At 29.0% G+C, this 238,382-nt stretch overlaps 21 protein-coding genes and 3 long non-coding RNA genes across 50 annotated transcripts; 10 read left to right on the forward strand and 14 right to left on the reverse strand.

Annotated features, from left to right (window-relative positions):
- Positions 1-6,474: 6,474 nt before the first annotated feature.
- On the reverse strand, positions 6,475-11,793 carry Nst (phosphoglucomutase 3-like protein nst). 2 transcript variants are annotated; one of them, XM_072023011.1, is made up of 9 exons: positions 11,612-11,790; positions 11,267-11,471; positions 10,880-10,950; positions 10,187-10,764; positions 9,828-10,109; positions 9,556-9,713; positions 8,842-9,150; positions 7,831-7,968; positions 6,475-7,621 (listed from the first exon to the last, which is right to left on the reverse strand). In XM_072023011.1, coding segments are annotated over exons 2-9 (1,632 nt in total). In that variant the 5' UTR covers positions 11,362-11,471; positions 11,612-11,790; the 3' UTR covers positions 6,475-7,620. The 2 variants fall into 2 exon arrangements, with proteins under 2 accessions (XP_071879112.1, XP_071879114.1); XM_072023013.1 differs by lacking the exons at positions 6,475-7,621; positions 7,831-7,968 and adding an exon at positions 8,264-8,558 and having other exon boundaries at positions 11,612-11,793.
- A 710-nt stretch (positions 11,794-12,503) lies between these two features.
- Dnmt1a (DNA methyltransferase 1a) lies at positions 12,504-24,827 on the reverse strand. Of its 4 annotated transcripts, none has more exons than XM_072000917.1 (16): positions 24,701-24,827; positions 22,634-23,137; positions 22,202-22,565; positions 21,802-22,128; positions 21,486-21,638; positions 20,962-21,415; positions 20,683-20,882; positions 18,701-19,118; positions 18,282-18,605; positions 18,009-18,160; positions 17,536-17,870; positions 17,346-17,457; positions 17,109-17,258; positions 16,851-17,017; positions 16,537-16,777; positions 12,504-13,836 (listed from the first exon to the last, which is right to left on the reverse strand). In XM_072000917.1, the coding sequence occupies exons 2-16, from the start codon at positions 23,107-23,109 to the stop codon at positions 13,600-13,602; spliced, it is 4,110 nt and encodes a 1,369-aa protein (XP_071857018.1). In that variant the 5' UTR covers positions 23,110-23,137; positions 24,701-24,827; the 3' UTR covers positions 12,504-13,599. The 4 variants fall into 4 exon arrangements, with proteins under 4 accessions (XP_071857018.1, XP_071857021.1, XP_071857019.1 ...); XM_072000920.1 differs by lacking the exon at positions 24,701-24,827 and adding an exon at positions 24,482-24,578; XM_072000918.1 differs by lacking the exon at positions 24,701-24,827 and adding an exon at positions 24,466-24,564.
- On the forward strand, positions 13,835-15,927 carry LOC139985987 (uncharacterized). The gene is made up of 2 exons (XR_011799536.1): positions 13,835-14,247; positions 14,330-15,927. It is a non-coding gene; the product is annotated as an uncharacterized lncRNA (long non-coding RNA).
- Positions 24,828-24,929: 102 nt separating the features above from the next.
- On the forward strand, positions 24,930-26,834 carry Lrr47 (Leucine-rich repeat 47). Its single transcript, XM_072000921.1, has 5 exons — positions 24,930-25,068; positions 25,194-25,374; positions 25,521-26,048; positions 26,130-26,425; positions 26,587-26,834. Exons 2-5 carry the CDS (start codon positions 25,207-25,209, stop codon positions 26,813-26,815), a joined length of 1,221 nt encoding a protein of 406 aa, XP_071857022.1. The 5' UTR covers positions 24,930-25,068; positions 25,194-25,206; the 3' UTR covers positions 26,816-26,834.
- A 2,737-nt stretch (positions 26,835-29,571) lies between these two features.
- LOC139985777 (uncharacterized) lies at positions 29,572-33,026 on the reverse strand. Its single transcript, XM_072000504.1, has 5 exons — positions 32,869-33,026; positions 32,025-32,177; positions 31,639-31,728; positions 31,211-31,552; positions 29,572-31,134 (listed from the first exon to the last, which is right to left on the reverse strand). Exons 2-5 carry the CDS (start codon positions 32,163-32,165, stop codon positions 30,880-30,882), a joined length of 828 nt encoding a protein of 275 aa, XP_071856605.1. The 5' UTR covers positions 32,166-32,177; positions 32,869-33,026; the 3' UTR covers positions 29,572-30,879.
- Positions 33,027-34,105: 1,079 nt separating this feature from the next.
- Positions 34,106-62,981, forward strand: LOC139985776 (phospholipid phosphatase 1). 4 transcript variants are annotated; one of them, XM_072000502.1, is made up of 7 exons: positions 39,201-39,636; positions 40,159-40,282; positions 44,321-44,483; positions 54,169-54,323; positions 55,875-56,098; positions 56,429-56,549; positions 58,469-62,981. In XM_072000502.1, exons 3-7 carry the CDS (start codon positions 44,420-44,422, stop codon positions 58,832-58,834), a joined length of 930 nt encoding a protein of 309 aa, XP_071856603.1. In that variant the 5' UTR covers positions 39,201-39,636; positions 40,159-40,282; positions 44,321-44,419; the 3' UTR covers positions 58,835-62,981. The 4 variants fall into 4 exon arrangements, with proteins under 4 accessions (XP_071856601.1, XP_071856600.1, XP_071856603.1 ...); XM_072000500.1 differs by lacking the exons at positions 39,201-39,636; positions 40,159-40,282 and adding an exon at positions 34,106-34,451; XM_072000499.1 differs by lacking the exon at positions 40,159-40,282 and having other exon boundaries at positions 39,199-39,636.
- A 16,106-nt stretch (positions 62,982-79,087) lies between these two features.
- On the forward strand, positions 79,088-170,325 carry Nop5 (nop5 ribonucleoprotein). 2 transcript variants are annotated; one of them, XM_074112224.1, is made up of 4 exons: positions 79,088-79,095; positions 167,517-167,593; positions 168,092-169,581; positions 169,711-170,325. In XM_074112224.1, exons 3-4 carry the CDS (start codon positions 168,315-168,317, stop codon positions 169,845-169,847), a joined length of 1,404 nt encoding a protein of 467 aa, XP_073968325.1. In that variant the 5' UTR covers positions 79,088-79,095; positions 167,517-167,593; positions 168,092-168,314; the 3' UTR covers positions 169,848-170,325. The 2 variants fall into 2 exon arrangements, with proteins under 2 accessions (XP_073968325.1, XP_071879111.1); XM_072023010.1 differs by lacking the exon at positions 79,088-79,095 and adding an exon at positions 167,160-167,345 and having other exon boundaries at positions 169,711-170,323.
- On the reverse strand, positions 116,666-122,351 carry Ppa (F-box and leucine rich repeat protein partner of paired). The gene has a single exon (XM_072023049.1). The coding sequence runs from the start codon at positions 120,942-120,944 to the stop codon at positions 119,487-119,489; it is 1,458 nt and encodes a 485-aa protein (XP_071879150.1). The 5' UTR covers positions 120,945-122,351; the 3' UTR covers positions 116,666-119,486.
- Rab35 (RAS oncogene family member Rab35) lies at positions 125,830-132,513 on the reverse strand. Of its 4 annotated transcripts, none has more exons than XM_072023036.1 (4): positions 132,367-132,513; positions 131,756-132,044; positions 128,915-129,339; positions 125,830-127,549 (listed from the first exon to the last, which is right to left on the reverse strand). In XM_072023036.1, exons 2-4 carry the CDS (start codon positions 131,805-131,807, stop codon positions 127,421-127,423), a joined length of 606 nt encoding a protein of 201 aa, XP_071879137.1. In that variant the 5' UTR covers positions 131,808-132,044; positions 132,367-132,513; the 3' UTR covers positions 125,830-127,420. The 4 variants fall into 4 exon arrangements, with proteins under 4 accessions (XP_071879137.1, XP_071879140.1, XP_071879138.1 ...); XM_072023039.1 differs by having other exon boundaries at positions 131,756-131,906; positions 132,367-132,500; XM_072023037.1 differs by having other exon boundaries at positions 132,280-132,433.
- Positions 135,792-138,280, forward strand: Secp43 (tRNA Selenocysteine associated protein). Of its 4 annotated transcripts, none has more exons than XM_072023033.1 (6): positions 135,792-135,992; positions 136,662-136,747; positions 136,843-137,040; positions 137,146-137,468; positions 137,551-137,750; positions 138,083-138,280. In XM_072023033.1, the coding sequence occupies exons 2-6, from the start codon at positions 136,706-136,708 to the stop codon at positions 138,205-138,207; spliced, it is 888 nt and encodes a 295-aa protein (XP_071879134.1). In that variant the 5' UTR covers positions 135,792-135,992; positions 136,662-136,705; the 3' UTR covers positions 138,208-138,280. The 4 variants fall into 4 exon arrangements, with proteins under 4 accessions (XP_071879134.1, XP_071879135.1, XP_071879133.1 ...); XM_072023034.1 differs by having other exon boundaries at positions 135,792-135,988; XM_072023032.1 differs by lacking the exon at positions 135,792-135,992 and adding an exon at positions 136,111-136,171.
- Bdp1 (transcription factor TFIIIB component B'' homolog Bdp1) lies at positions 140,364-150,147 on the reverse strand. Of its 2 annotated transcripts, none has more exons than XM_072023004.1 (6): positions 150,070-150,147; positions 146,479-146,890; positions 145,386-145,839; positions 144,806-145,239; positions 144,082-144,183; positions 140,364-143,913 (listed from the first exon to the last, which is right to left on the reverse strand). In XM_072023004.1, exons 2-6 carry the CDS (start codon positions 146,858-146,860, stop codon positions 143,297-143,299), a joined length of 1,989 nt encoding a protein of 662 aa, XP_071879105.1. In that variant the 5' UTR covers positions 146,861-146,890; positions 150,070-150,147; the 3' UTR covers positions 140,364-143,296. The 2 variants fall into 2 exon arrangements, with proteins under 2 accessions (XP_071879105.1, XP_071879106.1); XM_072023005.1 differs by lacking the exon at positions 150,070-150,147 and adding an exon at positions 149,061-149,511.
- Bbs5 (Bardet-Biedl syndrome 5 protein) lies at positions 150,353-156,277 on the forward strand. 4 transcript variants are annotated; one of them, XM_072023024.1, is made up of 8 exons: positions 150,460-150,574; positions 153,371-153,519; positions 153,831-153,880; positions 153,953-154,080; positions 155,182-155,317; positions 155,386-155,487; positions 155,589-155,780; positions 155,863-156,277. In XM_072023024.1, exons 2-8 carry the CDS (start codon positions 153,375-153,377, stop codon positions 156,064-156,066), a joined length of 957 nt encoding a protein of 318 aa, XP_071879125.1. In that variant the 5' UTR covers positions 150,460-150,574; positions 153,371-153,374; the 3' UTR covers positions 156,067-156,277. The 4 variants fall into 4 exon arrangements, with proteins under 4 accessions (XP_071879127.1, XP_071879125.1, XP_071879126.1 ...); XM_072023025.1 differs by lacking the exon at positions 150,460-150,574 and adding an exon at positions 150,629-152,020; XM_072023023.1 differs by lacking the exon at positions 150,460-150,574 and adding an exon at positions 152,063-152,397.
- Positions 155,816-164,772, reverse strand: Adp (WD and tetratricopeptide repeats 1). Of its 3 annotated transcripts, none has more exons than XM_072023002.1 (15): positions 164,636-164,772; positions 163,732-164,406; positions 163,393-163,523; positions 163,134-163,245; positions 162,609-162,995; positions 162,262-162,379; positions 161,968-162,147; positions 161,637-161,740; positions 161,256-161,383; positions 161,101-161,181; positions 159,627-159,769; positions 157,318-157,462; positions 157,038-157,230; positions 156,687-156,915; positions 155,816-156,584 (listed from the first exon to the last, which is right to left on the reverse strand). In XM_072023002.1, exons 2-14 carry the CDS (start codon positions 163,795-163,797, stop codon positions 156,712-156,714), a joined length of 1,992 nt encoding a protein of 663 aa, XP_071879103.1. In that variant the 5' UTR covers positions 163,798-164,406; positions 164,636-164,772; the 3' UTR covers positions 155,816-156,584; positions 156,687-156,711. The 3 variants fall into 3 exon arrangements, with proteins under 3 accessions (XP_071879103.1, XP_071879104.1, XP_071879102.1); XM_072023003.1 differs by lacking the exon at positions 155,816-156,584 and having other exon boundaries at positions 156,644-156,915; positions 163,732-163,849; positions 164,087-164,406; XM_072023001.1 differs by lacking the exon at positions 155,816-156,584 and having other exon boundaries at positions 156,644-156,915; positions 163,732-163,849; positions 164,026-164,406.
- Polr3g (RNA polymerase III subunit G) lies at positions 165,026-165,685 on the reverse strand. The gene has a single exon (XM_071999779.1). The coding sequence runs from the start codon at positions 165,683-165,685 to the stop codon at positions 165,026-165,028; it is 660 nt and encodes a 219-aa protein (XP_071855880.1).
- Positions 170,326-170,768: 443 nt separating the features above from the next.
- On the reverse strand, positions 170,769-174,217 carry Fzr (fizzy and cell division cycle 20 related). The gene has a single exon (XM_072023015.1). It carries the CDS (start codon positions 173,935-173,937, stop codon positions 172,477-172,479), a length of 1,461 nt encoding a protein of 486 aa, XP_071879116.1. The 5' UTR covers positions 173,938-174,217; the 3' UTR covers positions 170,769-172,476.
- An 885-nt stretch (positions 174,218-175,102) lies between these two features.
- Positions 175,103-176,451, forward strand: Nd-b12 (NADH dehydrogenase [ubiquinone] 1 beta subcomplex subunit 3). 3 transcript variants are annotated; one of them, XM_072023043.1, is made up of 2 exons: positions 175,103-175,233; positions 176,010-176,451. In XM_072023043.1, exon 2 carries the CDS (start codon positions 176,029-176,031, stop codon positions 176,347-176,349), a length of 321 nt encoding a protein of 106 aa, XP_071879144.1. In that variant the 5' UTR covers positions 175,103-175,233; positions 176,010-176,028; the 3' UTR covers positions 176,350-176,451. The 3 variants fall into 3 exon arrangements, with proteins under 3 accessions (XP_071879144.1, XP_071879145.1, XP_071879146.1); XM_072023044.1 differs by lacking the exon at positions 175,103-175,233 and adding an exon at positions 175,243-175,337; XM_072023045.1 differs by lacking the exon at positions 175,103-175,233 and adding an exon at positions 175,418-175,535.
- A 553-nt stretch (positions 176,452-177,004) lies between these two features.
- Positions 177,005-181,926, reverse strand: LOC139998475 (meckelin). 2 transcript variants are annotated; one of them, XM_072023042.1, is made up of 13 exons: positions 181,556-181,926; positions 181,336-181,494; positions 180,875-181,173; positions 180,622-180,816; positions 180,279-180,530; positions 179,998-180,143; positions 179,701-179,866; positions 179,330-179,614; positions 178,779-179,243; positions 178,437-178,696; positions 178,143-178,323; positions 177,860-178,061; positions 177,005-177,786 (listed from the first exon to the last, which is right to left on the reverse strand). In XM_072023042.1, the coding sequence occupies exons 1-13, from the start codon at positions 181,752-181,754 to the stop codon at positions 177,563-177,565; spliced, it is 3,033 nt and encodes a 1,010-aa protein (XP_071879143.1). In that variant the 5' UTR covers positions 181,755-181,926; the 3' UTR covers positions 177,005-177,562. The 2 variants fall into 2 exon arrangements, with proteins under 2 accessions (XP_071879143.1, XP_071879142.1); XM_072023041.1 differs by having other exon boundaries at positions 180,875-181,176; positions 181,556-181,925.
- A 5,242-nt stretch (positions 181,927-187,168) lies between these two features.
- Positions 187,169-190,336, forward strand: Fln (flightin). Its single transcript, XM_071999590.1, has 3 exons — positions 187,169-187,328; positions 188,932-189,155; positions 190,060-190,336. The coding sequence occupies exons 2-3, from the start codon at positions 188,944-188,946 to the stop codon at positions 190,301-190,303; spliced, it is 456 nt and encodes a 151-aa protein (XP_071855691.1). The 5' UTR covers positions 187,169-187,328; positions 188,932-188,943; the 3' UTR covers positions 190,304-190,336.
- Positions 190,337-191,344: 1,008 nt separating this feature from the next.
- Positions 191,345-192,307, reverse strand: LOC139985377 (uncharacterized). Its single transcript, XM_071999781.2, has 2 exons — positions 192,078-192,307; positions 191,345-191,798 (listed from the first exon to the last, which is right to left on the reverse strand). Exons 1-2 carry the CDS (start codon positions 192,102-192,104, stop codon positions 191,430-191,432), a joined length of 396 nt encoding a protein of 131 aa, XP_071855882.2. The 5' UTR covers positions 192,105-192,307; the 3' UTR covers positions 191,345-191,429.
- A 3,527-nt stretch (positions 192,308-195,834) lies between these two features.
- On the reverse strand, positions 195,835-209,355 carry LOC139998354 (uncharacterized). 2 transcript variants are annotated; one of them, XM_072022769.1, is made up of 3 exons: positions 209,221-209,355; positions 199,167-199,372; positions 195,835-197,715 (listed from the first exon to the last, which is right to left on the reverse strand). In XM_072022769.1, exons 2-3 carry the CDS (start codon positions 199,345-199,347, stop codon positions 197,000-197,002), a joined length of 897 nt encoding a protein of 298 aa, XP_071878870.1. In that variant the 5' UTR covers positions 199,348-199,372; positions 209,221-209,355; the 3' UTR covers positions 195,835-196,999. The 2 variants fall into 2 exon arrangements, with proteins under 2 accessions (XP_071878870.1, XP_071878869.1); XM_072022768.1 differs by having other exon boundaries at positions 209,211-209,341.
- Positions 209,356-216,718: 7,363 nt separating this feature from the next.
- Positions 216,719-217,980, reverse strand: LOC139985847 (uncharacterized). Its single transcript, XR_011799511.1, has 2 exons — positions 217,603-217,980; positions 216,719-217,473 (listed from the first exon to the last, which is right to left on the reverse strand). It is a non-coding gene; the product is annotated as an uncharacterized lncRNA (long non-coding RNA).
- A 3,812-nt stretch (positions 217,981-221,792) lies between these two features.
- LOC139985865 (uncharacterized) lies at positions 221,793-228,941 on the reverse strand. 3 transcript variants are annotated; one of them, XM_072000696.1, is made up of 3 exons: positions 228,801-228,888; positions 225,714-225,833; positions 221,793-223,479 (listed from the first exon to the last, which is right to left on the reverse strand). In XM_072000696.1, the coding sequence occupies exon 3, from the start codon at positions 223,360-223,362 to the stop codon at positions 222,733-222,735; it is 630 nt and encodes a 209-aa protein (XP_071856797.1). In that variant the 5' UTR covers positions 223,363-223,479; positions 225,714-225,833; positions 228,801-228,888; the 3' UTR covers positions 221,793-222,732. The 3 variants fall into 3 exon arrangements, with proteins under 3 accessions (XP_071856797.1, XP_071856795.1, XP_071856796.1); XM_072000694.1 differs by having other exon boundaries at positions 225,710-225,833; XM_072000695.1 differs by lacking the exon at positions 225,714-225,833 and having other exon boundaries at positions 228,801-228,941.
- LOC139985873 (uncharacterized) lies at positions 226,278-226,836 on the forward strand. Its single transcript, XR_011799513.1, has 2 exons — positions 226,278-226,497; positions 226,648-226,836. It is a non-coding gene; the product is annotated as an uncharacterized lncRNA (long non-coding RNA).
- LOC139985871 (uncharacterized) lies at positions 228,857-237,230 on the forward strand. The gene is made up of 9 exons (XM_072000708.1): positions 228,857-229,194; positions 229,505-229,713; positions 232,641-232,751; positions 232,870-232,951; positions 235,544-235,591; positions 235,676-235,846; positions 235,917-236,055; positions 236,118-236,277; positions 236,349-237,230. The coding sequence occupies exons 1-9, from the start codon at positions 228,857-228,859 to the stop codon at positions 236,360-236,362; spliced, it is 1,272 nt and encodes a 423-aa protein (XP_071856809.1). The 3' UTR covers positions 236,363-237,230.
- Positions 237,231-238,382: the final 1,152 nt, after the last annotated feature.

The raw sequence follows: 238,382 nt of genomic DNA on the forward strand, positions 1-238,382 counted from the left end.
GAGCCATGTTGTATCCCCATCTGGTGTCTGTGATCTGTCCGTTTAAGTTTTCCTCGTAGAGTATAGTTTTGATCCCTATTTTTCTTTTTATGTGGTAAATTATCGGGATATTATTTTGGTCTTGGAGGTAGTTTTTTTCGTCTAGGTATAGGAACGCTTCTGGGGGGATGTAGCCTGTTGTCAGTGTGTTTTTGTAATATGAGTCGTTTGGGAATAAGCAGCTGAAGATTAGGCTGTTTTCTTTTATTTTTGCCGCTTGCGCGAAGTGGTTTCTTGTTAGTTTTAAGATGTGACAGTCTATGCGGTGAATGTTGGCTAGGTCGTAGATTTTTTTGCTTTTTATATATTTTTTGAATCCGCTGTGTTCGGATCTGATGCATTTTCTTTCGAATATGCGGATTTTTTCCATTAAGGCGGAAATCTGTTGTACCAGATTGGGCAGCCGTAGGATATGATCGGTCTGATTAGAGCTTGGTAGCATAGAATTTTTACTTTGCTCTTGAGATGTTTGGAGTAGAATAATCTTTTTGCTTTCCAGAACGCTTTATTGGCCTTGGAGAGTTGGATTTCGATGTGTTGTTTGAAGTTTAGTTTATCGTCTATGTTTATACCCAGGTATTTTACGCAGTTTTTGTGCGGTATGAGTGCCCCTTCGTTTGCTTTTTCTCTTAGTTGGAATTTTTGGCAGTGTTCTCTTTCTGCTGGGCCGATTTCACTTGACTTGGGTCTGAACAGTATGGTTTCGCATTTGCTTGCGTTGATTCTTAGTTTCCATGTGTGGTAGTAGTCGTTGATTTTGTCGAAAAGTTCTTGTAGTTCTGTTTTTATTGATTTGGTTTTGCGGCCTGTTACGTAGATGATTAAGTCATCTGCGAAGGCTATGGAGCGTTTATGGGTGGATTTATTGAGAAGAGATTTAGTAAGTCGCTATTGTAAATACTGAAGAATAACGGGGAATTTACTGTACCTTGTTGAAGTCCGTTTTTTATAGTGAATTCTCTGTTAGATGTATGAGGACCTTTTAGTATATGTACTACCGAAGGAAGTACGTTAGATACGTATTGTTTCCCGTGTTAATGCAACGTTTGCGACAACTAGCGAGAAAGCAAATATCTTATAGGTCACCTAGCGACGAGTCAATGTACTACAAACGCAAGAGTACTTATTATTTACTACATTAAAGAGCTACATAATGGTGCACCACAAGGAGATAAAAAGTTCCTTTATGTCTCTCATCTCTTTATTATCATACTCTGCCCTTAGTGAGTAGTACTTAATAGCAACATCTAATTCATGTTTTCTAGCTGTTTAGATTATATTCGTTACATGTTATTCGCCATGATTACCGTATTACTTTTTGTGTGGTAATAACGTGTAAACGAAGCAATATTGCATATATTGTGATAATACAATAGTAAACAACTGATTAAAAAGCATTGTAGAATATTCCAATCTTTTTCGTACAATTACAAATAATTGAAATCTTTTATTTCGCTAAAATTTTCCAAAAATTCATGTCGAGGCAGTGCGAGTCGAGACGCTTACTAGCATTTGGGTCCGTATGGAAGGATGGCCCAAAATTACCAAAACGCTCAATTGGGAGATGCTCGTGCAGCCCATGGCGTACTGGCCGAAGGCCAAAAGTTTGAGACCAGGCATGCTTAACGCTTCTCCCAACAAAATTTCAAAAGCGCAAGCTTTTGAGACAGAACTATTCTTTTGCTACAAACCGCGACGGGTTACACCGTTTTTTTAATCGGCTAGGGGATAGAAACCCACCAAAGCTTCAGTTCGATTCGATTATTGCCACGGAAGTTTGCTAGAATGGCACCATGGACCAGAAAGATTCGCCTGCCAGGCGTACATGACCAAGTGGATCAAGCGCTAAGACATCGCATCGCCCGTCTTACTATGTTGAGATCAGGATGCCTGGTGAACATCGATCCTTCCCCAGGAGAAACAATGACCGCGAGGTTGTTGTTGGACCGCTAGCTGGGAGAATCCTCGAGAGACACGGGACTACACTGGTTGGAGCTGGGATACCTCGATCCTGAATAATCGCTATTCTTGCGAGATTCTTTTTTTGTTTGTTATATGTATTGTTTTATATATATATTTGTGTGTATATATATATATATATATATATCAGTATTATTACTAAATAAAAACTTCCCTTGCCATTCATACGACAAGTCTTACAATATTAAATTAAAAATATCTTTTTAGTTATTCAACTATTCGACTGTCCTAAAGAGCACGTTTGTACATTTATATCGACAGGTGTTATTATAAAAAGTTCAAAGTTAAAGTACATATGTAACTCAGGTTAAAGATTACAAATAATGGCAATAATATTTTGTCCGGAGTTCGTTTGCCTTTAGACCTTGAAGACCAAAACAACGTTGATATTCCAAGGCATAATAATACGAGCCTCTCCCGATTCGAATTTTACGTTGACTCATGTACCGCTACATCACTCCCTTACCAGTGATAACGTTCTTTTTTTTTGTGTGTTGTTTAATTTACGAAGATTATTGCGTACATACGGTCGTAAGACTTCGCTCATTACGTCGCGAAGTATTTCTACGTCATAATCAGGAAAACGTATCTTTTTTTAATCATAACGCGTATGTGCCGGAGTTGACGATATCTTGGATGCGAGATAGAGCGTCGGTTGCATTGTTATCTACCTAATATTGGTCATAAACTATCCCATATAGTTGAGATGTCGAAATTGTCACGGCGAACATATTGATATTGTCTAGATATTGATTAAACGCGTACGTGTGGGCTTTATAGTCGGTATATATTGGGAAATTTCTGCCTTCCTCAGCGTATCTAGAGCGTTTAACCGTGGTGTAATGTTTTTGCTGCACGGGGGTCAAGAATTTTGTAACGAATCCCAGCGGCTACCATTTGTCGTTCACGTGCTGTTGCAGAACCGCTCTTATCGCGTAATCGGACGCGTCTACCGCGAGGCCGACGGGCGCGCCTAGTACCAGGTGCGTTAACATCGTGGCGTCAGCGAGGGCACGTTTCGACTCGCGGAAGGCGTTTTCAGTTTGCTCCGACCACTCGATGGGCGCGTTGCCCTTGTTTACAGCTTTTAGTAAGTCGTTGAGTGGTTGAAGTATCTTCACGGTCCCCGTTATGAAACCGTCGGTAGAATTAATCATACGGAAGTACTTACGTAGTTGTTTGACAGTCGCGGGCTTTGGAACGTTTACCACAGCTTCCACGCGCTCGGCTAGCGGTTTTATTCCGTCGGCGTTTACCGCATATCCGAGGAATGTAATTGCGTAGTCGTTTAGGCGGTTAAATAACGTGTGTTAAATAACAAGTGTTTGCAACATTGCTTCTCGTCTTCCGAGGCTATTAGAAAACCGTCAGTGTATGCGTAGACGAAATCTGGGACTCTCATGATTTCGTCAACGAATCGCTAACACGTTTGCGCGGCGTTCCGAAGTCCAAATATCGTATTGACTGCTTCGAAAAATCCAAATGGATTCGTGATCGTAGTTTTTTCAACATCTTCGGGCGCGATCGGAATTTGATGGTAAGCGCGGACGAGGTCGATCTCGAAAAAGATACGCTTACCGTACAGATGTTGTGCGAAGTAGCGCAGCGAGTAGCTGTCGGATACGGTGCAACCGTTCAACGCACGGTAGTCGCCGCAAGGTGGTGATGCCCATAGACTCTTCAATGGTCGCATCACTCCTTGCTCCATTATCATCTCAAATTCCGTCTTCACCTGCTTGAGTCGGTCGGGGGCGAGGCGTTGAAGTTTGCTGAAGACGGGAGGGCCGAGTGTGGTTTTCATGTGGTGTACAATATCATGTTGAGTTTTCTCTCGTCCGAAAACGAATGGACGGATTAGATCGGGAATTTCGGCAAGGAGTCGGTGATACGTCGATTCGCTGACGATTGTCTTGATCAATATAACCTCAGTCGCGGGTCCGCCTAGTGTATTGCGCGGGTACACGCTTAAGTCAGCGCCAGTGTCCACGAGGAAGGAGATACTCGAATTCCTGTCTCTGACGAAAATGCAGCGGGATTCTGAACCGTCGTCACACGCCGCGTTTACAGACGGCTGGTGTCGTTTTCCTCCGTTCCAGCTACAAGGGGTTCTGCACTTTCTTGCGCGGACTCGAAAGATTTCATGGTAGTAGCATAGGCCGGTCTGCTGTGTCCTTTCTCGGGAGTATGAACGGCGGCGTCTCGAGTGTGATCGTGGACGGCGCCGATTGTTGAGGCTCAGCGCGTTAATTTGTCCGAGGCGCAGTTCGGTTGTTCGCTTGCCGCTGCTATTTGTCCGGGTTCCGGGCGTATATCGTGGTTGGTGTGGGCCACCCGGATCAGGGCGTTCGCCTTTGTTACCCTCAGCGCGGTTAGAACATATTGCATATTCGTTGGAAGATGATCCTTCCAGATAACTAGTACGAAGTCGTCTGAGACCGATGAGGGAGCGACCTTCTTCAAGTCCCTGTAGAATTGGGACGGCGTCCTATATAGGTTTGCGAATCTTGTAATAAGTTCTCTGTTAGCACTCGAATGTAACACGTTCACCCTTTTTCACTTTTAATCACGTCGGGGTCACCAATTTGAAATGTTATTAAACGTGTTGGATTGTTTTATAAAGAAACGGGTGATAAAATCGTAATAGTCAGTGTATATTAAATTGAATTCAAGTACAAGTACAGAAATAGTATATGCCGATCGTAATCGTCGCTCGTTCGAAACTCTTATATCGATAACAACTCAACTCTTCAACTCGCTAACTATTCAACTATTCGACTGTCCTAGATAGCACGTTCGTACATTTATATCGACAGGTGTTATTATAAAAAGTTCAAAGTTAGAGTTCATATATAACTCCGGTTAAAGATTACAAATAAGGACAATAATGTTTTGTCCGGTGTTCGTTTGCCTTTAAATCTTTCAAACCAAAACAACGTTAATATTCCAAGGCACAATAATATGAGTCACTCTCGATTCGAATTTTCCGATTCGAATTTTTACTCGTGTGCTGCTACAAAACTAATAATCAATCGAATCAAGTACCTGTATACTCTTCTTTAGAGAATTAAAAACTGCATTGAATGGCGTCTAGAAAATGTATTGTACCATTTAGAAAAACAAAGACAAAATCATCAGCAGATGTCCCTCTGGAAATAGGACAAGTTCTATCTGAAAAACTTTTTTCAAATAATGTATAGTTTGTATTTTACGATATTATCTATTGTAATTCCATGTTATTTTTATACCATATTATTTTATATTTAGATATTCGGTATAAATTCGGTAAAATTTAAAAAGTGAAATATAAAGCTATTAAGATCTGGATTTCGATTAATGAAAAAATCTTTCTCGATTGTTATCGAGTAGTTAATTGTTTGTGAGAAGCAACTTTAAACAGATTCATGAAGATTTTCTAACGACGATTCACGTAATTTATTGCTTGTTGATTGATATGTTAATTTTTATCATTTGAACAGATATGAAGCCACTGTTATGAAACGGCGTTTGTTCGGAAAGGTTTCTGGGTAAATTAATTTATTACCTGTGTTAATCGGATCTAACTGAGACGTCTAATCGAACTTGTTGTTGCAGGTAGAAAATGAAGTAAGGTAATGGAAGATCATTAGAAATGCGATGTATGCGTTTCAAACTCGTGAGAAGTTGAGCGTCATTGTTCAAAGAAATAAAGATGCGAAAAATAGGTTATAAAAAGAAACATAATGAGTTTACAGAAAAAAATTTCGATTGATTGTGCTTTAATAAAAATTATAAAATTCTGGTATAAGGATGTAGGTACAGCTGCGAAGTGGGGGTAATGACCGAATGCGGTGACGCCTGCAAACAGGTCTGAAATTGAAATTGCGTCTTAAAACTGCTGGCACCTACATTATCTCAGCAGTAGTTTTTTAAATTAACGTAGAACGATGATTTTTTGTTAAATCTAAGGTAGCTTGACGAGATATTAACAAATATCATAATCAATTCTATAAAAAATTATATTCAAGCCTAAAATTTTCAATTTTTTTATTTCATATTTTGTATATTATAGTGATCTGATTTTGTTTCTGAATTGTAGCAAATTGCTCTTCGTCTTCTATTTTGTAGCGATATTTTGAGATTCATGATTCTTAAAAATTATAAGAATACGTATAATAATAGTATATTTATTTTAACAGAAAACAACAATTGATATTTGATACCTGGCATATCAAAAACAAAGACTATATATTCTGCCTGTATATTGTTAACACTGTTATAAAACATTGCGAGGACAAAAAAAGTGTGAAGCAAGACAAATGAATATAATATGACATCCGCGAAAACCACTATAGTGGCGTATCGTACCTAAGAGGTTAAAAGGCAAAGGATAAATATTTCTTTGTGATTTAAAATTATGACAGCTGATTTTTTACATAAATATGTAAATATATATGTTTATTTATATTAAAAATATAATTTCTGGATATATTACAATATATTAGATACATTTATTGTATTACAAAGTTATAAAATCAAGGTGTGTACAATATTACACGTTCTTTATATATGATATGTGTGTATATACATATACAGGCTGTACCACCTAATAATCATTACGATTTTTCAGGCACTTACTATAGTCTGACGAAGAAATGTTATAAATAAAAGTTAATCAGCTTTCAATCGGCTAGAAATTGCAATACAAGAAATTTCCAAAAAATTGTTTTTTCAAGTTTGTCTTTTTTTAAATGACATGTATTTTTGACTTCTTACCGTTATAAATGATGTTAAAATGAATTCAACAACTTATTATATTATGACTTTGAAATAAAAATTACGTTATTTCGATCAAATTATATATTTGAAAATGGTGAGCTTCAATAAGAAAAATGTCAATCAGGATATTACAAAAAAAAGCATAAACAGTTTACAGAAATAAACATAGATCATGTGGTATTATGGTATCTTTGTGCGTTCAATTATAATAAATGCTCGAATTATAGCCCATAATTTTAAGAGCACAATTCCGAACAATGCAGTAAATTTGTATTGATTGTTATTATAATCTTGTCACTACGAATATCTTGTGCGTTGACATGCTGCACAGATTTGTTGCTTTAGATATATAAGGTTTTGAATACAGTGTAAACTGTAAATCACCGACTGTAAACAAAAAGAATCTAATGAGGACAAATCAGGTAAACGAAGTGATCAAGGTATAGATTCATAAGTGCCCAACTAAGGTTTTCCAAACGTTTAATAACATACTAGACAAAATATTTTTATTTTTGTACGCTGTTTATGGTCTTTTTGTAATGTGTGTATGATTTTTCTTGTTGAAGCCCACAAATTATCAAATTACACATTTGGAAACGTGTGATTTTATCGAAATAAAATAATTTTTATTTTTAAGATCATAACGTAGTAAGTTATTGAACTCATTGTAACATTATTTATAACAGTATGAAGCCAAAAATACATAATGTCATAAAAAAGCCAAGGTGACCTTGACTTTCTATCGAAAAATCAATTTCTTGGAAATTTTTTACATTGCAATTTGTAGTCGATTGGAAGCTAATTAACTTTCATTCAAAACATTTCTTCATCAGACTATCGTAAGTGCCTGAAAAATCGTAGTGTTGTTACGTAATATACATATGATATGTATATAATATTGTATACATATATAATTTATTATTGATATAAAATATAATACCCTCAACTAATGTACAATTTATATAAATTATAATTCTTAAGACTTGTACACTAATATAAATGAAATTAATATATATGTATATGTATAGCAAATAATGAAGAACTATAGCTATTTACTAGGAAAGTTGAGGTTTAGGTCCAATTCCACCTGCACGATCGTAGACTAACAATGCCACATCTGTAATTAGCTTATTAAGGTCGCATAAATTTTCACATTCTGCATATACTCGTACTATGTCTTCAGTTCCTGACGGTCTAAAAATAAAAATTTTTCTAATTAATACTGTGAATATTATCGAATTATTGGATAAATCTTAAACCTTTCTAAGATCACGTTTTTGTTCAGTAATGGCACTGCCCAGTAGATGGCAGGAGATTATTGAACAGAATGGTGCATATTTAGTTTAATTATATTTATTGCAAGGTGTTAGAATAAAGTTTATATTAAGACTTAATCCTACTATATAAGATTTACTTTACTTATAGATACTTTACAACATAACTTACTATGTAAGATTATACCATACAAGACTTATTTGACAACCCAATATTTGAATATTTTATGCATTAGCAAGCACAACTTTATTTAGTTATATACATAAAATGCATATATTTGTATTCTTATGATATCTAAAAATTAAAAGTCTTAACATATAATTTCTTCAAAATAAATTAAATTGGCTTTGTATATACTTATATGAAATGTTCCAGATAATGGAGCAAGTTATGTCTTTAAGTAAATAAAATAGTAAAAGGTAGAAAAGAATTTCATTAGATAAAATTCTATGGTTTCGTATGACGCGTAATATTTATGTACATTTTTATTATCACCAATTTATTATGTACTAAAAATAAAACAATAAATAAATAAAATAGTTGTGTTAGCTAAAGAATATTTCATGAAATTAATATTTGTAACTATATTAACTTTAACAAAAATAATTTATATTATAAATCAACAAGTATGTTATTATTTAAATGTTTTATATTACCAATTTTAAAGGAGCAATATTCATATATTGTAAGTTTATTCATAATATATATTCATAGAAAGATGTTTTAAAATAACAGTTTAACAAGGCATTTTACCAACTTTTATATATAGCTATAATAAAAATTACATGTTACCTTACAAAAGATCGTCCTTTTTTATATTGTGATACTACTTTATCAATTTCATTTTGTAATCCTTCTGGTGTTATACATTGTCTTCCTGCATTAGTTGTTGTAATAACATTTTTATCTTTAATTTTTATTTTTAGTTGTTGATTTGGTAAATCTTTGTACATTTTTTCCCATTCTATAATATCCCAGCCTTTCGCATGCAAAATTGTCTCTACTAGCAACATATCACTAAAAGCATCTCCAACTGTTTGATTAATTACATTTATTATATTCAGTAATTTCGAGGCAGCTTTTTTCTCACTTGTAGATTGTCTGTAATATATATACATATGTATATCCGTGTGTACGCATATGTATTCTTAATGAAAAAAATAAAGATTTTGATAATCTTAATCTTTTAACAACAGAAAAACTAATAGGCAGATAAAGGCGTTTTGAAAATGAAAATTATTATAAACTTTTAATGCCTTTTCAAGAAATAGAGTTTTAAAAACATTCAATAGATAATTGTTCAATATCTGATCCTATGAAGCCATAAAAATTCAAATAGACAGTATTCAATCTATTCAAAAGATATTCACTTATGATAGTTTATATTTATTCATGTTATATAATAAATACACCATTTATGTGTTATTACAATAATAGAAAAAAAAGTAGGGTATATCAAACATTATTATGATATGTATAGATATACATAGATTATATAAAACTTACTCTGGATTTATGATAGCTTTCTTAATTGTTTCAATAGTAGTTTCTTTAAAAAGTACAGTTCCATGACCATTTGCTTCAAAATATATTCCTATATCAAATTCTAGTGCTTTATTATGTAGATGTTTAATACCAGTTGATACACAAGCAACTGGAATTTGCTAAAATGATAATTATAGAAATAACACACATAAATATAAATCCAATATATGATTTATGTATCTTTCTAAAATATTTCAGGACATTAACAAACAAATAAAGATAAATATACATACTAGTACATTTGAAATATAATCAGTAGAACTACCATTAGCATATGCTGTTTGTACTAAGCCAAGTTGAAATGATAAATGACTTTCTTGTAAAAGTTCTTTAAGATATTCAGCAATAAGTGTTGCTATTCGGTCACCATCCAAAAGATGAAATTTATTGTCTTCATCCATGTAGAAATAAATAATTCTATCTGCATCACCATCTATGGATGCACATCTAACATTTGGCTTGAGAGGAAAATTTATGGGTGGTACTTGTTGTACTTTCACATAATCAGCTCCACACTACAATGAATTGATCAAAACAGATATTACAATATCGAACTTCAATTAAATCAAAATATTATAATTAGGAAATATACCATGTGGTTTAATTTCCCATCTCCATCATTATATACATTAATTGCAATTGCTGTTCCTATGTAATTTTGAAATTCTCTTATGGCATTAGCTCCAACACCGTTAGCAGCATCTAATAACAATTCTGCAACATACTGTCCATTGTTAACCATATTTTGTCTTACATGTTTAAATGCTTCTGATAACTTCACATAATAACCATATAAAGTGGGATCGCCATAAGTACCATTTGTGTTTGTACATACAACAAGATAATGTAACTGAGGGGTTGTAACTATACCAAAATCTTGTACAGATCCATATAAGACTTCAATTCCTGCAAGAGCAGCATTTAATAATGTAGGACTACTTTCTCTAGTGTCTCTACCAGTTATTACAACTGCATCTGTAGACATGTTAATATTTTGTTCTTTTATAATATGCTCTATTGTAGAAACTAAATTTGAATCTTCTACATTAACTAAGTTGGTAGCTATATGTTCCCAAGCTGCTTCTAACATTTCACCAGCTGGATCTATAAGTTTCACACCATTATCAGACCCAATATTATGACTTGCCGTAATCATTAAACCAATTGCAGCTATGGAAAAATCAGATAATTTTAATTCAATTTTACAAGGAAAGTACATGGCTAATATGAAACAAAGAATTTGATTACAAAAATATAGTTTCATAAATTTTATGCATGAACTTACCATTTTTAACTTTAGATCTCAATACTGCTAGCAATCCCATTCTATACAGAACATGTTCAAGAACATTTGCCCTAATAATAAATTAAAGAACTATGTAAAAACTATATTTATAGCTTTAAAAACATATATGCATATATAACTTCAAAACAATTGCAGCTAAAAAAAGCTTTCTAATGCAAAATTAGATAATATCACAAGGAAAGAAATTAATGTTAAAATATCTTTTCAAGCAATTATTTCTGGATACAATTATATAAAATTAATATTCAATTCAATTAAAATGAATATACATATACGTAATATGCATATATTTACATATAACTAGGATATTAAATAAAAAATTAATTCGTTAGTTCATTAACTTGATAGAATAAAATAATCACATACTTTGCTCTAAAGCCGGCTGTTCCATATTGAATATCATCGCTGCATTTTTTCACATATTTGATATTAAAAATATTTTTTAATTGAGAAGATTCCATTGTTTATTAATTTTTTATTTATTAAAATATATACGATTTATCACACGTGCAATAATACCTGTTGTTACCATATGGATTAAATGTCACAAAGTGAAAGTGAGGTTGTAGTTCTACAATAACAGATAATTTAAAAAACGATTAATGTAACTTTTTAAGAATACAGATTTTGTACTAAACTTAGTATATATTACAAAATATTATAAAATCAAAATTTATTTAATGTTTATATTTAAACAATACATCACTTAACCTTAATTACTGATGTTTTCTTAATACTTCAACAAATTAACAACAGTGTAGAGAAAGATTCTCCTGCAAATAGATATCATTATTTCTGATTTATACAATTCTTAATTTTCATTGTGATACGCTATGTACTTTTATCATATGTCATTAAAACTACAATATTCTTATCAGATTGATAAATTTATAGTTCTGGATTTATCAAATTAAATAGATTAGATGTTTTAAGAAATAGTGTCGTATAAAGTAATGTATTAAATAAGGATAATAAATTAATTTATTTTCTATTTATTTATAATTTCATATAAATACATTCTTTTAATTTTTCATATTCTGTCAAATAAATCAAATTTATATAAAATCAAGTAGCTTAATAATAATATGCCTATATTTAATCCTAGCAGCAGTTAATTTATTTGTTTTATGGATTATGAGTATATCTAAGTGTATTCACTCTATAATAAATTCAAATAAAAATATATTATAATATGATAAATGTATTTACAAATTTTTTGACTATTGAGTATTTGACTTTGACTATTAAGTGAATTTAAACTATAATATCATATGTTCAATATAAATATTATTGGAAGACTATAATACCTTTAATAAATATATATTTATAAGACTATAAAAAATCATATTTGACTTAAAATTTTTAATTGAAAAGACAATATTTTTAATAACTTAAAAAAATTTTAATATTTAAAAATAAAACAAAATTTTGAATATATAAATATATAAATTTAATTTAAAATTTGGATTAAACCTGCTACAATCTTCGGTTCTTTTTTATCTATAAGTACATATATATATTAAGGTACAAATTAATGATTTAAATCAATCATTAAAGTGAAATATTTCGAAATCTTGACTATTAATGAAGTTAAATGGGAAGATAAGTAACATAAAATAATACTATGAACTTTATTCTTGTTCAAGATTATAAATCATTAATTGACAAGATCCGATATTGCTATAACGCATAAATCTTTTTTGTCACCATTATCGCACAATGTATGATGTGTGACTCTATATAGCAGTATAGATATAGCTACTTTGATTTTGCCTCTGTTTATGTCCTCAAAATCTTATCGCTTATATTATATTAGGCGATGAAAATTTTACTCGCAGTCGAAAGCTGCAAAAGAGATACAAAAATTGTCATAAATATGTACGTCGGAACGTTTAACATCGCGATCGGCTGGAAATGTTACAATTTACAAAACAAAGGGACAGATGTCAGATATGAACATATACCAAAGCAAAAAATAAAAGTTCGCAAAAATATCATGAATGCTAAAAGTTTGTTTACAAAAACCACTAACATATGTATATACAACTTGTTAAATAGAAAAATAACATTAATAAATTGTATCGGTTTTTCAATTTTTTAGTCAGAAAAAAATAAAATTAAAAAGATGGAAATGAAGCTGCAGAAAAGTTACCTACTCTTTGATTTCAATAATTTTTGGATGTGTTGTAAACTCAATATTTTGAATAACTTTTTCCTATACATGTAATCGACGGTCAATCTTATTTCTCAAGATATTTGCAAAATAGTCGGTACCACCACAATGAAATCTGCCTCTAGTTTGGCATCTGTGGCAACCAATATTAACGCATACGCTACTACAGACGTATTATTTATATATATTTATGGATATTTATTTGAACTTTAAAATACATTATACAAAGATAAAAATCATACATCTTTTTTATATATGAAAGATACAAATAAGTAGAATGAACATAAATTTTTTAAATATTCACATACACACGTGTATAATAAATATATTTATAAATTATATTTGATGTTTTATATGAAATTAAAATAAATAATAAGATATAATAATTTAAAAGTACTTTTACATTATATAAATATGCAATAACTTGTAAATGTTTCAATTAAGTCACAGTTAAATTCATTTTTTTAATACTCTATGTTTCATCATGTATTTTCTTCTATGTTTTGTCATGTGTTTTAAGTTTAACTCAATGAGGTTTTAATTGCAACTCTGTATCAGTTTCAGTTATCATACTTTCATCTCGCAAACATTTTCTTAGTTCATGACCAACAGCTACTCCAAGTGGTGGAGGAACCGCATTTCCAATTTGTCGATGTTTATCAAATATAGTGCCATAAAATCGAAAAGAATCAGGAAATCCTTGAGATCTAGCACATTCACGTACACTTACTACCCGAGTTTGTACTGGATGTAACACACGACCCTTAAGGATTCAATCGATTATTTATATTAACTGTATATGAATTTTAATTAGAATTATGATTCATGTTATATCAAATATAAGTTAATTATATGTATTATATGAAAAGATATGATGCATAAAATTAAACATTGAAACATTTTAACCCATTTGCATCCAAGCGCGGATTAATCAGCGCGCTGCGACTGTCTTCTATCACCAAGCGCGGATTATTACACGATCTGCGATTGTCTTCTATCACCAAGCGCGGAATAATCCACGAGCCTGCGACTACTTTTTATTCTAATCGCTAAGTATTCTTCAGATGTGGCTGATCACATTTGACTTGTTTGTGAGCATCTTGCCTATATCAGTTCATTATTTTCTAAATAAGTCTTACTTTTGTTGTGAAAATCTTTTTAACTGCCACTATGAGTAAGTACTGTCAATCTTAATCAAATTTAACAAATTCAAATTTAAAAAATATTCTAATTTTATAATGTAAACTAAAATTTAGTTGTCCCAATGGATTTGAACGATCTTGATGATTCGGATCAAAGTATACAAATAGGACATACTCGAAAACGTATCTGAAGGATTTCATCAAGTGAAGATAGCGAAGTTGATCAATGCGGCAGTTTTAGAAATGAAGATTACGTGTGAAAAGCCGAAAATCATACGCCAATCATACATGATTTTTCAAGTGTGGGTGGTGCAACTGTTAATACGCAAAACCTGTCGAGAAGGGAAGTTTTTGAATTATTTTTTAACGAAGAATTAGTTACAAAACTAGTTACAGAAACAAATAAACATGGAGAAACTGACGCAAATTTTATGCCTTTTTCAGAAGATGAACTAAAAGTATTTATTGCTTTAAACATTTTAATGAGTTTAGTTTCTAAGCTAAGTATTCAGAGTTATTGGACCACAGATAAAAGCATAGAAACACCATATTTTAAGAATATTATGGGCCGTAACCGATTTGTCTCTATCGCTAAAAATCTACATTTTTCTAGTAATAATAATTCTAATGACGCACTCACAAAAATTTGAGAAGTTATTCAAATAATAAAAAAGACTTTCATTAGTATGTATGTACCACATAAAAACATTTGGATTGATGAGTCATTAATGCAATGTAGAAGCCATTTACATTATATTCAATTTATTCGAACAAAACAAGCAAGATTTGGTGTTAAGTTTTATAAACTGTGTGATTCGAAATCGAAATACATACACAATTTCAATATATATATACAGGAAAAGATAAAAGTGATACCGGATCTGGTAGCAGAAATGTTGTGATGAATTTGTTGAAAGAGAGTGAATTATTGCACAAAGGATATTGTTTATTTATTGATAATTGGTACAGTTCACCGACATTGTATCGAAAATTACATGACATGAAAACAAACGTATGTGGAACTGTGAGAATTAATAGGAAACAAATGCCTCGAGAACTAAAAGTACACCAATTACAAAGGGGAGAAGCTGTAGTATATTCTACAAGAGATATGGCGGCGATAAAATGGAAGGATAAAAAAGATGTCGTTTTGCTAACAACTATGCATAGCTTAGAATTTGCTGAAACGGAGAAAGCAAACCGATATACCGGACAAAAATGTGTAAAACCAACAGTAGTAATTGATTATAATCAGAATATGGAGTGGAGTTGATGTTGACGATCAAATATTAAGTAAATTTCATACTATGCGAAGATGTAAAAAAGCCTATAAGAAAATATTTTTTTACCTCATAAACATGATGTTACTAAACAGTTATGTAATTTTTAAAAATCATAGAAAGGATCGAGCTTTTCATATTTTTAAACAACAATTAGCCGAAGAAATTATTGGCGAATATTTACCAAATATAAAAGTAAGTGAAGCATCTAACGATTCGATAACGCGATATACTGGCAGGCATTTTCCTATTCGGATACCTCCAACTGCAGCAAAGGGAAGCAGAACGTCAAAGCGATGCGTTGCATGCTTATCTAAACGTACTCGAAGAGAAACGGTCTTTAAATGCCATATTTGCGATGTACCATTATGTATTGACCATTTTAAAGAATTCCATGAGAAATAATATGATTTAATTTCCATTTTAATCTAATTTTTTTTTAAATAAATGATTTTTACTTTTTTCCTCTGTTATAAAGAGTGTAAGATGCGATGTTTGCGAGGTAACATTGTCTACCAATCGTTTTGAACAGTAAATTTTCGATAAACCCCATGAAAAATTCGCATGTCATTTACTGCACCTACAACCGACCGCGCGCGGTGATGGGGACCAGTTGTCAGTTGAACGCCCCTGATGCTTTCAAATGGCCCCTTATGGAGAGCCATGATGCAAATGGGTTAAAAGCATAGCTTTTTCTATTAAGAAAATGATTTTAGTAACTGAGTAAGGAGCTTTATGTATGCATCATTACCCCAAGTAAAATTAGGAAAAGACTGTAAAAGAACATTTTTTCAAATGTACAGATGATCTTATATAAAAAATTGCTCCACAGGATGATAGACCTTGTTAAATAGTATAAAATTTTCCTCTATGACTTTTCTAACTTTATTTAGAATGAAAATATAATCTAGCTCGCCTGGTGTTAGAAATACTGTATATTTTTAATAATAATAATTAAATGTATATAAATATAAAGTATACATATATGTTAAATGTTTTTAATTATTTGATAATTAAATTTAAGATAATAGTTTTGCATACCTGTTTTCCCAGAGGTTCAGGATTTGTAACAGTCGTACTAAAAAATCCATTCCATTCTAATCTACCATATAAACCTGCCCAATGATTATGACGATTTGCTGTATGTGGTAAGCACCATGGAATTAAAGTATTATATTGTTTATCTGTAGGATCACACTGTTTTCCCATGCAACAACTACATACTCCACGATATGCTCCTGTAGAACTCTTTCCAACCTTTTTATCATCATGAGTATATTCTCTTAAATAAAAAATTTAACGTATACAATATTTTTAAACATAAGATAAAGTTTGAAAAATTATACTTTACTTACAATTTTTTGGAATAAGTACCATCACTTAATTTTACAATAATATTTGGTAAATCACGCCAATCAGAACCACTAGCGACTGGAATATGAGCTATTCTAGTTTCTACAAGAGGTGCCATTTCTTTACATATGTGATCTCTTAATAATGGTTGATATTGTTTTCCTCTAATCTGAAAAGGTATAAATTTAAAATATACTATGAATTTGTTGCCTGCAAAGAGTCTGTTTTATTCTCTTAAAATATTTTTATTTGATTATTACTCTTCTTTGAAAATGTGATATTGCATCATTTGTATATGACATCTCTTCTTTATTCCAACCATTTTTAATTTCTGGTAAATCGAACAGTGCATCCCTTACATTGATTGTTCTAAATGGTGCTGATTCTGTCCAACTGCAATTTGTGCTATACTGAAATGTTATTTAGTATTTATAGTAATATAGCTTAAATTGTAAATGTCACTTATCTATTGTTTCATAGTACTAAATATTATTTACCTTTTTATTATCAACTATTACACTTAATTGACAAGCGTGTTTACTAAAAACATGTGTTGGTTCTGGATATTGTGGAAGTATTTGTCCAGGTGCAGCAGCTAGGATTATTATTCTATTTAATATAATAAAATGAAATTCAAAAAATTAGCAACTTTAAACTATTATGAGTTATACTTAAAATGGCAACAACCTTCGTCTTGTCTGAGGGACTCCATAATTTCCAGCTTGAAGGATACCAAAAGTACATTGGTAACCCATACGAACTAGACATCTTAATGTTAATTTTAGAACCATGCTTCTTTTAAAAGATACAAAATTTCGAACATTTTCCATAATAAAAAAATTAGGCCTGTAGTAATCACAGTATGATAGATACGAAACAACCAGAGAGTTTTTGAACAAAGAATACTGGCGTGAATTAAAACGATTCATGCCGCTAAAACCTTGACATGGTGGACCACCACACAATAATTCTACTTGTCCTTTTTGAGGAAGTTTTTGACCAATCTCATTTGTTGTTTCACCCTAAAAATGAAATGTTTAAAAGTTATAATAATTATATTACATTATATGTTCAGTAAAAAAAGATATATGACAATTATAAATCATAATATATAATTAATGTACAAATTACAACTTGTATAATTGTACAATACCACTTACATCCATAACCTTTTTTAATAATATATTACAATCATCTGTAAATACTGTTGCATTAGGATTGTTTAATCGGTATGCATTAGCAGCTGCTTCTTCTTTTTCTATAGCCCAAAGATTTTCAGCTATTCCAGCTTGATGTAAACCTTCAGATAACCCTTTAAAATAAATTAGTTCAAATTATTCATTTTTTCAATTTAATATGTTAAAATTATATAATAATAATTAATATATAATGAATTGTAGAATTTTGCAAGAATTCTGCAGTAAACTACATACCACCACACCCAGCAAATACATCCAATGTTCTCAATTTTTTTGATATTTTATTATATTCAATAGGTCTACTAACTAATGCTCTTTTTTCACTCTCTTTTGTTTTCTTCCCTTTAAACTTTAGGTTACCTTTACTTTTACCACTTTTACCAATGCTAATAGCGTGATATGGTGGTTCATTAAATGTTTTCTCTTGTGCATTATAAGCTTCATTAAAATAAAATCGATTCGGTCCTTCAGCAGCCCATTCATCAACAGTTTGATTTAAATTTTCAGAGTAAGCAAGATAGCATTTTCCAACAACTTCGATAAATTTGATGTTACAAACTGAAAAATCATTTATTTTACAAAATATTATGTACATATACATACAAAAATTTATATCTATGTGGTTTTCATAATATAAAATTTTTGTAATGTACCTTCATCACTCCAATAAACCATATTTAAATCTGCTTGTTCCATTAATGTAAGATTTTTGTGTGTATTTTCTGGTCTATATAGCTTATTCACCTTAATATTAATGTCAGATGGTGCAACTAACATATCATTTGTACTAACATATATTTCATTTATATACCCTATACAAAAAGGATCAGGGGTATCAAAATTTGAACATCTCACATGATCAGAAGATCTTCTGTAAAATTCGGGGTACATATCTTCATCGACATTCTGCTTTTTTAGTTTTTGAATGTCTTGATGTATAATTTTATATTTGAAATTAAAAGCTTTAGGTTGTAAAAATACTGTTGTTCCAACTCTATAGTCTTCTCCTTTATATTTTACTAAACCATAAATAACTTCTTTACTACTCTTTTCTTCTATTCGTTCATATACCTTAAAATATAAAAAGTATGAATATTATGTTATTGTAAATAAAGTTTATGTTAAACAAATTGTAAATTTGCCTTTTATCATCTTGCATAACATAATGCAACAATAAAAAAAAAATAACTTGATATATTGTATTATACTTATTTCATTATAAATTTCAAATATCATATGAGAATATCATATGCACTTAAGAACAAAGGAATGCAGATGATATTTTTGAAGCTTTTGAATTAGAAATGAAAATGACTAGTTAAATCGTTAAATATAATGTTGTAAATAATTTAAATTAACTAATTGAATAAAAGTATCATTTAAGGTCAGAAAAATTTACTGCTAAGCAAATAATATTGAAATAAGTTCTCATAATTCAAATATTTAATAATTTATAAACTAAAAGATGAAATTCAGTAGAAATTTGTGTATATGCTCCTTACTACATATATGTTAGGCATTAAATATAATTTAGTTTTCATAGAGAAATTACATGGTATTTTTTTAATACATTTGAATTTCAAACTTGATTTCCTCAATATTAGAAAAATGTTACTTACATCTCTTTGATTTCAAGTGCCTCATATATAAATTGTCTCAATATTTAAGCAATTCTAATTTTGTAGAAAAATGTGTTAGTATCTCAAATCAAGAAAGAAAACGTTGAACTATTCTTTTTTGTAAATAAGTAATTGAAATTCTTTTGTTTTCCTCAATACCCTATATTGCTCTTTTCATATTGACATAAACTAAATGCAATTGACATAAACTAAATGCAATTGACATAAACTAAACGTAGATTTGTCTTTACTGATTATTTATCTTATTTACTTTATTTATTAGCTTATTTGAAAAATAACACTCACAAAATGATACTTTCATATAGTTTACTTTTGTCATGTTTAAATTATAATTTGATTAATTTGTATAATGGTATTATCTAACTATATCATGCTTTATTAGTAGGGGTATGTGAGTACTGAAATTAGGACCAATCGAAAAAGTTTCAAACGGGATTGGATGAGATCTTGGTACACCCATATTGCTCCAGATCCAGAGTTTCAACTCAAGTATAAGAATGACCAATTAAACATTTGATTGTATAGAATTTGTAGCGAATGATGTGTTTTTAGCTATTTATATCATTTTTATTTTAATTTTATATTTTGTGGATGTTAGCTCATCCATATGTAAAATGAATACCTGTCCACTCAATATTAGAATAAATTATTCTGATAGAATTGTTTTCTTTATAAAATATTTATATACATACTGATTTACTTTGAAATACACTGTCTTCAATATCAACATAGCTTGGTCTAATACATTATTTACTTCTAGCAAAAGAAATGATGACATTGCGTGAAGCGTCTGAAATATCTATCTGACAGCTATTCTAGTGAATTTTTGATCTAAGCAAGAAGTGTCTATATCTCGAAAAGGAAGAGTTTCCGAACCTATGATCCTTTTTTCATCCTTAGAAACAGTAGAATGCGGTACCAAAGTTTGATCACCTATTTCCTTGTCCTTAATTCTGTATAACACAAGTAAAATGAACAGTATTAATTTTACATACCTTTGGCATATTGAATTGTTCCACTTCCCGTAAATGCGCACAAGCAGGACAAAATCGATGACTATTTTCTTTAGAAAGACATTTTAGATCTGGTAATGGGTCTTCAAATCTGGCTGTTGCAGGTGTATAACGTTTCTGATAGAAGAATGTTTTACCATCTAAGTCTTTTATTTCACTCTCAGAATTTAAATCCATATTACCTATAATTATAGAGTCAAAATCATTTTTTGTTTTGATATTTGTATTAAAAACTTAATCAATAAATGTTAAATATACTACCTAATTCAGCCCAATTTTTCGGTACATCTTTAAAAATAACAGTACATTTAGATCTAACAGATTTAAATGGTACATCATCACAATCATCACTCAAAAACAATTCTATAGGATCTGATGTTTCCCCAAGAATAGTATCATTTCCTCTATGCAACCAATTTGCATGAAATTGTTTTATACCATTTTTATTTTCCCACATGTAAATAACTTTAGCAACATGTGATGGAATTACTGGATTTCTTGGTTCAACAAGTACATAATCATTTATTTCTATTTTTTCATCACCTACTATAACAGATCTGTAAAAGGTTTTTAGATTATTACTGGCTATTTGATCTCCTATCCATACAATATCTTTTTTAAGTTCTTTAAAAGCCTTTTTTTTTCTGTATTCTTCTACTTCAATTCTTAAAGTATTATATTGATCTTCATTTTCTGGATCAGAGTCATCTGCTTCCTGAATAAAGATACAAAATGTTTATTATATTAGATTGTGATTATCACAGTTACTTAAATAGCTGTTTTACTTGAATAGCCATATTGGGGCATCTTCTTTTAATGCAAGCCTGTTTGCTTCTTCCTGTTCCCCCAAATTTTATCATATCTTTACAAGCATTACAAAGACCACAATCAGGTTGTTGACAATGTTCACATATTCCACATCTTTGTCGTTTAGGTCCCTAATGGTATAAAAAAAGAAACAAACCTGAAGTTTATATAAAGTTTATTTGTATTTATCATTTAAGACGTATATGCACTTTATAAAGAGACTTTACATATACAAGTATAGATAAACATATACAGGATATATATACATATTAATTTAGAAAATTGGAAGTTTACCATTGTTATCGTATCATTATGTTTAGTTAACTGATCTGCAAATATATTTTCAAACATATTGTTAACTAATTGTGTAGTAGTTGCTTTAGTCCAAGCAGGTTTCCTAACTTTTTGTTCTCTAAGTCGCGTTTGAGGAAGGCTTACTTTTTTTCCTAATGTAACACCTGCAAGGTTTGCTAATGCTCGCATGCAGGGACTTGTAATAAGAAGAATATCTTCTGCTGAAGCAGAATCATCAAATGATAATACTTGATCACATATAAATTGTGCATGTCTTAGTAAAGAATCTTCAGTAAATTTTGTAATACCTTTAGGTGGTACTATTGTCTGTGAAAATTACATAAGTTTAGTATTGTATTATATTAATTATACTACTCGTTTAATAATAAATTTAAATTACTTGAAGCTTATTAAGCAAATCCTCATAACTGGGATTAATTTCATCTAAAAGAAACTCGATAATCAATTTACTCATATATATTTTTTCTCTGACAACATCCATAAAAGGGGCATATTCTTCAGATGGATCCATTAGAATATATTCACAAAATGCTGTGTTAAAACCTACAAGAGCCAGTTCTCCTCCATCGAAACCAGATACATACCACTCATTTATAGGACCCATATCTTTTGCTGGTACTCCACTCTCTGGTGATGCATCTTCTTCATAAATAGCTTTTATATATCCAGAAAAATATAACATTACATTCTTTTCTATAAGTCCAGTGTCAAAAGCACACAAGTGGCCATTTTTATCATAAACACTAAAATTTTGGTAGTTTTATAATTTTTTTACAAAATATACATGTTTATAAAAAACTGAAAATATTACCTGAAATAAGTCAATTTATTTTGAGGGCGCTGATCGCTTTCATGTATAAATGATTCATTTCCATTAAATAAACATAACTTTGGATCAGTTAAAGCAATATCTTCATCTATAGCACCATTTGGATGACCCTGATAAATTTTGATATCATCATTTAATTTCTGATGACAATATTCACATTTACTATGAAATGTATTTGTATTTTTAATTTTAGATGTTGGTAAAATTGTAGTATCTTTAAACTTGACTTTTTTTTCAACATGTTTATCAGGATAATCCTCATTTGTTCCTGGATAATCGTTTTCTTTATCTTGCTCACTTTTCAAAGATATGGGATTTTTTGTTTTAATGTTTTGCGAATTCTGTAATTCTCTATCGTTACTTGCATCATAACTTATTTGTTTTCTCTTAGTAAGTTGTTTATAAAACATGTCAACTATAGATGGTTGATGATTAGATTTGGATGCAACAGACTTCATTGTAACACAATATAAAAAATTTGGTGACCTAGAAATATTTTCTCTATTTCATTTCCTGTCTTATGATAATATTACTAATATTGAGTGTTTTAAATTGACAGTCTTAAGTTATTCATAAATATTCTTTCTCTATATAATGAAATATATAAAATCATATAATTTGATGTTAAAAATATTGCAATGATTACTTTCTTCTATATTATTTGTGTATCAAGCTTTAAAGGTCATTTTAAATTTTTTGAACAGAATATTTTCCATTTTTCTATTGAAATAAAAAAATATCATATATTTAATAAAAAAGGATTAACTAGATATTTATGCTATAAATGATAATGAAATTCTTGGTTTTTAAAGTTATTGCAATGATTCAGTCATATTATATGTAAATAGTAAATGCTATGTAAATATTAAATTCCTAAAATTGAATAAATGGATACCTAATTACATCATAAGAAAGAAAACATTGAGAAATAAATTCAAGATTAAATCAGTTAATAAAGAAGCCAGATTTAAAGAAAAGGCAGAGAGAAATTCAAAGAAGTCATTGTTGAAGAAGTGCATAGAGGAAAAGATTAAAAGTTAAATGCGAACTGAATACGAAAAGTAAAGAATAAGATGTATCAATAAATGTAGATATAGCCAGGTAGGTATAGAAGAACTGAGAAAATGAGGGAAACAGATGAGTGAAAAATTAAAGGAAAGAGAGAGTGAAATAGAAATTTACAATAAACTACATGTTTACGCATAAAAACATTCACTAATGTTATAACTAATAAAAGAAATGTACATGAAAGTAATGTTGACTGTAACCAAACTAGCTAGTAGAAAATTGTGTTTATAATAAATATCGACCTTCCTATGTATAATACGTAATCATACCAAATAGCTATAAAAAATATACAGTTTAAATATCATTTATGACAATATTATCATAGTGTATATATCAATAAATTTTTTAAATATTAATAAATATTGTTTTAATTTCTATAAAAAAATATAATGTTCTATCTAACAACTCACAGTGACCTTCAAAATTTAGCACATAAATGATATAGAAGGAAGTCATTTTTATATATTTCTCATCATGTACGTTTCCTTTTATTCTACGTATTCCTTTGTACAGTGAATATATTTGAAAAGAATTAATAAAACAAATTTGAAGTTAAAGTATATATGTATATGTATAATACTTATATAATATTATTACTTGGCATTAGATAATTACGTATGTATTTTTATAAAAAATAAAATATGTAATTTATAATTATTTTTAATTGCAATAGATTACATTTATATATGCACAAATTTATAAATATTTTATAAAAAAAGAATATATGAATATATACTACTGAATACCTGAATTAATACACACCAGAAATTTATGTGAATAAACTTCTCTATTACTGAAGCCTTTACAGTACATTAATAAATATACAAATACATTTTATTATATGAATTACTCAATCTCAAGTTAAAGTAAAATTAACAAGCTGTGTTATATAAAATATATCTATATATGTAATTAATTATATATTTGTACATATAATTAATCTATTCAACGTAATAAATACAATTCTTGTATTCGTTATACCTTTCAAAATTGTTAACGGTTTTCGTCCGTTTATTTTCCCGCCTTCAAGTACTATTGTTAAAATCTGTTTTTCTTAATCAACTACAAGATTTTTTAATTTATAAATAACTCCTAGATTTATTTAAATTAAAAGTGAATGTAATAATGAATAGTTTTATTATTTATGTTTCTAAAAATACTGAAATTTATATATACAACAGCTAACATATGAAAATTTATAGGTTAAATAGTTTTTGATAGTGCCTAGTATTTATATATGTTCAGTTGTTTCTTATTCTACGCGCGAAAAACGATTTGTTTATGTTTTATTGTGAGCTATTAAAAAACATATTGTCACGGTGTATAGTTGCAAATATCTAGTTAAACAAGTACGTATTAAATTATTTAAAATATTTAAATTATTAATATTAAAAAATATATGATAATTTTGAAATATTATTAATATTAAACATTTACTGAAATAATAAGATAATTTTTGTATTTTGCTCAAGAGTCATCTGTTTAACATGAAACTTAATTGTAATATAAAAGTAAACAATAGATTATTTACAACAAATGTAATAAGAAGAAAGTCACTACGTTCCATAATAACAATTGGGAGACAAACAGTAAAAAATACAGACATATATCTGCTTTGGCAAACATTACAAAATAAGCACGGTACTAAATATAAGGTAAAATGTCTATATCTATACATTTCATAAATTATAATAAAATATCTGAATATGTGTAATTTATTAAAAAAATATATATATATAAATATAAAATACATGTTTTTTTAGGAAAAGATTGAAACATTTTATATTTCATTTTCTTTCAGATTAATAATAATATAGACAAAATATATACAAAATTTATTGATGAAGGAAAAGCTACAATTAGCTTTATAGAACCACCTCATGATTTAATTATTCAATCTGATAAAATTCAACTCAAAAGTTTTATTCACATTTTAAAACTTGCAATAATTAAAAAGATTGATCCATCAGTTCTTGATATTTCAAATTTAAACCCAAAATGTATGAGTTCTGCACCAAAGATTAAAGTAGTGGTTAATAAATCTGAATATCCAACTTTAGAAGGTTTTCCAAGAACAACTGAAGAATTACATATAGTAGGATTAAATAGGAAATCATTCGATAGGCAAATTTTAAGACTCCAAAGCTTAAGAATTTTAAATTTGTCTGATAATCAGATTTCATCTTTACCAAACGAACTTGGCACTTTACAGCATTTACAAGAACTTATTTTATCAGAAAACCGGCTTGATAAAGCTTTGAAATGGGTATGGTTAGATCAAGTTGCTATAAGATCTAACTTAAAATTATTGGATATAAGTAATAATATGGTATGTCCATTTCATATCTTACGAAAATATTTATTATATGTTTTACTTATATTTCATTATTAAATATATTTTTTAATTCAGTTACACAAATTACCACAACAAATTGGAAAACTTGAGAGTCTTGTTAATTTGAAGGCTAGTCAGAATATGTTATCATTCTTACCACAGAGTCTTGGGAAATTACATAATTTAAAATATTTAGATGTATCGAAAAACAAATTACGTTACTTACCTGGAAGTATAAGGAATTTACATTTTATTACAGTAGACGTATCAAGCAATGAGTTTTCTTCTGTAGATTATGCATTATATTCTAGGTGTAAAATAAATATGCCAAGTTTAACTGAATGTGCAGCCAAGTTATTTCTGAAAACAAGGTTTGTATGATATGTAATTTAAATAGCTATTTTAGTTTTGGTTTAATAATTAATAACAAAAAATGAAGAGGGAAACATGTATATCTATCTTAATTTATGTTTGAATTGTGGTGATGTATCAATAGTAGAAATATTTTAAAAAACATATTTTTTTTATATAGATGTTCATATGATGCAAGCATAATTCCACTTACATTGGTAAAGTATTTAGATGAGGCAAAGTATTGTCTCTGTGGAAATCCATGTTTTCATTATTATCTAAGAAAATTTGTAAGTTTTCATTGCAATATAGCAACAAATATGATAAAGTCAACAGAATCTACTTTACTACCATTTGATTGCTACTTCTGTTCAAGTAAATGTATATATTATCCACTGCTTTATAAATAATTTATTATTTTTAAATTAAGCTTTAGGAAGATATTTAAAAATATTATTTCAAAAATTTCTGCATCCCTAATTCTTACTTATATATTTTTGGTACTTTTACAAATTATGAAGTCATTCATGTAAACAAAAGTTACAGTAATAAGGATTTGTGTTACTTGCATTAAATTGCATTAAATCCTAAGCATATATAAATGAGACCCTTCAGAAGCTAAACTGATTAACTTTTACTTTTGTAAACTTAGTTTCATATTAAAATAACTCGTTGCCAATTTTGAGAAATATTTATAACATTAAAACTTTTCTCTACTCTGTGGAAGATGCATCAGTATATAGAAATAATCAATATGCCTCCTGAATGGATGAATGTAAGTAATGTAATGGCTGTATGCAAAATAAATTAATAATAATACTAGTAGAATTTTGATAACTAAAAATCTAACGTATATATGCCAACTTTTGATTGAGAATATTAATTTTAATAATTTGTGTTTTTTTTTACTGTGTTTATATCAATAGTCTACTTCTTAACTAAGTTTTGTCAATTATATTTGTATGTGTTTATATACATGTATGTATTTCAAATGCATAGAACATTATGTATTTTAGGTAATATTATTTGCACAAGATATAGTATTTAAATGAGAGTACTTAAAATATCTTCATTATTTTTAGTGTCATAGAAAATTTTAGGATAAAGTTACCTTATTTCTTAGAAGTATATGTAATTGTAAGATAAAATCTTTCTCAAGATCTTTTTTTGCAAGAAGTTTCAAAGTTATATTTTAGTTAGTTCAAAGTTATTTATGTTTTATATTTTTTATGTATTAATTGACACATTTTTTATTTTGTATACAAGAGTATTAAGATAATTGTGTCTATGTCTACAATTTTATAATTACTTACAATTACACTTTCAATTTTAAATTCATTAAAAATGTATGGAAGACAATGAGAATATAAATATAAGAATACTACTTTGTATTTTTCTTGGTCCCTCATATGCAAAGTTTTGTAAAATTAAAATTGAAATGTTTTTTAAACTCGACATTTCTAAACACTTGATCTTCATACTTTTGTATGGATAATGAAAAAAAAACTGTCTGGTATACGGGGCGTCCCATTAGATGTGTTATATGCAATTGTTGAATGAACTATTATAATATAATAATGCTGAACTATTCGTTATTCAAAAAGCAAAACTTTGTTACGAGGAGGACATTTTGTGATGGTTACGAATCTTGTATTGGTGGACATATCTCCGACATTTCAAGTTGGTCCTTGCTTTTTTATATCGAACTATGTATATGTTTTCATTAAATTCATTTCGTTCCAACAATCCGTTTCGTAATAAATTCATCATTCTATATTTAGTATGTTGGTTTTATAAGGTCATTTATTGCCATTCAAAATTTATCTTCTTGGGACATTCAGAAATTGTTCCTTATCTTCTGCATTTGAAATGACGATCTTAAACGTTAATGTAGCGATTTACTCTATCCCTTAATAATAGTCCACTCCCTTGAAACTTTTAGAACTAACTAATTATTGTTGGCAAACATCTCTAATACGATTCTTCATATTATTAGAAATAGTAGGTTCTTCCCGATAAACTTGATCTCTTATAAAGTTTTACAAGGAAAAGTGGAGGTATTAAATCCAGAGACCTTGGTGGCAAGGGTGTCCTATTTCCTCTTCTTATCCAAATATATAAGAAAGGCAATCTAGCAGCACATATCCTCTGTTTGTAAACAAGAGTAACAATAAATTACATCAGCGTGATTTCGATTCATGTTTACGGCCGGAATTGACGAAATATTCTAGTAAACCAAATCTTGGGGTCGTTTAATAAAGATAAAATTTGAAGAGTAGTAAATGAACAAAAAGTGTTTGGTTCTATTTTAAAAAATGCTAATGGTCTTGAAATTTCATAAAGATAACTTTGAAAAAAAGTTTGATTTTCTACCATAAGAATCTTTTTTCGTAAAACTATAAATAAAACAAAGATATTTAGAAGTTCTTGTTCAAGTGTTGCACCTTATAATATATTGCATTTTATATATAGTATTATTAACACTTCTCTTTTAATCTATTTGCTTTTAATTTATAATGGTATATAAAACATATCTCTTAAAATTATTTGCATTGTAGAACATACAGAATGTTCGTTCCACAAATTTATTTAAAAAAAAATTAAACATTATTAGAAGGAAAACTGGTTTTTACAAATTTAGTTTAATCAATCCTATCTCAAATGTAAATAATTAATTTTTATACAATTATTCTACAATACTCTAATTTTTTTTACCTATGATATTGCATTTTAGAATTATTAAAACTAGTAATATTATACAATATATATTATATTTTTATTATCATTGTTTATAGTGTATTTTGATATATTAAAACTATATCTTAATAATGTTTTAAATTTAAAAATGTTTGTAAATTGCATAAGGAAATTTAAAGTATATAATTTATATTATTATGAAAAAATATTTATTACACTTTTAATCAGTAAAAAGATATTATACAAACAATATACAAATTCTTTTTATTCTTTATAGCATTTTATAGCTATTATTAATCAATTCATTAAAAGATGAATCTTGTAAAGTCTATTTAATTATTAGCATAATTATAATATTTTAGCAAGTTTAATATTACAGTAGAAGAAACTCCGTTTATATGAACTCTATTTGTATGAACTAAATTTTAGTAGTTAACCGAGCTTAAAATTAACTGAACTTTAGCTGAGATCGTATTATTTTATTTTATTATTTAATTACCACCGAGCGTCAATCTACTTATATGAACGTCTAACAATAAAATGTAAACAGTAGGAGTACGCGTTATGTGACCCATTCTCATGTTTCACAGTCGATACAAATTTGCAACATTATTATGTATTATGTGTGAACTCCAATTAACTGAACGAAAAATTGTAGGTGGGGGGGAGAAATATGTATGTAGGTGGATTCAATAAGAAGAACTATCTAAAATAACTCGTTACCTATATTTATTATTATTTATCGAAAAACATTTTAAACGAATAATGTTATATTTAAAAGTATTCATCAGATTGATACAACACTATTTTTTTGTATTCTGAGATTATTTTTTTTTAAATGGTATTTAAAAAACTATTTAAACAGTTTTTTTTTTAAATTTAAATGGCTTCGTATATTTTCTATAATATTAGTAGACTCATCTGTACATTTTCTACAAAAGAGTACTGACCTTTTTATATCGAAAAACCATTAGTTTTGCAAATATTTTAACTTCAATTTGTTAAATTTAATGTATGAAAGACAAAGACAACATAAACATAAGAAAACCGTTTCACCTCTGTTCTTGTCTCTCGTACATTAAATTTGACAAATTAAAGTTATAATATCTACTAAACTAACGGTTTTCAGTATAAATAGGTCAATACTTTTTGTAGAAAATATCCAGCAGGATCGATTAATGTTGTAGAAAATATACGCTATCATTTAAAAAATTCAAGGTCATCTTGATATGCCAGAAAATATAAGATATTAAGAAAGAAATGAGTTCACTGAAATGCAACATAATTCATTTAAGACGTTTCTCGATAAAACCAACAGATAACAAGTTATTTTATATAGTACTCCTTATTAACTTACTCTGTATATGAACAACGGTTATATGAATCAACTTGTCCCTTGAAAGGTTCGTACATATAAACTGAGTTCTACTGTGTTTAAATACATTTTTAGAAGTAGAAAAAATATAACGTCAATATACCTATTGCGAAGATATATATAAAAACTATATCATTTAGAACAAAGATATGATTTTTTTACCTACATCTCTTAACAAAAATCTTCATTTTAAGATATGAAAAAGTAAAATAATCCATTGTTTGAAAGCTGTATTATTATAATGATACTATCAAATTAAGAAAATTGTAATAAATATAACGTAACTTAATTTTTTTTTAATATTCGGAACATAAAATTTATATATAATAAAAAATTAAACTATTTATTTTCGTTACAAGACACTTTTTAAAAGTAACAGATATTAGTTTTTACTTATTTAAATTATTTTTTGTCTATTCTACATGGTTTTACAAAATCAAATTCACTATCACTCATATTAATAAAATATTGTCGTGCTGTAATTGCTTTTTTTTTACCTATGTGTGCTACAGAAAAGTCAATATTTTTATATTTATTTTCATCTATATGACCATGAACTTGTAAAGATTGAATTAACACCTCTGGATCTTCTGGAAATGGAATTAATTTCATACAGTTTTCTTGACTTAAACTACTTGATGAAGGAACATTTTCATTCTATAAAAATACTTTAAATTATTGATTATATCTATGATAAGAATATAAATAACTAGGAATGATTCTGTATACAGACCTGAATGTTGCTTTTTCTTATATTTGTACAATCGTTTGGTATATGTAAATCGTTTATTGATATTGTGTGACTTTTTAAAAGCCCTTTAATCACTGCATTTTTATTAAGACCACATTTTTTTAAAGTACTTTCTACATTTTCAGTATTGTTTTTATCTTTAGCACTATTTTCTAACATGGAAATTCCATTACAAGTTTCCGTAGTTGAATTTTTATAATCACCATTATCAGACTTTAAATTCTCCTTAAAAGTATAATCTTTGGATTTTAAACTAGCTTTCATTTGTCTAAGTTTCCAATGTTCCTCAAGTTTTTCATTTGAATAGTTAACACCACAATTAGCCTGCAAAACAAAATTTATTTGTATCTTCCATGTATATATCATAAGTTTTAAATTAATATATATATATATATATATATTATATTTACTTCTATAATGGAGGATGCAATTTCATTTTCATGTATGCTACGCTCTTGCAGCACATCATGTTGGCCATCATTACAATCGTAATCATACAACTGTAAAGAGTAACATTTAAAATAATTTAAGAATTAAATATAATTAAATATAATTTATAAAATACATTAAAAATAAGGTATTTTTCATTTTGTGTTCAGTTTGGTTTAATAATTCATCAGTAGATTTTCTTAACGATAGAATTTTAATTGCTATTATTTTTAGCTATTTAATAACATTATTTTTCCATGTATTTTTTTCAATAAAAGAGTAAGTTTAATATAAAAATTGTAACATATTACAAAATATGTTTAAAAAGTGTTTAGTTTGGATATACTGGGACAATATAATTACTAACATTTACATTTTGTGGAGGTTTGATCTTCCTTAATTTTGGATTTCGTTTAACTGTATTAGTTTCTTTTCGACGTACAAATATGACATTTTCATCTGTCTGAGGTATTTGTGTTACTTTTTGAATATCAGCATATAAACTCATTGTAAAAGTAATCTGAAAGTTAAAAAATATGGTTGTTAATAGAAAGTAAATGTACTAGTTTTACATTACAAGAACTATTTGTTATTTGGGATTACTTTATTAGTCTTTTATTGTACTTGTTATTATATTGATGAGTTAATAGTAGCTATTTTTCATAAATAGTGACATATTACTATTTAATGAAACATATATGAATAATAATAAAATATATAAATTTAGTTGTTTTGAAGAAACTACATCAATGACTATAAATGAGTGAAACGTAAGATATTGGACTTAAAATTTTTATTATATTTCATTTAAAGTCAAAGATATAAATCTTTCCAATCTATGAAGGCTTGAAATTTGAATCAATATGCATAACATTCGAAGACATACATATTTATTTCTTATATATAGCAGTAACTATAAAATTTAATGAAATTAAAAGGGATTCTATAAATCATTTTAAAGACATAAATAATATTGGAATATTTAGTAATTTTAATAAAGAATTTAAAAAATCGAAATGTTTTTCCCTTATATATATTATTATTATTACATTTTATTTTCTTATCTTTTTTCTTATTATATATTACAATTTTCTTTTATACTCACAATTCGCGATAGTTAAGCTCCAATATTCTGAAGCTCTTCTTATACTCATTTTCTTATGAAATATTCTTAAATTTTATTGTTTGTAATATAAAATTAACGTACTTACTCTATCGTATTTTCCTATCACGATTTGAATTAAATTATATCACTTTATCATAGGGTATCAGGTTAAAGCTTGATTGTGCTAATAACAACATTGTTTATATACAATTCGTTATATTTTGTATTATGTTTACTAGGAAACATAGTTTTGACTGGCTAAGAGATTACAAAACAGACCAATAAAATTGTTGCATGGGCATTGTACAGGAATTACATTTTAAAATCTTATTTTTATAACACATGTATATATATACATATACGTTTATTAATAATAAAGTATACATATTTATTTATTGTTTAACATTAAGTTTCATGTAAATAATAAAAATTACGAATTATGAAACATCAATGTTTTAAAAACAATTTGCAAATCAATTACTTTGTTCATAGATTGGAGTATTAAACAATATAAAAATTATTTTGGCATTTAGAATATGTTCACATTTATAGATCTTAATATTGTTGCGTGACCTTTCTAACAGTTGGGGAATTTGGCGCGGTTGCAGCTCGTGGAGTGTTAAGAACTCTGTTCGCGTTACAACTTCAAACAATTCCAAAACTAATTCAAATAATAGATTAACTACTTTAACAAGATTTGCGTTTTAATGAAATTTACTTGACGGTCCTAACAATTCAACGATTCTAACAATTCTCTAATTTTTGGGTCGTGATCTGGCTCATTTATCCGCTCGCATATACATGACAATCTACGATTAATTTGTTGCCCAATAAGACGAATTCTTACTAACTAATGCTAATAAGCATTACTTTGATTGGAGTTTACAATATTAGGAAGCGAGTGATTTATCATTTGGCAATGTTCTTTCCCATGGTAATGAAAGTAAATACAAAATTTGAGAATAATCACAGTTGTTACTGATAAATAATTTTAACATTTAATCAATAAATTTGTTAAATAACTTTTGTTCGTTACTTCGGCTATGCTAGTATACAGTTAAATTCGCGGTACTAGAATTTATCCTATAATCATACAAGATATTCATGCTAGAGGGAGCTAGAGGGAGGCTCTCACTAGTTCACAATATCGAACATATTATTTAAATACAAAATAATTGTTATGCATAAATTGAAATATTATCAAAAACAATATGATCAATTACTTTAGTATTTTTATCTTTTTATGTATTTATAAAATATGAAATGAAAGTATTAAAAATTAGCATATTAGAGTTAGTGCATTTTAATAAAAATAATGGGGTTAATATTTGCTTGTATATCTTTCTCTTGATTTCAGTTATTTAGGTGTATGATATTTTATTATGATGTTTCATTAGTAGGATATATTTAAATTCGTGTTTCTTAAATAATTTAATCCCTTTACCATTCTAAACTCTGTAGTTGAATCATCAATGACGCTATTTAAAGCAGCGTTTGTCAGTGAGCTGTCAATCAGAGACACACACACTTTTAGTAGTCACATTTACATAAATTATTTGTTTTGCGTGTGTGCTGTGATCAATCCCAATATATGTTATAAATATATAGTTAATGTGCAATATTTTATAAATGATATTTTTGTAAACTATTCACTAATCCAAGAATCAATACTACACGTGGACAATGCAGGTTAGAATTTAACAATGAATATAAAGTAAATTCAAGTTAATTGTTTTTGTAGTTGATAGCATACTTGTTGTAGAACTATTTGTTTTTTAACATATTTCTATGTATTTATATTTACAAATTAATAGAAAATAAGTCTCAGATGCAAATTCATATTTATGTCAAAGGTTTTACTCTATATTTATAAGACTTTTGATAATTTAATACAGAAATCTGAATACATTTCATATGAATATTCTATTTTTATTTTTACTTTAAGTAAAATATTTAGATAGTTTAAAAATTGATTTATAATATGTAACATATATGTATATAACATGTAAAAGCAATTTTTAAATATAGTTATTTTTCAATTTTTAATTTTAAATTGTATTGAGATATATTTAATGGATTCCTATATTATTAATATAAGAATTTGAAATAAAGAATTAATATACAAAATTGTACTGAAGATAACGTATTATTAACGGATAACTTGCATCTTAACGCGTATGCGTATACTGAATTATATATACGTATATACACGCTTATGAAGACTGACATATTAGCGGTAAATTGAAATCATAAATTATTAATATAAATACAAGAACAATAAAGAATTATTATTTAAGAATAAACATTTCTGTTTTATTACACATAATTATTTTTAATATGTCAAAATGAGTCAATAAGAACGATCATTTGAAATAGCTTAGTGTTTACTAATTTTATCGAGAAATGTTTGAAATGGAAATCGTACTTTATAGAGATGACAGATCTTTAAATAGATACACTTTTATTTTTTTATATCTTCTTTTATATATATTTTTAAAACTTCTGAGATATCAAGGTTACCTGGAATTTTTTAATAGCATCACATATTTTCTTTAATAGTGCCTTTATATTGCTTTTTATACTTTTATACTGAAAAGACGAATTCAACGATTTCTAATAAGGTATCTTCTAGTTAATTTTGAAGTTTAAAATGAAATGAAGATTTATGGAGAAGAGCTGCTACGCTAATTTCGGTTACTCGAAGAACATATAATCATGTAGAAGACCACAAATTGTTAGAATTTTTACAGTTTTTACGATCATACACGGTTAATAATTTTATCTATATTTGTATATATGTATGTAAAACGGATGAAAGTAACAAAGACGATAATTTTTGTTATAATATTAAAAATCACAATTTCAATTTATTACATTATTTGAAGTTTATATATGTATATTTGTAAAAATTTCCATGAAAATGGATCAACATTTTACGATAAACATTGACAAAAACATGTTAATTTTTATCATATTTTTAAACAAGTATTTTTTTAATATTGTTTACGTAACTAATTTTTTTTTTAGTTAAAAACAAACAATTTTTACGCACAAATCATTTTTCTAAATTTAATAGTTTTCAAAATATTCCGTGAAATATGTTTCTAACACAAGTTTGGGAGCTGTTTTCACTGAAAACTGCATTATACATAAGTTTCATTAAAATCGGTGATTTACACTTGGGGATATTGTCTCGTATATGTACAGAGTGCGTATAAGGTAAGCGTAAAAACCACTATAGCGCGATTCTACACCTATGGATCGGTGGAGATTTGTATAAAAAGTACATACAAAATTGACTTTAACTTTGAAATTTAAGGTCTAATTTTTTTATTGCATCGCATTCTTTTATGCTCATGAGGATAAAAAGTCTTAAAGGAGCCATGAGTCGCAATTCAACCTGTCTCTTGAAAAATGATGTTAAAGTTTCACTGGTTTTTGGACTCACCTTATTTATTATATGGTTACGTTTTGCACTCTGATACAGGATAAATAACATCTATTGTTGCATGTAGACATTCCAGATACACCATTAGACATCCCGTTTCTTCCTTTATTTCCTTTTTTCCTTTTGCATCTGCGTAATAGATGTGCCTGCACGTCAGCTTCTACATTCTACATATGTACATATATGGCCATCACTGTTGTTTAAACAGCTCCGGATTCATATTCCTATATTCCTGCCAAGTTTCTCCCAAAGATTACACGTTGATTTTAGATGATGGAAAACACATTCAATTTGATGTCTTAATTGTTCAACTCAATTGCAAACTCTATCCGTTTGCGAAATGTAAATATATTATAAATAAAACAAATATATATATAAAACACTTATATATATATATGCATATATATTTAGTTATTAAGTTTATGTACACACACGCGATTGATGAAACTTTAACATCATTTTCCAAGAGAACCATTAAGTTGCGATCTATGATTCCTTTAAGACCTTTTATCTTCATGATAAGGATAAAAGTATACAATGCAATAAAGAAATTTTACCTTGAATTTCAAGGTCAAGGTTAATTTTGCTTGCATTTTTTTTATAAATCTTCATTGATTGGGAAGTGCAGCCTTACTGTGGCGGCTTTTACATTTACTTTTTATACACTCTGCACATATGAGATATTTCTTAGAGAATTACCGTATATGTCTTGTAAAAGCCAACGTTTATGTACGTTTAAGGATTTTACTAGAAATCGTTTCTTCGTATTTAAACTGAATCATTTTATTGAATTCGGAAGTAGCAAAGTATGTATTCAGAAAGGGAATGTTGAGCGATATATGTACGTAAGTACTCATAGAACTTCATTAGAAGTATATACGTAATAATTAGATCTATAGAAGGTTACCTTCCATGCTAACAATGGATATGGAAGACTTTTTCATGTAATTTGTATATTATTGTCGTTTGTAACTGGATTAATATATAAATTAACGATATGCATTTTTAAAACACACCTACATACATATGGAGGATTCAGAAGCCTATCAGCGTAGGTCCGTTAGCATTAAAACTGAGATAAATAAGGTTTTTACAAATTAGATGTAAAAAAATGACAATTATAGTAAAAATGCAAAAATAGATTTTTATAAAACAACATACAAATGAACTTGATCGCAAGAAAAACAGAAGAAAATCGCCATGATGTTTCAGAAGAAATCAGATTAAATGAAAAGATTGTGATTTATATCGAATGTCCATTGGAAAATTTGAATAAGTCAATGTATTATATAATTATATTATGTAATATATTCGTCTGGATTATCACTTTCACTGTTATCTCCTGCACCAAGATTCATTTGATTTTCTTTTGAGGTTGATGCTTGTATTTTTTGATTTATTGTAGGCAAACTTCAATAAAATGTAATAGAGCAAACATGTACTTCTCTTTAACTTCTCTCACGGGTTTACGCTCTGGATACAGTAAGTTCCGAACAACATTGAGTAAATTCGAAGGTCTTCCTTTTGATACTGGCTTTATATTGGTGTCATAAAATGGGAAATCATTCTGCAGAGTTTCTTTATAACAAATTTTTTTAAAATTTTCGTTTCACTTACCATCATCACAATCAGATAAATTTCGCTTATTATCAGATAAATATGTATTCGGATGCAGTATCAGAAAAATGGTGACTTCCTGATAATAAAAAACGCGTACTTTCGTTTCTTTCTTTCATGATGTAAGTAAAGCAGCGTACAATTATTTTTTAAACAACAAAGAACTAAACATAAAGTTGATGTGATTTTAGTATGACTTACACTGATTGTCCTCTATATAATTTTGTCTAGTAATTCTGTGGTCAATATAAGTATTGAAAACTATTTCATACGCATGAAAGTAATTACTTAATTGATTTACCAACTGTTCAATAATAATAAACAATAATAAAGAGGTTTTTGAACTGCGTAACACATTTTTAGAGAAAGTTGGATTTACGCTGATTCGCTTCTGAATCCACCATACACGTATGTACTGGATAATTACGTCAGTATCGTGAATATCGAATGGTGAATAGATTTTGACTTTCACAGGGTTCACTTTTTCAAAAAGATATGGTTAATATAAAACGTTGATGATACAATTAATATGATAATACGAGTATATTTTCTATTTTTGCTAATTCTTTTGATCCTGAAAGTTTTCTGTTGGCGTTGGTATTGAGGAATTAAGTCTAAGACGAGAACACTATGTTTTTTGATTATTAATGAATTGTACAATAATCATATTTTCAGTACTGGTAATGTTATAAGTTCTATTTTCAATTATTGTAGATGTAATTACTGCGTAATAAACATTTAAAAGTAGTAACAAGCAATGATTTATAGAAATAAATAATGATTTACTTACTATATAAAATAAAAAAGGAATATACGTATTATAAATATTACGTAAATTTATACTGTATAAAAATTATAGAGAGAGAGAGAGAGAAAGAGAAAGAGAGAGAGAGAGAGAGAGAGAGAGAGAGAGAGTAAGAATAAAAAATTATTGTTTTTAATTATATATTGCAATGTATTGCTCCTTATAATTTAAAGATTTGGTACAAGAGTGAAATATGTATGTACATAGTTCTTAACATGATGTATTACTGATACAGCAACGTAACAAGAATAATATATGAAAAACATTTATATTTATCAATATAAGAATATTTTATTCTATAATGATATTTTAGTTATATGACTGATCTAATACAGAGTTTCATTACTTTTCAGACAGTATGTTAAGTAATTTAATTGAAAGTCTGAATAAAATTATAACGTAGTTTAGTTTTGGGCCTCTTACCGTTCGTCTTGGTGGTATTATCGAAGCATTTGTGTTAAACCGCACAGCACCACACGTGTTGAATCCTTTCATTGGTGTGTCTGTAGAGGGGACAAGAGGGTGTGTAGAACATTTAATTCGAGCTTGCGAGGGAAGTCGTTGATTGAAGACGAGGTACGCCAGTTGTGTTTCGACGCTGCTTCGAGTTGAACCAGTTACTGTTCCATATTTTCTGTAAAATGTGTCGTTAGTTCTGATACGAAGACACTTATTTTTTTAAATAAATTTCTTATCGGATTATCGTTATTCTTCGATACATATAAAATAGCGAGTTGTTTAATGTTCAATTTAATTCTTCTCAAAGTAAAGAGTGCTATTGGATGTAGTTTTTGATACTTTAAAGTTTCTTATGATTCCAGTGCTTACTTTCAATGTTAAAATATAGTCAATGATTGTAAAATAAGACGTTGAAAAGTGTCTGTAGTCTTTACAGATTGTCGTCGAAGCTTGTTTGTCTCAAAATTGAAAAATGACGAAACAATCTGTTTTTTCTTCTTCTTCGATTTATGATGACAGACTTTTACCTCATAATTTATGAAACCGTAATTTAAATAAAATATGTTAATATTAAAAGTGTTTAGTGCTAATCCTTAATTTAAATATTAACTGAGATAAACTATTGCCTTCAATAATTATTATTAGATCCGAAACTAATCTAAATACTTCTCTTCTAAATTGAAAATATATTTTTCCGATTATCATCCAAAAATATTATATTACTATTATTTATATCCGTGCTTCATATAAAGGTATTTTCTTAAAATAATTCTTTGAGGTGATTATTTTGGTCATAAGAGATAACAGACAATAGAGAGGATAATAATTGAAGGAAATTAATGAAGTAAAACATAAAAGATATGTTGTGAGTTTCATGAATAATTGTCAATAATTTACAAAGCATTTGAATGTTATATTTAATCGACAGTTTTTCTGTTTTATCGACTTCAATATTTCTTCATAAAACATTTGTCACGTGTTTATTATAAGCAATGTACGCATACATTGATAACGCTATTGATAACATTTTTATCGTAAAATTTATCTATTTCTTCCTCAACTGATAGAATTATTATTGAGTATCTAGTCAATACTCAAAGTATAAAGATCAGGTTCTATATGGATGTTCGAATATTTTCGTGTCTCACTAAAGGTGTTTCGTAGAAGTAGAATGTCATCTTAATAATAGAGGTTCGTATATAACAATATAAGTCTCTCAATATTTTATGCATCTAGTATAATATTTAAAAAGTTAATTTTACAAAATATTCAATTTGCAAACTATCTTCTCTTGTATTTGTTCGTTTTTTTTTTAATCTTAAATGTAGTTTTAAAAACTAATTCTGTACCTATTTACCACCATGGGTTTATACATAAAAGAATGCAATTATTTTATATTTTGTCATAGTTTACATAAATATATCAGAATATATATAATTATCGTTTTCAAATATTGCTATACATATATTGTTACTTTATTATATAAATATATTATTTAATATATATACACGTATATAGTTGTGCACTTAAATATGTTAAATTTAAGATTAAAGAAAATTAAAGGAAAGTTAAATGAGGATTCCGGGGAAGATAGATTAAAAATATTAATAAGGCCAGTCAAATTAAGTCTAATATATCGATCAGCGTATAGTGAACTAGTATCTTTATTCGTCCGAGGTTTCTCTTTCCCCCTAATTAATTTCATAGTAATAGCTGACAATGAGTTAAAAACTGCTTGTCTTCCCCTCCGAATATGCGGATGTGCTACCATGTTTTTCAATCAAGTGTCATTAATCGAGGTTTTCGAAGCTTCGACCTAATTAATAGTAATAGCGCGTGACCGTATTTTAATATTATATTTTTTTTTAAATATATAGTTAAAAAAATGTTCGATTAAGAAATAGATAATCTTTTAAAAATGCAAATGATAAAGTCAAATGTTATATATATTTTATATTCGTATAAAATTATATTTTAAACTTTTTATACCGAAAAGAACGGGAAGGAAATTTATTAATGCTTTTATCAGTGTCATAGTATAATGTTATTTAACACTAAACACGTAACACTCTATTAAAAGATTGCGATAAGAATTATTCGCACATGGTTTGCGTAGCCTATATAATGCGTAGTATTAGAAATAGTAATGCATTATAGTACTTAAATATACACATATATGGTTTGAATGGAATCACATTTTACTTTTTTTCTTTACTTTTATGAAATCACATTTTCTTTGTGTTAGTTTTGCTTTTCCGGCTTTTGCTTTCATTCTTTTTTACTTCCGTTTAAAGGAAAAGACTGGAAGAGACAAAAGAATCGTATGAGTTTAAAGAAGTATGTATAAGGCTTGTTGAGCTCCTTAAGTAGGATTGAACAATTGAAACATGACGAACGTTTTAACCAATCTTGGGTAATATAGGATATGGAAACGAATATGAAAAGTTTACTGCGAAATGCATTTCTTATTCACATTAAAAAATTTTCCATATTTATTTTTAAAGAATATTTATTTTTAACGCTGCAAAATAAAAGTAGTTATAACAATAATATGGACATTTATGTAAAATGTAAAACATTATTATCTATAAAAAAAGATTTGCCAGGCACACATACGCGCACACACGCACACGCATTATTTCTCGTATTGCAATTTAAAATATTAAATAAGAAAGATCATTTTTTAAAGATTGTATGTTATAACGTATTCAGTAATATTTTATCATAATTTGTTACAATTCTGTAACATTTAAGTTTCTGTTAATATTCATTCGCCTTTTCAATGTATGAGATTGTATTTATAAGTAACTATAATAAATAATTTAGTGATTAAGCTGTTATTCCAATCTTTGCAATTTCTTTCAATCATTCTGATAGCATTTTCTTTTTAAACTTTCAACATATTCTCTCTTGAAAGATAAACAAAGGATTTAGAAAAATGCACTGTGAAATATATCTTTGTTTCTTTTATAAATCAGAAACTCTTTCTTTGTTTACGATAACATACTGTAGCAACACAAGCATATTAGATACAGTAAACTTTTTTAATACTGTTCTTTATGTGCAAGAAATATGATTTTGTAATGGTTGTTTGACATTTAGAAAACTTATTCTTTGTTATTTTATATACGTATACACATTTGTCTTTATCTGTATACGTATAAACGTATCTTATTCTAAAGTCAGAGATATCGTTATGTATTTTCACATATTTAATGTAGATTATTTTTTCGTAGATTTGAACTTATTTATGATTTAAGTTATCTTGAATATTTAAATTTGGTTATAAAAAACTAAGGCATTTTTTATTTCGATATTAAATTTTGATTAGAATAGATAGAAAGTATGTCAGGGGCAGGCAAGTGATATTAAAACGTCAGTTCTGGTTAGTTGCTCGTGTTGTACTTATTATTCATAGTAATTTAACATTGTTTCAACATTTCTTATTAATTACTTGTTATCTTATTAATAAAGTAGGTGTTTTTAATTGAATATTGTTATAAGTATTTTATTAGAGTCAAGTGACAATTGTTGTAATTTGTATTTAAATTTGTGGCTATAAGAATAAGAAATATTGTTTTGACGATTCTGTAACTGATACGTATTAAATACAACCATGCAAATTAGTATTTAAGTTAGATGATGAATAAAATATATGCAATTGAATTTAAATTAATGTACATCTGATAATCAACTTTTATTACAACTGATAAAAATAAATTAAAAAAGATTGTTCGATACGTTGACGTCAAAATTAAAGTTATCAATTCGAATAAATAATGTCTTCTAGGCATTAACAGTCTTATCTTTAATCTTATCTGTATAATTCTTAACAAAAAGAAGAGAAGGAAATTTAGATCATCTCTTCTTCTCTTTCAACGCCCTTTATTAATTAATTATCTACATAAGAATATTTAGCTTTTCATAAATTACATTTGCATTAGCTTACAATAGGTAACTATAAGGAGCTTTGCATTAGTCTTTAAAAGTATCTATAAGGTAGTGGAAAATAATTATTGGAAAACTGCTAATCTTTGGAAATTAAAGTATTAAAAATTTTATACGCATTAGTTTTTGTTTTTACTCATACGTCTAATAACACATGTTGAATTTCTATTTGTATCGAATGTTTAGTTTAATTTTGTTCGAAGGACATAGCTGATTTTACTCCTGTATCTTCATTATTAGGGTAGTTATTAACCTAAACATGATTTACAGTTGGTGCTTCATTGCTTTTATTTTATTTTATAAAGAGTTATGACAAAAATCTGATATATTATAGCAATTGTATTAGATTTATATCGATAGTGTTACATCTTTTTCAGGCTTTTTTTTTTAGTGGAAAGGAAATTTCTTGAGCAGCAAAATCTATTCTTAAAAAATAGAGAAATTCTAAAATGCCAATTTTATATTGAAGTTTTTAAATGCCCCTATTTTTTAAGAATAGGTTTTTCACTCAGATCTACAAAAATTCCCAGATATGTAACACCATAGCTATAATCAGAAAAGAAATCAAACAGCAACACTATAAATCATACTTAGGTCAATAACCCTAATAATAGGGGTAGATGGTTAAAACTTTGTCGAAATGGTTTTCCTAGGAAACTGTTTCAATCGATGGATCACAAGTTTAATTTAGTTTAGTGGAACTTTCATATTTGGCTATGCCTCTTGTGAAGTTTATAATTTGAAATAAGAAATAGATACGTGCTCGTTTAAAACTCATTTAAGATGAAAAGATTCCTAACTATATGTTATTAACTAGGTATTCATGTATAAAATTTTATCTTTATTAGATTACTACTATTAGATAAAATCAAAGTTAATTAATTTACTATCAGCGATTTTGAATATGTACAATATCAGAACTTTGATTTAAATTCGAGATAATCCCATTCATTTATCTATTCAATATCATACATCCATATATACGTAGATGATACTAGAAATATATAATATAATATTACTTAAAATGATACGGTAATGAAGATAAATGAATAAAATTGCTTCGACATTATATTCAGATTGATCGTAAATGAAGAACTTTTATTCTATACTCTTTTATCTATATTCGCATATAAAATAATCTTCCAGATTGTATATTTCTGTCTCTTTGAGAATTAAGCAATGAAGTATTTGATCCGATTTTATTATTGCTAATTTTAGTTTTTATACATATATATGCATACATATTTTATACATATTTTTACTAAATGCTTTTTTTTTCAGAGATCAACGGAACAGTTGACTCATTGTAGTACGGCGACGTTGGAGGAAATCCTGGATAATTCGGACGGAGTAACGACACGAACCGTCTCCGAGAAGATCATGAGTATCTGTAAAAATACTATACGTTGGGTGCTCTTTCTGGATATATTACTTGCTTTATCAGGTTTGAATATATTTCTCTTTCTTTTTCCTTAATTGTTGCATTCATCGTGTAGTTATCATGTAACATCATTAACAGATATACCATTCAATTTATTTCTTTTTCTTCCAACTACATACATATAATAATAATATTCTTCTGAATGTAATCAATTTAAATTTCCGCAGTTTCATTGATTCGATATGTGCTAATTTTATTAATCAGATCCTTAAAAAATTACTATGTAGTCTGTTTACACGAAAATATGGAATACTACAGTCATGAGCTTTTCCTTCATTTTTTATGATGTATAAGGGAATGCATATATGCATGTATAATACATAAAGATCTTTAATTTTATTTTAGTACGAAAAATATAAGTACAAATATGTCATGTCTAAAAAATATTAAAACGATATCAAAGGAATAACCATCAATATTTATAATATATATAAACTTTATGTTAGGTATATATGATATATTTATATCCATTAATTTACATTTTTTCGATCATTATGAGGAAGTAACTCACTTGTTAATTAAAGCGACAATTAGCTATACGGAAGAGCATGTCATTCATTGCTTTTAAATAGCACTTATGAATAGTAAATGAGAAAGTATTAAAATTGTTTTGTTCTATAATTTCTACATTTCTTCTTTTGGAGAAAACAGGAGACGAATAGAAACAGTTCCCATAGATTCCTTTTCTATAAAGGCAACTTAAAAAATTGTAATTAAATAATTGCTATAATCTTTAAAAAACACTAATTTTTCCCAAAAATTATAAAATCTAATTGATTATTTTAGTTGAGCCGTTAATAATCCGTTATAATGGTTGATGCGATGAGAAATAATCACATAAGGAAAGTGCTATTTATTTTCATATTGCGACAAAAACATTTATTTTTCACAGAAAGAGAAGACAATTTTTTGATTAATTTGACATTTCAATGTATCGTTATGATTTATTACCACAATTTTACTTTTTTCAAGATATTATATATTACTAATGTCATATGAATATCGCATATATTAAAACGCTAGATATACTAAAAAATAAACCATTTACAACAAAGAGGTACCAGGTATAAGTCCTTTTGATATTTGTATATCTAATAATAGTAGGTATTGAAGATACATATTAAGTACATTAACTAACTAAATGCACGCTAGGAGCGAATCGTGCGTGCAATGAGAGTTGGCTGGAAAACCACAAACCATGTAATACAATACTGTATGACTCGACCGTCTGCTTAGAATTTTTCCGGGCGTGTCGCACTAAATAACTTGGTGCACTGGTACACACGCGTACGGTGAAACGTCAATGAACTGTGTTGTGACAAAATAAATTGCATTACTGTACAAAAGAACATAAAATTCTATGTTATCCTACTAATTAGAGCATATTTCATGTTAAATGAGTTTCAAGAGCTAAAATTAAAAAAAGGAAGGGGAAAGTATCATTTACTAAAGAATTATTACAGAGTAATAAGGAATAATAATTACTCTTAGACCTCTTATGAAGGTCGGAGATAAAAATGTTATTAAGCGTCATTAAATAACATTGTTATTAAGTACTGTTATTTAAATATAAATTCGATAATCTTTAAAACGATACTTCTTTCTCAATATCAATCCACAGCGTTTCATCGAACCTAAATCCAATATATAGTTGAGCTGACCATTTCATGAAATTAAGTTTATTGTCTTGTAAAATTTTTGGATCATTATTTTCTTGAAGTATCTAATTTTCACATAAATTATTAATACCATTACCCTCCTAGGGTGCCCTACTCCCAAACACGTATAATAATAATTAGCCTCATGTCCACTTTACATGACTCAGCGTTTATATTGAACCAACGCCATTTATGGTCATTCCTCCCCAAACCATACCTAATTAATTTATCATTTTCTTTATCCACATAGAGTGGATTTGATACATCTTAGACGAAATTTTCCTTTATTCGACATTGTACATAAGATCTTCCATGTGATTCAAAACGATTGATTCATTAGTGAAAATTTCCACTATTTTCTTGTCCATTTTGCGCGTGGTTCGCCTTATTATCTTAAATTCATTTAGAAGACGACATATTATGTAATTATTAATTTCCACATTAAACTTTGATCAAATTTTGTAATGAATGATTACGATTGTCCTGGACTAATATTCTTCAGAGAAGCGTAACATATGATACACTTATTCAAAGTACATAGATCTATTAGCACATTTTATTTTCAGAACTATTTTGTCGGTCTATGATGTCAATATATTCAGCTATTTAATAAAATTTCATTTCCATCAGCTTATTCTAAATTCGAAAATTGTTCTTCACCATTCATCTGTAATAAGCTGTCGTTCACCTATTTTTATAATTAACATGTATAGACTATGGAATACTTTGGGATTCTTGGCACGTAGTAGTCAAGGAGAGTGTTAAGAAAATTTTGTCACACTTTCTCCTTGCTACTAGCTCATGTTTTGGTAAAAATTATCTACATATCTTGAGGTATTTAGGTGAAATTATTATAATAATTACTCCTCTATGTAAACGTATATACTATGTACATATATTTAAATTGGAAATTATCGTATATCGATTTTAAATAAAAATACTGCGATTTAGAAACTAGGGTCTGTTAATCGATCTTTTTGCACACGAATAAAATTAATTTAAGTTATACATTTATCAGCAATTACTATTCCAAACGCTAAATGAATTCCATGTGACAGTGTTCTGCTTTCACAGGGGAATATTTAAATCTTTTTCAAATTATTACTTATGGAGATTTCAATATCAATATATTTTGTAAAAAAGAATTATATAATTTTATCATTTTTATTTATTAAGTATTTCACGATGTGTTTAACAATGTATTATATATACATATATACATATGTGCATATGTAGGATGTAGCATCTAGTTCTATTATCATCTAAAATATTTCCTACAAAAATTGCATAGTTTTGTGGTAGCAAGTGGATAGTAAAAATATTTGTATAGCGTTGCAGAAGGTTAACGTGATGAAACGATCAAATCTGTTTTTTTTTTTTTTTTAAGAATGTTGTGTTTCGTTTAGTTGTAAAGTTTCTGTAACACTAAGTACTGCAAGATTAACAAAGGTCGTATAAACGAAGTTTTTTACTTAACTTGCGGTGGCATTGCTTAAGAAGTAACGTTTCGTTTGATCTTCGATTCTTGAGATAGTTCACTTATTTTTCAATATGTCGTAAGCTGTAAATGATAAGGATATTTCTAATTATGTGTAAACATGCAAAAGAAATGTTGAAATACTCGTCATTGATATTAGTATGTTTTAAATATCACTGAGTCATGGAAGAGTTATTAATGCAGCAGCTTGAATGGAGTTGTCGATGAGAGATTAAAGACCAAGCAATCAAGCATCCAACCTCGGCGGTTCGAAACTCGAAAGCTGTCGACATTGCAGGGACCGTCGAACAGAATGAATTTCGAGTAGATTGTTAAATTATCAATGGTTCGCCTATGTCAGGTCAGTAAGAAAGTTTGTCATGTAAACTCGTGCATATGATTCAACGCATCATTTCATTTGTCGCCCGCACCTTTGCGTCGCGTCACTCGTGTTTCGTGGTCGCTGCGATCAAGTGCGTACAGCGTACATACTTACAACCTTGTATGTATGTATATTCTGTTGAACGGTTGAACCCAGTGTAGTGTTTCTGGCGACTGGTCGATAGTGTGTAACAGCTTTTACTTACAATTAATAGTATTATTTCAGCTAGCAGCATCAAAAGTTAAACAGAAAATGTTGTTTTCGCTGATCTTGAAATACTTAAATTATAGATGGTTGAGTTTGTCTATTACGTATAAGTAAACAAAATATAACATTCTATTTAAGAAAACAAAGTCGATCTTTTTATCTCATTAATCGTTTGCAACGCATAATGAAACTATTTTTACTATATATCGACTTCTACAAAATTATGGAACCCCTTTTTCAAATTTTATTTCGCAATGGAAATATTCTAGATATAGTTAGATGATACACTCTGTATGTAACAATGATTTATCGAATGTCTCTGTGAATATTGGTAGCAAGTGTTATACTTCAGTATTATTGAAAATGTCATGATGACATTGAGATATTCAATAAATTACCATTTCAATAAATTCCCCGAAAAAAGAAGAAAAGGTGTCACAAAAGGATGGAAACACATTCATACTAAAATATCTGTAACAATTTAAATATAATTCTGTTAAATTGAATAATCTCTGCCAGATTAAACAATTTTCATATGAAAATATTTTGTATATTTTTAATAGTTAGAGAAATAATAGCACCTATATTATACATTTAATCTGTAAGTTGCAATATTTGGCTATAGCCTAATTCTCTTATGTACGCGCTCACCAATAGGTTTTAACTTTAGGTCATATGGCATTGAAATTTATTCTTCTTTATGTAAGAAGTAATAATGATATAACAAACATATGCACATATTTCTGAGTTAAACGTAGTGTACAAAAAATAAGCAAGACAGCTCATACAAATATGTATGTCTGATATAATCGTCTTTACGAATTACAATTATTCCCGCCCACCAGTAATTTTTGTTAATAATAATGAAGTCATATGTTATACATATTTGATTTATATACGATGATATTTGACTTTATTTTAGTTCTTTAATTAGACAATTTTTAAGTAAGCGATTTCTAAGTAAATATTATAAATTGACCGTGATGCTATTTATGATAAATTGACCACTATTTAAATGAAATATATATTAGATTGATAAATTGACCATTATTTAAATAAAATATATATTATTTAATTATCTTATCTGACTCGTTGTTATTCTGAAATTAATATATTTAACGAACAAGAGGATTTTCTCTGAATTGTTTCATTGTTTGCATATCAAATATTAATCAATATTTTCTGGCGTAATTTATTGCAAAAACGCGTATAATTTTATATATGTATTTATTATCCAAGGTAATTAAAATGAGGAGAATTTAGTAAAAGTGATAGTATTAGGTTGTCCGAAAAGTGTCTTTCTTTTACAGACACGTCTTTTACAAGGATGCATCTTTATACAAACATGAAATCTAATCTGTCAAACGTTGTGATCTTTATTTTGATAGAACAAAATGGATCATATGTAATTCGATAAAATAATATAAAACGAAAAGTGCTGTGCATCCATTATTTCTTTATAAAACGAAAGAAACTTTAAGACCTAATAAATGCTATTACATTATAAAAGTATCTGGACATGTTGTAATAAAACCATCTCGACATCTGAATTTATTATTTATGATTTAAGAATATGCAAAATATGATATTTGACACTGTGAATTACCTGTTGCATTATTTAAAACAGTTAACTAATATAACTAATATAACGAATTGTTATATTGTGTACGTTATTAATATATTTATCCTCATGATCTCGTAATGAGCAAGCATACAGCAGCACTCGACTAATGAGTAATAGTTAAAAATTATAGATATTATTTTGGAAGCAATTTTTAATTTTTCTCCTTAATACTAAAACTGGTGGGACTATAAGTTTATTAGTAGATTAAAAGCAACAGATTTTTCCAAATATAAGAATAAGATATCTACTGATGAGATGGCACGATAGTACAAAGAAATACAGTTCCTGCTCACCATAAAATCATGTCATTATCATCAGATAGGCAAGGCATTTCAAAATGAGAGCGATTCTTATATTGTCCTTAAATAAGCAAAATTTTCTAAGATAATAATTATTTATAAAGTAATTAACGTTTAAATGCGATTTTCTTGAAATAATATTTATATTAAAAATTAGTATAAAATATCCTCATGAACTCTCTGAAATAAACTACAAAACCAATTGATCTTAAACCTTGTTTATATCTCCAAAATATTTCTACCTAGAACATAAATTAACAGAAGAAAGTTGACAGAAGCATAAAAATTTAAATTTCTACGTAAGAACGTTATACTTTCACTTCAAACTCATATTATTATGTTTATGTGTTCGTAGTTTTTAAAAGTAACAAACGAGATTTGTGATATTTGCACGTGTTGTATCGACCAAGCACTATTTTAGGATGGAAAACTACCAAAGTTTATTTTCCACTACATAAGTACGTATATACTTGGTTCTCAACTATGTAGATATGCAGTGATATTCCTTGGTGATTCTTTCATTTTAAATTTCTACGCCTATCAATTTAACATTTTCATTTCTAGATAATATTTTATTCTATATAATAGATAATAGATTTACAGACATTTGTTCTGTAAAGAATTCTATTATATAATGTTATACAAAATCGGAAAACAAAGTCTTATCATTTAAGTACGTAATAAAATAGCAGCAAATCGGTGTGACAAAAAATAGCATAATATGAAAAAATCGCGGCATATACGTATACAGTATATTCGTTCCTTTCATCCGAAGACATGTAAATATTTCGAAACATATGCGTAAAAAGAAATGCAACGATAGGATGTAGAATCCCATCTAAAAATTTAAATGCGACCTTCACAACGGCATTTCAAGATCATCGCAGGATTAAATATTGTAAATATCAGTATGATATGTCGTCTCTAACATCCTACAGATTTATTTGGAACATTTTCTGTATCATTCATAGTTTCTGAAATATGTATACATACCCTATGTTTCTAGATAAACTGGAGGTTCCAAGAAAGAAACTACAGAAAAATTGCAAGCGCATATACAAGCGCAGAATACTCGAGAAAAATAATCTATACTACTCTATGTTCAGACGTATGAAGCCTATTTTAAATTAAAATGCTGTAAAATATTAAATACATATTAATGTTTAAATTACATTTTGTACCAATGTCCAACTATCTTTATAACATGAGAATTGGATATTTTCCCATTTAATGTTTATACAAATACAAAGAATATATATATATATAAAAATTAAAGCAATAAATTTATTTCACATTTATCTAATTTATTCGATATATGAATATTTCAGGCGCTACATTGATCAACTTAACTATTTGTCAGTTTTTTAGTTTCATTACATAAATAGGCGGTTAATGTTTAATTCTCAAAAAACAGAAGACATGCTTGCATGAGTTTATTTATCATAGGAAGATGGCATAAATAATAGTAGTAGTTTTCAAGATAAATTTGAAAAATAATATTTGCAACATCATCGCCCTTTTTTACTTTCTACTTCGTGATGTTAATTATATATATAATATGATCTCTGAATGGCTCATATCAGAAGACATTAAAAAGATAATAGTGTATCTTTCATTCATTAAAATTTTTATTGATACAGCATTAATAAGAAAAAGTTTGAGGATTGTTTTCTTTAATCACTTCCTTATACCTTCCCAAAAAGAAAAACTGCTTGATCATCTAGACAAGCTATATAATCGCATGAGTTATACGCATGCGTTTGAGTTTGAGCACAATACTTAACTATTGCTTCACGTAGCAAGCGCACAGTATCGTGTGTGATATTAACTCTACTGGTGTTCGAAGTAAGAGCACTCGTCGTTCTTCCTCTCATTTTCTCTTTCTCTTCTTTTTTATCTCTCCTCGTCCTTCTTTACTTCCTCCTACCTCTTTCTTTTCCTCTAGCCTACCTGCCTTCTTCCAATTACGTATCATTCTTATTTTTAGTCCTTTCTGATATTGTTGCTTTGATTGTTTGTAAGCACGTGTCAAATTTACATAATATGGACGAGAGTAAACTCAATAAAAAAGTAGCCTCACGGTGGAAAGATTTTAAATTGCTAACTCCACTAAATTTATACAGTTTGTGTAAGTATCGAGCAGAACAAGAATGGAACGTGTCGCGAACACGTGTACTTATATTTGTTTAGATATGTTCAAATTGTTAGGATAATAAGGTTTTCAATGAAAACAATTACATTGCAGAGAATTGTATAATGCAATTCCTTTTAGTTATAAATGAATTTAAAATAATAAAATGACTAAAGTCGATGAGAAATTCTTTCTCATTGTGAATATTTTTCATTGTACTAATTGTAAATAATTACTAACTAACACTTGCATGAAAAATTAAGTACGTACTTATATATGTATATAGATATAAAATAGTAGAATTATTATGAGGACGTACATATATCTTTTCTTTTTATTTTAAACATCATTAATTATATTCAAATATATTATTTATGACTATACTGTGTTTATATCGTATTAGTGACGATAAAGCTGTTGTAATACTAAAATATTGAATTAAAAGTATCAGTCTCATATTCAACTTGTCAGAAGCCAATAAATTATTAAGAAATTATATACTATCGAAAAACGTTTCGTCTGTTATGTTATAGTTTTTAATGTACGTTTTATTATCGCTTATAATATTTACTTTATTTACTTTTTTAAATATTTACTTTAGTACAAATTGTTTCTTTGATAAAAAAAATATATGTCTTAAACAAATACTCCTTTAAAATAAAATAGAAATATATAAACTTTATTTTGTTTCCTGAAACTGAAACAAATATACGTAGGTATTCTGAAATTCTTATTTAAAGCTTTATTTCATTTCATATCAATCATATGATATCTGTTATCTTTATCTTACATATCTTTGTACATAATATGATGTTTTCAATTTTATCGGTATCGGTCGAAAATGACAGTTTACTAAAGTTTTTTTAACTAGTAAGTAGTGCGTAACATTAGTAATTTATAATACTTGTATTGTTATTGTAACATTCGCTAATTATGTTTCTTTTAAATTCGTATTGAAAAAGTTAGAAAATTAACAGGATTTTTATTCTTCATTTTCAAGCCTTACATACATATATGCTTAATAAAACAAATAATGAGATTTTATTCGATTACTTGACATTTATATGTATCATTGTATATATATTACCGGTATAATTATATAATGTATCAGCAATGTTTAATACATTTATTCCTACAGACTTCAGATAAAATATCAGATAAAAATATAATTTAATGAAAATTATTAGCACGATAAAGATTTGCAAAACTGCAAAATCACACGATAAACATCTACAACACTAACTATGACTATATGATTATAAAGATATTGAATTGTTTCTTTTTTGGTATCATTCAACTTTTGCGCGAAAAATTTTTTCATGCAGTAAATAATTTTGTAATAACTTAAAATCATGAAGTTAGGTACTTCATTCTACGAAGTTAGGGCTTAGAATGTACTATCTCACGTGCTAAGAAATACAAAATTTTTTGTTTTCCTAACATAGTGCTGTTTATTTCCTACCTGATTGCAAAATGTAAATATATTGTAAATGACGTCAATGTAACAGCCAATGAAACTGTATCATCATTTTTCAAGAAAATAATTGAATCACAAGTTATAACTCGTGATTCCTTTGACAAGTCTGATCCTCGTGATGAGTGCAATAGGATTCAAGCAAAAGAAATTTCATCTTAAAATTCAAAGTCAAGATCAATTTTCCGGTACTTTCTTTTACTTATATCTTTTTGCACCATCGATCCGATGGTGTAGAATTAACTGTTATAGCAATGACATGTTTTTTTAACATTCTGTACATGTACGATTTATTTTAGAAAATTATCTGAATTTTATCATGTTGAAATACTATCAAAGTATGTATTTACTAATTTGAAGTTTGAATGGTTACAATTTTTTACTTCCTTTTACAGGCATATCTTCTAATTTTCAATTGTACTCTTGTACTTTCCAGTCATTGTATTTCTGGCAGTATTGGAATTTGGGACAGTTCCGCAACAACATATCGGCTTTTACTGTAATGATCCAAAAATTTCATTCAAGTTCATAGGAGATACGATTTCAATTACATTTTTGATTCTTGGATGTCTGTTAATACCGATCGTCGTGGTATGTATAAATAAAATAAATATAAAATATTTTTAATATTTCTAATAATTTAAAAATATTTGTTGAATAGGTTTTACAATTTTCTAAAAAACTGTCAAACACAAATATTTGTTTAAATTAATTATTAATTAGAGTAATAAAAATTCTTTTGTGTTAGAAACATAAATATCTCTTTGAACGCGTTACTCTAAAATATGAATACAAAATTTGTATGAGTAAATAAAAGTCTAAATGAATTAGAAATGTTGAATTAAATTCGAAAATTTATTTAATGCTATATTCAATTGAGTTTGTATATAGAAATCATTTAAGCATTGAAATCCTTTCAGGATTTTAAGATTTAAAAATAGGGTATAAAATGAAAATACCTTTAAAATAAATTTAATTTATTTTTGTACATTACATGAAATATATAACAAGACATTTTTTACCAAGGCCATAATTATTATTATAAATACATATAAGTTGCGTTCGGATTTGCGAATTTCACATCCTTATATTTCTTATCAACTCTGGAGAAAGATTCAAAATCGAAGACATAAGGATTTATATTTGTTTAAAGTGATATGCCGTTTAGATCCGCAAAGTCAATATTAACAAATCTGTGAGTAATATCCATTGGATATGGATATTAATTAATATTTGGAATTTTAAAAGTTCAAATCATATTCAAATCTGTCAAATAAACATAACAAATAAAAGTGAGCGAAAGAATAAAGTCATCATTGCTCAATGCTTAATGTTTTCCAACAACCGATAACTTGCTGACTGATAAAAAATGAAAGCTTCCCATCTTTATTTCTGCAATAAAAGGGATTGCAGTGGACGAGTGATATTTTCTCGATTAACTAAATAAGTCTAAATATGAACTTAATTGGGGTGTAACAGTATCTAGTATACTCCACATTACAGTATTTCGATACTTAAAAATTTTAGGGAAATACTAAAGAAAAAATGTATATTGTTACGCGTCACAACACGATACTATTGTTATTATTTCTACGAAGAAACAAATTTTATTTTTTTTATATGAAATATTATTATTTTTTAAGGATAGTTTTATACGCATAGTGGGGAATAGTTAGTAATTATATTTATGGAATTTCAACTTGAACGTTACTTATTAATCAAGTAATAATGAATGAATCAGCTTAATTAGGAAGACTTCAGCAACGTATTAGAATTCCTTTATCGAGAAATAGAACAAATGATAAAAATTTCAGTTTTTATCAATCGAATAACACCTCCTAATTCACCGGATTTGAATGATGCCAAGCATTGAGCGATAGAAATTGCTTTTTTGCTTACTCTTATTTGTGTAATTGTTTTCTTGATAAAATAACGTTTCCCCTAGATTATTCTTAAAAATTAGGGAAATAACAGTTCTTTTCAATGCATATTAACGGGACATTACACTGTATGTAATATATTTATGCTACTGCAAGTCTTACTTATGTTTCTGCTAGCTATTAATTTTGTTGTAAATCTAATGAATTATAATTCTTTTTCTCTGTAATTTTGTAAATAACATTGTATTTTGCATATTTTTAGATGTGGCTATCTGAATTCGTATGCTACTCTGCAGATAGCTATGATGCAGAATTAGGATGCGCTGGTTCAAGAGCAAAACAAATATGGTTGTGGTATGGTCACTATTCGATCGGAATAATTGCCTTAACGTTTATATGTAATGTTATGAAAACTCTGGTGGGCGAACCAAGACCACACTTTTTGGATACGTGTAAACCACGAGAGGCAGAGAATTGCACCAATGGGTAAGCATTTTTTTTATTGTATTACATTTTTGTTCGTAAGAATAATTCATCTTCCACAAGAATGTATATATTTTACAGTATGAAAATGATCTTCTCCTTTCTTATATTTATATCTTTTACTATACATAACTATATTATATTTGTATATCGTATTTAAAACTACGAGATAATTTTCTAACCAAAGGTACTTTAAAAATATGATTTGAAATAACAGTATAATATATTTAATTAATTATTTAAAAAATCTTAGTTCGATAGTACTTAAATAAAAATTAAAAAGCCATGTGTGATCTTCTGTTTGGTACTATGAATTTACATACTGAATTTCAGATATGTGGAAAAATATACGTGTACAAATACAGAACTTTCAGAATGGTTTGTCTCGGATTCTAGCAAATCATTTCCATCTGGCCATTCTGCCCTCTCTATGTTCACAACTACTTTTATTGTGGTAAGTAGGTATATATATACATACATATTGTATTTACATATTATTATATAACATTATAATTCCTTCGCATATGATTATATATTATGAACTTTTATATATTCACTTCTTCGAATTTTTTAATTTCCATTAGAAAAAAATTGCAATACAAATACGAGTAGATGTTAAATTCTAATACCGAGTCTGGAATAACATAGAAATAGTGAACATTAAATTTAAAGTACTTTGACCCATGTTTTATTATCACTTGAATGACTTCATATTTTCCAGTACTTTTTATACATTAAAAAATTCTTATGGGTATAGTTTCCGGCTATCTAAGATTGAGAATTATATTACTGTTTCTACAGATTTTTGTTCTATCATTTTATTTTATTTCTTTTGGTCATTTATACATACGTATGTAAATACATAGAGGGTGTATACTGTAAGATCAACCACCATTTGTCAAATATTTCTAAAAATCTGCCAAAGAAATATTTTGAACAAAAGATAGTCAGTTTACGGTTCGCTACATATTCGAATATTAAAAATTTCAAAAAATAATTTCTTTCTCAATAAAGAGTCAAGGTTGATTTTTTTAAATAATGCCAAAAAGTTTTGCACTTCACAAAGTCGTAGCTAACGTCAAGATAAATTCAACGACCTATTATATTATAAGTTTGCAATAAAATTTAGAAATTCTTGGATTCAGAAATTCAGGTTGGATCAACAAAAGCAATGTTAAAATGTATTTTATTTTCATCAAATAACATTTTCCAAATAAGATCAAGGACAAATTAATAAGTTTATCAAACAATTCTAACGGTAACAATAATACCGTTTTGAATCCAACATCACCTTATGGTTATGGAAAGTAGGTCGTGGAATTCATCTTGATGTCAGCTTCAACTCTGTGAAATACAAAATTTGTGGCGCCACTTAAAAAACTCAACCTGACTGCGACCTCAAATCGAAAAAATGTTCGTTGGAATTTTTTAATATCTAAATGTATAGCAGATTGAAAACTGACTAACTTTTGTATAAACCATTTCTTTGGCACATTATCAGAAATATCTGCAAAATAATGATTACTCTTAGAAGATATAATCTGTATATACAGGGTGTCTTGAAATTGGTGATGCGGTAGTACCCAGAGAATATAGAATGAAATTTTCTCATACGACGCTTCGTTTCCGAAAAAATGGTTCTCAAAATTTGACAAGTATTACTTAAACTAGTATACTTAATTCAGGACTGAATAGAAGTAAATAACCGATAGAAGATTAAATGCGAAAATAAATAAAAACTGTAAAGTAAAATTTTTCAGAAAAAAATTTAGAAATGTATCATATGCGTGCATCAGACCAGTTTTTAATTAAACACGTTTAAATTTCGTTTTTTTTTTCGACAACAAAGCGTCATATGAAAAAATATTCTATACTTTCGATTTATGTTTTCACATAGGATCACTCCATATCTTATTATATCATTTGCTACGGGACACCCTGTATACATATATCGACTTTGCTATGTACTGGTGTTAACTATAATTTACTCTAAATTATATTAATCGACTTAGATAAAATGAATTTAATTCATTATGCATCATTGCATCAATTCATATTATTCGTTTGTTTAATAAATTAAATTATATTTTTATAACATTTTTGTAGATATATTAATTTCGTAGATTTATCTATTATACGCATTTACCGTAAAGATTATTTACATAAAACATAAAAAAATTGTTTTAGACAACAAGATTTTTCTTTTTCTTACAAAAACTTCTGTAAATTCTTAAAGTTTAATTTTTTGATAGAATATGAAAATACTTTTCACATAAATGATGTACGTTTAGTTAAATTTTTTTTGTAATGTTTAAATCCTTTATATCATTTTCTTTTTTTATACCATTAAACAAATACATTTTTCTGTTGTAGTGGTACTTACAACGCCGTTTGCCAGATCGGACGTTTTTCCTAAAACCATGGTTACAATGTATAATATTCTTGTGGACTGTGATATGCTCATTAACAAGGATCGCTGACAATAGACATCATTGGTGGGATGTACTTGCAGGCATCATTTTGGGTTTCGCTTTTAGCATGTTAACTGTTATGGTGCCATGCCGTAAGTTTCATTTAAATCAAAACGTCTCACAAATATATAGTGAGCCTGTAGAAAGTGAACAAATTAATTTCAACAAGAGAAAACAAAACACCAAGAAACTTTTACATGAAACAATAATTGATCCTTCGGAAAGTCGTGAATTAAAGAACATTAAATCATCAACCTGGAGAGAATAAAACTTAACACATCAAAATATTTGATAAGAGAAGATTTAAAGAGGAATTATAAATATTTTGTTGTATAAATGTTCAAAATTTCTAATAGAATTTTACGCTTTATACAAAGTGTTTGATATGACATGCCTATTATATTTAAAAAATTTAGTTCTTCGTGTGATTGATAATATATTCATAAAATATTCAAGACGAAAGGGTTATATTTTGTAGTTTATATCGACAAATATGTTGTTATAAGTATTTAACCAATGTATATAATTACTATAATTTGGTAGTGATATTATATTTACGATCTGCGTTTATCAAAATAATTTTTAAAAGGCTAGACCGTAAAGTCAAATGTCTATTAATTGAACTGTATTAATCGAACATATCTACATTTTACATGTGTGATTTTAGTTAATTATTCATCATGTTTATACTTATAATATTAGGCGGTAAAAAATGATAATGAATTCTGTTTACTTGTTTAGAGACGGAAAATATCTTGTTTGAAAGTAGGAAACTTCTTTTCCACTGTTTGACGATATTATTAATTAATAACTATGTCAAATAGAATAGCAGAGCTGAAAAAATGATTAACGGAACGGATAACGGGTAAGGGAAGGGCAAGAGAAGTACATAGGTACATACTTACATAGTGCTTTCTATCGCTCACACGCAATCCTATATGGTCTTATTTGTATTTGGGATATTTTCGGTCAATACGCTTGCTTATCTTTATAATTGTGTCAGGTCTATCAGAAATAATCAATCAGACCCACATTCTTTTATCTAGCCATCTTTCGGCTCTGTATTGTACACCTCACTGATTTCAATGGTCTTGAAATATGCTGTCATGGTTAACGTCCTAATTGTAAGTACATATATGTATAACTGTTTCTTATACCGTATATAACCGTCGGTCAACTTTTGTAGTTTCCGAGTTATGTGTAAAAAATCTCAGCTAAATTTAAGTTAAGATTATATTACATTCTGGCCTAAGCACTATATTTTTTATATAAGCCAATCTACACTTAATTCATTAATGATAATAATTTTGAATATAAATAAAAAAATTTAAAGCTTGAATTAAATTGATATCCAATCACCACTAACAATAAGATGAAATAATATCTGATGAATTGTATATGAAATGCTACATTTTATTCTAATCTTTAGTTAATTAAAAATGTAATAATTATAGCCATTATTATTGAAAAATTGTTTACAAAATACATCATTTGTAAATTAATTTATTACGTAAAATACTATTAAATATATTGTTATATATTTTGAAAAATAAAGCCGATCGATGGTTATACGTATAGGAAAATGCTACTAAGAAACAACATATTTGAAGGTCATCGAAATTGACGAGATATACTCTATTTTACATAATTATAATTACCTGTTACAAAAAATGTTCCCTTATTTTAAAACAACAGTGTTGAAAACAAATAAAAACTTCTTTTATTAGCTTTCTCTACACTTCAAATTAATATAAGAAAAATAAGGAGAATTATTTTTTTAACATTTTTTCAATAATTCATTCCTAATTAAACATTTTAAATTTATATAATATTTGTATTATTTCTAATCTTATTTAGATGTGATACACATATTTCAGAGTATAAATTGAACAAATACAGAGTGCTGTGAGAATAATAATGGGATCAAGAAAGTATAAAATAGTGTAGAATAAAAATCTTACTAGTTTATAGCCAAAGTTCTATTCTTGAAAACAGAAACTGCGGAAGTATTTGAATAAATAATTTTCCTAATTATTAATATATCATATGAATATTAGTACATATTAGTACATGAATAAAAATTATTATACTTTTTGTTTATAGATCACAATTTTGTATAAACACAATCTTTTCAATTATATTAATTATTTGCAATTTCTACAGAAGTTGAAAAAATAAAAATTGATTTGGATTAAGTTTTATTCTAACTAATAATTTTGGCTATTATATTTCATTTATTAAACTTTAATAGAATATTGTTTTTCTCACACAATACTTTCTTAATTTCTTGATATGCCGAATAAAATTTTTGGGAATCATTTTTCTTCTTGCTCATGGGTACAGTAAACATATTCAAATAATAAGTTCCAATAATAACATTCCAAGTTCTGTATTTATATTTTTCTTTTGATTAAGATTATTGAAATATGCATATTGCATTAATAATATTATATTAGTAACAATCATACCAGTAGTAGTCATAGTGATTTGCAATATGTCTTTACGAGAATCAGAAAAATCATGATGCTCTGCTTGTTGAAATTTGTAATATATTAAATTAAGAAGTACGAATATATGTAATTTTATATTAATGTACATGTAATTGTGTATACATTGAAAATGATTTCTTAAATTTAGACAGAATGTATGTTTCATGATGTATAATGCTCAAAAGTTCTGGTCAAATCTATCTTTTATAATATTTATAAAGGCACAAAAAATTCTTGTAGTGGTAAAACATATTGTGCTAGGTATAAAATAAATTCCATTAACGTTTATGCTTAATATATGTCTTTTGCATTGAATGATTCAATTTTCATGAAACTTGAATGCTTATAGTAATATATCTGTGTATATGATTTAAAAACAAAGTCACTTTTATTGGGTAAAACAAAACCTGACGATATTAACAAAAGTAACATCTAGTATAACAATACAGTCGACAATAACATGTATTAGGTTAACGCGTGGTAGCGACAAAATTGTCGCTTTGGTAACGTTATAAATTGAATTTTTGATTGATGCGATACAAAAAAAAAAAATGACGTCATGTAGTCGTGCTGTTAAATGCGCACACGTCCATATAAACAAATGCGTCTTTCCAGAAGCAACAAATTGTCGGTAGAACACGAGAGCTCTTAAACAAAATTATGATTGAACAGAATTTATTTAGCGATAATGAAGATGGAAAAAAAGTTTTATATCTATTTCTGGTTTATGTTGGCTTTGATGTCGAAACAATGTCCAGTCAGCTGTTTCTTCTCTAAAGTCTCTTACCTAAAGCGAGAGAATCATCCTGTATATAATGAATATATGCACTCAAAATAATCTAAATGAAAGATTTTTATTTTTTTTCATTAGTTTATTAAAGCAGTATTGACATTTCGTTTTAAATTATTTATCATATAACAGTAGTATTTTAAGTATTTTATTTTACCTTGTATGTACAAGTAGACACCAGTAGAAATAGAATTGACATTAACATAGAAATTATAAAAAATATATATGTATTTCTTTCCTGAAGATATAAATAATCTTACTCAGTACATCCTAGTAGATAGATACAAAAACTATATTTTTAACTTGCTTCAATTAATATACTTATGTTTTTGTTAAAGGAAAGCAGTTTGCAATTTTTTGCAATTTTATGTCGTTTTTCATAAAATGGCTTTAATTCGTAACGAAATTGACAATGCAAAATAGACTCGGACAGATAATACAATAACATGCCTTAGGCTTAGATATTCTAAAATTTAATATACAAAATTCCATAAACGCAGTTTCATTGCTATTCAAAATCTTGTAACAGAAGTTTGAATTAGTTGACTGTTCTTTTTTTCTTATATTTGTTACTTTAGCACTTGACTACTAGATCAGATCCAATCGTTTTTGATCAGTCTGTTTGATTCTAAATGAAGATTTTGTTTCAAAAATATTTAACGTTTAATTTCGGCTTCTTTAGTCTTCACTAATAGCCCATAAAATGCCATAAGGTGTATAATTTTGTCCAAATTTTTTGTCCAAAATCAACCTTTCCTTTTTTCTTTTCATTGTATTGGAAAAACTAGAATTCAATTTTTTTATTATTATCGGAATCTCATTCACCAAACATAGATTTGACGTTTTAATTCTGTTACAGAAACGAACATGCTACAATGTAGCATGATGGGAAGGAATGGGACGATAATATTTTGATTCATTACACATTTTATTGAAATAATTAATAAAAAATACCTGCTTATAGAAAATTTTGCTTATCAAAATTTTAAAACAGTCGGTACATTCTTATTTTTGTAACTAATTGAAACTAACTAGTTCGAGGACAGTAACTTTAACAAACAATCACAAATCGGTAAAAGTAATTAATGATCCAGAGAAAGAGATAGATATATAGAGATAGAGAGAGGAAGAGAGAGGAAGGAGAATAAGCCAGCAAATTTTATTGCAGATTGTAAAAAATTACTCAGCTTTTTTGACTCTAAGAGATAGATACTTTCGAATGCAAAATGATCAGAAACAATTGTGTTAAAGAAATATTCAATTTTGCAGTTAATAGTATTTCATTTGAAAAAGGGAAATATTTCATTTTATTCGAGTAAAGCTTAAAATAGAATAAATAATCAAATAGCCTTTAATAGCCACGTATATAAATTATTATAATCAAACTGAACAAAAAATAGTTACAAGAAAAGAAGCGGTTAATTCAAGTTTTCTACATAACATGGAGTATCAGTAGAGTTGTATTTATAGGTTTTTAACATGCGGTTATTCAATTTTCGCTATTTATAGCCAAAGAGCACCTTAAGGCATGTTAAGTCATTTGAAGAAGAATTTAAATAAAATTATATAATATTATTATATAATATTTTAATTATGTAATATTTTTGTAAACTGAAATTTTGTAATAACTCGCTATTCCGATTTGTGAAAATTCTATGTCTTTATTACATTCCAAAATCTCCAGTGATATATTGTCAATATCCATTAATGGTTGCAAGTTCATTTAAATGTGTGTATATATATCTAACAAATGTATGTTTATAAATATGATCAGCATTAATGATTCCGTCCAATGATATTACATTGTAAACTATGATCGAAGAAAAATGAAATTTGTATTATGATAAAATACTTATTCTTTTTTACAGTTTAACATATTAATATTATAATGTTTTATACCGTAAAGTACTTTTGACTTTCCTTGGGTTGTCATGCAGCTAAATTAATGTCTTTCCAGCTTCATAGCTAGATAATTAAAAGTTTAGTATCGAATTAATGTCGTTATATATCTTTTAGTTATTATCTGTTTAAGATATCTGTTGTTATGTCATTGATCATCAACTATACAGAGCTTCTAATCGATTAGCTAAGAATAACTGATTAGAAAGCAGACGATTAGGCTTCAACAGCATCTTGTATTTGTATTTACATTGTTTAGGTATAGTATTATTTTTGTAATTTATTGTATGATATTTGATTCTATGAAAGTATCACCACTTTGCCATATTCTATTGAATAATAGTTGGATGATTTAATATTATTTCCTCACTCCATTATATACTCATATTCCTTCTTGATATTTTAGCATATAGTTGTTTTTCGTAACAATAAATTTTTGAATGTTAAATTAAGATTTTAATGCAATATAATACAGGATGGTCCTCTTGCTAGGGGCCCCTGTGGAAGAAGTGCCGTTGATCCAAAAATAAGAGTGTGAAAATAAGAATAATTTCAAATGCATTATACATACCCCCAACACAGGCCTTGATGTCCAAACAATGACCGATTAACGATTTCTTCATAGAGACATCTATAATCTTACTCTGTATAATGAATACATATGTATGTATGTATATATCAGGAGAATTTGAAGGAAAAACATTCTAATCAGGTGAAAGTTTGTCAGAATTTCTTTCTTTACAGTAGTTAGATGTCTAATCAACTTTATATTAAATACAATCGTTTACATCTGTATAATATTATTCGTTTATATTTAATTTACTATTAATATTTGCACTAGCAATGTATAAAAATTGTGATATATTGGATAGAATTTGATTGTATGCAAATGATACTTATTCCAATATAACATCGCATCTTTTCTATGTAATATTTATATTATTCCAATATTTTATGTAAAAGACAATATTTGGTTTTAAAGAAGAAAAGTATACATACATATCTAAATATAAACATTGTGATGTTATTAAAAAATATTGTCTGTTCATTCTTTCATTAGAAAATATATTTTCTTTCAATATGAACAACGATACTGTTGTTTATCGCACACATTATTCTATTGTATTGTATACGATACATATATGGATATGCATGAGAGAAAATATAAAGCATCAATCATATTCTTCATCAATCTCTTAATGTAACAATTATACAAATCTGTAAAATATTCTTTTTATATATTTTCACATATAATATTACGTGATATACAATGTAAAAGAAAACATTAAAAAAGGATATTACGCCATTTTTTATAAATCAATGTACTTTTAAATAAATATCTATTAGTAGAAAATAATGAAACAGTGAAGTTTGTTGTTAAAAATATTAAAAAGACGAAAAAAGAAAATTTATTGTTTTTCTTTGAAACCAAATAATAAGTCTGTATTGGTGAAATTATAAATTACAGAATCTTTTGTTGTGGAATTTAGCACTTAAATGTCATGAAGAATACTAAATACTATACAAATTATCAATTAATTGAATTTTTTTCTAAAGATTAGTAAGCCATGTTCGCATTTTATGAAAAAGAAGAAAAGAAATAATAGTAATATTTACATCAGACTACTTATAATATTTATGAACATAAATATATGTAGCATACAAATATAAAAATTCCAACATATGATAACTGTTTATTAATGCGGATGATTACAAAATAACATAAAATTATAAAACTGTGCATTAGAAAATATTAAAATACCAAGAGATCATGACGAATTATATAAAAAGTAGGATATTTTTCTGAATGGTTCTCAGTGTTTGATAGACCTGAAATTTAGTAGATGTTATAAAGTTTGTGAAAAGACTCAAACAATAAAATCTTCGGGAAATCATACGTTCTGAAGATATAGGATCATATACATATATTTACATATGTATAATAGATGTTCGTTGCTGTACTGGCGACAGTGACTTATGTATATAATCCAGATCAATGCCGATAACCCTCTTTAAAAGGAGCTAATCAGTTTTTTCGCTTATTGAGCGTTTTTGAGCCTAATATATACGTACGTATATTCATCCCTCAGTTACATAAAAATACATGTACGTATATCATCCATACTTGCATTCTTATAGGTACTAATTGACGAACATTGCTTCTAATACCAGTAAAGATCTATCATACATATAATATATAGAAATAAATTCTTTCCGACAATAAAACTTTTATTTTACGTAAAAATTGGAAAAATTTCATTTCTACACCAATTACATATAAAGATCTGTACCTTCCGAACGCATGATTTTTCGAAGCTAAGATTTTATATGTTAAATTAAATATATATTTTATATATTTTTTATATGTTAAAATTCTACTATCTCATCCATGTTATCAACATGGTATCAATCAAGTTTCGTCTTGATTGGCCACTGGGGATAGCACAATAGCTAAAAAATGTTACATGTAATATGTATCGTTTATTTCCCTAAGAATGGAACGAAATTTGTATAAAATGAAATACACACAAAAATTATAACGAAGGACAAGAAAAGAAGATATTATATGAAATAATTTATGTATCGTCTTTGCACATTTTCAACATTCATGAGAAAAAAAACATATTTAAAACATTGTCATAATACTATCTACATTACTGTATTGCATTCAAGGTATATATATCGTAAAATTATATTTCTTAATTCAACAATTAAAAATATACGTTTAATAGATTTTAAATTATTAGAAGATTATCGTTGAATTTGTTAATAATTTTGCTTAATTTTAACCACATTTTATTTGTTATTTTATACTAGCACTAGCAGAGTATTTTGATTAAATACTTTGTTTAATATTAAAAGGACGCTCTTCTCTTCTAATTTTATTTTTGCGAGGAGGAATCTGTAAAAATTTTCATGGTAATTCAATATTTATTAATTTATACATCATGCAATCTATATTTGGAAAAGAAAAAGTATTATTATACACAAAATCACAAATTTTACATAACGCAAGTTTTTGAGTATACCATATTTATTTCAATTATTTACTTTTTCCGTAATTATATGTATTTATAGGTCTCTTATGCATCAAGATATCCATGCATAGAGCATATGCATCTAAAGTTGAATATTAGTAACTTATTATAATAATAATTGTATTATATTAAATTAATGCTGTACTCGTACAAACACAGCTAACATAACTATTGCAGTTAGTACAAATAGAAAAAGAATTAATACGAATTGATTCAAATATAAAAAAAGACCAATTTCCTTAAATAATAATTTACGATTATATGATTTTTATGTATTATTCCAACATTCCATTTGTGATTCAGCTATAAAATTTATGTATTTAATATTGTTATAATATGCGTTTAGATGTTGAGTACAGAATTTTTCAAACTTTAGAATAAAATACATAGTTATTGTAAAAGCAAGCTTTTTCGAAATGAACAAATGTATTATGAAACATATGTATATGAAAATATGTAATTTTTGAATGTTCATTATTTTTCACTTGGGTCGAAGGAAAAAAGCATGCTTAAAAATAAAAAAGGAGAATTGTTTTATGAATTCTTGGAGGTTTTACAAAACAACACTGTTCGGATAAACTTTGTATTAAGTGATAATTCTTTATAATATACAATATACAAGAAGAGTACAAATTGTAATATGTCTAATATCATCATATGTAATGACATTGGCACAAAGTTTCCGTATCATTCAAAACGTGTTTGAGTATTTTTAATTCTTCTATGTACTATTGTTTGGCAACTAAGTGATTGCGGAATTTATCAATAAGTGGTCTTAGCACATTGTTTTGTTTTATCAACGTGTTCAAAGCACCTAACCTATATTGTTTTCTTACTGTTTGCACTTCCACCTTTAATTTAGTAAAAAAATTGCATCGATTAGTTATTTAGTTTCGTTTTTATCCCAATTTAAAAATGGAAGAACAAGACGCGCATTTCAGACATATTTTATTGTATTATTTCCAAAAAGGCAAAAACGCATCGCAAGCACACAAGAAGTTATGTGCCGTATATGGGAACGAAGCCTTGAAAGAAAGGCAGTGTCAAAATTGGTTTGCTAAATTTCGTTTTGGTGATTTTCCACTGAAAAATGCTCAACGATCTGGCCGTCCAGTTGAAAATGATGAGAACCATTATAGATTCAGATCGTCATAGTACAACGCGTGAGATTGCAGAGAAGCTCAATGTATCGCATACATGCATTAAAAAAAAATTAAAACAGCTTGGCTATGTCAAGAAACTCGACTTATGGGTTCCTCATCAGCTTAAGGAAATTCATTTGACGCAACGCATTAGCATCTGCGGTTCGCTTCTGAAACGCAACGAAATTGATCCATTTCTGAAACTACAGATTACTGGTGACGAAAAGTAGATAATTTAAAACAACGTTAATCGGAAAAGATCGTGGGTGATGCAAGATGAACCAGCCCAGACGACACCAAAAGCTGAGATTCGCCAAAAAAAGATTATGCTGTCAGTTTGGTGGGATTATAAAGGAATTTTGTACTTTGAACTTTTACCAAAAAACCAAACGATTCATTCAAACGTGTACGTTCAACAACTTGCCAAACTGAGCGATGCAGTTCAAGAAAAGCGATCAGGAAAATTGTAAGGGTGTTGTTTTCTAGCACGATAATGCAAAGCCCCACACATATCTGGTCACTCGCCACAAATTATTGGAATTAGGTTGGGACGTATTGTCACATCCACCAAATAGCCCTGACCTTGTGCCTTCAGATTACCATTTATTTCGTTCCATGCAGAACTGCTTAAATGGTAAAATTGTTAATGATGCTGATGATGTAAAATCACATTTAATTCAGTTTTTTGTTGGCAAAAATCAGAAGTTTTATGAACATGGAATTATGGCACTGTCTGTAAGATGGCAAAAGGTCATCGACAAAAACAGACAATACCTAATTGAATAAAATTATGTTTTTAAGTAAAAATTTTGAATTTTCCTTCTTATTTAAAATACGCAATCACCTAGTTGCCAACCATAGTTCCAATAACTATAAGCGAGTGACTAAAGATGTGTGGGGGCTTTGCATTATCATGCTGGAAAACAACATCCTTACCATTTGCCAATTCTGGCCGCTTTTAACGAACTGCATTCCTCAGTTTAGCGAGTTGTTGAACGTACACGTTTAAATTAATCGTTTGGTTTCTTGGTAAAAGTTCAAAGTACAAAATTCCTTTATAATCCCACCAAACTGACAGCATAATCTTTTTTTGGCGAATCTCAGCTTTTGGTGTCGTCTGGGCTGGTTCATCTTGCATCACCCACGATCTTTTCCGATTAACGTTGTTTTAAATTATCTACTTTTCGTCGCCAGTAATCTGTCGTTTCAGAAATGGATCAATTTCGTTGCGTTTCAGAAGCGAATCGCAGATGCTAATGCGTTGCGTCAAATGAATTTCCTTAAGCTAATGAAAAACCCATAAATCGAGTTTCTTGACATAGTCAAGCTGTTTTAATTTTTTTTTAATGCATGTATGCGATACATTGAGCTTCTCTGCAATCTCACGCGTTGTACTATGACGATCTGAATCTATAATGGTTCTCATCATTTTCAACTGGACGGCCAGATCGTTGAGCATTTTTCAGTGGAAAATCACCAAAACGAAATTTAGCAAACCAATTTTGACACTGCCTTTCTTCCAAGGCTTCGTTCCCATATACGGCACATAACTTCTTGTGTGCTTGCGATGCGTTCTTGCCCTTTCGGAAATAATATAATAAAATATGTCTTAAATGCGCGTCTTGTTCTTCTATTTTTAAATTGGGATAAAAACGAAACTAAATAACTAATCGATACAATTTTTTTACTAAATTAACGGTGGAAGTGCAAACAACAAGAAAATAATATAGATTAAGTGCTTTGAACACGTTGACAAAACAAAACAATGTGCTAAGACCACCTATTGACAAAATCTCCAATCACTTAGTTGCCAACCATAGTATTAATATCATTCTACAAATATAATATTTGTATCAGTATATAAAAAACAAACAAATTACTTACTAAATACATTATTTTTAAACGATATGTAATATACATGAGTACATGTGTTGGAAGAAGTCGTGAGAAAGTATTTTCACCGTAATATGTAACATGTATTGTAGATAAGCAGTTGTCAATAAATGTTTATTTTTTGTATGTAAATAAAAACATGTATTTTATATTAAACTGTATTTCCAATTTATTTCCCGAGAAATTTTTTTAAGAAATATTATATACAGGGTGATTCATAAATGTATGTCAATACTACAAGGTGTAAAACTAAACACGAAGGTAAGTAAAAACCTGTTACAGTAAGAACATTCCATAGCAACTGAAAATTATTGAACATCGGTAAACCGATCGATAGGATGGAATGGGAAGCTAAATTCATATATACTATACATATATCTATCGAAATTATTATGAATATGTTTGTTTATGTTCTCTTGACATTATATCAAATACCATTTTCTCTGTTCAAATTGTACGTTGGCAATAAGAATAGAATCAGAAAGCCATGATATAAAGTCTATGGATCTGTTTTGTTTACATTTGTACGTAATTAAGACGTAAGTTAATGATGGAAATCAACCATTATAGTGAAGTATTTCGAAGTCATGACCGATAGTAAAATCGAATGGAAAGATAAATAATATAAAATAACATTAAGATAGTTCTATCCTTGTCTAAAATATGAATTCTTAGGTGAGATTCGAATTTTGCTATAACGCAAAAATCCTTTTTGTCATCGCATATCTAACGTAATGCGAGACTTTCTATATTAGTATACATAGATATACCTACCTCTATATGATTTTTTGGAATAAAAAGCATTCTAAAAGGTATAATAACATATTGGATTGGAAAGTTCGTTCCGTTTTTACGGTCAACTTGAAGCATGTGTTTTCTCCATTATGTGTATTGTTTTTAATCAACGTGTGAACTATTCCTTCTAATGAATTTTCGTCATCATCGTGGCAATTTCGTTATTACGACGGCGTAGAATTGCTTAGTCCTTTGAGGAAAAGAAATACCTTAATTCGTTTTCGCAGTTCTCCATACAAGACAGGCTCTTATTATCGAGGTAGTTTTCTAACGAGCGGAATAAATGATAATCTGAGCGTGTAAGATGGGCGGAATATGGTAGACGAGGTAGAATATCCTATCCAAGTTTCAGCAATTTTTGATGTGTGATGATTGACACGTATAATCTTGCATTGTCTTGGTAAATCATGTTTGAACTTGTATCAAGTCAACAAAAAACATATACTACCAAAGATGTTTGTTTTACACTCTACAATTAGTCGTTAATTAATGGACAATAACCGGTTAGAGCAATTGAATTGGGATTAACGATCATTGTTTAAATTCAGGTACATCTCTCTACGGAAAACGGATCGAACTTTCTGTTCACGTCAATATTGCTTGATATTACACTATGTTTCCTCGATCCTTTAATTTAATCGTAAAATTGGAAATACGATTCTCGCATGTACAGGTCCTTTTTTATCGTTAAACGTATAGTTATATATAGTTATATATAATAGTTGAATAGAGGATCGTGACAGGGTTAAACATCTTTAACTCGAAAAGGGAAGAAAGGGAAGAAAGAAACAAAGAGGTAGAATAGCTAATGGTGTAACTGAGGTATCTACATCCGACGACAAATGCTATTTACCCTGCATCTAACTGCGATATGAAAGCACATTGTAAATAAAGTGAGTCCAAAAGCTAGTGGAACTGTAACATTATTTGTCCTCATAATGAATAGAATCCGATATGATAAAAAGAAATTTGTCCTTGAATTTTTCGCTCAAAGACAATTTTGCGGCAACTTTGCTTTACAGATCTCTACCGATACAAAGTTGCAAAATGTAGAATAACACTGTAATGCTCTTGACCTGAAAATAATTTTTTTATCTACTATACAGAAATATAATTTTTTTTCTTTTTCTTATTATTTTCTTCTACTAATATGTTTGATTTCGATGATACTAACTTCGAAAAATGTAACAGTTAACTTTTATCCACGGACAGATAAATCCTTTGTGCCCGTGCGTTGTGACGCTGTATAGATTAAAATATAGATAATTATAGAGTTTAGTGTACCGTTTTACGTGTATGTATCATATTCTAGGTACAATAATGCCATAAAATTATAAGGGAGAAAAAAAGGGTTCGATTTTTGATAAGCAAATTTATCACTAGTTAACGTCTTGTTCCATTTATGACAGTTTAGAACGACGATACAAAATAGATGAATTCGTTGGGGTAGAATGATTAGACGCGGTAAAGCTAGGTTTTCCATTCAACGGCTTAATCGAGTTGGTATAGGTGTTGATGTAAACACGTGGTTTTATCGTTCGTTTAAAACTTTCTCTTTCGTTGCTTGTTTTTCTTTTTGTTCGCGCGTAAACGGACGGATGCGTCGAAAACGAGCGATTTAATTTAGTAGCCAGGCAGTCGTATACAACAACACGATGGTGGAAGTATTTTTTCGTCAAAGGTTCGCATTCGCGCGCCGCGTTCCGTACCCGTAGCGCTTTTTCTCTTCTCTTTTGCCAACGAAACAATTGGTCAGGGGTGAACACGAGAAACGGCGCGCATGCACGCGCACACACAAACGTACACGTACAACTACATCATACAGACACAGATGTGGAACGGGGATGACATGGCAAGAGGATGGAGGTTTGAAATGGGGTGGCGGGAGAGTGGTGAGATTGCCGCGGAGCGCGGTGCAGCAGCACGGAGTTGGATGAGAGAGATGAAGTGGTAGATTAACGTCAACCGACGTAGCCCATTCATAACTGGCCTCTCTTCTGGCCGTGCGCGTTCCGAACCGCCTATGTATACGCAAACCTCCTCTATACGGCGATTTATAGAATTGGAAAAGCGATATCGGAAAAATAGTAAACTTTATTGATGAATCCCTTCCCGACCTTTAAGCGATATCGCAGCGATCGAGTCGACCGCATTCCCCTGCTACTCTGGCACCATGCTACAGGTGGCATGTAAGCCAATCCATGTTGCTCTCCACTCTTTTTATCGCTTCTCTCTCCCTCCCACTCTTTTTTCTCCCCACTCTCTTCCCCTCTGTCTCTTTTTTTTCCTTCCTAACAATTTTTAATGCTCTTAAAATACGGTTAAATTAAAATTCTTCCGAGCTGCCATCGCTGTTGATTACTTCGTTTATTTAAACGCGAGCGTCGACTACCGCCGCGCGCACAATTTCTATCTTCCTTTCTTTTGTATTATGATCGAGTTACGTATTTCTTTCTCCTAAACAACTTATTCGTGAACCTTGTTCCGTCTATATTCCAGGATCGATTCCCTTTTCTGCCGGTTTTCAATTCAATTATGACGTGTGAAGAATTTTTCTAACTAAAATAACGAATTTTATTTAGGTTTCAAATTATTCTTAATCTAGCAAGGTTTTGAAATTAATTGCTTTTTTTCATTCCTTTTACGTGTACCTTCATTGTATATTCTCAATCCTAATAATGCTATAGTTATAAGTATTTCTAAAGTTATCTTTCTCCTTTTATAAAAGCAATCTCAATACACAATATACCAAATATTCGGAGAATGTAGACTGTTTTTGTCAAAACCGTGAAAATGAGAAACGATGAAACTATTCTCGAGTTTATGAATTTAAATAAAAAATTATGAGGATAAAGTTGTCGCTAAAGGCGATGTATGAGAGAACTACGACGATCATATAAAAATCTGATCGTTCGTAATCATATATAGAATAAAAAGCAACGTGTTATTTCTTGGGAATAGAATATTTTTGTTCATTCTAATTATACCTTTATTCTTGACAAGATAAAAATACATTTTGGTAAACGCATTCGTGAATAATTATTTCATTTCTAACATTTCGATGTTATAAATAAAATGTTATTTCGATAGATCGCTGAAGTGGTTAAAAAAATCGATTAATTGTGAACGTTTCTTTAATCGCCACAATAAATATAATTGATCTTCATGAAGAAAGCAATACGAAAAAGAGATAAGAGCAACATGTGTATCGAACCATTCTACGAAAAAATGAAAAGAAATAGGTTGAAAAATTTGACTCGAAAATTTGATTCACTATTTGTATTGATTAAATAGGCATAGCAAATGAGACAAACAGATATGATATCTAAAATTAAAGTAAAAATTAGAAACGAGGCTGGGAGTAGGAGTAGAAATAGGAGTGACCATCCGATAGAGTATAGAGAGTAGAAAAGAGGAAGCGCGCAGTATCGAAGATATCGGCGCGGCGCACGGGACACTGTAGCTTTGCAGGCTTTAATATCGTGGCATTCCCTTTATACCAACGAACGAAGCACAACGCGAGATCCACTTTAATCCTAATATACCATACGTACGATGCGCCGGCAAAATAATGGCACAGTTCGTGACATCAAAGCAGTCGACATTCACGTAGATCGCGCGAATCCAAAACCAATCAACGTCACTGTCATCGACCAGTTTTCTCCAATTTTCTAGCTATTCAAAATTTCGAATAAGTCACGTTAGATGGCGCTACTAGTTGCGTGGAACGCAACTCTTCCGACAAAATATTTTCCGTTCACGATGTTTGTTCGAATCGTAGGAAAATTCTTGTCAAGATGTACGCAGGACAATATCCGATCGTACGTTAACGATCGTTGAAAAAATAAAAACTTTTCTCTAAATTGACGCATCCTTCTTCGAACTTACGAGTGGCGTTGAGAACGTTCGAGATAATTTTCACGATATAATTCTAAAAAATATTTCACGGAAACTAATGAGTCAGTAACTTTGCAGGCTGTCGGGTATAGGCAAGGGAGAACGTATATACGCCAAGACCAGAAGGACGTCCTGTGACGCATTCAATTGAAAATCTCAAGGCACCCTCGTGCACCGTTGGAAGATAATATATAGGGTTACATTACGTGCAAAATCGATCAGTTATTTTAGCTAGGAATAAAATTTCTAATGAAACAGCTAGCGATCGTTTTTTTCTCATAGAAAATAGTATACACTCCATTCTTCGAATAGCAATATTTAAGCTTATCTGTTGTAGAGATGGACACTTAAATTTTAAATAGATATTCTCACTACATACTCATATTTTATTTATTTATACGTACCTAATAAATGTAAATAGATGAAACTTTAAAAGAAACAATTAATAATTATTTGTCACTATTCGAACGTATACAATCGAAAATATATCACGATTCGAAGAGAGTTGCGAAACGTCGGCAAATGGAATTCTATTTAATTCAATACGATTGTTACGTGAACTATTAAAGCTCTGCACATGCCGTTGAATAATTGATGTACGATATCTTTCATAAATTGAAAATTAATAATAAAACAAATAAAGAAGAAACACCAGGACCGAGTAAACGTTAAAAGAAAAATAAAATCTGCTGAAATATAAATAGTAGTACAATTTTCTCGCTTTCTCATTTATTTTAGTAAAAACAGAAGAACACACATCACGTTTCATTGAAGATCATACGAAGCCACAAATGCACGAATTCCCAGAAGTTCTATCAAAATGATTATTCATACTTGTTCGATTCTTATCTTATGTTATTATCTTAGTAACATTATGTATAATAGAAATAACTGTACATGACACAATAGTAACTTAAAAACAACCTTTATAAATCTCGAAAAGATTTCGTTCAATTTCGTAATTATTAGACGACTGGTTATGAATGAATAATGATCCAAATGCATTATTTCCAACTATATTGTTTTAATCTTAAATGCGTTCTACAATTAATTCTTTAATTAGTGCACGAATTATTTATTACATACATATATTCTTTGTATATGTATATTACATTGCACTCAGTTGAGCATATAATGATAAAACGTCTACAGTTTAATTTAATCAAAAATGTATACATATAATCTTTTACGTGTATATAGTCGCGAATTAAAAAAATGGTATAAAACAATATTTTTTCGTCTAAAAAACAATTATTTTCCTCTTCTATAAGTTATGATATATCTATAGAATAAGATAAGTATTCGAAAATTCAGATATACATTTTTTCAATACTATCGTTTTACAGATTAAACAAATTAATAGGAATACTGTGGGAAATATGATCAAAGTTGAAATTTTACTTTTTAATACGTTTATCTTTCCAAACTTTTTCACAATCATATTCTCCCCTTTTTTTGAAAATTATTGACATTTCATTTTACAATCGGTTTATTGGTTCGCTTTTTTATAGAGTAACAACGAATAACATTAGTATTAAAAACACTTTTATTAATAGACGCGTAATATTCTTTTATATGTCATATGTATAATAATCAGTATGTACGTATGTTTATTAAATATTTAGAATGCGTATTGGTGCTGGTTTTAGTTATTCGAATCTTTCAACTCTTGTCTTCCATTTGTTTTAGAAAATGTAATATAATTATTTCACTTAACTATCTGTGATTACTTTACAAGTATAATTTACATTCTATTAGGAACATTTCAAAGTAGAAATAACTCAAATAGAGGTTCAAATTCAAGTAAAAATAATTTTTATTTAAATTAGACAGAGATACATATGTAAATGATTTGGGTTATATATATATATATCTTCCTGTTTTCCGTTTCTCTAAAAATATTGAATCTTAGAGTGCTCTAAACATTTATTAAGTTCTCATTAGTTTTTACATTTTTAGTTAAGAATATTGTCGAAGCAGGTTAGAGTGCAATCTAATACACGAGCGAACGAATCAGGTAGAACGAATGGTACGAGTTAGCTTTCTTACTTTCTTCATATTTCCGATCGTACGTTCTGTATAACAAAAAAGAAACAAAATAAGAGAACACGAAAGGGAGATGGGAAGTAAAGAGAGAGAAAGAGAGAGAGAGAGAGAGAGAGCTAGAGAGAGCGAGATAGAGAGGGTGAGAACGAAAGAGGAAAGGTAAGGAAAGAAGTCTGAGAGGCTCGACGGGCCACTTTCACCTGCTGGCCCTTAAGGGCTCAAAAATACGTGGAAGGGCCGGAGAAGTTTACGTAGACGCTCGTTACACTTGCTCAAACAACGGAAGTCGCAAGTGCAACGACGAACACCGTTGATTTCCTTAATTTGACAATATCTGCTTTAACGGAAAGGCGGTTGATACATTCCCTTTAATATATACAACATAAAAAGTTTCACGACGAATAAAGCGAGTAGGAGTGAGAGAATGGAAGCGAGTGAGTGTGCGAGCAAACGTGCGCGCGCGCGAGTGAGAGAGTCTAAGGGGGAAAGAGGTGGAGGACGGTGTGCGTGGGGTGAGTCACGGGAGGAACAGGAGGATGAGGAGGAAGAGAAGGAGATGGAGTTGCCGCTGCAGGGAACGAGTGGGGAGTAAAGAGGAGTCGTGGGTGGGGTGTGAGTTAGGGGTGCGCGCATAAGAGACAGAGAAAGAAAGAGCACGAGGAAGAAAAAGAGAGGAAGTAGTAGCGTCGATGGGTGGCGAGAGGAACATAAGAGACGGCAGAGGAGGCCTGGTTCAAGAGAGAGAGAAAGAGAGACGATAAACGCTCGAAAAGGTATCGACCAACGGTTGGATATTGCTAGATTTTTAATAAATTTAAACATCGTTGTTTATCGGAGACAGTATGATTTTTGCGAATGGCAAATCCGACGGAATAAAATTCGAGATGTCGCGGAATCGTTGGCTTTCGGTGAAAGTAGAAGTCGCGAGTTTTTCATTAACGCATCGGTCAATAATTTCACGTTTTATCCTTAGAAAGACAAAGAGAGTAGCGGCACGAGCGAAAGCCGCGAACGATGAGAGAGAAAGAGAGCTACGAGACTGTGAGAACGAGAGAGCGAGGACGGAAGGGTAGGAGAGAAAAAGAGAAAGTGCGAGAGAGAGAATCAGAGGGACGAAGAGGAAGATAGCAGAGACGATGGCTCTGAGCTACCAACGGTTTTGCTATTGTCCACGGATTCCCAGAATAAATAGTTTTCTAAATTCGCAGAAACTGTGAAAAAAGAATCTTTTTCTCTGATTCGATGATTTTCATCGAACTGGATATTTCCAGAGAAAAGTTTGATTTTTATAAGAGACGATTAAAATTCTAAAAAAATACTAGAACGATTGCAAATGGACAATTCCATGCCAGTTCATGAGGTCTCGTTTATTTTTGCATTTTAAGGCATTGAAGAAAAGAAAATGTTAAAAAATAGGAAAAAGCGAGCGCTCGGGTACAGGGTGAGAGCTGAAGAGAGGGCGGCTTGAGGGAAGAACTAGGGAGTGGGAAAGATGTGCACAAAAACGTACTGACGAACGTACAATGAAGCAAAAAGAGGTATCTAACCTACCAACGCGAAGTAGAAGTCTGTAGGCCCGGGAAAAAGTTGTGCCGGCAGGATCGGGGTGCTAGCTCAACCGGACTAAAGTAGAAAGAAGACGAGTCTCGCCGGTAGTATTCTTTAAAATACTCTTATATGACCCACCTGTATGTTGTCGCTGCTGCGTAACAGTCATCTAACGTTCATCCGGACAATTCTGCATTTATTTCGCCAATTCAACTTTGTTCCTCTTCAACTCGACCTTTTTCACATAATAGCTTTGCAAGACTTAATAATTACACGCTTGTCTGTACACGTGCACGTGTACATGCATTTTTACCTTACAATAAAACAAATATTTATTAACGTAAGAAGGGTTTGAATTCATAGACTTGTTCGAAACGTCAGCCAGCGAATAAAATGTCGATTTATGAGTATATATCAAGCAGGAATTATGTATTACAAATTATTCGTATAATAGATATGATAGAATGTGTGGTATATAAATTATGTAATAAAGAGTCATGACCGTTAAAACGAAGAGATTTTCGAATAGTACAACGTTCGCATTTTTTCATATTTGTTGTTCTACGTTTCAAAAAGGATAACACGAGAATAGTTGCAAGGGATTACATACGATGTACGACTTAGATTATTTATCGGTTTTATATGTTTTCGAAGTGAGAAGATATTTCTTCGCCGTCACATTCATTGTAATTTTCTTTTTTTCCAGCATGAGGATTTAAAATGTTGGTAACAATATGCGATAGATGTGTATAGTATGCTATTAAAATTGCAGTATTTCGATTGCATTGAAACCATCGTGTTACATCACTGTTATTACATTCTCCACATTCACGTACCTACTTTGTGCCACATGGAAACGGTTTCTATTACATCGTGCGAGTTGTTCCCTCTTCGTTCCTTCAACTTCGTTAAATACAAGAAGCTCCCCCAATTCTCTTTTTAATGTAGTACGTATGTACATATTTGCAATACCACAGCATGCAATTTTCATCGTATAGCAAGAATCTTCCAAATCCTTTCAAATTGGGTTTCTATTACATCTTCGTTTACCTCTTCAAAGGTAGAAATTTCGAGACAAATTTCTACTGCTAATACGCGTAACAACGTTAAATGATCGAAACTAAAACGAAGAGCTGCATTAGTGGTAGGACATAAGAAACCGTGATTAAACGTTCTAACAAACAACAAATACGGTCTAACGAAAAGTAACGAAGAGTATCTGTTACGAAGATTTGATTTATATGGCTGAGACAGTTTCGATTACATATTCCTATCATCGAGAACGAAAAGAGGAAATGACGAAAGCGTTGGACGAATTTGGTTACGTTAGGATTATCGACGAGCTCGAGTATGTCGCAAGCAGGTTCGCGCATTCATTGACTATAAGATCCGAAGCTTCTATAAATAATTCGAAAAAAGTACATACTTCCAAGTAAAGTTTCGAAGTAGTACAATACGTGCAAGCAAACTTCAACTTAATTAAGACAAATTCAAACCCTCCATGAATGCCATGAATGAAACAGAAAATGTACTGCCAAGTAGAGTTGAAATTCGTATTGATGCGTAGGTAGTTTTAAAAAAGAAGAAAAGGTCAGAGTACGGAGGAAACAAACACGGGACTGGCGCGCGGTATTCAGGTAGTTTCCTACATTCAGGTGAATTCGCTTACTTGTCCGTCCTGAAGCGGGTTGCTTTACGATGAATGCCCATCTTTCCCTTTTGCCCTCTACACCCCGGGCCAAGCCCACACCGGAAGATCCCTGCGCGCACCGTGCCCCGCGCTTTTGTCTCGAAGAATCTGCACAATGCTTCCTTCTCTCGTGGAACCCAACCCCGCATCTTCCTCCCTTGCTCCATCTTTTTTTTTTTCCTTGATTCAGATTCTCTGGCTCTATGAGAAGGACTTAATCACACGCGGCAACTGGGATTTGTCCCTTCTCAGGTAGTCTCGTTTAGCGTTCGTTGTTCGGATCTCCTTACATTCCGTCTCTAACAAAAACTCCCGCTTCCTTTCGAAAAATACTTTATCAATTATCTCCGAATATTGATTTAGGTATTCTTTAATTAAACTTTATATACTATCATCCACATAAAAATGAATTGGATGATATGTATCTCTAATAATAACTCCGAATATTCTCTATCGTTCTCGTGTCCTCCTAACGCAAAACCTGAATTTTCGGTCAGAAATTCCTGCCTTTTCCCGAGCAACTCGCTCTTAAAAGTATTTTTAAAGATTCTCGTATTCAAGCAACTACCTGTCCGAAGATTTCTTCGAGCCATCGCCTTACTCGTCGTATTTATTATCCTAATTATAATAGAAAATCGTAAATCTTGAAAGAAAGTTCCCATCGGTTCCGGAGAAATTTGCTCTGAAAATTGTTTCGAAAAATCGTCGTATTCAAAAAATCGCTTGTCGCCGGACTTTCGAGTTCCACCTCGTTACTCACCATATTCTTCTCTTGCAAAATCCCAAATTTCCATGAACAGTTTTCAACAATTGCCGGTCCCTGAAGCCTCGTCTCCACTGAAACAACATCGAGCAACTTTTTATTGTTGCTCCGTGTTTCTTGGAAAAGTCAACAGCGTGGACAAAATATTTCTACAAGTTTGCTGTTTGTTGGAAATGTTTTGGAACATGCAGCAACAAGAGGTGACGAAAGTTAGCTCGATGTTGTCTCAACGAAGACGAAGCTTATTCTCATATTCAGTCGAATTTCGGACAAAAATTCCTGCCACTTTCCGACAACTTCACTCTCGAAACTTTTTAGAAATTTCGCCGTATTCCACGCAAAGCAAAAACGATACATTTCTAGCATCTTTGTGAGAAGGATTATCGACGAAAAGTTAACTTTTTTATTTAAGTGCAAGGCAGTGATCGGCAAATCTTAACGAAATTTTTCGAAAGGTTAGGTGATTCAAAAATATTAATTTTTTTTTATATTATTTACGAATAACTGTTACGAGTGACGTAATCCTTACAGTTACCGATAATTATCGTTGACCAGTGAATTTTGCTTTCTGATTTCCGATAATTGTTATCGATGGAAGGGATCTTTTTCGATTACTTCCAACTATCGTCAATTTGTATAACATTATTAATAATTCATGAGTACCTGGAGGAAAAGCATAAATTGATTTTTTTTATGAAATTTGATATTTCGCGGGATAAAAGATGAATATATTTGATTTTCGTAAACGAAATTAGACGAAGAGACTCATTTCACGATTAGAATAATTATAAAATACATATATTCTATAGTGAAGTTTATTTATTATAATCCGTTGAAGAAAGATGAATAGTGAACGTCAATGACTAAAAATAGACCTGAAACTTTTTAATGAATGTAGTATCCGTTGAATTACTATCAAGACTAGCATAGAATCCCGATTTGAAGTAATCGAGCATTTGTGGAATAATTTGTAATTATTTAATATATAATATAATTGAACATAATTTAACGCTGTACAAACAATAAATTCTTGCTTGGGCAATAAGCACGCTATACACTTAGAATTAGATTAAGATATACTTAAGACGTTAATATAAACTGTGGCAAAAAATATTTGATATATTTAATCTCGTATTAACTCTATACTTTTCTATCTTTCCAAATCTTTAGTGCCTGATTTGTCTTGTGTCAACATATTTTCAAAAAGTATTTAGTACAAACTGCAATTGGATCTTATTATTGTCTATTTAGTAAGCATCTTGTCTATTATTATATATATGTTTTGTCTATTATTATAGCATTTTGTCATTATTATTAAACATATACCTTTGCACGCTATTGCATACATGTGTGTTACCTATATTCACATTGATAATTATTAATTGTTACTCCATCCTATTTGAACCTTTTAATCAATAATGGAAAGCTACATTTTTTGAGATTTTTAACGTGATTTACGCCACAAATCTATATTATATTTGTCGTATCTTGCAATTTATCTTTTATATGCATAACCCTGGCGTCCAGAAAACTTCTCCAATTCAGTTGAGAATACACAAAATTTGGTTCGCGTAATAATAAAATTGGAACTTACCTTGAACGATGCTCTGCCACTTTTATCAGCTTCGAGACTTCACAAAGGAAATGAAGATGAAGGGGTTGGATGATGTGGAAAGTACGTTATCAAAGGTACACAGTATGAAAAGTTTGAAAGGGGTAAAAACGATAGACATTTTGAAAAACGTAACGTATTCTATATTTAACAAACATCTTCTTCACGTCTGATATTTACAATCACACAATGCGCGTGTATTTGCTAACATATTCGTCGTTGAATATTTACAATACATAATTACAAAGTGCGATACGGACGGAGCGATCAGCAGGCCGAATTCCTCTTCAGTTCTTCGCGCTAATACATACAATAAACTATAATAATAGTCGAATATTTGGAAGTTTTCTTAGGAAGTGTTCACAATGTTCCGACCAGTTGAATTGTCATTTAGTTAGGATACGAAGGTTCTTCGTTTCGTACAGACAGATATCCATCGCGTCTTACTCCCTTATCTTTACTTTTTAAATAGTTATCATTATAAAGGTCAAAATAAAAAAGAAAAATGTAGTAATTGAGAAGCTCGTAATTTCTCGATTTTGTGCTTCAAATCTTATCTTTCTGGTTTGAGCACGCGTACGTGCGTTTTTATATTAAGAGATAAAAGTAGGAACGACTGCTTTGTGTTCGATAATAAGACATATCTTTAAAAGTTTTATTGTCAAATGTTAAATTAAGAGAATGAAATTTTTCGCTTATTAGAAAAAAATGTTTAAGTATAAAGTTAGACAGAAGTTCGTTCGTATACTAATTGTATATTTGATGGTCAGCAACGTTAAAAAAATACACTGTCATTACAACTTTCGTAAATTTCTATATTATCATTCGTATCAGAAATTTTTAAACAAAATTGACAAGATATTATGTATATATATACCCTATTAGTTAAGCTTTTATTGTTTCTTTGAAAATTCAGTTTCAATTTCTTCGTTCCTACTTACTTATCGAAACAAATAGGATCGCGTTCTGATAAACATAAACATGTGTATTTCACGTAAACGAAAGAAAAGATAACACTCATACATTTGTTTCGTCATGCAGAAATTGTCCACATATCTTATGTAAAGTGCATCGTAGATATAAGTAAATTCTTTATACAGCTATTCACAAACTTAAAAAATTACCATTCGATTAACTATTGTACTATTCTCTTCCAAGCACATTCGTTTAATTACAAATAATATTACAGCGTTAATTCGATGCAGCCGCTGAAGCGACTTTGCTTTTGAAATTTACGTTCCCAGTAAAAAGAATCTATAAAGTTTTCCTTGAGTTTCTTTTACATATAATTTTCTTCTAGAAATGAACATTTCTTCGCTGAGTGCATACAACTATTCTTCTACTTATTGATTTAACCCTGCTCATGATCGCCCCGATTTTCATCTACGTTCCAATTTGGCTGTCATTTCAAGAAACAGGAAGGCTTGTAAATGTGTATATATATATATATACACATATATATATACACACACACATACACACACATATATATATGTATTCTGAGATAAAATTGGGACAAGAAATCACGCGTATTGACATCTCTTTCGTATCATTTCCAAAGTCAAGAAATTGTTTAACACCGAAGTAATACGATTACGTCGACACTGATCCAAAAGACGTAGCAGAATTAAATAAAATAAAAAACTGATTTCGCGTTTCCTTGAATAATTTTAACTATTTTCCTTTTTCTTAAATAAATATTGTACGTTCTATGCGTATTACGTGATAATATTTGAATCTAAATAAAAAATGACAACGGAAACGTAAATTTCCAATTACACATTTCTTATAAAATTTATAAATAATTCGATTGGCTTGTACAGTGGTATTATCGATGAATCTCGTTATGGAACTGTAGTATGTAGTTACAGATCATCATGCATTTCTCTTCTATTATACGTAAACGTTCATCGAGGGGAGATTAGTGGAGAGAATGTTGGCCCGTAAAAGAATTGCAAATGAATTCATATTCACATACATAAGTATAACGAACGCACCTCTCTTTTCCACCTGACACTTAAATCATAATGATCGTTGAATTCGGCGCACCGAAAAGCCACTCCGATCCGTTGTTCATTTTTATATAAAAGCTTATGCAACAGTAAACAATGAAAATAGGTTGAAACGTAGCTGAGACATTTCGACTTATCGCGTTCTTGTTTCTTACCTTTCACCTCCTCCTCCTTATTTCATCTTTCCTCGTTTCCGTTTTTATTTGACGGTATATTGGTATATTGTCGAGCTTTTTTATTCACTGATTTTTTAAGCAAATGTATTTATTGACGTTCGAATGTTTATCGTTCAATCTCCTGCCTTTTCTTTTTTTTTTTTTTCATATTTATTTTCATGAAATACGCATCTATCGAGTAACTGTTGTTTCTTTTAAAAATTGATGACTTTTAATCGATTTTGCAGCTTTACTATTAATGTATAGGTACATACATACGTTATATACAGGACAGGAAGTTTATGAATGAACCCGTGACGTTATTATTTCTCCTAAATAAAAACGTAATATCATTGAAAAGTTTCGACGTACATTGCAATTGTTTCCTGAACGAAAGAAATGACAATGAAATATCTTTTACACATTGTATGAACTCGAAAATTTCATTTGCGCGGGACGATTAATATTTTCTTTATACGTGTATTCGACGTTTCGCTGAGATTCAAGATCGTTTAGTTTAGAACGTACATCCTATATTTGTAATTTCAGTTTGCAATGCTCTTTAATAGGTATATTAATCGCATCGTTTTCGTCAATCTACGAACTCAACGTATGTATGTAGGTATATCGAGAAAACGCATTATAATTTTTATCTAAACAAAGTAAATGTCGTTAAGTGAAATATAATGCATGCGTTAAATGATCATAAACGAACTTGTTTAATGACGAATAACAAAAATAGTGAAAGAGGCTAGAAATTACGTACATTTCACGTACATTTTACGTACAATTCACGTTCATATTTTAATAAGACAAGTGAAACGCATAATATTTGTAGTAATACAAAAAACGTTCAGCGATAAAACTTAGGTGTTACGAGATGCATAATAATCGGTACTCTTTTATACACATACAAGGTGTGCAGGTGTGCATGTGCATACGCACATATGCATACGCACAAATCATGATAACATGTGTGATAGTTAGTTTGAAAACATACAAGTTTCTGATATTTCGGAATTATTTTACAGCGTTAGTCGTTTAATTCGCTTAATTTACGTTTCATTCTTGCGACGATAGCTAATGTAAGTGAAACACGATAGTTGCGAATAATTCATACTAAAAGCATCAATGTTGTGTAAGAAAGAATTGTACAAAGATCGCAACAACACGGCACTGCGAAAGGTTTCGACGATACACGAATGTCTTTATCACATCGTTCGATGTTATTTCTTTTCCATGCTATTATGTACTCCTATGGCGTATTCACGACAATTCTAATGGTATACATGTGTACTCCGTTCGACCAATTAGAAGTAACAAAGATATTACGCGATGTATATTTTACGCCTTTAGGCGTTTCTATTATATTAACATTCTTCATTATCGATATTATTCGGTAATTATATAAAAGGTTATCTGAAACGCGCCGGACATTGTAGGAGTCTTGTTATATTTAATAGAGAATAAATACAATAGAAAAATCAATTAGAACTGTGTCGTTGTTGTTCTTGTTGTTGTTTCTCTTCATCGGTTAGGAGAAATAGGAGTCACTTATTTACTGTAAATAATTCCTGAAGTGGATTTCCGAAAATCCATTCGTTGAGAATTATAGGAACCTTTTCTCTAGCCTTTTTGACATGTACGATTATACGTATGTAGATATATCTTGTTCATCATATCGTGACAAACATGAAATAACAAAAGGTCGATGCATCGAGGAAACAAAACAAGGTAATGGATAATGGGGATGCTGGTGTTGACGAAGAACAACCGAACTTCATCCGTTATTGCTGTGCACGCGAATCTAACTTCAGCAGCTTCGTTCATTGCGTACTTACCACGCTTTACGTATATTCTATATTATTTAATGGATATTTCGTCGACATATTTCAGCATATTTTCTAACTTATATACGTACATATAAATACATACATAGATACATTTACATATATAGCATTAAATCGATGCTATAAAATGCATTAATATGTAATTTGCTAAGCTTCTTTTTAGATTAGATGAATAATATAATCGTAAGGTGGAACGATCCGTTTCTAATCACCAGACATTGCATTCGTATCTAATTGTTTTTATAATTTTCTGTACAATACATTGTTTCAAACGGTCTTTTAGACATAAGGATATATAACGTACAGATTGGAATACACTTGTTTAGAATATCTCAACTATTATGGAAAGTGTATCGAGTGTTTCTTGCATGGTGAAAGATGGAAGACCAAAAGATGGATTTTCGACGCGTTATGTTTCACTGCTTTAAAAAAGGCAGTCTATCCACTACTGATACTGATCTTATCAAGGCCTATCTCGATAAAAACCCAAGATCTAGTGTTCGTGAGATAGCAGATGCTTTAAACATTCCGCGAACAACGATTCACGAGCATTTAACAAAGCTCGGGTACGTTAATCGCTACGAAGTGTGGGTCCCCCATCAACTGACGGAAAGCAATCTCCTGAATCGAATCCCGATATGCGATTTGCTAGTTCAACGCAACAAAAGAGAGCCATTTTTAAAAAAGTTATTATTACTGGGGATGAAAGTTGGATTCTCTACGACAACACTGCACGCAAACGATCTTGGTCGAGTCGAGATAAGTGTCCTCCAACGGTAGCAAGACCAGGACTTCATCCGAAGAAGGTGCTGCTTTCAATTTGGTGGGAATGGAAGGGTATCCTCTACTACGAATTATTTCCGGAAGGTCAAACGATCAACAGTGAAAAATATTGCAATCAACTCGAAAAACATAAGGAAGCCATTATCACAAAATGTCCTGAAGTGGCAGACTCACACTTCGTAACGATTAACATACCCAAGCTTTGTTCAATGCCCGTGAATCGTTGTTCGCAGAATGTTTAAAGCGTCTGCTATCTCACGAACACTAGACCTTGGGTTTTCATCGAGGTAGGCCTTGATAAGGTCAGTATCAGTGGTGAATGGACGTCCGCTGCGATCTTCATCTTTCAGATTAAACTTTCCGGCTCTAAACTGTTTGAACAGTTATAGACCAATCACCATAAACGCCACAAATCTTCTTTGCAGTGTTTTTAGGTATAGTGTCTTTCTTAAAGCAGTGAAACATAACGCGACGAAAATGCACCTTTTGGTGTTCCATCTTTCACCACGCAAAGAACACTCGGTACACTTTCTATTAACGTCGAAAATTGTTCTCTTGTCTTACCAGAAGATAACTAGTGACCACACGATTGAGAATAGAGCGATCTGGTGGCTTGTTTACTTAAGCAGAACGAGATAAGGCCCCGAGCGGCGAACGCGAAAAGAACTTTCCGGACGACCTAATGTTACCAAGTTGTACATTGGATAAGATCACCAACCGATTGCAAACTGATCAGCTGACAGTTAAACATCAAATAAAAGTATGTTTTTTAGACTTTCCTATGAGACTTTAAATTAGCTGGCAATCTATCGACTCAAATCGGCCGATTTCTAGATATCGAAAATATTATCATCTATATTTATTTATAATGGGAGCGGATATATATAGTTATATATTTATTATATAACTATCCCATTATAAATATACGCATTGTACATATGTAGAGTTTTTAGCGACCTTACCCCAATCTGTACGATTGAGTTATAGTTGACAATAGCAAACCGATTGTAAATCTTTGTCTTTTAATAGTTTTGAAATATTACATTATAAAAATTTCAAGAAATTTGTTCGAATTTTTATAGGTATTATACGCACACATAAATACTTAATACTTAATACTTTCGTATTACGAAAATACCACATAATTCAGCGCCATTTCAACGTCTTCGCAATATTCAATATGCCAATAGAGTTTGTGTTTAGAGTTGTGTGTTAGAGTTTTACTAAAAATTATTAGGTATAATATTAGGAAAATTAATTAATTAAGGGTATTAATTTTTTCTCTCGCTCGCATCAATCAAAAGTTCAATTTCTCTCTATCTAATAACACAAAAATTATCCTACATTTGCGTGGCCAAATGCGAACGATAGGACCTTACGTCCATATAAACATAAACTAGTGTACTTTCTGTAAATCGTAAACGATAGATTGTCCCTGGAACGCACATAGTCATAACGTATAACTCATAACAATAAGTGACCTTTGTTTTGACTGTGAAATCATCGAATTGTTTACCACTGTGGAACGACGTCTGCGAAAGAAGGTAGTTCAACTGCTACCAATTGTAAGCAATAAAAAGGAACAGATCATCGAGCGTTCAGCGTTATGTATGGGATGTGTGCTCGGCCAGTAGTGCTCAACTTTTTTCCTTACATTTTTATTTAATTTTTTCATATTATTATTTTATATTAGTGTTCAAGTCACGTTTAAAGTAATTACTCTAAATTTTGAATACAGTTTAAAGTAAAACATCGTAAATCTAATTAAGTTAAATTAGATCGCGTGTATGTGTGTCATAATTTAATTAGGACTAACGATAAGTTAGATTTATTATATTCTTTTTTTGATTGTGGGTATTGCTCTGAATAGCTCCGATAGTTGACCATTGAACGCGATAACAGATCTAAAATATAAAACCTTAACTTCGGGAAATTATGCGTTCCAAAGATACAAATCTCTATATATGATAGATCTTCGCTCCCCTTAAATCATGTTGGCGACATTATCTTCAATCATGATTTATCTAATCCAAATCGATATCGATAGCCCTCTTTCAAAGAAGCTAATCTTTATTTTCTCGCTCGTTGAACGTTCTTGAGCTTACAGCGTTCGCAGAAGAAGCATGCAATCCGAAATAAACAGAAACACCCTGCGTATATACGCCGTTAGCGATTATCAAATGGCTTATTTGGTCTATTGATGAATCGAGCCGAAACGTCACAACTGATAGGTATTACGCATCTACAGAGATAGCACAAGATTTATAGAGCAATCACAAGCGTACATTTGTTGGAATCATAAGAACAACCCTAGATACGTTCTAAATGAAATAAAAGAATTTAAAAGAGTTGGTAGATCATAAAACTATTTAGCATAATTTCACAGGTTCTCCTTTTTTTATCAAAGCAACAGAGACACGTGATACTATCGATTCTATTTCGGATCCAAATGAAAGAACTGTCATAGATCTGCATTATAATAAAGACAAAGATGGGAGCAATGCTATCGATCATATGATACGAAAATACTCCTGTGAAAGAAATATCGGAAAATAGTCAATCTCAGTTTTTTATATATTGTTTCATATCGCAATACTAAACAGCTGTACCCTGTCCTGTATAGTTGAATTTTCCTGATTGCAACCGTAATAAACTTGATAGTAGAAAGTACGGAAAATGATTTTATTGGTATTTTTTACTACATATTTTCAAAGTACACGCAACGTGTAATGAAAATTCTGGTGTGGATCAAATGGACATTGGCTTCCCGCTTTGTTATTTTCAGTTCGTTGTATGAGGATTAAAAAAATTAATTATATTTCGCAAAGTATTAATTTATTTTATCTCATTTTATTCGATCATACGCAGTGCATTTTGAAGTATTGATCTAATTTAAAAGGGGAAAAAAGAACGGTTCTATTAACAAAAATATTTCTGAAAAAAGAAAAAAAATGTAATCAGTCAGGTAACCAAGCTCGAATACATTTCTGGAAAATCCAGTAGAATAGCGAATGAGAAATAAATATATAAAAAAACAAAACACTGACTCAATAGTATACATATGTATGTTTTCGATTTTACAGAAAAAATAAAAAAGAAAAAACGAATATCCTGGCCAAATATCTCGGTACCTGTTTAACGTGATATACCTGAAAAATAATAAGATTGTTGTTTTCAACAAGCTTTTTGTTTTCATTTCGAATCTACTTTTTTCTTATATTTCCATAGTTTTTAGTTTGTTTAGTGTACGTTTTTCATCTCAATATGATATTAGATACGATGAAATTAAATAATGTATGAGTATTACGTAGTTTAATTCATTTACATAATGATAAACCATAACTGTCCATTATGATGCACATTTTCTACTATAACAAAGAAATTTCGACAGATATTAGAAAAATATGGGCAAGATATTTTGTCATTAAGTAGATAATAATCAGCGAGAAACCAACTGCATGCTGCGGAACGTCACTTCCCATATTATGTTCCATGGAAAAAAAAACTAATGCTGCAATATTGTGTGTTGTTTGCTTCAAAATAAAAGATTTCAAAAGAAGAAAAGCTATACAGGAATCGCATTGTCAGTAACATTAGACTCTGTCAGTATCTCAACTCTTTAATTGTGTAATACTACACACAAATGTCTGTTTTTTTAATACCTTTTCATTTCCTTTTCAAGTATTTTTAATTTTGTTTTTTATTTCCTTATACTTACATAACAATATTTATTTATTCGTTATTTAAATTTTGTAATATTTATGCCGTTGGAATTTACATGTTTTCTTTCTTTGCAAAATATAAAAATAGCAACTTTTCTTGGAAAAATAATTTTTGATACGATTTTTTAAACATTAATAAATTGCATGATGAAATAATGAAATTCAAAAAAAGGTTTTTATTATAATGAGTGCTTGTAAAGTTTTACTAACTCTTAAAAGATTACTTAAATATAGGTATTGAAATTACTTTACTTAAAATATTTGAAATCAAGTTTGAGTCTGAAAGAAGATATATACATAATAGAAAGAAGATATTTATCAATTAATTAAATACATTGCTATACGTTGCGCAAATTATTTTCATTGACAAGAATTATATTACTAAAATAAATAATGAAAATTTCTATGATTTCTATATTTTTGTGAAATATTCGTTAACATAAAAATTTGTTAAATTAATATTATTTATACGAAGTGTTTTGGATGGGTTATACTCAGTAATGATTGACAAGAAGCTGAGAAGCCACTTGACATTACATAAGAAACAGAAAGGCTTCACGGAGGATGGTCATGAGAGCAATATTGCTCTATTAAGCAATGCCCCGGCCACGATAAAATAAAAGAGAAGTGAAATTACGAAAATAATCGACATTTCTTCGACAATGCGTTTGACACGGCCTCCTATCACAATGTGATAGACGAAAGCCTAGTAAGGAAGAGCATGCATCCCTAATGAGATTGGGGAATATATACAAAAGCAATAGGGCGGCTGCAAAACAAATATACTATGTAAAAAAGGGAAGTCTCTGACAGTGAACCTGCTGAAATAGAAGTAACAAACACGGTGGCCCGCTATTCCTACTCTCTTTCAATCTCATCTTAGACTTGGCCATTAAGAGGCCTTACCATTAAGAGAGACGGAGAACATCAACTTAAGAAATGAGAATGTCACGGTTTTGGTGTTTGTGGATGATCTGGTCCTGATCGCTACAAATCAAAGAGAAGCGAGCAAACGAAATAATTTTATTTGATATTGGGAATGAACATAACAGCAAAAAAGTACCTTCCAAATAACATGTACTAACAAGACATACGTAACCCAGAGTTAAGCATAGATCGATGTCCAATTCAGTACATCGACCCAACTACGGTTTTTAAGTTATCTGAATATTGCGATGGAGCCTTGGGGGGACTCACACGGGACCTTGGTGAAAGAAAGTATAGGTGTGGTCAAAAATATGCGGAGATTAAAACTAAAACATCCTACATCCTACCCAAACATATCCATAAATTGGTAGTAAACATAAATCCGAATCCATAACATAAACATCTATAAATATATAAATATAATATCTATAAATATAAAACACATAAATATCTATAAATGAGAAGTGCAGTATGATGCAGTGTAAGAAGCACTGTCAGAGTGGAATAGTACTGTTAAGAAATATGCAGTATTTCTGGACCTACAGTGATCCTCCAGTTTGCAGGACAAAGAGAAACAGAGACGGCTCGCCTTCCAAGGACAGGGGATTCAAGAATTTTTCGGGGATAGAATATGCAATGCCTGGTTTTACGACTCCGGTTTGTTGAGGCAGCCCGAATACCTAGACGCAATACAATTCCCAACGAATATACATGGGACAAGAGTGGTTCTAAGAAGAATCAGGAGCAGTATTCACTTCAGATGCAGAAGATGTGGAGTCTAGGCCCAGAGTTTAGGTGATGACTGTAGGAAGTAGGCTGCGTAAGTCTGATGGGATCATTACAGACCGCTTTACGGTTTATAGTGGACGTTAGCGTATGCTATGAAGACAGAAATAACTTGAATAATGCTACAAGGAAAAAATAATAAAATATACAGATAACGTAGAATTCATTGAATGAGGATTAATTTTATTACTTTATTGCAGCTAAAGCAATTGTCCTATCTGTAGTAATTAGATGCAGAAGGTCAGTGCCTCGAATGACCAGGGAAAATATGAAGGCTCTGGGCCTCGGACCTCACTAATCGCTCTAGTCGGCTGTAGAAATCGTAAACCAATTTAAGGGCTACGATCGCATAAAGTGATTGTTTAAATCGTTTATTCCTTGGACAATCTTAATTTTAACAAATAATGACTGCCTACGAGTTAATGATAACGACGGAGCAAGCTGTCAGCCAATATATATACCTAAGTATACGTATGATATACGTATACATATGCATAGACCACATCGGTTCTCTACATCGAGCATTACGAGTCCTGTCGTTCTTATTTTAATGTTCACCCACCCTGCCGATAAAGAACTCTGCTTTGACAAAAAATAATCATATCCCATCACTTGCACCTCAGGGTTAATTTACAAGATATTTCGGACATATTATAACGTTATTATTAGAATCATTATGTTAAGTTTATTCGATTTGACGTTCACCATGAATGGCCATATAATATATCATTGAAAATATATAATTAATAACATAGAATATCCATTTACAGGGATACTGGGTAACATGCAGAAATTATGTTAAAAAATTATGAAACTCATTAAATAAACATATTAAAATAATTACCAGTTATTCTTTTACTTATTGAATGATCCAATATGCAAGCAATTCCCGTTTAATACTGCAACCCTACAACGTATTTTTGTTCTAATATAGTTATAGGATTGTACAAAACTATTGTTAATGATATAATGTGCCATATGATGGGAGTAGGACCACTGTGTCCAATCAAGTAAATTACAGGATAATGACTTCAACAATGTAGACTTTTTTTATACTTTTTAAAATGGAATGTAGAGGATTATTTCAAACAAAAAAAAAACCTAGACTAAAATTTTAATGCTATTGGATCCAAAAGATTTAAATCATGTAGCTAAGCGTTAAAATAATATTTCTATCATCGAAAACAGCTTTTCTAATTCACCTATTAGATCAAGAAGCTATAACACATTTAAAGTTCAATAAAAATCAATCTCGAGTCTATATATTTTGTAAGGTATGAAAACTGTTTTCGATTTTTGCTTGTCGCTTGAAAAAATGTTTGGCACCGACAAGACAAGAACATATAATTTGAATTTTGTTGTTAGAGATCTTCTACATTTACCCAACTATGTACATGCACAAACTTTCCAATATTTACCTTTAAGAACAAAACTACGTGACTGCTCTTAGTATCATGCATCACGTTCGTTAAAAGACAGTTGTATCCAATGTCGAATACAATCTTTACGTATCTAGAGATCGGGTTTTACCTTCTCTTTCCAATCTTTAATTAATCGTATCTGTGACCTTTGTCGAATTTCTATTCGGAAATTTTCTCAGCATCGTCACTGTATTAACATCGAGTATCTAAGTTAATAAATGTATGTGTAATCAAAGATCGAATTTATAGTATGCAATTTAATATTTACTGACGATAAGTCAGTTGCTTTGCAGATCAATTTATTCCGTATCCTTATAATTACAGTTGAATATTCCCACATGATACTGTATTCCTAAGTTATATCGATCCTTTTTAGGATTATAAATTTATCTAATATATATTTGTTGTAAACCCCTGATTTTATATAAGGTTTGTTCGCGTTTATTTTTTATTTACAACTTTTCCAAACCTAGTTACCCTCCGATTTTACATCAAATTCAGCCATAACAATTTAACCGTCTTGCTATCTTTCGCCATTAAAATATGTTAACATTAAAACTAACTAGCCTTACTAACGAATTAATAAATCATATTTCGTTTAAAAATCTCATGTTACCCGCACCCCAAGCTTGTATTAATACTGTAGATGGTAAAGAAAAGCATTTTCGAGAAAATGCTACATGAACTATTTACAATAAACCGTCAGAGCCAAATGTCAGGGTCACATCAAACTTTCAGAATGCAGAAAATCAACATATTTGCATATTTGCAAATTATATGCATATGAATTTTTCAACAATTCCTGTAGATTTGACGCCGTGCAAAAGCAATTTCTGAATACAGAGATTGTTTTTCCTTAAGCCTAATCCTTTCTTTTACCTGCGCTATTTGCTAATCTTCCACGTCTTAAAAGGAATCACCCTTTGGCTCTCGTAATTTATTATAAATCGATTTAAGCATTAAGCGATTAGATCTAATTCGAATCAATAACTAATTTATATTTATATGAATCATAAATAAAATTATAGAGGTATGATACTTGTATAATATTAGTGTACTAACTTATAGATGCAAAAATGTATAAATATTATTTAATACAATTATATCATTATAATACCATTATATTTTAAGCCTTGGTCTTAAGATCGTACATGTAGTTCCCCCCTTGTTCTGTAGGTGTCAACATATCGAGAGTAGGACGAAAGAAAAACCAGCTAGGTTCCTGGGAGGCATTCTACCATTTTGCTCGTCACGTCCTTTCGCTTTGCTCTAGGTGTTGCGTGTGTTTGGCGGTGTATTCCTTTTCTTTCTCTTTTCTGAATGACGAGTCGTGACCAAATAATGTCAAAAAGACGCAGAGGGAAATTAATAGACAACTTATGCAAGAAATTGTTAAATACGCAGAAAAAATTGGAAAATGTACAAAACAAAACAGATACACAGTCGCCAACGTCATATGACGAACAAGAAAACGTTGCATCCACGACTAATCCGCCTGTTTTAAGCGATGAACCTCGTCAAAGGTAAGAAAATGGATTTCCTGTTATGCTTTGACGCAAGCTAGCTAATCAGTTAGCGCTTGAGGCAAGACAGATTGACCTTATTCAATGAATTTGCATGAGTGACAAAACAAGTTGGAATTTAATGCAGATTGAGCTTGTACGAGAGACAAAACAGGCAAACTAATGATATCGATATTGTTAAAAGTAGCGACACTGATATTTATCTTTACTGTTATAACACAAAAAGAGAATATTCTAACCAAGGGACAGACCGAAATGGTGGATGAAAAAATCTTGGAGATGCTGGCCGAGGACCCACAGGAATCTAAAGCTTTGAAGATTGATCTTCACCCGTCATCAAAATTAAGATGGAATTACTGAAAGGTTAATGGAATCTCCAATTAAAGATGACTTATTGACAAAATATTTCAGATCAACAAAGCTTCATACTCCAAAGTTAAATGCGGAACTAAATGCTTTCGGATTCAGCAACTAAAAGGGAGTTGTTTATGTCTGATACAGATAATTAACAATGTTAGATAATCAACAATTAGCGGGATCAGCCCTCATAACGATAGGTTCAGTCCTTTTAATGTCAATGAATGGTATAGACGATATAAATAAACTAATTCTCTTTCAAAGATTAAGTAATCCCGCTAAGTTGGTAATGCAGATTTACCATAATGAGAGTAAATCTAGAAAGACCTTTATACCCTCAAGGTTAACAAGCAGATAAAATCTGTTCTGAATGATGCTAAGGTAGGAAAATTTTTATTCAGAGACAATCTATCAGATAGAATAAAAGAAGCTAAGACGATAAAAAAATTGTCCGAAAATATAAAGAATCAGACAGCAACAAAACCGACTGTTTATCCAAATGTTAAGCAAAATTTAAATTACGAAAGTCGAGTGGCGTCATCGAATAACCAAAGCCAGAGCCGCTCTCGGATATCATTCAAACTCAGATAACTTTACTACCCAAAAGGACAGAGTCATCGAGGACTCAAATCCAGAAGCAAAATCAAATAAACGTATATATTGCTGCTAGATTACAATATTTTTTGTCGAAATGGCAAAAAATAACTTGAGACAAATTTGTCATCGATTGTGTTCGGGGATATGGAATAATATTTATCCCAAGGTAGTTTAAGAATATTCTCCAAAAGTGAATTTGAAATCAAAATAATAAAAATTAGCAATTGTCAAAAGGCTATTAAATTGTTACTAGCGAAGGATGGGATCCGTATTTATTCCTTGCAATTCAGAGGAAGGACGATATTTGTTTCCATATTTTCTAGTGAATCTAGAATCAGATGGATCCTATAAATTTATTCTTAATCGCAGAAAATTAATAAATTTATATCGACAGAGCATTTCTAATTACAGGACTTACGCACGATAACGAAATTTCATAGCTTCGATAGATTTAGAAGATCATTTATTCCTCATTATTCAGTCCCCATACACAAGAAAAGTCTTAAACATTTAAAATTTCGGTTTCTAGAGACGTTGTACGAATTCGTACCTCTTTTTTAGCGTAAGCCCAAGCTCGTTTGTTTTTGCGAAATTATTAAAACCAATTGTGAATTGTCTTAGAAACAAAATGTCCTCAATCAAAGGCTTACTTAGAAAATTTTTTATGCAGAGCACAGCATAGAAAAATATAACGCAAATTTACATGAAACAACAACCCTACTCAAGAGACTTGGTTTCTTCGTAAGTAAACAAAAAGGTTGCTTCACTCCATCAACTAGATGTAAATATCTAGGCTTCATAATTGATTCTGTCAACTACTCAGTAGAATTAACGAGCGAGAAGAAATCCCGTTTATTTATAATGATTAAGCTACTTAAATTTAATATAGAATTACAAAGAAACTAGAATTACAAAAAACTAATAGCAGCTTGCTCAGCTATCGAATACGCTTACCGCGAAGGTTTCGAAGAGGGAAACATCTTTCGCTTTAATTCTTAATAATTATAATTGCAACAATGAGAAAGTAAACTAACAAACTCAGCTAAGCAGATTAACCCAGGAATTTTTAACGTAACAATATATACCGATGCGTCTACATCTAGTTGAGATACAGTAAGGGAAGATAAAACAGCTTATGGCTTCTGGAATAGTTTAAAGAAAGAATACATAAATTATCTAAAATTGTTGACGAGAACTTTAAAAAAATTAGCTGCGGATCTAGAAGATTGTAAAATTCAGTACTATCACCATATCCAATATTAACAGCATGAGCGGAATCAAACTCGTCAAGTACCATAATTTAGCAAAAAGGATATGGTAGTTGACCGAAAGGAGGAAAATAATTTTATTTGCATCATACATTGCATCGAAGGAGAACACAAAAGGCAATGCTCTATATCGAATAGGGAATGAGGATGGCGAGTGGGAATTAGCTAATTCGGCTTTGAATAAAGTTATTGAGAAATTTAGCAACGCGGAAATAAATTTATTCGCTACGAGAGAAACAGTAAATGTAATCGTTTTTGCTCCTGGTTATCTGAGAAAAAACCGGAAATGTAGATGTTACGCCCCGAGACTTACTATAGGCCGTGTTCCTAACCGTCTCCCTTGGTACTACAGTGTCGCAGACAGATTGTCTTACATGAACGGCGAGATATACAATGTAGCGATAAACGCATAGTTGTCGTCAAGCAGCGAGTTCTAAAAAACATCGATTCGCCTTCGGTCCGTTATATTACCTACACTAAATCTTGATATTAAAGGTCTTAGTAAAGATAAAAGAAGACAGGCGTTAGGGATTCTGATCGCCCCAAACTGACCGAATCAACCCTGGTATTCGGTTTTCAATTCCCTCCTCAAGGAAGAACCAGGAATCTCCAACTTTATCCTAATCTCCTTCTGGCACCATGCAGATCGAGGATGCATCTCATGACAAAGCATGCTAAGTTTGTTTGTTGGAAACAAATAGCAGGAAGATTATCTGCCAAGTATTTACGAAGAATGGGATCGAACAACAACAGATATTATGGTAGCGTCACTAGCAGACGCAACTCTAACGTAGTATGAGTCGTCTCTTCGTCAATGGCAGGTTTTCGCAGGAAGTAACAATATATATAGACTTTTTGAACCCTAAACGCGATAGCGTCCTAGATTTTCTAACGGGAAATTTTATCGCGTCTTATGACATATTTAATTCTCACAGATCAATAATTTCCCTTATTTCAAGCCACAAACTCGAAGAGGATAAAGTGATTGCCCGTTCTCTGAAAGTAGTTTTCAAATTAAAGACCGCTTGACCAAAGTATGCGTATACTTAAGACATCCATAATATTGGACTATTTAGAAAAGACTATTTATCCATTAAAAGAGTTGTGCCTAAAAAATTTTGACCAAAAAGCTTACACTCTCACGGACGTCAAACTCTTGCAAACATTAAAATCAATAATATACACAAATCTGCAAAAGCCCTGGAAATTGGAATCCCTGGTACTCTCAAGACGTCAGATCCGAAGCATTTTAACCACGGCTAATTCTTTTAGAATTCAGAAACAAATCCAAGTCATGCGTAGCCTCCGCAATATGGAGGTATGGTATAGGTGGCATATAAGTAATTAAGAAGATCAGAAATAAGAGCTAGTAATTATTCATATCATTTAAAAAGCATCATAAATCAATCACAAGGTTTAGTTAGTGGATGAAATCAGTTCTGGAGGACAGTTGCATCAAAACGAACATTTTATCGGCTTATCCAAAAAGGTGCAACACCAACATCTACAGCATTCAAGGAAGTTAACCTGAAGGTTATTAGAAGAAGAACTGGATGAAATTTTATAATCGTCAGACAATAAATGCGGAAGATTATACCAAGACGATACTAGATTAAGCCTTTAATTAAACATTAAGATATGTAAATTTTTACATTGTTATTTAACTAACATAACCTTATGTTTTTGTACAGTGTTATACTTTATTTCTATAGTTTATACTGTTAATTATAACTCATTGCTGTTCAAAGTTTTACGATAATAAAGCGTTATGAAGAGGAATAGATAAATAAAAGAGATTTTCTACTCCATAAAATTGCCACCTCTAAACGTCTATATGTATAATCCTGAGAACGAGGCTTAAAATATAATTGAACGATCAAACTTCAGCTTCGCTGAAGTGAAGTTCGATCGCAATTATATGAAGAGCCTTGTTCGAAGAAATTATATCTCATCCGAATTTAAGATACTTTGTGCCCCCTCCCGTCAGATAAGGCAATTTTAAGTTCAAAACTCTAAAAATGAAGAACAAAATTGCGGAATGTCCCTTAGCTCCTGGCTAGTTTTTCTTTTGTCTTACTTTCGACGTTATGATATGGAACAACAGGGAATTACTTGTACAACTTCTTCGAACGCAGCTTTTCATATAATTGTAATCCACTTCACTTTAGGAAAACTCGTTTGATGTTAATTACATCGTATTAAAACGTATACTGTATAAAACAATCTATAAATATATATTATATTTTAAAACAAAAAGTATTCTATAGCAAAATTCATTAATGGTTTCGTAACTAGGAGCGTCACGGATCGTCCAGAAAATAATACCTGTTTACATATAAAACATATATAGAAGCTATATAAAACGATAGAATGTGCTTATAAAAAGTCACCTAATTTCATTCATACGTTGAGATATATCACGTATATTCGTATTTAAATGACTAATATTGTTATTATTTAAAATAGCGATGCGAATTAAAGATTTTGCCGATGATGAAGTGCACTGTTCTGTCACACTTTTACGTTTCTTGGATGTTACAAACGTTCATCATCCGTTAGGAATTCACTATTGAATTATAGTAGTTCTTGATAATAATGTTATGGATGAATTAAGGTCATTGATAAGACGATGGATACGGGAATCCGATACGGGTAGAAACACTGTAATGTGATCGTAAACGTTCTGGACATCCGTCTCTCATTACAGAGAATCTCATGAAACCTGTCTACGATTTCATTACAAATGATCGACGCATTAGACGAGCTGCATTTTGCAAAATTGAAAGAACTTTTGGGTCGATAATACCTAGCATGAAACGGTGATTTAAAAGAATGTGTGAAATGCAGGTTATGTGAACTCGCGACGGAAGTGTAAACTCGTTTTATGTTACGTTAAATGTTCAAATATTATAAAAAGTCAAAGTGATTGTACTGAAAAATAAATATCCAAGCATATGTACTCAAGTTACATATGAAGAAAGCTTTTCAAAATGCACTTCTATTGTGGTTATTTCAAAACGGGTATTATTCTCCGGATGAACCTGGTTTTTCCAGATACTTATTACGATCAAACAAATGTCCTGATACTTTCGGGTATCAGTTTATCTTAGTATATCTCGTTACGAAAATATAACAAAGTAACGAGCATAGTATTAAATTAGTTGTTAAATCCAAGCAATAAAACCATGTGTGAACTATACAAAAGCCCAGAAAAAGCTAATACGTAATGCTCTGCATAATTTGACAATATGAATGAAATTCAGCTGCTTATATTAACTGTATTTACAAAATCGATGTTACTCACCAACGTTCTCGTGTATTATTAAACATATTTGACGATGGAATTATCATAATTAACGATGAAACTCGGAACTTACACGTCCTTAGTCTAAGTTTTAAAAATAGATTGAAACTAACTAATAAGATTCTGAAAATACGCGGTGCATTGAGAAAATACTCAGACTAATAAAAAAAAGTTTTGCATATAGCCAAACTTTTATTGTTCAATGCTTCCGTTTTTTCTCTATACATTCTTAGTACATACAGTTACTGGAAGCATCTGAAAAATTTATCTCCTGTAATTTAAACTATTTAAAATAATATGATATCCATAGATTTTTAACGTTTCTCAAAAGCAATGCAACATATTACATTTTTGACAGTTGGTAGCGTAACAGTTTATTCGACTCATTGGCAACTTCACACAATCAATTATCATATGCGGAGATGACAATATATGCAATATACGAAGATGATATATCATAAACAACTTAATCTGCAAAAAGTGGTATCGAAAATTTAAAGACGAAAATTTTTATCTGATATATAGATCTTGTCCTGGACGTCTTATCACCACGTATTCTGATAAAATCAAGGTCTTAATCGATGGCAACCGCCAGCTAACAACACGAATGGTTGGTCAGGCATTAAACATATCTGATGACTGTTTCAAGACATATACGTGACCTTGGGCTGACTAGGAAGCTCGATACTTGATGCCGTATGAATTGAGCGATAGAAATTTAATCGATCAGATCTGTTTGCGATTTACTACTGAAACGCATTAAAGGGAATAATTCTTTAAAAGACTCCTCACTGGCAACAAAAAATGGATTGTTTATAATAATGGTAGCCGGCAAAGACCATGATCGAAATCCAACGAGACACCACGAACGATAGCGAAGGCTGGAATTCATCTGAAAAAAGTAATACGCATATAGTGGAACTGGAAAGGTGTCATCTACTGCGAGTTGTTGCCATCTAATGAAACGGTAAATTCGACCAAATATTGTTCGCAATTAACGAAATTAAAGAAGGCAATCGACGAGAAAAGAAGAGTTGACCAATAGGCAGGGCGTTGTGTTCTTACACGGCAACGCGATGTTTCATTGGATACCAACCAAAAATTACTAGAATTCGCCTGAGATATTTTGGTGCATCCATCACATATTCAGGTTCTTATACCCTTCGATGTTCATTTATTCCGTTCGTTGCACGATGTTCTTAATAGTATAGTATGAAGTTAATAGATTTAAAATATGTGCAAAAATTTTTTGGACACATATTTTGCGGAGAAGATCAACGAATTTTATAAGAAACGAATATTTTTGCTGTCAGAAAAATGGCAGAAGACATGGAAAATCAACATGGAAAATGTATAATTGATTAAAACTATGACTAACTGTTTAAAAAAACAATAAAAGAACGAAACAAATTTATATTACAATCTAATACAAAAATTCTCTGCGAATCTGCATAACAGATACCTTCGCTTTTTGAATAGGATAAAAATAAGCTACTCATTTATATTGTTTTTTAAAGAACTAGAATCGTTTTAGAACTCTTGAAAAGGAATTATTCGTGAGAAACAATTCTTCATTTTAATAGTACATATTGACGCATTATCTTGAAAAATAAATACATCTTGATTAATTCCGCTATGTCTTCATACGTATGTAATTTGTATGCAATCAATGCTTTTCAATTTAGCATTAATAAGGCAAATATTTGTTTTCCCCTACATCTGATTCTCATACCAGTCAGTGTTTCATTTAAAATATAAGACTATTCGTAAAATCGCGAAGATAGTACGATCAACTATTCTCTTAGCGGGTAAACAATAAAGAAAACCTGGACAGTACCGAGTGTTGCTATTATTCTTCGTCGATACAACGACATACCGTCGTGATGTGTAATTCATTGTTTCATCACAAGTCTATCGCGATGTGTACAGTCGCGTTTACTGAAGTTGCATGTTGTACATACTTATGATGCATATATGTATGTATATGTACTTTGTTTGAGTTTTCAAGGGTCCTAATCTAATTTTCAATCACTAAGTACTCCATAACAGTATTCAAGTACTCGTACTTTTTGGTGTAAATTATGTTATTTGTCTCATAATAAAATGTAAATAATTAAAAGGTTCTGTTTACTTTATCATGATATTATTAATAATTTGTCAGCATTCGATTTTCAATTCGATAGGAAACGGTAAATATCGTTATCAGGAAAACGAAAGTTTGAATATAACTTGTTTATGAAAAAGAAGAGAATACATTGTATACATAATGTTGTGAAATTGTTGAATCGTTAATCATTGAAAAACATTGTTAACATAAATTGTTAAATTGTAAAATATTAAATAACATTAAACATTATTAATTTACTGTTAAAGGTACAATCAAAATGATATTAAGAAACAAAAGTTCATAATATATATATTTGCATAAATTAAAATCAACTGCTAGCCAGTTTTGGACACAATTTATAGCAGTTATTAAGTAATAAAATATAGCCTATGTCCATCTGAAGGAAATGTATTTTTCAACGGTGAATATTATTACGATATTCAAATCGGTTGAATAGTTTCTGAAATTACTTCGAAAAAACAGAAAGGACCTTATGTTTTTATAATATTAATATGGAATATGCATGGATATAGACGTACATATGTCTAAAAAAAACTGTCATGAAGCATTCAAATCGAATTTAATTGTGCTTATTATTAAGCATTGTGGTGGATCCACAATGGCATGGAACTACTTGTATATTTCATTAAAGTTAGTACTTTGACAAATCAAGGATATATCAAGATTCTATAAAACAATTTGTACAGAAGCATTTAATTAGAAAATTTATCCTGCGACTCCAATGTCTGGATCTCAAACCCATGGGACATTTATGGGATTATTTAAAAAGGAGTTCAAGAAATAATAAAACTAAATTTTAAGAGGTATTACAAATAGGCAACAATATCGCTAATAATCTTATTAATTCTATCTGAAAAAGACTAAGCCGTTATTTGTAGTAAAAAATATTAGAATTTCATTGTAGAATGCATAGACATACGTATCCTTTTTATTTTATGTAGATTAATCATATCATTAACTTAGATACCTTTCGAATTATATTCAAAATAAATATCTATTTTCTTAAAAGCTGTAAGAATATTTTCAAATTTTTTCTTGCTTATATATTTAACAATACACCTTTAATTTGATTGTATCAAGATTTTCCATTTATCTAATATTTAATATTAATAATTTGGTTTTGCAATATAAAATCTGATTTTTCAAAGCTGCCAATTTACTTTTTACGACTATATCTTTATACGAACGTTATTCCCTTTTCTCCTTTCCTATGACGCATCAAATTTATATCCAAAATCTTGCCTAAGCTTTTTAGAACATACTGCGGATGAAAAGAATTAATCCATAAGATACTAATAGTAATTTTGTAAATACAGTGATGACCATGTATTACTTATGAACAGATTAAATACATACAAAGTGGGTCAATAAAAAATACTATCTAAAATAACTCGTTCTCTGTTTGTTTGATCGAAAAACGTCTTAAATGAATTATGTTACATTTGAAGGGAGTCATCGAATGGATACAGTTTTATTTTTTAATATCTTATATTTTCTGACATGTCAAGATGACCTTGAATTTTTTAAATGATACCGTATATTTTCTGCGACATTAATCGATCCTGCTGGACATTCTCTACAAAAAAGTATTAACTTATTTATACCGAAAAACCATTAGTTTGACAGATATTTTAACTTTAATTTGTTAACTTTAGCGTATGAAGAACAAAAACAACGTCAGTTGTCCCTTCCAACATAATTCATTTAAAGCATTCTTCGATGAAACCAATAGGTAACGAGTTATTTTATATAGTTCTGCTTATTGACTCACCATGTACGTATAAACTCTGATAGTTCAAATCAAACAAACTTTTACTTCTTTACGTGACACCATATGATATCTTTTATCTAATGTTGATGACTGTACGGAGCGAATTCAACACGGCTGTGTTTCCTCAATAATTTCTCAAGAGAATCAGTCAAAAATACATATATTAGTACAAAATACATATATATTAGTATTCTGTAATTGAGATAATCCGAATATCGTTGTCTGTACAAATCCGCTATTTTCCGTGCATACATTCTGCATACACAGTTCAATAATAATATATCAACTATAACAAATAAACATCGCTTTTACTAAACTGACAAGTTTAAAATACACTTATTACAACAGTATAAACATGTACCATGGCAAGAGTGGCAATCTTTGACAAATATGTTTATACCGTTTGCATTCAATAAAGCTGCGCACACACTAGCGAAAGTTTGTCGTTTCCAAAAAGAGCATTTGTTGATAATGCTTATATGGACGTGCGCATATTTGACGACGCGACTGTAGAACGACCTTTTTGTTATTAGAAGACGAAGAAACTGAACTGTTGATTGAAAAGCATTTTTAATTGATTCGATAAAAAGCATTATTGGACACTACCATGACTTACTTGTTAATGAGGAAATTTGTTACACTTTAGATCGATCTTTTCACAACGTTACTAGAGAAAAGCAATTGTTCATAAAATCGTTGAATTCCTCTCGATGTCATCTTCGATATTAAATAAAGAAGCGAATAGTATTATTAAAGATCCAGACTCAGGCAAATTTTGATCTTGTGTTGAATCAACAAATTTACGACTATTTCTATTTTTGCAATTTGTTACCAGTTGACAATAAGTGCTGACTAATTTTCGTTCGAAACATTTTCTTATCAGATGACTGGAAATACTAGAAAAATCGTGGCAACCATTACGATGAACACCCTGTACATAGCTCTATCAGTTAAGCTTCTGATTTATACATCGTTTATTACAAAACACCAATTCATTTTGATGTATTTAAAATGAAAATTTAAACAAAACGTTGCAGGTGTAACGTCAGAAAAATATTCGTACTCGTATACGTTACGCTGTTGTGAAATCAAAATATTTATAAATTCCACAATCCGTTCGTCGCTTTAAAGTACATAACTGTATGTCTGACATGAATACTTAACATCAGATTGCTACAAGCAATATTGCAAAATTCAACAGCGAATTGAACAACTTACACGCTTGGGATCTCAATTCATCGAACTATTAAAATCCGTATATAATGTTTTACTCTACAATAATCTACTGTCGACTGGTAGTCGTATTTTGTATGCTATATATACACGTTGTTAATATGCTTTTATAACAGAATAAAATTAAGAAAAAAGGGAAAATGTTACGAAAAAAAACCATAAAAAAGAAAATCTCTTTGATGTACCATTCCGCATTTTCCGATACACACAGTGACATTACGCGTGCGTTTTTGAGAATACGAATCAGAGGCACATGTAACGTTGGTCAACGAGGTTGTACCTGCTGGATCACGCGAGAACAACGAAGTAACGTAACAGGCGTCATTGCGCGTGCGTCACCTAACATTCAAGAGGAAATGTCACCACCATCGTGTGGCTCTACTGTATTACTCGACCTCGGGATGCTTATCTTATAAAAATCTGCGCACGTTCTCCTTCCTCCCATCGCTGATCACACGTGAACAATCTTCAATTCGGGCGTTACTACGTGTATATCCAAATTTTCTTTACAATTCTTTCAAATCAACTATTCTTTTTTTTATTACTCATCTATATTTATGCCCTTATTATTGTTTATTTATCTTTCTTATTTCACTTTCCTCTTTACTGTTGTAATCGCATTTGAAGGGCAAGGGGCAAAAACGAGGAATGTTTATTTTTCGTGATTCTCCGTTTTATAGCTTTCTTTGTCTAGCAAGCGTAAGATTCTATCACTATGGAAAAACTATTTTTATTTACGGTGAATTATAACGAGTAAAAAATCGTATTTATCTTTTTTCGTATTTATCGTGATTTTCCATACAATGTGAGTTCAGATGAAAAGATCGAATCGAATGTAAAGTAGTGATGTCAAAGAGGAGCCAGAAGAGATGCAAAATAGATAGACTGACATTTGAGTGACAATTAGTTTATAACAATTGTGAAAAGGCTAAGACTTCAATTCCACGAAGCAAACGAAAACTTTAGATGTGAAGGTCTAAACTGTTTCGAAACTACAAATGCTGAAGAAAGACAAGCTATTGTTATAAATTTAGCAGTCTACATTCAATCAACGCATGTCTCTTATTGTTGAAAGCGATAAGTGTCATTGTAACATGATGTAACGTTTCGATATAAAATCAGAATAAAAGGAGAAAATATTGTTCAAGAAATACACATCTGTTTATGTCGATTTATTTCGATTCATGCAATAGAGCACATTCGAAGGTATCTTAAAATTGATAAAACACCTAAACTCAATAAAAGAGGCCAACTGTCTTCAGAATATTAGAAATTAAACGAAAATTAAAATAAAAAAAAAAAGCGAATCCGAGAACACATTCCTTCCTTTTGAAGAAGGCTGAATCACTATACCCTATAAAACTCTAAAAAATTATATATACATATTTGAAAGTTGAATGTTTTTAAAATGTTTGAGATCTCTTATGATGATTAAAATAACGTTTAAAATAACGATAAAATGCCTAACATAACGAAGAATGATGTTTATTACAGGAGACAGATTTCTTGTTCAACGTTCATACATTTACTTCAGGAAAATCTGTTTTTACCTATCTAAAGTTTTTAGAAGAGAAAGGTTCAGATAGAATTTCTTCGATCCTTTTTTCTCTTAATACAATATTTTGTAGTAAAATGTCCCTTATTTATATTATCTTTTGTGATTCAACAAACGCGATGTGATGGACAGAACGAGAATGTCATTGTAGTTAGGTTACTTCATTATACAGAGTGTTTTGTTACAGATAGTACAATCGAAAATGAGTGGATTCCTTATGAAAATATCGATCGAAGATATAGAATAACGATTTTTTTACTTGCGACCTCGTTTCTGACAAAATTAAATTTGAAAATTCTTCGTATACAGGGGCATTCGCCACGCTGTTGACTTAATCGATACTACTATAATGGTATTAGATTGGCTTGTTCATGTGTTTATGATCATGTAAACATTAGCAATGTCATGCTTAGTTTTAGCAGAAAATTGATTTTGCATGCCAGCAAATCACCGGACCTCACTTCATTGCACATTTCTTCATGGAGTCACATGAAAGAATTCGTGTATGTCGAATAGCATAGAAATTATGAATAATTATAAAGCATCTGAAGAAATACGAACTCAAAATTCATTGGCATTAGTCCATGTTTCCATGATTCGACAAGCAATTCGTTTACGGCAAGACGCGCCACAATTTCGATAATTTCCTCATTAATGTAAGTTTTAATTCCGCTAAAATAAAATTAACCAATCTCCTTCATAATATCGTCAAAATATAATACTAGCGTATAGTGTGTTCACTTAAGTCAAATGTATGGCAAGTACTCACGCATACGAAAAATTTTCAAATTTAATTTTCTCGAAAAGCTAGTTGGGAGGAATCCATCCATGTTCTGTTGTACTAGTCGTACTCAAATATCTTCTCTGTATTGTTCACAAATTAAAAAAATTGAATTCGATTCATGTTACTTTTTCTGTTAGATGACATTCATATTTAAAATACGATAAATAAATGGAGTTAATCATAAGACGAGGATGGAGTCATCAAAGGATTTGGTCAATATACTGTGAGATGTACGAAGTAAGCTCTTCAAGTTGTAAAGGTAAATCAAAGTATAAGGGAATGAACATTCTTCCTGCGAGAAAGATTTGTCAAGACCATTATGTCTATGTCCATATGTCCATTTTTCATTCAACAAGTAAGAGAATTACGAATATTATGCCATAAACCTAGATTTATTTCTTACCCAACTGCTTATAATGACTGTTAATTAAGCAATAAAAAAGAAATTGTTATCGCCAATAAAAAAGAAGATGAGACAATAAAACAAAGAAAGGGAAGTTTGAACGTCCCAACAAAGCATACACAGAATTGTTAGCTATTTCAAAAGTAAGATACCAAGACCTTACAGTTCTAAAAAAATTATGTGGTTCTAAGACTCCGCAATTTTATAAGATGATTTTATATTACGTATATTAAAATACATACATAAGAAATGAAAAAAGAGTGATTGGGTATCAATGAGCATTAACAAGTGGCGTTTTTTTCTTTCAAGTAATAATAGTTTCACTAATAATGGAATCACTTATTTTGTTTAAATTTTTTATGGTGTCCAAATTTGACAAGAATTGCAATTACCATAAAATAATTACTACTTTAATATTTCCTTTTGTAATATTTAATTAATGTATAAACTTCATTTCGTAAACAAAACAGTTAAATTCATTGAACGTTGCTTATTTATGAACTAGTGAACCAAAAAAGTTAAAATTAAAACTGAATTTTTTGAATAAACATATTTCGTGATAGTCCTTATTTTTCTCCCTTACCCTTCATTTACATTTAGTTTAACCAATTATAATATAATAAAACGTCCTTATTTTTAATGACGTCTTTATTTCAATTAGTTCCTATTACTTCGGCATATAAGCATCTAAAGTAAAATTTTGTTTGTTAATAATTTGATAACACTATAGAAATTAATACATGAATATACGACAAAATTAATTCAAAGCGTGTGAAACCGATTAAAAATTTATATCCAATCTGAGGGCAGTTAAACAATGAATTATATTGTATATTTAATAATTATCATTAATATATTTTGGCATATGAATCGTACAGCGTTTGTGGCAATAGACCGAGGGAGAAATTAGTGAAATGTGAAAAACGTGTAAAAACTTCCCATATAGAAGGAATCTAAACTTAAATGTAAAAAAACAAGGAATAATAATATGTAGAAAGAAAGGGAGGGGGAAGAAACAAAAGAAATTGGTATAGAAAGAGAAGAACTGCAGGATATACCTAAAAACGTTTAAATACCGAAAAAAATAAAACAAATTTAGATGAATGATAAAACCATTTTTATTAATAAAAATCGGTAGTAACATAGGTATCGGAGGTTTGAGAATGGGAAAAGAAAAAAAGTATAAGAAGAATACAGACAAAATACATACATAAAATAGATACTACGTAAGGCTATAATAGATAGGAGCACTCCAAAATATATAATGTTAAAAGAGACAAAAAGAAAAAAGGTAAGAATCAAAAATCACAGGAGGGGAGCCTTGAACTTCTGAATGTATAAAAAAGAAAGAAATAGAAAAGAAAAATACGAGTAGAGAAGAATACTGAAGAAGGACCGAATACGAGCTTTAGGTAAGATTAAACAATTAAGAAGAAAACATAAACACAAGCCAGGAATTAACTGGCAAGGAAAGAGATGTGTATACAAAAACAGAAAAATAAACAGAGTTAAATATAATAGAATATAAGACAAATATGTCACACAAGATCTATCAACGTACTTAAAAAAGAGAGAAGAAAAGAATAGCTATAGCTATTGTTTGTAAGAGTAAGGTATGGAAATAAAGAAAAGAAAAGTAAATATTAGCTGGAAATAAGTTTAATTCTTAAATCTAAAGTATAATTAAATCTAAATCTATTTACCTATAACGTATGTACCGAACAACGAACTAAAGTAAAAGAAACCTACAGCACGTACTGTAGAGAGTATTGTAAGCGCGTTTATTCAACATCTAGCTTAGAGAAGGTCTCGCATACAAAATACAAATAAATCAAAGTAATAAACTAACATTTTGATTGATTTTTCTAATATAGACATCTAACTCATCTAAAAAAATTTTGTTTTTCTTGTTTTTCTAGAAAAATGTCATTAGAAATATAAACTTGCTTTCGCGAAATTATTTTTTTCTATGTCGGTGTGCAAGAATAACTGAAAATTAATAGGGTGATTAATTCCAAACGAAGATTACTCATCTTATAATAAACTTCGTTGTAAATTATATCTATTATATGACTTATATAAAGTCAACTTACCTGTCGAAAAAAGTTAATTTTACTTCCAAACTAGAACTTTTTCAATTCTCGATGTTCTTTTTAGAAATAAGTATAATGCTAGTACAAATTATCTAACTTTACGAAAATTGTTCACTTTTTATCTTTTAATGAATATGACAAATGCTACATCCCACGCCAATAGCAATTGATTGTACACTGAACGCTGTCCGATAAACAATAAAAAATGTTTTCTGTAATTGAATATCTTCTTATATCTTACGAAAGTTTAGTTCCATATCATCAGTTGACTTTAGAGTTGTTATACAAGAATTCTCATTTAAATACACGTACTTCTACGGCATGATATATTAAAACGCAAGACTCGTATGACTCTATTCAACTTTCCTGTTCGTTGCAAATAAATGTAGCATCGAATAAAGAAAAATGAATCTGTTTCGACATGATTCGACTCGACTCGGCTCGGATTGGTTTGCAAACTCTTTTTGAAGAACTATAAAATTAATTCAATAACAACATATGTATGTATGTAGACTCGATACATACGTATGTATGTATATGCTTAATCTATAGACGTAGAAAAATAGCAAAATCAGTCACACTGTCGAAACGCTTATGGCCTGATTCGTATTCACCAATTTTGACGACCATACAGGCTCGCCAGCATATTCAGAATACTGTTTTTAGCTCCCAAAATTGTATTTTTCTTGTAATCCTTTAGCAAATTTGCACTATATTAAATGTATCATCAATACGGAGAACACATAATTGGCGTAATATTATCTGTGTTATCAGAGACTATTACTTTCCATTTAAAATTACCAATTTATCTTTTATTAGTTTCCTATTACGTAGTTTATATGCCTGGTATAATAAAGGCTTTCCAGCGTTTCAATATTTATCATAATTAATTCGAACTTCTACCGTAACCGATTGAAAAGAATAAATTTGATTTTAAGAAATTACATTAATTTAAAAAATTTACGAAATAAAAAAGGAAAAAATTTGATATAATATAATTGATATACGTACAACTAGAGTACAGTGCATGTAATAAACAAAATATAATGTATGAAGAATTTTATAAAAATTATATACATATATAAAGATATCGTAAAACTAATTATAATAATTATGTATGTGAGTGGGCGTGGGCACGAGTGAGTGTATTTAGGATATTGAAAAAAACATATTTGTAAAAATACAAATGAAATGTATTAACATTTAAAGAAATATATTATAAAATATTAACAAACGCAATTACTTTTCGCAGTATCAACACGTTTAACGTCAATAGTGAATCGTTAATAATTGTTTATAAAGATACTTGCCATGTTTCTGCATGTCAGTAACGGCTAAAAGCAACAGCTGCTAGTAACTGTCACAATGAATTTACGTATAATTTTCTATAACAAAGTTGTATTTTACAATTTCTCAATTTGAAATGAGTAATGAGATAGCTTTTTTTACAAATTTTCAATATAAAAAATTGACCTGCAAAAACAAGGCGTACACAAATATATGCATGTATATACGTCTCTAGATATTAGATATGCATCCTTTAGAGACTGTTGATTTAAATGAGCATGGTAACATACAACTGTGGTAAAATAATACTTAGGAACAGAAGTTATTTACAACTATCAATTTATCATCATCGAAATGAGATAAATTTGCCAAATATGAAAATAACAAGTCAATGTGAAAAAACGAATTAATATACATACTTGGTATCAATAAAAGTTAAATAAAATTCAATACGTAAATGTATTATAATTTAAAAATATTAATCAACTGCACTTTATCTCTTAACTTATTGTTAGTCGTAGGTTGACAAATATTTGATATACACTAATTCGAACAAAAATGTCTGTGCATTTGACTAGCAGTTTCTAACAAATTTATTATTCGCTAGAACGTGAGTATGCATTATCGGTAGTATCATGATAATTAATGAATTCAAAATTAACACGTCCTGTTTTGTTGATAATGACCCAACTAAAACATAAAGACTATTAAACAATAAACGTTGTTCCTTCACTTTTAGAGTTCTCCTCTAGAAAATTACATAATTTCCTATAACATTCGAATACATTTTACATCTTCTTTTTATATTTTCAATTGTCAGAATGTAAATAACGGATACTTATAATTATTAATATGAACAAAAACGATGTCAGAAATAGTAAATAGAAATAACACGCTAGGAAAAGAAGCTTTCAAAAAATATTTGACTTTGAAAAAAACAACTTTGAAAATCTATAAGAAAATGTGTAAACTATCAATTTGATTCTAAATATTTTCTCTTTACATGTTATAATTATTCTGTTATAAGATTAGATTGTTATTAGCTTTTTACTAATTCGATATTTTTTACTAATTACTTTTTACTAATTCGATATTTTTTACTAATTACTTTTTACTAATTATATATATAATATATATAATAAATATATATATAAATTTTATATATATATATGTATTTATGAAAACAAGCAATATATCGAATTAGTAAAAAACTAATAACAACATAATCTTGTAACAAAATAATTATAAAATGTAATTAATTTTATATATATATATATATATATATATACGTAGATATGTTCGAAAAAAAAAAAAAAAAAAAAAAAAAAAAAAAAAAAAAAAAAAAAAAAAAAGCTAATGTTATGAAAGACAAATATTAAACTTCATTTAGTATCTACAAGAAAATATTAAAACTGAATAGTATTTTTATCAAAAACGAATTATCTAATTTGATGAGATAAAAGTTAATAATAGTACTTAGTACTACTAGTATACTAATAATAATACTAGTACTCTGAATGGAATTATTATATTACCGTTCATTGAAAAAAGTACAGAGAAGTCATATAGAATTGGCTAAAAATTCAACAACTTTCTAGTTTGGATTAGTCTACATAAAATTTCAATCTAAACCCTGTCGGAAATTATAATTATCAAAAATACGAAGAAGCGATTTATACGATTCTGGATTTAAAACCAACGATATTAAATATTATCGAAATTTATCGGAAAATATATCAATTAATGCTGTTTTAAAAGCCAAAGATTTAGAGGAAAAATACTAATAACTCTTTAAAGTTCAAATATTATATTGTTCAAAACATATTGTGCAAAAATGAGTTAAGTTATATGCTAGGGCTCTTACCATCCGCACTACCTAAATATAAGCATGAGTACTGGAGTATCCGGGTTCAACTTTTCTTTCATGATTATTCAAATATATATGAAACTTTTCTTATATATTTGAGTTTAGCTTAAGCAAATCAGGTTTAATATTAGTAATATTAATATAGTATTGTTAAGAAATACGCCACATCTATGGAATTACAGTGGCCCACCAATTTGCAGGACGCCGAGGCCAAGCGGAGAGCCTTGAAAAACGCGGATACAGAGAAATAGAGGCAACTAGTCTCCCAAGGACAGAGGATTCAAGAATTTTTCGGGGATAGTATGTACATTTCCTGGCTCTATAAACCCGATCTCTTGAAAAAGTCCAGATATCTAGACGCAATACCGGTCCGAACGAATGCATATGAAATAAGGGTGGCTCTAAGAAGAGTTAGAAACAGTATTCACTTCAGATGCAGAAGATGTAAAGTCCAAGTCTAGAGTTTACCAAGGCTACATATTAGGCATATATATATATATATTCATTAAGACGTAGAAGATAGGAAGACATAACGAGGTATGCGACTTGATCATCGAAAAAACTGTTAAACGGTGCACGATATTCAAAGAACCACTGATGAATGTAATGAGTCAGCTATGTCAGTCTGATGCAGTCATTACAGATCGTATTACGGTTTACAGTGGACGTTAAAGTATGCTATGAAGACAAAAATAACTTGAATAATGTGTACAAGGACAAAATCAAAAGTACAAAGATACCGCCGCGAAGTTCATTAAACGAAGAGTAAATGCAGCTACAGCTGTTGTTCTACCAGTGATGATCGGACGCAAAGAGGCAGTGCTCTAAATCATCAAGGAAGACAAAGAATACGTCCTTAGAAATTATAAACTAGCATCATGGTCTATGATCACGTAAGGTGATCGTTAATTACATTGTTTATTTATTCAAATCGTTTATTCCTTAGACAACCTCAATTTTAATGAGTAACTGTAATGAAAGCTATCTTATGGCTATGACTAACTTATTTATTGTTTTATATAACGACTGTCTGTGGGCTAATGATAACGAAAAAGAAAACTCTCAACTGATATGCCTATGTATACATAACCCATCTCGGCTTTCTACATCGAACGATGCGAATACTGTCATACTTTTGTCCGAGTAGGGCGCGAAGTGGATCCTGCATGAATAAAAAGTTCAGGGTGACACCTTCTCGCGTCATCCCGAAAGAGTTCCTCTTATTAACTTTTTTTAGAATGTGGCAAGTTCTTTAGCAGCGGCGTTGGAAAGGTGTCCTTATTTCGACCAATCCATTTGTGGATTGTTATTGTTATTATTGTTGTTATGGACGCTTTATTATCACCTGGTAAAAGACCTTGTACCTCAGAAGTATACCACACCAGCCTTTAGATGTTGGTACAGAAGTAATCAAGTATTGGGATACTCGGATCTAAATCGAGCGAGTAACCAAGTACTCAGTTATATTCGGATACCTGGATGTGAATTCAGTGAGTACTCGAGTATCACATTCGGTAGATCCGAGCAATAGTAAGAGCGCTAGTATATGCTCATAATTAAGTTAATTTGTATTAATTGAAAATTGAAATCTGTGCTACATTTATTGGTAAAGTCGTAAATGAACATTTTTCAAATTATTTGCATAAGTTTTTTTTTTTTTTTGAAAACATGCGATGTACATATGTAGCAACGAATGATCAAGATTCAACATTTTCTTCACTTTAATGTTGAGTACGTGAATACAAACGTGTCTATGAACGATTGTTAGAAATATTTAATAATATTTTAGTCGAAAATATAGATACACGCAATCTTTTTACTTTAACAACGTGTAGAGTTACGACAAAACATTTTGAAAATATAAATATAAAATGACCATTAAAAGATACATCTTGGAAAAGACAGAACTTAAAAAGGGGCGTTAAATTTTTTTTATTACTCATCGAAAATATGAGCGATTTTGAAGCAGCTCTTATATTAGCTGATTAACTAAAATTCATTAAATAGAATTATAACTTGATAAAGTATGTAAAAATTCAGAATAAAAAGAAAAATTAAAAATTGGTATCTCATCTCAAAAATAACCTTTTAGGCCTAGTATCCTTCGCTGTTTTCTTTATTTATTATTAGAACACTTTAAGCATGAAAAATTATTTATTTACTTATAATGATCGAAAATATAGCATTTTGATTTTCAAATTTTTAAGATTCTTTTCTTATACTATAAGATATATTTATAATGTTTTGTGAAGTCTAATTCCATTATGGTGATGGAAGGCTTCGGAAAGTATCTAAATACACCAATCAAAAACAGAATAAGTTGAATTATTTTCAACATTCAGCTGGATATATTTGTAAACTTAACCATGTACTTTTTAACAGAACATAATTCACGAAGATACTTTTTATAAGAAATTTTAAAACGAATGGATTTATATGCGAAACAAAGTTCTATTTTTGGCTGCAAATAAATACCAACTAACTATGTATCGTTTGTATTACGTTATTAGTAAAAAAATTCCCATTGGTTAACATTCTAAATACAATATATATCATATACTCATGTAGTACTTTGAAAAAAGTCATTGATATTGAGAATTGTTTTTATTACTATATGAATACATGACTGAGAAACCAATTTTTGTACAAATTTGCGTAACATATTCGTGTCAACTAATATTACTGCTTCCTTTTTTCCCTACATTTTTGCCGTTTTTAATTACCTATATTTTTTTAATGCAACAATATGTGTTAGTTTAGTATAAGAACATAGAACTAAAATATATACGTACATAGATGTATTAGATCTTTCGATCAAAATGTTTAAAAAGAAAATCAAATAAAACAGGAAACGGAAACATTAATGTTAGAGTTACGCACAAGGCAGTTACAAAATACTGTAAACACGGATATAGATATAGAAAAGAAATATATAATTAATTGCTTAGAGTGTAAAGAAATAGAGTTATATAAATCATTAAAAGAGATAAAAATCCTATACATGTACTATCAAATGTAAAAATTAGATTGTATATTTCTGATACAAATGATGATCCTTGCTAAAGTCATGTTTAATAACTACTTCGTCAACAATACTTAATTTTCTTCAGAATTTACTATCTATCTTTATCCATAACAATAATAGTCGAACATAGTATTAAAAAAGTAATATAAAGATACTTCACGATAATGCATCTAAAAATCCTAGTCAAATGCGTTATAAATTTTTCAATTTGCTATCTACGCAAATAGTAATTGTAATTTCTTCCGATTACAAATAACAAAAAGTGCAAATGCACAATATGGAAATTAAAGAGGAAAAACCCAATATACGTTTTAAATAAAATTATCCGAAATATGACATCCTCTGAAAAGATGGACATATGGACGTATATACTTATTTTTATCATGATCAAATAAAACGTTAAAACAAATAATTTTGCTAGTCGAATTATGCTATTTCATTCGAATTCAACATTGACATAACAACACAGATTGCTTCTTCTAATTCTAATACATATTCTGTTTGTAACTTGTCCGGACGAATGAAATTGATACGATTAAATTATATGCTATTAAATTTGATTTTATTTATTGCTATATGCATACTTTGTTTTATACCTACACATTATTTTTATCTTCTTTACTTCGTATATAGAATATTACCTAATTCTTGCCTACGATAACAGAAAATTTGCTAAATCAGATATAATACAACGTACTAATCTTTTTCATTCCTCACGCTCACCTCTTTTTCTCGTTTCTTTTTCTTCTCTTTGCTTGTATGTATTTATATGCTTTTAGGGAACATTTACATAAAATAAAAGCATGTTTGATATTATGGAATATCTGTACAGACAAAATAATCGTATCATATAACCTGAAGTCTAGCAAATCATATGTATTCGATAACATTTTTCTTACTATGATACTAAATTCGAACTTACATTATGAAGAAAAAAGCAACGATTTTCGCTAATCAGGCAAACATAACGAGTGTGTCTCTACATACTATCTCATATTAAAATAATCGAATCACGTTGAAAACGAACGAATCAGGCGATTATAGTATTATTCTAATCTCCGTATTCTTTGGTATGCGTAATATGTTAGATAATTACGATGATTCGACAAAAAGATCTTCGCTCAAATAACAAATACAACGATCTCGTTATAGAAGGCACATGAATAAAAAAAAATAACAGGTGGTAATGAGTAACTAGCAAGGTTTTAACTAAAAGTATCTACGTGAAATTATGTTTAAGAAATAAATTGAGAAACTTGGGTCTTTTTATGTAAAAAACTTGGTAATGTTCGTACAAAGAGATCAATCGAAAACAGTACGCAATTACGACGACAAAACGTTTGGTAACAGAAAATATTTGACCGATTACCTACTTCGTGCATGTATGTTGTGTACTCGCACGTGTATACGTGTAAATAAAAATACATATATATAACGTATGCATATATGTTTATGTAGAAGGTGAAAAATATATAAAATATTGCAAAGAGACCGAGAGAGCGACGGATGATTCTAATCGATCAAGTATAACACCTTGGTTAAATTGTTACGATATTTCGTTCGTTAAAGAGACAAAGATTTACGTATCAGATTAGTATGTACATATACATGTACATATGTATGTATAATAAAGAAAATACGCATATTTCTTGATACGATAATGGAGTAAAGAAATAAAGAAACAGTTCGATACGCGTTTTCCATTGCGTGCATATGCAGAACGCTTTGGAAAGCACGAAAAGAGCGGAAACGTTAGACTAGAGTGTAACTAAATCTTCGACGTTTAGTTCCGATAAAGTTATGACAAAGGAAACAAACGTATGATTAAGGAAACGAACGAGTTTTCGAACATACGCGAATGCTGCATATTTATCGTAAATGAAATTAGTTTCCAATGATATAAATATGTTGAATATTGATATACCGATATCGCAGTAAGTGCAGGATGAACGAAGCACTGAAAATTTGAGAAAAAGTTTTTGTTCTGAAAAATAAAGTATATATGTATATCGAACCGATAATTAACGAACCTTGTTTGTCACTTTGTAACATTAATGATCGAAAAGTGTGGAAATTTGTCTTTGACACGATACGCAAGGATGGCAAGAGAAGAAGAAAAAATGAGTGTGAGACACCTTACACAATCGTCGCATGATCAAAAAGGAAAAAAAGACGAGGAATCTGCTGCTGTTGCTACTGCTGTCCATAAGTGATTTGATAGGATAGCGTATAAAAAGTAGTACGTAAGAAGACGCGGACTAGGCGGGATGGGGTGGAGAGGAAGTGTTAGGGACGTTGGTAAAGAAAAAGAAAAGAATTAAAAGAGAAAATAATTAGGAGAAATACAAGTATAAAATCGGCATGGCATCCGGCGATGTTTCGCAGGCACCGAGGAAACACGTTCGTCGAATACTCGTACGAATATAGGGACGCAAATAGTGCATGTAGTACGGTTGAGAAAAAGCCATCACCGCACGTGCCAAAGACCAAGATTTAACGTACTCAATTGCGGCAACTTCATAATCCTCTCTAGACCGTTGGTACTTATCCTGGTGCATCCATAAAGATCGATACATTTCAAATGTTTCATACTCTCGGCAATGGTGTAGAGTCCTTTATCCGTTAATTTGCTGCACTGGCCGATGTTCAGTGTTTCGAGATCGTGCAAGGTCTTTGCGATCTTACAGATACCTTCGTCGCTGATTTGACAGGCAGAGAGAGAAAGTAATTTCAAATTAAATAATCCTTGGGAAATGTGAACGAGCGCTTGATCTCCAATCTTGTCGCAGAACGATACGTCCAACGAGGAAATCCTGCTGCCACCTTCCGCGAGATAAGCCATACCGATGTCGGAGATATTATCGCAGGATCGAAGATTCAGTTCGCGCAAGCTAGACATCTTGGCCAGATGTTTCAACCCCGAATCGGTAATGCACACACAAAACGAAAGGTTAATAGATTTCAAGGTAGTTAAACCGATCGACACGTGCCTGAGGGCTTCGTCGCTCAACCGCTGACAATCTTGAAGACTCAAATGCTCCAACGCGAGATTTCCCCCGGCTGATTCTCGATTTACACCAGCCAAATGAGCGATACCCAAATCAGATACTTGCCAACAGCTTCGTATATCGAGTCTTTTTAACTTTTTCAAATTCCATGCTATACAGAGAAGACCTCCGTTTGTAATGTTACAGCAACCACCGAGTTCTAAATGCTCGAGATTTTTTAAATACTGCACTATCCTACCGAGAGAAATATCCGACACTTGTTTACACAGTGAAAGATTCAGTTCGATAAGCGTGGCATATTCTTGACAGAAAGCATTGATTAAGCCTACATCGGTGATATTATAGCAACCTGAAAGATTCAAGGCCTCCAAGTTCGGCACGCCTTTCAAAACATCGCCGAGACCTCTTCGCAATGACAATACCTGGACCCTTTTTACCCCTCTTCTTACCAGGCTAGCAAATAATGCCGGTGCCTGCTTTCTTAGGTGTAACCTGGCCTCAACTCCTCTCCAGACAGACCGGTAATATGCCGCGTCTCTCCACGCGGTACATACTTGGGCAGCGCGTCCTTTATCCCTGACCTCCAGGTAGCTAAAGATCAGCGCCAATATTTCAGGATACAAGCAGGAGATATGCGTGCTCGGTACTGTGACAGTACCACGAGCAGTTACTTGCGGTTGTTGCCTCGACGAGAGACCTTGCGCGTACACCGGTAGGCCAGTCGTCGCACCGCTGGTATAATGTGATGGCGCGTTACTTGAGTTGTAAAGAATCCCCTGACTCTGCGGCGACGTCGGTATCGCAGCCAGGTGCGGCTGGTGTAACTGATAATAATGTCCTGAACGATGAAGCAACGTTGTGCCACGACTTGGCGTCAATGCCGGAAGTTCCGTCATCAACAGCTGACTTTCCTCCATCTTGCCCACTGATATATACACACACGCACACACATATACACGTTTTTCAAAAACTTCGAGCCTTCACAATTATTTCGCGCACGTTTCCTTTTTTCTTCTCTTTGTTTCTTCTTTCCCGTTTCCTTTGCCTTGCCGTCTCTTCCTCTCCCTTCCTTTTCCTTTCCTTTCCTTTCCTTTCCTTTCCTTTCCTTTCCTTTCCTTTCCTTTCCTTCCCTTCCCTTCTCTTCCCTTCCCTTCCCTTCCCTTCCCCAATATCCGCCAGTCCGTCTTTATGGAATCATCTCTTCACACCTCTGACTCGCGCTTTTCCTTTCTTCCATGCACCGCTATTCTCCTTCTTCCTCGCACTCAATGATCTTGTACCATGCACGATTCATATTTCAAGTACAATCTTCAATTCTTTTGTCTAAATATTAATTCGAGATCGGCGATAATCAGTCTTGAACAGTTTACTTTTCTGTCGTACCGATTGTTTGATTAAATTTATCAGCAACGGTAAACCCATTCTAACTAACAAAACGAAACAAAAGGGAGAAAGTTCGTCGATTGTTTTGCTTTACGATTTTCTGTCCCACGCGGATCGCTTAGCACTCGCGAAACACCGCATATCACATGTAACACTACCGTATTTTTCGATTCCTATTTCCCTTCTTCCACGCGTTTCGCTTTCTTCCTTCTTTCTTGTTCTCTATATTTCTCTCCCTTACTCGCTCGTTCCCTCGCTCCTTCCCCAAGCTCCCTCCTTTAACCTCCCTCACACCGTCCTTCTCTTCTTCTTCTCTTTCTATATATGTACAAATACGTGTATATATTCATCTACTATAGAGTACATACACACACGCGCGCACGCGCGCGCGCGTGTGCGTGCGTGTGCTTGACTGCCCGTGTATATAACGTTATTACGTATCTGTATCTGTAAGCGCGCCCGCAAGCGCGCGTATCTATATACGTGTGCATACGCGTACGTCGTGCGTGTCGTGCGTACAATGTGTAGTAAATTTTTCTTTCTCTTTCTTCGATGTTTATTATCACCCCACCAACACTTCCCCTCACTATTCTGAACTTTTTCTCGTCTGCGATCGTTGATTTCTTTTTGATTCTACTCTCTTTACCACAGTTGTTACTTCTTAGACGCGATACGAGTATCAGTGATACTCACACGCACACCGCCGTTATCTCCTTTTCAGGTAAAAACAAATTACGAACAAATTATGTCAAGCATCAAATTGATTCTTTTCCACACTCTGATATTGTGATATTGTCTTTGTATTCACTGCCTTAACGGTTAAACGTGTCACAAAACCACTCGCGTAACTGGCTTACTGGCTTCAAAACGAGACACATTGCCAAAACATAAACCGGTGCGCTGCCAGTCGCGAACTGTTGTTCCAGTTACCTAAAGTTAGATGTCGTGTCGTCGCTCTGTTATAGAAGGAGAGCAAACTTCATTCTAGCGAAATCCCGATTGGCTGCCAACACTCGAGTCTTAGTCACGTGACTACGTTGGCGAATATCGATTCGGGTTGCGCTGCGGCGGCATTTTTAAGTTTTCGTCAGGAGGTGGGGGTACGACACCGTGTATTCCGAATCACATTGCTAGAACACCTTTCCTTAAATTTTCCTAACATACTGTATTCTTATTTTATACAACCTTTTTTCATTGATTTTGATTTTCTTTATTTTACAGTACTTTTTTTTCATTATTAATTTGGGAAAGAAAAGAAATGGAATTCCTTCCTTGCATTTTTTACCCTGTATTGTAACGTTTTAATAATTATCAATAATCTTCATGAGAGATTAAACAGTTACAATATTATTTTCGTACAATTTATTTTAATTGGAATTACATAACATAACATAATAGTTGCATACGGAAAAGTAAAATAAATATTCGTTATAAATATATATATAAGATATATTTCTATTAATATATTGTTTAAGAAATAGCGAATAATTACAAAAATATATATATTGTTAGATAAATGAAACAGTTTACAAACAAAACAAAGCGAGGCAATGTTACAATTACATTACATGAAAATTATATGTAAATTTAGAATAATCAGTTCATAAACTTCATTGCGCATAAAATATCTCCCATATTTTAATTAGCATAGCTTATTTTTAAAGTGGTAAAGTTATGTAGTATATACTCTATATTTAAATGTAATTATTTAAGAGAAATTATTATAAATGAAACTATTATAATAGCTTACGTTAGAAAAATTGAATGTGTTTAGAGGTAATATTTTTGTACAATATACAAAATAATAATACACAAACTAAAATTTTACCAGTATTTGACTCTAATATATATCGACTCTGATATACAGTAGGTATATATATATACCTATTACCTATATTCATATATATATACCTATTACCTATATTCATATATATATATATACACATAATGTTACCACGCGTTTATATGCTGCGTGTGCGCATGTATGTATATATATATACACGTTGCCTTGTATTATATATATATATACATAAAATAATATGTAACTGCTCAACTTAATATTAATCAATGTGATAAATATTTCATAGAATTAAAGTTATTTAATAATCTTTTTTTTCATCAGAATACGAAACACGTTGAGTAAGATCAATTTAAAATATGTGAGTGCTACAGATTTTAGAGTTTAATGACAAAGGATATGTATATATGTATGTGTGTGTACGATGTATGTATATATGTATGTATATATATCTATGTATGTATTTATATATACTATGTAAGTATGGATAACAATACTAGTATCATAATATATGTATAAATTACACTGTATATCATTTTACGCGTCTATAACAATACGTTATATGTAATTCTTATTAATTTATATGGTTAAATGTAAAATTTTTATATTATTCTTTTTACATACAAATTTTACAGATTCTCCTTTAAAAAATGTGAGGTTACACAATTTATATTTGCATATGTACATATATGTGTATATACAGATATATGTATATATGTGTGTATACAGATATATAATAAATAACGTTTGTTTCAGCGATGTTAGATAATATTTTACCGAATATTTCTTAGACCGTTTATAATTCATATTACTATTTTTAATATATATTATTCTTTACCAATAAGTTTTACTACATTTTAAACATAATCTAATTGAATAAATAATTTTCTCTTTTTTTCTTTCTTAGATTTTATTCTCTTCTGCTTTTGAGATTTAATTTTTGAAAAAAAAGTTTACATATATATCTAATGATTTATAAATTGAAATAATGCGAGTAATTTTAATTACTTGAATAATACAATTATATTATATTTATAATACTTGATCTTATAACATATACTTGATCATTAAATGAAAATTCATTCTTAATAAGAAAAAAATATATCGTACAATAATCATTAGTTCCATTACTGACATCCTTATTATCCACCCTTTTGTATTTAAGGGGTTTGAAGGAGTCCTATATTCTTTACAAAATGCCTTCATTAGTTTTATTATTGTTTTTAAAGAATAATCATTAGAAAACAACATTTCCATATGTAATAATTAAATTTGAATTGAAACTACAATACAAAACAACTAAATCAACTAAATTAAGGATAAAATTTAAATCTCGTATGACTGCAAAAGTTAGCTTTATATCTCTTAAACTTTAATTGTTTTTAATTTTATATTTTCCTATATCCTACTCATTATAAATAATACACACTGATTGTTGATAATTCCATGTTTATTACATATCCTTATTTTTTGTACAAATACTATTATTTCTACATATATATAAATTTATTAATCAAAATTATTCATTATGTATCAATATTTAATGATTCTATGTATTTTTTAATTTCTAGTGTTAACTTTTAGTTCAACAAAATTTTGAAATCAATATAAAACATATAATGGCTATGAAATATTATAATTATTATATTATTTAGTATTAGTTTCACATAAATTACATAGATATAAGCAATTAATTTAAATATACACGAGATATATTTATCTTTCACAAAGATGATTAATAATTTATTTTAGCATTTAGTAATGTACTAAAGTTTATATTGCTATACATCACAAATCTTAAATTATATAAAAAATAATGTTATTTAGGAAAAGTAATGTTATACATATTTATTGCTTTTAATGCAGGGTTTTTAATCAACAACTTTGCTTCACGAACCATACATCTTTCTTGATTATAAAAATTGGGAATAAAATTAGGAAAATTTTTTAAATAAAAACCATTCAATTTAATAAGAGAATTAGTAAAAGAAAACTAATTTAATCCATATTCCCTGTTTAAAATTTTATTCTTATCCATATCTAGAACTCCAAAAATACTTTTGATTCAGTTTTTAAAAATTGTATTGTAATGCGTAAGGAAACTTTATTGTTTATAGAATAAAATATAATATAAAAACAATTTCTAAACCTTACAATTCCATATATTAACCCCTATGAAAATGTATTATTTTACAAAAATTTTTAATATTTACTGTCTTGTATTTATGATATCAAAAATAAAACAAAAGGGTTAAACCAAAAAGGAAATTATGCCAATATCTTCTAATATCAATTAATGTTACTTAATGTTACTTTTTGTAAATAAATTGATTTAGTCATGACAAATATATTTAAACTTGTTCATATTTCTTGTTAATTTTTACACCTTAATAGTAACTACTTAATAATAATTTTTGCGAACAGATTTTTATTCTTTTATAAGCTTTTTTTGCAATATTATATTTATGTCTATAATTGCTGAAAACAAAGAAGTATATAAAAATGCATGATATCCAATGCTTTAATTTATAATTATCATAGAACTTAAATGTAAATAAAAATGGGAGAGGCGATAAATAATCTAAAAAAAATATGAAGTATATTCACACACAACACACATGTACACATAGATTCTATTTATTTATAGTTTAAAGTATATAATAATTCATATTACAATGTTATAACTGTATAACAGTAAACAATATTGAATATGCTTGATTGGAATATTTGTAATATGCCACTAAAACTGGCAAGTAGAATATTTACATATTATAGGATGCCGCTTCATTCCCCCATTTGAAAGATATGTTATTTTGACCAAAACTTTGTAATATCAATTACAATAATTTACGGAGCTGTTCTTAACGGTATTACAGTGGCAGCTAGATAAGTATCCTAACTATTATCACAGATGATAAAATACGTTTATTGTGTTATTATAGCACATATAATATGTCAATCATATTTATTATCAAATTACTGGCAACTTATTATGTGTTCAGAAGTTTCTCTTTTCAATAATTACAAAATGTTTAACTTTAAATGTTTATATGTAATACATACTTAAAAAATTTGCTAATAATTTTTGCTTAAATTATTATGATAATGGAAACACTTATAATAGTTTCAACAATGAAACTGATTGTAAACAAAATAAAAATTTCAGTTCATATTATTTAAAAAATTAATTATTTCAATCAAGTTCATAAAAATAAAAATTTCACAAATGCTAATAGTATTGTATTAACATATTGCAAGGTATACTTTACAGAATATAAATCTACAACATATATTCATATTGAAAAAATAAATAATTAAAATTTTTTTCAATTTGTTAATTCAGTTTTTAAATAATGAATAGTCTGTGTTTATATTTTGATTGAATTTATAATATTTAAATTGACACAGTGCAACCTTTCCTTCGTCAATTAAATAGCTTGCCTCTGTTATACCGTAAATATATTACTGTTTATTTCAATTTGATTTATAAAGTCCATTCTAAAGCGTCATCAAACTACAGGAACTTTGTACAATGAATATGCACAAAATTGCCTGAACCTGCTGATGAAGATAGATCGTCTTCTGTTTATTAAATAGCATGTCTTATCTATGTTGAATTCACATTATGGTAACTTATTAAGAAAAATTTATCCGTAATCATTCAAATCTCACATACATTATTTTACGTTTTTTCATTTTATTCAATAAATTTAGATTGAGCTTTGTACAATATATTTCTTTATCTTCTACTTTATACCACTTTTCTTTATAAATAATATTTTGCAGTAAAAAGAATGAATAAGAAGCAGCTATGTATATAATTTAATTCATTTTTCTTTTTTGTGCTAATTTTTTGTAAATTGTAAATTGTACAATATAAATAGGCCTTTATGTTCCTAATGCCACATTCAAAATATGCAGCTTGTTGAAAAGTGTGTTACTTACAAAGTTACTTTTACTAAATAAACACTACACACTCATAACATTTGCATCCTATGTATATTGAACATTGCTAGCATCAAAGTATATTTCTATGAGAATACAATCTTCGATGTTGTAATTTAGATACAAAACTTAATAGTTTTAAAAAACGTTGATATTACATTACATGATCATTTTGTTGCTATAGCATGCTCTCTGTTTTAGTTTTGTTTCATTTTTGTTACTCTATTAAATGGTATTAAGAACAGATTGCATGCTTATACAATTCTGTTAACAACACTTTTTTTTATGCTGTTTTGTGCTTTTCCTTAAATTGACTGTTTCACTGGTTTGTATAGCTTGTCGTTCCTTCCTTTCTTTTTTGGTTCTTAATACTTGCCGCGTTATAGCCATAAACATCTAAATGCAACAAATTAATATAATTAAAGTTATATCACTGTCAAATTTAACATATTTATTTATTTATTTATTTAGTACTAAAGAAGTCCTACATTACCTTTATAAAAAAAAAACTCTTTAATATTAGACATAAATCAGAAATGTAGAAAAAAATTTGTTTCTTTGAAGTTTAGTTTTTAAAAAAATTAGTTCTATAGTACTCCATAAAATAAAGAAATGATATAATCTTTCTTACAAAAATAAAATTTGATAGAAGTATGATCATTTTAACAGAAAAAAAAAGATGGCTGTATAAGACTAATATAGCAGATTAAAAATAAATAAGCAGCAATTTGATTCGTATTAATCTAAAATATCAAGTGTATATTTTTTCAAATTACTCTTCATTGTAATATTTGATATAATTTTCTAAAAAGATAATCTTATTAAATAATTGATTGGTTTGAAATTTGGTACATATATGGAGTAAATTTACTTGGTATATAATTTTTAAATATCGATATTCAATGAAGCATATATACTTGTGTATATAAGGACAGAAAATGATAATTTCTAACAACGTACATAAAACAAACCAATGTTTCGACATCAAACACAACTTCACAAAATTTTACATAAATTATTAAACAAAAGTTAAATAATAGGAAAGTGCCTAATTATTTGTAGTTTATATCAATATACTTTCCATAGTTCAAGAAAAAAGACCATGATGTATAAAATAATAATGTATAAAATCTTATTTAAAATAATATTATGCATGTTAATAATATTATAATGACAAACTTTGTTGGTCTTCTTCTTGAATATTTCGTATTACAAAAAAATTATAAAATATGCACAATATAAAACTGATAGATAATATGTCTTCATATATCTACATAAATGAAGACAATGTAGTAAAATGTGTGTAGCATAGCAATTACAATTGTTAGCATAGCAGTAACAAACACTATTTAAATCTGATAAATCTAATAGTAAAAAAGAGATAATGAAAAATATAAATTATTAAGAGATTATATCATATGAAAATCATCATATGAAAGTCAAAAAGAAAAATTATTTTATAAAATTTGTTAGAAAAATAGACAAATGTCTATAAATTTCTGAGTAATACATGCAATTGCCATATTGTTAAAATATGTTTATATTCTTATTTAAAAATACAATCATTAATTTCAAAAGATAGGTTATCATATAGTGGCATTTAAAACACTGTAAACAACATTGAAATAATCAATTATTAATAATATGAAATATATATGTAAGTACATTTAATTATATCAAATATTAGATTTTACAAATTATTATTTATAAAAACATGTTGTAACATGAATCATAGATATACGTATACTGTATCATACTTACTTCTTGCACATTTATATTATCTTTAGCAGAAGTTTCAAATAACTGAATTCCCATTTGATTAGCAAATCTTTGTGCATCTTCTGTTAATACCACCTTTTCATTAGGTGCATCATTTTTATTTCCTACAAGTACCCTGTTGACCACATCACAATTTTGTTCGATTTCATGTAACCATCTTTTAACATTAGCAAAAGAATCACCACTGGTCACATCATACACAACTATAACACCATGTGTTCCCCTGTAGTAAGTTGAAGTTATTGTCCGAAAACGTTCTTGTCCAGCTGTATCCCAAATTTGGAGCTTTACTCTCTCACCATCTATATCCACAGTTTGAATTTTAAAATCCACTCCTATTGTCGTTATGTAACTGCCATTAAAAGTATTGTCAGCAAATCGTAATAGCAGAGAACTTTTACCTACTCCTTAAACAAAAAATGAAAAAGAAATGTTGAATATAATTTAACAAATGCAGCTCATATAAATACAAATATGTTTATGTAATATAATAAATATAGATTGTTATAATCTGATAGATGATAAATAAAACATATCTATTATTAACAAAAATAATTTTTATATAATAGAGAAAGCCCTAGCTAAGATGATACAAATTAGTTTCTCAAAGCTTACTAAATGTAGCGACTTTCTTTGCCTTATTATTATATATTACAATTTTTAATATTATTAATGGAGTATCTTTAATCAATCCATCAGGAAGTACTTCATTTTTCAAATAGTTTCCTTCAACATTACCTAAAACATTTACTTTTATTTTGTGTAATTACAAACACGTGATAAAAAATAAACACACAATTTAGTAATAGACAGATACGATATCTATAGTATAAATGTAAATGATATTCATTCTTTGAAAACATATTAGAAATAATATATATAACCAACAATAATTCCAATGACAGAAAACAACAAAAAAATATATTCATAAACCATAGAGTTCGATCAATTTAGAAAAATTAATAATTTTCCCAATGTAACATAACAAAATTAGTTAAATTTTAAATAAATAGCATTTTAAATAACTGAAAAAGTAATGTCTAAACAAGCAAATAATAAAAAACATGTACATTAAATGTTACATTACATTTAATAGTATTAGAAAAAATAAATTGTAACATTTATCCAAGGATATTTTATATAAATCATTTGTTTAATCAATTTATAATAATCTTAATATAATCTTAGTATATAATATAGTATAATCTTAGCTTACATTTAATTATGTTTAATTACGTTTATAATATCAAATAATTTGTATTTAATATTATGTCCGATGAAAGAATATTATGGGTGATTCTTTAAACATTGTAACAAAATACTTCATTTGAATTCTGTATTTACTACTTTTGAAAGAATCGACACTTACAGAATGACACTCATTAAATTACAAAACGTTATGAAACTCTAAGAAAAGGATTGATATTATAATATTTTGAAAAAGTAAAAAAATATTTAAAATAAGAAAAAATTCAATAAATATATTAATTCAAACATTAATTACTAATACTAATTCAAATAATAATATATAAAATTTGAAGTAAGACATAATATATTATTGCTTTTACTGAAATGAAATATTATATGATGTTAGTTAATGGTAGGCACATTTTCATTTATTGGAATTTTAATGCTAAACATGTTTTCAGATAAAATGTATGTACGAATATATAGGTTTGTTAGATTCATCCCAAATTAGAAAAAGAAAGTTGATGACTAAACTAATAATTATATCACTGTTTCTTCTTGTTAGTTAAAATCAAATATGTATTACAATTAAAAGAACATATAATATATACATTTATTTTACTTTGCACATACGTACATTATTGATAGTCTTCAAGATAATTCCTCAAATGGAGGAACCATCAGTACGATAAACTAATAATAAAATCATAACATTGAACATAATCTACTATCACTATTCAAAATTAAATTAACAAACTTAATAAAATGCAAAAATATAAATATAAATTATGTAAATGTACATAACATTATGTAAATGTAACAAAAAATAGTTCTTTTTATTAAATAATGAAATAATTGGAAGATTTACATTAATTTTGTAAATTCATTAAAATTGTATACTTTCAAATACTTTGTAATAAGTTATATCATAATATCTTAAACAAAATATTAGCTTAGTTCTTATAATAATATTCTTAAAATTTTTTAATTTAATAAAATAAGTAGGAAAAATATATAGGAAAAATATTTCTATTGTCTTCATTAAAAAGGAATTTTAATGACTCATTTATATTAAGTACACAATAACACTTCATTCTATTTTATTATTTATATCTTATTATAGTATTATAACATCAAAGTTTTACAAAACTGCATTCAATATTTAATATTAAAGCATTTTTTTAGATTGTCAAAAAATTTTTGAATATATAATATATCCAAAAGTTTCAAAGACTGTTACACGGTAAAGATAACGAACTTGTTCATCATAATTACTTGTAATATAATATAAATACATATAAATTACTAATTTACTTAATAATAATAATTATACAATTCTAAGGAATCTTATGTATATTCTTGATTGTACATTAAAAAGAAAATCACTTGTAAATGGCAAATTTTAATGAAATTTTGGAAAAGTAAAAATTTTCTTAATGAAATTTTCTTTAATTATTATCATATGAAATATAATTTTCTGATAATTTTGATTATGATAAATTTATGTTGTCTATTTTTTATCAAAAATATAAATAGCATTATATTCTTCTGTATAATTTTTAACTTATCATAGTGTACAATTATATTTGTTTATTATTGAATATATTTAACAGCAATGAAAATTTGTGCACTTACCACTATCTCCTATTATTAGAAGCTTAAATAAATGATCATATTCCCGGGCCATTTTGACATGTATGACGTTCAGGTCTATCAAACGTTTCCTCGTAAAAACAGTTCGAAATATAGACGATACATTCACCGTATCGTAAATAGTTTGAATTATCTATGAAAAAATGCGGGAAATGAAATTGCTAACTTGATATAAATTGAAACAACGTTTGCGGCTTAGTCCAAGTAAAAGACTCCGGTATCAAATAAGCGCCATGTTTATTTGCCGTGATATCACAATTCATTATCACCACTGAGGAAAAATTATATTCGTTAACAATGATAACTATTTCACATTAATTTAAAATAATAATTAGTATATTTTATTTATTTCAAAAGCCATATTTTTATGAAAGAAAAGAAATTTAAATGTATTTAGTAATAATTATCATTAAAGTTAAAGAAGAAGAAAGTTTTTAGAAATATGTAGGCACGTATATTTTTAACAAAAAAGTAAATGATCTCAAAATATTAAATAAATTACAAACCACAATTTTGCATTACTATTCAATTAAAAGACAAGTATTTTATTTGTAAAGATATAGAAAATGTCGGAACACAATATGTGTACATACATGAACATGATTTATCAATATTATTCGTAACTACATGTCTATGGCACTATTTCATCCTTTACTATTATAAATTCTCAGTATACTACGACTCTGTGTGTGTGTGTGTGTGTGTGTGTGTGTGTGTGTGTGTGTATGCATCTATGATATTAAAGAAAACCTGGTATGGATAATTTAAAATATAATTTACTAGATATTCGTAATGATTCTCTTGCTCTACCTCTCCTTCTCCTTTTCCATCTTATTCTTACTTATTATTTGTTTTATTCTTTATTATTTTTTTTCTTAACCTTATGGAATAATATTGCAAAGATGTCGGTGACTTCAGAAGATTGCAATATTTTCTACAAATGTATAAATAAACATTAAAATACCAAACTGTTCATTTTGCTAATTTATATAATAGCTTATAGAAAAATAGAAAAAATGTTTGTTATGAAGTCTTTATAACTCTAGTGTCTCTAGCGACTTTTGAATATCTTTAATGTAACATAATAAATCTTTATTACAATGCCCTAAATATTTAGCATAAGTAGGAGAATATTTTGTACAAAATTTGTTAATAATTTATATATGCTTATGCAGAAGTAAAATGTAGTTTTCTTAAGGACTCATCTAATTGAAGGTTATCCCAAAGTATTACTTACTATTATATTATTCTTATTCTTATTTAAGATGTACAAATTCTAACTGTTTCTTATACAATTATTACAATTTTTCTGGAAAAGGAAATACAGAAAAGAACAAAACTTATATATCAAGTATCTAGGTAGATTATAATTATCCTAAAAAGCTTATATTTATCAAGAAAGCTATATAATTTTTATAAACATAAGAAAGCTATATATACAGGAACGTGTTTTATATAATATTATATGGAAAAACATATGCTACATTATCGCATCTTTACATACTGCAATTACATATTAAAAAGAAATATACAAAAAAATTTCCAGAAATGGTAGATAAAATTCAAACCAAGACTTAATTTTTTGCTATCTGTGATATGACATTAATATATTTTAAATGTATAGAGCATTGTTCTAATTGCTGTTGGCACATTAACCAAAGTAAAAATGCTTTTATTTAAAGCTAAACTATCATGTGATAATTTCAAATTCATTGCTTGTGTAATGTGTTAAAATAGAAAATAAAAAATATATAATATATAAAATATACAAGTTACAAGATATATTTATTGGAAGTATATACTTCGCAAAGATCACCAAAATATTTAAACAGTCAGTCTTTCACTATATTAATAAATTATAAGACATAATATATAATCTTTAACGGTAATTATTGTTTAAGACTACTATTCATGTTGAATATTAATTCTTTACTAAATGTATATTTACAATAAATGCCTTGCAACTTTTATATGTATTTCTGGATTGGTTTCAAATTCTACTGTTATACTTGCAATCGTCATGTTTCATTACAATATCAAAAAAATTTTTAAGAGATTTGTATAGCACATATAATATATTCATAAAAAATTCTATGTTAATTATTTGCATATTTTTGTGAGTCACTGTATTTATATCACAGTTTCAAGATGGATTTAGTAGAAATTGCTTTTATAGCATAAATATTAAATGCATTTATTTTTTAAGGAAAGATTATTAAGAACAGGAAGTTTTATATATATATTATAATTTAGTAACTTATCTTACTAAATTTTTTGTATTTTCATATTTTTGTATACATAAGTATAGGTTCTGATAAATTATTATTATTCTTAATGAAACCATTAATAATGTATCAAAACTTGTTTGACTTGTTGGAATGTTTATGTTTTTTTTATTTTTCATAATCAATTTGATGAAATTAAAATTAAAATATCTTTTAAACTAAACATTTTTGAACACAAGTTTTCTAATACCTTTGTATTATATAGAAAATTAAAAGACACATCAATTAATATACTTGTACAAAAAGTTATGTCTATTTAAAAGAATAAAGATGATCTTAAAATCTTAAAAATGGCATCACTTTCAGTATGAATATATACACCAGGTCATATATTGTTCAAAACTATCTAATTTTGTCTAAGGACAATTTTTTCTTGCTTCTACAGTTTCAGAACTGTAGTTTATCTTAGTTACACGGGATATCCTATATACTTATTTCTAAATATTGGAATATTAGGATTTGTAAATATATTTAAACTAATAATTTGAATATTAGTCTGTCAAGCTTAATGAGTATTTAAATAAGATTTGATAGTACAAAATTTATTCTTATATCAATTAAGTCATCTTTTTTTTCTATAAAACTCTCAATAAAGATTCTTCATATGATTTTCATTTTGTTTTAAATATTTTCATAAAAAAAAAATATTTACTGAATTTACATTTGTCATGCACTGTTCTCTTAGCTCCCTATTTCTCTATTTCTCTCTATTTCTCTATTATGGATGATCAAAGCAGTAGTCAAAATAAATGTTCTTACTTATCTGTAATATGCTTAGATTTGTTCTATGTCTGTGTGTAAACTCTAAGTCTTCTGTGGCAGAAAATTTGGGGATCTTATATATAGTTCTTAGATGTAGTTCTTGATACACCTATTTGTTTGAAAAGTGATGTATGCTAAAATTTGTTAAATTAAATTTGATAAATAAGTTAAGTTTAAAAATGCATTGATATTATAGGACAATAATTTGAACATTTTTTCTAAATTGTTACATTTGAATACATGCAAAATTATCATAAAGACTAAAAAATATTCAAATAAAAATAATTTTGTTTGCAATATATACTTATTTTTACAATTCAGTTAGAAATTGATATTGGAAAGTATAAATTTACATTATAGAGAAATAGGAACTATTAGTCAAACTTTGGATTTTACAATAAAACATCCACATACAAATTTTTTCTCTCTTAATAGCATTTATCCATTCTAGATAACTATGTTATTAATATCAAACATGACACCAATAAATATGTTCATGTAATGAAATTCATGTGGTTTAAGTCACAGTATGAACTATTTAGAAATAAAAGAATGGATATATTTTCAAGCCAAGGAAAGTTATTTAATTAATTACAAAGTTATAAATTTAAATGAGTCATTCAGGGAAATAATATGAAAAAGCTAGATATATAGATATATAAATAAGTTATCATGGTTTCTTACAAAAAATATTTATTAAAAAAGATGTTCCAATAGTTTTAATCAAAGTCCCATTGAAATCCATTATTTTTTGTTATTTCATATGCGATATATGGATTACATTATGAAAAATGTTTTATTTTTTGAGATAAAAAAGTTATTAACCCAATTTCTTCACTGTGAAAACTTATACATCAATAGTTTAATACATTAATTCTTTATACATCAATACTTTGATAAATAATTTTTCTTAGTTAATCATCATACCATTAGAGTAACTATAAATAATTTTTTGTATATAAATATAAAATCTCAATTTTGGCATTCATTATTATTAAAATTGTTAACAATATGCAATTATTATACAAAAATCAATTACTACAAAGCTTTCTCGCAATTATTCAATCCAAACATGTCTTAACATTTCAAGTATTATATCTAAAGCAGCTTTTATATGTTGAAACAAGATGAGATGCAAGGATTAATTCCATAAATATTATTATTATAAGCAAGTATACCACCATGTTTTTAGAAATCTTAATTTTTTCAAAATAGTTTTCCTAAGTTGACATTTAAAATTATAGTCGTGATTGGTTTGAGGTTAGACGCTTACTAGCAATGTTCGTTACTTTACTCCTTATGTTCCTTATTTACTATCTTATTTACGTACCATCTGATGAATACTACATAAGTAATATTCAAATGATAAGTAATGTTTGTTAATTATTTTATATAGAAACAATGAAACTGAATAACCATTACAAGTATACTTACTCAAGAGTAAAGGGAGCAAAATTTATTTAAAATAATTACAGTTTACATAATCATTATTATATTAATTAATACAAAGTAATAGTTACTAAAGTAGAAATCTAATGAAAACAGTAAGTTCATAACATAATATCGTTTTACTTAAATTTATACTAGTTTAAATGAATCCAAATTTAGACAGGAGTTAATTTATCTAGATTCTAACCTCTTCTTATAGTAAACAACTTTAATAAAACATTACGTCTTATACATATGCATATATTATGTTCATAATAATTGATAGTACACTAAGGAGATTATAGCACAAAATTAAATATATAAATATAATAGTCATATTTGTATAGAAATAGATAAACTGAATAGCTTTCATTTAAGTGATGAAAATTATGAATTGTTTTGTTTCATTGCAGAATTTTACGAGATTTTTCTGTTTTAAACAATTATAAACAAGAAAATGTCTGGACCTATGGTATTATGTCAATTATGGATGGGTGGTGTAAGTAAAGACTACTTATTATTTTATACAAAAATATATTTTTTATATTTTGTATCTATGTTTTACAATGAAGTTGAAAGTATATTTTGTTTTAGTTAGAACCATATATGACAGAAAGTTTTATAATGAATGCTTTTCATAAAATGGGAGAACAACCACAAACAGTTAAAGTAATGAGAAACCGTTACACTGGTGAACCTGCAGGTTATTGCTTTGTACATTTTCCAACTGACGAAATGGCACTTGATGCAATGCATAAATTAAATGGCAAAGTGATACCTGGTTCAAATCCAGTAAGAATTTAAAAATTTTTAATGCAATCTTTTTGATAAATTATTGTATTTTTATTTATATGAATATATGCATCAGTTTGAACTTTTATGTCTTCTATATTTTAGGCTGTAAGATTCCGATTAAATCATGCTAGTACCACAGGAAAACCAACAACAGAAAGAGAATTTAGTATTTGGGTTGGAGATTTATCAACAGATGTAGATGATTATTCTTTATATAGAGCATTTGCTGCTAAATATAATTCAATTAGAACAGCAAAAGTAATTTTAGACAGTTCTGGATTTAGTAAAGGATATGGTTTTGTCAGATTTGCTAATGAAGAAGAGCAGAAGAATAGTTTAGTTACTATGAATGGATATAGAGGATTAGGAACAAAGTCATTAAAAATTTGCAATGCTGTTCCAAGGCCTTGGAATAAATTATCAGGGTGTGCAAATCATACTTTAATTTTTTATCTATAAAACATAAATTATCATATAGTATCAATAAATAAGTTTCCTATTCTTCAGGTCAACGCCTCCGCAATCATCATCAGAATATACACCATCAAATTTAAATTCAGATGCTTACAATTACTATGACACATCATCTTACTGGAACAGTTACAGTGCATGGCAACAAGGTTATTATGAAAGTGAACCTACATCAGATGGATATAATAGCTATATATCTGATCAAAAACCTGAAGAAGATGAATTGGAATTAATTGGTATGAAACACATCTTTTATAGATATAACAATATCATTTCATTAATGAATACTTAACATAGCATTAACCTTATTTTGACTAATATCATTGACGATATGCTTTATTTAGTGAATAATATTTAATGTATAATTTAAAAAAGTTTACTCAGTTTTATGCTTTTGTTCTCTAAATGAAAAAACTTAGCTTAATTTTCAAGAGTAAATAATTTATATTATTATAAGTATATTTTTAAATTTTCTTAACTCACGAAACATAAAATATACTTGGAAATTTTTACTATAATATGCATTCATTATTTTGTATAGTGAACATAATTTTTCTTTTATTTATAGAACATTCTGTTCCCATAGACATTGATAAACTTAATAGAGAAATAATAGAACAAGATTATAACTTGTGGGATGCATTAGAAAGTTCAAAATGGATACCATGTGACACCTTAGAATTATGTTATTAAAACTTTCTTGCTATACTTGTACAACATACACTATGTATTTTTATTGACGATTTAAATAAATGTATAACTTGTAATATAAGCTTATAAAACGAAATTTATTTCTATTTTATTATAAACGCGATCGATTGTTATTAATATATGAGCGCTATACTATGCTGTTCTAATCTAATTTGTAACCTCATACCATAGAATTCAATATTTTAAAATTCAAAATGAAAATTATTTGTCTAACAGAAAATTTCAGTACTTTTATAATACTTAAATATATTTTTCACTAAATTCATATCATTTGAGATATTAGAATTCTAAAATGATCTATGATCTAAATGATCTGAATCTAGATGTAGAAATGTTAAAACATTTTTTTCGTAAAATTATTTTCTTAAAAAATATTTCACTGTATTAAAATAAAATAAATGCTCTGTATATATCAAAAAAGAGATACAGTAGTCTACATTTAATGTTCGCTATTTCGATCCATGTGGTGAACACTATCCAGAGAGGCGTATTCTAAAAATTGCTCGGATTTATCTCTTTTTCAATACATTCGTCCAGGGGAGTTAATGCATTTGGGCGTGCGTTCTTTTTTCCAATTTGGGGTTATATTTAGCCATATTACAGACCGTGTAAAGAATGCAAAGGTACCAATGAGGCAAGTTTGAGGAATAGAAACAATTAAGTTGGGAAACTTAAGAAAGTTTAAGGATGACTAAAAGATGATTGCTTATGTTTGATCGCTTAATAAATCGCTGAAGTAGTGCTTACATTTAGATTACTGCACACCCAAGTATATAATATTAGAGGAAACTAAGTGTGGGAGAGAGAAGATTGAAGCAGAGGAATGAGCTCTGAGATATGAAGAGGTTATTAGAAAGGGTGTAGGTAGAGTGTTCGTTAAACAATGCCTGAAAGAAAAAGAAAGGAAAATAGGAGAAACAAAGAATAGCAGAAAAAGGGAAAGAATACTTCTAGAGAAGCAGCTACAACAATCTAAAGTGTGGAAAGTCTGAGGCAGCGGGAAGTTTATTTAATAAAAGTTATGACAGAAAGGATCAAAGAGTTGCAAGGTCAATTGTGATATAATAAAATCTGAAACGCCAAATATAATAGTAAATACAAATACATAAGAACAGCGGACAAAGCGGAATAACCGGGAAAGGAATGAAGGGAAGGCAGCAAGAGGCTAATGGTAAGGACAAGATGCGGAAATGTGAAAGAGGAAAATAGTTATTGGTTAGCAGAAGAAAAAAGAAGATATATTTTATGTAATTTAGAGATAGGTACGTTGAAACAGTTGTTAAAAGACAATTATAGATTAGATTTTAGTTTACTAAGAGATGAGAATACGGCAGAAAGTAGAGTTAACGAAGCAATGACAAATTGGTTAAGAGTTTAGGAGAAAAGGCGTAAAAATATAGCTACTGAAGCGATTGCAAGCCAAAGAAAAATATGTGATAATAGATAGAATTGAGTATAAGATATATAGGTTAAGAGAAATAAAGATATATGTATATATGTAATCCGTAGCTTTGTGGATATATAAGGGGATATATGTTTTGACATGGAAGTGTGGATGGTTGTATTTCGAATTATGATGGATATTCTAGGAGCTGTAAGGGAATGAGTGAAAACTAGAAATATGTAAACCAAGTTCTTTTTTTAAGTTGTGAAGCCGAAAAATAAGGATATATAATAATTATTAATTCATACATATATACATTTCTAAATATATTTGGCTTTTAAATATTTTCATATATCGATCTTTTGTACTTTACTTTGAGATAGTTTTACTATCCCAATATATATCAACATATATACCCAATATATACAATACATATGTATTGTATGTATATAGTATATGTGATTTTTGTATCTCATAGGAAGGCTACTGTTCAAAGCCGAAAGACTTGTCAGTGTATGAACTTGACCAAATTTAAATCAATCCTTTAACAAAAAATAAATAATTAAACGGATATATATATAACATTAATATTCAAGCATATATTTATATATTTTATATACATATAATATATTATTGTAAAAACCTAACATTATTAGAAAAAGGTATATATTATGCACATGCATAAAATTAATTTAAATCTCTTTATACAAAATTTAATTACAATTTGCATTTTTATATTTAAAGAAGTTCAAACTACACTTTTTAAACAAATTTGTTTACTATGAAATCGTATATCATTTTGTACATTCATAATCAAGATAAACAAATCTTTGGTGAACTTGTAGAACTTTGAGAAATCAACATTTTGAGCAATTGTTCTTTATACATATTACTGTTGGTCTCGCTTAATTTCCGAGATATTCGCAAAAAACTACAGGTATCGCTACAGAGTATTTCTGTTCGTAGTTGTGCATCTGTGGCAACATATGCGTTAATATGAGTTGCCGACTGCCGGCTGCTTATCTTCTGTTTATAAAAGAGAGTTGGACGAGTGTTAAGACCCCATGCACAACGTGCATATACGAAATTGTAAGAAATGCAGTCTTTTTATAAATTATAACTCAATTAAAAGTGAATATCATTAATGAGTCTGAGTTTGGATTAAACTTCCCAATATCGCTGCGAGGCAGCCGGCTGCCGTGAAATATAATGATTATTCTATTTCGTAAAATAGTACCAATTATTCATTCGTCTATTATTTTTGTAATTAATTTGTTATTATTTCACGCAAGCGTTACCAGACTCGTAGCGACCGAATTACAAAAATTAATCCAAACCCAATACGTTGATGATATTCATTTTTAAGTCAATTATAAGAGACAATTTTTGCAGTTTCGCATATATATTGTAGATATTTGTTTATAAACAAAAATAAGCGGCCAATGGCCTGCAATCAACACTAACGCATACGCAGCCACAGACGCACAACTATAGACAGAAATACACTCTAGTGGTACCTGCAGTTTTTTTGCGAATATCTTGTAAAATAAGCGAAATTGACTCCGTTACACATGTACGAAAAAGTTGTTCAAAATGTTGAACTTTACAAAATATTCAAAAATTATAGAAATCGGAAAGGACGGAATGGTTCTACAAGTTCACCAAATCTTTCTTTGAAAAGTAATTAAATACAAACTTTTTTTGCTATTATGTATATTATTTTAATTTTCTAATTATACTAAATTAGTTTAACTTTTGTACTAATAACTTCGTACAAGCACTTTTCTTATCAATAGTAATATTTTTAAACAAGGAAAATATACCATTTATTGAATAATGCAAATTTGCTATTTTCGCACATTATTCTTTATTGCTAATGGGATAAATCTAATTTTAATGAGTAAAATACTTTTGTAGTTATTTATAACTGTGGAAGGTGTCCTGGATGTTGAACAGGCAAAATTATGAAATACTTAGTTCTTTAACTCCCATAAGTGTACCTTATCCTGCTAATGCATGAGAAGTATGCAATAACATTACAAATACTAATCCTATACTTATAATCCAAGCTTGGAGTATAGAGAATTAACAGGTAAGTATATATATTAAACAATTAAAACCAAATTACAATATCATAATGATGCAAATATGTACAGAGTGCATACAGAATAAATGCAGGAACTTTTTTAAACAAATCTTCACCGATCCAGAGATATAGAATCTCACAGTGGTGATCGTGACATTTATTTTTTATGCAGCTTGTATATTTTAGTCAAGTTTTGAAAATTAATTTAACTCAATTACAACCGAATTCATATTTACATAAATGAAATTTTCAGAAAATATTTCTTTGCTTGATATTTATAAAGTCATGATGAATTCAACTACTAATAAAATTTATATATAATAAACTTCTATTAAAATATATATAAGCAAAATATGTTCATGTAAAAAATGTTACAAAAATCAGCATTTTACAATATTTCCTAAATTGCTCCAATGTGATAGAATATTATGCAATTTAGAAAATGATAATAAAATACAATATAAATAACATCAATGTAATTAAAATAAGTTGAACTCTGATAGATAGTCTTAAGAAGGTATGTTAAATACTACAATCTTATTCAATGCATCATGATAGTTGCTAAAATCTGATGTATGGAAATTATTTAACAGAACTTAATACACATAAAAATACATAAAAGCATCAAACAAGATTATAAAATTACAAATATATTGTATGATTCGTTTGAATCTTTAGGAAAGTAGTCTAATACTCATTATATTGTCCAAGTTTCACAATTAATCATAAAAAGAACAAATATATAAATACTTACAACTCAAAAGCTAGGAATATAACAGTCAAACCATTCACATTTATAATTCACGACTACATTCAAAAGTTGAAATGTATTCCAGGCCACATTTAAGATTTAAAGAATTAGCACTATTATTACTTAATTAATGCACTGTATGGAAAATAGCACTCTCCAAAGTATGTGCTACTGTATAATAATATATGCTGGCAATAATTAATAGGCAGAGTTATGATCGGACATTCTAGATTTATATAAAAACAGATAGAATAAACATCCGAACTTGGCTTGTTGATCTAGAAGTGGTATTTAATATTCATGTGTCAATTGGAATTTTATAATGATTGGAAATAGAACAATATTTAAATTTTTTACATGAACTAATTGATCTATATTACGTTTATCATAATTGTGAAGTTTAATATTTGCGTCCTTATCTTTATAATTTCTGTTTATCATCTTCTTTATAATCTCGTATCAAACAAATCACATTATGAAGGAATTATTAAATCAATTTTCTTTAGTCTAATAATAAAAAATTTAAGTAAATAAAGTAAAAATTTAACTAAAACAATGAACTAACACTATCAAGTGCTTTTTTATAAACAGATAATATACACAAGTGCATTTGAATTCTTACTAAAAATTTAAATATGATATACAAGTATATGACATTTTTAGTAGAAATTTTAAATGATATAAAGATATAAAGATATATGTATATTAAACTAAGTTAATTTAAAAACTTTGATGTAAATTAAATTAAGTATTTTTTTTTGCTGAAAGTGATTTAACATTTGATAGTCAGTGATTATAATCGCGAATTATAAGAGTTTAGTGACATATGTATGTTAGGTTTCTCGAAATCTTAAGGATGAACGTCCGAACTAACCATATAAACTTGCAAAACACTTTTACCTGGTTCCTCCAGAGATTCTTTTGACAAAATAACAAAGGATCCTGGTTCTACGTCACCGATATTTGGTATAACTGTTTTAAGAGGATCTATATGATGAATTTCTGAATTGATACTGTCAAAAATTAAATCCTCTGTAACTTTAGTATCATTTTCTGATGAAATTGTAATTTCATGATCATTAGAGCAATAATTTAACTTTTCATTATCAAACGTATTTATATCAGGTCCCTGTAATCTTTTTACTTTTGGTAATCTTCCAGATCTTGTTGGTCTTACACGATAAACTTCAGTATCACTGTCAACATCGTTACATGAACTTAATGATTCTACGTCATCTCTTTCAGTCAATAACTTTTCCTCATCTCTTGGTTTTTTATAAAGTTTTTTATTTGTCTTATTTAATGTTTGTTGATATTTTCCATTTGATTTTGTATTTTCTTTGTATACCATTGAATCCGAGCCGCATTTTTCTTTCTCTCCTTCTTCTCCTTCTTCTTCTTCATCTTCTCCTTCTTCTCCTTCTTCACTATCAGTCTCACTTTCAATCCCAATACTGCGTGCTAATTCTACAAATAAATAAATATATGGTAGCTTTAACATTCTTTATTAAATATATATATATCACTTTAACAAAGATATTTTAAAATGTAAGCAATTGAAAATATTTGAAATATTTGAGCAAGTGTAATGTCAAAATTCTTCAAATTCAATATTTATACTTATTTTTAACTTACTACTTATTCGTCGTTTCCTTGATTTTTCATTCTTCTTCATCCTTTGTTGTTTACGTTTTTCTTTTATACTTAAAAGTTCTTTCTCTGAAGTTTCAAATGCAGCTGTTAATAAACAATTAAAATCATGATATTAATCAATAAATAAACTATTTAATAATTTTATAATCTCTATTTCAATCTTTTACTGCAAAGCCAATAAAATAAATAAAGAAACATAATATTTGTTTTCCAGCACTTGGTTACGTATCTTTGTTAATAAGTATAAATTTATATACTTCACTTTGCCAAAATTATTTTTGGGATTAAAATATATACTTTAAATATACTTTATATAAAAGTTGTAATTTATTGTTGAGTATTAATTTAAAATTAATATGATTAATTCAATAAACTAATATTGTTTTCTACATTTGCAGTAAGATAAAGTTAAAATATATTGAAATAGAAATTTTCATCAAATGTTAAATAATTGTATAAATATACATATAGCCTTAAAAGACAAATTTTTTACTCTTTAATCAATACTAAATTGGTATTACCAGATATTGGTACTAATTGGTACTAATGGCAATAAAGTTTTTACGTTTATTTTTTAATTTAGTTTTTATGTATATTTACATATATTTTATTATCTAATCATTTTATATTTTTCATAAAATATTTTGCACGAAGTAACATAAATTCACAATCAATTTAAAAATAAATACAGAATATGCAAATTTACCTAATGACTTTTCTAACATTTCAGTATCAAATTCTTGATGATATGCAAGAGCTTTTTCAACCAATTGTCTATTTACTTTCTCTTCTTTCTTAAATTTTATCTTCATTTCCTGTCTCGTTCTGTTAGGAAAAAGACTTTGCATCAACAAAAAGTCTGTACCAATTGTATTTAATGCCCTATAGAAATTTAAAGTTTCTCGTGCGGACCATTCTTTACTTTTCTGACGCTTTTTATAAAATCCACTTCCACTATTATCATCATCAATAATAGCTTCTTTTGCTAATACTTTCCTACTTTTCTTTGCATTAGTTTGCTCTATAACAAGACTCTGTTCATCTATTATTAATTCACCATTCGGTCCAACTTTTACTTGGGGTACTGGCATTGTAGATGATGGATCATCTTCATTTTCTTCTTCCTGAAATTCTTCAGATCTGTAAAAATGATCATTTTTTTTTTTTTTTTTTTTTGTATTTCAACTTATATATTGTTTTTATGAAACTATTTTCTCCAAAATTAAGACATATTACAATACACTTGAAATATTTACATTACATAATTTACTGAATAGAATACTTACTGACATTCTGAGATTCTTCTTGTTGATATGGCAGAGTCTTTAGACTTTTTCATGGGATTAGTAACAGGATTATAATAAATTAAATCATACATTGTAAGTTTGCTTCTATCTGGGGTTTTATTTTCATGTTTTAAATGAAATTCTCTTCTAGCTTCTGCTAGTTTCCTTGCAGATTCTGAAACTAAAATACGTCTCTTTTGTCCTACTTTGGATGTTATTAAATTATTCTTGATATTATTAGTAACTGCATCTTTTGTATTATTTGTTGATTGCATTAAATCGTTCCTAGTATGATTAGCAATAGTGCATGATAGTCTCCTACTATCATCTTCAGATTCACTTGTACTTGCTCCACTCCCTTGAATACTATTCCTTCTTGTTCTATTACTATTATCGAATTTTGGTGTTGGTTTCATAAAACCAGTCCGATTTTGTGTTAATTTTATAGGAGAATCTAAAACAATACCAAATATCACAGTTCTTCACAATGACAATATTTTGACCCGTGCTCTTCTTATTATAAATGATAAACTTCTATAATAATCACATCTTCCCCAATAAATATATGATAAAGCCTATAATGTTTTATTCTTTACTTTATATAAGAAATAAATATCGCATAATAATTTGTATTATTTATTATTTATCACTTCTTTACTATTATTAAAGAAAAACTGATTTCTTTTTTTTTATGTCATATTCGTTAATTTTTAAATTTAAGTAAACTATATAATTAATAGTGTCTTATGCGTAAGTTATAGAAAGTTTATCTGATATTAAATAAATCAATTCCATTCTAAGCAAATAATCTAAAAGAATCTTTATGAATATTTGCAACAATCATTACCTTATAAAATAATACACATTACATTCATAGTATTAATACAAATGCACAATGTATTTACATATTCCAAATTAAAAAAAGACCATGCAGAAATTTAAACAAATTTAGAAATCAATAATGATATAAAATACAAATTTATATAACTACCTATTATATTCATTCTATTATATTCATTTATGTATTTACTGCCATTCATTCTAATTCTAGCTATTCGTTTTTATAACATGGTATGTAGCTCATTATACTTACTAATTTGTGTTGTATTTAAAACTTCTGGGGAATGTACAATTTCTTTCATAGATTTTTCAGAATTTTTTGTAGAGTCATCCTTATATTCACTACATTGATTATCAACATGTAATTCCTCATTCTCTTTTTGGTCTCCTACCTCTTGAATTTGGTGTAGTAATTTTTTTGTATCATCTACATCTTTTGTATCATCTTCTTGTATTTGTGTTTCTTGGAAAACATCTTTTGAAATTTGTTGTGATGTTATACAAATGTCATTAGATATATCTTTATTTTTCTCATTGTTTTCAATTGAATTAGGGTCTTCGGTAATGGATGCATCTTGTGTTGGCTTCCTTCGGGTTGGAACAGTAACCATAGCTTTTATACGTGCTCGTTTCATTTTCTTAAATATATTAATTTATTAAAATCTCTGTAACATAGATTAATATCAAAATTTATAGATGGAGGATTTTGGAGATGTAGGTAAAACACGATAATATGTAGGGAACAATTTAAATAATAAGATTAAGATGGAATAGCGATTGGAGTAAGAAAGAAAAGATAAGTAAGAAAGCACAGGTGAAAAGTTAAAAAGGGATAATATCAAATGAATCAGAATATGAAATGAAAATAGAAAATTTAAAGATGATAGCTGAAAAATGACATTAGGGGACCACATAGCAATAACTAGCAAAGAAAATTTTAAGGAGAAGACACTCAAAGGAAGATTAAAGCATATTACAAACACAACATTAAAAATGGCAAACAAAAATCTCAGCTAAGTAGGAACAGGAAAAATAGTTGTCAGAAAAATATGGGAAGTACTGAATGTAATGAATAGATTTACGAAATTTAGAATATGAATTTTTATGCATTTATAAGAAATTTTGAAGTGAAAAACTTACATGAAGTTAGATGAACAAAAGAAATAACAATGAATGTACAATTTTAAATTAAATTTTGAAGCCAGCCATTTGACCGGACCTGATAAGGTTAATGTTAACTAATTGTGTTAGTTACTCATTATAAAATATTAAAATACAGATTTTGCAATTGAATTCTATCATAAAAAATTAATTGTTATTAATTTTTATGAACGAAGTATTCTAGAGTAAACCTTCGAAAAAACCGATCTTTTTGCACTTTTTTAAGGAATATAATTTAAAATATATGTGGAAAACCCTATGTCTAAACCCTTTAAATTAACTTATATTTTTAAAATAAAAATATTTAACAATATTAATTGTTGTTAAAAATGGACACATTTTTATTGTCATTATTTTTTATTAAACAGAAATGTATTTTTTAAATAAAATTATTTAATAAAAAAGACTAATTAGTCCGGGACAGTTTAATTGCATTGCGTTCGCATTTAGACCATAGAGCTCCTTTAAATAATTTTTTGTTGTCGCGGACCCCTAAGACAATTTAAATCTGTAATATGCCTTAAATATGTGTATTTAAAAAACTCATCAATTACTCATCAACAACCTTCAAATTTGAACAGAAAAGATTTAATATAAATAAATAAATACATATGCTCATAATGAATATTTTGTATTCGAATAATAAAATAATAACTTATATGTGCGAGTCTAGCAGTGCGAAGAATTCATGGCTTCTTGGGGGACTATAGATTAAAAATTACTGGTCTATAGTGCTTCCGAAAAAATACTGATTTGATCGATACATTTCGATCGTCAAATGTATGCAATTAGTGCAAATAGACGATGGATGTTGCCCGTTCTGGTTTAAGGCTATGTCATGAAACAAGGCACAAAGGATAAAGTAGTTATAAACAAAAATATTTTACTGGAAAAAATAAGAAGTTGTCTAATATAAGATAGGAGTAAAGCAGAAGTATCCATGTACAATACTGCTTATAACGACAAAGAATTTAAGCATAGAATTACTTAGCAATGAATCTTTCAATAAAATTCAGAAGATTACAAGCACAGCTGAGATTTACAGGAATGCTTCAATGAAGAATAAGGAACAATGAATAAGGAGCAGTGCACGTATTAAAACCTATCCAATGTATGAAGAAGTACAGAGCAAATTATTACACCAAAGAAGGGAGATATTAAGAAACTGTATTATTTCATAAAAAAATGCAATGAAACTCAGATTAAATTGCCCAAAAATATAAGAAGGAATGTAATCGGGTTCAAAGAATACTGATAACCCTTGAATGTAGAAAAATAACATAAAGTAGCTTAAATTTTACTAAGTAGAATTAACATAGAAATAAAACAGTTAAATTAATTATACACATTTAAGATTGTAATGGGTGTAAGTCTAAATGCAATATAATACAAAAAAGAGTATTAAAATTTATATGATTATTTATTACATATTATACATTAATTCTCGATAATGCCATGTAACTTCAAAGTCACATGCTTATATATCAATATTCTTTTAATCTAATTTTATTTTTTGTGACTCCAAAGTTACAAACCTTTTCTTCATAATAAAATTTTTGAAAATTGTGAACTCATCGTCTATACAAGGTGTACACAAAAATTTGGGGAAACTCTAGAAACATATAGTACTCAAAACAAAAAATCTTAATAAACATGGGTTCAAAAATCACTAACTTCTGAGTTATAAGGTGCTTCTGTCAGTAAGATATAAGCTTTATACCATATGTTCAGTATGTCCCCTATTCATTTCAACACACAGTTTAACATATTGAAGGATCCCCATTATTTCTCTTATCTCTTGGCATCAAGTTTTCGAATCCTTGTATCAATACATATAATAATGTAATTTGTTTATTATAAACTATAGTTTTATATATTAAACATCTTCCTAAATCAAAAACCATTAGTTTTGGACTTATGTTTATTAAGACACTTTTGCTTGTTTTGACAAGTATTCCAAAGCTTTTTCATGTATCCTGTATATAGAGTTATCATCATTAAATTATAAAATATATTATATTAATTATATTTCAAATATTTTAAAATGTTATTAAGTTTTTAAATATGTACAATAAAATTAGTATTCTATCATAAATAATTAAAATTATTTCATTATGTTACAAAATCATAAAATATTACAAAAACTAAAAGAATTTAAAAAATTTGTTATGAAGTATGAAACTATATATCATAATTTACAATGATTGTATATTTGAAAGAAAAACTACTATACTTTTAAAACTGCTATACGTTTCAAATACTAACAATAAAATTGCTACAGAGTCACAGTTTTTAGCTTACGATAAATTTTTTAAATTAGAAATATTCCATTTTGTTTATACCTTTGTAATACAAAATATAATAATGACAGCAAAAACAAATATATTTATAATAAAAAATGAAAGTTTAATATTCATAACTATTTATTCTTTAATTTTAGAAAGAATATTTTTGTTACAATATTTGTAACTGCTATAAAATATATCTATGTACATATTTATGGAATAGTAAAAAAATATGACAAGCCTTAGTAAGATAATATTTTAAGCAGAAAAATATGATAAGTGAACATACTAGCAGATTTAATGATAACTAAATTTATTTATGTTAAACATTGATAAGAAACTAAATTCTCTAACTTATCATTATTTTATAGTATAAGGTTATATGTGCATCTACTTACTAACGCAGCTTAACTCTCCACGATTGTAACGTACATATGCATACGGTATACACATGTCTGGCAACTCCTATGGAAGGGGTACCATCATTTTGATGTCGTATTTATAATTTCTTTACTGACCGCATAGCGCTGTCAACGAAACTATCCAAGCGTGCGCATGTGCATTCCTCATTAGTGACGTACAAAAGCACGGGTCACATTCGCTGATGTCGTATCACCATTGTTATTAGTGCCAAAGTCAGTGCGTATCACAGTCAGAGATGAATAGAGAGATCACGAATGCTTACGGACGAAATTCAACCAAGAACGGACACTAAGAATAAGGGCCTCTGGTGGTCAACAGTTGCACTACTTGCTAATTTCGTCTTCAGTTTAGAGTTTTTGATTGGAGAAACGAGCAAATGAACGGTGAGAGGGGAAATTTGAAATTGTCCGGAAGATGGTGAAAAGCAGTGGAACAAAATGATCGATATACAGAGTGTCAATTTTAAAAGTATTTTTAAAGGTAAGAAAAAATGACTAAATAAAGTATACATGGTTTTAAGGCGTGCAACTGATGGTGGTAAAAAAATCTTGTGAAGATCATTTTAACGGTTTTTTCAAGGTCATCTTTTTTTTTTACATATTAACATGTACTTTTAGTCAGAAGTGATAGTTGGCGTCAAGATGAGCCCAACGACTTACACACCATTATCTTGAAGTGGCCTTGTAGGCGTAGAAATTAGTTTCAGTTTGAAGAATGCAAAAATAGTAAAACGAAAAGGGCAATATCACCATATTTTATTAAATGCTAAAAATACTGGCCGCCCATAGCAAGACGCATCTGTACACGATAAGTGAGTGGTTGCATTTTTTATGGCATTTCCGCGATTCATAGTGCAACATGCGTTCCGTATTCGTTCTTTCATAACTTCTGGCATCATGGGAACATCGTTATAAATACTAGATTTTAAAGTTCCCCACAAAGAGTAATCCACTAGTGATAAGTCGGGTGACCGAGCTGGCCAATTAATGCTTGCACCACGACCTATCCATCAGTTGGAAAACATGTCATTTAATACACTTCGTACACTTCTAGCATTATGAGCAGGACAGCCATCATGTTGATGCCACATTAATAATCGTTCTTGATATGGAACATCATCTAGTAATTCGCTTAAGTTTACAATAAGGAATTCCTTATACCTTTCACCTTAATGTACCATTAATAAAAAATGGACCAATAATTTTGTCTTTCAATAGGCCGCACCACATATTGACACTCCAAGGAAGCTGGAGTTCCACAGTTCTAAGCTAATGAAGATTCTCAGTAGACCAGTAATGTATTTTGTGCCTATTTAACCCTCCGTGATTAGTAAAAGTTGAATCGTTAGTAAATAATACGTTGCCAGAGAAGTTCATATTATCTGACAGACGTATCTTGCTACGGGCAGCCAGCATTTTGAGCATCTAATAAAATAAAGTGATATTGCCCTTTTCGTTTCATTACTTCTGCATTCTTCAAGCTGAAACTGATTTCTTCGTCTTTAAGGTCACTTCAAGATCATGATGTGTAGTTTGTTGAAGTCATCTTAACATTGACTACCACTTCGTGTTATAAAAAATACATGTTAATATGAAAAAAAATACGATGACCTTGAAAAAAATCGTTAAAATGACCGAAAATAATTTAGGTGCTTGAGTTAAAATTAACAGTCTGTATAATACAATGAAATTTTTTTTTAAATATGAAAAAATCGCTTTCCATTTTCCGATGAAAAAACGAAATTATTTCCCGAACAACCTAATATTTGATAATATAGAAAATATTTCTCTTTTTATTTGTACATTCTAATGTTCTGTATGAATACGTTTATTTCTCACTGTAAACATATACGTTTATATAGCGACACAGAAAGGAAGCTCCCCAAGATAGTTTTGTGTTTTATTTCAAGATTGTTGACATTTTTTTGTATGTATTGAATTAATATTTATTTTTTATAAAAACAAGTTCAATAATCTTTGAAATCACGAATTGGAATGGTGTTAAATTAAATAATAAAATATAGTATTAATGTTGAAACTTTTCTCGATTTTTTATTAGAATTAATTATTTATTCTATATTGGTTTCATTTCATACTTGACAATTAATAAATCAATAGAAGTCTTGAAATATTTCAGATTACTAAATGCTTATATATATACAAACATATATGTACCTAAGTGTTACACTTTCATAGATATGGTAAGGATATTGATTTTTATGATAGTTGAATTCTACAGTATATTGTTATATTTTTAGCAAAAATGTGGCAAGATAATGAAGTTCGATTCGATGTTTCTTACACGTAATAATTGTTATACTTTTAAGTATAATTATTAGATACGTATTTTCATTTTCTCCATTTTTTATTTATATTTTTAATAGAAATTTACTGTAACGGGTATTTCGTTTAACTGGAAACGGTGAAATATCTCACGAGGAATTGAAGGTATGAAAAAATTTTTCTTACAAAAGTTGTGTGGTATACAGGGAGACATTAGATGGCATGAATAATTTTTTTGTAAATTAAAATTAGTGCGGAAGTATCAAAGACAAGTTAACCTCTTTTAAATGAAATCCTATATATTTTTATCTATAATCATACATTTTATTCAGATACATGATAGTATTTGTTGAAACGAATACAATGACCTACGACACAATGTCATTTTATTTAGTAAAGTGTCATAAATTAGATCCCAAGATCAACATAAATTGGTAGCTGAACCCTACGTGACTGCATTGTCTAATGCCCTAACGCTATCGAATGACACTACGTAAGACTCAGCTACTGATTTACGTTGACCTTCAAATTTAACTTATGACATTCCACTATATGAAATGACATCATGTGGTAGGTGGTTGTATTCGTCTCAACAAACACTATCATATTATGAATAAAAAATACAGGGTTCCATTTAAAAAGATAAATTTGTCAAAAAAATGCTTTGTACCATCTAATATTCTCCTATACACCAAATAACTTTTGTAAGAATAAGTTTTGATAACTACAATTCCTTATAAGATATTTCATTGGTTCCAGTGAAACGAAACACCCATTTATAAAATTACTAACAATTAAATTAGGATAACAGTATAAGTAGATATGTATTAAGAATATGAATATGTGTGTGCGTGCGTGTGCATTTATGTGTGATTAAAGTGAAAATTAAAAAAATTAAAATGAATAGCACTATATAAATTAATATTTTATATAAAATTATGCGAAGAAATAATAATGAAGAGTCCATTATTTATAAAGTATAAATTTTTAATAGTCATATGCAGCTACGATTGGGCGAATTTACTGTTGATAAACTTGACTTAATAGAAGATACAAAAGGAAATGCAGGAGATACTGGAAGACTTATAATAACTAATCTCAGAATTATATGGCACTCTTCGTTTCTTCCCAGGATCAATCTAAGTATAAATTAATTTAATGATTCAAATCATTGAATCACATTTGATTATATAAATAATATTTTCTTTTATAATCATTTCTATAACTATGTATTTCTGAAACATGCACATGCTTATTAATGTGAAATAAAATTTTTGAGATATTTGTAATAATTACATAATTAAATTAAATTTTAATATTTTGAAATTTATTAGTGCTATTTAAGATATGTAAATATAATATTTTTATGTACATAATATACACATATATAAAGATAAAGTATGATTTAAGTATGATAAAAATGATAAATCTCATATAAATATGTTTTTCTGTAGGTATTGGCTATAACACCTTTATAACAATAAATACTAAAACTATACATAGTGTTAGTATGCTTTAAGAGGTCATCATTTTTTATTTTTGTTTTGCAATTAACGGAAGCATATCATTTTTGTAGTTGCAAGGAAAACATGTGCAAGCGTTACATATTTTAGCTTCCTTCCGACATTGCAGATATGAATTTGTATTTACAAATCAAGATTTAAAAAGTACAAGACATTATACATCCGTTATTGGTGTTTACAGGTACACTTTTTATTAAATTTAAAATTTGTATTCATTATATAAATTGTTTATTTTAAAACATGATATTTATATTTAAGACAAACATCAGGATGTAGGATATTTTAAATGATTAGGATTGTGCAAATAATATTTAAGCATAATAAAAACACTCATATGTTTTATTTTTATTAATTTTTATTTTTAAATTAAAATGATAATGTCTGAAGTAAATAATTTTAAATAGATTTCTGTCAAACTCTTTTTAATAAAAATTGAATTTTGTATTTAACTTCACAATGATATTTTTCTGTTTTTTAAAATAGAAGCTTTTATTATTCTTTATATTTATTGAAAATATGAAAAAATTATTTTTATGAAAATTTAGATGTTAGAAAATATGACATGATACTTACCTGGAAGTTTCCTATTATTATTATTTACATTTTTTTAGTCATTACTTTTGTGTTCTGGATAAATTCATATATTTCGATTTATCATGCATTTTGATTATCTTATTATACTTGTATGTTTTTTATTCATTGTCTATTATAGAACAGTATTCTTACAATCCTAATAATAATGACAATATTTCTATAACTTATACATACTTTAATAGATTTAAACCAATTTGTAGAATTACATGTATAATAACAAAATAAAATACACTATAATATATATTACTAATATACAATAAATTTATAAGATTAAAGAATTGTATAAATTAAAAGAATAGTTTATATAGTTAGTGAATAAATATAAAATTAATTAAATAAAGTAGAAAAAGAAATAAAAAAATAAATAAAACAAGAACTTCTATTGTAGTAGAAAATAATTAATAATAGTAAGTATGTTATGTAATGTATCTTATACACAGAGGAGACTTTTATCAAGAAAACAAATAGTTCAGTATCTTTGCCACAATTTGATAAGTACAATGATATAAATTCGTTATTTGACTAACTTATTTAATAAGATTTATCAAGATTTTGATTTAATAGAACTTTTCTTAAAAAAGAACAAATATATGTAATTTGAAAGGTCTTTATCTATTTATTATCTATAGTGAAGTTAAGATTTAACGTAATTAGAAAAAACTGTTAAACAATACTTTAAACGTTGCAGAGCATACGTTTCATCAAAAATTTATCGTGAAATTAAATTGAGAAGTGGGATAATTAATGATAAACAATTGACATTACTACCACTGGAAACAGTTCATTCAACTTTGCAAGATATTTGGAATTTATCATTAGAACAGGTTGAATTCTTATTTCTAGTAATTTATACTATTTAAAAAAAATGTATTTTTAAAATTTATTTTGTTAGGGAAATGTTGGAACTTTTATTGTAACAAATATACGTTTGGTCTGGTTTGCTGATATGAATTATCAATTCAATATATCAATTCCTTATCTTATAATAGCAAATGTAAGTACATATATTTTGTAACATATGTAGTGCATGCATAAGAATATGTTAAAAATTTGTAATAAAAAATATAGTAAGGAGGATCTTTCTTTTTTAAATAGATTACTGTTAAAAATTCAAAATTTGGTCCAACTCTAGTCGTTACTAGTACAGAATCCAGTGGAGGATATATATTAGGATTTCAAGTAAATCCTATCCAAAAACTTCATACTGTTTATAAAGAAATTTTAATGTTATTAAAAGCGTTTGAAAAATCTCCTATTTTTGGTATTGATTATACATTTGAACATGAGGTAATATTATGCTAATATAGTTTTTAACAAATGCATTGAATAAATAAATATGTTATTATTAATTATCCATTAATTATTACAGGCTCCATTACAACAATTAAACATAGAACAACAATCTGAAATACAAGACAATCAACCTGAAATTTCAAATGTGTTTGGCTATTATTTCTCTGAAGGTTCAAATCAAAGAAAACCTAGTTTTTCGATTTATTTAGGTCTTGCAGCAGAAGAACCTCGAGAAACTAGTACACTACAAAGCCTATGGGAACTTGTGCGTCAAACTTAACTGATAACATTAATAAACTTTAAATATTATGTAAACAGCACTTTATATATATAAAATTTAGAACATAACTAATGCTAATACATCACATAAACTTTGAATATAAGATAAATATAAAAGTTAATTTTTTATTTATTTATAAATTAAAATTATATTTTAAATTAATGTAAAAAAATTTTTACAATAAAATATATTATTCTACATTTTTTCCTAATTTTCATTTCTTTGAACCATTTAATGTTTAGCAGTTAAATTTATACAAAAAACATAGATATAATAAACATATATATATAAGTATTATGTGTGTAAAATACAATCAATTATATTGTAACATAACTATTGTCTGTTTTTAATGTGTTATCTCTTCACATATCTATGCCCATTTTTATTATATATAAAAGAAGTCGATGATGGGAATTTTACAACTATTTAGTACAACTATTTTCTTCTCTTTTCAAAATTTATATTTTTAACACTTTACCAAATATTTTTTGATAGGTTATTTATGGAAAAGTCAACGTCTATAAGGAATTGATAAAAAAATAGATAATTGGAATTAAAGCATTAGTATTCTAGAATATAACACTGAATAAGTCTTTAATTGTTTAATTGCAATTTCATACCACTTTTCAGATTTTGTCTTTAAATTTAACTTGGTCTACAATTTAAAGGTTGCACAATTGATTGATCTTGATTATCATCACCATCTTCATTCAGTTCAGCCTGCTGAACAGGAAATCTATACCCCATATTCATAAGCATTACTTCAAATGGATCACTTTTCATGCGTATTTGATTTGCAGATGCAGCATCTTCTAAATTCTGAATTTCTCTTTCATTTATGCTACCATCCTACATCAAATAAATACTCGAATATAGTTTTTAAAATTAATTAAATATTTTATAAATATCAATCCTTATTTATTTATCTTTTTTAAATAAAATAGATTTTGGTAAGTAATTATAACATATACCTCAGGTAAAGGACTCCATAATCTAACTACTGGATCAATACCACTAGTAGCTAGTAAGCATGTAGATGGATGAGGTTGAAGACAATTTACAATGCGTTCATCTCCTCTTAGTACACGTATAATATTTGTGGTATTACGGTCCCAAATAAAGAAAGATCCATCATCTGATCCTGCCACAATATATTGACCATTGCTTAAAGAAAAAATTATTAATTATAAATGCATTACTAATTAATGAACTTTCAAAATTATTTATGAATTATTTTTAAAATGTACTTACTTCCCAAAGAAATTAGCTTCCTTTATATCAGTTGTAGTATTACAATGCCCACAAAACCTCATTTTGTAATCAATTGTATTGCGTCGCCATTCTTGTTCATATTCTGATATTTGAATCATTAATTGATTCATATCAATATCTCTACCTGATTGTATAATGATTACATTAATCGTCAATTGAAAAAATATTTTGAAAGAATGAACATAAAAAATATATTGTTAGTATGCTATCATATAACAAATGAGACAACTACATATTTGGATTCATTCATATTTCATGTGCATATTACAAAATATGGAAAGTATATTAAGTCAAATGATTTTCTTTTACTTTTCCTTTATGTTTCTGTAAAACATGTCTTTTGTATTGAATACATATTTATTTTATTTTTTCGTATTTAATTACCTTAAAATGTTATACTTGCTGTGCAAAAATATAAGAATTTAAAGAAAAAGCACTAATTTTATATAGTTCTTATATTCTACAATGTCAATACCACCTAATGACAAAATCCGCAATAACTTAGTTGCCAACCCAATATATATATTCTACTATAGATTAATATCTATGATGTTATGAAAGAAATAGGACCTTGAGACTTCTTTCATTCAGTACAAGAAAATTTCATTCCCTATGAAACTACATGAAGGAGTAAAGATGAAAATCACCTTTAAAATATTTGATGCAAGTAAATTGTATGTAATATATAATATTAATTTTTATATTAAACTAAATATTTTTCAGTTTTAACAAATTTTTAAAATAGTAAACTCTTTGAAATTAAATTAGGATACTATTAATAATTAAAAAGCATGCAAACTTATTTATGAAGTAAAAGTGAATAGGTATATAAATATATCTAGAAGGAGAGATAAAAGATATATAAATATAATGCAACACATCATATACAATGTATAATCTAATAATCAAATTCATGAATATCTGTTTGAAGAAAATATGCACAACAATACTACATACAATTACATATCCAAATAAAATCTTATGTTTTTTATTCATTTAAGAAATTATTTGGGGGAATTTGGAAATTTAAAAAAAAATTAAAAGAAAGAGAGAAAATATTTTGTTATGATATCGCTATTAGTAAATATTTTAGCTGTATCAGGCAAGTAATCCTTGAAAATAATACAAATAATACATTAGTAGGTAAAATTTTTAGTGACATATTATGTTATATTTATATCACTGCTTATTATTCTAGAATTAAATGATATCAATACGTAAAAATGAAACTAGATAACGTACTCCTTTTAAATATTTGTTTTCTTAAACAAGGCAATATTTCGTGATATTGAAATAATTAATAAGTTGAATTTTATCATTTATCAATGGAAACTGTAAGATGAATAAATTATGTATAAAATCATCCACAAAATCAGAATTCTTATAAAATATTTTTCTTTGTCTATATGTGATGTCAATACATATATGTATATATGTATGTCGTATATATGTATACATACGTGTATGTATATACAATGTTCAGAAAAATGGATTAAAGGAGAAAGATATATTTTTGAGTACTTTGTTCGTCTCATAGAATCCCTTTTAACTTGTTTCTTAATGTTAATATATTTAGTATATATTCCAAATCTGTTTTTATATGGATGTTATGAATATTATGTACATTGTTTGCATATTTTTATTGACTGTTATGGCATCATTAGATTTATACTATGTATTATATATAATATAAGGATGATATAATGAAATACTACTACAATATATAAACGTCATAGAATAAAAGGATTTTTTATTCCACTTTTCTATCATTATTTATTGTAATTAATAGAACTTCTTGTGCTTGGTGGACAAATATATTATGTATTAAATAAGTAATAATTATTAATTCATTCTAATTCTTTAGTGAACTGAAATACTTTTTACTTATAAATAAAACTTTAATCCTCAAGTTTCAAAGAACAAATTACTGTAAAAACTTGTTGAAATAAAAAATATCCAATTTAACATGAAAATTAAAATTTCGTATTTCATAGATGCCCATTCTTATTAAAAAATTTATGAGATGAACTTTATTTTTACACTTTAATATTACTCTCAATAGCTTTCTTGCAGCAAATAAGGAGACTTTTTTGTGTAAAATACAATATAAAAATTTGCAAGTTCTTATCATAAATTCAAAAAAATTAATCTGAAACAACTTTAGTAAAAATCTCCTATATACATATACTGTATACATATACATATATACATATACATACATATATGAAATATGTATATGTATACACATCATATCAACCTTGAATATAATGTAACGAAAAAAGACATACCAGAATCTATAGCTTCTTTTATATCCATTTTTAATGCTTTACATGCAGAGTTAGATGCATATTCCGGAAATTTTTGTTGAAAGTCTTTAATTATTTTATCAGCTTCAACTGATTGATGTAAATCAAAGAGACAACGAGCCAATCTATAAATATATATATGCGTATGTATATATATGTATGTACATATATGTGTATATATGTATATAGAATGAATCACATAAGACAAGCCATCTATCTAACACTTTCAGTTGTGGAGATAAGAAGAAATGTTTGAAACAGAAGTTATTTGAAATTTCATCTTTTTAAATGAAACTATATGTTTTTGGATACCTATAATTGTACCCTTCCTCAAGATAATAACCTTAGTCATACAAGATCACTAAAGCTTACGAACGCAGTAATATATAAGAAATTAAAATTCATGATGAATGTTTCTAAAACAGAATATTCTTGACTTTATTAACAGAATCATACTCAATACAAAATGTAAACAAATTTTGTGAAGACATATATCATCAAAATCTCCTCATAGCTATGTAAATAGTAATACGAATAATAGACTGATATTCAGTTTCAAATGATAAATATCTTTAAACTGTCATTAGTCTACATTTCTGCATTCAGAAAAAAGAAAAGTAGATATATTTGGTTGGCAATTAAGTGATTGCGTATTTTGCCAATACCACCTAATGACAAAATCCGCAATCACTTAGTTGCTCACAAAAATAGTTTTGATTTACGGTGAAGCTGATGAATACATGAGGCAAGTATTACGCTTGTACTGAAACAGATTTCCTGAGCGGATTTGTCTACCTCATTCTATGTTTTACGTATTTAAAGAGACCAACAACGTATCCATACATTTTGAATTGATTGAGTATGATTTTGGTATTAAAACCGAAATATTCTGTTTCAAAAGCATTCATCATAAATTTTCATTTTTCACCCATGAGCTTGAGTGACCTTAAATGACTATAATCATTGTCGTATGGAGGGCTATAGCCGTAGTTCCAAAAACACATAGTTCCATTTAAAGAGACGATGTTATAAATCTTCTAGGCACGTCCACCTGTTAAAAAGTTTTTGCCATATCCTAATAGTTGGAGCAAAATAACTTTTGTTTCAAACATTTTATCTTATTTCCATAATTGAAAGCGTTACTCAAGTGGCTATCTTATACAACACACTCTGCATACAATATACATATTACATATATGTTAAATCTTTTAAAATTAATCACCAATTTCCAGGCATTTCCAATAATTTGCTAAATGAATGTTTTGAACGAAAGTTAGATCAACAGCTGTAAATCATAGCCAATGAAACAGTATTATTGTTATTGTTAGAACTGCCTGAAAAAACATGGTTAATCTTAGAAGATACACCCTGTATACAACATTATATTATACATATTACGTTTAATTAAACTAAATATGTTATTATATATGTACATATATTCACAGAGCATTATTACCTAAAATGAGCCTTTACATGTCCAGGATCAAGAAGCAATGTTGTTTGACAATCTTTCAGAGCAGCATATATATCACCATCCCTGTAAATTACGTTCAACTCTATTTAAAATCTATATCCAGAAATATAAAAGGTATAATAGTGGAGAGATCATACCAAGTTCTTTTCATATATGCTGCAGCTCTGTTAGCAAAAAGCACAGCAGCAGTAGGACAATAACAGATTGCTTTATTGTATAAATTAATTGCCAATGTGTACTTTTGTTGTTCAAAGCTTTCATTTGCCTACAAAGAAAAACGATAATAAGAGAAGAAAAGGAACATAATTAACTCATTTAATTATTTTCAGATATAATAAAGAATTATTTAATTAAATAAATCAAGTAAATTAGTCCAAATTAATATTATACAATTTTTAATCGTTTTTTCTACAATAAATTATTATAATCATTGTTTAAAATATTGTTCAATAAAAGAAAATTATTTATTTTATATTTTTAACTATAAAATAAAATTTATATAAAACGAGTAAACTTACTTGACGTTTTAATTCTTCAACATGTGGTGGTAGGATTTTAATGTTTTTGTTCGTAAAATCTGCGATATCTTCATGATTTGCCATACTGCACTTTTCAAAATCTCCTATTAGCAGTTTTTAAAGTTGCATATAAATTTAAGATATAACTTAATTTATCTAAGATTGTAGTAGATAGTGAACAATATAAAATTTAATATAAAAGTTATTATTCCAATCATAACTGGTATTTTATGATGATTATCATTTATATATATTTCCTATTATATTTTCAAAATGTTTAAAAAGTCATGATTCACAAAATATAAAACATTGTAATAATTATAATTATTACCCAAATACATATTTGAGGAGTAACCAAAGCAAGTCTTCAAATTTTTTGGATTATTGATGTCAAATAAATAAATTTGTTCACCACCCATGTTAACAAGTAGCTCGTTTCCGTCAGCACTGAAGGTTAAATATGTAGTAGTGAGACTTCTATTACTGTCACGTTGCCGAGAATGCAGATGGCCTGCTCAATATCAAAAATTAATAATTTTCGTTAGAGTGATCGTGTAATATATAACAAAAGAGGAAGATAAGGGTAAAGGAGTCGCGTACGCTATTTCTGATCGTACGAACGAACCCGCGATAAAGTACTGTGCGCAACCCAGTGGTACATTCTCATCTGGATCACCTCCACCAGCTAGACGTATACATACATTTCCTCTTGTCCAGTTACTATGTGGAGACGAAATAGGCACCTATCATCAAAACAATATACAAAGAAAAATTAATTTTTCTTGATCAATCATTTAATGTTCTATGAATACATTAAAGAAGATAAGTGAGAGAGTGTTAAAATACCTTAAAATTAATGGTTTATATTAGTGTTTATTTCAAATATATCATAGTTTAAGAATAAGGCTCTTTCAAACAAAACTATTTTTATACATAGATTTCTTGAATGCTTAGTTTTTGTTTTGTAATTACCTGAGAAAGCTTAATCATTCTACGGTCATACATTCGTATATATGCATCATTGGCTCCAATAGCTATTAGTTCAGGTTTTTTTGGATTCACAGAAATACACTTGCCTTCTGCATATCGACCAGCATGATTAACAAGATTTACTAATACACTATTACAGCCATTGCTTTTGCAACTATGAGGAGCACGAATATCATATTGTAAAATAAGACCATCTTCTGCAGCACTCCAAAAAAGGAAAGGTACAGTAGTTGCAGTAGCAATACGTTTTACACGACCTATATGACAATTACATGAAAATATTGGTTCAAGAAGCGTAAGATCACGAACTCGTACTTTTCCATCTCCAGCACCTGATACCAATATCCTATCATTTGATTTTGGCATGAACTACAAAACAAAAAAAGGATTGTATTCTTTTCTCATTGTTGATCTCCAAAACTCTGAGAATTTAAAACTTATAGAAATTAATAACTATTAAATTAAAATTTTAGTACTTAGAAGATTACATATATAATATCAAATTACCTTAACAGAAAATATATTTCCATGATGGCGTGTACGAAGTATTAACTTCTTTTCATATCGAAATGGATCCCATAATATAATATTCATATCATCAGATGCTGAAGCAAGAATTCTAAAAATATATGTTAATACATAAACATATAACTTATAGTTAACTTACAGCTAATTTTCTCATTATCTACAGATATTTACATTTATTCTCAATAATTCTATGATGTTATTCTATGACTGTGTTTTATGTTATTTAAAAAATACCTACTGTCCACTTTCATTCCATTCTAAACAATTAACACATCCTGTATGACCAACTAATTCTTTTTCAAGTCCTAATCGGGATATCAAATTTTCTGTCACATGTAACTTCTGAGAAACTGCATATGCCACTGAATCCTAAATAAAATAATTTAAATAGAATTAAATATTAATTTACTTTTATATAAAGGATGTTTAAAGAAATAATAAAGTTTATACTAACATATAAAAACATTATGAGAAACTATTAAACTTATATTAAAAAATAATAAATATTAATATATTTACAACTAAATAAATATATAAAGAAATGCGTAATTATATATTATTATATATATTAACGTACCCGTATTTCACGTTGACGTACTAAATCCAAAACTCTGTAATCTTTATCATGTATGTTAGGAAGCATTTCTATGTTTATTTCATAAATCACTTATTGTACTAAAAAAATTAAATATCCTCTGAAAATCATAAGAAAATTTATTGTCATTTTTATTTAATATATTACGTTCGAACTTTTTTAGTAAAAGATGTAAATGTAATTATGTGTTTTGTAAAATATAACCTCTCATATAGAGGTACTATTGTATTGAAAGTGTAAAAATTAGGTTTACGAAAACCGGACAAGAATACTTAACTTAAAATTAACGCGATAAAACAAGGTACAAAATGATTAATAAGTCGTTACTTGTTCATACATCATCAAAATGTTATTGAAATGTTCTTGCACTGCTGTCCTTTTACACAATACCATGAACTTAACATAACTTTTGTACTTTATCACATTCTATCGTATAGTTGATATATGTATATATATGTATGTCTATATATATACATATATTTATTTATGTATTATATTCACTATTTTGAGTTCACATATGAATCAATTTTGCAATTATTTTTTATAAATTTAGAACAACTGATGTGGAGATATAATTCTCTGTATATCAAGTCTGGCTTCCATTTTCATTTCTTATGTGTTTCTCTATTACTTGATTTGTCTGTTCAGGTTTGACATCTATAATAATTAAATTAATCTAGAGTAGTAATAAATCTGATATATATGTTAAATTTTCTTCACTTCATTATTTATGTAAAATATATCTGTACGTATATTTTTTATGAATATTTGCTTTGTTTATGAATATTTTTAATTTGAGAATAAATATTTTAAATGTCATTATATTTTTAACCTAACAAAAGCCTAACGAATTCATGTACCATATAATATTCATGTAAGTATTTACGTTTATTACATTTGTACTGTTATTATTCCTATCATGGCATTTATTATTATTACTGTTATTATACAATATACAAGCACATATTCTATTGTATTAAATATTAATATATTTATATATACTGATAATTTAACGAGTTAAAAAGTTTATAAACGTTACTAATATTATTATGAAACATAAAATGTATTAATCTGTACTTTATAAAGTATAGATAATCTAATTTAATCAGGAAAAATCAGGAAAAAGATTAATTTGTATCTTTTTTATGTGATCTATTTATTTAAAAATATTTCTATGCACTTTTATTTATATATATATATATATATGACAAAATTACATCTCACATACATATAAAATTATGTATGTAATTATTATTTGATTCTTGTAGAAACTATCTTAATAAATTGGCCCATCATCTAAATTATCGTCTTCATCATCGTAACCTTCTCCATTATCGAAATAATTATTCACGTAATCAGTCCCCTCATCCATTTCTTCATCTAGTTCTTCTTCCTCATCTTCTGCTTGTTCATCATCCTTTCCTTCTGCTTCTTCTTCTTCCTTTTCTTCTTCCTCTGTATCACTTTGTTGCAAACTCTCTTTTTTTTCTAATTCTTGCAACTTTGACTCTATATCAACGTGCTTATGTTTTATCTGTGGGTTCTCACATTTTTGTCCTTTACGCTTTTGTCCTTTTCGCAATTGAGGCTTTAATTCTACAGGCATTCTGCTCCAATCATATCTACTCTCGTAACTACTTTTATCAGTAATTAAGTCTTGATATCGATCTGAATACCTCTCAATATCTTTTTTAATTACTAAAGGCAAAACATTGTTAGGCGATTCTCTCATATATTCTGCATATCCTTTCTTTAATTCCAACAAATAACTCATTTCTTTAGTAATATTTAAAGGTAGTGGTTTATATTCTAGAAGAGGATATTTTAATGGAGGTTGTAAGACTGGTGGAGGCAATGCTTCTCCTTTGGCAAAGCCTAATTGATCTGTACTGATTGACATGGAGGGTTTACCTCTTCCTCTGCCACGTCCCGCCATGATAGTATTATATATTTATCCTATTATTATATTCAATAGGATAGAAAAAGGCAATGTTTATCCCAAATTTATTAGTAGTTACAAGAATATATGTGTTTAATTACTTTGATCATTTTTCACCTTAAATGTGAGTATGAAAAATATGAAATATCAGTACTTTAGAAAATTATCTCAGACATTTTAGACCATAAGTTATTTTTTACTTTAATAACCAAGAGATAAGAAGGATATTTGACAAAATATCGAAGACTTCACCAGCTAATTCTGTCTTATATATTTGGAACTGATCTCTGTAAGAACATGAGCAGTAATATACTTTAGTATATACTTCAGTAATATACTCGATCTTCAGTTTATAATATGGTACATAGATAGAATCTCAGTAATATTTAATAGTCAGATTCTGTAAGTAAGCTTAAATAGAATATATTAAATAAATAAAATATATATTTTTAACAACTGTAATATTTGTTTTAATATATCAAGAAGCACTAAATTTGTTAATATTATTATAAATACATCAATAATACTTTAAATGCCATCATATCTGAATAATAATGTAACTCATTGTATGTACAACATTTAGTACAACTTCTGAATTGTATTTTCAAACATGTTAAATTTATTTTCTATGAATAAAATATTTAACTTACGTCGGCTGAACTTCGTTTTGAACACACCGAATTTGTAACTTCTTTTTATATGATATGATAATTTCTTACAAAATGTGAAATTCAAGTAGAATCCAAAAATACTAGTCCTAAGGCATGGAGATCAGTATTGTAAAAATTATAGGTGTATAAAATTAATAACTAATGTATGATTTATTCTTACTTCACTCATAGTTCATATTACGATCATATAAACTCATATACTGCGAAAGCACGATCATATAAACAGACTTCGACTCGACGTTGACACTCGATCGAAACATTTGATTTCTACTGAAACCAAATGTATAGAAGGAACCGTCCGAAAATTGAGTCGTGATAAATCAACATGGAAGACAAGAAAAGGATCTCGTTCTGCTATGGATGTTTCAGACAGAGACAGAGACACTATATTTATCTTTGTCTGTCTCATACAACGAGAACTTAGTTGTCTTCGATGTTGATTTTTCCTGACTCAATTTTCAGACGGTTTTCGAACAAGTGTCGAGACTTGTTCATATGATCATAATCGTAATCATAACGCCACGACTATGAACGTCATTGTGGTTACCATATCACCCATGCCACGCCAATTAACCATAACCATTGATATATATTCTTCACTGTAAATTGCAAGTGACGCATTACTTTCATTGATGATTGATGAATGATGACAAATGCATGTACGTGTGGTTTTGGAAGTTTCATGACAGCACCGTTATGCGGCTTAATAATTAAATACGATATCAAAATGGCGATACCTTCACCAATCCTCTATTGCAGTTGCCAGACTTGTGTATACGTGGGTATGTATACTAGCGCGCAGTCTTATACCAGTGCGCAGTGTTATACGACCGTGCTTAGTGCTTACGAATGTTTTACGAAATTATAACTTTTATCATAAACGTGAAAATTGTTAAAAACATTAATACGATATTTCTAACCGTGAAAAGAAATTAATCAAAATGTTAGTGTTATTTGAAACTCCTGCGGGATATGCAATTTTTAAGGTAAATTATATTAAAAGCTGTAACTTAATACTTAACCTAAAAAATGTTGCACGTGTTCGTGTTGCTAATAATTTTTAGGTTTATTTTAACAATTTAAGTATCTTCTTATGTTTTAAATACGGTGTATATACCTTATTGGTTTAAATATGTAAATATGTTTGTTTCTTACAGTTACTTGATGATGATAAGTTAACAGAAGTAGAAAATCTTTATCGTGATTTTGAAACACCTGAAGCAGCTAGTAAAATGTAAGTTGATGTTTTTGGCTTCAATTTTGCATTACAATAATTTTGATAAGTACTATTGTTAAAAAATGCATTAATACCTTTAATTGAAGTAATAAATTCGATAGAGCAAGATATTGCATTCAGAACAATTTTAATTTTAATTTTAATTTTAATTTTAATTTTAATTTTAATTTTAATTTTAATTTTAATTTTAATTTTAATTTTAATTTTAATTTTAATTTTAATTTTAATTTTAATTTTAATTTTAATTTTAATTTTAATTTTAATTTTAATTTTAATTTTAATTTTAATTTTAATTTTAATTTTAATTTTAATTTTAATTTTAATTTTAATTTTAATTTTAATTTTAATTTTAATTTTAATTTTAATTTTAATTTTAATTTTAATTTTAATTTTAATTTTAATTTTAATTTTAATTTTAATTTTAATTTTAATTTTAATTTTAATTTTAATTTTAATTTTAATTTTAATTTTAATTTTAAATATCTTGCATTACAGAGTGAAGTTGAAGCACTTTGAAAAGTTTGCCGACACTACTGAGGCTCTTGTAGCTACAACTGCTGCAGTAGAAGGTAAACTTTGTAAATCATTAAAGAAGATACTTAAAAAACATTGTAATGAACTGCAAGAACAACTAGCTGTAGCTGACGCTAAGCTAGGTAATGCTATAAAGGATAAACTGAGTTTGTCTTGTGTCAGTAATACTGCTATACAAGAATTAATGAGATGTATAAGAAGCCAGATGGATAGTTTATTGGCCGGTTTACCTAAAAAAGAAATAACAGCAATGGCATTGGGTTTAGCACATAGCCTTTCTAGGTACAAATTGAAATTTTCACCTGATAAAATTGATACTATGATAATACAAGCTGTTTGTTTGTTAGATGATTTAGACAAAGAATTAAATAACTATGTTATGCGTTGTCGTGAATGGTATGGCTGGCACTTTCCAGAACTTGGAAAGATTATTACAGATAATATAGCATTTGTTAAAACAGTAAAAATAATCGGAACTAGAGAGAATACTATAAATTCAGATTTATCTGATATACTATCAGAAGATATAGAGGAAAAAGTAAAAGAGGCTGCTGAGATATCTATGGGAACTGAAATCTCTGAAGATGATATTTTAAATATTCAACATTTATGCGATCAAGTTATTGAAATTTCTCAATATAGAACACAATTATATGATTATCTTAAAGCAAGAATGATGGCAATGGCACCAAATTTAACTGTTCTTGTCGGAGAGTTAGTGGGGGCTCGTTTAATCTCACATGCTGGGTCTTTAATTAATCTTGCTAAGCATCCAGCATCTACTGTGCAAATACTTGGTGCTGAAAAAGCTCTCTTTAGAGCATTAAAATCAAAAAAAGATACTCCAAAATATGGTTTAATTTATCATGCACAACTTGTTGGACAATCTTCAACAAAAAATAAGGGAAAGATGTCCAGAATGCTAGCTGCTAAAGCTTCATTAGCAACTAGAGTAGATGCATTAGGAGAAGATGGCAGCTTTGATCTTGGTGCTGAACATAAAGCTAAATTGGAAGCACGTTTGAGGATTTTAGAAGAAGGAAATTTTCGTAGAATTAGTGGTACAGGCAAAGCAAAAGCAAAATTTGAGAAATATTATACTAAAAGTGAATATATTCAGTATTCTGTTAATGAGGATATAACTCTTAAACATGGGAAAAGAAAACATTCTGAAATTGAAGATGAAAAAACGCTGGTCGAAGAAATTACAAAGCCAGATGAAGAAATAACAAAGCTAGATGAAGAAATGCCTAAGAAAAAGAAAAAGAAGGAAGTTAGTGACAGTATAGATGAATCAGTAATTCAACAAGTGGCTCAGTCAGAAGAAATTCTGACAAAGAAAAAGAAGAAAAAAAGTAAACTACAGGATATAGAAGATAATATTGAATCAAGCTTTAAATGTGAAGAAGAAGGAGAGAAAGCAGTAGAAAACATTCCTGGGATATCAGGAGGTTAGTTTTTATTTTATCTATTTTATCAATTTTAAATCTATAATATGATATGAATAAAATTACAAGTAGAATATATAATATGTACAAATTTAATATACATATAAAATGTTCTCTTTTTTTTTGTTATAGAGCAAATAAAGAAGAAAAAAAAGAAAAAAGATAAGGATCAGGAGATTGAAGAGACTACATTCACAAATGAAGAAACAAGTGAAAAAATTATAAGCGAAAAAAGAAAAAAAAAGAAAAAGAAATCTCAAGATGAATGAAATTTTTTCAACAATGAAATTTAAAAAAGTAATTTTTTTTAAATATAACTTCATTATTGATTGTAAACTTATATATAATTAAAAAATTAATTTTCTTAAAATATATATATGAAATTATGTTTTTTATAATAGAATTCAATTATATATTTTTAAATATAAAGGATATAATCATACAATTTGAAGATAAGTGTATAAAAATGATTGTAAGTCTGTACTTTTTAAGATGTATTATTAAAATACAAATATTTCAAGCATTGAATAAAGAATGATCGGTAAATAGTTTAGTTAATATTTAGAAATATGCTCAGTATTAGTGCTTTAGTATCTTCTTCATTTTTATATATCTTTTTTAATATGATATATGTCTTAAAACATCATTGACATTTACTCATTATCTACTTCTTTTAATAACACACTTCGAAGTTTAAATTTGGTAAATTCATAGTTCTTCATGTATGTATTATCTGATTCCAAAATTCTTCAATAGTATTAATGGATGTTTCATAAAAAATTAATTACGAATATCTCTATAAATAATTTATAAATATTTGTATAATAATTGTTGTACTGATGCATTTAAAATAAATTTAGTGATAATATGATTACATTTAATGAACCAGAAGTGGAGTCTATAACAAGTGTATTTACTGTTTACATTCAATTATAAGATATCATTGAAATTTGTTTGCGTTTAATTTAGACTTTAATAAAGAGCTTTTTTTATATTTTAGAATGATTTTCTAAGTAAATTATTAAAAACAAGCAGTTTTGTATAATACCACTGAATTTGTCTCAATATTACTTATAAAACTAAATGGGAGAAACGTAACTTCCAAAAAGTGCAGGTGACCATAACTTTTTATCAAAAGTTTCAGGCTAGTTTTACATTGCAACTTGTTATTGATTCAGGACTGATCAACATTTGTTTGGAACATTTTTTTATTAGGTTACTAAAAGTTCCTAAAAAATCATGACAGCCATAAATATACTGTATATTTATACATTTAACAACATAAGGCAATGTAGATACATATACATATGGATATTCCCATTGATCTGAATTTATGTTATAACCATGTATTTTATTTATTGAATGTTTTAAAATATTACAGCAATTGTATGTAATAATTACATATATCTCTTTTTCAAAAAGCTCAAACTCAACATTGTATTTTCTCCTCTAAATCAAACATTTTTTTTATATTTTGAATAATATGAGTAATATTTATGTGTATATGTATATTTACATTGAATGTAATATACATTTATCATAATTTCATAAACTAAGCGTAATCATTCCATATATGTTAGTGTTTAAATTTCTATTTCTAAGTTGAGTTTGTACAAAATATAAGCTATAGTTTTTTGTATTTTCTATTTAAATATTATTATGATATTAAAATCTTATATAGTATCATATCAATATTTAAAAAAGAAAACAATAATATTTAAAATTACTGATATATGCACTTATATTAATTCATTCCAATGTATCATATCAATTATGATACAATAAGGTCATATAATTTACAAACACTTTTATAAAAAAATCACATCATAATTTAATGTCAGAATATATTTATTTCCTTTTACATATACTTTAAAGTATTTTTTAAGATTTGGGAAAATAGATTATACATACTCTTTGAGAACTATACAATATAAATTTTAAATTCTACTGCACTAGAATGTTTATAATATTTTTATTAACTGTTTTCTAATTTCTTTTAGAATATACAGGTAAGTATATATCAATATATTATTTTTATATAAATAAATGAATTTATTTTATAAATCATATTTCAATTTATTTGTACAATTTGCTGTTGCAAAATATAAATTAATATAAGTCGTTTTGGGGGAAAAATAATTGATAATTATGATACAACCTTTTTTATATATATAAGTTTTTCTATATAAATTTCATATATATAATAAATTTTGATAAGGTTGTAAGAAATATTCTTTGAAAATCTGTAGATTTTATAAAAAATTAAAAATTATAAATATTTGGAATCTCCCTCTCTCCCTGTCTCTCTCACACACAAATACACATACGCACGCACACACACAGTGTATAATATGCCCTTAAAAGAAGCTGCAATATTGCAATTCAAAATTAACAACAATATTATAATATTTCATTTTCTTTGCCTTATGTTTTACAGTACTGTATATCTAAAGTAAATTATTAAATACTTAGTCATTGAATTTTGTTAAAATGAATAAAAGATATAAATGACTAATTAATAATTATCTGTATGTAATATTGTGTAATAAGATAAAATATAAAAAATGTTAAAAAAATAGATATTGCATTCTTGAAATATAAATTTTAATGCTTTGGACATAAAAATATTTGTGTGAAAAATACATAAAAATTATATATGATCTTTGTTTTTCCTTATAAGGGCATGATTTTATGAATAACTTATTGCACATAAAAATTAATGAACAATAGGCTGTGCATATAAACTTAATCTTAATAAATTTCAAAATGTTTTTACTTATAACTAAATGTTTGTAAATTATTAGTTATATACGTTATATATCTTATAATTTTTCAGAATACTAGAATAGTGCATATATTATGTATTATACATAATATCATAATTTTTTTTATATTAATTTATCGAATACTAGTAAAGAGGTTTAATACAGACTTATTTTCTTTCTGACTACGTGCTTTACTGAACACATTCCAAAAACGCAAAGTTTCATCTCCAGCACCGGTTACAATAGCTTCACCATCTGGTGACATAGCTAAATATAGAACTCTATATGAATGTCCTGTTAATTTTGCAACTTGAGTTAGACTGGGATATTTCCACACCAGAATTTGGTTTTGAGAATAACCATGTGTACTGACTAGTTCTGAACTGTGCTTACTCCAAGCCAAATTACAAACTTGAGAACCAGTATCTACACATTGCATTGGTTGACCGGTTAGTGTATTCCAAAATCTAATGCATCTGTCTGCTGTACCACCACCAGAAGCTAAAAGACCATGATGATGTGGAGACCACGCGATAGCTTTGACAGCTGCTAGATGTTCAGTATATGTTTGTATCGGTGAAAGGGAATGTAAGTTCCATACATAAAGACGATTGTCATTTCCACCAGAGGCTAAATATTGATTATCTGGGGACCATTTGAGTCCACAAACTTCTTGTCTATGAGCTCCTAAACGTCTTTCACTCACAACACAAGGAGTTCTAACATCTCTTTGTAATATTAACCTATCTCTACTACCAGATGATAAAACTTCACCATTCCAAGCTAGAGCTCCAACTCTCGCACTATGTCCTTGTAACTTGCTTACTTGTTTACTCACAGCTACATCCCATACTTGGATATAGCCCAAATGTGTACCAACTGCAACTAGGTTTCCTCTTTCGTTCCAAGCAACTGATGTTACACTATTACCATCACTGGATAAATCACATAGTCTAGTCACCTGGCTGGTACACGCAGACCACAAATAGACACAGCTACCTAGACCAACACTGAGAACATTTTGAGAAGACCAATCAACAAGGTTTAAATAAAAGTCATCTTGCAGTTCAGGGGCATCTAGTACTTTGAAAGGTATTCTGGAAATCTTCCTTGTTGCTTTTCTTGGGGATCTTAAAAGTTTTTGACTTTTGGCACTCAGTGGTGACAAAGAATAAGGTGAACTTTGATCCAATAGTGTGTGGTCTTTCGTAGGTGTAATGTATTTAAAAAGATTTCTGGTAACCACTGGTGATAATACTCTTCGTTCTTCACATTGTCCTTTTACATCTTCTATGCTTGCTCCAAGCAGTTCATTTTTTAAGAGACAAGAATAGGCAATACCATCGCGGTTACTTTCTCCATTCTCACGAGTCTTCTTTGTGACTATACCATTCCGATTGTTCTCTGATATCATTGAAAATGTTGTTTGGTAATTATTGCCCGACCGTGTTGGTATAAATCGATCGAAACTATTATTCATCATTTTAGTTGGCGAAAAATATACTGATGGGTGAAGTCCAGGACTTGCTAGACTATCTATATGGCTCTCGCTGTTTGACTTCAACAGCCGTTTCTCGTATTCGTGGTGAAACATTTTTTTAATGCTACTCCTTCACATTCACTCACATAATTATTCACCATACACGATTGTTCTCCTTCAGATTACGTAAATTGCATGTCCATTGTCATTTTTCATACAAAACACGGTACTGATGAAATTGAGCAAACTGATCCGTAGAATCTCTATTCAACGTCAACTTGGAAAATTTTTGATACGGAAATAAGGAGGTTGAACGTGATTCTCCAATCGAAATGCTTAGTTCAAAGCGCTATGTTTAAAAACAGATAGGCAAATGACTGTGTAAAAAGCTGTACTTGAATGAATACCCACCTAGCGACGTACTAACGAAATTATAGTGAAATGTTATTGTATAACGTATTTTTTAAAGAATATAAATGAAGAATTTAGGTACGTCATGTATTACCAATAATATTAAGTATTATCATTATCAAGTTGATTCCAAATTTTATATATCATAATATATTCAATGATAGGACCAATCGTATACCATATCTACTTCTGTGCTATATTAATGTAAACTAATGACATTAAGTAACGTTTTAGAAATTATTGTTTTAGTTATTTGTCCTACTAAATTACAATTAGAGCAAATTAAAAGTGCAATTATTTTCTTTTATGTAATAAAAATGAAATAACGTTTATATCATAAATTATATATTGGTATATCTCATATATACAATATATAATTTATATTTTATAAATAAAATTTTATATTTATTTATTTATTTAATAAAATTTTATTAGTAGTTAATATATAAAATATTTTTATACAAGAATTTAAATTAAGTATCATATAAATCATAATTGTATATGATTTACGTAAAATATTTGTGATATTTTCTGTTTAGTTTTTATTTTTGTACTGCACATATTTATGTATTATATATTTATTTTTATACGTATATACTTCGTATATATATTGATAGTTAAATAACTCAAAATTCATAATTCAATGGATATCCATGAATAGTAAGCGTTCGTTAACAAATTTTAACGTTATAATTCAATATATAATTAAAAAAATTATATATTTATTTAAGATAAATGTTTAGTTTATTTAAAAATATGTATTTGTGAAATTACTAATAAATATTATATTCTGTGAATAATTTCATAATTTTTATTAAAATTTAAATGTGTGTAATCGTAAGAATAATTTAAAATATGCATTATTTAGCGAAGTCAAAATTTTATTTATTCACATTCAAGATACAAGATTGCGCATGCGGCATACGTCAAAATTGACGTATGTATATGTATGTATATTACCATATTGTATAATCGAACAATTTTCAGATATTTTTAAAGGTATGTATACATCTTTCTGTATGTATAAATGTTTCGTTTTTGTAAAACTGTAAATACCATTCTTATATTTATTTAAGAAATCAAACCAACATTGTAGGATGATGGTAATAAGGACTTTGTTTTTAAAGTACATGCAATATACTAACCTTAACACTCAATTTGTAGCTTACATAAGCTGTACAACTTCTTTTGTATAAAGTATTAGTAATTAGTATAAAAATATCAAGTGTTTGTATTTTAAGCATAATGCGAAACGTGCTTGAAACTATACACATACAATAAGTTGTTCTGTTGATGTAAAGGTTAAACAATTTTATTCAATAATTACAATTTTGTTTTACATTAGATAATTTTTTTAATTTCTTGTTTTAATCTGACCACAAATTTTGTGTAATAAACATTAAATTTTCAGGAAAATTACGTGTAATGTGTTAAATTAATACATTTTCATATTAATAATAAATTCACTTATATTTTCTTATTGTATTTACAAATTATACGATATATGAGGTCTTTAAATTCATCTTATTACAAGTGTATTCTATATAAAATTTTGTAATTCTACACAAAAGCATGCTATGTATTGTGTATATATTTACTTGACCTTACAATAATTTTAATGCCTGACTTAACAAAGTTATGTATCCCCATCTGTTTTAATTACAAATAACATTAGCATTTATAAATTAGATTTGTTTACCCTATATTTTAGGTATTTTTTGTAACATATGATTATTGTTCAAATATTCGATTATAAATTAATAATTTAATTTCAGATACTAACTTTTTTGAAAAATGGGAGGTCATGGTCATGGGTCACCAATAAAAATACCAAGTCCTGATATATACAAAGTAGAGGATGTGCCAGAGCTTAAAATGGTCCAAGACGAACTAGCTAAACTTGGGTTGAAGGACCCTTGGTTAAGAAATGAAGTTTGGCGTTATACAGGACTACCTGGTAATTCACATTTCCTACGAGTATTTAAGGGAGTTACCACGGGTATGCTAGTCGGGTTTGCAGCATTTTTAGTAACAATAGGCATAGAAAACTATTTTGGAATTACTTATGGCAAAAAACATCATAATAAACATGGTAACCATGATGATCATCATTAATATTATATAAACATATTTGGTACATACAGGAAATATTAAATAGCTTAAATTACCATTATATGTATTATAGCTGTGGAAATAAATTATAATTTGAGATTTAAATGATGAGAGTAATGAATTCTTTCACTCTGTTCCAATGAATATGCAGTTCTTGGTTCATATAACATAAGGAATATATTTTTATTTAATACATTGTTGACCAGCTATTTCATGTAAAAAGTAACGCGTATAACGTTGCAACGCGTTTGTGCATGAAAATACGAGTTTATTCGTGAATAGTCAATAATATGTTAATATGAACTTTACAACTTATACATGTATGAAAGTATCTTTATTTAATTATTGCATTATACAAGAAGTGTTACAAATCAAAGTCAGGCAAAATTTATTCAAATGACATGAATAACAAAGATAAACATAGTAATCGTTATTTGTGAATGAAGAATAATTTTATTTATTCGCAAAATTTATTTGTCTTCACCAATAGTGTGTTATCTGTATTCATGGAGCGAATAAAGATAATCTAACGAATGTAATTATACAGTTGGTAATTAATTTTTTGTCAAATAATACATAGCGAGATTATACGCACTATGATTTTATTTGCGTCATTCGTGAATGGATATAAAAGGCAAATAGTAACTCCTAATTACGAATTTAACGAATAATTAAATATTTGCGAATAAATTTATTTGTGAATAAAAGTTTCGAATAATTTATTTATTATCTGGATAAAAAAATTAAGTAATGCCGAACTCTGCTGTAAATTTTTCAACGTGTTGCATTATATAAATTCATATTGTAAGGATTCAAAAAATATATGTCATAGCTTTCACGGATGATTTTACATCTTCGGATCGGTGGATATTTGTTAAAAAATGGTATATACTGTAAAACTTGACTTTGAACAGTTGAAACGTTGCGACCCATGGTTCCCTGAACAAGTTTTATTCTTGTGATGAGTAGAATACGACACAAACAAAACGAAATTTGGCCTTGAAATTCAAGGTCAACGCCCATTTTGAAGTATGCACTTTTTTTTAACAGATCTCCATTAAACCTATGGTTTAAATGGAAGGTGTAATCATCCAGTAAACCTATGACATACATTTTTTAAATATCCTATGCAAATTAATAATAAGTATTATATGTTAATATAAACGTATCAAATACAAAATATGTTACAATAATACAAATGAATAATACAAATCATTTACATAAAAAACAATTTATCTAATAATGTATGATTATTTAAATTTTTTTTGCCATTTTTCTTTACTATCACAACTAACAGCATTGACACTAATACTGTAATTATAATAGCTAATGTACAATCTTTATATAACACAATAATGAAAGTAAATACTGAAATTTCAAATGTTGCAAATAACCACTCATTTCCATATAATAATACTTGACTGAAAGAATAATTATTATCTGCAAAAATTATATATATGAGTTATCATTAAAGCTACTTTTCTTTTTCCTTTTCTATTAAAAGAAACATTACCGATATAGAAAACTGATTTCTCTTCGTTGTGGGAAAATACTATATTAAATAACTTCTCAAAAAAATGTTGTTCTTTAATGGCATAGTCTTCATTTGTTATGCAGTGATCTAGATATTTACATAGATATTCTTTCACTTTTAATTGATTATTGAAAATATATTCCCAATTTGAATAATAAGTCCTTATAAAATTACTTGGTTCCTAAAAGGAAGTAAAAATAATATATAATTAATTCGCAAAATAAATTTTAAGAAATGTTAGCTAAAGTTGTGTTATACATACGATATTCATCAGCTCTAAACTTTTGTTAAAAGTAATTCTGAAAGTTTTTGTCAAGTACAATATAAATGTTTGTTGAGTTGTTCCTGGTACAAGACCTCTATGTGCACATAAATTATTTTTTTCCATTTGTAAATCATTAATTAAAGTACGTAGGTCTGTGTCTGCAAATCCATGCACTGATCTGTTGTAAAATGAGGAAAATATTTAATTATAAACATTTCACTTCTATATATTTATATTTACTTTTATACTTTATTTCTTTCATATATATTTATATTTATTAATGCATATTACCTTCCATGAATATAAAAACCATAATAATTAAATGGTAAAATAAATACACTGATGTTTGCAATTGAACATACATTTATAAATTCTTGCATTTTGTTTGCAATACATTGTTCATAGAATACAATGAACACTAACCACTGAATGGAATAAGTTAATATATATATTAAGACACATATTGTAAAATATAAAATAAAATTACAATCTTCAGAAAATGTTGGGATTAATTCTGGTATCCCGAGAATCCATGGATACAGTCGTATGACCTATTCGAAATATAAAATTTAATCTTAATTATTTAATTTCTCGCTACTTACTCTTGCATAAAAAATACATAAAGTAATTTACCTGAAAAATACATAAAACCACAAGCAATTGTATCTTTATGTTTATCTTTCTTTCAGTTTGAAGATTTAACCACTGACTTGCAATAAAGTATGTCCTCCATATACTAATAGATGAATTATTAAAATTGCTACTTTTATGTATTATCTGATCGGAACTTTTTGCTATCGAGTTTGTAATTGAAATATTAGTTTTGTGCTTGTTAACTGGAAAAGATTTGTTAAATGTTTTGAAGTTATTATCCTTGTTTAACTTATATAAGATTTTCTTGCGTTTAGCTGTTATTGTTTCCGATGACATTTGCAAATGTTTTAATTTATTCCTTGAGAGTTTATCATTATGGAATTCATTTATAGGCACATATGGAAGATCGTTACATTGATTGTATATCGTTTTTGGTTGTTCCCAATCAATAAAGAATATATCAATATTCCAATATTGACAAATAAATCCAAATATTTCTATAAGCTAAATTAGAAATTAATAAATTTGAAATACTTAAAGTAATTAATTGAAATTAATTGTATATTTATATTTTACGTTTAAATACTTACTTTAGAAAAAAATGCTACTGTACTAAATGTTTTTATCATCTTTTCATTGACATCTTCAGAGAAGAGGATATATGGTATTGTTTTTCCTTTATAAAACATAAATAGATATAGGCATAAAATAATCAAACACAAAATAATTATGCTTCCTATAGCAGACATAGTGTAAATAAAAAACCAAATAAGTACAAATACATTAATAGATGAAGTGTGATGTTGTTTACTGTATTTCCATGTTTTTATTCCAGATAAAATAAAACTTAATCCTGACAAAATCCCAATAATTATCTAGAAACACATATACATATAATAATAATAATATTATAAATATATCTTATTGTTATTTTTTTCTTATTACTGTTTTGTATATTTACCATGAAATGTGAATCAATATTGTCATCTTTTAGAGTAAATCTTATTTTATAATCTAATGTAACTTCTATAATTTTATCAATCTGTTCATATGTTAATTCAGCATATTCAATAATTAATAAAGGAGGAAGTATTTTATTGTTATCCTTTGTACTTTGAATATTAATTCTGTAAAAAGTATTACAATATATAAGTTTGTTATTTTAGTAGACACATATTAAATTTAATATGTAATTTGTTTGATAAAATCAAATTTTGTTTGATAAAGTCAAATTATAAAAAGGAGGTAAAAGACTCACATTACATTTAAAGATTTCATATAACGTAATACAGATAGTTCATCACCATTGTTACTTGTGAGATTATATAATGTTTTAAAACCACTAATATTATCAACAAAGAAAAATTTTCGAACTAACTGCCAATCTGATAATTTATTATGATTCTGTAAAATTGTTAGGATTATATATATTTTAGAACACTTTTATAAAATAATATACAAAGCACCAATTACAATTTAATATAGTAATCAAGTATTTATATCTAAATTTATTGACTATTTTATAATTGATTTTCTTACCTGATTAATATTTTTAACAAATACAGGTAATGCATACATTAAAATTTTGTTATCTCTTATAAATGTTAAGTAAGGAGATAGAAACTCCATTTCTGTATGCAGTAAATTTTTAATTGCAAATTTACATTTTTTTTCAAAATTAATACCAAATTTAACATGTTCCAACAAATTGCATGGAATATTAGGTGTACCAATTGATTTGAAATTGCCATGTAAAGAGAATGTTATAACTGTAAAATTTAATATATTATCCTAAAAAGATATGGTTTATATTATCAAATATTATACATTTAAGTAATAGATTGTTACAAATATTACAAATACATATATATGTGTTACATACCTTGTCTCCTTTCATGAAGCTATAATTTTGTGTAATTTGTTTGCTATTTAATACAGTTGTAGCTTCATCTTTATTATAAAATAACCATATAGGTGATTTTTGTTTTTGCATAAAGAACTTGCATGCAATATCATTAGCATAAAGACTTAAAACACATATGTTTGATAAATATTCACATGCTAATTTATCTCTTTTCTAAAAACATGTGTGTATTATTATTTTCTTATTTTTATATTTTTATTTGCTCTCTTACCTTACAAAAATATACAGCAGTTTGAAGTTCATTTCTAAAATAATTATTTGTGTTTTGACTGTTAAACTTCACTTGAAATGCAGATTTTGGATTCTCCTTATCAACAGAAGTACTTTTATGTAAACAATAATTCTGTACCTGTGTATAATGGTACTTTGTTAAATACATATCAGTTTGATAATAATCATATTCAAAACTTTTGCAGGGCAAGCATTTAGATACACCCAAAAATGGATAAGTATTATTGATACATGGAACACAATGTATAGTATCCAATAACGTTCCATTCAAGTGTCTATCTACTGTAAAATGATTAAAATATAACTAATAATAATATAAATAATTAAAGAATCAGCAATTTAATCTAGAGATAATATGTTACAAATATGTAATTTAAAATAGTTTGGTTTAAATGCTAATACATAAATACTTTTGCCTATTGCAAATGCTTTAATTATTACCTTGTATTTCATTAGGGGCGCATCGACACGTCGTGTTACATGATACGCAGTCGTTCCCATCTGAAGTTACTGTAGCATTAATGCCACAAAACATGCATACGGGATAACCATCCTTGAAACCAATTTTTTTACTAAATTTGTTACATATACATCGTAATCCTATAAAAGGAATGATTTAAGTATTTAAATAAAATGTTGAAAAATTTAATTTCAAACTCACGGTCGACAGATGGTTTTAAATTTTTATTGGCGTCACATGGCATGCAGGTAAGTGATATGGTATCAAAATATTCGTTATTTTTACATTTCGATGGTTGAGAATATTCAAATAATTCTTTACTCACAGCAACAATTTGGGTAAAATTTACCGAATAGATTAAGAAATAGAAAAAGATATTTTTTCTTGTAAAGCGACACATTTTGTATACATCTGATATCTATATACGTATGTATGAACTTATTTACATTTGTGTACGACTTTCGTTTCTATAGTAACCGGTCATGAAAGTTTGTAATGTCTTACCTAAATATGTAGATAATCTTTTACGTATTTTATTTTTTAAGAAAATACAACAAAGAATCTAATACAAAGTTTCAAATACGATAGTAAATACTGAAGTACACATATACACATACGCGCGCGCGCGTGTAAAATATGTATATGAACATATATATATCTTAGTCTTCGAGTTATGAATGATTAATGAAAATATTCGAAGTGCCCAATACCTCAATATATCCACTGATTGTGAGAGCTAATTCAAGCTGTGCCTGTATGCCATGCTGAGTTGCTGTCTTGATATAGAGCTTTTGTATCTGTTTCAAAAGGCAATGTTTAACACATAGCACCATCCGAGCTTCCTATTTCAACAAAGTTTCTTTTCTAAAAATCAGTAAATTTGTAAGCTCAATATTTCAAAAACTAATTGAAATTGCATAGATGAAAGGCTAATGAACCTGTCTTCAGAAGTGCTATCAGGTGATTCATAGAGAAATATATAGTGTTGCTTAAAAAAGCGAACTTCTTCATATCTCGGAAAATAATAATATAAGAAAAATTCGTTAGGAAATAAAAGGCTGTCCAGTGTCCAGAGTTACCGCGGATATATTAATATGACTAATTAATATTATAATGACGGACAAATTTTCAATTGATTGTTAATATTTCACAATAACCCCAATTTAATGATGTTATTTATTGTAAGGGAAACATATAAAATGCATATGAAACAACTTTCCATGAAAGCACGTTGCCGGTTTTACAATGTACAACTAATCGGGAGCAGTATTCAAATATCAATGATGATTATATTTGTTAATTTCCAAAAAATCGAAATTCTAGTTTATCCATATTCATAACTATATTTATTTTACGATATGTTTACGAAATATGTACGAAATGCGAATAACCCAGTCGAATTAGACTTTGAATCGGAAAAAATTGTGAACAGTAATTTTTTTACACAAAATGGTTCGGAAGATCATTTGAAATGAAATGTACGCGTTGAAAACTCATGAAAAGTCGGGTGTCGTTGTTAAAAAAAAAGGCACATAGGTACGAAAAACAGGTTTTTCGCGTATAAAAAGATAAATGGTGATTTTACAAAAAAAATTTAAATTGAGAAATGCAGACATAATGTAGGAAAGATCGGCAAAATGAGACCTATAAGATCAAAATCGATCGATTCGTTGACTTGCAACAAAACAAAAAACCGTCAAAATAGACCTCATGTTCACTCGTTTGTTATTCATAGAGATTTGAACGCACAACTTTAAAATTTTAATAAAACATGATCTTGGTAATGATAAAAAAGTGTGCCAAATTTCAGCTTGAAATTTTTGTTAGATTTTGCACAAAATTGTTCGCTTCATCCCAAAAGGGTCTCCGTAGAAGTTAAGTTTCTATAGCTTTGGTAAGTTAGGAAGCTGTGAGCACGCTTTCTATTCTTTAAGAGTTGCATTATCGTATACATTTTGAAATGAAGTAATATTTCTAAATTAAACCATCCAAAAATGGTTCTGGAAAATAAATATGTTTCCTTCCTCTAAAAGAATGGAACAATTCTTTTAATTTTTGTCATAGCGAATCGGCAATAAAATTAATTAAAAACTGTTATTATTACACGAATTTACAGAAAAGTTTTCTTTCATGAGATAATTGTTTTCTTTCAAAAAAGTAATTCTTAACAATAAGAACTAAAAATTTCATGAAGTGTAAAACAGTGGAATTAACTGCCCTTCAATTTTCGAATGAATTGTTTCAGAAAACGTGCTTTGATTTTAATAAAAGTCATGAAGTTCCAGTATACGGACGAGATAGATAGCATGCAGTTGCGCAGTGGGAACAATGGCGACATGTGACGGTCTGTCCGCGAATACGCCTAAAATTGAATTTGTGCTTTCAAACTGCTGGTACCTACATTATCTTAGCAACAAATTAACGTAAAATTATGATTTTTAAAAATCTGGAGCAGTTCGATGAGGTATTGACAGATAACACAATCAATTCTTTCAAAAATTATATTCAAGCTCAAAATTTTTAGTTTTTTGGTTTTTTATTTTTTATATTTCTTGTTCACTATTTATAAATGATATAAATGACATTTTACGTGACAATAACAAACGTCATATAATTAAAATTTTTTAAATATGTAATTTTCGTTATAAAGTTATAATTAGAGAATCTTTAAGAAAATGTTGACGGTTTTTTGTTTTGTTGCAAGTCAACGTATCGACCGATTTTAACTTTATGGATGTCATTTTGCAGATCTTTCCAATGGCAACATTCTGCAATAGAATCCTTTTTCTTTAAAATTATTACATTTCTTTCCATATGCGAAAAGCTCGTTTATGTTCTTCTTAAACAATGACGCTCAACTTTTCATGAGTTTCAAACTCATATGTTTCATTTCCAATGACCTACCGAACCATTTTGTGCAATAAAATTGTTGTTTACAATTTTTCTCGATTTTGGGTATTTTGGAGGCTAATTAGATTGGTTTAGAACTGGTTGCCCGAATATACATTCAGCATGCGGTTTATACTTGTCAGTGCTGTTTCACTATTTATATAAAATAGAGCTTGGCTCTACTCTATTCACTGTTCACTTTGGAGAAACACTGCGAATGAAACAAGGATGAAAACGGTGCTTTTCAATGAATCATTCGTGGTCATCATTCATCAATCATTCAATCATTCTTTCAAACTGAAATTGTGTAAATTCAACTTTAATCTTCGACAAAATGTTTTTGAAGTTATTTGAAGAATACAAGATATTTTCGAGCGAGTACAGAACTCAATGTTAAGCAGCGTGTGTTGAGACACAAGGCGGACACTTTGAATATTTTCATTAAATGTTTGTAACTCGAAAACTAAGCTATATAGGACATACATATGTTCATAAGATGTCTTTTACTTATTTTCGTGATACTTCGATAGATATTCTGTTCCCATCTTTGAAATATTGACATGTATTTATGAATCACCCTGTATATAGGATAAATATATTAACCATGTACGTTAAAATGCTTCGTTAAGTACTAAAGATATCAAATGAATGTTCTTAGAAAACTTGTTTGATGTGACGGGGGATATAACGCGGTACAAATAGCTTTTTTCGTAATGGAATAGTAGAAAGATATTGAGATCAAGTTCTTTTTTTTAAACAGGATCTTATATATTTTTCTTATCGATAATATGGTACCGTTTTTTGTAACGAATTGATGTATTAACGAAGTCATTTCGTTTTACTCCGCAAGGCCATTCTGTTAAATCCTGCTACGAGTCATTCACTCATCCAATCTTGTAACTTCTTCATGGTATTGATGGTCGATAAACTGTTTTCATATGATATTCTGCATATTGGAAACTTTAAGAAAGTTTAGAAAAATAAATTCAACTTTTTGCAACTATATTAGAGTGATGTCCCATAAATACACCGTTAAGATTCTTGTTGAAATGCTTTTGTAAGTATAGTATATAATATATGTATATATATACGTTCGATCATATACATACCTACATAGATAAAATTTTTAATGATCTATTAAATTTGTTATCGCCAATAATTCTCTTTCTATGATAAAATAGAACACTGATAAGTCTACTCCATCTTATTATGAAGAAAAAGTTCTACCAATCTCAATGCTTAGAAAAGAATAGTATTATTGCATGCTTTCAGTGTTCTTTGCTTTTTATATTTTATATATAACAATTTCAGACAAATATACTATAATAAACGCCAGTTTTGAGAATAATATATGTCTTTAACGTAGCTTGCGATTAGTATTGTGAATAGTAACTAAACCAGGGTACGATGTCAATGCTTCTATTTCGACATAATGCTACATTCTTTGATACGTGTTTAAGCCTTCTATAGCGGCAAATTTATAAATAAACTGAACTTACAATGACGGTCATACATTGCAAAGCATATACTCTTACATACAATTATATGGGAAACGAAATAATGGAATTGAAGAATAACGAAGAATTACTTTACAAGGATGTACAAAACAATTAGAAAAGAAAGGATTGTTTATATTTATATGTACGTTTGCAGTATTGTTTGCGGTATATGTACATCACACACACACACACACACACACACACACACACACACACACACACACACACACACACACACACACACACACACACACACACACACACACACACACACACACACACCCACACACACACACACACACACACACACACACACACACACAAACGCGCGCGCGCACGTTTCCTTGAATACACATAAATCTGGCATAAATTCCTTGAATACACATAAATGGCATATGCTATTGCTTTTATAGATTTACGTTATTTTGATATAAATTTGTTACGTACGTAATCTACTCAATTCGCTAAAAAGTTGTTTTGCACAGTGGTTACAAAAAGTACCCGCACATATTGAATAAAACGCTTTTTTATGAGCCTTCTACATTTTATTTTCATAATATCAAATTCTTATCCTTCTATGAATGTACTTCTAAATGATATGAAATTTAACAAATGTACCTGGTTTTAATGAAGTAAGATACAAATTCAGTAATAAGTAAAATACTGTGCAAATACTTTTTGTGGTCAATGTATATGAGAGATTATTTGAATGCATACGATGTTTCCAAGTTAATGTTGCTTGTGATAAATATAAAATATTTTTTTAATATAAATAGATAAATGTCTCAAGAAAAGTATTCCTAAATCAGCAAACGTAAAATATAAAGAGTTATCAGCATTTCATCTCTTAGAAAAGACAATCAAGGAATGCAGTAGTTTATTATAGTATTCCATTTTTAATGGTTAAATAGTTGCTAGCTTGTGTTTATAGGAAATATCTGGCAGTATATATACATATGTATAATGTGTATAAATATAAAAGCATTTAAATATACATCTTTGATGATAAATAATAGAAAAAGAAATAAATATTGCTAGTGGCAAAAAATGAATTATTTGAAATAAAAGAATTAATGATAGTTTAGAAAAAAACTAATTTAATAAAAAACTATATATATGTATATAATTTAACATTACCGCTTAAAGCTTTTTATGTCGTTATATTTTTCTCATAAATTAAGCATTTTTAATTGCAATGTTTCGATATACTACAGCTTTCATTGCGTGTAATGGCATAAATTGTTACTTTAAGCTTTAATCAAATGAATTCGTACCAAGATAGAGATCGTTCGATACAGAGTCGTAAAATTGGCCAATGATTATTAAATTGATCGTTGTCTTGCGTGATAATGATTACAGTAGTTTAGCTGCCAAAAATCCACCTCTCTTCCCTCTATCCTCCCTCTAAGTCGTTTCTTTGCCACTGTTCTTTCGGAGAGGGGCATTCTTCTTTTACTTAAAGGGAAGACCGGTGGGAAGGCAAGGAAAATCTTATAAGCTAAAATAAAAGCGAAACAAGGCAAAGTCCGCGGGAGTATTTTTTTCAGTCTCAAGAAGTGCTTAGTGGAGTGACTATCGTATCACAGGTATTATCTTCTCAAATATTGTAACACGTTTTATTGTATAATTGACAAACTGAAATTACAAGTGAGGTAATGATAATCTATTGTGAAATCGTCCGAAAGTGAAGTCACATTTTGTTTTATGTGCAATAAATCAAGTAGAAAGATAAAAGAAGAGCAACGTAATATTTTGTTGAAAGTGATATTGCCGTGATATTGTCGTATAAATCCTTTAATAAGTTTGAATTTGAATGTTGACAGCTAATGTTGACCGATAGACTGGATAGTAACTTTTGCTAAGCTTAGTGAAATTTTATTAGTTTAATAAAACTATAAAAACAATTTTATGAAAAGTTAATCGATTGCCTTTAATATTTATTTATTGATATCTTATTTGCTTTTTTGGACCTTGGGGGTTTTGGTTTTTATATCCTTATATCTACTTCTCTCTACTCGTTAGTATAAATATATCATACATATAAACTTAAGACCTAGTATCTATCGTATCTATTTATAAATATATTGGGTTGTAACATAAATAGGTTCGGTCAAATAAAGAAAAATATTGAGTTTAACTGAACTTACTTATATTACAACCTAATAATTATCAGATTTAAGATCTGAAGTACAGCTGAATCTGTTTATCTCTTATTACCAAATACTAAATATATTTATTTTTGGTATGCACTGTCTCCTGCTTTCCTATCAGAGCACTTTGGTTTATGTGATTTTTTCTCTATCTTTTGTTTGTTCTCTTTTCCTCTTCTCCTTGCCGTGTTTCTTTCCTCACACTCCTACCCCACATTTCCTTTATTTTCCTTTTTACTCTTTTCGTCCAGTTCTTCCCTACCTTTTCCTCCAATACTGTCTTTGTTTCTCCTCTTCCTGCTTCCATTTCCTTACGTCTGTTTCTTGAATGTTTTCACACTGCACATTGCACTTTTAATATTTACACTACATATTTAGTCTTTTGTAGCTATTTTTATTTCGAAAGTTTGTATATTACTTGCGAATAATTGGGAATGTATTAAGCTATTAAAAATTGAATTTGCTTTTTCATACATGTATGATTATATCGTAATACATATGGGAATTATATCAAAATCATGATATAATTGACATAATTGATTTAATTAGATTGTCGATAAATAAAGCATTCTGTTATAATAAATAGGAATCGATGTCACAATCAAACAGTTTGTTGTACTTTAACGTGACCTGCTTTCATTCGTTAAATATATCTCATTAGCTAAATATATCAATCGAGAGTACTAGTTGTAACATCTACTTAGAAAGAAGGTTACCAAACATTGATAAGTGTTTAAAATATGCGAGCGAGTCTTTGAAATGAATGAGATCCGCTAGATCTTTCTATAAACTATCAGTTATATATATATATATAGAACAATAATATGTTCAACCAATATAAATAAAAAATATAATTAATATTTCTTTTTCTTTCGAATAAACCTAAACATTTCGGTTGTTGACTCATATATACATATATAAGTATAACGATACATACATCTATAAAATCAAAATAATATACATAATTTCACTGTATAAAAAAAGAATTTAGAAGAAAAAGAGAAAAAATTGTTGGTATATCTCAGTTTACTTTTGACAGACGTGAACAAATATGTGGGCAGATGAGGAAGCAGCGCCATGGGATATCGAAGAAACCCCAGCGGAAGAAGCTCCTGAAGCATCTGCAGAATCAGCCGCCCCAGCTGGTGAAGCAGCGACTGGAGAAAAACCAAAAATCAAATTAGAAAAAATTGAACCACCGCACTATAATCACCATTGGGTTCGCCCTCTCTTCCTTAATTACGCGTATCTTTATGAGTATAGGTATGGGTTTTTAATGTAACTCAATTAATTAATATTTCACATTTTATTAATAAAGTCCTACATTACAAGTAGTCATTTAAAAATTGAAATATCAATATTTTTAAAGTTATGAATTTTTTAAATTACTTTAAATATAGAATTAATTTTCATAAAGTATTTAAAAAAAAATTGACTAATTTTAATTACGATTACAAAACTATTTACTTTTCTCTTTTTACAATTGAAGAGTCTGCAACAATAAGAGGGTATCTCAATGTTTAAGTTGTCTTTATTGGATGAGAAAGGGAGGTATGACTATGAATATTGGTCGATTATGATTTTATAGCAAGTTTGGAAATATAGTAATTTAGAATATAGTAAAATATAGTAAATACAGTAATTTCATTGAGTTGGTTCTTGGTGGTTTACTATATTATAATCTTATATATTATAAATTATTGATAAGTGGAGTTGTCTTTTTATTTCAGCGGCTCCTTCAATTGTAATGTCAAATTGAGGTTGGAATCAAATAGGTACCGTGAATATATCCAACGAATTTAATTCAGCTACTGAAAATAGTTTCACTATTTTATTAGGAGAACAGATACTATTGAGATTTCAATATTTATTTAATAAAAATAAACTAGTGAATAGTATTTAATATTATACAATTTGTTTGTATTAATTCGCCACCAGTCATCAGAATTTAAACATAGGGGTGCACAAAAAATGCATAAAATAGTTTTAGAGAAGATTTATAATATATCTAGAATAATTCTTCTAATTTAAAAGTTGCTATAATTTTAATTATTGAAAAAGATATTTCATAAATTCTTTTAATGTAAATGATGACAATAATTGTAATAATTGTAATTGTAATACTATAAGTATATTTCTATGAATTTTCGATTCTTTTTTTCTTCAGAAAAAATTATTACAACGATGTCATTGATTATCTGAACCAACGGGAGAAAGGCATATTTCGAGAACCTCCCAGAGCACAAGAGTGGGCTGAACGAGCAATGAGGACTTACGACGAAAAGAATACCGACAAGAGTTTCAAACGATCTGCAGATATGAAATATATAATTAATATGAGACATGAACCTAGATATTACAGTTACCATACTCGAGCATATTATAGTTTGAAATATCAGAAAATTTTGTAAATTATTTTTTGATAATAAAGTTATATAACTTAATGATATATTGGCAGAATTGACATATGCAGCATAGATGTAAAGTACACTACAGTCGTTTTTATCTATATGAAATTTATAATACCAAATTTTTAATAATATTAATTATTTATCCAAACGTATCTACATATTTTTCACGAATATTAATACCAATTTTATGCATTGACTATTTTCTAAATGGATTTTCTTACTACAAAAATAAGCTAGAGGAATATTTCTCATTTCTTCAACTAATAAATAAACCATAATAAACCAGAAGTCATTATCTATATTTAATTTCACAGAAAATTTAAATCTCTATCTCTTAATTTTGTATAAAGATTGTATTGTGCTAAGTACACAGATTGTGTCATTAAGAAACACTGTAAAAAAAAAAGGTACATTTTGTCCTATTTAAAATGTATAACTTCCTTCATTATTCTGTTATATGACCACTTAATTTTTTTTAGTAACTCATACTTATACGTATACATATTATATACCTACTTACATCATATGCATATCCGTATTTACGTATAATATACACATATGTATAAGCTATGTATTATATCTAAACATCAAATTCTGCATACACCTATTACAATGTATGTATGTATGTATGTATGTATGTATGTCATCGCAATATCGTTATAAAGTAAATGTAACTACATATACATATTTTGAATCAATGAGATATGTCTAATATAGATTCAAACCTTTGCAAATGAATTTTGATATTGTAGAAACTTTTCAGTATATAGATAAATCTCAGAATAATGCCAAATTTCGACCAAAAATTCCTGTCGTTTCCCAAGAAATTCGGTCTTAAAAATTTTTTGAAAATTTATTATATTCAGACCACTGTTTGTAAAAAGACTTTCGCATTCTCATTCATTATGATTTTCTAATGAAAAAATGTTATTTCATAGTTATGTTTTTCAACCATTTTCTTTGATTACATGTGATATACTTCATGATGTTTATTAAAACTACAAATGTTTGTGAAAACAACATTTTCTTGTGGTTTATATATGTTTTATTGAAATATTAATATTAAATAATATGGGTACATTTTATATAACATACAATAATAATTTAAAATATTCACTGAATTTTTTTAAAACGAAACACTTTTCTTTTTATTTGAAAATTTCTTGTTTAACGGTAGCAATGCAATGGTATTTAATGGATTTGCAATTTCATTTGGTTCTATTATCGAGTTGATTTTGTCTCTTCTTGATTTTATAGGTTGTGGCATACACGATTCTATATCAATATTGGGGACTTTTATAAATTTTATGGTTTTCGGCTGTGGTTTTTCTGAGAAAATTTCCATATTAGAAAATTTTTTTAATCTGGTGTCATCGCAGGTATCTGTATTATCGAATTTTATCGCATGTTGTTGAAAAGCAATATCCGCTTGTTCGAGAGTATTCCTAGCTTTCTCGATTTCAACATTTAAATCGATAACATCGAAGATACGATCCTGCAAAGATAAGTAATAGCATAAATTTATGAAATTTTATAATATCGTTATTCAATGAAATTTATACAAATTTATAAACAGATTTTCATATATTACTCATTTATTCATTCAAAATAAAAGATTCAACGGTATTATATATTGTATATGAGATGATTTTAAGGTGATTCTATATCTGAGTGGATGGAGATTTGTTTAAAAAATATATTGCCAAATTGACCTTGATTTTTAAATTTAATTGAAATTCAATCGATCTTATTTATATTATGTAAATAATATAACCTGCATATCTCTTCGTTTACGCCTCATTTCGGCCAGATCTTCGGTAAACGCAGCGGCCGCACGCTCCTTGTAACGCCGTTGGCTGACGACAAAAGAATCTTCAAAATCGTCTTCGATTCCTCGCCCAGATATATAACGCAAGTCATCGAGCAATTCATTGCGGTATCCAGATACATTGTGAGAATCTAAAGTATTTGAATGATAATATTAGACAACTTGACATCAAATAACATATTTTATAATTAATTTATAGTTAATAAATGGTATATGTATAATAGTATGATAAAAACTATAGCTTTTGAAGAAAATATTTTTAAAAACTTTAGTTGAAAATTTTACACGTGGAGAGAAATCAAAAATGTAGAATGAAATTTTTTCGTTTTAAGTCTAGTTTTCGAGAAAATCGAATTTGAAAAGACAGATACGCGTTTACTAGACTAATTCTTGAAATACCCCTAAACACGTCATATTTAACTTTTTACAAAATAGCACCGTAGATTTTTTATTTATTTTCGTATGCAGAATAATAGCCTGTTGATCGCTTATTTATTTCTTTCTAATCGCAAATTCATATATGCATACTTGATAAGTTTTTAACTTTGATTGTTTTGAAAATGCCCTTAAGTTTCTTCAATTCCTTTATAAAATTAAGTAAGAAATACCTTTTTCATAATAAATTTTTGCATTTTTCGTAAATACTTTCATATTATTTATATTATAGTAGAAATCTATATACCCTTTCTCGTGTTTGATCTTTACAGAGTTATTTATTATAATTTAATTTACACAGGAAACAATGGTTACTTAACATGAACTTAATGCAGTAATATGATATAACTATGTCAACTAACAACTCAGAAACTTACAATAATTTGTCCACTCATGGTGCACAACTTTAGCACAACTTTAGCACAACTTTAGCACAATTTTAGCACAATTTTAGTTTAATGACTCGTAGTGGAGCTTCTTCTACAGTACTCCGTGCAAGACTGGTTAGAACTGTTCTTCTGACTGACGAACGGCTGCCTTTTATACTACGATTTTGGTATACCTAACACACACAAAGATGTGGATGACCCATGCTCAGGTACACCATTTTTAATTACCCCGTATTGTAAAGGATCACGGATATATGGTCAGCACTTATATTGTTTTGTACTTGAAGTACATTGGGATTTCCCTAATACTACAATATATTATTTATGACATGTACAACATTACAATTGCACTACCTGGATTTGCTTCCTTCTTATAGTCGTAAATCTCAACCTTAGCGTATGATTGCTTCGTGTCTAGTTACTGGGTAAATTAATATTGATTAATTTGTATATCGAAAGCAAATAAATGAATATTATGTTCTATTCGATACGATATTTATATACGATAGATTATTTTGCATGAGTATATGATTATTCGAATAGCTAGTATCGACCAACTTTTATCGTCATTGACAAAATACAGTGGCTCACGAAAGTATTCGAATGTCCTTCAAAACAGAATAATATTTTTTAAACTAGATCAAAGATTTGAATTTTTTTGAGAAGTTAGAAAGATTATGTAGTTGATTAGATGACATGTGCCGTTACGTCCGATGACTCTCTATACAAACCAGACTCCATATTTCGGGCAAAATGGTCACTTGATGTGTTTATTGCCGACTCTCAATAATCTTAAGGACCGATTATAAATCTTAGCATTTTCATAATTAAGGTCCTTAAGACCATACAAGTATCTTTAAAGTTGAAGTATTTGAAGTATTCCTTATATTTATTGTCCAGTCCGAGAAAACACAGGAAAGCGGATTTTTGGACCCTTTTCTTATCCGATTTGCAGCAATGACCAGTCAACATCTTGACTGGTTTTCCGTTCTTTGATTAGTCATCTAAACACTTAGTCAAATCGAACGGGGAGATCTCCCTTTTTGACTTTGGCAACGCGTTTTCTTTTTTTTGTTGTTGTTATTATTAATTATTGTTTACCTGGAATTGTTCCCAATTAATTGCGCCACTTTATACTTTATTTTTATAAGTACAGTATATAATAAAATATATCAATTTAGTGGCGTTAAAATTAACACGTTGAATGCCACGCTAGTTTTACAGGAATTGCTCACGGCGCCACGATGAAATTTGTATTATGCGATACATATAATGTTGAAATATTACTTACAAGAGATATGTTACGGTGTATAATCATCATTAATGAATTTATCTCACTGAGGTCACCGGTGACCTCTGTGGCGCTGAAGTGCGATTTCGCGTGATTCACTTATTTTTTGCAATTATCAATTATCTCATGTTGTTTCTTCACGTTGCTAAATAACTATTCTACGTTGTTATGTCCAGGGACCTACCATAAACCATAATCCATCCCTCGGTCATACTTGTTCGGACCCGCAATAGGCCTGAAAAACCATTATGGGATTTAGCACCTATTACTTTACTGTTAAGGCCCTTAATTGCCATCAAACATCTTTCAAGTCGAAACTTTCCTTAGGATTATTGTTCCTTAAGGTAAAACACGAAAAAGCAGATTTTTCTCATGTTTAACAGCCACTGATGGGGAGTGAACATAATAGATTTATATTTCATGTATAAATAAAACTATTTTTACATGTTTTATACTGCATTAACTTCGTTACACCACTGTAGTAACGATGGAAATAATAACAAATTTATTACTATTGACATTTGTTCAAATTATGTGTTTCTACAAATCTTGGCGCGCCGGTCACCGGTGGCCCTCGTGGCATTCAACGTGTTAATTAAAAAGTTACGCTATTAGTTATGACTAAATAAAATTATAATCGAAAGATACTACACTGCAAAAAAATATTAAAATGCATTATAAATTTTTAATTTTACGTTCAAGTCGTGTTATTTATCTTTAGTCATCTTTAATGATCTTAATTTTACCTATTTTTTTAATACTTTTAATATATACTTTTAATTTGATATTTTGTATAAACAATATGTGAAATCGTTAAATAAAATCATTACCGCAAAATATAATTAATCACTTAAATAATTTTTAGACTTCTTTGTTTTTTAAGTAGCAAATGTTAGTCCTCGATACTTGGAAAAATTTAATTGTAATAAACCTACATTTTAGTCTATCTTTCGATGCCTGTTGCTTGTTTCTGTATAAACTGATAAGATCAACTAAGCGGAAAATAGTAATTTATGATTTAATGAATATACATGTATGTACTCGTATATACTATGCTATACTATATATCCTATGTACTCGTATAACTACAATGTACTTAAACGGCATCATAAACAATGAATAAGACACTCTTTTCTTTCAAATCATTCATAACAAAAATTTAGCCTACAGATAGCAAATAAGAGGACTTGTGAAAATGAATAATGTATTTGTCGAAGAGATGTCTCAAAATGTGTATAATAACGTCACTGCCCTTTGACTTACCTTCAGCATTGTCACGAACACTTTTGATGTAAGTTACAAAATCTTTTTTATAAGTAAGAATGTTAATACTTTTGAGAGTAATTCTATTATTATTCGATTACGTTCCAAGAGCTGTAAATTTTTTTATGGATTGTAATAATAAGAAAAGATGAAACAAAAAAAAGATATATAAATTTTCAACAATCTGTGATCAAGTATTCTCCTAATACACATCAAAAATAAAAAGTTAAAGGTATTCTCATAATATAAACAGAAAACATAGTATTCAAAAAGGAATCGTTCTTGCATATATGGCTAGGTATACAACATGCAAACACACTATGTATTCAGGATACATTGGAACTGTGAAATTTATTTACAAATAAGAGAGATTAACAGAAATACATATAGTAACGTTAGGACAATGTTTTTTTCTGGCACACTATGTTGTGATTTGACTCTTGACTATAAAAGAAAGAGTAGAAATAAAACAAATTCTTCGCTTAATTTTATATATATAAGTACTATACGGTTTTATTTTACGTAAAATTTGCGAAAACGAAATATTGATTATTCAACAAGGTATTGAACATATTACATACATAAGTTACTATTTGCTAACTCTGATTAGATACTATGTATTACTCGAAAGTATATTTTTGCTTTTCCATTGATAAATTTTAACATTTACTGCTTGCTCTATTTGAAAAATGCATTCTCATATCAAGAAAAACAAACAATTAGTACTTAATATTTAAAAAACAACGACAACGAGGAAATGAGTGTTTGTCTATACAATTATTAAAAAAATATCAAATTGTAAAGATTCACGTCCTGCTATTTTAACTAATGTCATTTAATATCATTTTAACTAATAAGTGATTCAACAATATTTTATTAAAAATATGATTTTCTAATTTTAAAGTAGACAATAAATAGGAAGAAACTCTTAACTTATCTTTCGCCTTCATAAAAATTGCAGAATTGTAATCGACAGTCCAATAAAATTTACAATTATATAGTTTCTCGATAATACTGTATAAACTAGTGTACGTAAAATAATATATATGTGCGCTGTAATAAGTATATCTGCGTGTACTCGCTGGTATCGTATGCCTGCGTACATATGTATATATGCGTATATTTATATCATGTGCGTGTAGCATGACTTTTAATACATACAGAAACTCTCTGCATATGTTATATATTCCTGGGTATATAAAATAAGCGATAATCCGATTGAAATTGTATTTCCATGATATTGCCAATGTATTTCTACTACATAAGTAATTTTATACAAATATCTGTATTATTCGTGTAATGTGAATATATCGTTGTTTCTGTTGCACCTATGCACTGTCAATTAAAAGTGATCGAATATTCAAATAGTACATATAATACAAACAACATCTGCAGGATCATTAGGAACAAATGACAGTCAATTGATCGAAAGTAAATGGTAAATAACGAGGGAATATTTTCATATTTGAGTTATAAATATTCATTCATGTTCAGAGGACGTGTTTCTCAGAGTGTTCACGGATGGAAACTTTCTTGCTAAGAACAGATTGTTCTTGGAGATTTTCCGTATCGGACATATTTTCGTTGATCAATGCCCTGAGAGCAGCTGCCCTGCGTTCTCTTTTTGCTTGTCTCTCTGCAAGCTCTTCCATTTCAGACTCAAGGTCGTTCAAACGAGCTTTGGTTTGCATAGCCCTTGTCGCAGCAGCATTAGCGGACACTGAACTTTCGTCCTCGTTAATTAATTTCGACCATTTCGTAAGCATTGGTTTACTCTCTTCTAATCGATCTGTTTCGTCAAACAGCTTCGAACGTCTTTTAAACGTAGTTTCTGCCTCTTCGCTAATTGATTTTATGTCTTGTAGATTTTTCCTTGAACTGAGAATACTATCAACTTGATCCTGTCCTTGACGTAGGCGTCGTGGTTTTCTTAATACAGCATCGACCTCATCCTCTAACCCGAACGTGGCCAGTTTCGCTTTCAGATGTTGCGTCGTCGCTACGACATCGTTGGCAAAATTTTCAGCGAATCGACGTCGACTGCGCTGGCCACGGCTGTCGTAGACAATATCCTCGTCTTCGGGGAACAAGTTGTCGGTAGTCAAAGAAGGTAGTGGCAATTGGGAGGCGCGAATGGAAGGATCTAATTCAAGGTCAAGGTCACGCCCAAAGGAAGTGTTGCGAGGACCAGAGAGGTCATGCGTGCCTGTAAAAACCGATATCTCAACATATGTACACTATTACACTTATACATATGTAGGTATGTATTATATTTGACTAATGAAAAAATAAATGTCATCTGAATTGAAACTCTCTTTAAAAGCCCATCATTTTACTGCAATGAAACCGCTTTTAGGTCGATGTAAGTACGCTGCCATTCGCTGCGTAATAGAATAAATAATCGACAAGTAGATATCGATAAACGGTTTAATTATAATTACGTTCAATTACGTTACAATTTATCGATTGCGGATTCATAGTTTGTTTCTATATTTACTCTTTTCTGATAAATAAGCTTGGTAACAAGAATTGTTACAGTTTCAAGTAACAACTTTCTAATGGGATATAAATGGGAAACAATTATTTATTAAAATATATACTTAGATAGAATCGGTATGTCAAATATTTGTTACTATGTTCGTATAAAAAATATTCAATGATTGAATTCGATATTTGTCTGGAGAGAGAGAACTACTTATATTTCATTTTATTTTATATCATATACTTAAATTGAGTGTTTCGTAAAATCTATTGATTTTCTCCTATTACATGCATATAAATTGACATAAAAAGATGGCAAAATCAAAAAATGAAGAACATAAATTAATATGAATGAATTTCAATAACATACGATATAAATACATTATAATGTGTAATCAATGCCTGTAATTAATGATAATGTTTTCATTGTCGGTAATAATGATATGTATAGTTCTTTTTAAATTTTGAATAATTTTTTTTTTAAATATCCGTAAACGAAACTGAAAATGTGATCTCGACATGCTCATAATGTAGGTTATTTATCATACATATCTATGTAATAAACACATATATTAGTTTGGTTCTATGTAATTTCACAATAGCATAAATAATGTTATTCCATTTCTGTAACAAGAATTGAAGTTAAACTAAATTAATATATTTTATCTTTAGCTTAAAATATATAAAGGAACAGAATACACGAGCAATTTAAAATTGAAAAAAATAGTAATTAATATTTTATTCATATGTGGAACCTAAGTGCTAAAAAATTAAGTTTCATTTTCTCACTTTTATACGAAGAAATAACGTTTAAATAACAGAAGTTCGTATCATGTCACAGGAGATAATAAATCACTAGACGTTGCAGCTTTATGTCACGATTTTATTTTATTTTATTATTAGGGCAAAGATTTTCTTACGATGACCCTCTATAGAGTAAAATTTTGTTGTGGCTGTAACAGTAGATGTATAGAACAGTACATTCGATTCATTTCACATCAGGACTTGGATCGGACATGCCACTCATTAATTACCAATATAATGAAAAATAATTCAGCATTTTCTTACTGACAATGAAAAGAGTTATTGACTACTACGGTTGTAATAGTTAAGGAGAAAGGGATTAGGATAAATTCACCCCTTAAAACCATTTTGGAAAACGACTGAAGATGTTACCGATGTCGCCTCGGCGGGCTGCGATCTCGTCAGCCAATGAAGTTCTTGGTTCAGAGAAAAGCGGTCGAGAACTGTATTTTCGATCCAAGTGGTCGACCATTGGCTTATAATATGATTCTCCTTTGTCATAGTTGCATCCATATACGCGTGTACGCGGCCTGCTAAGGATTGGCCTTGACATCTTGACAGAACTACTTCTTCGTTACCTGAAATTCCAAACATTTATCATAAATAAACTATTAAATAGCTAACGATTCTGTAAGCGTTCGCAAAGAGCACCTCTTTGCAGTAAAGTGACCTCTATACACCCTGACATATTTTGTGATGCGTATTTTTCGTAGACTTAAGAGTGTGACCATGGATACTGAGAGGAGAGGAGTAAATTATGGGTATGTGTGAAAGAACAAAGGAAATACATATACGAAGAGATAATAAACGTAATAAGGGTATGAGAAGAAATTTCAGAGGAATTTTGAAACGGTAAAAGGTTGAAGCAGGGCTGTTTATCGAGTCTCACGTTGTTCTCGATAGACGATTTTGATCTGGAAGAGGAAATTAAAAAAGTAAGTGTGGGAGGGATAACGATAGAAAAGGAGAGGTTTTGAATACTGGAATGATTTAATAATGGTGGCAGAAAGAGAGAGAGAGAGAGAGAGAGAGAGAGAGAGAGAGAGAGAGAGAGAGAGAGAGAGAAAGAAGATTTTGATATTTGGTAAAAGTAGAGAGAAAAATAGAAAAACAAAGTGAAAATGGAGGAAAGGACGCAATGGAAACTGTGGAAAATTTTACATGTCTGAAGAAGTATAACAAGACATGTTAGAAAAAATGTAAAAAGAGCAAATAAGGTGTTGGAGCAGATTTGGAGTATTAGTAAGAGACCGTTTTGTTTTTACGTGCAGGAATCCTCATAAACACCTTGCCACTTGTCTGGGAAGCGGCAGGGTAGTGTCGGACTTACCGACTAAAACCCTGCGGTGGCCAATCTGACGCTTAACAAGAGCGCCCGAGACCTCAAGTAAGAGGCTATTCAAAGATTATTTCAAGAGAAGAATATTTATTTGACCATTTTATGGTAGGGGATATACTATAGAAAGTAGAAATATTCGAATGGAAAGAGAGAGAAGAGCTGAAGAAGAAGAATTTATTTGCAGAATAAATTATGAAATGGTGCCTTAATTAGTATAGTGCTGAAAGATATTAAAATACAGAAAATTACAATCAGGACAGGTTTAAGAGCGATACATTTTGAGTTAATGTTAGATGAAAGAAAAGAGCATATGCTAGTTGAGGAATGTTTAAAAGAAAGAAGGGAAAAGGGCATAGAAACGAAGCAGAGTATCTGAATAAAAATTGTTATAGTCAATTGGGTATAGTACGAAAAAAGAATAAAGGAAAGAATATATATTAGCAATACTAATAAAGGGAACGAGGGGGAATAGAAAAAACTAGGCATAGATGCAGGATGTGATATAACATAATAAAGTTTAAGTACAATGAAGAAGACTAAAGAGAAAACACCACACTGACCTCACTAGAGAAATAAAATAAACAAACTCGAAGATGGTATCTCGTTGGAGTTAGCCATCCACATGTTAATTAGCAATAAAACTAGAAATTGTAAAGTACAAATTAAATAATAAAAAAAAAGTACAATGAGTTATACAAACACATACAGAGTATAGATAGATCGAGGTACCTGAAAAAAGAGACAGAAACAGGGAGACAAAGTTTGGGAAGGCAAGATGCGGAAATTTAGAGAAAGAAAATAATTATTAGAGGGAAGAAAAGAACAAGGCACGTAAAATATGTGAGCTAGAAATAGGATAGTTAAACTTTAAAACATATAGTGGAAGATTGTGTACGTATGAGCAGAACAAAATTAACGTTAGGGGAAACGTTAGGAAATAAAAGATTAGAGGTGATGGAAGGTAATGGGATGGTTGAGAAGCGTGGTACGATTAAGGAAAGATAACAAAAATGAGAAAATAAGCCAAAGGAATTACGTACATAGTTACAGGATTATACAATATTATGATCATATGTTATAATTTTAGCCTCAGTTCTAGTTTTTGATTTAATCTTAAGTTATCATAAGTATAGAAAGAGTGGGTGGATGAATAAGTATATAGTACTATAGTTATTGTAAACCAAGTCTATTTCTATTTCTTGACCGCCAAATCAAAATCAAATATCTATCTATCTATCTATCTATCTATCTATTATAAAATTTGGTAGCTTTGGTCAATTTGGCTTCTGGATCATTTTTTTTGTTTATTGTCTTTTTGTGTCTGGGCTGCCAATAGAATATAAAAAGTTTAGAAAGTCCTATACCTTTGCATATAAATAAGCGTTACTGAATTTTGATCTATATCCGACATTAAACTGATTTTATACCGAGTACGAATAAGACTAACTAAATCAAGTAGATCAAGGATATATTGTATATCAAAAACAAGTTTCATGAAAAGTGCGTTTTATACACTTTTCAATCAATTGAAAGCTAACTAAACTAAATTTCTTGATTACTTTCGCACGAACCATCGTTCGGTGACCATTTAATGACAATTTAAAAAAATAGTACATAAAGACACAAACATGAAATGTACAGTATTATTAGGTTCTCCGAAAAGTTTCTTTTGTTTTATAAGGAAATAATAGACGCACAATGTTTTTTGTTTTATATTAGTTTATTAAATTATGCACGAACATAATAATAGAAATAGAGCGAAATGGATCATACCTAATTCAATAAAATAATATAAAACAGAAATTGTTGTTCATCTATTATCACCTTATGAAATGAAAGAAACTTTTCGGACAACCTAATACATATATCGGGAAATGATAGCTGCTACTCTCAAGTAGCAAATAGGAAAATATTGGTTTACTAGATATTGGCTATTGGTTTTAATAAAATGAATAAAACACAATATTAATATAAAAATACTATGCTGTGCCTTATAAAGATTTTTATTTAATGCGAAATTTTTATAGATAATTACAGTAATCTATAATAATAAAGGATTCAAATTGGTCAAAACACGGACATTAATTCTACGATCGTGTGTCATAACATACACAATGTCTGTACCGATAGATTGGCGGATACCATAGTCATACTTGTCCATCGTCGCCGTTGCGTTATACGGATGTGTGATTGCTCGTCAAATTCTAATGCATTGCATTACTCCGAAGTTTAATGACACTGTATCAATATTGGATCTTGTTCTCTAATCAGGACAGTACATAGTAATTCTTGTATCGATGCAAGTCGCAACGAATCTACTCTTATAAGCCTCTCAGAAGCAAAACTGATTAACTCCACTTTTGTGGAATTTTCAATTTCATTATTCAGAAACATAATTACCGAGCAACTTGTTTAAAAAATGTATAAATTACTTCCATGAATTTATTTGTCTAAAGGAAACCGTATAAACAATCATAAATTCCAATGTGAGTTTTAAAAAATATCATTTGCAATGTTTTCATATTTTTTTTTTTACTTTTTAATATACAATTCGTATCATGAAGCCTCTGAATCAACATGTATGCAACATGTAGAACGCAACATTTAGCATATGCAGATTGCTTTAGAAGCCTACACTATACTTTGCTACAGTAGAAAGATATATATACACTACTGAACACAAGTACTTGGGTACTTGCTGCAAGCCAATTAAAACATTGATATTTTTATTATATCTTCAACATTATGATAGAAGAATGTTTCTCTACTGTTAACTATTTACTTTTTGCTATAACTGAAACTATATGTTCTGCTAAATTGAAACTGAAACGAGGATTATGTTTGGATTAATCAATTTCATATCTATCTCTAATATATAGCTCACACTTCATAAAATCTATATAAACTTTTAGAATGTGGTTCGAAACACGTGTTCTAATTGTTGTAACAATAAGAGTCAATGATGAAGAGATACATTTAAAGTCACTTAACTTAGGTATTTCCATAAAAGCAATTTTCATTTACTTTCAATTATTGCTTTTTTATTTAAGAACCAAAAGAGACAGCTGCAAAATTCAAGGCGTGTATTACTTAGAAATATATCCTTTACGATGTAGATATGTATGTGAAAAGAAAAATGATCCGCGTTGTATAAGTTTTGATCAACTTTTATCGTTTACATAAATAAATTTTTACCCTATTTTACTATATTTCTTTTTTACTATTTCCGAGATAAACATTTAAATAAATTGCGTGCTGAAAATTACAATATAAATTTATATTTTTAGTTACGCAGTTATCTTTTTACTTATATGGTTTTTTAGATAAAAATAAACTCTTCAATTGCCTGCGAGTATGTACTACTCTGTATTTATTGTAGTATGTATATGTATATGTATATGTATGTAGTATAGTATGTATAAGCATATTATTCTAATGCTTCACTTTTCATTTTTTGATTGTTTTTAACAGACTTTTCACTGAAAAAGCGTTTCATATAATGCTTGTTAATTTTACTGCCATAATGTCAAGAAAAAGGCAAATACACATTTTGTTTTGAGTTTACATACAGAATTTATTAATACTTTTCTGATATTTCAGTTTGTACGTGTAGAGTCAGTGACAAAAAGATTTGGACATTGTACAATTTTAATTTCTAAGCTCTATATTTTCAGTAAATGTATAAGGACCAACAAAAACATATTACATCATGTTACATTATGCTATTATTAGTTATTATTTATTCTTGTCTAAATATTAAAATAAGCACTAAAAAAAAAAAAAAAAAATGAATTTTTATGTCAGAAAAAGTTTCAGACTCTAATACTAACTATACATGTAAAATTAAAGAACAATCAGATGATACATATAAAACTAAAACCAATAGTGATTTTCACTAAAGTTTAGTATTTAGCTGGGTATGTTATATGCTTGATAATATGGTATTTTGTGATAGTGAAAATAAGTTTTTTAAAATAATCAATACTGCTTTGTTTCCTTCTTTTTTTAAACGTTTTTAAATTGTTTTTTAACGTATCCGTTATTTCACGAATTGACCTTTTCTGTTCGTAGTGAAATATTACTAAATATCGTATTTCAAAACTTGTATATTCCCTTTTGCTATTCATTCTGAATAAATGAGTAACGAAACTAATGCACATTTGCAATCCGATGTGCTCACACTTGCTTTTCTTTACTGAGAAATTTCTGAATGGATATTTTGTGTCTGGAACTTTTTGTGACATTGAAATTCGCTCTATTTCAATATTTCTTTTAAAATTTAGACAACAATAAATAATAACTCAAAAACTCTTTTTCTGCTATTATCTATTTAGTATAGTGTAACATAATGTAATACATTTTTATTGGTCCTTGTACATTTACTGAAAATATAAAACTTAGAAATTAAAATTGCACAATGTCCAAATGTTTTTGTGACTGATTGTCTTTGAAATCTAGTAACGCCTCTGTCTTTACTTACTACGCAAAATACTGAATACTGATACAATACAGTACATAATATTGATATTATGACTCTAGCGTGTTGCCGTTTATATTATTCGTTTATTTCAATTTTTATTGTTAAGTCAAATTTGTTTACCATTCACTTTCCAGTGAACTTCTTCATTTAATGAAATATAGTAAACAAATTTATCTTATTCAAAGAAAAATATAAAATTAAATATAAAAAATGGTAATAAAAAATAATTAAAAATAATTAAAATTTCATTAAAAATAAACAAATATTTATATAAAGATTATTTTACGTATATTTTAAAACAAATTCTCGAAACCTGTTGTTTTTATGAATAGAGATAATAAGTGACAAAAGATCTCATATTGTAACATAATCTGAGCTATGGAAATTGGAGGGTTAATATTGCGCAAAAGATGTAAAAAAAGTAAGAAGAGAATAGTGAGAATGGGATACTTTTTTGAATTGTAAAAACAACAAAAATTGTTCAGTTAATGGAATATTAAACAAATATACACTATACCTAAGTATCAAAATCTGAGACACAAATACTTTTGTATTTCTATTGTATAATCTTAAATTAAGATACAATACGTTATACGTATACATGGCAGGTTGCCAGATCATTTCATTTTGACGTATAATTTTCCAGTTGGCAATGTATAACAGCGTCACATCATTAAATAGTTGGAAATGTGTAATTAGACGTTAAACCAAAAAACTATTTTCATCAAACTAAACTATAAAACGAATAGGCTCTGTTGAAAAACACTAGAAAGGAATTTCCCAATTATTTTATTCTAAGTATGTATTTCACCATTTGCATTATATTCTGAAAATAACTTTTTCGGAAAAGCGAAGTAAAAAATGTTAAAAATGTTTTTGTAATATCACTTAACTACAAATAACATATTACTGATTAGTTGGAGATAATGATAATTTCGAATTGAAGTTGTTTTTGTTATTTAATCTTTTCATTTTAAACAAATTTTCAATGGAAAATATATGAAATACTAAATTCCTCGTGTAATGTTGCTATAGAGTTTCTAGCATGAGTAACCAGTAAATTGGAACAAGAGAGCAACTATAAGTTGGTCAAAAATAGACCATGTCTAATTTGGTGTCCGTGAACTGAACTGGCACATAGTACTCTCAAGTCCCGGACGACCGCCTTCAATTACGAAGTATGTCTGACCCTATTGTTTTTTTCAGATTCATCCTTTTTATTCTTATTATTCTCTCGATTTATTTATTTCTATATTTTTCTTCCTCTAATTCAATCATTTCGTTTCTGTTTTACATAAGAACCAGCAAGAAATATAATATTTCCGCTTTCGTAAGTATATTTCACTTACTTTCAAACCAATTAAAGTGATAGGATATATACTGTACTTACAGCTCGATACTAAGATATTGATTTTTTATGTCAAATATTCAATTCCTATATTGATTCAACAATACAAATAAACGTAAATTCATACACAACTAGATATTATCTAAAATCAATGATTACTTCTGAGGCATATATGTTCTGTTATGTTGTAAAAGATAAATCGCTATGATCAAAATTTTAATTCAAAGTATATTTTAAATAAGATATATTTAATATGTATTTGAAATATAAATTGGTGTTATAGAGTATTATGGCAATAATATATATGATATAGAAGTATTTATATGTATACATATGATACTATATTTTCATATATTATATCTGAAAACATTGAGTTATTGAAATGTACGAATGGTGCAATGAATACTTACTTACCTATATTACTATCTTTACTTATTATTGTATCTAATAATTGTAGTACATACTTTTTTTAAATTTATATGCTTCAAGTTCTATCACATACTGTTAATTTATATTTATTGGAATAAATATTTAATTATCACAATATATATAATGTATCAAATCTAAAATATTTATTCTGAAAAGATAGATATAATACATAACTAAAAACATTTCTAATTCAATTTTTGCAACATTAAAATAGCTTGATCTATCATGATCAGGAGTAGTTTGTAGTGGTTTATAATAATGATATACATCAATTATTTTATTATATATTTATAATGTTATATATTTTTAAATATGTTATACATTCATATTTTATAATATGGAAGATATATTTTCCCTTAATCTCTTTAAGAATCGTTTTCTTTCTTTGCTCATATTCTAAGCTTTCAAAAAAAAATTACGTACTATGAATAGTATATTATGTATATATATTAATATAAAATCACAATGAAATTTCTGAAAAACTTAAAGTTAAATATAAGATGTATACACGCATAAACCAAGTTATTATAATCGATGCAGTTCAAACGCAATTGTAGTATTACAAGATTTTGATATACAACGAATAAAAAAGAGATATAAAATTAGATATGATTCAATTAACTTGTGTTTACAAATGTTTATTTTACATTGTTTCTATGTAATTACTATTTAAGTATACAAAATGTGAAAATCAGTATTAAAAATTTCGTAATTTGTAACATTTACGTAATGTTATAGAAACAACATAAACAAGTAGGCTTCAACTACACAGGTAGTCAAACTAGTCAAAATAGACTTAAACTAGAGTTATACAAAATAACTATCACAAATAGATAACACGATGTATGTTTTCGAAAAACACTCCTTTCCCATTTACAACAAAACAGAACATGAGGTTCTTGATAATTTATTAAAACATGTATAAGAAACAAAAATCAAAAATGCTATATTATGTGAATAGCAACTACAACATACAAAATTAAACTAAAAATTAACTAAATTTTTTTCTAATACAACCAAGTATGAAACATTATATTTCAATTTCCTAAAAACTAACTGATATAATATTTTTCTGATCTGTTCTCATAACAAATCTACCCATATATATTCGATATGAGAAATACAGCAACATCTGTCTATAATTTCCCTCCCAAGTAAAAATTGAATACTTCACTCAATTTTTTATTTTATTACCTCGATAATATTAAGTTGCGTAACGTATTATAATTATTTAAATTTAGTATAGCAATCACCAAAAAAGTTATGAGGAAATTAATGTTATTGAGTCAATTATTTAAACTAAACAAAAGTTTTACACGTTATGTCTATTTAAAAAATTTTACCTATTTTCGAGAATATATCATGTTTTGAAGGATATAAGTAATATACCTACTTGTAATTTTAACGTGAAATTTATTGTCGTTTTTGTATGTAGTTATTAATATTTACGGTTTTACATATATTAAAAAAATACAATTTTTATTTTCCAACTCTGTGCGACAAAATAAAATTGACTTGTCAATGAAGCTTAATAATGTTTATAATTATCAGCGGGCAATTACCAATTAAAGAAATATAAATTTAATATAAAATTAAGTATCTTATGCACAACAAAGCTACTTAAATTATATTTTGTTATGTTAAAAAGAACATTAAAACATTTATGAAATGAGAAAAATAGTAAACATTTTAAAAATGTTTATCGACGTGTAATAACTATAGAAATTTTCGTATTTTTATTTTTATTATTATTTTTATCATCAATATTACTTTTATCATTATCTTGTTAATATTATTAGTACGATTGTTGTCATTGTCATTAATATTTTGTTATTTAATAATTTTAATAATTTTGTTATCATTCACATCGTAACTAACATAAGTCTTATAAAGGCATAATTATTTATTAAATTATGATGCATTTTTTTATGAAGTTTAATTTGAAACGAAGAGTAGGTACATACCTAAATAAGTACATACATGTATTCACTAGTGAGAGTGCGTTCGTTAACACGTTACGTAAGAACTACCAAATTTAGCTTGCAGACATAGTTTTAAAATAATGATATCGATTCCAAAATCATTTCAATCGAATCATTTTTTTATAATTTGCAACAAAAATAAGTATTTCAGATTTATTAACGACTTTCTATTTCAACCATTATTGTTTATATTTCAAAAACCTTTATTATGCATAATGCGGTTTTTAAGCGTAATTGAAATAACTAAGTGTAATCAGATGTTAGTCATAATATACAATTATTTAAAATGCCAAAACGAATTTCTTAAACATTTAAAAAAATATAATAAGTAATTCGAATTATTATAAAAATGTATAAATATAACTAAATTAAATATTTTTTAATTTTTGATCAAATTTATTTAGCGTAAAATAGGTATCATAATAAAATTAAAAAATCGTGGAAATTGTGAAATTTGATAAACAACAGAGATAAATGAAAATTAGGCTAATAAAAAAAGATCAGAAGAGTGTAATAATAGAGAGCAACGTTTCTATTTTATACGTGTCTTATGGTTATAACTTTCATCAGGCCCAAAAAAACAAAGTTTTAAGATAGATTAATATAGTATATTTACATCCAAGTTAATACTAGCAATGTAGGTATTATAATATTGTCATTATTACCCTATCCGCGATTTTTAACTGAACACTTTTCACGAATGACAGTGTACTAAATGCATTCAATGGTACTCGAATAAATCAATTTAATTTATACATATGTATATTCTAATAAGCATCACACAAGCATACATAAGTACAAAAAAAGTATGGCATTATAAAATTATAATATTTTGTACCTGAACTTACAGAGTATCCTATAAGACGTTATTTGCTCGGAAGTAGCGACACGACTCTCGCAGACGTTGTTACGTTCGTTATTTCCCACTCCTTTCAAGATCCTACCCCTTCCCCTTTATTCTGTTTCATTCGTCTAATATGTATTTCTCACTAATTTACTTGTACTTGATAAAAGTATATATCAATCATTTTTTATCTTTATTAAATATCTACTTTCATAATATTTGATCATCTTATTACGTAATCTGAATTTAATAACAAGTACATACAACGATCAAATATTTTTTATACATGTGTATTAGTTAATATCAATTATAAAAATGAATGTAAAATTTAAAATAGAATCATACGATATAATCAGTAAAACATTAAACACATCCATCTAAGCATATTTGCGTTATTTTGAATAATACGAAAAATGGCTTCCAAAAATATTACGTGCCATTCAAAGTGTAGCATCGTCAACATTATTTTTATTAACAAAACTACTGATCCAAGTCATTTTAGCTTGAGGCATTTTACACCCAAAACTGCACATTATAAAAGAATTTGCTCATGTTAAGTACATAACACTAACAATAAGATGATATGAGGTTATAGTACATAGTACATATAATAAGTATACATACTTGATAGGTGTATTATATATACATATATAGACACATACTTTTATGGCACGCTTTTATGTATCTTCTAGAATTAGTGCATGACTAATACTAAACATATATACATGTATTTGAAATCTAATGCGTGGTATTTTACACGTTTTCTATTACCAATGTATGACACATATGTTTATGTATTGTGATAGCGAGTATATAGTATTGAACAACTATTAATAATCGTACATGTATTGTAGAACTTCCAAGCAGAGTAATGTTGTAAATTGTGTATATATTTATATATACGTTTCAGAGAAAATCACAATTTTATTTTAAGAAGTGCAAAGGTAATTTATTCATCTAACCTCCTAGAATTTCATGTTGAACTTTATCTAATTCTATATTTATATTTCTGTAACTTAATTCACCTAACTTATTGGCTATTTATTATTAGTCATAGTAAAGTCAATATGCGTTTTACCTAAAGAGTTATATGCATTAAACCACCCAGTCAAATTAGTCGTTTACTCAATATTAAATAATATCTGAAATTTTCTTGCGCGATGATGATATCGATAGATTGTATTACCTATATACTTCTTATATCATATATATCGTATATATATATACGAATCCCATATATTTTTCACTCAAGATTTCTTGGACGGATTTTGTAAACAATTTGTAAACAATTTGTAAACAAAGGTGTCGAAAACAGGATTTTGTATATAACAACGAGCCTAATAATCGGATCACAATAAAAATTGTATTTTTAGATAAAACAAGTTTCGAATAAAAATTGTATTAAAAACATCTATCAAATGTGACGTCACGCGTTAGCATTGATTAATTCGTTGAGCCATAAATAAATAAGAACCATCCAAAATCGTACTATTTTCAGTTGTTAATTATTCATGTGAAATTGAATATGCAAAGTTGAATCTTTGTGAAAATGTAGCATTTTTTTATTCGTAAAAAGTGTGCAAAATTTCGCCAATATTTCACCCAATATTTATTAGTTTCTGTAAAAAGATATTTGGCAACTAAAAGACGTCTTCGTAGAACTTAATTTCTACAATTTCCGGAAATTATGCTTAATAAATAAATTGATTTCAGAATAGGAATTTATATTTGTTCATATTTAATTTTTCGTTTTCGTCATTAATTTACTGTGGATCATAATCATTAACATTACCTCTATATATTTTTATAACAAATATTAACAAAGATAGAATTGTAATTTTACTATTAAATAATTAAAGATTTTTAGTAATTGTTATTATAATTATGCATTTATTTTGGTCTGTATCATTGAATTCTAATAATTTTTACTTTTTTAATATAAATATTAATGATAAATGTTATATTATTTATACTATAAACGTATCTCATTAATGTTAATATACTTATAAACAGTAAAATGATGTACAGTTTTTGACGCCATTGTTTAAAATAGTTTACGATTAAAAAATCGATTTGTTTCGAGTTGTACATGATAGTGCAACTCTTCCAGAATAGAAAAAGCCCCCATCAGTTGCTGTACGACTTCCGAAAATTGTAGAAATTAAGTTCTACAAAGACGCCTTTTTAATTGTTAAACAGCTTTTTGTAAAAGTTAATAAACATTTGGGGATGAAATCTTACACACTTTTTACAAATGAAAAAGCTACATTTTCACAAAGTTTCAACTTTGCATACTCACTCATTTCACATAATACATGATTGAAAATAATGTGATTTTGGATGGTTTTCATTTATTTGCGGCTCAAGGAATTAACCAATCATAACATCTCATTCGATAAATACTTTTAATACATACAGCTCTTATTGCTAACTTTTGGCACGTTGTTATATGCTAAACTTATTCGTTAACTTTTGTTTACAAAATCCGTGCAACAAATCTCGAATGACAAATATATAGGATTCCTTCCTGAACATGATTTTGATAAGTTCACGCAAGAAAATCTCAGATACCATTTAATGTTAAATTTGGCTTTTGAGACTAATTTGACTGAATTAAAAGCTCTATTCCTACATACTAGTATCGTGTCAATACATTGTTCATTCAATGTCAGCTTTGCATCAATAACATCATATTATCAGGTGTATAAAAATCGTAAACATGACTATTTATATCTTTCAATCAGAAACTACAGTTATGGATAAGTGCGTATTAGTATGAATTCGGTATTTGCATATTTTTGACTAATTATGTAAATGAATTCACGAAGATAATGTTATAGACAGGTATTTCTTGTTTAAAAAATTATTAGAAATAAAAAAGTTACAAACAATTAAAAATTTTTTTACCGACGAACGCGTGACGTCATAATATTACTGCATCGTCTATAACAGCGCTACAAACCAAGGAAGAAATTTCCTCTCTGAATAGAGTAACATGAATCGCATCTCTTATATTTATACACTAGGTTAGTGTTGCGGAAGACTGTTTAGGCTGACTTCATGTAACACGTACAATGCAGTATAGATATATGCAGAGTCACTAACGTAATTTGAAACCCGCGGGCTCAAGAACTTGGAAAATGGCAACATAATCCGTGTACGCTTACTATAGCATTGCTTGCGCCATCTATGAGTTACTGCTAGAACTAGAATTAGATATAGATGAGAACACAGAGGGACTTTGGTTTCACCAGCCCTTGTAGTGCACAGCGATTATGTATTTTAAAATTAATCATGTATGGAAATACAATATTGCTTCGCATTTTTACAAGTATCATGACACTTTCTCTACTTCATTCAATATTTATCATTCTTAACGCTTTAAACATTTTCTGCTATGTTATAATTTAAAATTTGTTAACAATTACTTTCTACAAATGCTTTAATGCTTAACTATCCATTTAAATGTCCTCAATATCCTCTACCTACACCATGAGTTTACACTTTTTGGAACTTTTTGTACTTGCATCTGAAATGCCTTTTAAAGATTTTCATTAAATTTTTCGCAAACTGGTTTAAGTTATTACAAAGTTTCTAAAATATCGTTACAAAATCTACCGTTACAATTTCGTATTATTTGTTTATATTTAATGCAAAAAAATATAGATATTCGTTACTCTTTAAAATAATTTATTTACAATTAGCAAAATATTTTTTTCACAGATACAGAAAAAGACATTGGCATATACGAGACAGTCTTGTAAAATTAAAATTAAACGTTACAAAACTTGCAATTCAGATACTTCATAAAATAGCGCTTGCGTTTTTGTACCTTGATACAGACAAGATTATGCTATGAGACGACCGCAAATACCGGTCGAGGCGTAATCAAAGGAGCGAAGGGGACAATGACGCATCATACTTCACGATAGCTGAAATCACTGACTTTTTCCAAACCTGCCCAAGACCATAATTTCCTATATCCGTACCACCCAGTAAACACAAAATCCCTTTAAAGGAACTTGTTCGCAAGATATCCCCACTATTTTCTGAAACTGATCGCTCGAAACAATTTCTGATTGCTATGATTCGTACCGGTGATAAACAGGAAATATACACCTCTTATATTTTTTATTTTATTAATGTAAGATGATTTCAATTGAATCGATCAGATTCTTACGAACAAGGAATATTTATTATAAAGAAATATGAAAATAACAAAATCGCGCAATAATTAAACTTTGTTGCTTAGTTTAATATACCATTTTTTTTAGAGAAGAAAAGAAAATCTTTCCTTTCAAACGATAATGAATCAGTGGAATGATACAATAATTTTAATACATTCTCCATACACAATAGTTTTTAGATTTAACATTAAATTTACTTTTCTTGCAGCATGCTTTTGTTATAATAAATCATAAACTTCATTTTAATCATAATTTTAGTAGTTGATAAACTGCGAATAATATTTCTGACGTGATGTACCTATTTTGCATGTGTAAGAAAATATGACGTTCGGACGCCTGGGACGGCCGCTTGGCCTTCGTCACCCTTGGCTGTGAAAAAAGCATGGAAAGCGTCAACACTATAAATTGCTGCTCTAAATTATTCCCTTATCTGCATGATGTGTGGGCCAGTAGATCTCTACGTTTTGCAATTGTGACATCTGAAAAAGTGAGAATTTGAATGCTCGTAGCGATTGCCTGGGTTCCGTCATGCTTGTGTCTAAGAAGAGATTGGTGTTGCCAGCTGCCTGGTTGGGAAACCAGGTAACCTTGCACGGCAACCCCAAGAACGAGTTTAAACTGCACACCGAACTATAGCCCGTGAGGCTGGGACGGGAAAGTACCCACTCTCCTATTTAATTATTATTCATTAAGTAAGCAAATTTGCTCCAAATTATATCGTGTTTGATGTCACTTTAATCAGAAAAATGTAAGAAACATGTTGGTAAAAGTTTCATTGATCACAAATTAAAAATAAGAAAGTATGAGTTTTGAGTTAAAAGTCTTAACTTGTCGCGGGCTTTTCGGCGTATGTTGCCGAACGCTTCGATTCTCAGTTCTCTTTCTTTTTCATTCTCGTTTCTAAGTTTCTTTTTCTAAGATCGGCATGTTTAAAAACTCAGTTTCCAGAAATAATATCGTTTCCACATCTGCATAATTGCAAAACTTGCGTCCCAAACTTCTTGTAATTATGACAGATTTTCGTATCTCGGAAATTAAGTGAGATCGTTGGGTATACATAACAAACAAACTTATTTTATACCATTTTATACCAACAAAACCACAAATATATGTGTCTTAACCGAATTGTATGAAAAAGTAAAGGATAAATATGTAAGGGAATTAAAAAAAAATATAATCTACGTATTATAAATGCGATTCGATTTATCCGAAATACCACGTTCATATATTTGGACTTACTTAGTATGTAAATGCTATGAACAAAAACATTTTGAAAACTAACTGGCAAGTAGTATTTCGTTTCTACCTATCTTTAACTCGTTGAATGTCACGCCAGTTTTACAAGGTTTGGCCGTGACTCCACAATGAATTTTTTATTATGCGATACATATAATATTGAAATATTACTTACAAGAGATATGTTACGGTGTATAATTATTATTAATGAATTTATCTCACTGAGGTCATCGGTGACTCCCGTGGCGCTGAAGTGCGATTTCGCGCGATTCACTTATTTTTTGCAATTATCAATTATCTTATATTATTTCTTCGCGTTGCTGAATAATTGTTCTATGTTGTTATATCCAGGGACCTACCATAAATCATAATCCATCCATCCCTGAAAAAAGCATTATTGAGATTTAGCACCTTTTACTTTACTGTCAAGTCCCTTAATTGCCATCAAACATCTTTCAAGTCGAAACTTTCCTTAGGGTTATTGTTCCTTAAGGTAAAATACGAAAAAGCGGAATTTTCTCATGTTCGACAGCGACTGGTGGGGGACGCACATAATAGATCTATATTTCATGTATAAATAAAACTATTTTTATATGTATTTTTATATGTACTGCATTAATTATTATAAATATTGTTATAAAATTCGATTATGTTGATTGTGCTTATGAATCTTCCTTCATCGTATTTGTCACTAAAGAATAACAAAACTGATAAAGCATAGGCTGAGAGCCTAAGTCCTACACTCATTTAATGCGCAATATAAATAGACACGAGCATGACACACCATAGCACGGAAGCACATTTGTCCTTTTTCCTTTTTTTATCTCTCGTGCCATTATGCGTCATTATCTTTGCGTCACTATCTGTTAAGTATGTAAACAAAAAAGTCACTGGGTACTTCGGAAGGAGAAGTATCGCTCGTGAGCAATCTACAATGCACATCAGAAATATACCAACCCTACCACATTGAGATATTTAGTCAGTTTAGGAAAAAATTGTACCTATGTTCTGTTTTAAAGTAATATATAGGATAGTTTAAATAAGTTTTAAATAACAATTGATGTATATAATAGACTTAGGAAAAAAGGTGCTACAGAAGAGAAAGAATTAAATCTCGAGCATTTCATTAATATATTAACCTTTGCCGTTTTTATTGTCCATATTGCAGTCGTTTATTCGTTTGCTTGACATCTTTTTTGACAGTTGGTGTTTGTTACAACATTTATAAATTAGAATCCCTTATGAAAAACAACTTTCCGATAAAGGAAGGACAACGATAGATGGTTTTTGCCTTGAAGGTAAAGGATATGGTTATATCGTAAACTTCTGAATCAATTGAAGAGTGTAATTACAGATTATGTTACGAAAAGATGTAATCATGGAGAAAAGAAAAGGTCAGGCCAGCCGAAACAATTATCTCCATGAGATGAACGAAAAGTACTGAAAATAACATCTGATCATCAAAGTCACTGTCGGATATTAAAAATGAAAGTAATATAAATGCATCAAGAAACACTATTGGTCACACTTACTACAAAATTATCCAACATTGTGATCTTGAAAATGAAATCGGCACCAAAATTATAGATTATCGTTAATAAAAAAAATTTGCGTTTGCAAAGGAAAATGTCACAGATATTGGAAAACAATAAATATTATCTTTTTTCTCTCGAAATTATAATAAAATTCTTCTAAAATTGTAAAAAAATCCCCCAAAGTTTTGTAATAAACATTTTTCTTGTATGTAAGTAGTATTCAGCGAAGAAAAAATATCTAGTCCAGATGGCCCGATGGCTATAATTATTATTGGCACGACCTCAGAAAAGAAAAGATATGTTTTTCAAAACGCAACTTTGTAGGAGGTTCTGTTACGATTTTTGTGTGCTTTTCAGCTTCCGGCAAAAGCTCTGTTCAAATAGAATAAATAGTATTAGCTGTATAGATGTGCTACAACATTATTTATAATCCTTTAGAACTTATCAAAATTTAATTTTTATGCAAGACAATACACTCATTCATAAGTTGACTCGTACTTGTAGAGGATGGTTATCTGAGTTGTTATTTAAATGACGAGATATCTTGCTTTTGAAACCTGTCATATATATTTTAAAATAATAGATACAGAATGTTCGCTAAGACTGTGTATTGTTCGCTATTAAAATCGCTCGATACTGAGACTGAAAAAATGATATTATTTCGCACGACTGACTGACTTCTAGAGAACATGGTCGTCTATTTATACTGGTCGAGGGAGCACCGGAAAATTCAAATTCGTCTTCGTTTGATGGTTGCACATAGCGACGGTATTGTTTTGCCCGGAGTTTATTTATTATTACATTATAATGTCCTGTTGATACTCGGAGGCAAAACAACAACATGATTTGAATTGTCCTCTATATCACGTGCCGTTACATCACCCCCCCCCCTACCAGTGATAACTTTTTTTATGTTATATTTACGATAGGTTTACGCAGTTTTTTTGTTGTGCATACGGTCGTACGAGTTCACTCATCGTTTTTGTATGCGGTTGCGAGAGTTCGGCATCTGCGGGTTTGTCGTTTCGATGCGGGGTCTAATACGGCCGCTTGTTGTCAAACCCGTGCAAATGTTGCGCGACGTCTTGTCTTCGATAGCATCAGTGAATATCTGTCGGTACGATGCAGGCGTTCAACGCACGGTCGCCGCAGTATCGTAGGCCTCCGTTCTTCTTCAGTATAACGTACAGAGGTGATGCCCATGTACTTTTCACTGGTTGCATCACTCCTTGCTCGGTCATCGTCTCAAATTCCGCCTTCATCTGCTTGCGTCGATCGGAGGCGAGGCGTCGAAGTTCGCTGAAGACGGAAGGGCCGGGCATGGTTTTTGATATGATGTACCACGCTGTGTCGTATTTTGTCTCTACCGAACGAGTGGGCGAGTCGCGTCCGAAAATTCGACGAGACGTCGATGATACGTCGACTTACCGACGATTGTTTTGCTTGATACAGCCTCAGTCGTGTCCGTGTATCGCGTTGTCGATAGGTTGCTGGCCTTGTCGCTGTGACGTCGATTTCGAGGCTCAACCAGTAACCCATAGTGGCTTAAAAAGTCCACGCCGATGACAGGCATGTTAACGTCCGCCACCGTGAAAAGCTGTTTCGTGTTCGTCGTAGTGGTAGGTCCCGTTTCCACACTCTCATGAAGTCCGAGTCTGCCTGTCTCCTTATCAGCTCCTTTTTGAGGTGTTTATACTGCCCTGTTTCGGCGGGTCGAACAATATGTCCCAGACTAACTGCACATGCTGCGCTGTAATATTTGTGACGGCAGTGTGGAGTTTGTTCTTATCGCTAGTAATCCGGGCAGCTTCGACTCTAGCATCAAGAACCATAGCGCGACGTCATGAGACCAGAACGGCGGTATGCGGAGCGTTGTGTTTACCGCATCTACTCAATCTTGCTCGATCGACACACAGTCGGCTCCGCTTGTACTCGTCATACCGATTGTAACACGTTCACTTTGAAATCGCTTTTCGCACGTCGGAGTTACCGAAAGTAGAGGATGATTATCTGAGTTGTTATTTAAATGACGGGAGTTCGATTCGGGTCAGAGTGAGGGTGGCACGCGGACGGAGAGATCTGTGGAAAAAGTAAAGTGTGGAGGGAAAAAGGGGAAAGGAAGCATAAAGAAGCACGAAGAATGGTAAATAATAAGTGAGCATACGAGGAGAGGGCAAAAGAAAAAAGAAAAAGAAGTCAAGAACAAGAGTGAGCTATAAATAAGAAAAACTAGAAAAGAAGAGGTTATGAGGCCAGAAACGTGGCAAAAAAAGTAAGGTAAGAAAACGGCAGATAGTGACAAACAGGGGAAGACAAAAGAACACTGGTAAGACGGGAAATAAGGCAGACCTCAATAATACACTGGACAGATACAGCTCAACAGAAATAGAGACACCAGACAGAGAGAAAGGAATGGAGGCAATGATGGAAAAAATAGTGAAAAAAGAAAGAGTATTCGAGGCAATAATCAAGGAAATAAAAGATACATTCGAAAAGCAAGTGGAGGAGCTGAAAAGAGCGAGACAGAGAGAAAGGAGAGTAGGAAAAGGAAAAGAAAGAATTATTGGGTAGAATTAGAAGAATTGAGGAGGAGCAGGACAGGACAGAGAGAGAGAGAGAGAAAAGAAGAAGAAACATAGTAATCAAAGGAGTGGACTGGAACGAAGGAAGCAATGAAGAGACAGTAAAGGAATTCGTAAACGAAAAAATGAGGATAGGGGCAGAAGTAGAAAAAGCACATACGATAAAGGTGGGGAGCAAGAATGCAATAATAGTGGCGACAATGAAATCAATGGAGGAAAAAAGAAGGATAATGAAGGAGAAAAGCAAATTGGAAAAGGGGATATACATAGACAATGATCTGACAAGAAAAGAAAGGGAAATACAGCAACACATAAGAAGGCTAGCCAGAGAAAGAAAGAAAAAGGGTGAATATGTAAAGATTGGATACAAAAAACTAAAAATAGAAAACAAATGGTATAGGTGAAACGAAAACGAAGAGAGACTGAAGGAAGAAAGAAAGAGAGGGGAAGAAAAATGAAAAAAGGGGAAAAAGAGGGGGAAAAAGAGGGCTACAAAGGGGATGAAAATGTGCTTCTGGAATATAGCAGGGCTAACAAGTAAGGATCAGGAGGTGTGGGAATATCTGAAGACATTCGACGTGATCGGATTTACGGAAACAGAGGAAGACAAATGGGAAAAGTTAAAATATAGACTACCGAAAGAATTCGACTGGAAATGCAGGGCAGCAAAGAGAGTAGGAAAAAAAGGGAGAGCGAAGGGGGGAATAATAACGGGTATAAATAAAGAACTAAATGAAATAGAATATAAAGAAATAAGCAATAATATAGTTGAAAGAAAAATAATATACAATGACAAGACGTATAGGATTATGGTAGTCTATAATCAAGATACAAAAGAGACATGGAAAAAAATAGAGGAAAGAGTAGATGAAAGAGAAGAGGAAGTGACGATCATCGGCGGAGACTGGTATGCAAGAACGGGAGAAGAGGGAGGGCCGATACACGAGGACCTAGGGAAAGAAAAAAGCAGACGATCAAAAGATAAGAAAATAAACATGGAAGGAAGAACACTGCTAAAGTATCTGGAAGAGAGAGGCTGGATGATAATCAATGACAGAGATAAAGAAGGAGAGGAGTGGACCTATATAGGGGACTATGTGATTGGCAATCAAGAGGCGACAGAAGAAATAATTAACATGAAAGTAGGGAAAAGAACAGAGTCAGACCACATGCCGTTAGAAATAGAAATAGGGCGGCCGGAATTACAAAAAATGAAGAAAAGAAGGAAGAACAGAAGGAGAAAAGGGAATGGACAAACGAAAATGTGGAAAAATACTTGGAAGAATGTAAAGACTGGACCTGCGATGGAAGAACAGTAAAGGGAATGTGGACAGAAATCAAAAAGAAGATAAATGAAGCAATGCCAAAGAAGAAAGTGAAGATAAGGAGATGGGGCATGGGAGAGAAAGCATGGTACGACAAGGAGTGGACAAAAAGGAAAAGAGAGATGAGAAGGAAGGTGACAAAGTTTATGAAAGGAAAATGCAACAGAGAAGCTCTCATAGAGGAAAAAAAGGCATTCAGACAGTGGTGCAAACAAAGAAAGGAAAAGCACGAAGAAGAAGAAATGGAGAAAATCAAGAAGATCAAAACAGAACAAGAAGCATGGAAATACATAAATAAATATAGAAGAAGAAGAAAGGGTATAGATGAAGAAATAAGCGAAGAAAAGTGGAAAAAACACTTCATGGAAATTTTAGAAGGAACAAAGCACAAAGAGGGCAGAAAAACGGAGGAGCATCGAGCAGAAGAGAAAACAATAAAGGAGAGAGAACATAATATAGAGACCAACTAAGAAACTTGAAGGAGAAGAAAGCAACGGGGGAAGACGGGTTAAAAAATGAAGTATGGAAGTATGCACCGAAGGAAGTGGGGGAAGCGCTATGGGATTTGTTAAGGAAAATATGGAATAGGGAGGGGATATCAAAGACTGGGAAAAAGGAATAATATGCTCGATATACAAGAAGGGGGACAAGAGAGTAGCGAAAAGTTACAGAGGAGTAACATTAATGCATACAGTATACAAGATCTACGCAGGGATACTGGACGAACGGCTGAAGGCAGAAATAGAAACCAAACTGGAAGAAAGCCAATTCGGATTTAGAAAAGGAAGAGGAGTGACCGACGCAATATTCGTGATAAACCACATAATAGAATAACAGTTGAACAGAGAAAAAGGGAAACTATATGCCTACTTCGCGAACTTAAAATTCGACAGTTCGGCGTTCGGCAGGCTAAACAGAGAGAAATTGGAGGAGAAAATGAGAAAAACGGGAATTAACGAGAAACTAATTCGAAGGATAAAAGAGCTGTACGCAGAAACAAAGAATGTGGTGAGAATCAAGAATAAAAACACAGAAGAATTTTGGACAGTGAGGAGAGTTAGACAAGGATGCCCGTTGAGCCCGACGTTATTCAACATCAACATGGCGGGGCTAGAAGAAGAACTAAGGAAAGGACAAGTCGGGGGCAGAGTGGTAGGAGAAAGAAAGGTATGGTTACTGACATATGCAGACGATATTGTGCTGATGACTGATAGAGAAGAAGAACTAAAGGAGATGCTAAAGAGATTTGAAAAATTTTTAAAGGAAACTGAATTAGAACTGAGCACGGAAGAGACCAAAATGGTAGTGTTCGAAAAAAGAAAGAACAAGAAGAGACAAAGAAAATGGAAATGAGGAGAGCGAGAAGTAAGAAAAAGAGATAAGAAGAAGATTAGAAGAAGTAAAAGAGATAAGATACCTAGGGTACATACTATAGAAAAACGGCAGCGATGAGAAACATATAAAAGACAGAAAAAAGAGAGCAACAATAGCAATGAAGAAAACATGAAGCGTGGGAGAAAGAATTTTCAAACAGAACTACAAGAAGAGAATGAAGATGTTCGGAGCACTGGTAGAGAGCGTGACACTGTTTGGAGCAGAAATATGGGGCTGGAACATAGAAGAAAGGCTGGATAAAATACAAAGAATATATGTAAAATAGATCCTAGGTTTAGACATGACAACACCGAACTACATATTGGCAGAGGAATACGAACTGACAGAAATAAAAGAAAAAGCACTAAGAAGAGCAGCAAGGTATGAAGGGAAAGCCACAGAATCAAAAAAAGAATTAGTAAAGGAGTGCATAAAGGAAAGAGAGAGAAACTGGGAAAATGGCCAAGAAGGGAAAAAGCAAGAAAGAGAAAGAAGGAACTAGAAGAAATGAGAAATGGAGGGACGCAAAGGGAAGCAAGAGAAGAACAAGGAAGGACGATAGTAGACCAAATTATAGAAGAAAGGAGAAAGAGAGAAGCAGAAGAGACGGGGAAAAGGATAAGGGAATCAAAATATAACAAGCATTACAAAGAAATTGCCAAAGAAAGAATTACCAAAGTACCTAGAAGGGAGAATGAAGTGGAAGGACAGAAAAATACTAGCAAGCTTCAGATGTGGAAACGAGATCAAAGCAAGGGAATATTGGAGCATAAAATACTATCGGTGAAAAAATAATATAAAATCTCGTTTCCAAGATATATCACGTCAGAAATGTCATTCACAGCTTACTAATTGCTGAAATCATTATTAAAATAAAATTTAGGTTTTATTATAAAAAAAAAACATTATCATGAGGAAAATAGGTTTAATGTTAAATCTAAAAAGCTATTGTCTACTGGGGTTATGTTAAAATTATTGCATTATCCCACAGATCCATTATTGTTTGAAAGGAAAGAATTTCTTTATTTTACTAAAAAAAAAATATATATATATAATAAAGGATTGAATTCTCTTCTGAGCCATCTAAGTTTAATTCTCTTATAACGTGGAACTAAAACAAGTATACCTCGTTTGTGGTGGAACTAAACTGTTTCTCTTATCTGTAACGAGAAACCAAACATTGCAGATTCCTAACTTATAGATTCTTGCATATGATGGCGTGAATCGTCTTCAACACTCCTGACTTATGTATACGACCGTAGTTCACGACCATTATTCTAATTGCTCTCCTCGCACTCATCTCGTTTTTCGGTTGTATATTTTATGCTTTCACTTTCCAACTGCGACTTAACAAGTGCTCTTGTGGCGTCATTTTCGCATCCATGTCTGTCTAAAAATTCATCATTAGTTTCTACAGTACGTAACATTTCACGGAATCGATCTCTGGATCTCTTGATTTTTTCAAAGTTTCGTTTGAGATATTTTATTTGTACTCTCAAAACTTTATTTTTTTTCAACAGCTGAGCACATTCTTTTTTTAATTGCATTTCTCCGAAAGTTTTTCTTGTCCAATTCTCAAGTTGTACGTCGCAGTTCGTCTGTGGTTCAACTGCTAAGCATTCCATTGAATTCTCCTTGACAGAGAATTTTAACGGCACCTCTGTATAGTTCAGTGTTCGTTTATTAATAAATAATTCATTTTCTCCTTCTTCTTCTACCTCTCTTTCTTCTGCCTCTTGCTGTTGTTGATAGTGGTAATGGTGATGTTGATGTCGTTCTTGTTCCTCTTCCCCTTCTTCTCTGATCAGCTGTTGTTTGATTACGAGCTGACTTGCTTGTACATCTTCTTTTTCTTCATTTGTTAATAAATTTTTTGGTGGTTCGGGTATAGCATTCTTCTTAAACATTTTTTTTATTCGTATTTTCTGTAGGATTTGGTTTGAACATTTCGGGTAAAAAATGATCAGCACAAACGCCCATGCATCTTAAAGTGGAGCTGTCATAATATTCTAAAGCTGGATTTCCTGTTAAAAAAAGTAGTACGTATAGATAGTAATAGAAAATAATATAGATAAAAAGAGTAAAACATATTGATGTCGGGAAACAAGATATCTCGTTTTATATCAAAATTGTCTGGCTGGCGGGAAACAAGGTACATATCGCGTTTAGTGCTTCATTTGACATTTATTTCCATTTGAGATACACACGTGTATATGTTACAGGCGCAATCAATAGGATATACAGAGTGCTTATAGGTATGCCATGCATTCAGTCTTAGAAACCCGTGTAATGCAAGCCTAAATTTTCCTTTTCCCCTCATATATATGTATAATACATAAACGAGAATTGCATTGTTGTTATATGAATCTTATCAAGTTCTCATCTCTATACATTGTATACTTACATCTGTGCATTGTAACATAAATTATGATCGATTCAAATAAATTTTATTACTCTTCGTTTTTTCTTTTACGAAGGAACTTACACTAGTTCGCTAATTTTAACAAATTATATCGTGTTTCGTGACATTTTAATGAGAAAAATATTACGGACATGATGAAAATTTCATAAAAAAGGGCCAGTAATATAGGAGTTTTATTTTTGGATTGATCATCGATATCCGATCTCGGATCGAGTAATATTGCTCGCCACTATCTCTGTGGTCGGTAGTGGACATTTAATAAAGAAAATCTATGTAACTGTTTTATTGTAAATCCTAAGATATCATCAATAAATGCCACTACCGTGAGTATCTTTTAATTGAAAAACTGACTGAACTTCGTCTCCAGGCACAACTTTTTCTCAACTATTATTGCGTTTTTTTATAATACAGAAAACATTCGATAATTACATAAGAATCGGGATTTGAGTGTTGCAATTATGCAGATGTGGAAGCGATACTATTTTTGGAAACTGAGATTTTAGATGTGCCGAACTTAAAAAAAGAAAACTTAAAAACTAGAGTGAAAGAGAAAGAGGAAGGAAATGTAAAAATCGGCAACATATAAATACCTGCGATAAGTGAGACCTTTTAACTCAAGACTCAAACTTGCTTGTTTTCTTTCTTTCAATATTTTCAATTTGCGATTAATGAAACTTTTATCAATACGTTTCTTACGTCTTTCTGATTAAAGTGGCACCAAACACGGTATAATTTGGAACATATTTAATTACTCAATTTAATCAAAAAAATCTCGCAAATACGTTAGTAAAAGATTAATTTTTAAAAAATCAAAAATAAGAAAAGTTTCACTTTTAAATTAATACTTAGATACATTATCTCAGCGATATCATAGATATTTGATAATGTTACACTACTCGATCGCAGCGGGTCGTTAAGCTTTTCCGTGTGTCAGAGGAACTTCCCCTCAGTGGAGGGAATGACGAGTGTGCTATTATTCAGAGAATCGTTTTGTGCAATTATCGCATGTTTCCTGTATTCGATAAATGGAGGCAAGATATAACGAGTTTGAGTCTTGAAATTACGGTTTGATTGTCCAAGAATTTATTGCATCGGTCCAGGAATGCATTGTTAAAGTTATTCCGTATGACTTTTTTTGTTTTATGCACTGTTCACCTTTGTTAATATTATGAGCGTAATTGAATACTGTCATATGGAGATAGAAAAATACAAGCAGTATTGTGAGAATTGTTTCGAAATTTCGGGAGTGCGCAGGGATATGAAATAGCAAATTAAAGTCCTTTGGCACCAACCAAACCGCTCTGTGTTCTCGCCTAATTATAGCAACAGCTCATAGATGGCGAGCAATATTTGACTATAGTAGTAAGCATATACGTTATAGTGTTGCCATTTTCATATTTTCTCGCGAGGGCAAGTTCCGAATTAAGTGAATAACCCTGTATAAATTTTATTCAAAATGTTATTTGATAAGTTGGTTCATATACATAATATTGATAATAGAGCGGTGTACTGCTACTCTAAACACAATATATGTTTAAATAAATAATACAATTTGCCCTCTAAACGATCATCACGTTAAAGTAAACCATACAGTAGGTTAAAAGTACCAAACTTTAAAAATCCAAAACTTTTAAACCAATGGATTCCTAGATTAAAAGCTGCTATATATCGTCTTTGTTCATTGATTACTATCAGACAACGGAAAAATAGTTTTCAAAAATGATGCCCAGAAACGAGATATAACCGAAAAAATACCCGGCATCAATGTGTTAATATAACAAATTGACAAATACGGAACATATGTATGCACAGTACGAACACCTTGTATTTACCAACTTTTGAAATCTATTCTTCAAGAAGGGGATTGTCTCCTTTCGGGAAGCGATACAGATGGTCCTTTATGTCGGCCGTTGCTACAATTGACGTAGCGCAAATATCTATTGATCTAAAGCTCTTCTGCAAATTCATAATGTAAAACGTGAAACACACTATAAAATAACAACGCACAAATCCGCGAAAACGTATCCATAAAAATGAAATAAAGAAAATAAAATAAAATGAAATGAATAAAAAAACGCAAATAAATAAACAAATAAGAAAATGGTAGCGGTCAGGAATAATTCTTTATATGTATATGCTAGATGTTAGATTGGGTTGGCTGCGATAGATGACAAACTGATAAATCTTCCTAAAATTTGTTTTTTCCCAGATTCGTTAGAAACTTAGGGATAAGAGTGGGGTTTACGATTAGAATGTTTGCAAGTTCATTGGTAGAGACAGTGTTAGTAGAAACAGAAGGTAAACGCTCTCGTCTATTGGTTATCCTAAGATAGCAATTGACCTATCCAATTAGCCTTCAAAATAGCTAATACTGGGAAAAAATTGAAAGTGGCAGTACAGAAATATTGGTGATTGTGAAAGTATACCAAACACTCCGATTATCGCTTCCTCTAAATAATGTCGTCTGTCTATTGTTTTTCTTTGACGATGAAAACACATGCTGTGCGGCGAACGCCTAGAGAAAGAGACGCATGATGGGTTCCTACATTGCACGTTGGACAGCAGACGGCCGTATAAAATGTGCTTGCCTTCACCTTCGTTAGTAAACAATTCATGAACAGTTCGTAAATACATATAACCGCTAGATGACGTTTTTAACCAACTTCGAAAAGGAGCAGGTTTATCAATTCTATTTATTCTTCTTATATATATCCAGCGATTATTCTGTAATGAACAGATTTATCGAAATGAAACCTTTTACATTTTGTAGGGATGTTCCGTCATTGGTGACGTCTGAAAAAATTTTTGGTTTCTTCACGGTGCCGAAAATAAATCTTCAGTAAAAGTCGAATTTTTCACGAGCCTTGTAAAAACAAATTTTACGGAAATTTATCAATCTGTTGTCTACCGCAAACAATCAACTATGTATCTAACACAAATAAACACATCTCGACCAAAATCATCCTTCTTAGTTGAAAATTTTCCAGTAAAAATATCTTTAGCTAATTCTAATTTTCATTCATTTTTATTTAATTAACTACTTTATATTATTTGCTTATTAATTTGATTACTATTTTTGTAGATACGTTTTCACGGATGTGTGCGTTGTTTTTTGTAGTTTATTTCAAGTTCTTATGTTATGCATTTGCAAAGGAAGGTTAAATCAGTGGATATATTTGCCTATGTCTAATGCAAAAACGGTTAACGCAAAGACATTATTTGTATCACTCTTCGAAAGAAAATGATCTCCTTCGTAAAGAATGGATTTTAAAAGTTGAAAATACAAAGCGTTCGTACAATTCGTGTGTACAATAACATAGTTGGATAAGGATTATATATGTGGCCCAACCAATATTATTCGTCCTTTTCCATTCCCATGAGACAGAATTCAATTACGCTCATACGAACTGACAGATATTGTCTGCATACATTATCCGCAGATTGTTGATTAAGGATGTATGTAGACTGTCTGCAGACAATGGGAGACGTTCGTCTACTAGGAGTGTGTGAGAGTGCTGGGTATCTGATCTCGGATGAGTGTCGATGAGTTGAGAGTATGCTGGAGATGGAACACATGTGTTGCAACGTAACAATACGTATAGTTCGATTACAAAAAATAAGGTTGGTCTTTGTTCGATTTCTAAACATTTCTTTATGACATTTCGACAAACAACATGTATTTTCAAATTCTCTACTTCCGCCTTTCCTTGTCTCGATAACAAATACCGGATCATAAATCTCATCTTCGCACAGAGTGACCAACGTATACAGATTTAGTGCGAACGCATATCTGTAGACTAGGTTTTCATCCGGAGGCCGTCTTTGGACTTGAATTTTGGCTCTAAAGTCCACTAAAAACTGTTATATCTCAGATGTAATATTATACATATGGTGTGACATGTAGTATATCATAGTTTAAAAGAGATTGGTATTCGAAAACAAAGTTTAGTTTAAAAATTTAAATACCAAAGAACAAAATGAAACTGTCATACATATGTTTACTACTCCAATTCTTCGATTAAAGTACGTTTAAAGTGAGTTTTTACGATTCAATAATGTTTGGTAATTTGATAAGCATCATTTGATTCCTTAGGAACTGATGAATTTTTAACATTTTACATCAGTAAAATAACTTGATATGCAAGTCGTTGGATTCGTTTCAAGAAACGCCACTTACCTACCAAGGAAAAAAATATGTGGTTCCATTTGACGATAAAAAAATATTCATGCCTGTACAATTAACATGCTAAGTGCCAAGGCTTAATGTTAAATCTGAATGGTGTATGGAAAATATATTAAAATTATTGCATCATTCCACTAATCCATTATCGTTTGAATGGGAATATTCTCTCTTCTCCAAAAAAATGTAATAAACAATTAATTTCTCTTTCTTAGACAACTTACAATTAGTTTAATTATTGCGCCATTTTATTATTTTCATACTTGTTTATCTCAGATTGAAAAGTAAATATGAACTTTTCCGCAAAACCATACAATTAAATAGGTTCTCGTCTATGCTAGTGTGCAATTAAGCAAAGAAGAAATTTCTTCTCTGGTGCAAATAAACAGGGCAGATCCCTAACTTTATAGGATTTTGTATATACTAGCGTGGGTCACTTTCTAGTATGCTCCGCGTGGTGCAGCACTAGTTCGAGACAACTAAAATCATAAGTGTGAACCCTCTTATTTATTCCTCTATTGCTAGTAATGCAAGCATTTATTTGCAGTTTGCGAGCTATTATATTAGTGTGTGTGAAATTTATTTCTTCGCGTTTAACACGATAACTTTACTATTTACATAATTTTTATAATTTTATTTGATGTACTTATCTTCTATTTTGGAAATTTTTCTATGTAATAACTAGACATTACTTTGTATATTGTTTGGATTTTAACGTACATATTTGAATCTTAAGTTCTTACCTTAAAAAAGACTGCAGACTAGCCTAATTACATATGAAACTTTTCTTCTTTGGGAAATGAAACGAAACGTGTCGAATCATTCTTATCGCGATGAAAAATTGAAATCATCACGCAGTGAAAATTATGAGACTGGTTTACGAAGAACAGATGAAGAAAGATTACGACGTAGGCGCGAATGGATTACAGAACAACAAAAGATACGAGAACATGAAAGGTTGAAGAAGAAGAAGATCTTAGAATATGAAATACGTCGTGCTCTCGAGAAAGGTTTACCACTGCCCAAAGGAAGATTTTCACATCACAGTTGCAATAAGAGTAAAAGTAAATCCCCAAGAAATCAACACAGAACTGTTGTTACATCAAGTACATCTAATACATCTATATTATCTGAAAAGTAAGTATGAATAATGCAAAGCGCTTTATTTTAAACAGTTAAATGAAATTGTTTTAAATGTAAATAAAAATTAATTTCAAGGCAAATGTTTAGAGGATATATTATGCCATATATATATATATTATACATATATATTATATATATATTATACATATATATATATATTACTTCACAAATTGTGTAGCAACTAGGTACATATTTATGTGATGCTCAAAGATATAATTTAGTTTTTAATTTATGAAGAAGATTATAGTTCAATAAATTCAAGTATATTAAATCATGGAAGACAAAATGTTCATTTGTATTATAGATTAGAACCATCAGATGGTACAACACCTTTATTTAAAGGGCCAGAAGGCATACAAGTTAGTGCTGAAGAACTACGAAGAATCAAAATACATATTCACAGAAATTCATTCACAGAAGATATTCACAGAAATGTACCAGACGAAGCAACAATCGATAACCTACAACGAGATATTATCAATCTTGAAGATATTGTGGTCAAAAGAAGAAAGGGTAATTAAATATTGTTTTTTATATAATTACTTAACAACTTTCAGTCATCCACTGAAGAAATACTAAAGGAGTATATGAATTCAACTCAGAAGATAATTGCTTTCAGAATTTTCCAACAACCATAATTTATAAATTCATATTCCAGCATATTGTATGCTTTGTAATGCAAAGTTGATAATCATATGTTCTACATTTTTTCTTTTCTTTTTTTTTCCTATATGCTTGAAATTTAATTATGAATAGCAAAATCTTCACTTTACTTATTGCAATATCTGAAGAATGATGATGATCTATAATATTCAATGCAATTTACACGCAACTTTAAATTTAATAATATGTATTTGATTCACGAAGGATGAAGAAAATTTGGAATACAACATTGGATTTGGATAAATGGATATTGAACATTTAATGTACAATACGTAAACACAATGTTATATCTTCAGTGTCCTAAGAGTGCTCTTATTCTTGTTTGCTGCTTTATATTTTCTTTTTTTGTCATTGAGTTTGTACAAAAAAATTATGTTTTGGAATAATAGTATAACAGAACTAATATTACATATAAAAAAATAATCTATTGCAAAACTATATTTCAAATTCTTATTCCATCTTGTGCATTCTCTATATGCTTTGCTTTTGGAATGTCTGCATGTCTAGAAACGCAAAGGTTTAATTAGATTTTACATTTTATGCTGATATATTAAATATATATTTAATTCAACAGTGGAGGAAGGATAAAGTTATGGAATCTTTTCATTGAAAATTCATTTCCAAGGCTCATGATTCTACAACTGAAGAATGAAACTTATATTCGAAAATAACTAATTAACCCCTTGCCTTACGATTTAAGTTACAATAGCACATGCCATAAGCAACAACATGGTCGGTCACACATCGAGCCACTTGATAGTTTGGCTAGGCATTCGAAGTTGTGCAAATCGCACATTTCTTTTGATATATAAATACATGTGTAAGCTACAACTAATTTTATTTTGCAAGATGTTTGATAAATAATTACTATTAATTGATCATTGAACAAAAAAGATTTATTATCTTGAAGTAAATAATAAGTCAGTAACTGCTATGTACCACATCTCTAACGCGATATTGCAGGTTAAGAGGTTAAAATTACCACATCTAACAATTCTGTAACGAAACAGGAGTATTTTTCATTTAATCTATTTGAATTAATTGGCTTCTGTATAGATAGGTAGTTTTATTTCAGCCTGGTGGCATTGAAATAGAACTTGATCTGCAAATTTTATGAACTTTCAGTATTATACATAACTCATTACTACAAATATCTTCAGGCTTTTACTTTCTTATATATAAAGTTTTAAATAATATAACAAGAATGTTACAAAATATTATGTAAAGAACAGAAAAGTGAAAAAATAATTAATATCAAATTTTCATATATATTTTTTTATTGCAAATTGTAATATGTTACAATATAATAATTAGTTATAATCAAATATATTTGAAGAAAATAATAATCAAACTATGCAATTATACATATGTCAACAGAATGGAAGATTTTTTAATCATCATAGAAGATATAAAGCACATAAAACATCTCGACAATTCTTTAATTTACCAAAGAATGTTACAAAATATTATTCTCTAAACCACAGAAAATTGAAAAAGTAATTAATATCAAATTTTTACATAAAGATACCTTTTTGATTACAAAATGTAATGTGTTACAATTTAATAATTAGTTATAATCAAATATATTTGAAGAAAATAATCAAACTATGCAGTTATACATATATCAACAAAATGGAAGATTTTCTAATCATCATGGAAGATTTTCTAATCATCATGGAAGATTTTCTAATCATCATGGAAGATTTTCTAATCATTATGGAAGATTTTCTAATCATCATGGAAGATTTTCTAATCATCATGGAAGACATAAAGCACATAAAACATCTCGACAATTCTTTAATTTACCAAAGAATATTACAAAATATTATTCTCTAAACCACAGAAAATTGAAAAAGTAATTAATATCAAATTTTTACATAAAGATACCTTTTTGATTACAAAATGTAATGTGTTACAATTTAATAATTAGTTATAATCAAATATATTTGAAGAAAATAATCAAACTATGCAGTTATACATATATCAACAAAATGGAAGATTTTCTAATCATCATGGAAGATTTTCTAATCATCATGGAAGATTTTCTAATCATCATGGAAGATTTTCTAATCATCATGGAAGACATAAAGCACATAAAACATCTCAACAATTCTTCAATTTACCAAAATTTTCTTATAAGAAAACTGCTATTATTTTTTAGCTAAAATTTTAATAGAAGTTCGAGTTTCTTGAAATTCATAAAGTCTAATAGAAATCGTTAGTTCTTAGTAATTATTATTAGTTAAAAATATATGTCGTATATATAATAAAGTATATACAGAATAACGTAAAGTAAGGATTGTATTTTCGTAACTAATTTCTCTTATAATTATGGATTCACGTATATAAAATTGTTTAATGATTTCTGGTACCAAAAAAAAATTGTATGTAATATATGTTCATTTGTGCAATTAGTCTAACGAATTTATATATATAACAATCATAAATTAGCAATCATTTGTTGTGATTTATATTTTTAATACTAAATATATATCTTTTTTACATTATTGATATATACAATACTATTATAGAATCAGCAATTTAAAGTAAAAGATAATTATATTTCTATTTCTTTTATATCATTTTTACCGTTTCATTCACTTCATATATCTATTATAAAATATCCTTGCTTACAATTATTCAGAGGCAGTTAGTTTATTTACATATCAACCTTAAGACTTCTGAGGTCTCTCACAGCTGTTTATACTGCTTAATTGCTTTCTTCATATGCATGTACTTCATATTTTATATTTATAAATAAATTTATTTAACCATAGGAGAGGGATCCAAATCTATATTTGAGAGAGAAGAAATAAAAAGTGCAAGAGTTAAAACAGAAGAAATTGTGGAACGTTGTACAGTTGCTGCTACAAATAATGAAAATTTGGGTTTGTTCATTATTAAAAATTTAAACCTGTTATCGTTATTTTATTTAAATTGATAAGATATTTTTTATGTGTATCAAATTGTATTTTCATTGTGAAAAATGACATGTTTAATTTTCAGAAAACAAATCGGAAGCGATTAAAAAATATACTATTTCTTCAAGAAGTCGAAGTCCTCGATATAGATCGTCCCATCATACCAGGTTTGACATATAAATGCATGTATTTGTGTATTGGTTATTAAACCAAATGGATATGGTAATTTTACCATGGATATGATAAAAGTATTGCTACATAGTGTTTACAAAAGTACATCATGCACATCATTGTGCTTATTATGACATTTATGGATTAATTAATTATAAGTATATTATGTTTTATATATTTTGACAGTCCTTTTACATGATAAAAATCTAATACCATAAAAATGAAATATATATCATAATACAAAAGATGCGTCATAAGAAAATGGAGATGTGTACAGAGGGTAAAGAAAGTAAGCGTAAAGAAGATTGTAGCGTGATTCTATACCTTCGCGTCGGTAAAAATTTGTAAAAAAAAGTTCATGTATAACGACCTTGACCTTGAAATTCACTGTCATTTTTTATTGCAACAAATTCTACTTTTAGGAGGAAGAAAAGCGTCAAATGAACTATGTCTTGCAAAAAGCTTGACCCCTTCCGCCGGCAAAAAAATATAAAAATTTTAATAATTCTTAAACCGGTTACAATATCTACAATATCAACCTTTTTTTAAATAAATCTCCACTGATGATTCAAAGGTGTAAAATCATGCTACGATCCTCTTACTTATTTTCTTTACACCTTGTACAAACACTTTTTGTAATCACTAAATGGTTATAAAGTTCTGTTATTTGTATTTTAGGCCCATAGCCTATTATAAAAAAAAAGTTATTGATATCCACTACATATATCTTACATATATGTGACATTTACATATTTCACACATATATACCGAGTATACACACATACTGCACTAACTTAATTTTTATTATGATTCGACTATTAATTTGCTTATTTTCATGACCTCTTGCACAAAATGGAATATATATATATATATATATTTATAAAAATAATGAATATAATTATATACTTATATAAAATTTTTATATACTATAATAATAATAATAATAATAATATTTTATTATTAATAGTAATATTTTCATTTAATATTATATATTTTGTTGAAATACTATACTTAACAAATTTAGGTCAGTAAGTACGTAATAATCATTAGCACATATATATAACATATAGGAATATAGGAATAACGTATGTAACATTTATAAATATTATTAGAACATTTAGAATTATAATTAACACGTATTGCTAAATACATACTTTATATTTAATTGTGCTATATGAATTTTATTTTAGGTATATGTTTTGTGTTACTATAGTCTGTTTTGTTCTAGGTTACGCTTGTTTCTTTTTTCTTTTTTCTTTTTAATGTATCAGAATTGAAAACCCGGTAAGGCTAAGCTGCTAAAAACCCGACTTTTCTTTCATCTCCATTAAGTGAAAGGATATCACCGCTAGCATGGTGTAATTGTTACACCAATTGTTACAGTTGGTATAAAAAGACTAAAAGGAATTTCATTTGCAACATGTCTGTTTGCAACATGTTTGGTTATGTCACTATCAATGCTTGTTTTCTTTTTTATTTTGACGATATATAATCTGTTCAACAAGACAAGATAGTAAACATAATCAAGTTTTGTTTACTGCGTCATCTCGTTAGACAGAGTATACATTTCTTTTCTTTCTTCTTCCTCATGAGAAATGTAATAATATAATAGAATACTTTCTATCATATGAATAAAGAATGAATTAGAACTAGTTACATGACAATATTGCTATTTAAATTCATACTTGCATTTCATAGATATTCTTCTCATAAACTTCAGTTAAAATAATCTTATAAATAATCAGTCATCTTCATGCCAATAAATACAAAGTAATTATCTCTTCATGAAATCCAAACACCATTTAATTGGTAAAAACAATTTAGTTCATAAAATTTTCTCAAGTCATTTCTAGTATATGTTACTTTATAATATAGGTTTCTTGATTAACATGTTAATATAAATGGAATCTATTAGTAATATTTTTTGTCTATGCCAACATCAGCATATCATATCCGACTTTTACATGTTTTTTGCTCAGGTAAAGTATTATGGATGTAATGATTAATAACAATCATGAGAAGGTAAGCAATTGAAGTTTTAAAAGTAAATTTAATGTCTATATGTATACCAATCACCATTTGTTTTAGCCATTTAATCCCTAATTCATTATTAGGGATTATGCAAAGCAATCGATTAAATGTATAACAAATTGAATATAAAATTGTTATTTTTTATAATATTGTGCAATTTTGTTTATTTTTTTTACTTGCTTTTACTTACATTTTATAGTAAATTTCAGCACTTATATTTCCTAACTTGCTATAATGCATGATTATTCATCAATATTTACTACTATTAACTATTTTTTCTTTTTGGTAATTTATACCATTTTTATTTAATTTATATATAAATAAATTCAATATGATGATGAAATTCGATATGATGAAATATAAATATGTGATAACTACAGAGTATTGCTATAAAACATAAAAATTGTATAATATAATCAATATGTTAACATATTATGTTAATATATTAATAATAATAGTACTTATATTTTATGTTTTAATACAACAATATTTAGTTTAAAGTTAATTTAATGTAAAGTTTAAAACGAAACTGTTGTTACTTAAATATTCTTTTTTAGGTATGAAGATTCAAAACATAATAACAGGGATAGTTACAGAAATGATAGGTACCAATTATTTGTTATAATTTTGTATATTTGGTTAATATGTTTATTTTTCAATTTTATTGTAGTGTTGTATAATTTATTTAGAGACAGAGATCATAGTAGAGGCGGAAGTAGAGAGTATAAAGAAAAAGTCAAGCGACATAGTCAATTGCACACTGCAGAGGAAGAGCATCTGCGTGAAAGAAAAAGTCATAGGGATCATTCACGTTCACGGGAACGAGAACAAAGAGCATGGGTCAGAGATTCTCATCATAGGTATATAATAGGCATGTGAAATGTCATGTTTTTGGAAAACTACATTTTATAAATATTATTAAAACAATAGGTCATCTAAAGATGAAAGATCTTATCGAGAAAAATCAAGAGAACGGTCCCGAGGAAGAAGAGAAAGAGATAGGTCTAGAGAACGTAGGGTACCTCCACCACATTATATTGAACCCATCCCTGTTCCTGTTTATTATGGAGTAAGTATTCAATTTATACGTGGAATATAATTCCTCTAACATTAAATTTCATTGGTCATTAGGGTTTTCCTCCAAGACCAATAATGGTTGGACCTTTGGTTCCAATTCAAAGACATGTACCACCTTTAGGAGGAACTAGATATATGATGAGTCCATTAAGACCATTTCCACCACGATTTATTCAGCCAGATATATATAGATTTTGTCCATTTCCAAATCCTAGTATGTATATTTATTAATTCATAATGAATCACATGAAGAGTTATTGTGTTAATTATTTGTATTTTATATAGGATTTAGGCTATAATGTATGGAGAATTTATGATGAATGGAAAATTGCCGCATTAAGTATCAGATATTTTACAAAAATTAAAAATTCTTTGAAGTATCATAGTGAAGTAGATTATCTTTAACACGTTCATCGCCCAGCGTGATTCGGTTGTTTCCTGCGGGGCCCAAATCCGACCGCCGGTGCGCAGAACCTAAATAGAGCGACAAGCGGGAGTTCATTGTTTATTGCCTTCGATTCATTGTAAAGAAATGATTATTTAGTTCTGAAATGGAGAAAGCGATAAGCTTTACAGCTAGGGTATTTCGAGGAATCTCATGGCAGATATCTCAGATCTTTCATTTAGTTAAGAAGCATACTTGTGAGACGTACATCAGTGATTTTTCATCCTCAAAATGTTCAGTAAACAGTGTGAAAATATATTTGAAAGTGAAGAGAGTAGTGATGACGGAGTCTACAACTATTGTTCGAAGTGCCTAAAATCATCCCAAATGTGTTTGGAATATTTTAACAAATGCCATGCGATATAGAATAATGTAATATATTATCCAGAATATAAATTAGTAAAAAATATGGTATAATGTGTTTTTAATATTTTTATGTTGTATATGCTATATATAACATCCTATATTTAATTAACTCGAACAAGAAGAGCGTCACCCACACTTTGGTGACAGGGCCCCAACGGAAGTATACCCGTCACATAGATATGCATAACGTGGTGACGAACGTGTTAATATTATTTCCAAAATCTTAAAAATTTTTTTTATTTGATGTATTTGTATGTGAAACTTGCTTATATGTTTTTAGATGGTAATAATAATATTGTGTTCAAATTGTATTAATTGATAATGGATTGTGTATTATTAAATTTAAAAAATATGTTTGTTGTTTGTAGTATGCAGTTTGTTTATATAGTTTTTATATATAATAATTTATCGTATATCAGACTTTACGTTTATATATGTCGGAAATGAAAGGACACCGGGCCTTCCCTTTAGAATTCTTTAGAAAATCCCCAATACTTTAATCTTTATAAGTTAACCCGATCATAATTGTCCGAGATTTGCGATAATGAGCTTAGGCTCGAGGTGACAACTAGTCGCCGAACGTAGCCGCGGTCACGGGATGAACGTTTCACCTAACAGAGGTATAGAATTGCATAGCTCTCCTTTAAAAAATTAGCCGTACCGACACTTAACAGTAAACATTCCAACGGCCCCGTAGCTCGCCACACACAGACCCTATTTTTCGGGCAAGATGATCGTCAGATATCGATGCATCATTCACAGTATATGTTCAGCTAGCCTGAGGACCCGCTATAAATCTTAGAATTTAGTTAACTAAGGTCCTTCAAACAGTCCTTATCCTGACTGTCTCTGAATCTATATATACCTACTACAGGAGGATACGGGAGGTCTGCTTTTCTCATGAACGACGCTTCCCGCTAGAAACTTTCTCTCAAGGGCGGCTAGCATATTTCTTTAACCACCAATATAGAAATTAACCAATTAACGGCAACGTTCATTTCCCTCACTTTCTGAATGAGGGTAATCCTCGATGAATCCGATCATCTCGTGCCCTGAGACACACCCCATCATAGTTTTCCTCTGCAGCATTACTGTGATGGAGGGGAACATTCTCGTGCAATCTCATCAGCGAGTAAAACAACGTTTTTACGATCAGTGGATATTTCACGTTTTTAGCAGAGTCCGACTTAGACTTTGGAAGAAAGTATATTTGTTATCCCGTTGACTGCGGATTCGTTATTGAACCTAAGATCATTGTCATTAATATCTCGAGTATCTAATTACCATGGTTATTTGTCAAATTCTGTAATAATCATATTCGTACTAGTAAATATCTTTTCTATTGCGTAATAACAATGTCTAATCCAAATGAAGATTCGTTACACGCCCTAATCATAATGTGAACCTGACATATATTTCAAGGAGGTTGTTTGGCAAAAAGGATTGGTTTTCTTAGTATACATTTTTTTTATTATTGACATTTATAATAGTAGTAAAGTTAAAAATTT

The sequence above is a fragment of the Bombus fervidus genome, chromosome 3 (genome assembly GCF_041682495.2).
Source record: "Bombus fervidus isolate BK054 chromosome 3, iyBomFerv1, whole genome shotgun sequence".
Taxonomy (NCBI): Eukaryota; Metazoa; Arthropoda; class Insecta; order Hymenoptera; family Apidae; genus Bombus; species Bombus fervidus.

What these genes read in the sequence shown, in the direction of transcription:
- Nst (XM_072023011.1), bottom strand. Translation starts at nt 11,361, where the DNA reads ATGGAATCTTCTCAATTAAAAAATATTTTTAATATCAAATATGTGAAA. An exon ending in ACAGCCGGCTTTAGAGCAAA is followed by an intron (nt 10,951 to 11,266) that starts GTATGTGATTAT and finishes ATTTATTATTAG; the next exon opens with GGCAAATGTTCTTGAACATG. An exon ending in AAAGGACGATCTTTTGTAAG is followed by an intron (nt 7,969 to 8,841) that starts GTAACATGTAAT and finishes TTTTATTTTTAG; the next exon opens with ACCGTCAGGAACTGAAGACA.
- Dnmt1a (XM_072000917.1), bottom strand. Translation starts at nt 23,109, where the DNA reads ATGAAGTCTGTTGCATCCAAATCTAATCATCAACCATCTATAGTTGAC. An exon ending in ATAATGATACGATAACAATG is followed by an intron (nt 21,639 to 21,801) that starts GTAAACTTCCAA and finishes TTATACCATTAG; the next exon opens with GGACCTAAACGACAAAGATG. An exon ending in TAATAGTTGATAATAAAAAG is followed by an intron (nt 17,259 to 17,345) that starts GTAAATAATATT and finishes ATAACATTTCAG; the next exon opens with TATAGCACAAATTGCAGTTG.
- Lrr47 (XM_072000921.1), top strand. Translation starts at nt 25,207, where the DNA reads ATGAAACTTAATTGTAATATAAAAGTAAACAATAGATTATTTACAACA. An exon ending in AGCACGGTACTAAATATAAG is followed by an intron (nt 25,375 to 25,520) that starts GTAAAATGTCTA and finishes ATTTTCTTTCAG; the next exon opens with ATTAATAATAATATAGACAA. An exon ending in AAGTTATTTCTGAAAACAAG is followed by an intron (nt 26,426 to 26,586) that starts GTTTGTATGATA and finishes TTTTTTATATAG; the next exon opens with ATGTTCATATGATGCAAGCA.
- LOC139985777 (XM_072000504.1), bottom strand. Translation starts at nt 32,165, where the DNA reads ATGAGTTTATATGCTGATATTCAAAAAGTAACACAAATACCTCAGACA. An exon ending in TTGCATCCTCCATTATAGAA is followed by an intron (nt 31,553 to 31,638) that starts GTAAATATAATA and finishes TTTGTTTTGCAG; the next exon opens with GCTAATTGTGGTGTTAACTA. An exon ending in TAAGAAAAAGCAACATTCAG is followed by an intron (nt 31,135 to 31,210) that starts GTCTGTATACAG and finishes GTATTTTTATAG; the next exon opens with AATGAAAATGTTCCTTCATC.
- LOC139985776 (XM_072000499.1), top strand. Translation starts at nt 39,601, where the DNA reads ATGATGACAGACTTTTACCTCATAATTTATGAAACC. An exon ending in TATATTACTTGCTTTATCAG is followed by an intron (nt 44,484 to 54,168) that starts GTTTGAATATAT and finishes TGTACTTTCCAG; the next exon opens with TCATTGTATTTCTGGCAGTA. An exon ending in GCAGAGAATTGCACCAATGG is followed by an intron (nt 56,099 to 56,428) that starts GTAAGCATTTTT and finishes ACTGAATTTCAG; the next exon opens with ATATGTGGAAAAATATACGT.
- Ppa (XM_072023049.1), bottom strand. Translation starts at nt 120,944, where the DNA reads ATGGAGGAAAGTCAGCTGTTGATGACGGAACTTCCGGCATTGACGCCA.
- Rab35 (XM_072023036.1), bottom strand. Translation starts at nt 131,807, where the DNA reads ATGGCCCGGGAATATGATCATTTATTTAAGCTTCTAATAATAGGAGAT. An exon ending in TCTAATAATAGGAGATAGTG is followed by an intron (nt 129,340 to 131,755) that starts GTAAGTGCACAA and finishes TTTTTGTTTAAG; the next exon opens with GAGTAGGTAAAAGTTCTCTG. An exon ending in ATAATATAAATGTGCAAGAA is followed by an intron (nt 127,550 to 128,914) that starts GTAAGTATGATA and finishes TGTTGCATTTAG; the next exon opens with ATGTTTATGGCTATAACGCG.
- Secp43 (XM_072023033.1), top strand. Translation starts at nt 136,706, where the DNA reads ATGTCTGGACCTATGGTATTATGTCAATTATGGATGGGTGGT. An exon ending in GTCAATTATGGATGGGTGGT is followed by an intron (nt 136,748 to 136,842) that starts GTAAGTAAAGAC and finishes ATTTTGTTTTAG; the next exon opens with TTAGAACCATATATGACAGA. An exon ending in CCTTGGAATAAATTATCAGG is followed by an intron (nt 137,469 to 137,550) that starts GTGTGCAAATCA and finishes CCTATTCTTCAG; the next exon opens with GTCAACGCCTCCGCAATCAT.
- Bdp1 (XM_072023004.1), bottom strand. Translation starts at nt 146,860, where the DNA reads ATGAAACGAGCACGTATAAAAGCTATGGTTACTGTTCCAACCCGAAGG. An exon ending in TTTAAATACAACACAAATTA is followed by an intron (nt 145,840 to 146,478) that starts GTAAGTATAATG and finishes GTATTGTTTTAG; the next exon opens with ATTCTCCTATAAAATTAACA. An exon ending in AAGGAAACGACGAATAAGTA is followed by an intron (nt 143,914 to 144,081) that starts GTAAGTTAAAAA and finishes ATTTATTTGTAG; the next exon opens with AATTAGCACGCAGTATTGGG.
- Bbs5 (XM_072023023.1), top strand. Translation starts at nt 152,357, where the DNA reads ATGTGGCAAGATAATGAAGTTCGATTCGATGTTTCTTACAC. An exon ending in ATACTAAAACTATACATAGT is followed by an intron (nt 153,881 to 153,952) that starts GTTAGTATGCTT and finishes TCATTTTTGTAG; the next exon opens with TTGCAAGGAAAACATGTGCA. An exon ending in GGAATTTATCATTAGAACAG is followed by an intron (nt 155,318 to 155,385) that starts GTTGAATTCTTA and finishes TTATTTTGTTAG; the next exon opens with GGAAATGTTGGAACTTTTAT.
- Adp (XM_072023002.1), bottom strand. Translation starts at nt 163,797, where the DNA reads ATGCTTCCTAACATACATGATAAAGATTACAGAGTTTTGGATTTAGTA. An exon ending in GCATATATGAAAAGAACTTG is followed by an intron (nt 161,182 to 161,255) that starts GTATGATCTCTC and finishes CGTAATTTACAG; the next exon opens with GGATGGTGATATATATGCTG. An exon ending in CATGTAAAGGCTCATTTTAG is followed by an intron (nt 159,770 to 161,100) that starts GTAATAATGCTC and finishes ATATATTTATAG; the next exon opens with ATTGGCTCGTTGTCTCTTTG.
- Polr3g (XM_071999779.1), bottom strand. Translation starts at nt 165,685, where the DNA reads ATGGCGGGACGTGGCAGAGGAAGAGGTAAACCCTCCATGTCAATCAGT.
- Nop5 (XM_072023010.1), top strand. Translation starts at nt 167,301, where the DNA reads ATGTTAGTGTTATTTGAAACTCCTGCGGGATATGCAATTTTTAAG. An exon ending in CCTGAAGCAGCTAGTAAAAT is followed by an intron (nt 167,594 to 168,091) that starts GTAAGTTGATGT and finishes CTTGCATTACAG; the next exon opens with AGTGAAGTTGAAGCACTTTG. An exon ending in CATTCCTGGGATATCAGGAG is followed by an intron (nt 169,582 to 169,710) that starts GTTAGTTTTTAT and finishes TTTTTGTTATAG; the next exon opens with AGCAAATAAAGAAGAAAAAA.
- Fzr (XM_072023015.1), bottom strand. Translation starts at nt 173,937, where the DNA reads ATGTTTCACCACGAATACGAGAAACGGCTGTTGAAGTCAAACAGCGAG.
- Nd-b12 (XM_072023043.1), top strand. Translation starts at nt 176,029, where the DNA reads ATGGGAGGTCATGGTCATGGGTCACCAATAAAAATACCAAGTCCTGAT.
- LOC139998475 (XM_072023041.1), bottom strand. Translation starts at nt 181,754, where the DNA reads ATGTGTCGCTTTACAAGAAAAAATATCTTTTTCTATTTCTTAATCTAT. An exon ending in TTTAAAACCATCTGTCGACC is followed by an intron (nt 181,495 to 181,555) that starts GTGAGTTTGAAA and finishes TTCCTTTTATAG; the next exon opens with GATTACGATGTATATGTAAC. An exon ending in GCTTCATGAAAGGAGACAAG is followed by an intron (nt 180,531 to 180,621) that starts GTATGTAACACA and finishes ATATCTTTTTAG; the next exon opens with GATAATATATTAAATTTTAC.
- Fln (XM_071999590.1), top strand. Translation starts at nt 188,944, where the DNA reads ATGTGGGCAGATGAGGAAGCAGCGCCATGGGATATCGAAGAAACCCCA. An exon ending in GCGTATCTTTATGAGTATAG is followed by an intron (nt 189,156 to 190,059) that starts GTATGGGTTTTT and finishes TTTTTTCTTCAG; the next exon opens with AAAAAATTATTACAACGATG.
- LOC139985377 (XM_071999781.2), bottom strand. Translation starts at nt 192,104, where the DNA reads ATGAGGCGTAAACGAAGAGATATGCAG. An exon ending in GTAAACGAAGAGATATGCAG is followed by an intron (nt 191,799 to 192,077) that starts GTTATATTATTT and finishes TTATCTTTGCAG; the next exon opens with GATCGTATCTTCGATGTTAT.
- LOC139998354 (XM_072022769.1), bottom strand. Translation starts at nt 199,347, where the DNA reads ATGTCAAGGCCAATCCTTAGCAGGCCGCGTACACGCGTATATGGATGC. An exon ending in AGCCCGCCGAGGCGACATCG is followed by an intron (nt 197,716 to 199,166) that starts GTAACATCTTCA and finishes CGGTTTTTACAG; the next exon opens with GCACGCATGACCTCTCTGGT.
- LOC139985865 (XM_072000695.1), bottom strand. Translation starts at nt 223,362, where the DNA reads ATGTTTAAGAAGAATGCTATACCCGAACCACCAAAAAATTTATTAACA.
- LOC139985871 (XM_072000708.1), top strand. Translation starts at nt 228,857, where the DNA reads ATGAAACGAAACGTGTCGAATCATTCTTATCGCGATGAAAAATTGAAA. An exon ending in ACATCTATATTATCTGAAAA is followed by an intron (nt 229,195 to 229,504) that starts GTAAGTATGAAT and finishes TTTGTATTATAG; the next exon opens with ATTAGAACCATCAGATGGTA. An exon ending in TGTGGTCAAAAGAAGAAAGG is followed by an intron (nt 229,714 to 232,640) that starts GTAATTAAATAT and finishes ATTTAACCATAG; the next exon opens with GAGAGGGATCCAAATCTATA.